Here is a 288,358-nt window from a genome sequence, read left to right on the forward strand (position 1 = left end):
CTCCCTGACCTGGCACAGCTTCTGCTAATCCTCTGGGCTGGAGGGCCCCAGCTGACTGCAGAGCAGAGCAGAGATGGAACTCCTCCCAGTCGGAGGAAAGGTATCCAGCATGACTCAGTCAGGGAGAACACTTCTTGGAGGAACCATCCAGAAGCCGGCAGAATGTGCCCCAGAGAAACCTCCAAGAGGAATGTCTTTCTGTGAGGTCACGCATGACCCCCAGGTTCACCACATTACCAGAGCGTGCTTCGCTCCCTGCATTCATTTGCTCACTGATATTCGTTTGGATCTTAGCCACTGAAAATGCAAGCAAAAAGCCGTCATTTCTGGGACATGCATCCCAGGACTGCCAGGAGGACTCATGAAGAGCATTATTTTAAAACAGGGAGCATGGTACCTGGAGCACAGTAAATGCACAGTATACAAGTGTGTTTTTATAACCTGGCTGTTAAATACTTCTGGGCCACTCATATTTCTACATTTTCAACTTTTCCAACTCCTTGCACCCCAAAAAGTTAGGACAAGGATAATACAATCCAGAAGGCAATTTTTAAAGATTTTTTCAAGAAGACTGAAGCATATAGACTGGTCAGGCTCTGCTATAGGCACTGTCCGTAGACTCTCATTCAGCCATCATGACACCTTTGGATTAAATACTGCCCTCCCTGGAGGGTGAGTAGAGGAATGGCCAAAAACAGACTATAAGCCTGTACTCTGACTTGGCCACTTAGCTGTGGGACCTGGGGCAAGTGGCTTACCCTCTCTGGGCCAATTTCTTTGTCCAATACAACAAGAATAATGATACTTATAATGTAGCCATGAGGATGAAGTGAGTTAATACACACAAAGCAGTAAGAAGAGTCTTATGCATGTAGCACATGCTCAGTGTATAATGGCTACCATCACCTTTTACAGAGCTGGAAACAGGTTTGAGGAGGCCAGTGTGTTTATCCAAACTCACACACTGGCAAAAGCAGAACTGAATTCCAAGCGAAACTGACTCCAAAGCCAAGAGACTGTTTATCCTACTACTCCTTATCACAGTCATGGTAAGAAAATATTCAGCACCCTTTCCAGTCGGAGACGATGGGGGCAAAGATCATGCCTCCTGTATATTAGGGAGAGTGATGGTACTTATGGCAGAAGGACAGAAAGGAAGCACTGGTCTGGAGAGAAGGATGCTCAGTTACATTATGGCATCTGCAGTTCATGCTGCAAACTAAACAATGTTTAAGCCACTTTGCTGCCTGTGAGTACAGCAGGCATTCAAACCCGTTTGAAACCCCCTGTGGGAGAGTTGCAGACTCTGATGAGAGGAGAGAAGAGGGGAGGGGAGTCCTGGGGGCCCTGTTTCCGCAGAGCTGGTTTTCCTGCGCCCTAGACCCTCCCCCCCTGGGGTCCAGCCCTCAGGGAGGCATCATCCCAAAGCACGAAAGCAAACACGCCCATGCCTTTCTGCCAGGCCCCATGCCTTCCGTTCACAGAATGGGAACCCCTGGTGCATGGACACCGAGCCAACCTGAGGACAGGCCGCAGGCCGGGCGGCCCGGGCATGGCAGGGCATTCCAAGGTTTCATGTGACCATCACGGGCGGTGGGATTAGCGCTGATTAATTTTTCTTTGGTGATTAGAGACGTTGTTGATACAAAACAGCTGAAAACCTGCATGTGGTCACCGCTGGGCTGTGGGATTACTGGTGATTGTGTTGCTGCATCTATGTGTGATGCCTGTTTTCCTACATGCTCTGCTTTGAATGGGAAATGCTCTCAGATCCAAAAGAAAGAAAAAACAAAACAAAACATAGGTTATTAAAAGTCAAAAAAGAACGATTTCACATGAGTGTGAGCTCTAACCACCGAGGCCTCCTGGGCCCCCATCACAACATGTTGATGACGAAATTAGGCAATGCCCTCCCTCAGTGAAGAGAAAGCAAGAGAAAAACCAGAGAGAGGGGTTGACCGGTCTCCCAGGGGTGTGGGGCACACATAAATTGTTCTATTATCAAACTCAAAGATTCACCACTGGCGGAGGAGCGGGGGCGCGGGCGAAAGAGAGGGGGTTCTATTCAAGAAAGAGATGTGCTTGTCACAAGGTAGTTTTGTTTTATTTACTTGCATCAAGTTGAGGAGGCAGGGATTCCTACCCAAATCTCTGCTTAGCCACTGCTTATGGACACCATTTGGTCAATAGCGTGTTGATTTCTTCTTTGTGGTTGGCTACACTTATCAAGTTGGGCTCCTATCAAGCTTATCCTGTTTACAGTTGATCTGCAAAATACTGTGCTGCATTTTAACTTTTAGCAAGAATAGCACTTATTAAGAATGGCCTAGACCTTGAGATCCTTGTCCTATCTAACAATTCCACCAGCACTAATAAATTGAGAGGTGAGGTGGGTACCTTTTGTTGTTGCTGTTCAACTGACTAGCTTATTTTTTACCAAAAGGAAAATGTTTTCAACCCAATCAAAATTCATGTTCTGTCAATTAGCTCCATTTTTCAAACCAGGAAGGAAATGTTTAAGTTCCTTAGAGGAACTTTTGAGGGCTGTTGATTCAAATGCAAACATATATTGAGTTCCTGGGGATATAGTTTCTGCCAAGAAAGTACAGACCCTGGCCAAAGTCAATGGTCTCATTTGTATGTGGTGTGTATTTATTCTCTGGAATGAAAGAAAAGAGGAGAGGGGAAGGAGAGTGGAGGGAAATGATGGAGAAATTGGAGGAGAGGGCAGGGGAATGAGGAAGAGAAGGGAAGGGAAGGGAAGGGAAGGGAAGGGAAGGGAAGGGAAGGGAAGGGAAGGGAAGGGAAGGGAAGGGAAGGGAAGGGAGGGAAGGGAGGGGGAAGGAAGGGGAGGGGAGGGAAGGAAAGGGAAAAGAAGGGAAGGGAAGGAAAGGGAAAAGAAGGGAAGGGAAGGGAAGGGAAGGGAAGGGAAGGAAGGAAGGAAGGAAGGAAGGAAGGAAGGAAGGAAGGAAGGAAGGAAGGAAGGAAAACAGAAAGTGGGGGAAGAAGATAGTAACAGAGTAAGCTATGAAAATAAGAGTAGTGTTGACACTTAGAACACAATGGTAATAATATCCAGAACAAAAGGGATTTTTTAAAAAAGGCTCTTTCCAACCCTCCCTCGCCCTCATTTTTCAGATGAAAAAAGTAAACCCAGAGAAGTTAAGTAATTTGGCCATTTTAAACAGTTTTATGATGATAGAAGCAATTTTAAAAGCCAAATTCTCAATTCCAGACCTGACCCACTTTTAACTCTACACACTCTACATTGAGGTTCAGGAAGGTATGTGTGACCTACCCTGTATATTACTAGTACAAAAAAAGGCCTTGGCCTTGAAAGGATCAACCACGTGGTTGATACCTTGGGAGTTCTCTCAAAAGAGGTGGATCAAAGAAGGTGGGTGAAAAGAGGGGTCTGTATCCTCTCTCAGACTCGCACTAGCTTTGGTATCAAAGGGGATTTTGTTGAAAGCGCCATGGTATGGCCCCTTCTGAAGAGGTTTGTTGCCAGGGGCTAAATTAAATCACCAAAGGTCCAGTTTTCCCCACCTCCTTGCTCTGCCTTTAGCAGTGGCACTCTCCTTGTGGCCCAAACTCAGAAACCCTTGGGGCAGATCCCTTCGCTTCCCCAATGGGATTGGTCAAGGTATGAACTCTAAGTGCCCTTCCACCTCTCGCAGCATTTCCCAAAGGTGGACCCTAGCCCTCTTCATTAGAATGGCCACTTAGAAAGTTTGTCAAACCATGTGTTCCTACCTCCTAGCTCGACCCCCACCAATCATAATCTCAGAGGGGCACAGGAATCTGTGGTTCCAACCAGCTCACCCAGAATAGCATTGTTTCCATCGAAGTTTTTTTTTTTTTTTTTTTAATCTTTATTGTTCAACGTATTGCATATGTCCTTTTTCTTCCCCCATAGACTTCTTCTAGCCTACCTCCACTCCCAGCCCAGGCTTTCACCACCCCACTGTCTGTGTTCATGGTGTATGCATATATACATATAAGTTCTTTGGCTGATCTCTGTCCACCCACTCACCCTCCCCTGCCTTCCCTCTGAGATTCCTCAGTCTGTTCCATGCTTCTATGTCTCTGGATTGATTCTGTTCATCAGTCTATTTTCTTCATTAGATTCCACATATGAGTGAGATCATGTGATACTTGTCTTTCTCTGACTGGCTTATTTCATTAATCCCATTGAAGTTTGACAAACACTTTTTCCCAAGACAAGAAAGCCTAGAACAAAGAGCAACCCATGTCTGTTGAGTCCAATCCTGCCTGAGTGTTAAGAACGGATGTTACATTTTTAAAGGGTTGTCTTAAAAAAAAAAAAAAAAAAAAAAAATCACCCAAAGAATATGAAACAGAGACCTTATATGGCTCACAAAAGTGAAAATATTTACTACCTGGCTCATTACAACAAACGTTTACCAACCCCTGGCCTGGAATAATGAGGCCATTAGATGGTGAAAAGAAAGGCAGGGGTGGGCTTAGTTTATAGGACTGAGGAGGCCAAGAATTCCTGGGAGCAAGAGTTTTCAATGTTCCAGCAGCTCCATGGAGAATCAAATAAATACAAAAATAAAATGTGCTCTAGTTCTGGAATTTTGTTTAAAAACATCTTTTCCAGAAGACCTCCTGCAGTCTCTGAATGGGCCACCAATGTCTAAGAGTGACATAAGGACCAGCAGGGGTAATGGCTCAGGAAAGACAGGGTCAGCAGGCAATCCCTGATTTGAAAGCCACCCGTCTGCTCTCTTTTCTACAGAGGGGAAGGGGATGGGGGAGGGGGGGCATTTTGACACCAGCTGGGTATGGCTCCTTTCTTTTTTTAATATATTTTTATTGATTTCAGAGAGGAAGGAAGAGAGAGAGAGAGAAGCATCAATGATGGGAGAAAATCATTGATCATCTGCCTCCAGCACAGACCCCACTGGGGATCGAGCCCACAACTGGGTATATTCCCTGACCAGGAATCGAACCGCGACCTCCTGGTTCAGATGCTCAACCACTGAGCAACACCGGCCAGGCATGGCTCATTTCTAGCCTTCTCTCCAGTCGCTGGGCAAGCACTCACCTGCCAAGGATAGGGCTCTCAGAGAGCCATCCTGGGTCAAGAAATACTTTCCCAAAGACTTGACCAGAAAGAGATCCCACACCGGGCGAGAGAGGCTTTGTGTTAGCAGCAACAGTGGGCAGGCCCACGGCTCTGAGAGTCAGACAGACCCAAGGTCATGTTCTGCCCTTAGACTTGTTCATTGTGATGTTAGACCTGCACTATGATGGCAGTCCCTAGCCCCATGTGGCTATTTATATTCAAATTCATTAAAATTACATAACATTTAAAGTGCAGTTCCTCTATCAGGGCAGTCGCAGTAGTAGTCACCAATCAAGTCACTCCCTGTGGCTGGTGGCTGACATCTCAGGTTGTGCGGACACAGCTTTGCCACCCGCATAGGAAGTCCTATTGGACAGCACTGCTGTAGACCATCTCTGGCAAACACTTCAAATCCATCCTCTGGCTCTCCTTCCACCACTCTGTGGCCTTCTGATCCTAGGCTCCATTGCCTTAGGAATAAATAGCTACACACTTCAACCCCAACCCTTAATTTGCTCATTTGTAAAACGGGCATAATAGTATCTCTGTCAGGGCTGATGTGAGAATTATAGGAGATAGAACAAGTAGATGGATTAGCACAGTTCCTGGCTCATAGGAAGTGCTCACTAAATGGCTCTTATTGTTATTGTGTGCATAAAAAACACACACACACAAAACCCATGCTCCTTATTATGGCTAATATTCTGCCCTCTTTCTCTAGGCCGGGGTTCCCACACTCTTGCTGACATAGACTCTCCTGAAGGGCTTGTTAAACTCCCAACTGCTGGCAGGCGCTCCATCCGGTGCCAGCTCGGCGGGTCGGGGAGCCTGGCCATCTGTAGTTCTAGCAAGTTCCCAGTCCTGTGGGTGTGGCAGCTCTGAGAACCACACTGAGACGCGCTCTTCTGGACAGCTCGTCTGAGCCATCGCTGCCTCTTGGGTGGGGAGTTGCTTTTTTTTTTTTGCGAATGTTGTCCTTTCCTAAACATACCCTGCCAAGTTTCCCACCTGCCCTGACTCTACCCCAGAGAGCCCCTTTCTCTGCCAGTCTTCCAACCCCAAATCAGACTCAGATAAGCCTGGCCAACAGTTTCCTTCCGATGTTCCACCTCCAAGTTTGTCACTCATTTCTCTGTGCTGCCTCCTGATTCATAGATCAATGTTCAACCACTGAGCCACATCGGCTGGGCTTTATTTTCTATTTAGATGGTAATTAAAAAAAAAATCTTTTGTATGTTATATGCAACTTATACCTCCATTTAAATAAATAAGAAAGATGATACATGATGATAGATGATAGATAGATAGATACATACATACATACATACATACATAAATTTAAATGGGGGGAAAGTCTCTTTTTTACCTGAATTAATCTATCGCAAAAAGTGAGGCAAGTGAAGCAGAAATATTTAGCGAATAGCAGAGCTGGCTCATGGGTGTAAGAGCAGCTGTGAGGGTGGTTTGCACTGATTGATGTGGGGATAACTCATTGAGGCCAACCTGGAGCTTCCCAGAGGCAGGCTCCTGTTGGTGCCAGTCAGGGTCCAGCCTGGGACCAGTTGGCACTCAGAGACTTAATTGGAAAGTGTGTCATGAAGGTGTATTCTCATGGGTGCGGGCAGGCAGGAGGGAATGACTTGCCATGTACTAGCCACCAAAGGAGGTGGTTAACACCTTGGAAGGAACAAGAGGAGATGATATTCCCAGCTTATGGTGAGAGCCGGAGCTGGCTGTAATGGTGGAAGGGATGTCAGCAAACAGAAACCTAGCAAAGGGGAACCAGCCATGAATAGGGTGGGGGTGGGAGCACTGATTTCCCTTCTGACCTGTAATCTCCATCCTGGCAGTCCCTGCCACAGACAGACTCCTACTGGAGGCCACCAGCAAAGAGCCTGGTGATGCCATCAGTAAAGCCAGCCTCCCAGACTCAGAGCAGAGCGAGGGAAAGCAACCCGCAGAGAATAATGGGCTCAGCAGACAGTGGTGCAGGACACAGAGGGTGCGGCTTCGAATTGAACTGAACCGAATGGAGAAATGGATTTCCAGTAAAGGGCACTGCACGGTCAAGGCCACTGGCCCTGGACCTCCAGGGTTCACTTCCAGCTGATCTGGGTGAGTGAATCAGCAGATTTCGGTGACCTCTCGGGGCCTGAGTCACACACAGGCAGGAGGAGCTGAGTGGCTGATGCATGTTAAGTGTTCCAAGCTGTAATTATATCCTCCACCTCCTCAGAGCGTCTAGACCAGATTGCGAGAGCTGGGGGCAGGGAGGAGAGGGGGAGAGAATGACTGCAGCTTTTTGTGGCCCTAAACCAAATGGGAATTCCTGGCAGAGGCCCTTTTCCCAGCGTGACTGGGAGCAGCTGGGGGCAGGGAGGAAGACGCAAAGGGAAAAGAGGCGCCTCCCCTAAGAATCTCAGGAGGAAAGAGTCCAGCCAAGCGGTGGCAGTCGGAATTTGAAGGGATCCCCCTGGAGTTCTCCAGAAAGAGTGTTCAGATGACTTATTATCAGCAACTTACACCTTCATGTAAATAAAGAATCAGTCATAATAATAACACTTCATGTTTATCACACATTTGTTACATGCCAGACACGGTGCTAAGCATCTTACATACTTGGCTGCATGTATTCTCCACAACCACCCTAAGAAGTGAGCACTCTTAACTTTATATTTAAAAGATAAAAGTGATGCTTAGGAAGGTGACAAAAACATGGTCTTAGCTACGGCTGACTGAACATTTATGATGTGCCTGGCACCGCCTTGGGTGCATGTATGCGAGCTGGGTATCGCAGGGGTTGTCCGAGTGAGGTTGTGGCCTCTCTGGGTCCCCAAAACATTGCTGGGGTCCATCTGATGGGTCAAAATGATATTCGCAGTCATGGCAAGATAGTATTCTCCTTTCCCAGTGCATTGACATTGGCACCGATAGTGTAAAAGGGAAGGTGGGGGAGGCTGCCAGGGCCATAGCGTGAACCAAGGCAGTGCACCACCCTGCAAGAGCGGTCACTGGATTCTTCACAGAAGGGACAACATGCTGCTTGGCTTAAGCATGTGTTTGGTGGAGCAGAATAATTACTAATTTTATTAAATCTCAACCTTTAGGCACATATCTTTCTAATATTCTGCATGAGGAAAGGGGCAGATGGCATAATGCGTTTCTACGCATGTGCAAGTGCCATGGTTGCCTCCAGGAAAGAACCTGCACAACTTTTGAGCTACAGTGAGACTAAACTCCTTTTTTTCATGGATTGCCATGAGCACCTGAAAGAAATGAAAAACTATGGGCATTCAGACTTGGGTAGTTGGCAGACATGTTCTCAAAAATTAATAAGTGGGCCTGTTACATAAAGCGATACAGCTCACAGTGTTTGTTGCCAATGATAACACTTGAGTTTCACAGGAGAATTTGAATTTTGGAAAACATATATGCTACTGTTAAAGTGCCAACTTCCCTATAGCCAAAGACTTTTCTGATGTGATCTGTGGTGGCATTAATGAATGTGCTGTTTTGATTTTATAAAAAGTGTCAACATCTGGATGATCTGCAAAGTCAATGAACCAGTATTTTCCAAATGTCCAATGCATCAGGTTGCAAAAGCATGCCCAGGTTAAAGCATTGATTCAAAGTGCAGAATAGCTGGTGGATTTTAAGGTAACATAATCGTATGAAGATTTCATTTATATGGTTTCATATTCCACATTGAGGAAATTTCTAAGAAATAGACAGCGGTGTGGTGAGGGCCAGAGGGAAGGGGTGGTGGGCGCTGGGTGGATGTGGGCAAGATGAGCGGGGAGGGAATGGGGACATCTGTAATGTCAACAATAAAATTTTAAAAAAGAAACTGGCACTCAATTTTTGATTTAGTATTTTTTAAAGTCTATAAATAGATCTCCCTTTTCCAACTACATATCTTCATAAGGATAAATTATTTCCTATACTGTAAGCAAAACAATATATGGCAACACATCAGATGCAGTCGAGATTATGAGAATCTATCTTCCATTATGTAACACATAATCCATTTGTGATTGTGTGTTTTGTAATCCTCACCGAGGATATGCATTTTATTGATTTTAGAGATGAGAGAGAGAGAGAGAGAGAGAGAGAGAGAGAGAGAGAGATATCAGTGTGAGAGAGGAACATCAGTCGGTTGCCTCCCACCCTAACTGACCTAGAATCAAACCTGTGTATGGGACAGGATGACATTACAACCAACTGAGCCATGGCCAGAGCTAAGATTGTTATTTTAAATTAAATTAGTAGCTTAATCATTTAAAAATTTTTCAGTTGTAATTTCTAGTACAAAGATATTAGTAGGTAAACTAACACTTGAAAGTAAAAAATAAAAAATGTTCTTTGTCCCCCCCACCTCCAATTGTTTTTCAGAGTATAAAATGGTCCCGAAGCCAGAATGTTTGAGAACCATGATCATATCAGAAACTTACCAGCCCAGTGAGATCCCAGAGGTCAGAGCTTGTCAGGGACCCAGAAAATTGTATAAAATTCAGATAGAAAAACTGTTGTTCGTTCCACATCTACCAAAAAAAGAGAGAAATAAATGAAAAAATAACGTTTAACTAAATATCTGCAAAATGTCCTTCACTATTGAGTTTAATGCTCATAAAAATTTTATTCCATCTAATACAACATAAGGTTCAGTTTTCTTATTTCATAAGTTCCCCTAAAACTAAAAAGTAATTGTTGGGAACTCACAGCCAACTCTAAATTAAATAAGTAACATAGCACCAAATAATTTCTAAGACACAGACATAAAAACCCTTATTAGAGTGCTTAAGACAAAAAACAAAACAAAAACTAAATGTAATGTGGGACATGGGTGCAGCTGGTACGTCGGACATGCTGTCTGTAGGGTTTATGGAGGTCCTGCTTTGAACTCAGCATTGCATTGCCTTTGAATTTCATGCCTCCTGGAAACATTTCCGTGAAAGGAGATGATTTCACCAGGCAAAGGCGAGGTTTTCGCCAGGAGAAATACTTCCCCCTGACCTTTGGCAGGATTGGGGAAGAGAAGCACCTAATGCGAATACAGTAAACCCATCCGCAAATGAATAAAACCACAGGGAAAAGAGAAAGCAGGTGCTCTGTTGTTAGGGTTTGAGCAATGATATAGGGCCAGGCCTCTGCCTCCTGGCAGGAGGGATAAAGCCTCCCTCACTGAGACTCTCAATGGTGTGAGCACAGGGGGGCTGATGGATTAGAAGGGCCCTGGGCTTCTCACCCGGGAAGATAAAGTCTGACAGAAAAGGCTGAGGGCACTTTCTTTAAAACAAACAAACAAACAAAAAAACAATATATATATTAATTTTAGAGAGGAAGGGAGAGGGAGAGAAAGAAACATCAATGATGATAATCATTGACCAGCTGCCTCCTGCATGCCACCCACTGGAGATTGAGCCAGAAACCCAGGCATGTGCCCTAACCAGGAATCCAACCATGACCTACTGATTCATAGGTCAATGCTCAACCATTGAGCCATGCTGGGTTGAGGCACTTTATAAAGGGCAGGAAGCTTAAGCAAAAAGTCACCAGTGATCCTCCCCACTTCTGATCTGGGAGGGCCTTGATCCCTGGCTGGAACCTCAGAATTACGTTCCCTTATCAGGAAGCAGTGCCCTGTTATGCAGAGACCTCTCTTGACTTCATTCCCTTAACAAGTGTCTTCCTCACTTTCCTCCCCAGCCCTCAGCCCCACTGACCAGACCAAAGCAGCCAACCCATCCAACATGGTTGTATTTTTTTTTTAATGGGGGTCTCAGATAATGAGATTTCCCACAATGGTGCAGGGCTTATTTACCTCCTCATCCAAAGTTCCTATTGTTTCTGCTTACAAATACAAATTTTTCATTTTAAAGGATATGGGTAAAGTAAATAGCTCTTCAATAAGGAGTAATTACTATTATTCGGCAATGAATCAGACAGGGCCCTAACATTTCCTGCATCGTCATCAGGAGCTCACTGCTGTCAGGAGAGGACAGATTTACTGCCATTTTCAGAGCTGCCTCGTTTAGTAAAATAAATAAAATAAGAATAGCAAAATGGAAAAACAGGATTATGTGACTTGAAATGTATTTGAAATGTTTCATTTAATAAATCAATGCTTTAAACATGCACACACATGCTAAACCACAATACAACAAAATTGTGCAGTTGACAACATAATTCCAAGACATATGAAAAACAAAGAATGCATGGAGTGAGCATTGTGTGGGACATGTGGCCTGGTGAGGGGACCAAGCTGTGGAACTGTGTGAGGTGCAGTCTTCTTTCAGGCACATCAGTGAAGCTCTGTGACCCAATGGTGTGCTTTGGAGATTAAAATAAGTCTAAAATCAGATTTTGTTGCCCAATTGCCTTCCTCAGGTACCCCCTCCTTTATCAATAGACTAGAGGGTCCCTCGGCCTGGCTTGTGCCCTCTTGCAAACTGGGACCCCTCAGGAAATGTCTGATAGCCAGTTTTGGCCCAATTCCTGCAGGACCGATCAAGACAGGAGGGAGCCCGATACTGTGCATTGAGCATCTGTCCTCTGGTGATCAGTACGTGTCATAGCAACCAGTCAACCAGTCATTCCACTTAGGTTTTTATATATAGAGATTCTGGTTGCTATTAACTTTTATTCCTTCCTTTAATATCAGCATTTTTCTTTTTAATTTTTAAATTTTTAATAGATTTTTATTGATTTCAGAGATGAAGGGGAAGGAAGAGAGAGAGAGAGAGAGAGAGAGAGAGAGAGAAAGAGAGAGAGAGAGAGAGAGAGAGAGAAAGAGAGAGAGAGAGAGAGAGAGAGAGAGAGAGAGAGAGAGAGAGAGAGAGAGAGAGAGATTAAGGATGAGAGAGAATCATTAATCAGCTGACTCCTGCATATCCCACACTGGGGATCAAGCCCACAACCCAGACATGTGTCTTGACTGGGAATTGAACTGTGACCTCCTGGTTCATAGGTCAATGCTCAACCACTGAGCCACACCAGCTGGGCAATATCAGCAGTTTTCCATGCTAATGCCTGGGCTTCCCAACCAAAATAAAAGGGTTATAAACACTGCTGTGATCTTTTTTTTTTTTAAATGCTTGTAACAGACATGTAACTTGCTAATGGAATGATTGATACTTGTTGAATATCAAGGTTTTTTTGTTTTTTTTTTAAAGAACTAGCTAACAAAAATGCACTTCTCTCCACTATAAATTCACATATTTTTCTTTATCCTTCCAAGATCTGCATCTATTCTCCAAGCCTGCTCTATCATATGAAAGGAGGAGACCTCAGATCAATCTGTTTTTCTTTGCTTTCTGTCCAAATCCCTTTGAGCAAGAGCATCGCCCTGTCCTCCCTCCCCGAAGCCTGGGGTGGATCTGTCTGCAGCTGCTCCTTTCATCCCTCGCAGGCAGACACCTCCTTGCATTGTTATTTCAGTTGATGCACTTGTGGCTAAGGCATCAGATGCACTTTCTCTGAACAGACAACCTCTGATCACCAAGGAGCAAGGGCTTGGATGACGGTCTCTGGCAAAAATCTTCTCCCATCTGGTTCTAGTTCAAGGCTGGCCTTGGACGGCCCTCTGTCTCACACAGTGACTCTGCACGGGTGTGGAAACAGCGTGGCTCTCTGGCAAGTTGAGTGGGTCCATGGAGAGCTGTTTATTTTTCCAAGCAAGAGCAAGGAGGGATTGCTGTCAAGGCATCATGCAGGTCTAAGCTTATTACCAATTTCCCCCTAACAGGTATGTCTTATTTGACCTAAAGAAGATGTGTTACCAGACACAAAGGCCTCCCAAATTAAGACTGTACTTTAAGGGAATAACAGTACTTTTAAAGACAGAAGCAACTGGTGTCTCCCTACATCCTTGGAGGATTTCATAAAAAAGATCCATCTCATCCTCACGTTTCCTCATTCCACTCTCTTCAGTGGAAGCCATTACTTCTTGTCTAGAAAACAACAGTAGCTTCCTAATTGGTCTCTCTGCCTCCTTTCCTGCCCCTGTCATCTTCCTTCTTTCTACTTGCTGCCAGAACAATGTTTTTGAAACACAAATCTGAGTATGATTACCCCGGCCCTTGCTCAAATACTTGCAATAGCTCCCCATTGCTCATAGAAGAAAACACACAGTCCTTAGAAAACATACAAGACTCACTATTGACAGAGGGGGATGGAACAATAGAAACTGGTGGAATCTGTGGGTGGGATTCTTTTTTCTTTTTAAGAAGTTGGGGCACACCAGACAGCATGGTATGAATTTGACCCATGGTGATAGTTTAAAACTCTCACGGTAGGTTTTCACTCAGGCTAACTTCATTCCAAAGCAGTCTCCTCCCAGAATCTTTTCTGAGTAGTGTAGGGGTGTCGAACTCAATCAGAGAAGGGGCCAAAATCTAAAATCCAGCCTAAATCGTGGGCCGAATGGTTTACTGAACAGTCATAAACTGACAATGTCATAAACTGACAGCGGAGTGCAGTGATGACAGCGCGGTGCGGGCCACATTGCAAGGCCTGGCGGGCTGGATTTGGCCCGCGGGCCTTGTGTTTGACACATGTGGAGTAGTGGGTCTGGGGTAGGTGTCATTTCCCTGGCTCGCAAATCCATCTGCAGCCCCTCTGTGACAGCAGTAACCACACTGTTACTTGATTGCTTGCTAGACTCTTCCTTTGGACCAAGACTTCCTTCATGAAAGTGAATATGTTTCTCCTTCTTGAATAAGTACACAGAATAAATATTTATAATCAAGTGTTTTGTCTACCCGGGACCTCCTCTTTCCTTTTCTTAGAAAGAGCAGCTACTATCCCCCTTTCTTTTTAAGGATCTGCCCTTTGTCTGTACCGTATGATTCTGGCAATGCTGCTAACCCAGAAGACTGCAGCCCCATCCTTAGGGGAGGGCACATGGCACAAGCTGGACCAATCAAATTATTTTACCTGGGCAGAGGCAAAGTTCAAAAAGGCAACTGGAGCTATGGCATCTGGTGGCAGCTCTCTAAAGGAACCACAAGTACCCTAGTTCCTGAATTTTATTCTTCTCGAGGCTTTGGTATCAGTGAGTTTTTGCTGTGTAACAAATAATCCCAACATATAATAGCATAAAACAATGTCCTTTTATTTATCTCAAAATTCTGGAAGTCAGTAATTTGGGTTTGGCAAGTTGAACATTTCTCCTGGTCTTGGGAGGATTTACACATATATCTGTAATCAGCTATTGGTGAACTGGAAGCTGGTGGTCTAGGGCAGTGGTTGGCAAACTCATTAGTCAACAGAGCCAAATATCAACAGTGCAACGATTAAAATTTCTTTTGAGAGCCAAATTTTTTCAACTTAAACTTCTAATGCCAATTCTTCAAAATAGACTTGCTCAGGCCGTGGTATTTTGGGGAAGAGCCACACTCAAGGGGTCAAAGAGCCACATGTGGCTCGCGAGCCGCAGTTTGCTGACCACGGACCTAGGGTCACCTCGGCTGAGATCACCTCTGTTCTCCATAGTGTCTCATGGAGAACAGTCTAGCGTGATCTTATTTACATGTACTTCCAGCAGTCTAGCGTGATCTTATTTACATGTACTATGCCAAGTTCCAGGAGAGGAAATGGAAGCATCATCATCTCTACTGCATTCTACTGGTCAAAGCAAGTGGATGAAATTCAAGGGGGTTAGAATGAGGCTCTATTCCTTGAAGGGAGGAGCTTCAAAGTCACTTTGTGAAGGGTTTGGATATAGAGAAGAGTGGAAAAGTGGGATCATATCAGCAAACAGAATTGGAGACCATGGCTTTGATATTCAGTTCCCTGTTAATCTGCCAATGCATCCCTTCTAAAATAAAGGTACTATATATGTCAGCTTCTATTGTTTGTATTAAAAACCATAACTAAATGCTTGCTTGGGAATGAATGAATGAAGATATGTTTACAGTGGATCAAACGTTATCCAAAGGAGAATGTTCTAAAGAGGGAAGAGTGGAAGGATGGCAGACCTTACCATGGAGCTGAGGAAGCTGCAGAGTATGCTATTAGCTGATTGCCTGTGAGCACTTCCAAAGTTGGAATACTACTTTCCCTTCTACCTTCCTAACTCTCCCTGTGGTCACAGCCACCAATAGCTTGAAATCTCTCTGAGAACTAGACATGGAATAATAAGCCATTCACTTGGAACTGCTCTCTTGTCACTACCTCAATTGAATTTGAGACCCTGACTGTTTTTAGGTGACTATCCTCAGCTGTGTGTTAATATAGCCACATATTGCACTTCAGATTGGCTTAAACACAGGACATACATTTTTTAAGGAAAAGATGTTTTGATAAGGGGAACATCTTGAAGTTAAAGGGGTCCTTAGTTATGATCCAGTTTTCCCTAATTTAAGTCCCTCCCATCCCCTATTCTCCACTCCTTACCAATAAAATCTGCATTCCCTTAGGGGCTGATCACAAGAATGTTAGGGGAAAAACAAGTTATATAATTAAATAACACTGAACTATGAATGACTGCTATCTCACATGCTTCAATTTCAAAAATAATTTACAGAAGATTTCTTAACTCAGAAATAATTTTTTAAGTATAAAACCCCAAGTAATATGAAGGAGAAATTTTTAGGTAGCTATAGGCAGTTTTGTTTTGTTGGTGTGTTTTATTTTTTGCAGTGGTAGTGATGATGTAAATAATGGGGGAAAAAATAGTATCTGGGCATAAACATGACAGTGGATGTTTTGTGATGCTTAGATTTTTCTCTTCTTTGAAAGGCATGGTTCCCAAGGCCTTCAGAATATTCTAGACATTAATTGTTACCCTAATTTATAATGAATACTGATGAAAATGGAAAGTTCTTCAACATTTTTGCAGCCTGAAACTCAAATAGGGGGATTTAAAGAGCATCCTCAGATAAAACGGTTGCCCTGTGGTTCCTTGAGCCCTCCTCGCTCTCTGTAAATCACAAAACTGTTCCTCGGAGTCCTGAGAGTCACATCTCTGCGGTGAGACCAGGAGGAGCCATATCTGGTCTCATGATGTCTCAGGCTCGGGACACGTGCCAGGGCAGCCAGATAGGATCTCCAGGGCTGAGCGGACAGTGTGATGTTCCCTCTGTGGGAGGCCTCCTGGGGAGGCAGAACAGTGACCTCACTGGGAAAATGAAAACAGTTCAATAAAATAGACTTATCTTGGAAATGATCTGCCTGAATTGGAGACCAGGGAAGGGATTGTATTTCCAAGACCCTTTCAAAGAACAAGGCCATTTCCCATTAATCCTGTATGGGGAAGCAGTCCCACAGTGCTTCTGCTTGATGGAGGGATGGTGATTCAGGTAAAAAGGATCGCAACTTCAGGTCTATACAAAGACACAGCAAGGGAATATCCTTAAAGTAACCAATTAGAATGTTTTCTTTCTAAAGCCAGAGCAGTGATGTGCCCCTGAGAAGTACAGTTCTGGGCAAGACCCAGCCACACAGGTAACCTCACCTTTTGACCTCTGATACTTTCCTTCCCTCTAGGATTTCTCTCATGATACTCCCAATGCTGTCCATCAAGACTTAGTGTGTCCCTGTCTCTAAAGCCTAAATGCAGACAAAGGAACAAAGGTTGGACATTTCAAAAGGACCTTTATCTAAAATGCAAAAATACAATATAGAGATCAATAAGGAAATGTCAAAACAATCCAGAAGCAATATCAGGCTGAGAGAAGGCTTCTGGTCCCCCCAGGGCTGACCTGTTGCACTTTGTTCTGAGCCTTGATCCTTGCCTAAAGAGCTCTCTTGGTAATTCTTAGTCTGCAGCCCTTGGGTATGTATCTTTCAGGGGATTGGGAGGACCAGCTCTAGTGATAGGCAGTTGGTGGGAGTTAATATTCTATTGACCTTAATACAATGTTATCACCTCTTCAAAAGATATTTATAGAAAACTAGAGGCCCAGTGTCACAAAATTTGTACATGGGTAGGGTCTCTAGGCCTGGCTGGGATCAGGGCCAATCGGGGCTTATGGCTGCTGACCTGGGCCTTCCTTCTGGCTGCAGACTGGGGCTTCCCTTCTCTGGCTGCCAGCTGCTGGCCAGGGCCTTCCTTCATTCCACGCCACCCCCTGGTGGTCAGCACACATCACAGCAATCAATAGAACTCTCAGTCTTCCAGTTGAACTCCCGTGGGGACAGTTTGCAGATTAGCCTTTTATATATATAGATTCACCTAGCCAGACATAATATAGTGGACAACATCTCTTCTCTGTTTAAGTTATAGCCGATTTGGACCCATGGCCTTGGTTTAATTTGCAAAGGCTTCTAGCTAGAATCACCCAAGAGGGTCTAGTTTAATTTTTTTAAGAAGCCAAAAATCTCTTGGAGCTTTGCCTGAGGTCTTCTCTTGTTCCATAAGTTTCTCAGTTTCTGAAGCTACTGACACTTCTGCCAGTCTAAGAAAAAGTTTCTTTTGCTTTCTGTCCAAATGAAAAATCAGACCCAAAAAAGCAGAGTGTGTATTTCAGAATTACCTGTGAACATGACAAGTGTTAGGAGTCCCCTAGCTCCCTCTTTGCTTCTAGAAAACTCATGATCAAATTCACCATTATCTCTTAGAAGCAAGATTTTCATATATAAATGTTTGAGTCCAACTTTACTCCTGATTTCATTCTATTCTTACTTTTCTCTCTTAAATGTATCTCTTTAACAATGTTTGTCCATTTCCAACTACTAAGCTTTGTTAGGTAATCTCAATTTTATATTTTCACCAACTTAGCATCAGAAAAAAATCTCTAACACTTGAAAAGTATTTTGCTGTGTGCTCTCCAAGCACAGTGCTCTTCTGGACAATCCATGGTCTGAACTATTTACAGCCCTATTGGGTAGAGGCTACCTTGTACATTTTTATATAATTAAAATGGAACAGATAATCTCAAAATTTATGGCTTCTGACATGATTGGACAATAACCAGTTTTGTATCTGAGGCACTCTTAATCTTATATAGGGTACCTAGCTTCTGAAATGCTATTTGGCCTGGTTGTAATATATTATCATTCCCTTCAGTAATTAATAAGTTCAACACAATCTCTGACACACCTTATATTTGTATGAGAGTAATTTTTTTAAACTACTTAAAAATATACCTCAACAGCAAGTAGAAAAAAATGTGCAACAAGAAGTTGTATGCATGTACAACATATGCATAACCCATAGACACAGACAATAGCGTGGTGAAGACCTGGAGCAGGAGGCAGGGGCAGGCTAGAAGAGGTCACTGGGAGGGAGGGGGGTAAAAAGGGACATATAAAGTACATTTTCAAGAATAAAGATTTTTTTTAATTTTAAGAAAATATCTAAGTAAAAACAGGAAAATAATCTATAGAACTTATCAGCACAGTGAGTGAATCTTGATATGTGCAAATTAAACATAAATCATTTAGGAAGTCGGGGAAATCCCAGATGGAATGTGACCAAAAAATTCTACTTAGACTGCAAATGTATGAGACAAAGCTCAGTGAAAGGGGTGGGTGGAAAGGTGCAGCTCTAAGTAATAGAATTAGGGGAGTCTGTTAGACTAATGGGAAAAGGAACTGTACAGAGTACTGTACTCTAGTCGACACATTCAGTATGCAAAATATTTCCAATGCATGAAAAACAAAGAAAAACTCAGAAACTGTCACATATAAGAGGGGACAATTTAAACAATGTGAAATCCTGGATTGGGTGACGAAATTTTAAAAAAGATAAGGAACACTAGTGGAAAAACTTCTAAAGTACAAAAGGAAACCTATAGCTTAGTTCACAGCATGATATCAATGTTAATTTTTTACTTTTGACAAATACCAAAAGAACTTTGCAACTTTTTTTTGTAGTAAATCTACAATTATTATGAAGTTAAAGGTTTTTTTAAAACTAATGTTTTATAAAATATGTGTGAACAATGAGAAATAACAGATTAGTGCAGACTGGAAGCAAGGTATACTGTCTTTGTTTAGCAAACAGATACAAAGCTGCCATCACTAAAACTAACATGTTTTGAAGAAGGAAATGATTACTAAGAGCTTCTTAAGGAAGACTGCCTCTGCCTGAATCATAGTGATTTTCTCCCCGGATGGGCAAGAATAGCCTACGTAGATCAGTGGTCGGCAAACTCATTAGTCAACAGAGGCAAATATCAACAGTACAATGATTGAAATTTATTTTGAGAGTCAAATTTTTTAAACTTAAACTTCTTCTAATGCCACTTCTTCAAAACAGACTCGCCCAGGTCGTGGTATTTTGTGGAAGAGCCACCCTCAAGGAGCCAGAGCCGCATGTGGCTCGCAAGCAGCAGTTTGCCGGCCACGGGCCTAGATAATCAACCTTATATTAAGACTTGTCTGAGTACAGCTCAGGCCTGAGCTCGGGGAATTCTGCTTTCCCTAGAGCTCTTGGGGACAAAACACACCTCTCTCAAGAATCTCAACAAGAGTGGTCTGTTTTTGACATGGGGTGTTAAAGATAGGCACACAACAGCTAATGAGATCTCCTTTCCTCCATCTGCCCTTTCCACATGCAGGACGCCTTATAGCTATTCCCTCATGAACATACGAAGAACAGGTCTTATCTCACTGGCCAGTTAGAAGGCCAGCCTCTATAGAATGGCCACAAGCAGCCACGATCCTGCAGGGACTGGGAAGAGCTTCTGATCCTTGCTTGGCTGCGTTACTTCTCCAGGCTTTTCCCAAGGTAACTGGAAAAAGGTTTCCTGGAATTGTTTGTGAGGATGCCAGGAGGTCAGCCAGAGTTCTCAGGCTGAATAGTTATTTGTTCCTCCTCCCTTACTGGAGTAACAATACTATATGTTGCCCCAACAGAGCTACTCACACATAGTAAACACCTGCAGGATGCCAACTACAGCGCTGGGTGCTGGAAGTGAGGGAGTGAATTCAGAAGAAAAAACAAAAACAACCAACAATAATAATGATGGTAATTGATGATAATGATAAATATATGATGGAATATATTTATAACAGATCAAACCCTATGCTACAAGCACTGACTCAATCCCTACAACAATTCAATAAGAAATATTTTATTATCTCTATTTTGCAGGTGAAAAAAACTCTTCTCCCTCTAGGGAGCAAAGTGGTGAAGAACATAGTCTTTAGAGTCCAGCAGGACTAAAATCTGTCCTTGACTTCCTGTTACTTTGGACAACTAAGGTCACCTCTCTGTCAAGCAGATAAGAAGTAGAGGATAAAATCAGCACAAATGTATCAAGTGCCTTGGTCCATTAAAAATGTCTTCCACAAATTTGGGAGTGGAAGAGACCTCACATGCGCCTAGATTTACCAGACTGTGCCAGGTACCTTACAGATATGAACACATTTTATTCTCACAATACAACACGAGATAAGGACTTCTTATTTTACTGAGGATAAGATGTATGTTCAAAGAGGTTGATTCCATTTCTCAAAGGTCACCCAGCAGGCAAGTGGTCCAGCTGCAGCTGGAGTCCAGCTCTGTCTGCTCTGCTGCCCTGCGTCTACCACACTCTACTGCCACCCACTCAACCCTCCAGAAACTCCAGGCAGCTCGGTTCTTCTTCCAGGTAACATATTTTTTATTTTAACTCAAGGCCAAACCCAAAATATTCACTGTATATGGTATAAATCTGGCTGAGGGAGTCTCAGTTGGATTTGGTGGGACCTTTAAATGCTGATAGTATATACCTGGGAAAGCAGAGGACTTTCCATGGGAAGCTAGAGCATTTTTAAAGAAGACAGAGTGTAGAGGTAGATGGAGGAGAGGAGAAGAAAGATACAAGAAGCTTAAAAGCTGAGGAATGGATTTATTTTGGATTATAAAGCAAACCTACAATTTATCCAATTAACCTTGGCTTTGGTCAAGACCCTACCAAGAAGGAAATGCCTTGTGGGCCCAAGAGAATTTAGGATAAAAATAAAGATGCCAAACAGATTCCAACCCCTACATCAACCTTGATTACTGGTAGTACCTCCCGAGAGAGTTGTATTAAGAAGGATCATGAATACAGTAATTTCTCTTTTAGGTATTTATCTAAAGAATATAAAAACACGAATTCAAAAAAAATATAGCTACCCTTATTCTCACTGCAACATTATTTACAATCGTCGAGATATGAATGCAACCTATATGTGTTCCTTGATAGATGAATGGATAAACAAGATGTGGTATATATATACATAAATATGATAAAATATTGCCATTTGCAACCACATGGATGGATCTTGAGGAAACTGTGCTAAGTGAAATTTGTCAGACAGAAAAGAACAAAGTTGTATGATTTCACTCATATGAAAAATGTAAAACAAAAAAGTAACAAACGAACAAAACAAAACTAACACATAGATACAGAAAACAATGGTAGTTACCAGAAGGGTAATGGGTAAAAGGGGTCTAATATATGGCAACCAATGGAAATGGAAACCAGACTTTTGGCGGTGAGCACCAATAGAGTATACAAATATTGAATTATAATGTTGCACACTTGCAATTTGTATAATGCTTAACCATTATTACCTCACTTTTAAAAAAACAAACATAATTCTTTACTGTTGAGAATATTACGTATGTCCCCCGTTTTCCCCCATTGACCCCCTCTCCAGCCCACCCCCCATCCCCCCGTCCCCCACTCCACCCACACACACCCCTCCCCCCCTCGGTCATCCCCTGCCCCAGGCTTTCAGCACCCGGTTGTCTGTGTCCATGGGTTATTCATATATGCATACAAGGTCTTAGGCTAATTACCACCCAACTATATTACCTCATTTTTAAAAAACAATTTTTTTTTTTTAAGAAGGACCATAAAACTCTATCTGGGCTCAGTTGGGGTGGGAGGGAAATGCCTTGGCCCATTCGTACCGTATTTTTCGGACCATAAGATGCACTTTTTTCCCCCCAGAAGTGGGGGGAAAAAGTCCCTGCGTCTTATGGTCCAAATATAGCCTACACATATACTTTAAAAAAAAAAGGTTTTTTACTTGCCCGGCTCTGTGTGGTCTCTGTGTGCTTGTCCGGCTCTGTGTGCTTGCTGCAGCCACTGTCCATTCCTCCGTGCCCAGAGTGTCTGCCCCGCTCTGTAAACCCCGAGTGGTAGAGGAGTTCCCATGTATGGTAGTCAGCCTCCATGCCCTCGCTGCAGCCATATCTCCATGTCAGCCCAGGTGCGGTGTACGGTAACTGCGTAATCCAAACCGTAATCATCGCCTGTACCCCTTGCTGGCCCATACTCCGTGCCAGGAAGAATGCCGCGTCTATTCCCCCAATCATTCCTCTCCGCCCTCTGTTGCCGTGCTTGACTACCGGGTAGGCGTACTGTAGATCTCAGCAGAACCTTTACCATAAATCTTCAACTTTATTCTAATTTATTACTGAAGTCTCTCGTTATTGTGTTTTACAGTACATTTTGTCTTTTGCTGAGTGTATTTGTTAATAATGGTTCTAAATGGTTCTATATGCTGCTGTTTACTTTACAGGGTTGATTACATGTGTTTATGACTGTGATGTTGGCTTTTAATGCACATAAAATATTTTAGGACACTATTTGTTTCAGAATCTTTTTTTCTTCATTTCCCTTCTCTAAAAACTGGTGCGTCTTATGGTCCGGTGCGTCTTATGGTCCGAAAAATACGGTAATTTCTGCCATAAGTTTCAGAGTGGGGAGAGCCTCACACGTGCCCAGAATTGGCCATTCCTGTTTTCAGGGTCATCACAGTTGGGACATAGTCTGAAGGAGGAGTAAACTGAGTTCAGGTCCAGGTAGGGAGCCAAAATGTCCCAATGGGCAAAACAGCAGATGTAGCAAGAAAGGACCTAATTTGAATTCCTTTGGTTTTAATTACTTTTAAAAGAGAGGCAGGCCACCAATGCCAAGATCCTTAAGGAAGACTTAAAAAACAAAGAGATTCAGGCCAGCTGGAGGGGGGTGCAGGGGGAGTCCCAGCCAATTAGCCTTCCTGTGTGACATGGTCACCCTTCACCCCACCCACTAGAAGCCTTAGTAATATTGTACTTATGTGTCAACAGGATCTCAGGAGAGGGGAAAAAGCGGTGAGCCAAACCTCAAAACTGAGGGGGGGAAAAAAAGACAAAATCTGGAATTTCAGCTCAAAGCTGGACCCTTGAATGGCTTAACTGCTGTTATTATTTTTTATAGTGCTCTCATTGGGCTTTCCTGACCACCGGGAACTTGGCCGCAGAGCTCAATTGGCCATGTCTTCCCTCTGCAGCCTTGTGACTACCTTGCCAAACAGGCTCAACCACCATCCCAGAGTCTACAGTCTTCCACGTCAGACCTCCCCAAGTAAGCCAAACTTTCCATGGCGAGACTATTAAAGGGAAAGCAGTCCTACTGTTTCCTTTAATAAGCAGTTTTTTACAGGGTGCTAAATGCCCTTTAAGGAGCCCAGCAACCCAAAGCAGCCCTCTGGGTTCCAAAAACCCCAGCCTAGCCCAGAGGCAGGAGGAGGCAGAGACCCCAACCCAGTCAAAATGACTCTCCCGGGAATCTGCTTGATTCGGGCTGTCAGAGACTCTGAAGTTACCATTAGCATTCATCCAAGAAGGTCCTGGCAGGAATGAGCCCAGTGTCTGCAGGGCGGTGGCTCTAGAGAGAGTAGGGCAGGAAATCTCTACCATATGCCTCCTAAAGAAGGAATCTGTTATGTCGAAAGCCCTTTTGCTCTACTGAGCACCATCATGCATTCAATCCATAGATGGCTTTGGGTAATACACACATTTAAACAATATTAATCCTTCTGCATGAGGTCAGAGAGAAAGGGGCCTCTTTGACAGAAGCCTGCACAGTTGGGAAAGCTGGGTTCTTGTTTACACACTCTCACTTTCCCTCACAGGAGAAATCACAGCCAATGTCTGTCATGGCATTGAGCTATGCCGCCCTGTGGGGAGGTTGTCAGAGTAAAGTCAAACCATTCCTCTTACCCTCTTCAATGTATCAAAACATATATATTTTTTAAATGTTCCCCCCTCCAATGGTGTGCTGGAATTTTTCCGCTGGACTTCTACTGTAAGCATCCTCAAAGACTTTCTTATTGAAGAGTGATTGTCTAAGGCTGTATTCTCCAGGGCTCCCAGCGGGAGCCAATTCATGGGCCACTGCAGAGTGGACAGCCGGGGATGAGATCTCTAAATCTGCATACCTAGTAAACAATGCTTGGGTGGACAATACTCCTTCTGGGTCCCCTAGCATATGGTGCTAGATCTCGCAGCTTCCACAAAGGCACTTTTGTCTGTAGATGGCTGCCAAATTGTTGTTGCTAAGGGGAGATATAAGTGAAGGGCATCTGACCCGGCCATCTTGCTGATGTCTAGAACCATCACTCTTGACACCTCTGGCCAATCTCTTCCTGACATAACTACTCTGCACTTCCTTCTCCTGGTCCAGCTGCCACAGAGGAGACTAGAACTTGGCACACACGTTATACCAGGTTATCTCTGTCTGGGGCCCATCATTTTGTTTTTAGTCTGAAAGATAATACCTCTCCCAGGGAAGCCAAGAGGAATTTATGTCCTTCAAAAGAAGTTTCAGGAGATGCTGTATCACTGGCTTAGACAAATCCAGTCTGATTACATTCATTGTCTCCCTGTCTCCTCCCCTTGCACAGCAGTCAGATTTTTAAATGAAGGTTTAATGGGAAACTGAGCCTTTCCAGTTTCACTTTTCCATTCTACTTTCACTACAAAAGCCCTGTCTTGGAAAATGACAGTAAGAATTGTTTCATTAATCACAGGATTTCGGATCTTTTCAGTGGTAATAAGGGAAGATGAAAATAGTTCTTTCCCAGAATCAAGTCTTGAGGACACAAAAGCATACTAAAAAGGAAAGGCCCTTAAAGCTAAAAGAAAAGTCAATTGGCTTAAAAAAATAAAAATATTAAGTGACAAGCTCTGTTTTGGGAGGGAAAAGCCATGTTTCATGGCCTGACATTGACAGATGTTCTTTTTATTATCCAAAGTCACTTCTAGATTCGTTTCTTTAAAAATAAATCTGTCAAATCTCGGGAGGGGGGGAGTAGGTGGGTAGATGGGTGGGAAGAGATTAACCAAAGAATTTATATGCTTATCTGCATAACCCCTGAACACAGACAATAGGGTGGTGAAGGCCTAGAAAGAGGGTGGGGTGGGCTACAAGGGATCAGTTGGGGGAAGGGGCAATATTTCAATAATAAAGTAAAATGTCAAAAATAAATCTGCAGAATACTCCACCATCACTAGAGTATTTCAGTATGATTTTTACTGTTTTTACTAATCTTACTATTTAGTATCCTTCTTTTAACTTGGTGGGAAATCTCATTTTATGCAATTAGATAAAAACAATGGCTTCTAAAAAAATAAAATAAAAAAATAAAACCTCTTTTTGGGAAGAGAAAAAACAAAACAAAACAAAAAAAAACAATGGCTTCTGACCTGGTTTTTAAATCACAACTGCTATCTACATTTCACTAGGCCTTAGTTTATTTTTTTCCATTTGTAAAATAAGAAAAAATAATACCTATGTTATAGAATTGTTTTAAGGATTGAGAAACTTTACTTACTATCACTGTAATAAGTAATATAATTATTAGTACTGTATTACTTTTTACATGCAAAGTACTCTTAATTGCCTTAATCTCCCAACAATTCTATGTGATATATACTAATACTAATCCCATTTTTTTTTATTTATTTATTTTATTTTATTTTATTTTATTTTTTAATAAATTTTTATTGTTCATATTATTACAAGTGTTCCTTTCCCCCCCCCCCTTCCCACCCCACCCTCTGCCCTTTCCCCACTCCCCATTGTCCTCATCCATAGGTGCACAGTTTATGTTCAGTCTCTTCCCACATTCCCCTCTCCCCTTTTCCCCAAGAATCATCAGTTCACTCCCCTTCCATACCTCTGATTCTATTATATTCAACAGTTAATATTGTTCATCAGATTTTTTTTTTAATTTCCTTGGTTTTTAGATTCACTTGTTGATAGTTACGTATTTGTTGTTCATAATTTTTATCTTTATTTACTTTCTCTTCTGAAAGAACCCCCTTCAGCAATTCATATAATTCTGGTTTGGTGGTGATGAACTCCTTTAGCTTTTTTTTATTAGTGAAGCTCTTTATCTGACCTTCAATTCTGAGTGATAGCTTTGCTGGGTAGAGTATTTTTGGCTGTAGGTTCTTGCTGTTCATCAGCCTGAATATTTCTTGCCATTCCCGTCTGGCCTGCATGGTTTCTGTTGAGAAATCAGCTGACAATCGTATAGGTGCTCCTTTATAGGTAACCACCTGCTTAGCTCTTGCTGCTTTTAATATTCTCTCTTTGTCCTTTGCTCTTGGAATCTTAATTATGATTTGTCTTGGTGTGGTCCTCTTTGGATTCCTCTTATTTGGAGTTCTGTGTGCTTCCTGGACTTGTAAGTCCAATTCTTTCCCCAGGTGGGGGAAGTTTTCTGTCACTATTTCTTTCAGTATGTTTTCGATATCTTGCTCTCTCTCATCTTCTGGGACCCCCATGATTCTGATGTTGGATCGTTTGAAGTTGTCCCAGAGGTTTCTTACATTATCTTCAATTTTCTGGATTCTCTTGCCTTCTAGCTTCTGCAGAGGAGTGTCTTCTGGCTCTTTATGTTCCAAATCTTTGACTTGATTCTTGCGATCTTCTATTCTGTTTTTAGGACTCTGTAGAATATTTTTTATTTCAGACAATGTATTCTTTATTTCTTGTTGATCCCTTAGCATTTCTTGTTGATCCCTTTTCATATCCTCATAGGTCTCATTTATTTTATCGGCCTTTTCTAGGAGTCTCTTGAAAAACCCTATAAGTGTGGTTTTGAACTCTATATCCAGTCTCTTTTTGTCCTCCATTTCTTTCGTTTGTGATCTATTTGGTTTAGGCATTTTCGCAGGCAGCTTTCCTGATGGGGGCGGGGTTTCAGGGTGGAGCCTACAGCCTTGGCTTCCCTCAGCCCCGCCCTATGCGACTCCTGAGACTCAGGGTCCTTCAGTACTTGTTGTAAGCACCTCTGAGAGAAAGGTGCCCTCGATTTTCGCCTGCTACCAAACAGTGTAAGCTCTCCCGCAATGGGCCCGAAACTGGGGTTCAGTTCAGTTGGAAGTGGAGTTGGAGGTGGCGTTCAGAGCAGTCTGGAGCCTGTCTCCTTCCCGCCAGGGCAGTCCTACGGCACAGCCGGCCGGCCCTTCTCTGCGCGCTGTGTGCGCCTCCGGGACCTCCTTTCGCTGCTTCCCCGAGTACCGCCTTACAGCCCAGCTCCCTATGGCTGAGCCTGGGTCCCCGGGGTCTGGCCTAGAACGGGGGTTCAGAGCAGTTGGGGGCCCAGCACAGTCCGAGTGTTTATCTCCTTCCCGCTAGGGAACGCCAGCCAGGCACTCGGCCTCCCTCCTCTCCGGCTCCGTCCTCTCCGCGCGCGCCGCGTGTCTCCGTACCTTGGGCTTTTACAGCTCCTCTGCGCTTCCTTCTGGTTTTCTCCTTGCTTCTCGTTGTAGAATTTCCAGTCAGTTGACTTTCCTGTAGTTCTGGGTAATGTCCATTTTATATTTTAGTTGTATTTTATTGAAATTGTTGCGTGCGGCTGCGGCTAGGTGCCTACCCGAGCAGCCATCTTGGATTCCATCTAATACTAATCCCATTTTACAGATGTAAAAACAAAGGCACAAAACAGTTAAGTATTTGCTCAAAATTATTCACGATAACAATCAGGGAGGTAGGCATGTTCAAAGGGGAACAGAATGTTTAATGTGTGGCAGAATTAAGGGAACAAATATAGTGATGAATCAAGGGACTACCCAACAGAAAGTCATTATCACCTCTAGGCCTGAAGGGACAAGAGGGGAGATTGATGCTGCTGGAACCAGGTGAGAGCTGTACACACGGGAGAGATGGCTATCAATAGAGAAGCCTAGTCACTGCCAAAACCATGGGGAATTAACATTCTAATCTCTCTTTTCTCCCGTCCTCTAATCTTTTGCCAGCACCTCCGATTTCATTGATCAAACTCAACTGGAAGTCAGAGATTAGGGAAGCCCAGGTGACGTAGAGCATAGATAGAGGTCAGCCTCCCAGGGCACTGATAATGCTGAGAATAGGAAGGGTAAATGGAGAAAAACTGAAACAGGATAGAGCTGGGATTCAAATCCATATTCTTAATCACTCGTCTATTGCGTCTTGAACATAAATCTTTCTCCAAGTTATTTACAAAGCCTTAGTGTGTTAGTTCTAAGTCCACCTTTCTCTGCAAATTGTGACTCCTAATTATAATAAAGATTTGTGAGCAGGAGGTCTCACCGCACAAGGAGTACAAATTAGACAAGCTTAATTCCCAAGTCACTCCTCCTAGTTCAAGCCATGGGTGTCTCTTCTTCCCTTATCCTCTAAATGTACTCGTTCTTGGGCCCTCTATCATCTCCCGTTCATCTCACTTGTTAACACAAAGAGTCCTTATTTTTAAACCTGGGAATAACCTGGCACACCCACCTCCAGACCCCAGAGGCTTCCTTCTGCACCTCAGTGAGTTGAAGAAACTTTTGTGCAAAAGACGTCTCTCTCCACAAAGAATTCTCGAATCATCTACGAAGAAAAGCTTTGTTCTTTATCAATGCATACATGCGCATTGGCTTTGGCATAGCGCTTACATTAAGGAAGACTCGTTATATGGAAATTAGTAATAGTAAAAGTATATTCACATTTTGCCCCAGTGAGATCAAACAGAAAGCGTACAGTGTCTGTAGAGAAAGATGGAAATGTAGCAGAGTCAAGTTCTGGGCCAGGGAGACAATGCTTCTATGAGAGCAGCGTGAACACTCCCCGGAAGCCACAGAGCCCTCTGACACCTTGAGAAATTTCTACTTTACCTCCTCATGATGGCTCTTGGCCACAGTCTTTGGGCTGCTCTTCTCCAGAATCACCCTTCTAGGCACATTTCTCCACCAGCAGATTCTTAAAAACTAGTTACAGATTTTTTTCTTTTCCTGGGAAATACCCCGATGCATATTATTTTTCAAAATGTTGAGTTTCATACCATGGAAATTGTATTCCTGGCCTTCAGTTAGCAGGATATAAGAAACTCAAATAACTGTGACCAAAGGAGGGATATTCTTTTGTTTTTTAACTTTTAAACAGGCATTTTTGAAATTGCCCATAAGTCTTCTACCCTTTTAGACAAAGTATTTTTTCCTGTCCAAATATACAGCAAGTTTGAGTGTGTTCCCATTACATCACCTTCATTCACCTGGACAATCGATCAAATACGTTAAACAGAAAAGACATATAAAATGAAAGAAGCTTGTTTGCAAGTTGTTCTATCTTCATTCATCAGTTTCTTTGCTTTAAATGGCAAACTTTGGTATCCACAAATGGGTAGTTGTGTGAGCAGGAATGACAGCATTACAATGAAGTGAAATAACACCACAGAGGCAAGATGTTGATAAATTAATGTCCTGCTTCACTGCAAAAATATAGATATTTTTATTCCAATGTTAATTTTCACTAATTTGGATATAACCCATGGATCTGCTTGCTTCTCAGCACTTCACCACTGCCATCTAACTTGAGCTCCCATCCCCTCTCACTGCACTTGCTTCTGGATTGGACACCATTTGGGTATAAGCTGCCCTCACTGTGCCTCAAATGCACCACAGAATCTTGCTTATGTCCCTGCTGCTTGGAATGTGGGATGGTTGTGAGAACTGCTCAGTCACTCTGCCTTATTCACAAACTAGGCAGTGCAAGGGAGTGAACACTCCAATAGGCAACCCTGGACCAACAGAGGACAGGAGCTGAATAACTCAGACGTGCATTCCAACTTGGTCTCTTAGAGGTTCCCAGTTGTCTATAGAATGCATGAGTATCTTCCACATCACTGGCTTGGCCTTGCCTCCTGGTCTCAACCTTTCTATTCCTCCACTTCTATTCCTTGGATCACTTCCCAAAATACACTACCTACACATAACCCCTTGCCTAGGCTCAGCTTTATGGAGAAACCCAGGCTACAGTGGCCTCCTAACTTTCTCCATCTATTCTGTTGAACCTTCTATAACCTGTCCTACAGCAGCCAAATAATATCTTCTAAAATATTAATATATTAGATCATTCCTCTGTTCAAAAACTTCTAATGGCTTCCATCACATTTAGAATAAAATCCGAAGTCCCTTCAATGGCTCTGAGGCTCAGCATGGTCCAGCCACTGATCCCTCTATGACTATTTTTTTCCACACCACTTATACCACATGGCATTATATTGGGCATTTATCTGTTTATGGACTGTCTCCTCCACTGGAATGCAAGCTCCATGACAGCAAGAGCTTGTCTATCTTGTTTACCACTGTACCCCCAGTGCCTGGCCCAGTGCCTGGCTACGTAGGCATTAAAAAATATTTGTTGAATCAATAATGGGACATGTGATTTTCATTATGCACATGGTTGTAATGCTAGAACTAACATTATATCAGACAAAGAGGGGGGAAAAGCATGCTGTCAGCTGCTTTGTTTAAGTGATTCTGTGATATGTTTATCCAACAATGGGTGAAAACTGTGATAAAAATGACTGAGAAGCCTTGTGCCAACAACAGTCTTGGTGAGGATTGAAAAACAAAGGCCATTCCTCTTGATCAAAAGCTAGATGCAATCAAAGCTGGATTTGCCTGGGGATATTTAGCTTTATAACTATAGACTTAAAGCTATAAAAACACCAGTATTATTGAAATGCCTGCAGGCAAAATTATTCTATTATTGTGAGTCTCAATGCCCCAGCCTAAATCCCCTATTTTCTCTTTGAAATAATTATTTTTAAAGTGACTTTTACAAAGAGGCCTCTTAGGAATGCAACTACAACACCATAGCATAGATCATCCCCCTGCCCCAAAAAATGAGAGGGAGAAAAGCTGAATCTAATCTATAAGAAAGCTTTGCTTAACACATAAAGGGGAGCCTTAGAAAAAGTAAACTATGGCAAAACCCCTCAGAATTCATGACTATAATCTTAAAATGAGATAGGGACCCAAAGAATAGATCGCCTGTTGAGGCCATAATTACTCAAAGTAAGCATGGCTCACAACGCCAGAGGGCAATCAGGCATTTTTGGTTGCAGCCACTAGGGTGACCAACCTCAGATATAGCCGCAGATCTGACACTAGCTAGCTTTGTGAGCTTGAATTAGTCCCTTAACCTTTGAGTCAAATCCTCTTGAGGGTAAGAACTATCTATCTCTTTTTTTTTTTTTTTAATATATTTTATTGATTTTTTACAGAGAGGAAGGGAGAGAGATAGAGAGCTAGAAACGTCGATGAAAGAGAAACATCGACCAGCTGCCTCTTGCACACCCCCTACCGGGGATGTGCCCGCAACCAACGTACATGCCCCTGACCGGAATCGAACCTGGGACCTTTCAGTCCGCAGACTGACGCTCTACCACTGAGCCAAACCGGTTTCGGCAGGACTATCTATCTCATTCCCTGTAGATCCCAGCATCTACCTGGCACACACACACACACACACACACACACACACACACACACAAATATGCCCAACAAGTAGTGCTAAATGAGTACATTTATAGAATTAGGTAAGGCATAAATTTTACTCTTAAAGGCCCAGTGTAACTTTTAGCAAGAATCAAAGTATAGCATAGGGAATAGAGAAACTAATCTATAATAATAAAAGGGTAATATGCTTATTAGACTGGACATTATTTCAGACAAAGTCAGGACCATAGAGAAGCCAGCCCAGGTCCCCGATGCCTGTGGGCAGCCAGAGGGAAGCTTGCTCGGGTCCCGGGTGCCAGAGGGAAGCTGGTACCGGCAGCCAGGGTGGGGGGTAGGGGGAAAGGGGTTGTCAAGGAAGGCCTACTTTTGCACGAATTTAGTGCATCGGGCCTCTAGTTTATAGTAATAAAGAGCTAATATGGTAATTAGACTGGATGGTGGAACAACCTTCCAGAATGACCAGTGGGTGGGGCCGCAGGCCATGAGGCAGCCAGGGCCATGAGGCAGCCAGGGCCATGAGAGCCAAGGCAGCCAGGCTATGAGGGCCAAGCCCCTTGCACAGACTTCATGCATCAGGCCTCTAGTATTGTAATAACTACACATGGTGTCAGATGGGTACTAGACTTATTGGAGCATTTTATAGTTATATAAATATGCAACCACTATGTTGTACAACTGAAACTAATATTATCATTTATCAACAGTAATTGGAAAAAAAAAATGATGAAAATAAAATAATCAGTATAAATTATTTCTCTATTGCATTTGAAGATATCTGTATTTTTGCCAAAACTTTACTCCATTGGCTCAATTAGCTATTAATTTCCATGGACAACATGACTCTGATGAGATATTTATATTATTATTTCAAATTAGAAAAGAATTATGTCCAGTCAACAGAGATTGTTGTGTGTGTAGATAAAAACTATTGTATATAAATTAGACATCATGAAGATTTTGGTTTGAAATTTCCTTTGAAACTAAAAATATTCTGAGGGTTCCTTATGGAAGAAACATTGAATGCTAAATTGGGGAACCTACACAAGTGATTTTGGACAAGTTACTTATTCCCTCTGAGCCTCAGTATTTGCATTTGCAAAATGAAGGCATCTGAGGAGATGCAAAATATCTCCCCAAGTTAAACAAAGGCTGCCTATTGTGAACCAAGATGTTTTTGGATATATACCAGGTAATGCTTCCATTTGGCCTGTCCGTGAGTCCTAAAGGATGGGAGGAAAGAGACTATGGATCCATTGTTTGTTGTACATAAACAAACCACCCTAAATTAAATGGCTTAAAATAACAAAGTATAATTATATTTCACAAGTCTGTGGGTTGACAGCACTCAGCTAGGAGGTCACTTAGAGCATAGTGGATGTCACTCCCGGGCTGCATTGAGCTGGGAGCCCCACTGAGGCAGGAACGTCTAAGTTGGCTCTCATCCTTCAGGGTCTTTCCACATGGCTTCTCACCATTTAGGGGTCTATCTTGAGCTTCCTTACAGCATGGAGCTGGACTACAAGAGGAAAGGTTCCTTGAGGACCTGTCACATGCAAATGTTCTTCAAGACTCTCCTTGCACCACACTTAGTGATATCCCATTGGCCAAATCAAGTCACTGGCCAAGCCCAAAATCAAGGTCGGGGGTATGTGGACAACACAAAAGCCAGAATACCAGGTGATATGGTTTGCTGTAAGAACAAGAAGTAGAAAAGAAAAATAGAATTCTGCAGATGACAATGTTTCTACACAGTTTGATCATTTGCTCCCTCCCAAGGAACCTATTTCTTTCTCCAGATTCCACCAGGCCATTGGAGGTCATTGCTCTGGCTGTACCTGATCAACCTCTTGAAATCATTAAGTATTTCCTTCCCAGAAGTATACTCATGACATAGATTGCAATTTTAGCATTTAGGAGTTCTCTGGCATTTATCACACATGAAGCATGTTGCCACCATTCATCAGCTTCACTGCAATAATCCAATGAATAATGAAGGAATTTGTATTGTCTGAAGGGCTAAAAAAAGAATGAAAGGAATAGATTTTAATTTTGTCTTTGGAAGGCCGCAGTAACCAATATTTACTGAGGGCCTGAAGTGTGCTCAAATGTGGGCTGGGCAAACAGACTGTGAAAACAGAATAAGTATAATGAAAACTTCAGCATACCAAAATATAAGTAGGAGTCTTAATTTTTTTGGCTTTACCTACTTATAACAATAATAGCAAGTATTAGGAAGATTACTGCTATTATTGCTACTATTTTACCTTTAAAAAAATCACTGCACTCTGTATTTTACATGCATTAGCTCATTTAATCCTCACATCCTCACATGCAATACTATAAGGAAGATACTAACATTCCCATTTTATAGATGAGAAAACCAGGGCTTAGAGAGGTTAATCAGCTTTCCAAGGTCACTTGAAAATTGAAGGCAAAGGCAGGGTCCAAATCTGTGTACTCATTTATCCAGCCACCAAATATTTATGGAAAGCTTTCTATGTGCCAGACTTTGAATCTTTATTCTATAATTTTTACCTATTATATGTTCAAAGATAGCTTTTCAATGATAGGCCCAGAGGAGTTCAAAAGAAAATGAATGAATAGATGTTGGAAGTGGAGGGAATGCAACGAAATGAGTTTCTGCCGTTAAATCAAGAGTTGAATCCCTGGGACTCAACACCATAACGCAGCCCCCCACCCTTCCCCCACACACACACCCCATGAAAGACTGCATGTCATTTATACTCTTCCTTGGAAGCCCAATGTATGTAACTCCCTAATCGGGGGCTGCTGCCCTGCTATCCCTCCTGGTCAGGTGAGTGGGTCCTGCCATAACACTGAGACGCTCCTGCTCCGTTGACATGATCTCTTTTATCTTTTTTTTTTTTTTTAATATATTTTTTATTGATTTTGTACAGAGAGGAAGGGAGAGAGATAGAGAGTTAGAAACATCGATGAGAGAGAGTCATCGATCAGCTGCCTCTTGCACACCCCCTACTGGGGATATGCCCGCAACCAAGGTACATACCCTTGACCAGAATCGAACCCGGGACCTTTCAGTCCCCAAGCCGACGCTCTATCCATTGAGCCAAACCGGTTTTGGCTGATCTCTTTTATCTTTCCTCATGGTTTTCACCACTGACTTGCACACCTCAAGTACCATTGATGACTAAAAGCCAAGTCTTGGGGATAAAGAATGAGAGAAATGTGCAACCCTGGATTCCATATTCTTGCTTCAACAGTGCAACTTTGGCAATAAGAACCCTTTCCAGGATGCTGAAACTACAAGTACTTCCAAAACTATGGAAAATTTTATGATATTCTCTGGTCTTTATTATGGAGACATGAGAGAAGAATCAGTTGTCTTGAATATATTCTGAGGGGGGAATTCTGGTTAGTGTTGAGTATACATTTGCAGTAAAATGAACCAGCCCCAAGGTTCCCCACACATTCTGATTAAATAAAATGTTTCTGTGTGAAGCACAGATTTGGCCCTTGGAGTCATGTCCGGATGAAAAGCAGGCCTTCTTCATAAGAAACAACTTGTGAAAAATACGAGGCTGGAAAAAGGCAAGTAGAAGAGACAATAAAGCATAATAGGAATTCAGGGAAGACTTGGGCTAGCTGGGTGGCCTGCCCTAATAACCACCATTGGGAGCTGGAGAGCTGCCTGGGCGTGGAAAGTGAGGACCGAGATGAATAATTGAATTGGGGGGGGGGGGGGGGAGAGAAAGAAAGAAAACAAAAACACAGGGGAAGAGTATTAAGTTGCATCTTCTCCACATGGGATCTTGAGGAGAAAGGAGGCGTTTTCAAGAAGGTAGAATAAGTGGCTGCCTTCCTGATTTCACTGAAGAAGGCAAACAGCCTCTTCTTCCTAAGAAAATGTTCTGGCAGCCCCACTGCAATGAATGTAATGCACCAATAAGCCACTCCCTGAAAGTCAGGAATTTAAAGACCAATTAGCTTAGAATGAAAAAATTGTTATCATGGGGGAAGAATAAGGCATTCCCAGCCATAAATAAGCTCCTTAAACCAAATGGATTTCTGATTTTTTATTTATTTTTTTACACATAGAGGGTTTTTTTCCTGAGTGATTGAGCCATGAGTGATGGACCCTTCTTTCTTATATTTTTTTCTGAACTGTATAGGTTATTGTAATCATCAATAGTATATTTGGAGTCAAGGAAATATCTCCAATGGGACAGAGATAGGTGCTATGAGGAAATAGTACTGAGAATAGGGAAGCTTTGGTTCACATCAGGAGACCTAGAGGAAGTCCGGCTATAATGGGGATGGTGTGAAGTCATATCTGAGGACAGAGAAGTAAGAAAGGAAAAGGAAAAAAAAAATATTTAAATTTTATCCATTTCATATTTTTCCTAAAAATATGCTTCATAGAAATACAGTATCAGTACCATTCAAAAGAAAGCAAGCAGAAACTTAGAAAATACGATGCAGACATACTTTTAAGCCCTTTGAGTGGTAAAATAGGAGGGGCTTAATTCTCCCAGTCCCCCAAAGATTGCATGCCCTCTATTACCTATAGGACATCTTTTAATCCACAATTCTGTAGGAAAGGGAGTTTCTGTAATAGAAAGCACTGATTCTTAGAGCAGGAATATAAGAAGAGTCTTGGTATACATGTATGCTTTTCATTATAAATATGAAAATCACATACTTTAAAATAGAGAAGAAAATTGGCCCGTAATATAATTTTGCATTGTGCTTTTACCATATACTATATATCAAATGGCAGAAGCATTATTTTGCGCCCTACAGTCTTCAAAATGATCATTCTAATGGCCACCTACTATTATGTATCATAATTTGTGTTTCTTTTCAAACATGTTGCGTATATGAAGCAGGCAATACATCCAATTGGAAATGTCATCTAAACAACTATAGAAAAAATGTGTTTCTTGGTTGAACTATTGCACTCTTTGCATTATATTTAAAACAAAGACCTACTTTTTGTTTTTTCATGAGCTCATTAAGTTATCAATGCCTGAAGAAAATTCTCTCTTGGGGAATTCAACATATTTGCTTGTGAATTACACGAGGGTTTAACTATCCTACTTATCAATTCTAAGTGGCCTAAGAGATGGAAGGCATACCCACTATGGTAAATAAGAGTTTCTGAATCCAAAAAGAATTTGATAGGCTAGAAAAAGAATAGGTTGAATCAAATAAGATGGCATTTCACAGGGTAAGATTTCTAAAAACTGTTTTTTGTTTTTTTAATTTAAGCTGGTTGTGTTTTAACTAGAGAAAATAAGCCTTAGAAAGGACAAAAAAAAAAATGCTCTTCAAATATCTGGGAGATGAAAGGGTTCTTCATTATAAGAAGGGAAGTCCAAAGAGAATGGTAATAAACCGTAACCATGGTGACAAGGTTCAGAAGAAGCAACCCACTGCCATTCGTTCACGTATTCCATAAATATTTATTGAGCACAAGCACTGTGCTCAGTGCTGAGGACACTGAATCATGACCCCCAGCCCCAGGATGATCACATGGTAGCCAGACAGACAGGCTGCCACAAACAATCAAATAAACGAATAAATAATTACAAATTGTGTGCTATAAAGAAGCAATGAAAGAGCCTGAGATAAACATTCGTAAGAGGGACCCACTGTCAACAGATGGCCAGGAAAAACCTTCTCTGTAAGGGACACCTCAACAGAGACCTAATGAATGAGGAGTCATGGAGAGAGTGGTCCAGGAAACCTCTCTGAGACCAAAAAGAGTGTGTGTGTTGGAAGAAATGAAAGAAGGCAAGTGGCACTCCAGCACAGTACAGTGAGCAGGAGACGGTGAGAGAGAAGGTTGGAGACATAGTACGAAGTGAAGTTTTGGGGGCATAGTAAGGAGAGTGGATATTAACCAAAAGGCTATGAGAAGCTGCTGAAGAGGCTTAAGCAGGGACTGACTTGATTGATTTTTGCTTTTATTTTTTTTTAATATATTTGTTTTATTCATTTCAGAGAGGAAAAGAGAGGGAAAGAGAGATAGAAACATCAGTGATGACAGAGAACCATTGACCAGCCTCCTCCTGCACATCTCACACTGGGAATACAGCCTGCAACCCAGACATGTGCCCTGACTGGGAATTGAACCATGACCTCCTGGTTCATAGGTTGATGCTCAACCACTGTGCCACATCTGCTGGGCTGATTTTTTTATTTTTAAAAGAGCACTCTGGCTGCAGTGTGAGGAACAGGTGAGAGAAGGGGCTGAGAGGGAAGCAGGGAGAGCAGGGAGGAGGCTATTGCACTGGTCCTGGTCAGAGGAGATGGCGGTCGGGACCAGAGTGGAAGTAATAGAGACAGAGAGAAGTGGGCAAAGCAGGGACAGAATCCTAGGAGAGAGTGTGGTCAAGTCCCTAGAAGGGTTCAGAGCTGGGACGACCATGCCTCCATAGACCATAGGAGGGATTCAGATCTCCTAAGGCCCCTACCAGCTCTGCGACTCTCCACGAGCCAGAGAAAAGATTCTAAAAGGGACATCGGCATGTGAACAAAGCCCCTGGGGAGTCCCAGACATGGTTCCCCCTGGTTTACATGCAACAGGCCCTGTTTTTCTGAAACTCTCAGCAATGAAAGACACTAGGTTGGGCCAAATTCCTCCAAAGAGTTAATTACTGCCCTGTCCCCTGGAGGATCAGAGTAAAACAGGAGCATGTGGAAGGCATCAAGCTTATAATGCGAACATGAGCAGCACTAATGGGAACACTCCATTGCCAGGCACCGTCCCCATAATTCTACAAATTAGCCAGAGCCTCTGGAATCCCAGGTCTGCAGCTGCGGCACAGATGTGCGCTGAGCATTGGGATGGGAGCAGGGAACGGAGACTAGAGTATAAAGAGATTTATCCAAATCAAACTGGGACTCTTGGTATTTAAGGAAATCGCCACCCCTCCTGTCTCCAAAGTGTAACCGGAAAGGTCTTTTCAAAATGCAAATGTGATCATATCCTCGTTCTCATCCCCAACCTTAAACCCTGCGTAGCATTGCTTTTAGGATGAAGCCCAAAATCCCTAGCACCATCTGTAAGACAGGGGTGCATGTGCCCTGGTTTGCCCAAAACAGTTGGGGTTGATGCCAGTTTGGGTTGTTATTGATGGCCCCTCATTTCACTCTTACAAGTGTTTTGGTTTGGACGATGAATTATGTGGTCTTCCCATGGCCAGTATCTCTGTCCCCATTCCCTGCCTCACTTCCAGCAGCAGCCACACTGGTCTTTTTTCTGTTCTTCCAACTCTCCGTCATCCCTCCTGCTCCAGGGGCTTCCCAGGAGCTGCCTTCTCCAGCCAGAAGGCTCCTTGGTCCCCTCCCCTTCACCAAACCATGGCTACAGCTCTTCAGATCCTCCCTAACCAGCAGAGTTCTCCCTCAGGCTGTCCCCTAGCTCCATCATGTTCCTCTCCTCCATGGCACTTATCATAATGGGTTTTGTTTTGCTCTGTTTATTTTTATTTGGGTGATTAATGTTTAATCATCTCTCCCATGCGAATGCAGGCAGTGACCATGTCTCCTTTGCCCTTGAAAAGCAAATGCCAAGCAAATTTTGACTGACTGAATGAATGAATAAATGAATTTATTTTTTAATAGATAAGTAAATTAAGGAACAAATTACTGATTACTTATTGGCCACTCCTGCCAAAAATAAAACAAACAAAAACTTAAACTTCTTCTAATGCCACTTTTTCAAAATAGACTCCCCCAGGCTGTGATATTTTGTGGAAGAGCCACACTCAAGGAGCCAAAGAGCCGCATGTGGCTCGCGAGCCGCAGTTTGCCGACCATGGCACTAGGGAAATAGCAAACGGTGACCTGATTGAGATCTTTGTGGTATATTTATTGTGGTGCACAGGTGTGTGTGTCTGTATTCTAAACAGGCACTGAATTACACAAAGGTCACCTCTTAAAGCTGGACCCTTGTCCCCAAAGACACAGCAACAATTCAGCGAGTTTCTAAAACTCCACTCTGGAACTTGCTTAAAAAATCTTAATATAATCCATTTGACCTCCTCAATAATGGCAAGACTACAATCTCAGAAGGGAGGTTTTGATTTCTGGAAAAGCCAAATGATATTTTGTACCACGTCTTATGAATGAGCCTGCAGAATAAGCCAGACGAGGGGTGTTTAGGTTTAAAAATAAGGTAAAACTTAATAGACCAAATCTCTCATGTGTCTCTGAAACTGTCCCTTAAAGTCATTCCAAACACTCTCTGAGCCCTGGCAGCAAACGTGGAAGAAGGAGGTAAGCCTCCAAGGGGACCATTGGAAAGATAAGCCTTGTTTGGTCATTTGAAAACATTTGTGGAAAACCAACCTCAAACAAATTCCTTGGAATAACAATCCCTCCTCCCAACTGTGTGGTGCTTTTGAGCTTGTCAAACGCTTTCCCAAAATTGATCAGAGACATCCTCTTCAACAAGGGCCCACTCTAAAACATTCTGCTGTTTTCCCTTGGAAGAACAAGGCAGATGGGGTTGAGGAGGGAGAGAAGTGGAATCTGAGCTCTTGTAGGGTCATGAGTCATAAAGGCTTTAAAGAAATCTAACACCTCGCAGCACTAAGCATGACTGGAAAAATAAATACCAGCTCCCCGAGACAGCATCACAATGCGTTCCAGCCAAGTGTAGACATCTCTCAGAGCCCACCTGCTTGTGCTCCTTCACCCCAGATCTGCCGGGGCCTGCCCCAGGATTGACACACAAAACTCAGCTCTGAAATTCCATGGGCACCACCAGAATGGTCGCCTAGTAGCTTTGGGGTAAAACTGGAAGGAGAAACAACATTTTTTTTTTTTTTTTTTTTTTTTAGCTCTACCTTAAATATGCAGGAGCCAAGTGCAAGGGTGAGCTGCAGAGTCCAAAGCTTGGGATCATCTGTCCTTCTTTATGGCCCTTGAGATGTATGGGAAAGAACTGAGGATGAATATGTTTTTGAGTCCTGGTAAGCCTGTGTTTTGAGGGCTCTCCATCTTCCTGCTCTTAACCATCTGGTGTCAAATCTAGTTTCTGTTTCAGAACTTCAATGTAATGAATGTCTAAAAATGTCTTACCTCCTTGCTAGCACTTATACATTAGCCTTCTACTTCCAATCTAGAGTACAAGGCATTTCAGCTATTTGGAGCACCATCTCTTCTACCCTACTTATGGATCAGGAGACACAAAGTCCAAAGAATCCATCTAAGCTTTACAGAAATGCACTCTTCTTTGGGCCATGGCTGCACAGAAGTTCCAGGGGATGAAAAACACAATCTCATCATGGGTGAAGGCACCCAGAAAGACAACCAAGATGGGAGAAGTCAGAGGTTAGATCAAGATGATAGGGCATAATCAATCACAGAATTGGCACCAACCTGGGAAGTGCTCAAGACACACCAGTGACTAACATGCCCCCATGGACTGAGGGGGAATTGTTTTCCTGGCTTTGGGCTTAAGCAACAAATAGAATCAGGGCTGTTTACCTCTCTAGCTTGGTAGGTTCATTGTCACGCAGTCCCTAAGAGGTCAGCTTCTTCCCCATATCTATAAAAACCAGTGTGATCACAATTTAATGTTCAAATTGAGACACACTTGAATGTGAAAGTGGCTACTATGAACAATTTTTTCTGGAAAGGAGGTGTTAACCTGCGACTGTCCCAGGAAATCTAGGACCTGCCACCCTTCTGGTAAAAGATGTATTCTCCGTGGATGACCTTCTCCCATTCAACCCGTGTCTCCCAGAGAACCTACCAAGTAGAAGGATGCCCATTTCTGAGCCAACTGAAACCAACCAACATGTTCTCAGGCTGCCATCTGACAACATACAACAGGTCCTGAAACCACAAACCACATCACCTACCATCCCCGGACAAACAAGAAAAGTCCCAGTAATTATTAAAACAGCCACACATTTGCCTCCAAGATTAAATATCCTGTGTCCTGAGTCTCAGAAAAAGCCACCGCCTTCCCATCTAGGCATCCAAACCCGGCATCTCTACACCCGCCCCACCCCTAACCTCTTCTATGTTTCAAGGGAGTGGAGCGTCTTCCATGACTATATTGATGGGAAGCATCTGGGAATAGATTAGGCTTAAGGTTTGGATGACAGATTTTCCAAGTGGTGAGTGAAGAAGATAATCGATGCTAGGGCGGTGCTTCTCACGCGAACTTTCATAAGAATCACATGCAGATGCTGTTTCAGGAAGGCTGGGTGGGGCCAAGATGCTGCCTCCTAACAAGCTCCCACGTGATGCTGAGGCTGCTGACTATGGGCCCCACCTTGAGTGGAAAGAATCCACAGCATTTAGTTGAAAGGCTGAATGATATCTTAGAAAGTTTTCAGTGCTGACAGGAGGAGAAACACGCCAATTAAATCTGTATCCAAAAGGCAGTCTGGTAGAAGGGAGGAAGGGGAGAGGAATAAAGGAGAAACCATAGGTGGTAGATTGAAAGGTAAGTAGGAGGGAGAAGAAAGAAGGGAGAAAGGAAGAAGAAAAGGAGAAATAAGAAGGGAAGAATTTAATTTAAGAATTTAATAAATACATTAAATGAAGGCAGGCTAGAGAAGAAGAAAGTAACGGAGGGTTAAGTGGGTTCCTTGGCAGAGTGGGAAGCAGCAGCTCAGTTTCCACTGCCTAGAGCCCCGGGGAGCAGTCGTTTCCACTCTGAAGCCCACAGCAATAAAAATCTCAAATTTCTTTATTTTTACAATTGTTTGGCCAGTTACTGACAGACCCATAGCACAGAGCCCTCTAGTCCAGAAACTTTTCAACTTTTGAATCATGGCTCGCTTGAGAAAGACATTTTACACTATGACCCACTAAACACACAAATGCCTTACAGCATAATACCTTTAATATCGGCAAAAGAATGTGTCCTACTCAGTACAATGTGATACTCTAACCTACTCATCTTTCGGTCAATCAGATTGCAGTCTGATGGGAAAGACACTTGCCTAAGTGTCACAGGTGAGCTGCCGGTGAGCAAGGCAGAGGTGGGAACCTACGGCTTCAACCCCCTCTGTCCATTTCACAGCACTGTGCCTTGCTTGGGTTCACTTGGTAATACTCCACACTCCGGAAATGGATGTAGAGGCAAGATTTGGACTATAGGTTAAGATCAGATTTTTTAAAATATCAATAGTTTCTCTCTCTTCTTATTTTATGTCTCATTATCCCTAGCCCTTACCGCTTAAGTAATCATTATCTCTATCACTGTTATCTCTGAGAAGGAATGGGATAGTATAGAAAACTAGAAATCACCTTTAGGTCTCTTCTCAGCTTTAGTTTCTAAACATTTAAGCCATTAAGGGAAGTCTTACCTTTGAGCTACAAACAAATAACTGTATTTGAAGAAAGATCTCCCAACCCTCAGCCACAAGTTATGAAAAAGATGTCCCCAGTTGAGGGTGAAGTGGAGGAAGGAGAGACAAGGATGAACGAATGATACAGAAAGAGCCTGGTGGGCCTCAAAGGGAAGGGCCTGTACCTTCTTTCCTGCACAGGACCTCAAGGAGGCATTTGAATTCCAGAAACCTTAGAGGGAGATAGGATTGCCTCAAGGGAAGACTGGCAACCAGATGTGTCCAGGCAGGTGAGCCCTTCCCAGCCTTGCCCTGCGGCACAGAGAAGCAGATAAGACAGGGGTGGGGAATGTCCGGCCCGTAGGGTACATGAGGCCCGCCAAATCATTTGATCTGGCCCTGCCAAGGCATTAGGGGTGAGCCAATTAAATGTTTAATCAAATACAGCAGGCAAATTTTTAAGTTGATAATTTTGTGTGGCCTGAGAATGATGTTGTAAATACCCAAATGGCTCCTGGCGGCGGGAAAGGGGGGGGGGGGGGGGAAGGAGGGGGGGCGTTCCCCATTCCTGATATGAGGTGGTAAATGGCACTGACCATGGGGCCAAGGCGGATAGGAAAAGAGAATGTCTCAGTGATAGTTAAGGTGCCTGGAAGACTAACCAAATGGTTCTAGATGAAGGCCTCAGCGCCTTGGTACCTGGTAATCTCACTCAGAACATAAGCCTGGCATTGAGAAAAGTGACAGGTCTCACCTGGCAGATTTAATATCAACCCTCCATGTAAAGAAATGGCCCGAAAAAAGAGCTGAACTCATGAGCACCACCTAAAATAGTTTTACTTTTTGAATATAGAGTTGGTGAGTTATGAGTCTTCTTTCTACTCCTGATGGCATACGATACATTTTGTTTTGTTTTTCAAGAAAGAAACACATTAAATAATCAACAATAGTTAACTTCTGAGAAGAGACTTTGACTTTCATTTTTATATTGTTTGCATGTCCTAAATCTGTGAAAATATTAGCTTCGTAATTTTTTAGTATCTCCTGTGGCTAACAGAAGCAATGGAAATTATGTATTAAAATTGTGTTAGTCTCAAGAATGCATGAAAAATTTCTAGACTATGAAAGAAACTGTTAACAGCTGTTGTGCCTAGAATCTGGGGTAGAAAGGAGACTGTTATGTACTGCTTAAAGTATTTTACCATGTTATATATTTACTATGTATTATTTTTTCTAATTAAAAAATGTGTTTGCTCCAACATTGGTGTGCTCTTTTGCATGATCTCCCATTATAACATGTCTGTACTGTCCAGATGAGCACTTATGGTCCTTCACCACTCCAGAGAACATATCTTTCTCCAGCAGGATGGTAATGCTCTGAGAATAAGTGCCATCTTAGCCCTCATTGTATGAGTACAAGGTTGGCATTTAATTGCTACTCATTGGTGAACTTTTTATCATATATTTATGTATCTATTTATGAAATTGCCTTATATAATAAAAGCCTAATATGCAAATTGAACGGATGGCAGAATGACCAATGGAACGACCACTGACCACCAGGGGGCAGATGCGCAACGCAGGAGCTGCCCCCAGCCTGCAGGCCCCAGGCCACCCAAGGAGGGTGCCAGTGGGAACCCCTCTTACCCGCCCCCCATCACTCCGAAGTTTACCCTGTGAGATAGGCCCTGATAACCAGCCAGGCCTAGGAACTCTAACAGTGCACAAAAGGCCTTTAGTTTGCTTAGTGGTTTGTCTTTCTCACTAAAACAACTTAGGGGTCAATGACTGCTTTGCTTATCACTGGATCTCTGGCAATTACCGCAGAACCTGGTACATAGTAGGTGCTCAATAAACACTTCTTGAAGGATGCAAGATTATAGCACAACCAGTGATTCATATAGTTTCCCTGAATGTCTCCAGTTTTATTTTAGTTTTTCCGTTTAGGCTGTATAGACAAATAATTCCCCAGTGACTTTTGTTTCTTACAAGCACTAAAAGTAACAGCCTCGTCTGCTGCTTGAGTCACAGGCCAGGAATTCTGTCACAGAGATGAACGTCCAGGATTTCCCTGAAGATTTAGCCCTGGTGAAAACAACAAGCTGTTTTTTCCAGAACAAATAATTCCCAGCAGCAACATTTATTTCATTTTCTTTGATTTGAAATCTTACAGAAGGAAGTCAAATTGCAGCTAGAGGTTCATGCTGGATTTTTTTTGTTTTTGTTTTTGTTTTTAGTCCAAGATTCTTGCATTCATAAAGTGTGCCAGATTAGTGTGCTTTAAGATAGTTTGAGGAAAATTCACCCTGCAATAAGAAACAAAGAACAGCCTTTGGAAAGCGAACAAGGAAGCCCCTGCCCCTCTCAAGCCCGGAAGTCAACACCAAGGCTTTGAAGGCAAAGCAAGCAGGGCTGAACGGCGTCCAGAATCACACACAAAAAGAAGACCTGCATGTCACAAACCTTCTGATGGCTCAAGACACTGCAGCTCTGAAGGCAGCCCAAATATCCCCTGAAGAGCACCCCCAGGAGAAACAAGCTTCCCCACTGTGCTGTCAGCGAGTTCCCCCTGACCACCACATCGACCATGAAGAAGAGAGAAGACAACTGCATACTTGTTTCACTGTGTGTGTCAAGGCCAACAAGCACCAGATCAAACCGGCGGTGAAGAAACTCTATGACATGGACATGCCCAGGTCAACACCCGGATCAGGCCTGATGGAGAAAAGGAAGCATACGTCCCACCTGCTCCTCACTGGGATGCTGTATAGATATTGCCAATAACATTGGGAACATCTAAACTGACTTCAGCTGACTAATTCTAACTATAAAATTTTTTTTTGTTGTAAATTATCAAACAAAGGAAAAAAAAAATAACAGAAAAGTACAAACCACACAGAAGGAAACTACAACAAAACAAGAATGGTTAGCTCTGTGTGGTAGGATTACACGTGGTTTTTTTTTTTATTATCTTCTTTTAACTTTTTTGTATGTTTCACATTTTCTAAAAGTAATAAATATAATTAGGATAATCATAAAAAACATTTAAATTACTTCTTCCTGCTCTCCCATCCCCTAATTGCTCCTCTTCCTAGGTTTCCTAGTTCCATGAAGAGCACAGTTGTCCACGCTTTCCCAAGCACAAAACCTGGATCCTCTTCCACAGCCAATGGAGCATGCTCAGTTTTGTTGCTACTTGTCTTACTCTCAGCTCGAACTGCCTTAGCCAAATACCATATATGGGGTGGCTTAAACAACAGATATTTATTTCTCATTGTTCTTGAGGCTCAGAAGTCTAAGAACAAGAAGCCAGCAGATTCGGTTCCTGGTGAGAACTCGCTTCTCGGCCGCCTTCTCCTTGCATCTTCACTTGGTCTCTCTTCCTCTTTTTAGAAGGACAATAATCCCATCATGGGGGCCCCACCTGATTACCACCCAAAGAACCCACCTCCTAACACCATCACAGTAGGAGTTAGGGCTTCACCATATAAATTATGTAGGGGATGGGCACACTGCTTTAACAAATCATCCCAAAACTTAGTGCCAAGAACATATATTATTAACTTTCTTGGTTCTGTGGGTTGACTTGGATCAGCCGAGCAGTTCTCATCTGGGGTCTCTCATGTAGTCATGTGTCAGCTGGACATCCAAGATGGTCCCCTCACATGCTGTCAGCTGATGACAGTTATCAGCTGGGAGCTCAGCTGGAGCTGTCAACGGAAGGGCTTACAAGTAACTTCTCCATGTGACCTGAGGTTCTCGAAGCATGAGCTTCTCCAAGACAGAGTGACCCAAGCACAACCATTCCCAAAGGCCCAGGTGATAGGTATGTGACCCTCTAATGCCTGTATAGTGGTAATTAGACAGAGAGTCCTGATGAAATTAAGCTTCTATATTTTGATAAGAATATTTTCTAAGTGATATAGTGTAATTCCAGTGGGAGGGACATAATGTTTGGTTGGTTGTCTTTTTTATGATAATGGCCTATTGATAATCAAATGCCTAGCTAAAGCAATTCATCAGGAGTTCAAATGTGCATTTTTCCCCAAAGATCATTCTGGCTATAGCACAAGTTAACTAAGAGGAAATAATGTAACAATTACATGCAGCCCTATGAGAATGGCTATCAAACCAAGTCATAATGATTTATAGGGTACCTCATTCTGGTTTGGTCATTTTAATAGTCTATAAAAATAAGTACGTTCAAAGGAAAATGAAAAGCAAGGAATACATTGCTTTTGGCATACTCTTTTACTGATATAGCTCAATTATTTTAAAACTATTTCTATTAAAACTTTTTTAAATTAAGCATCAACCCTAAAGGTTAACAAAAAAAAAATTGTTTTACCCACCAACCAGGATGGATAACTACTGTCTTAAATAAGAACTGAATTTCCTCAAATGCTTCCTCTTTTTTTCCTTTCTCTTTTTTCCTTCTCTTTTCTTTCTCTATTCACTACTTCTCTACCCACCTCAATCTCTCTCCCACTTTTTTTTTAGGTGAAAAAAACAAAACAAAAAAACTTGATCTTCTTTTAAAAATAAAATTTTTGCTGATTTCAGAGAAGATGGGAAAAGAAGAGAGAGAAACATCAATGATGAGAATCATTGATTGGCTGCTTCCTGCTCGCCCCCTCCTGGGGATTGAGCCCACAACCTAAACATGTGCCCTTGACCAGAATCGAACCCCAGGGACTCTTCAGTCGTCAGGCTGTTGCTCTATCCAATGAGCAAAACTGCCTAGGGCAATCTTGAGCTTTTTAAATAATAAAGGCATAAAATAAAAATGTAACAAGATTACAAACACTGGGATGAAAGCTTTTATCCAGAAGGTTCCAGAACTAAGGAGCATGAATCCCACTGTCATAGCCATGGTCAGGCTTCTTAACCAGAAGGTCAGATCACATTTCAGCAATAAATCCAATCCAACCTGCACCACCTGAGAGGAGGCAGAGCTACAGAAAGGAGGGAACATAGGTTTTGGAGTCTGATAAACCTCGACTGGATTCCCAGCCCCACCACACACATCGTAGTCACTGTTACAGCTCCAAGCAGAGCACTGCTTCTCAAGCTTTAACGGGCCTTCGAACCACTGATCAGGAGGGCCTGGGATTCTGCATTTCTGACAAGCTCTTCAGTGATACCTATGCTGCTAGACTATGGGCCACACTGAGGGGACGGGGATGGGTTGGGGGTGGGGGGGGAGCTCTAGAATCCACAGGAGCTGCTGTCTCTGCCCTGGAAGAAAGACAATCCGTCAGTTTTTCCAACGTGGAAATAGTATTCTTCCTTACCGGGTCATGAGCGTATCAAATGACCTCGTCTCTGCCTTAATGGTCCCTATTAGTTGAAAATGTTTCCCAAGTAGCTTCGTAATAAACGGTATCACTTACTCCTGGACCACAGGGTATTCAGGATAACTTGTTCCGAGGATTGCTGCATGTGAAAGGAGAGACCCTGCATGGCCCTATGCAAAGGGAAGACAGAGAGAGGGTTTGGAAGCCCACCAATGAGCAGCACTCTGGTCTCTGTCCAGGCGAAGCCAAGATTTTACCACAGAGCTGAAATCTGGGTGGCCCTTTGGGTTTCCAGCCTGCACCAGAGGCACACACACAGGAAAATGACATTATAATAATTAGGCATGCTTTCAAAGGAGGCATTATTAGAGCCATGTTATAGGGGGAGAAAGGACAGCCACAGGGAAGTTATTTTTCCCACCCGAGGCCACCCAAAGTGTCCGGGATGAAGATGAGGTCAAGAACAAAACCCATGGGTAGTCTGTCCTCAGCATCAGCCATGAGGCATTTTCTAGGAGGGATGTTTATGCTCTGGTTGAAAGGGCCCTGTGACAAGTGAAGGATAGGGGAGCACAAAAGAGCTCTAGATAAAATAGTGTGTTATTTGTTATAATCAGTGATGATCTTGCTTGGACTCACTGCCACAAGTGTTTTTCACAATCATCATTTCTTGAATGTCTTTTCTTACTGTGCCTGTGTGACTTGGACATGTTATTTAACCCCTCTGTGTCATTGTGTCCTCACCTGTAAAAACTGGGATGATAAAAATTGGGACAATAATTCCCTCACCTGTGAAAAATTGCCATCCTCACAAAGGATGGAATGAGTTACTCCCTAGAAGGGACTTTAGCAGAGCCTGGCCTGTGGTATTATATAGGTGTTAGTTATTCCTCCACAGGCATATGCTGTATTTCCTCAATCAGAAGGCGAGCTAGCCCTTAGAAGGAGCTAGGGACCTCACTGCTCTTCTGATCTTCATGGTGCTGAACCTACCGCATGCTTCAAACAATGATTTTCTGTCTGAATCCCAAACCCAGTTCCCTTTCCAAGCTTCCTGTGCTCCATCCTCTAACTTTCCCAGATTAAACACTTACCATGATGTACATGAGATTCCCACTTTCTAAGAACATATTTCAAGTTATCAGGATTGCCTCCTATTTTTATAACATCATCTCATTTAAACTTGATAACAATGCTATGAGGAAGGCAAAATCTTAACCTGTCCATTTTATGAATGGCAAAACTGAGACCCTCTGAAATAATTCCCTCAAGGTCATACTGATTAATAGTAGAAACAATAATTACCACTACCAACATTTTTGAAGATTTAATATTAGCTTCAACACATGAGATCGCTGATATTCTCTCATCTTCACCTACAGAAGATAAAGAAGTATGGTTCATCCTATATATATTGTGTCATCTAATCCTCATGTCAACTCTATAGGGTGAGAATAAATTCTCTTTATCAGCAAGGGGAATGAAAGCTTAAAGGCAATTACCCAAGGTCAAAAAGTGGAGCCAGAATTCAATCCCAGGCCAGTCTGACTCCATAACCCACACTAGTAACTCTGCTATATCACCTGTCTAGTGCATGGCTCAGAAAGGGCGGGGCTTGTGCTGCTACTCAGATCTCGGACTACTGAGGCAATACTTTTTTTGTATTATAAATGTAGCATATTTACACTCTCTCTTCACAACAGCCACCTAACAGAAAAAAAGATCATCCCCATATTATATATTAAAGATAAAAAATCTCGGCTCAAAAAGTTTTCCTGGCTCACACAGTCACCCAGCTATTAAATCTTGAAGTTTAGACTCAAACCAGGACTGTGCAACTTCCAAATGTGGGCTCTTAATCATCACATCAGCGGTTCTCAGTGACATGGGGACCCGATTCCCAAGTCCAGGTGACCCTGCAGACCAATTCAATCACAACCTCTTGAGATGCGTAGTTTTTGAAACTCCCCAGGAAATCCCAGTGTGCAGACAAGCTTGGGAATCATTGCCACATTCCATCCCCTCCCACCCAGCCTAGAGGCTGATAAAATCTGGCCCTGAGGTTTCCCCTAGGCTCCCCCCCCTCCCCCACTTCTCCCCACAGGAGTGATCCTAATCGAGTCCTCCACAGAGCGAATGCCTCTTTCCCAGACCCACATTCTTCAGAGAGCTCCTGTCAAGGACCAAAACAAGCCCTGGCAAGGGGCCAATCACAGCATCTTCCCATTGACAACAGTCAGCTGTCACCGCGGCTGAAATGGAAAAACGCTTCGCCCAAGGAGGCCCACGGCTCTCCCCAGCTTTTAGCTGCGGCCCCCGTGGGTACCCTGGACTGACACAGCTGGGCTTGGCTGGTGTCTGGCTGGGAAGCAGGTTGGGAGGCGCTGACCAGCCCTGGACGGCCCTCCGCCTTTGCCATTGCTTGCTGTTGGCCTTGAGCAGGGTCAGGGCCAACCAAGCTCTTGAATGTAAACGGGGAGGCGTGCGTTCCCTCCCTCTGTGTCCAGTCACCGCCAGTTCAGAATAATTCATCTTCACAAACTTCACTTATTGTCAAAAAATATGCTTCTTTGATTCCTGCGAGCCAAACCCCTGGAAAAAATAAGGGAAACCAAATGCCAGGGAAGCGGCGCCAAGGCAAACACATGTAAGCCCTGAAATAACAGGAGATACTCTGGTCAAGTCTGACCTTTTGAACTGCGCTAGGAGTTGAAGCAAAAACAGCGTTTGCTGCTGCTGTGTGCACAGTGATTGCTCATTTGTAATGCCAAGGAGTGACAGTTCAGTGAGATAGCCTTTGAAACCGTAGGGCCGGGAATAATACCATTTTGAGGAATGGCTTTATTTTTTTTTTTAAAGACTGCCACCTTTCACCTCCATGATCATTATAAGCCCAGAATCTTCTGATTTTTATCCGTCAAATGATGAAATATCTAAGACCTCCGAAGCGTCCACAAATGTTTCTCTTCTGATAACACAAATATCGATACTTCTTGTTGGAGTCTAACCTACAAGCAGCAATGCGAGTCCCCTTGTTTATTTCAGGAGCCTGCAGGAGATGAATGAGGAAGGGTCCAGATGGGAAAGCAAAGTGATGGCACAGGGCTAAAAGCAGAGTGCAGAGGAGGCTCCTGGCTTCCACACCAACCGGTGCAGCCCCGAGCAGGGCTGCAGCCTCTGACCGGCTGGGGCACTGCCAGTAGTTACATTCCTAGGAGACGCCAGTAGCTGCATTCTTGGGCACACAACACAAGTCACCAGGAAGAATTTGCTCCATGTTAACGTCACCAAAAAAAAAAAGACCACAAGCTGCAGAGGTCGTGCAGATGAGCACTGGTTCCCATGAAAGAGATTCCCGCATTAAAATAACTGCCAACTTTGCCTAAGAATGAAATACTCATTTTTCTGCTGTTTTTCAGGAAATAATATTCCCTCCCTTTAGTTATATCATTTGCTACATGTCTAGAAGATGTGTCTTTACACACATGGTAAATCTAGCTTCATTGCCATGACCGAGGGGAAGATACCCTATAAAAGAAATAATAGCCAATACCAAACCAGTGGTTAGTATGTGGTCAGACACAGTAAAGCTTAACTGCTTTTCATGTATTCATATATTTAATCCTCACAAGCAGTGATTACTACTAGTGTCCAGATGTTGTATTTTTTTTCTAATGGGCTCTCATATTTATCAATTATTTCATCTGTTCTTTCACTTGTTTGGGAAGCAAAAAGTCAAAACATTGTTTAAGAATAAGCATGATGCTAAGTGAAAAAAGCCAGTCAGAGAAAGATAAATATCACATGATCTCACTCATTTGTGGAATATAATGAACAACAGAAATTGATGAACAAAAATAAAATGAGAGTCATAGAAGCATCGAACAGACTGTCCAACCTATGAGGGAAGGCAGGAGGTGATCAAAGGACTTGTATGCATGCATATGAGTATAACCAATGGACACAGACTGTAGGGCATTGAGGGCATGTGCTAGGGGGTGGGGGTGGCTGGGGAGAGGTCAATGGGGGGAAAAGGAGACTTACATAATACTTTAAACAGTAAAGAATTTTTTTTAAAGGAATAAAAAAAATAATCCTGCAAATCATAAAAGTATTTCCCCTGTAATTTCTTCTACAAGTTTTAAAAATTCAATTTTGATATTTAAGTTTGTAATTTATCTGGAATTTATTTTGGATTATGACATGAGGTAGGGATCTAATATATTATTTTTCAAATAGATAGCCATCCTTTTCATACTGGTAATGTCATGTTCTTCACATGTCAAGTTTACATACCTGTGTGGGATGGCTTGTGAGTTCTGTTCTGTCCATTCCTGTCATGATATCCCCACATCATAATGTGGGCCCCATGAACAAAATTCTTGAAAGTGTAGGCCTTCCTCTCCCCCCTCCACTCTCCCCACTCCCCCTGGGCTGCTGGAACCGACTTCCCTCTGGCACCCAGAACCTGAGCTTCCCTCACAGCCCAGCTTTGTCCAGAAGGTTGTCCAGAAGGATGTCTGATCCATTTAGCATATTACACTTTTATTATTATAGATATCTGCTGGAACAATTCCAACATCTTCCCCTACATATTTGTCTCTCTCCTTTTTCATTTCATATTGACCTTTGTCCTTTCATATTATTTTAGGATCTCCTGATTAAGGAAAAACTCTATTGAGAATTTTATTATAATTTGCAAGTTAATTTATGGGAATTGATACTGAGTCATCACATCATGAACATGGTATGTTTCTTCATTCTTTTTTTTTTTTTTTAAATATATTTTATTGATTTTTCACAGAGAGGAAGAGAGAGGGATAGAGAGTTAGAAACACCGATGAGAGAGAATCATCGATCAGCTGCCTCTTGCACACCCCCCACTGGGGATGCGCCCGCAACCAAGGTACATGCCCTTGACCGGAATCGAACCCGGGACCCTTCAGTCGCAGGCCGATGCTCTATCCACTGAGCCAAACTGGTCCTGGCTGTTTCTTCATTCTTTTTCTTCCCTTATTGACAGAAGTTTTTGTCTTGTTCCCACTTTTAAAGAAAAACATTTTTAACATTTCATACTTAATAATGTTTGCTGTAGGTTTTTAGTAGACATCCCTTAAGTTTCCTTCTATTTTGCTAAAAGTTGGCTAAGAGAGTTTTTAATCACTTATAGATATTTAATTTTATCAAATGCTATTGAGACAATCACATGGCTTTTCTCCTTTAAACTTTCTAATGTCAAACCATCTTTGTATTCCAATGATAAATCCAATTTCATTTTTATACATTCACTAATTTTCTAGCATTTTGCTTATACATGTGGCTGATTTGTAATCTTTCTTATACTCTCCTTGTGTGAGTTGGAAAATGTTTCCTTATTTTACATTTTTTGGTAAAATTGACATCAGCATGCAATTATGTTTCCCAATGTTTATCCAAACTCATCTGGTCCTATGGAGGGGCAGAGAGCAAACTTTTAACAGATGACTCAATTTTTTAGTGTGAAGGTTGAACTCCTGTTTCTATTTCTTATTGGGATAGTTCTGATTAATCATATTTATCTAAGACTTTTGGTTATATTTATAGTTTCAATACTACCTTCTTTTTTACCTTTATTACATTTGTAGTTATGGCCTTTTTTCATTTCTAATATTGTTCGTGCATGCTGAATCTTTGAAAAAAGTTTTTGCTAAATGTTTATTTTATTCACTTTTTTTTCAAAGAATCAATTGGAGTGAACATTGTGTCCCCCACCTTACCCCCAGATTCTCGAGGGCCCTGTCCTCAGGTTACTGACCCACTTTGCCCATGTATTCATCAAGACGAGCAGGTCTAGGAATTCACAACCTCTCTAGTTAACCCTTAGCCACTGACACCATGGGTATGGAAGCCCCCGAGTGGAATAGCTCTGAGGTACAATTCATACTTCAGAAGCCCACTGTGGAGTCAGGCTAAAGCTGTTTTCTCTGGGAGGGACCTGGTCTGAAACTGCATCTTTGCTGGGCTTCTTTTTTCTTGACTCTTTCTCATTATCCCCTTATATGCTTCTCTAGGGTGAGAATGGATGATAGAGCTATTAATCAAGTTTAGATAAACAGGTCTTCATCTCAGAATCTGCTTCTGAGAAGTCCAAAAAGATAGCAGTTGTTTGTTTTTCAGTTCTCTATATTGTGTTTTGTTTTTGTTTTTTTGTGACTTTTATTAATGAATCTCATCTTTATAATTTTTTTCCACTTTTTTTGGGAGACTTTATTTTCTTGAATAGATGGCTAGCTTCTTGCTTTCCAGTTTCCTTTTTCTAATGTAATCACTTAAGGCTATAAATTTTACTCTACACATGGCTTTAGCTATATCTTTTAAGTTTTAATATGTTACATTTTCATTATTTTTTAAGTGTAAATGTTTTCTTATTTTCATGATTAGCTCCTCTTTATGATAATCAGTAGTGATGGTCACTGACATGTCCAGTTCTCCTCTGGTCAGAGACTTGCCCTCTTGAAGCCAGCCATGGCAGCAAGTGTGTTTTGGCCGACGTGAGTGGAAGTGATGTGTGTCATTTGGGGGGCAGAAAAAAAAAATTTTTTCAGAGAGGAAGGGAGCAAGAGATAGAAACATCAACGATGAGAGAGAATCACTGATCAGCTGCCTCCTGCAGACCTCATGCTGGGAATTGAGCTCACAACTCAGACATATGCCCTGACCAAGAATCGAATAGTGAACTCCTGGTTCATGGGTTGACACTCAACCACTGAGCCACGCTAGCCAGTCTAGGGCAGGAAATCTTAAGAAGCACATACACTTTCCTCCTCCACTGTAACTAGTAATATGCCAGGCGGTCCAAGCTCATTTGCTTGGGTCCTAGAGTGATGAAAATGCAGAGCAAAGCTCCTAGCTGACTTATATGACATGTACCATGAGTAGGAAATAAACCTTCATTGTTTCTAGATATTCAGATATTTTATATCTGTGCATTATTGACTGTTGCATTGACCAAAAAGTCTCTAGAAGTGTCTCCTTCTCTCTAATTTTCAAATATAGTTTTAAGAATCCTTTTGGGTTGTTTTTTTTTTTTTTTTCAAGTTCATGTTTTATTGGAGTGTGGTCAGAGAATATATCCTGTATGCTACTGAGACTTTGATATTTGATGAGATGTCCTGTGTGGTCTAGCAAGCAACTGGTTGGTTCCCAGGTTACAAAGTATAAACTAGATTAAGCGAGTTAATTGCATTGTTCAAACCTTCAACATCTTTACTAATTTTTTAAAATATATTTTTATTGATTTCAGAAAGGAAGGGAGAAGGAGAGAGAGAGATAGAAACATCAATGCTAAGAATCATTGATTGGCTGCCTCCTGCACGACCCCCACTGGGGATTGAGCCGCAACCGGAATATTGCCCTTGACCGAAACCCTGATTTCCTGGTTCATAGGTCAACACTTAACCACTTAGCCATGCCAACCAGTCTTTGACTTTTTAATCTATCAATTACTGAGAGATGTTTTTAAAAACCTATTATATATAGATTTTTAAATGTCTCTTTATAAATCAATTTGATTTCTGCTTTAAACATACTTAAAGTCGTGTGATTTAGTACAGTTGACCCTTGAACAACACTGGGTTGGGGGCACTGACCCACACACAGCACAAAATCCATGTACAATTTTTGACTTCCCCGAATTTACTACTACAGTTGCCTTTCAGTATCCAAGGGTATTGGTTCCAAGATCCCCTGTAGGTATGAAAATTCACAGATTTTCAAGCCCCCTATATAAAATGATGCAGATCCAAGGACTCCTAACCTCAGATTAAAAACAGTATAAATATTTATTTTTTAAAAATCTGCATGTAAGTTGACATGTGCAATTCGAAGCCCTGTTGTTTGGGGGACCAACTGTCCATGCAAGTGGTGAGTTGTTTATTTTAGACTATAAAATGATCTTCTTTATCTCTCGGGATGCATTTCTGTCTTCCTATCTACATGTCAGAATGATTGCTTCTACCAGATGTTCCAAAAGGTATCACTGCCTGGGACATCATTGGCTTAAGGTCACTTTTTATATTGTGGCAGGCCGTTCTGGGATGGTGCACATACACTGAGTGGCCAGATTATTATGATCTCTGAATGCATAATAATCTGGACACTCAGTCTATGTGAATGTTTATGTTTATGTTCATGTTTATATTAGAGGCCCAGTGCATGAATTCATGCATGGGTGGGGTCTGGCTAGCCTAGCCAGGGGGAAGGGACATGGATGATTGGCTGGTCTGTCTGCTGGTCAAACTCCTGGTCAAGGGGACAATTTGTTATATAGGATATACAATTTATTATATAAAATATACTCAGAATGGCCAGATTATTATGCATTCAGAGATCATAATAATCTGGCCACTCAATGTAGTTCAAGTTCAAAACCCATGGGAGCTGGGCCTCTCTTCCTTGTCATTGTCCAGGGCTAAGGGAAGATATTTCTTTCTAGTCATCCTCTGGTGATGGCATAGCCATTTAATAGTTCCACCTTTAGAAAGGGGTCTCAGTTCCAGCTCCTCACCTTGAGCAGGCACAGGGCCTCACCTCCCATCCCTTCTCACCGCCCCCACCCCTTCCCCCATGTTCCCATCACAGGGATTGTATTTATTGTGCTAGTAAAAAGAGTTTCCCAGAAGGAGGGCTTTACATTATGTAGTAGCAGCAGAGCTACAAGTTCCATCAATTAGACTTTAGAACTGGGTGTCACTAACACTTTTGTCTTTCGGAGCGGAGATCAGTGGGCTGAAGGCAGGATTTGTGATGGAGACAAGGACAGTGTGTTCCTGTCCTCTGAATCCTACCAACTCCGCACTCGAGGCTGACAATCACCATCACACCCTCATGTTTTATATCCTTTTTATGTTTTTTCTGTCCCTCCCTCTGTTTTTCCATGGAGGCAGAAATCAGGGACAGGAGATGAAGAGGGCAACCAGCGAAAGAACACTGCTGAGGATAATAACAGCACTAGTAACAAGAGCTGACATTTATTGACATTTCAATAAGCCAGCTCCCGAGCCAATGCTTTACAAGTGTTCTCTCACTGAAACCTGCAAATCCTGGCTCTTAGTGTGCTGAGCATTTGCTCAGGTAGGCACACCTGGGAAGCAGTAAGGATTCCTAATCTTAATCATCGAAAGCCAGAGCCTGCAATGGCCTGCATTCCCCCTCAAACATTCCAGTTTGAAAGTTTCAACTCCTACTTTTTACTTAATATCCCATTACTCCCCAGCCCAACACCACCACACACCCAATATCTAGTTACTCTTCTCACTTCTTGTTAAATGGCAAAGCGATATTGTGTAGGATTATTGCTGAAGGTGCTGCAATACACTGCTCAGGTGACACCTTCTCCAGGAGGCTGGTTAGGTGACCCTCCTAAGCGTCCCATAAGCATACCGACCCATAATTATTCCATTCTATGAGTCTCCTAGGGTCTATGAGCTTCCTGAGGGTAGAGACAATTTCTTATTTTTTAAAAATATATTTTATTGATTTCTTACAGAGAGGGATAGTTAGAAACATCGATGAGAATCATTGATCAGCTGCCTCTTGCACACCCCCTACTGGGGGATGTGCCCGCAACTAAGGTACATGCCCTTGACCAGAATCGAACCTGGGACCTTTCAGTCCGAAAGCTAATGCTCTATCCACTGAGCCAAACCGGTTTCGGCCTTATTTCTTTTTGTATATCAAGCACACAGCACAAATCCTGGCACATAGGAGACACTTGGTAAACATTTGATGAATGAATAGATGAATGAATGAATGAATGAATGAATGAATGAATAAGTTAATTAATGGAAGCTTGAATTAATGAATTAATGAATGGAAACTGTCTTTCATGAAGATCATGGTCTCAGTTGAATATATTTCCAAGACTAGAGATGTTCTTTTATTATTCTTATAAAATACTAATTCATTCTACGTTTGTCTAAAAACATGCAGCAATCTCTCTGAAGATGCATATTTCTCTGATTTGTGTGTACATCTGTTTCAAAATTACATCTGTTTGTCATAGGACAAACATAGCTGCACCTAGGGTCCTCTGGCCTCACTCAGCTCAGTGTTTTCCTGGGTCTGGGAGGCCTGCTACCGCATGGCTTCCATGTAATTGCGTGTCCCCCATCAGGTTATGAGGAACATTCCGTTCTGCCCTGTGCCCAAGCATTGCTCTCCCCTGTTGTGGCAGCATGACAACCAGATGTTGCTGCCTCTGTTGGTGGCCTTGCTGGGAGTCCCTGTGAATTTTTGCAAACTGGTACATTTATCCTGAAAGTAGCATTTTGTTGTCTTTTTATTCTCTTTGTGTCAGAAGGAAACTTTTGTGGGGATGTCCTTTAAAAAAAAGGGGGGGGGGGGGACAAATCCCGGTACAGGTTTAAACCCGTCTGTCCAAGGCTAACACTGGAGCAATGCTGTTTCCTACTCATTAAGGAGATGGACCGACCATTTTGCTTTCTCAGAAATAACAGCAAGATGTTTCAGTCACCCAACTCCTATTAAACCATGCCATGTGTCACGCACCAAAGAGTTGCTAGAATTATTTCTCTCCAGAAAAAAAAAAAAAAATTTAAAAAATAGAAACCACATATACTCAGGAACACGGTTGCTTTTAAGTAAGCCCAGATGGGATGCGTTAGTATCCCTCCTCTCACTCTACAATAAATCCTTGTAACTAAATAACAAGTACTCATTATTTTTGTGCATTTTGGCATGCAGATGCCAGAAAAAGCTTTTCTAAGCGTGGAAAAGTGAGAGGTAAGAGCTGAGAGGACAGAGATGAGCAAAGTGGTCGTTTTTTCATACTTTGGTGAAGTAGAAAGGTTATTTTCAAGGTGGACACAACAGGGCTTGTCTGGGAATCTCATTGATCTTACGCTTCTACCCTGTTGGTTGATCAGAGAAAAGGAGGCTGCACGGTTAAGAGCCTCAGTGAGACAGACCCTGGTTTGAACCCCATCTCTGCAATGTAGAGGCTGTGTGATGCCAGGCAAATTGCCTAGCCTCTCTGAACTTCAGTGTGCTCATCTGTAAAATGAGAATCATTCTTCCTATATCACAGGGTTGTTATAAAAATGGAATGAGAAGTCTGTTAGGTCCTAGGTACATTATCTGAAACACAGTAACCACAATTAATAAACCCATGCAGTAAGAGCTGCTGTTATTATCGTTTATGGAAAACAGAACTGGTCCCATATAATGAGTGATGCATAATATGAACTGGTGCCAAGGGGCCCCAGACCAAACCAGTCTCTCATCCATGATCTTATCATGAAACCCATCCCTCCCCACCAAAAAGCCACTACCTGAGGGCCATCTAGAGTCCTGCTTGTCTGGATTAAGGAACTATGATGCTGAGGCAGGCGGATAAAGCGAGAGCTACCTTGCACATTATCAAGGATTTGTTAAGGGGACCAAAACCCATTAACAGTCAGAGTCACATTGGATAAAGTCATCTGCTGAGAAAATCAGACAGAGAGCAGGTAAGTTTTGATGAGGGAAAAGGGCAAGGAGGAGGTAATGAATGGTCCAAGGCAGTGGTCAACAAACTTCGGCTCACGAGCCACATGCGGCTCTCTGGCCCCTTGAGTGTGGCTCTTCCACACAATACCACGTGTGGGGGCGCAAGTACAGTGCGATTGAAACTTCATGGCCAATGCACAGAAGTCAGTTTTCAGCTCTCAAAAGAAATTTCAATCGCTGTACTGTTGATATTTGGCTCTGTTGACTGATGAGTTTGCCGACCACTGGTCCAAGGCGTAGCATGATATTATCAAAGGGAAGCCTTGGAGAACACATCACCCAGGGAGCATACACTAGGGAAGGAAGAATGACTCTGAAAGGGGACTAGGGGAGAAAGACTTAAGTCCAACTACGCCAGTTTTAAAATTTTGCTTTGGGTGAGAAGGAAAGAGAGGATAAATATTTTGGGAATTGGAGCCATTTCTAAGATTCCTCTGGAATGACCTAGCTGTGCAAAAATTCATGAGTAATCATGCCTCCTCATCCTGAATTTCATTTTAGGCTTAAGTCAGGCTGCACACAAGGAAGAAATGCAGGAAATAGTAAGCCCCGGGAATGAAGCAGAATAAAATCCCTTAAGCTGCGGCTTCCTGACCCCAGCAGCTTCCGGAAGTGCAGCTCTGGACCTCGCCCCGGCTTACTCCTCATGTCAGGAGTTGAAGGCTACTGTGTTGCGTGAGGAACTGCCAAGTCCCAGGCCTGAACACGTTGGCCAACAATATGTGTGTGTCCATATTCTATTCAAGACCAAGGATTGCCCCCGTGAGTAAAACTGGGCGAGGGAGCAACAGCCACAGAGAGACAGGAAAGGCCTCCCAGCTGATCCAAGGATAGAATGCAATGTAGTAAGATCCCCAAAAGTCGCTAAAAGTGGCCAGAAATTTTAATTTTTAATACAGAAATTTTAAATACAGAAATTCATGTATTAAAGTGGAGATTAGCCCGAACAGTGTGCTCAGTGGTTGAGCATCGACCTATGAATGAGGAGGCGAGGGTTTGATTCCTGGTCAGGACACATGCCCAGGTTGCGGGCTCAATCCACAGTGTGGGTTGTGCAGAAGGCAGCCAATCAGTGACTCTCTCTCATCATTGATTTCTATCTCTCTTTCTATCTCCCTTCTCTGAAATCACTAACACATACATACACACACACACACACACACACACACACACACACACACTAAGAAAAAGGAGATTGGACTCGAGTTTAAAGTTCACTTCCAATTTTCCAGTCCTGTAAAATAGAAGGTGTGACCTATATATATATAAAAAACTTGTAAGGATACCCAAGAAAACAGAAATAGTAGAAATAATAGCAATCCAAAACAATATACAATGAGCCAAGGGAAAGGTCTAAAAAACTCAGTATGGAAATTCCAAAAAGCAGTTCTCCTGAGAATATTCAAGAAATTTCTTCACACCTGAACAAAATAACCCTTTGTAGAAGTAGTCATTAGGCTGAATGCCTGGCACTGAGTATGGAGACCAAGTACACAGGTGGTTTGGAGCCAGAGGAACTGGTACACAAAACTCTCATGCAGTCCCCACCAAGTTCCTGCTCAAATGCAGTTACAGAGCATAATACTTGCCATTAAAGACAAACCAAACAAAAAACTAAAACCTGGTTAGCATGGCTCAGTGGTTGAGAATTGACCTGTGAACCAGGAGGTCACAGTTCAATTCTCAGTCAGGGCACATGCCCAGGTTACCAGCTTGATCCCCGGGTGCACCCCTCACTCTTCCTCTCTGAAATCAATAAAAATAAATATCTTTAAATGACCATAAACAAACAGTTGCTTTCCCATCTCATACCAAAAAATAAATAAATAAATAAAAATCAGATTGGCTTGAATTCTGCTCTCTGCATTTGTACACACTGTGGATCTTTTCTCAATATTCTGTTTGCAATAAATTAGAATTCAAAGTCATGGCATACCAAAGTTAATTGTTAATTCAGAAGCTAGAATCTGCGACCTCATGATTTCCCATGGGCTTGAAATTCTTATTTATTCATTCGTTTCTGACAGTGTCTGAGGATCAGATCAGAAATGTATTCTTTGTCCCACCAACTATGTATGCATCAGCTGGAAACAAGAAAGAGAGATAAAAATTGACTAGGGTCTTGCTACTGTTGTGGTCCAAACCCAGCCTTAAAAGCATCACCAGCTCCTCCCATCCCCACCCCCACCCATCCCAACTCCACCCCAGAATCTGCAGAATCCGAATCTGCATTGTAACAAGATCCCAGAGATGGTAGTAGGTACCTAAACATTCCAGTCCTAAACCAAGGAACCAGGATTCTGTTGCTCACCTTCTGACCTTCACCAGAAACAGCAGCCTCTGGAAAGCAAAACAGAGAAAATTATGGCCATGGTCATCATTCCTGGGATCCTCCCATCAAGTGTTTGTATTGTTTGAGAAAATTTCCTACCGCGCACTGGGACTGGCCAGGCTTATCCTGGGCCACCAGAGCCTCCGGCATGTTTTGACCCAAATCAGCTGATTAGTCTCGGTTCGTTATTAGACTTCGGGGGAAAGGAGGGGAAAGACTTCAACAAGTGGCCAACAAGGAAAGGCAGCTGTTTCTTGTAAAGGCAATGACCGAGCCTAGCGGGGCTCCATCCTGTAGAACAGGGGTCTTCAAACTACGGCCCGCGGGCCACATGCAGCCCCCAGGGGAGTCTGATCCGGCCCGCCAGGTTTTTTGGGCAGTGAGCGCAGCCAAGGTGTTACAGTAGGGATTAATAGTTCATATAGTCCGGCCCTCCAGCTCTCTGAGGGACCGTGATCTGGCCCCCACTTTAAAAAGTTTGAGGACCCCTGCTGTAGAACCTGCAGCCTCTCAGTCAGCAGAGAAATCCCTTCCTGGGAAACCAAGGCCACTTCCCGGATGCCAGGGGCTTCGGTGAGCCCGTGAATGTGACAACAGGGCAACTTGAGGAGCGCACAGGCGTGAGACATACACAAAACCAAACTGAAGTATTTCCCAGAGTACTTCCTCCACGCAAAAAGGCCACTGATGGTGGCAGGAAAGGCCACTGATCTTATAACAGCTTTTTTGGGGGGGTGGGGGGACACCCCTTTAAATAAGTCACAGAATGCCCCCGTTTTTTAAAAGTAAATCTGAGGAGGACGGGTTTGTGGGAGCATATCTTAGAATCGAGAGAATTTGGCAGAACAGTGCTCGGCCATGTCATTGACCGGTTTTGTTCATGGCTCTTAACAATTAAGTGCTTGCCTGGCTCCCTGCAAATGTATGGGGAAAAGGGGCGGTCACTGTTTTCTGCAGGAATGAAATACAACCGAAGGGCCCCAAAGAAGAGAAATGCCAAGACATCACCTTCTCCAACTAAATGTGGATTGGAAATCAAATAAATCTAAGAGTTTTGTGCTCCTGCAAAACTTTGACTTTCATGATCTGGGGCCTGATTCTGGTCACCTCGAGACCATCTGACCAGGGGTATATATTGTATGTTGGGGTAGGACCGGGTAGTGGTCAGCAGGAGAGAAACTGAGATCCTAAACTCCTAGTGAGTCCTCGAAATTCTGACTCCCTAAGGTGCGAAGCTGGTGACTTTCACTCTCTCCTTCCTCCTCCCTCACCCCATTCTGAGTGTCCGGTGCAACAGCCAAGCTCTTTTCCATGGGTGAGAGACTCCTCTCGCTCTCGCCCTAACATGAGGAAGGCACCGCAGTTAAGAACTGAGAGAGTGCCATCAGGAAGTCCAAAGTAAGAGTTCCGAGTGCATGCCAAGGTTAGACAATGGACTTCCCATCCTGCGAAGCCTCAAACAATCATCGCCATGTGTCATAAAATTTACAACAAGCCACTTTTGCTAATGGAAAAGTACTTTCTTTCTGAGGCCTTCTGGAAAGTTGTCTACTTTTTTTCCCCTCTTTTAAATGGATTCTAAATACTAGGATTTCCCACAAACTAAATTTATCACCAAGAAAGTCAGAAGGATGGATCCCATTGGTTAATGGGTGGAAAAACCTGTAACACAAGGAACTGTGTTCATACTTGCTTTTAAAGACCTGCATGTGATTTAAAAAAAAAAAAAAAGAAAAGAAAAGAAAAGAAAAGAAAAGAAAGAAAGAAAGAAAGAAAGAAAGAAAGAAAGAAAGAAAGAAAGAAAGAAAATAAATAATACTCTAAGTGGATATTTATAAAAAGCAAACATTTTTTGAAGAATTTCCCATAGAGGCCTCAAGCTTCCAAGGAGGCGCATCACTTGCTTATCTTTCCCCTGAATCCTAAAGCTCCCTCTAGTGACCAAGACACCGGTGACAGGTACACATAGTAGACATTGTCCAAAGCCTCTTGCTTCTAGGGAGCCCCTTGAGTTTCTACAGCACTTTCACATACATCTGCTCATTTAGCAAGAGAACAGTAGGAAGGAAAAGGATCCTTTCCCCCATTTAACAGAGAAGCAAACTGAGGCTTAGACGGGGCCGACACTTGCACGCGGCTGGCAGTAAGGGAACAGAAATGGAGGCCAGGTCTCCCGTGCTGTCCTGCCTCATGTTCTGTGACAATCACGTAGAGCAACCCATGAATGTTCTCATGGGAAGCACTCATGAAGCACGTGTGAGGGATTTGCAGAAGTGCTCCTTGATGTTGGGGGTCCCTTGGAGAATCAAATGAGAAGGACGGGCCCATACCTACACATCTTCCCCTACAACCTCAGAACACCCGTGGATCCCCTGAAGTGTCACCTGACCCTCTTGGGCTCTAAGAACCCCAAGTGAAGAATGTGTCGACACCTACTAGATATAATCTTGAGATATCAAGAACTCAAGGAGATGAACTTTGAAGCTGTGTGACCAGCCTTTTTAAAAAAAAATATTTTTCATTGATTTTTTACAGAGAGGAAGAGAGAGGGATAGAGACCCAGAAACATCGACGAGAGAGAAACATCAACTAGCTGCCTCCTGCACACCCCCTACCAGGGATGTGCCTGCAGCCAAGGTACATGTCCTTGACCGGAATTGAACCTGGGACCCCTCAGTCCGAAGGCTGACACTCCATCCACTGAGCCAAACCGGTTTCGGCAGTGACCAGCCTTTTTAACCTGCATGAGGAATCAAAACTCTGAATCTCCTTTAAGAAATCAAATCATATTTGCGAGAAGTTGAGCTTGGGCGTTTGTTTGCATTTTCTATAGATGTATGCATAAACAAAGCAATGTGTTAGCAGGGCCTAAGAGGAGTGTGCGTGGGAGTTTGAACAACAGACACATTGTCTCGGTTTTCTCCGGTATAAGAGATTAAAGGAATGATCATAGCTTCACACGTACTGCATGCATATGTTTGTGTGATAATTATGCTTTACAATTGGTTCTGGTTTCCCCATTAATGCCAAAGATTCTTTTTTACAATGTGATAAACCCTTTTGGCTCCAGCATACCAGTTCCACACATTCCTTGGTCTTTTTATGCTTAATGATGGAGTTTTAAAAGCTATACTTTGTCAAACTTTGGGGTGTGCATGTGTGAGTGTGTATTAGGGCCATGAATAGGGTTGGGGATACAAGAGAGGACAAGAGAATATGGTGCTTAATGGACTGACTATATATATGTGTATATATATATATATATATGTATACATATATACATATATATGTTTGTGTATGTGTATTTGTATATAGATAGATAGGTAGATAGATAGATATAGATAGATATAGATAGATATATAGATATATAGATATATAGATATTTTTTCTCCCCCCGAGTGGAAGGGAGATGAAGAGATAGAAATATCAGTAATGAGAGAGAATCATTGATCGGCTGCCTCCTGCACACCCCATCCTGGGGATCGAAGCCGCAACCTGGGCATGTGCCCTGACCACAAAATGGAACCGTGACCTCTGAGTTCATAGGTCGACGCTCAACCACTGAGCCACGCCAGTCATGCCTGACTATATTTCAAAAGTAAACTCACATGGCAACCATTCATAGTAAAAAAACAAACAAACATAGATAATAAATGTGCAAAAGAAAAACAGCCCCAAATATAATTTTAGGATTCTCACTAAGTTCATTTCAGTAACAAGAAAACCTGGTTACACATAAACATGTGGATACATGTCTAGATATGATTGTCTATGACTCTTCATACTTTGCCTAAGTATGCTCATTTGGCCCCCAAAAGTAACAGCAACTGTTTAATGAATATCATGCATCAAGCTTGATTTGCCAAAAGTTAGTTTATTCCTTTTTTATTTCACTCTGATGCAAAGGCTTGCATCACCCTAAATGAGCCCCATGAACCTGGTATTCTTTTACACTCTTGTCCTCCAATATTTATTAATAAAGTCATCATGAGAAGGAGGAATTACTATTATTCTGATATTTTTCAAACATTTCCCTTTCCCTAGGTACCAATAATATAATTATTATCAGTGCCTATTATTTGTCAAGGGTTATGCCAAATACTTTGAAACCCAGTTTTACTCTTAACTAGCAAGTTAGCTTCTCTACACTAATATTATCTTGAGAATAAAAAATGGAGATAATGAAAGCACCTAAATAATGGACTTGTGGTAAAAATTAAATGAATATGGTGCTGAGAATAATGTCTGGTACATAGTAAGCACTTAATAAATTTCAATTATCATTATTATTTACTATTATTAAAAAATTTGTTAATCTTCATTAACAAATTCCCTTTGAGTGGAATTATAATCCCATTTTGACAAATGAGGACCTTGAGATTCAGAGGCAAAGAAATGTGTTCAACATTGCTCAGCAGCTAAGCATCAGAGCTTGAATGTTAATCTTCATCCGAGGATATTTTCCCATTTTTAGAGAGAGTGGAAAGGAGGGGGAGAAACAGAAACATTGATGTGAGAGAGACAGATTGATTGGTTTGGCTCCTACACTCGGGGCCAGGATTGAGCCTGCAACTGAGGTATGTACCCTTAGCCAGAATTGAACCTGGGTCTCTTCAGTTCATTGACTGACACTGAACAAAACTGGCTAGGGCTATTCACTATTATTTAAATTAATACTCAAAATCACCTTTTGAGTGGAAATTATAATCCCATTTTACAAATGAGGACCTTGAGATTCAGGGGCAAAGAAATGTGCTCAACCTTGCTCAGCAGCTAAGCATCAGAGCAGGGGTCTTCAAACTACGGCCCACGGGCCACATGCGGCCCGCCAGGTTTTTTGGGCAGTGAGCGCAGCCAAGGTGTTACAGTAGGAATTAGTAGTTCATATAGTCCGGCCCTCCAGCTCTCTGAGGGACCGTGATCTGGCCCCCACTTTAAAAAGTTTGAGGACCCCTGCATCAGAGCTTGAATGTGAACCCATTTCCACATGTTTTTGCACCCAGGCTCCACACGATGCTACACTGCCTCTTCCATCGAATAACTCTTCATTCTTACCTTAGACCAGAGTGGTCTTAACCCGCCTTTCCTCACCTATAAAATGCGGATAATGACAGTGCCTACTTCCCAGGGTTGACAGAGCAAGCACTCCACAAATGTGACTCTGATGCTTCTCCTAGGAATGAAAGTAAAGGCTACCCTGAGACTGTCTAGGCAAGTTAAGAAAAAAGGAAAAATGTGACTGGCCACACAATGAAGTGACGGCCAATGTCAACCTCATCTTCTACCCAGTGGCATGACCATCACACCAAAGGTCTGTTTAATCTGTTTAACATTTTATTTCTAACTTTCTCTTTGAACCTCTCTTGGAAGCACCCTAACATCTTTATGTAAGAATAACAGTCCTAAACCACCTGAAATAACAACAGTGGGGATTTTTAAAAGGGGATCTGTTTGTTCTGGAATACCATAAAAGAGGCCCGCTAATTCAGCAGATTACTAGCTTCAAAGCAGTTCAACTTGACCAACTTGGAAGCCAAAACAGTCCTCACGGTCAGCATACAAATGGGAATTTAACAACCGGCCTGACAAGTGCATTCTAAACGCTGTATGTGAGAGGAGAGAGAGTGACGGCTGGCTGTGTTTCGGTGGGAGTCGAGTTTGTGATTGCTAACTTGTTATTTCAACAGCCATAGTTAATACTTACATTGTCCGGTCTGGCATTAGTTGTTACTCCCAGTTGAATTCTTTTTCTTTTTTTTTGCCCTGAAACATGACTTTGTCTTTCTCCTCCTAAATAGCTAAGTATTTCAAATGACATTCTATAATTCAGAGGACGGAACAGGGCATCCTTCAAAAATAGGCATGTCAAAACTAAAACTTGTAAAAACAAAATCTAAACTCCTTCAAGGAATTAAGCATCAAATCTTTCATCAGAGGATTGCTTATCATATGTGGTAGCATCAGCTCTTGATTATACACATTACTGGAGAGGACCAATGACCCAGATAATCCAAAAATCATTTATTTGATTTTGAAATGTGTTTTTATTTACATTTGATCCTGGATCTACCTGGAGTCCTTAGGAGTGGAAATAGAAACAAAATAATGAGCTCACGCTATTTGACTCAAAGAAAAAGCAGCCCCAATTCTCAACCTTGAACTTGTCCCAGCTCTATCTGCTTTCAGTTCAACCGAGTTAAGATTTCATTTGCCAGACTACCAGCCTAAGTAGACATTTCCCTTTTTCAGCCTGCAATGTTTGTGGCTTATTATCTTCCATTAAGTGGGAGAGAAAATTAGGTTTGGGAGTGGAAAATCCTGTCTTTCTAGTGCTAATAGGGCTACACAATATATGAAGAAAAAAAAAAAACAAAAAACAAAAAACATCTTGGGCCTGGCTGGTGTGGTTCAATGGTTGAGCATCGACCCATGAACCAGGATGTCATGGTTTGATTCCCAGTCAGGTCACATGCCCAGGTTTTGGGCTTAACCCCAAATAGAGGGTGTGGAGGAGGCAGCCAATCAATGATTCTCTCTCATCATTGATATATCTATCTCTCTTCCTTCCCCTCTCTGAAATCAATTAAAAATATTACTTAAAAAACACTTATTGGATGATCTTAACATTTTCCTCTTCACATGAGCTGGCTCTAGTGAGGGTTAGATGTGAGGGTGTGAGAAAGCTCCCAGCCTAGTCCTCGGCGCCTATTGAGTCCTATATAAATAATGGCTCCATTTTATTAGCTTCTGTCTAACCTCATGGTGAATTATCAATCTATACAGAATTAAATGTAACCTCATAAGAAAATATATAGCAAGTATTGTATCTTTGCAGAAGGAGTGAATAAACCTTTGCTCCACACTGAATCAGGGCCTACATAAGTGGTATGTTTAAGTGTAAAATGTCAAAAGGTCAAGAGGGAGAAAAATGTGATAATGCAGGTAAAAAAAAACACAGCTAGAAAACTCCTGATTTTTCTAACAGAGAGCCCTTGCTCAATTGCTTACATTTATTCCCTCTTAGTATCTATAAATTTAACAGACTTGATTCATTTCAATTGCTTGCCACCAGTAAGCATTGTCCTGTGTCACTTTTGTTTGGTGATCGTTCATTATACTGCTTGGATTACTTATTAATGGCTTGTTTATTTAACTCCCGGGACACAAATAATGTCTGCATTATCTGAGTGTAATACCTTGAAAAACCTCTGTTCAGCATGTTCCAGAACTTGCTCACAATAGCAATAAATGACACTGGATTTTTAAAAATATCAGTAAACACTAACTAGAACTTGGAGGGTGTCATTCAGTAATTATTTTTCAAGTGCATTTCCAGCTTCTGAAAGACAGAGTAGCATTTCATTATCTAATTATGCCCTAGAAGTACCTTGATAGACAGTGCTATTTTGCAATGATTTTATTGTTGTTTTTTAATTTATTTTTTTATTAATTTCAGAGAGGAAAAGAAATATCAATGAAAGAAAATCCTCAACTGGCTACCTCCTGCATGCCCCCTACTGGTGATGGAACTCTCCACTCAGGCATGTACCCTGACCAGGAATCAAATGGTGACTTCCTGATTCATAGGGCAATGCTCAACCACTGAGCCACACTGGCCGGGCATGATTTTATTGTTTCACCTAAGTAATCCTCAGGTTGGGATTTGTGAAATTCCTAGGATTTTAATTCCATGCCCTTAAAACCATGAAGTATCAGTGACATGCATTTGTAGTCTCATGTCAAAAAATAATAACAATAATCTTCCTAAATATCACACTGAAATTATCATTCTGTATTACACAATTTCATTGTTTACTGTCCTCAAATACCAAACTAAAGTTGAACTTTCGATCTACCTGAGTTACTCCAAGTGAAGGTATTGACTTCTCAACCCCTGTGGTTCTCAAAATTTAGGGTACGAAGACTCCAGGAGAGCCTTGTACTCTCCACCATCAGACTGAGTTAGTGTACAGATTCAGGAGTGAGGTTCAAGGATCTCCATTTTCAGCCAGTTCTGATGCAGCTGGTTTGCAACACACATTTTTGGAAATCACCAACTTATACTATGATTTGATTGAAAAAATTTAGTTGCCATAACTTAATAAGTATTACTAAAAAAAATGAATTTGAACACTTTCAAACTTGCTCAACTGAATAATCCTGAGAAGTTAAGTCTACTTAAAGGGGCATTTTTTTTTTTTTTGGTGGGGGGTTTGGTGAGCCACTAGTTTAAATATTGGTTGCATGCTTATTACATATGCTCTGCACTGAAGCATACAAAAAATAAACAACTAGATTTTGTTCAGCAGGGCTTTATAATCTAGTTAGGGCAGCAATATACAACCATAAAGAAGTTGAGTCAAATTACCTCGAGTGAATGATTAAATGGCAAATAAGGGGAAATCAAAGAGGGTACTGACAGGGACTGAAGTGGGAGTGGGGGGGGGCAGAGCCTTCCCCGGAGTGCAGGGCAGGAGCAGGGAGGTAAGACAGACCCTGAGGCGGGTTAAAGAAAGCCAGAGTGACTACACCTCTGCACGATCATATTTTGGAACTGCCAGAATCACATGACACCTCTGCTATGCATATTTTGCCTCCGAGTTCAGAGATGCCAACTATAATTAAAACCACATGCATATTTAAAGTCCCTGCTTACTACAAAAGGGGAAAAGCTCCACTTTTAGTTCTTCTCAAACTGTTCAATATTTTAAAGCCAAGAATAAAAGAAAATAAAAACAACCTTCAGCCACAATCAATAGTTATTGGAGAATGACCAAAATTGAAGGGAAAAAAGGCCAAGGAAATTTAGCACAGAGGTACATTTTTAGAAAAATGAAGAAAATTTTTAATTAAATTAGTTTGAGTTCTGTGCTGGAAGAAAGAGCAGAAATGGAATGGAAATGGATATGCACAACCCCATTACACAGACCAGAAAATGAAAATGCAAAAGCTAATGAGGGCAGGATGAGAAAGCAAGTAAGTAACGCAGGCCAGGGTGGGAGGCAGTATAAGAATTGTGGCTGAAACAACCATAATGTCCACAGAAAAGATGAAAATTATGATATTCATGCAAACAAAACCTTGTACATGAATGCTCATAGCAGCACATTCAAATGATAGAAATAACTGGCCCACATAATTTGACTACATAAATAAAATGTGGCATACCATAAAATGGAATATTATTCAGCCATGAAAAGGAAAGATTAATGCTACAACATTAATCAATCTTGAAAACATTATGCTAAGTGAAAGAAGCCAGACATAAAAGGCCATATTTGTATGATCCCATTTATATAAAACATCCAGAATAGGTAAAATCAAAGAGACAGCCTGGTTGGTGTGGCTCAGTGGTTGAGAGTAGAGGTATGGACTAGGAGGTCATGGTTCAATTCCTGGTCAGGGGACATGTCCGGTTGTGAGCTCGATCCCCAGTGTGGGGTGTGTAGGAGTCAGCTGATCAATGATTCTTTCTCATCATTAATGTTTCTGTCTCTCTCTCTCCCTCTCCCTTCCTCTCTGAAATCAATGAAAATATTTATTTTTTAAAAAATAAATAAAATTAAAGAGAGAGAAAACCATGGTTGCCAGAAGCTGGGGGAACAGAGAATGGGGAGTAACTGCTTAACTGGAATAGTTTTTTCTCTTGAAGTGGTGAAAAGTTCTGGAACTAGACAGAGGTGGTGGTCGTTGCAAAACCTGTGACTATATCGTATGCCACTGAACTGTTCACTTTACAATGGTAATTTTGTTCTATGTGAATTTCACCTCAATTATTAAAAATCTAGATACAATAACAAAGGAACTGTGGCAAGCTGGAAGGGGCACACCTTATAAATGGGATCTACCATCCCATCTTTGCCAGGTGTTGCCATGTCAGAACTTAGTGTTTGAGAGAGAATGGGAACTCGGGTTTTTATATAAAAACTCACTATTTTAAATATTGGCAACTAATTCAAAAAATTCAAAATTGTGCTGGTCAATGAAAAACTTGCCCCAGGCTAAAGACAGCCCATAGACCACCAATACGTAAATTCTGGCAAAGCCCATGTTAATTTAAATAAGAATATTTTAATATTCTATAAGCTCAGTATATTGTTTCATGATTTCAAATTCTTAGAGATATTTTAGTAAAAATTTCATTTTACCTGAATATACATACAAACATATACTAAATATATGTTAAATATAAAGTTACATATGGATATAAATTTTAATAGACAACACTACCACATAAAAAAAATAGTTGGGTTTTGTTTGTTTTTTTTTGTCTGCAATGACCATTACACCCCATGACCCATGACATCAGAGTTCTCTTTCATGACCTAATTTGAAATTATATCATTTTCTCTATGATATTCTGTTGGGAACACTCCAAACATGAGTTCTTCTCTGCTCAGTAAAGCATTATGCTCAATGAAAGACAGGTGTCCACGCATATTCTTGACCTAAGTTGCCTTAGCCTTGATCACTTTTCAATAAAACTTTACTGTAGTTTAAGACCTGTAAATAAAGTGGAATAAAGCCCCTACTTTAAGTAAATGCCAGGCACTTACAATTATGATTAAATGCTCTCCTATCAAATGGCAAGTTATGTTAAAATAGAATAACAAAATATCCAATATTTATTTATTTTTAATATATTTTTATTGATTTCAGAGAGGGAAAGAGAAAGATAGCAACAATGATGAGAATCATTGATTGACCTGACTCCTACATGTTCCACACTGGAGATTGAGCCTATAAGCTGGGCATGGGCCCTGACTGGGAATCGAACCATGGTTTTCTGGTTCATAGGTCAACACTCAACCACTGAGCCACACCAGCCAAGCTCAAAATATCCAATATTTATAAAACTAAACAAACAAAACAAAGCCTCTAGATTTGAAAGCATAAATTTCAGGGACAGTATAACTTTTTATTTTAACATAATTTTGACTTACGAGAGAGTTGGAAACATATTCAGCGCTTCCATATACCCTTCATTCAAATTTCCCTTAACTATAACCATGGTACATTTATATGACCATTTATAAACATTTATTTTTATATTTTATTAATTTTTTTTACAGAGAGGAAGGGAGAGGGAGAGAGAGTTAGAAACATCTATGAGAGAGAAACATCTATCAGCTGCCTCCTGCACACTCCCTACTGGGGATGTGCCTGCAACCAAGGTACATGCCCTTGACCAGAATCAAACCTGGGACCCTTCAGTCCACAGGCCAACTAACTATCCACTACTAAGCCAAACCAGTTAGGCTATAAACATTATACAACTGTGATACATTGATCAAAAATAATAAATTATCCCTGGTACAAGAGTGTTAATTAAACTATCGATTTTGGTCAGATTTCTATTCCAGGACCCAATCCAGGGTACTCTATTGCACTTTGTCTCCAAGGCTGAGAGAGGTGGAGACCAGTCTAGTTCCCACAGCACAGGGCACAGAGCACATGTTCACACGCAGGTGAGTCTCTGCCGCTCCCTGAGCCAGGCTGCCTGGGAGATGCTGGGCAGAGTCCTGGGAAGGCTTCCTGAAGTCCGTTGTTTTTGTGCCCCAGGCTTAGGGAAACCGTGTTGCCCTCACCATCCTTACAAGGGATAAGCAGTGACCTAAGCCTACATTCTGAAAATACAAACGTGAACCACTCACGACAATACACACTCAGAGCAGAGAGAGGAACTTTGAGGTCATCTAGTTTAATGTCTTCATTGGACAGCTAAAGAAAATTAGTGAACATTTCCTGTATTTTACTGAGAGATGGATGTCTTTTAAAATCTACACGTTAGACTTACCCATGCGGCACTTTGCATCTCAGCCTACAGCGAGAGGAATCCCTTGGCAGAGGACGTGGGAATTGTAGACAGGTAGGTGATCCATGGTTGTTTCAGTAAATGTATGCAAACTAAGAAAAACATTCTGCTCCCACAAAACCAGAGGGAAACAGAGAGCCTTCATCTCGCTCTGGCCCTCAGGTGCTTCCCAGGACCCTGAAGCTGGAGGGAAGGCAGAGTTGCCTCCTTTTGCCCAAGTTCTGTGTGGGTTCTCTCAGCTGAGAGCACAGGAACGGGAGAGGGAGGGGGACACTCTGTGGTTTCTGGGAAAGAAAAGGGTGATGTTCCTTCCCCACATTTTTCTCCTGCGTGTAAGGTACAGCTTTCTCCCGATTGACGGATTACCGGGTGTTTTCCCTTTGTGAGTGTCCGACCCACTCCCAATTTTAAGCGGTAATTCAAGATACCGCTGCCCTTTCTGCAAAATGTTCTCTCTCAGGCAGATTGCCATTATCAACAGGAGTAGGCAACTATTCACCGTAAAGTAACGTTGTGTGCGTGTGTTTTTCAAGCCAACATGTGAATTTAATTTAGAATACTAATGGGCATGGTAAACAGGAATATTATTTGTTGTTTTCTTTTTTTGAATAAAGATTGGATTTTGGTTTTAAGCCATAAAGTGTAGTTTGTTAAGTGAACATACTCTATACTTGTTCAACTGGGCCTTGGGTATCAGACCAAGCAAGTCTGTGAAAGTCCACCCTTTGAGTTGCCAATGAGCTCGCTAGCAATTCATTCGCCAGATAAGTAAGTAGCCCCACCTGTATTACTTCAGACCCGGAGCCTCAGAGGGTCTGTGTTTAGCATCAGACTTCAAGGTGTACTTTCCCATGGAATGCTAAAGGCTTTCTTCAGGAATGACTAAGGTTTTAGAAATTTCCCATGTAACTCTGTCATACTGTGCCATGTGCACAAGCTGTCTGAAGATGCCTTTGGTACTCAGGGGCTGTCATATCACCTGCCCTGGGGCCTTGAAAGAGGGGTTACAGGTGGAACCATTATTCTAAGACCTTTCGTTACCCTCCAGCCTCCGAAATGATCACATGCTAAGCAGTGTTTATTTGGATAGCTCCAAACTAGTCTCAGCTTTATCACTCCCTCCTGGGAGCTTTTCCTCACCCACAGAGCTTAGTTTCTCCCTGATATGCCCTGAGAGCTTGTGATTTAAGTCAAGTCCTGCCCTAGCCGGTTTGGCTCAGTGGCTAGAGCATAGGCCCTTGGACTGAAAGGACCTGGGTTCAATTCCGGTCAAGCGCATGCACCTCGGTTGCAGACTCGATCTCTTGGCCTTGGTCCAGGTGTGTGCAGGAGGCAACCAATTGATGTCTCTCTCACACATCAATGTTTCTCTCTCTCTGTCTCTCCACCTCCCTTCCATTCTCTCTAAAAAATATTTAGGAAAAGGAAAAATATCCTCAGATGAGAACAACAACAACAAAAAAAAGGTAAGTACTGGTTGAACTTATTTCCACTAGAATATAAATTCTATCAGGTTCAAAATTAGGTCCGTCTATTGACCACTAAACCCCTAGAATCTAGCACGGGGCTAGAAATTCCATAAATACCAGTGGAATAATCAAAGAGAAGCCTTCACTCATTCCATCTGAACTCTTATGCAGTGTTTGATAGTGTAGGAAACAGCCCACTCTCCCTTCCTTAAAGCATCCCTTGCACAGGGGTACTCTCCTCTTAGCCTCCCCTACCTTCCTCTTTGCTCTTCAAATGGCTTCCTTAGCTCCTCCTTCCCATTATGTTCTTTCCCTACATTCCAACCTACTCCACCTTCTCACTGCCAGGATGCAGTAGGCACTCCATAAACATGCATTAAATGAAAGGATAGCCCTAACTCTCCTAGGAAAATGTTATCCATCTCCATAGCTTCAATAATTATGTTAAACTGAATATCTAAATACCTAAAACCCAACCTAATTTAAATATCTATCCCTAACTTAAATGTCTCACCTGGGCAACAAACCTGTGCTTCCATGAGCACCCTTATGTCAATACATTCACAACTAAACCTAGACTTTCCAATAAGCAACAGGTTAATCACACATATGATCTCCTTTCCCTCCCCAGTCTCTGCTGAAGCATGGTAAGGAATTTAAGGGAGGGAGAAGGGAGGGAGGAGAGAAGGTACAAATCCATGAAGCAAAGAGAACAGAAGAGAACCCAATGGCTAACTGAAGATTTCCACACTTTTGTGGAAGGTGTAATTAGGGAGGAGGTGAATTAGCTGAATTAGGAGAGTACCACCAGGGACAGGACAGTAGTATGTAGTAATTTCTTCTCATGTCTAAAAATGTAAGTTGCAATTCTTAAAAAATGTGTTTTTATTTCAGAGAGGAAAGGAGAGATAGAAACATCAATGATGAGACTCAGCCATCGGCTGCCTCCTGCACGCCTCCTGCTGGGGATCAAGCCCACAACCTGGGCATGAGCCCTGAACAGGGAATTGAACTGTGACCTCCTGGTTCATAGGTCGACCCTCAACCACTGAGCTACACCAGTAAGGCTTTTTCTTTTTTTTTCAATTGGCTGTTTCATGTACTGTTTTTCTCTTTCACCAGTTAACAGTTTCTGAATGCTGAATTAGATACTGAAAAAAAGAACTGTCGAAACCGGTTTGGCTCAGTGGTAGAGCGTCGGTCTGCAGACTCAAGTGTCCCGGGTTCGATTCCGGTCAAGGGCATGTACATTGGTTGCGGGCACATCCCCGGTAGGGGGTGTGCAAAAGGCAGCTGATCGATGATTCTCTCTCATCGACATTTCTAACTCTCTCTCCCTCTCCCTTCCTCTCTGTAAAAAAACCAATAAAATATATTTAAAAAAAAAAAAAAAAGAAAAAAGAAAAAAGAAAAAGAACTGATTCAGCCTCAGCTTACAGAACCCTGGAAGGCCATACGGAGGCCCGGGTATGAAAGAGAACAGAGCTACGCACCAGGTGGACTGAGACAGGTAGTTTACATAATGGGCTGTGCCACCCAGGGCCGCCTTTCCAGGCTCTACTCAGGAAAACTGGCAGCTGCTATATTCCCCAGGATGATTCAACTTTCTCTAAGAAACTGACTAGCCTAAGGGGAAAACTCCCGGTATGTGGAGGCTCCCTCTACAAAATGTGCCATCAGCAAGCACCACCTGTGCCTACATAGCTCCATTCAGCTTTTTGTTGTTGTTGTTAATCCTCACCAGAGGATATTTTTCCTCAGGTGATTTTAGAGGAAGTGGAAGGGAGGAGAGACAAATATATATTGAATATATATATATAATTGTTGACAGTATTACAGATGTCCCCCCCTTCTCACCTTCTCTCCCTTCTCTTTGTATCCTCCCCCCTACTTTTCCCCACCCCCCACCGGCCTTCACCACACTATTGTCTGTGTGCATGGGATATGTATATATGTATAAAAGTTTTTTGCTTATTCTCTTCTCATCTCCCTACTCCCCTCCGTTTGCTCCATGTTTGAGCCTATTTTGTCAGCTTATTCTCATTAGATTCCACATGTAAGTGGGATCATGTGATATCTGTCTTCATCTGGCTGGCTTATTTCACTCCGCATAATATTCTCCAGGTCCATCCATGCTATAGGGCAGAATTCTTAAGGACACCCCTTTCCCATCTCAGCCCAGACACCTGCTCCTATCACATCTTCCAATTTCTGTTCTATCAATAATTATCATCATTCACCCAGCTAATCAGGCCTAAGAACGAGAACTCTTTTTTTTTTTTTTTTTCATTGATTTTTTTACAGAGAGGAAGAGAGAGGGATAGAGAGCCAGAAACATCGATGAGAGAGAATCATCGATCAGCTGCCTCTTGCACACCCCCCACTGGGGATGTGCCCGCAACCAAGGTACATGCCCTTGACCGGAATCGAACCCGGGACCCTTCAGTCCGCAGACCGACGGTCTATCCACTGAGCCAAACCGGTCTCGGCAAGAATGAGAACTCTTATCTGAGTTTCCCGCCTTCCCTGAGAGCTAACGTTAGCAGTCCTGTTTGCTCTACCTGCAAAATACATCCCATCCACCTCCACGTTTTACCAGGTCACTGCTGCCGACAGACTCTAAAGGGTCCCTTTCCTGGAGACTGCAAGATACTCCCAGGAAGTCTCCCTGCTCTGTGTCTCTCTGTCTCCAACAGGCCGACTTCCTCACAGCAGCCAGATCATCTCAACTACACACCAGATCATATCAGTTCCCCGCTTAACACCTTCCAGAGGCTTCCCAATACAATCAGAATAAAATCTGAACTACCGGACTCAGGATTATATATGAGCAGGCCTGCAGACTTTCCAACCTTAACTCCTACTGTTTCCCCCATCACTCTCTCCACTCCAGGCAAGCTGGCCTTTTTCAAACACACCGGATTCATTTACTAGCTGTTCCCTCTTCCCCCAGATTTTATTTTAGCAAGGCTCGCTCAGAATGTTACCTCCTCAGAAAAGCCCATCATCTAGAGCAGACCCTTCTCCTCCACCCAGGCATTGTTTATCCCAGTGATTTTCAACCCTTCCATCTCATAGCACACATGCACTCATTACTAAAATTCTGTGGCACACCAAAAAAAAAATTTGCCAACCTGACAAAAAAGAAAAAAAGATAAAATTTCCATTCATGTACACCAGACAGCTATTGTTGAGTTGGCTGTTGTCATTCTTTTATTTGACAATCTAGGGGGAAAGAAGTCAATGCCTCTGACTAGAGAGAGTCAGGTATTGCATGTTTTAAAAATTCTTGCAGCTCACCAGTGTGCCTGCCAGGGCACACTGGTTGAAACTCGCTGGTTTATTATGCCATTGCCCTGTTGTATTTTCTTTATAACACATACAGCCAAAAATACATGATTGGTTTACATGTTTAATATCTATTTCCTATCACTGTGATGGGTCCCCTCAGGTCAGCAGGGCCCCTCCCTCATTCATAGCAGCTGGAATAATAGCTAGCACATAGCAGGTATTCAATATTTACTTAATATGAAGAAAATGAAAAGTACTTTTACTTTTAGCATAGGGGGAAATGAAAATCTATCCTAGCACTGATAGGTTAACTTATTTTTGATATATCATCAGTCAAGATTGGTATCTTAACCAAAGTCAGTTATTATGGAAATCAATTATCACTAAAAAAAATATTTGTACTTTGTATCAGGATTATCATTATATAAAAAAGGAAACAAATTTGTCTTTTAGATACTTTCCCCAAGATAATTTTCTAAATCAGATAAGGTACTGAAAGCCGAGAACAAGTGAGGCACCTTCCAGATAAGCAGACATGAAGCCAGGCCTCAGACTTGCTCTACAATATGTGAGAGCAAGTTGGATCATGGATTTGCTGCTATAGGTTACCAAGATATTTCAGAGCAGTTCCAATCAGAGTAGTAGTAGAAGTCAAAGAGCTATCTTGAAAACCACAACAGAGAAGAAGAAAAAAAATCACAACAGAAATCTCAAATGTTGTAATGTAGTGCGCAATGCCTAAACCATCAAGTATATTGATTTTAAGAAAAACTGATTCAAGTTAAAAACACTAACCTCCTGGTAATCAGGCATGTTGATTGGTTTGAAGAAAAATTAGGTCTTAATAATAGATGAGTTTGGTAGTCAAAACCTTTTTAAAATGTACCATTGGAGTAGCAAAGCAGGACCTTACACACCCACAGGACCACGTCCGAAATCTGCAGCAAAGCCATTGTAGTCTGCCCCCTGCTTTGTTCCCAGCCACTTTTCACATTCCCGTGAGTGTGGTCAGCCTCAAAATCATCTAGAAAATCCCTGTGTAATGTTTAACAGCTCAAATGTAACTTCCTTTGTAATCTTTGTTAATCCATTCAGAGGCTGAATTATCTCTTACCTATGTTCCCAGATAAACACTGAAAATAATTTTTAAGTCTTAGGAAAAAAAAAATGTTTTCTCCCTAGCAGATTTGGCTCAGTGAATACAGCATCGACCTGTGGACTGAAGGGTCCCGGGTTTGATTCTGGTCAAGGGCACATGCCTGGGTTGCAGGCTCAATCCCCAGTAGGGGGTGTGCAGCAGACAGCCAATGAATAATTCTCTCTCATCATTGATGTTTCCATCACTCTCTCCTACTCTTTCTCTGAAATCAATAAAAAAATATTTTTAAAACATTTACATTTAAAAATCTATGTTTTCATTGATTTCAGAGAGGGAGAGGGAGAGGGGGATAGACACCAATGATGAGAATCACTGATCAGCTACCTTCAGCCCACAGCCTACTGGGGATCGAGACTACAATCCAGGCATGTGCTCTGATTGGGAATCAAACCTTAACCTCCTGGTTCATGGGTCGATGCTCAACCACTGCACCACACTGACTGGGTTGAACATAATTTTAAGTGTAGTATATTATAGTATTTATTCTGCTTTGTTTTCCTGGCTAGGCTGTAAATGCTTGCTCAATTAAAGAAATATACAATTTAAATTCATAAATCAATATGCAAAGCATCTGTCAGAGGAAATATTCAACTATTATTGGTCAAACTCATTAATTACTGATAGAATGAGAAGTCTTATTAGGATTATGTTTATAGTTAAATGGTGCCTAAATGACTTAATCTACTGTATGGAAGGTTTCTTAGATATAACAACTGTATCTAAAAGCCCAGAATTCAGGCCTATGCACACTATGTTTTTAACACACAAGTTTTTTGCTGCCCTGGCAAATTCTTCATTCTTTCTATATAGTGACTTTACTCAAGTAGAATGACCATCTGTAAGTTTCATTGTAACTAAGAGGTTCTGAGAAAAATGGTCACCTCTCTAAATCTTTCCGCTATTTTGGTTCAACAAAATAGAACTTTCCTAGATTTCTGATGACATGAATACCCTTCAAAGATCCTATTGCTGTTTTCTTGCAATGATCAACACCACTGCAGGTTAATCATAAAAAAAACTTGGCAAATGACTAAAATAGCAGAAACATGAAATATAAATACAGACACTTTTAAATGAACTTACTGATTTATATTGCCACAACAAATTTTCATTTCCTGATGATCCCCTAAAAAAGATACAGGTCTTTAAAATTTAATAAAAAGTGCTGAGTGATATTTTAGTAATCTTTTGAACTATTATGCTTAACATTTATTAATAAAATCTGTGCTCTCAACGTAGGTAAAATATCACTTATCATTGAATATTAAAATGCAATGTACTAATAATCACAGTATATATTTGTACAAAGTACAGCATATTATTAGTGTCTCAAGATTACTACCCTGTTTCCCCGAAAATAAGACAGTGTCTTATATTAATTTTTGCTTCCAAAGATGCGCTAGGTCTTATTTTCAGGGGATGTCTTATTTTTCCATGAAGAAGAATACTGTACACATTTATTGTTAAATGAAAATAAAGGAAATTTATTACCTGTATATGGTACGGTAGTACGGTAGTTGTCAACACAAACCAGACAAACTGTGAGTCCTACAGTATCAAGAATTGACTCATTTATTGACAATCATGTCATCATCTTCTGGAAAATCATTATAACAATCCAATTCCTGAATTTCCTGGTGAATTTCTTGTGACTCCATTTCTTTCAGAATCAGTGGATCAAATCTCTCATGTTTAGCAATAGCATTCTGAGACAGAGCCAAGGGGGGTCCTTATTTTCGAGGGGATGCCTTATATTTCACTCAGAAGGAAACCTGTAAGTAGGTCTTATTTTTGGAGGATGTCTTATTTTTGGGGAAACACAGTAATTATCTAAGATCCAGAGGACAAAATTATGTTTCTAAATTTCCTTTCAAAATCCTAACCCTCATTTATTATAAAACTGCCTTCAGCTGGTTATTTAAAAATATTTACATCGAGAAAAGCCATCAAACAAAACTACTTTTGATTACTATAAGATTCTAACACTTTCATTCTTCTGAGTTATCTTGAGCACCCCCTTTAGAAGTGCTTGTTTGAATTATTTAATCTTAATCTTATTATGTTTATAAGCATAAACACAAATAACAGAGTACAAAAGGACACAAGAAATATTGTTGGTTTTATTGGTATCACAGTGGTTTGATTGATTGATTGATTGATTTTAGTATCACAGTGGTTTTAATCCAAGCTAAATACAAACACAATTGTTAGTCAGTCACTTATCCTTCAAAACAATATGACAATATCAACTTGAAGCATTTAAAAATATGAAAATGTGTAAAATATCTTCCAAATTCTAAGTACTTTATATATAAATGCAACAATTTGAACTTGTCAATAATCACATCAAATGTTGAACTACCAATGAGCAGTTAAAAAACAACAACACACTTTTGATTTTTAAATTAAATATCTACAGATAAAAGCATGCAAATTCCCACATCTACTATCTTTGTATTGTGCACAGAGTTCCAAGGCAAAGATTGTTTCTGGCTTTATGAATTATCAGAGATGAAGGCCTGTGTGGCTGACTTGTCACAGGCCTTTTAGTCTTTTTTCCGGATAGATCCTTGGCTTCTTTGGGAGGAGGCATATGAACTGGTTTCCAGGGAATTGGATTATAGAAGGCTGGTTCTGGATAAGAATTTCCATTGTAAAAACCTAAATTATTAAAAAATCAGAACAAAACAAGAAAAACAAAAACAAAACTTGAGATAAAAAAAACTAACTGGTTATTTTTAAATTCCTAAAAAAATGTTAAAATATCTAAAGGGCAAAAATATCATTGATAAATCAATTTGACTCAATTAAAATGAACTGTTGAATACTTCCCAACAAGTAACTTTCCAAATACAGTAAATATTGCAGTACAAATTAACATGTAAATAATAATTCTAAGAGTCCAAAGAAATGTTAATGTTAAAAATCTATATTAAAATTTTACTAAGATTTTAAGTTTAGAACCTTTAAACTGAACAAATCTTCATTTTTCTACCTGAAACTGGAAAATCACTGACTGTATACCAGTTTCCCCTAACTAAACACTAAAGTTTCAGAAAAAATTTTACATTGCATATGTAGCTAAAGTGAGTCAGATTCCTATTTAGGATCACTGAAATTCTAAATCACTGTGGTTCTCACCAGTTTCTCAGTGGTTAAAGCATTGGCCCGCAGACTGAAGGGACTGCAGGTTCAATTCCAGCCCTTCTTTCACATCAGTATTTCTCTCTCTCTCTCTGCCCCTCCCTTCCATTCTCTCTAAAGATCAATGAAGAAAATACCCTCAGATGAGGATTAACAAACAATAATAAATACATAAATTGCTGTCACTCAAATTATTAAGATTTCATAGTATCGCTGTAATTTTTATTAATTATGGAATGTACTATTGGTAGGATGTTATAGGAAACGATGTCCCCTAACTAGTAATTCTGGAGGAGAAACATTTTGTTAATCGGATTCAAATCCTGCAGTCACTATATGCACATAAATTCCTTTATTTCACAATTTATAAAAATGATATAGGCATTAAGAATAGAGATGTAAGGGCATTTACAGACAAATATGATGCTTATTAGAATAAAACTTATTAAAAGCAACAAAAAAATCCATTATTTTAGCAATTCACTTCTAGTCAACATGTATATTCCCTCCTAAAGTTTTATCTTAACTGCCCAATTGTTTGGTTAAAACCACTGCTTATCGCATTTTGATTTTTTTTTTTCAGAGAAAGAAAAAATGTGGGGCAGACCGTGCTCAGTAGCTGTAGAGGATGACCTCTGTGACATGTAGGAGAGGCCCGATCCTGACAGCAGGAATGTGTCATTCAGACACTGGCAACCCACTCGGCCTGCATAGATATGTCAACACACACTTCACCAACATGGTCAAAACAAAGTCTGGAATATGTTCTATTGTGTGAACAAAACAGAATGGGGGTATTTTTAATAATAAATCACTTAAACAAGTGAAGGCAGCTGTCAGCAGGGTATGAGCTTCCAACATGAAGCACAAAGAAAAACAAGCACCACCATTTGTAATCAGACCAGCCTGAAGGCCAATCAGACCTGCTTCATGTGCTGTCTAGTACTCCACCTGCAGAAGGAATGTGTCAAAGCTTTGGGAGCTCTGCCTCAAAACGGGTTAGAAGAAGGGGAGGAACACTCACCCCTTAAAAATGTCCGTTTAAGGCTTTATAATCCAAAAAACATGAAAATGTCACTTGTTTCTTTTAAAAAAATTTTTTATTGTTGAAAGCACTACATGTCTTCCTTTACCCCGCATTGATGCCTTCTAGTCCGCACCTGCCCCCCGCCCCAGGTCTCACCACACTATTGTCTGTATCCATGGGTTTTGCATATATGCATATGAATTCTTTGATTAATCTCTTCCCACCCATTCCTACCCTTCCCCTCTGATATTCAATAGTCTGTTCCATGCTTCTATGTCTCTTGATCTATTTTGTTCATCGATTTACTTTATTCACTAGATTCTACGTATGAGTGAGATCATGTGATACTTGTCTTTCTCAGACTGGCTTTTTTCACTTAGCACAATACTCTCCAGGTCCCTCCATGCTGTCTCAAAGGGTAGATCTTTCTTTTTTACTTTGCAGTTTTGCAACTATTGCCTTTAAATATATATCTAATTTATAGAGAATGACAATAAATGTGTAGTATTCCACAGGAACATGGTGTATTATAATATATTCTTCCAGAAAATAGTGATTTGAAAGAAAAATGATTTTTACACATTTCTATTTCTGTCAAGAGAAAAGATAATGTATAATATTTACTTCTGCAAGTCATATTTATGTAAGCCACATAACATAAAAACCAACCTGTAAGTTTTCCATTGACATAACCATAGCTTTTTGCAGCTGGACGAGGTTTATTTTTTGAATTTTCCAACCATTCCTTAAACTTTCTTTCTGCTATTTCTTTCTTTTCCTGTAATTCAGCTTGACGTTGTTTTTCTTTTTCCTTAAAATGACAAGACCAAAGAATCTCCAGGGATATTCTGTAACTAAATATTATACTGACTTTTCCCCAGCAGCTTCCCACCCAATGGCTTACTGATGATAAGTATTAAATCATATTTCTCTAATTTGAGAGCAAAATTAAACATGATCAGGGATATGGTATGGAGACATCAAACCCAAGAAGAAAAAAGCAATTTACTGTTTTAAAATAGAATAGTAATTTACAATGTAATAAAAGTACCACCAAAATTTAGCATTAACAATGATAAAATGTTTGAACCTAACTGAAAAAATATCAACAGGCTTATTAACATTTATCAACCTAAGAAAAACCAAAATGCATAATCATTTCTGAAGCTTAAGAATAGTATAATAAGTAGGGATAGCTTCATATATTTATTTTATACTAAGATGGTGCCAATTTTCTATTAGAAACTTATTATATTACAAACACCAAGTAATGTATTCTAACTGGTTAAATACCTTTTCTTTCTTCTTCTTCTCACATTCTTCAGCATTTTTTTTCTTTAACCATTCTTGATATTTTTCTTTTGCTTTTTCTTGCAAATGTTCTTTCTCCAGTTCCTTTGCTGCTTTTGCTTCCATTTCTTTATTAATTTTTCGTTCCCTTTCTTTCCTTTTCTTAAATAAAAGTAAAGGAATTTTAATTGGAATGTTTGTAATTATCCTCATATGAGGATGGAGTATTATCTACAGTAATCTTCTAAATTTGTGTTATTTCTTAAAATAGGTGGTAACATAGTAGTTGACACTTACATGGCTTGTGAAAATATATAACATACCTGCAATTACCTGGTCAATTTTAGTTTACCAATTTGGCTGTAAGATTAATTATGGCAGTAAAAAAATCTTGTTCACCAAAGTATACTCAGAGCTTGAGACAGTGCTGAGTAAACAGTACATGCTCAATAAAGATTTGAATAAATTAGTGAACAGAAATTATAACCTGTTACATTGCTCTGAATATTTGTTTTTTAATGGATGTTTACCCTCTAAAATAGGAGCCACCAATGTACACATTCTTGGACAGTTTGACAATATGAATACTTAGATAAATCTTCACCATTAGTGAGTTACAGAGAACAAAAAAATTGGCCCACTAAATATTGCTATAGGAGCCTATACAGACAAATCTTTGGCTATGTAATTCTATATAAGACCAGAAGTTAGCAAATTATAGCTTGAAGGCCAATTATGGTCCACCTGTGACCTGTCACCTGCATTTTTAAATAAAGTTTTATTGAAACATGGCTATACCCATTTATTTACATATTTATTGTTTATGGCTGCTTTTGTACCACAAAGTCTAAGGAAATAAATTTCTGTTGTTTCATACTCATCTTGTGGTGTTTTGTTATGGCAGTCCTAGTAGGCTAACAGAATAAATAAGCTTATAAAAAGATGATAAATATCACTGGATCTCAGGGAAATGAAAATTAAAATGACAATGACGTATCACTGCATATTGACTGAACTGATTTAAAATGAAACAGACTGACAATGTAATGTTTGGCAAGGATGTGATGCAATTGGGATTTTCATACAATAGTGGTGGGAATGTAAAATGATACAAGCACTTTAAAAAACAGTTTGGCAATTTCTTGTAAAGTTAAACACATACCACACAACCCAGCTATTCAGTTCCTAGGCATTTACCCAAGATAAATGAAAACAAATGTCTACAAAAAGACTTGCACATAAGCTGTCATAGAATTTTATTCATAATACCCCAAACCAGAAACAAACCAACTGTACATCAAGTAGTGAATGGATAAACGATTTATGGTATTCCATAGAGTAGAATACTACTCAGCAATAAAAAGGAACGATCTGAATACATAGAACAGGGAATTTTAAAAACAGAAGAGTACACCTTCTATGATCCCATTTATATAAAATTCTAGGAAAGGCAAACCTATTCTGCAGGGACAGAAAGCAGATGAATGGCTTCCTTGGAGCTGTGACTGGTTGGGAGTGGGGAGCAGGAAATGAACGCAAAGTGGCACAAGGGAACGATCTGAGTGATGGAAATGTCCTGTGTCCTGACTGTGCTGCTGATTATACGGGAACATGCTTGTCAAACTTCAAATCGGCATATTTTGTTGTACATAAATTATAGCTCAAAGAAGATCTTCACACACCAGACAGGCTCTCATAGGATTAAACTAGAGGAGAGAGAATGGAGTACCCTTCAGTTAGCACCAGAAGAGCATAGCCGGCACACAGGGAGGTGCTGAGAGAGAGGCCAGCCACTAAGTGGCTTCAGCTTTTCTGGCATTCCAGTTCTACTCCACACAGAGCACAACAGTAAATCTTCCCTTTGCAAAGGATGGAGCCCTGAAAGGACCTCTGCTTCTTGAAACTGGAGGAAACTAACAAAACAACTGGCTAAGGTTTCTGAATCCCTACGCTGATTCCTTCAATAGTACCTGGCACACAGGAAAAGTGCAGAATGCAAGAAGGATACACAGATAACAATGTTACCAATCATATGCTTTGTTGACCCAAGTTAATTTTTGACATTAAAGAAATCAGTTTCATATTTTAGAAAATTAGAAATAATTTCATTTTTACATAACTTTTGAAACCATGAAGGTAAAGACCCTTATACAAAATATGTGATAACATACTGCAAAAACAAATCTGAAAGAACGAATTAGTATGACAACATAAATGCAAGAGTACCAGATGAGATAAGCAATTTATTTGAAACAGATTTAACAATTTACAGTCATAGTATAAGAAACTGGCTTTGCTAATGGATACATAAATCCCTTTTGTCTGGTTTTTTGATAGAACACAGTGAAATGACTTAGAGAAAATAACGCCACAGACCCAGCTAAAATGTGAATGGGGCTGGAGGCAGCGGAGGACCACACACCATGAAATGTAAACAGAGGAGGAAAAAGCTAGATGCCAGACAGAAAGAGAAGAACCAGGAGAGCAGTCTTTACAAACAGAGGTAAATGTAACTAAGACTGAAATAAGAAATCTGAGAGGTTTTAAAGGAAAAAGAAATTTGAGTAATCAGTTATTTCTTAACATGCACAAGACTTCTGCAGAATAAGTAAACTCCATTTCTCAGGGTTCTTTTGTGAACTATTCCCAACCTTGTGGAATCCTGCTTTCAATAATTAGTGATTGATGTCAGGGCATGCCATTTCCCTCCAGAAGAAAAAAATTTTCTCAAATAATTGGATTAGATCTACTGCCACTAATTAACACAGAGAATATATCATCTCTCAGCAGTATCTTACATTCTTAGACAAACAACAACTATGTTTGATTGGCATGGTAAAATGAGCTTAATGGAGTTAGAAGATAAGAGAAGCTTTTAGAGGAAAGAGCCTGCTATTATTGTATACATGTAACTCTTTTATTTTTCAGTTATTTCAAAAAAGTATCACCCAAAGCCTGGTAATGGTCATATAGACTTGTTTTGATTTTGGCACTGATTCACAAGGAGCTCTTTCTTGTTGTTTTATGGAATGATGCTAAATTAATTATAATCAAGATATACTTCTGAAGAACAAATACATTTATGGCTAAACACACATATGTCTAGCCAATTTCCTTCTTATTATACCTGGAGGAAGAAAGCTACGTCATCTTCAATTTGCTGAAATGATTTACTAGGTACTCTACTAATATCACTGGGCATTATAACAATAATTAAGGACAAAAAACTTATGATTAAAAAATTTAAACTTTGCCCTACAATTTAAATATTTAACTAAATTCTTAAAATTGGACTATAATTTAAAAAGCAGTATCAATCTACATATTCACAAGATAACAAACTGACAAGTATTTACAGAATTTTTAACTTGTGATCCAATACAAGATTGTATTAAAATTTAAAGATACCACTCATTCGTTCATTTATTCATTCCAACAACAAAAGTCTACTGTATTATAAAGCATTATATTAGATATTGTGATTAATTAAAAATATAAACATTAATTCCTACCCTTAAGTCTTAAAATTACCAAGAAAATGAAGATATGTACACAATACAAAATAGCAATAAAACATATACATGACACAACGTATACATGACAAAGTGATTAATGTGAACAGGATTCAGGAAGGAGTTTCTAGCATCTGATCAGAGAGTGATTCCTGTAAGAGGAAATGCTTTGAGTTGGGTAATGAAGGGAAAGGTAAGGTGGGGGATATAATGAGCTTCCAAGCTGATAAAATATCATAAAAAAATGGAGTGAGAAACAGAAGAAAAATGTCCTTAGCATTTCTCATGAACACATCCCTGGGGCCTGTGAATTCTGAAAGCTCAAAATTTCTCTGAAATCTATCATGTCAAATTTATGTTCTCTTCCATTAAGTATCTATGCTTGCTTTACCAAAAAAAATTTTTTTCCTCTCAAAATTTTCCAGTAAAACTAATACTCCAAGAAGACTGGCTATGTGAATGCTGGGTATACTCCTAAAAGAACAGCAGTAAGAATCAACAGCATAGAATAAGGAAACCACAGGCAGGGGGACTCTTTCCCCCTCCCCATGTGGGAATCCCCTTGTTCTTCAATAAATTTCCACATTTTCTATAAAAAACAGGCAGAAGCCGAAACCGGTTTGGCTCAGTGGGTAGAGCATCGGCCTACGGACTGAAGGGTCCCAGGTTTGATTCTGGACAAGGGCGTGTACCTTGGTTGCGGGCACATCCCCAATAGGGGGGGTGTGCAGGAGGCAGCTGATCGATGTTTCTAACTCTCTCTCTTCCTTCCTCTCTGTAAAAAATCAATTAAATATATTTTAAAAAAAAACACAAAAACAAAAACAAAAAAACAAGTAGAAGACATGACACCAAGGGCAGAGAGGAAAAGGTCTTTAATCAGGCAGGCTAGAATTGTTAAAATGGTATTCAGAAGACAGAGAGAAATCACACAAAAAATATATATTTTGAATTGGGAAATGACATTTGACTGTTTCAGCAAGATTAATCTGCCAGGAACACAGAGTATGGACTCATTCCTTCAACAAATATCTATTGTGTCAGATACTGATCTAGTTGCTAGAGAACTGGATAAAAAAGAAGCAAAAATCGATGTCTTTATGGAGCTTACATTCCAATATGGGAAAATAAACAAATAAACAACACAAGTTGAAAGATGTAATGAGACCAGACTGGAAGAGATCACAACAGGAGTGACTGTAAAGGAAAGGAAGGGATGACGACAAATGACAGAAGAATTCTGATTATGCCCACATGACTGAGGTGACAGCAGTACCAATAACAGTATTCGGGCAGTTAGGAGAAAGGTTCTATCCAAGGAGAATGGGCAAAAATGAGTTGTTTTAGATTTGCAGGTTCAGAGGTGAAACCAACCATAAGTCGTAAATCCAAGACCCCAGGAGATCAGTGTAGAGATACAGACTTCATGATTACCTGGAGACCACATGTGGGAAAAGAGAGAGAAGCAGAGAGCAAAGGGCGGAAGACAGAAACTTCATAAATGTCTGTGAGTGTAGGGGGGGAAAAATCAGGTCAGAAAAGAAAGAATCTAAGAGAAAATAAGAAAAACCAAGGCAATGAGGAGTCACAGGAAGAACACTTAGAGGTGTCAGGATGTATGAGTGCAATTTTTCTCCTCACCTGTTCATTCTTTTTCTGAACCCATTCCTTGTGCTTTTCCTCAGCAATTATCTTTCTTTTTTCACGTTCTTCCTTTTCTTTTATTTTTTCTAGCTGCTGAGTTAATTCCTGTGAATTTTATTCAAACAAAAGGCAACTTATAATAGAAGGACTCAAGTCACATATTTTTTAAAAGGTTGAGGTTAACCAAATTAAATAAGGACATAGTTTCCTTTATAGAAAATACACCATTAGTAACAATAACTTGCTTAAGTAACTAGTCTATGATAAAAAAAAAAGCATTGGTAAAAAGTATAAGTCATTTTTTAGAAATGCAAATAATTGCTTGGCAGCAAAACACTAGTTCCTTAGACTAAACTTCGGCTAAATTACCCTCATTGAAATCAACTTTCCCACACATAAGTTTTGGCATCACTGTACACTCTTGGCAGAAGCTCAAGGGAATTGCAACTTTTTTTTTACAGTTATAAAAAGCTTCCAGATTCTTGAGGGAGATAAAGAATAGGAATTAAATAATCCCTAAATTTAAAATTTTAATTCAGTCATACAGAAGGCATTCAATTTTCTTTAGGGGAAAAAAAAAAATCAAGATTTTTTTCCTCACTCATTTTATAGCTGCTGGAGTGTAACACAACACCACATTCATATCCCATAGGCCTTGCTGTCACTGGAATCTACACGTTTGGGCATTTCCTCAGGAAAAAGAATGTGGAAGGTATAGCCAAATAAAACTACAAGCTCAGTGCCACCAGTCTGTCACTCATCAGTTAAATTACTGCATTAATTGAGAATGCTGTTCAAACTAGACTCCAAGGACCCTACTACCATAATTATTAGTTATTTTTCTTCTCTCTTCTTAGATACTAATAATCAGATACTTTTATATATCTTCCACTGGACCTCATTCCTCCTTCCCTCCCTCTCTTTCCCCAAGACCTATCTACCTGAGTATGAGTGGGAGTGGAAAGGGCAAGTCTGCAGCTCTCAGACAGTTCCAGCGTGTTACATGACATGGAGATAAAACCCGACACCAAGAAAATATGGTTTGCACTTCAGAACAACTGATGCACAGGATACCTGTCTTCATGCGCTAGCGTCCTATAATTCTACTGCATAGAAAAGAATTGCCCTCACTCAATTCCAACTTTTAAACATCATACTCCCGACAGCCTCCAGAGTAAAACAGACATCTTGGCTTCAAAACATTCTTCATTACCTCTGCAGCTGCTATTCCTTGATTATTCACTTAATACATTTTTTTTTATTGCATGCCCATTATAGATATCATGAACTGAGACACAGGGATGAAATTCCAGAAGTCTCTGAACTAATCTCCTATATACACACAAGAATTGAGTACTACATTGTGAGGTATTATGTATAAGTATAGAAAAAGGAAAAAAAAAATGGAAGGGAAGATGAGAAGAGAAACATTGTAGGCCAGAGTAGTCAAATATGAGCACTATAAGAGGGACAGTGAGGAATTGGCTTGATTAGAAAAAAGATTGGGGGTGATGGGTTGGTGTAGGGTAACTAGGTGGGAAAAGCTCTTTTGAAACAAGCAGAGTAAACTGAACACTATTAAGCCAGAATACATGGCTTAGAAATCAATGATAAAGGATAAAACTGCAGGGGTCAGAACTATTCTGAGAGAGACTGACTAGGACGTAGTCACAGTACATGAGTTGTAAGGGAAAGGTATGGACTTGAGCAAGGAAATAAAAAGGGGAAAAACATGTCTGTCTGTATGTATGTACATACATGTGTGTGTGTGTGTGTGTGTGTGTGTATGACAGGCTGCATACAGATCTAACAATCATATATCCAAAATTTCCCTATTTAGTCCTCAATTTTATTTTCAAGAAAAGTAATAATTTAAATATATAAGTAAAGGATGATTGATTATATTTATGTGCCCTTTTAATCTTCTTCATAAAAGTAAACTCAAAAAATCAGAAGAAAAATCAGACTTTGTGTTCCTATTTTATGGCTCACAAATTTTAGTTAATGTTGACATAAGAGTTAAAGATAAAGGAAGGACCAAAAGTATGCAAAAAATCCTACCCCTGACCCAGACAGTGCTCTAATCTCAGGATGTCCGCTCAAGTACTTTGTGTCCGTGTCTCCCCCCACCCACCCCCCCCCCCCCGCCATAATACGCATCACATTTGGAGACAGAACCCTCCCTTCCGCAGCTGGCTCCAGCACTCCCACCCTGAATGCCTCCATCTGTCCCCACCAAGCAAGTCTCTTCTGGACATGGCTGGAGCCTTCTCAAGGCCCCTAGAACTGGTACACCACTGAACTGTAACAGGATTACAGCTATGTTCCCACAGAGTAAATGCTTGATTATAGAAAACAAAAATGCAGAGAGGATCCTAAACAGCATTTTTATTTCAATAGTTTTTGTCAACTTTCAAAGACCGGAGTTTACTATTGAAGGTAACCATCACAAAAACTGACAGTTTTGAATTTCAAAAATTCTGTGTCCCACCCTATTCACTAAGGGCTGATGAGTGAAATAGCCAAAGGCAAACTCAGGGGAAAAGCCCTTGGATTATTCACAAACTGGATAATTTCTTTTTTTTAAAAAATATATTTTATTGATTTTTTTTTGCCCCCCTCCCCCCCTCCCACACATCCCCTCCCACCCCAGAGTTTTGTGTCCATTGGTTGTACTTATATGCATGTATAAAAGTCCTTCGGTTGATCTATTATCTCCCCCAGATCTTCCTCCCCTCCCCGCTGTAATTTGACAGTCTACTTGTTGATATACTGTCTCTATATCTATCTTTTGGTTCATCAGTTTATAATGTTCTTTAATATCCACAAATGAGTGAGGTCATGTGGTGTTTCTCTTTCATTGATTGGCTTATTTCACTCAGCATGATGTTCTCTAATTCCATCCAGGTTGCTCACAAACTGGATAATTTCTATAATTTAGATCAGATTGTACTAAAATGCTAAAGCAAATGTTAAAATTTAGAATTAACAAAGGCCATAGAGCACATGTGTCAAACACAAGGCCCGCGGGCCAAATCCAGCCCGCCAGGCCTTGCAATGTGGCCCGCACCGCGCTGTCATCACTGCACTCCGCTGTCAGTTTATGACATTGTCAGTTTATGACTGTTCAGTAAACCATTTGGCCCGCGATTTAGGCTGGATTTTAGATTTTGGCCCCTTCTCTGATTGAGTTCGACACCCCTACCATAGAGAATTCAGGGCAGTCTGTTAAAAGTAATTTTTTAAATAATAAAAATTTAAATAAAATTTATACGATCTACAAAACCAATGTTAGTTTTTCATAATACTAATATTCAACATTTACCATATTTATCATCTTAATTTTGATGGGTTAAAATTATTTAACTCAATCTTATAGAGATGTCTGAAACAAATCTAAATGTCTGTTACTGAAATCAAATATATGAGAAGGTATGTCTTTTTAATAACCAACTATCCCTTAAACTTTCCTTTAAGTTATTAAGAAAAAAAAAAAAAAAGAAAGCAAGCCAGGGTCAATTCAAATTTAAATACTAAGTCTAACGCATTTATTTCTAAAATACATCTTAGTATTGTGGAAAAAACACATTAAATTGAAAGTAAAAAACTAGGATCCAATCCCATCTTTGCCACTAACTAAAAACCTTGGCAAAGTTACTTTCTGGCCCCTCATGTTTAACAGAGATTTGAGATGAATTGTTCCTTATACAAATTGTACTTTTAATGATAGGATTTATAAACAAATTAGAGAATGCAATAAATAAGAACAAAAAATAGGGAAAGCATAACTTATAAAACAAAAAGGCATGAAAAGAACATGAATACCACAATAGCTCAAAATAAGCTTATAAAAAAGTGAGGAGTTGGCCCATAAGTTATATTACTGGCATGATTGATACAATAAAATTCATGCTAAAATATTTTAATTGCTTTAGAGCTAAGTAATGATATAGAAGTTATAAGATACTAGTGGCCTCATGCACGAAATTCATGCACATTAAAAGGGAATTAGGAGAAACCAAGATGGCGGCATTAGGTAAACACCTGAACTTGCCCTTTGCACAACCACTTCAAAACTACAACTAAAAGACAAAATGGACATCATCCAGAACCACAGGAAGGCTGGGTAAGTGGAAATTCTACAACTAGAAGGGAAGAGAAAAGCACACTGAGACTCAGAGGAGCTGCGGAAGTAAAGTGCAGAGGTACAGAGGCACGCGCAGAGAGGGCTAGCAACTGAGTACATGGCAAGCTTTTTCAAGCCGGAGAGAGACACAAGCTCCCAACTACTCTGAACTCCAGTTCCAGGCAAGACTCTAGGAACCCAGAATCATATGGGGAGAAACTGGACTGTCTGGCTTCGGGCAGAACTCAAGAGTGGCTTTCTCTCAGAGGTGCTTACAGTGATCAAAAAGGGACACTGAGACCTGGGGGCCTCTTAGGGCAGGGCTGATGGGAAGCCCTGAGATGGAGCCCATCCAAGCTGGGTGCAGAGGCTTTTAATATGAATGACTTGGTCCTTTGAAATCTAAACTTACCTAACAAACTGCAGCTGAGTCAGAGACCCAGAACATCCAAAAGAAGGCCCAATGCCCCACAGCAGCTTGCTTTGCTTCACAGCTGGGCCTCATCTGGGCACCTCCAAAACCCAAACAAAGAAGAGGAATCTGAAGATCTCTCTGTAGCTCCTGCTGGGTGACTTCAGGCAGAGGCTAAATTAGCACCTCCTTGGAGATCCAAGAGCCAGTGTACCCAGGGGTCAGAGTAGGACCATCCAGATTACAACTCCTCAGATACATAAGGAACACACTCAAGGGGCAGATTCAGTGAGCACAAAAGCTCCACTCTCATAAGGGTGTCTCCAGCACAGAAGTTCTCCCATCATAGACACAGCTGATCCTCACAGCCAATTGGCCTGGAGGTCAATTCCTCCTAGTGATACCAACAACGATCAAGGCTTACCTACAACAAGACTGTGCACACATCCCACAAAGGGGTGCACCAAGAGTGTCCACCTCAGGTAACTGGGGAGGCTGATCCACTGGGCCCTATAGGTAGGTCCCCTACCACACAAAGCCACTCTATCAGCTCAGGGAAGCAGCGAAAATCTGGAGTCAAATAAACAGGTCACAAATGAAAGAATGGAGGAAAGCAAATGAATGGATATAGAGTTGAAAACAATGGTTATAAGGTTTTTCAAGAATTTTCTAGAAAAGGCCGATAAATTTAGTGAGACCCTGGAGGATGTGAAAAAAGAACCATTTAGAAATTAAGCATATATTTACTGAAATAAAAAATAATATTCAGAGATCCAATAGTAGACTAGAGGATCACAAGAATACTTAAAATATTGTACAAAGGAGCAAAAACACCCAACCGGAAAAACAAAAAGAAAAAATAATCCAAAAATATGAAGATAGTGTAAGGAGCCTCTGGGAAAACTTCAAGCATACCACATCTGAATTATTGAGGTGCCAGAAGAAAAGAGAGAGAGCAAGATACTGAAAGCCTATTTGAAGAAATAATGACAGAAAATTTCCCCCACCTGGTGAAATAAATACAAGTCCAGGAAGCACAGGGAACCCCAAACAAAAGAAATCCAAAGAGGACCACCCACACCAAGATACATCATAATTAAAAGAGCAAAAGACAAAGAGAGAATATTAAAAGCAGCAAGAGAAAAACAGTTACCTACAAGGGAGCACCCATACAACTGTCAGCTGATTTCTCAACAGAAACTATGCAGGCTAGATGGGAGTGGCAAGAAATATTAAAGTGATCAATAGCAAGGACCTTATAATCAAGATTACTCTACCCAGCAAAGCTATCATTCAGAATTGAAGGTCAGATAAAGAGCTTCACAGATAAGAAAAAGCTAAAGGAGTTCATCACCACCAAACCAGTATTATATGAAATGCTGAAAGGTATTCTGTAAGAAGAGGAAGAAGAAGAAAAAAGGTAAAGATAATAATTATGAACAACAAATATCTATCAACAAGTGAATCTGAAAATTAAGTGAAAAAAAAAATCTGATGAACAGAATATAACAGAATGAGGAGCACTGAAAGGGAGTGGACTGACACTCCTCAGCAGGGAAGGGGTGTGGAGGATGCAGGAAGAGACTGGACAAAAATTATGCACTTAGGGATGAGGACAGTGGGGGAGGAAGGTAAGGGCATGGGGTGGGGTGGGAACCACGTGGAGGGGAGCTATGGGAGGGAAAAAAGAGGAACAACTGTAATAATCTGAACAATAAAGATTTTTTTAAAAAGGGAATTAGAGGAAATATTTTAATATTGCTATTTGCCCTTTCTCTATAATAGAAGTGTCAAAGATGAAAGAAAATTAGTAAAATGTATATGAAAATCTCCCTCCTCTCAGTGTCTGGGGTGCGCTGTGGGACCTAGAGTCAAGTCCCCACCCATGCGCGCGCCGCCTCGAAATGAAATCATGAAATCACTCCAGATCCAGACCCGGCCGGCACTACACTCCCCCCACCCCACCCCACCCCACCACCACCACCACCCCCCACCCCCCAAGCCCTGCAGGGAGTGGGGCACAGCCTCAGGCCCCTACCCCCACCCCAAGCCCTGCAGAAAGTGGGACACAGCCTCAGGTCCCCTGGGCTGGAGCCAGAGCGGGGTGGGGGTGGGGGGAGAGGGGGGTAATGGCCTCAGGACCCCCCCTGGCCCTGGTGCCAGGGTGCATGGCCTCAGGTCCCCGGTCAAGCCCCGCTAGGCAGAAGAAATCCTCTGGCCCTAGGGCAAGGGTACAAGGAGTATTTGCATATTAGCTCTTTATTAAATAGGATAAGTATTGCTAATACTAAATACATGAAAAGGTTTTAATCTTTCAACGAATTATACTCTGCTGCATGCTTAATCAATGTGCTAAGGATTTTGTATTCATTATTTTAGTCTGCTCTCAAAACAAATCTTCAGTAGTTTATTATCTCCTTTAACACAAAATAACTTTTACTGAGTGCTTTCTGTATAGTAGGCCATTCCTTGATGTTCACGGAGTCCTCCTAACATAATCAAGTAAACACTGTTTTTCCCTTTCACGGTAAAGAAATCTAGGTGAAGAGAGATTAAGAATTTGCCCAAGGTCCAAGTTTTGAATCCAAGGACAGCACAAGAATTTACATAACTTTTAAACACTTTACTATTGACTCTCTAACATTTGGCTTACAGATGAAGAGAATGAGGCTCAGAGAATCTTAAGTAATTTTCTGAAGGCCACAGAATTAGAATGGCAAGGCTAATATTTCAGCCTTGTTCTATGTGACTCCAAAGCCCAGGCTCCCTTATGAATTTCATTTCTTTTACTGTATGCTGACTCTAAAAATGACCTTTAGGTTCTTTTTTGTTAAATATGTTTTTATTGATTTTAATGAGAGGAAGGGAAGGAATAAAGAGACAAAAACATTCATGAGAGAGAAGTATCAATTGGCTGCCTCCTCTACTGGGAAATGAACCAGTGATCTTTTGGTTCATGGGTCAATGCTCAACCACTGAGCCACACCAGACAGGTAGACTCCTTTTCCTAATGTAACAAGTGACTTCTAGTGAGGCTAGAGATAAACATAAATATCATAAACTAAATTCCACTTTACCACTGACTCACTAGAGCAGTGTTTTTCAAACTGTGACTCTAAAATCAATTGAATAGGTTGTAACAGGCTTTTAAAATAACCCCAAAAAGGCCTTGACAGATGTGGCTCAGTTGATTTGAGTGTTGTCCTATATATTGAAAGGTTTCCAGTTGATTCCCGGTCAGTGCACATGTCTAGATTACATGCTTGATTGATGTTTTGCTCTCACATAAATGTTTCTCTCTCTCTCTCTCTCTCTCTCTCTCTCTCTCTCTCTCTCTCTCTCTCTTTTCTTACTTCTCTAAAAATTAATTTAAAAAAAATTTAAGAATATAATAGGCTAGCAGGTCTTGCAAAAATTAAGATATTTTTTCAATATGTATGTGTGTGTGATATGAAGCAAAGTAGATTTCTCACCATGAACAAATATTTTGGAAACTACTGAGCTAAGTAATGGAGGGTTTGTGGTCTCAACAATACAAACTAATGCTGAAAATAAGTGAAAAAGTTTTAGTGAGGCTGTGAATAATAATATCAATAACAAATAAAATAATACCAGCCCTTTTTATACTGTCTCATTTAATCCTCAAAAAATCCTGTGACCCATATTATTTTAACCTTATTGTGCAGATAAGAAAATTGAATGAAGCATAAAGTTTAAGTAAGCCTGCTTTACATAAAACCATATGGTCTTTCTCAAACTCTGTGGCCTTCTAAGCGGAAACAAATATTACTGTGCACTTTTCCAGGCATACGTCTGTATTTTAGAATACAAAGTATCATGAACAGGGAAAGAGCAGAAGGTACTGGTTTCCACAATCATTTAAATCATGCCAAGCCTCCTGAGTTTCAAAACTGATGTGGAAAATTTATTCCAAGGAAGACCATGGAGGGCGAAGTTTTCGTTCCAAGACTTTTTATGACAACATGATTACTAATAAACTTAAATATCCAACAATATTGACCCCATTAACTATATCCTTATATTCAATAAATTTTAAATATATTTTAATAATCTTAGCCAGCCATTTAAAAATGACATTGTGAAAATATTCAATGATACTGAAATATATTAATAAATGTAACCAGTAGAAAAAAGCAGGTTACAAAAGGGTTTGCTCCTATTTCATTAAAAACAAGAAGTATCCCTCACCATTCAAATCTACTTGTTTTCTGTGATGGGAAAGGGGAGAATTCAGATAATGAGTCCAGATATGGAAAATACCAAATTATCTAAATATATTTGGCAGCCAGGTTCTAAAGAACAAACAGTAAGAGTTGAAAAAATGAGGGATTCATGTGAAAAGGTAGCTCGATCATTTGAGCTTAGAGGTGAGAGTTCAGAGAGAAAAATCACTAATACAGAAATATCCACAAGCAAGGCAGGGAAGCACAGAGAAGTTGAAAACCTCTGAAAGCCAGGCAGATTCCAACCTCTCAGCACAAACTCATGCTAGGGCACAAGTTCTGAGTAACATGTGGGTAGATTCCTATCTCTATTTCAATTTTTGTTTATCTCCTTTCTTAAAAATTGTACAAAGTATATTCAATTCAATTTACTTTAGTTAAATGTAGATATGGTGAAGCTCCATTGTATGTGCCTGTATAAATACACTGGCACATATTTAATTTTTAAATTATATAGAAGAAAATCTGGAAAGCTATACCCCTTTTAGTATCAACAGTGGTTATCTTCAGGTAGTGAGATTAAATTTTAATTTTTTAAATTATGCTTAGCTCTATTTTCCAAATGTTATTACAATGACCATATATTATTTCTACAATATGAGTTATTGACACAAACAAATGCACTTTGTTTTGAGAGATAATATTAACATTTTAATTGCAACAGCAGCTCTACTTTTTGAGCTCATGGATTAAATAGAGAGAATACTGTCTACTTTTACCTCTAGAGCTCTCTGTTGCAGGCGGCCACGTTCTTCTTTTTCTTTGCCAACAAACCACACTTCCCATGGTGTCAGGCTGCTCTTTGGTAAGCACACCTGTTTCTGTTCTTCTTGGGTATCTTTGGATTCAATCACACTATTGCAAAAGAGAGGACACTCTGCAGCACTTGTACTCTTTGGCTTAACAGTCAAACTCACTTGGCTGTACAGTAAAAGTAAAATTTAATAATCTATTTACAATACTGTAATTTTTAATAAGTAAATATATATATTACATATGAATATACATTTGAAAAAAATCACAAAAAGGAACTCCAATATTTGAATTAGTTTACCCATAAATTGCCTTTAAATGCCTTCATCTTCTAAAATTACATTATTTTAAAAATCTATTGGGTTAACAGACACCCAGTGCATTTGCTTCAATGACAGTATCTTTTTCTTAAAATCTTATATCTAGACAACTAATTACAACACATGATCCTAATTAGATACTGGAGCAGACTTTTCCTTTCTCCTCCCTTAAATATCTAAGAAAAACTATCTATCTGTATCTATATACATATATACATATATCTATCTATCTATCTATCTATCTATAAATAAAAGGCTAATATGCAAAGTGTCCCCTCAGAAATTTGACCAGGAGATCGGGAGTTTGATTGCTCTCTATGACATGTGCTGACTACCAACGGGAGAGGTGCAGAACATGGCAGGTGACCAGCCGCAGTGGCTGGGTGCTGAGGGAGCTAGGGAAGGAGGAGGAGAGGAGGCAGGGAGGTGGGGAATCCGATCAGCCCTGATCACTGCCCAGGTCTAGGGACCCTACCCATGCACGAATTTCATGCATCGTGCCTCTAGTGTATATATAAAGCAAATGTGTTAATAATTAGGGATCATGGGTGAAAGGTGAACAGAAATTCTGTAAATGCTCAATTTTTTCTCTAAATATAAAATTGTTTTTAAATAATAAATTACATAATAGTATATGGCTATTGTATTCTTTTAGCATTTTGGTTGACTCCCTTTTGCCAGTTCTCAGACAGGGTGTGTGTATGACTCTCCACAGTGTGGTTACCTCTTACCAAGCTTACCATGTACCTCTCCCAAACTGTCTTTTCTGGGTCTGAGGAAAAATAACTACTTACTCAAGCTAAAGAGGAGAGGAGAGGGTAAAAACTCTTAAGTACGCAACTAAATAAAGAACACAGGCTTCTGGCCAAATACACAAGCTTCCTAAAACAGGAAAAGCTGGTCAGCACCCAGAGAAAGTAGGTTTGTTCAGAACCCAAGGCAGCTCTAGATACTAGATTATAGACTCAACTCTTCATTCCTACTTCAGGCAACCAAATGCCTAACACACTGCAGTGAACAACTTTTCTACTTCACAGCTTCAGCTTACTTGTTTTGTTCTGCTGCTATTTCTCAATAGGACGGAATTTTTATTCGAGGGAAAAAGACACACAGATGTGTTGTTTACTTCTTCTATGTACCTTTCCTTCTCAGTCTTATAAAACAACCTCATTGGTTCCCACAGTTTCAACTATCTCTATGTGCGAACCAGTTATTCCAGACCAGGTCTTTCTCCTGAGCTCCAGGCCTTTATTTTCCAACCATCTGATAGACAGCTCCACTTCACTATCAAACTCAATCAACCCCAAACAAGTCTAATCATCTTTCAACATGTACTCACTACCCTTCCTCACCAAGAAAAATTGTACTCCTTTTCTTACAATCCTACCTCAGTGAAGGGTACCACCACCTCCCCAGGTAGCCAAGGCAGGAACCCAGATCTGACTCCTCTTGCCCCCCCCCTTCCCCATCTCCCACACCATATAACCACTAGTTATGTCTATTCCAATTCTTCCCATTTTCTCAAGCCACTGTCTGGACATAACTGGTCTTTCTCTCTCCATTGATAATCATTCTCCACACTGTTGCCAGATTCGTGTCCTTCAAACGCATCCTTCTATCATGACACTCCCCATCACAAAGTCCTTCAGCGGCTCCTCTGCCCACAAGATGAAATTCAAACTCCCGATGCCCAAGAATTGGCCCTATCTTCCAGCCTCTTCTTTCACCAATGGCGGATCCAGACTCTACGTTTCAATCTTGTTTGAACTTAGGGAGACTGATGAGTGTGCCGTGCTCTTGTGCTTTGCAGCTTTGCCCAAAACTCTGAAATTCCTTTCTTCCACCTCCACCTACGGCCAAAGTAAGGGCTGAGACATGGGAATAAAACGTTTGGGGCGCATCTCTACCTGTTTCTTTCTAGTGTAATTTTGTAACCTCTTTAAGCCTCCATTTTCATCTGTAAAATGGAGATAACAGTGGCTACCTGCATTACTACTAGATGAGACCGCCCATGCTAAAGCACTGAGTACAGTTTGAGCATGCAGTAAACATTTGGTACATGTCATTTAGAAGTAGGAGGAGCAGGAGTATGGATAATTTCTACTGTCTCTTCCAGATTCAACCCAGGCATTCTATTTACTGCCTTACAGTGAAACTCTGCAAAAAAATCTGGACTAAGCACCTTGGGCTTTCTGTTGATCACCCATTTCTGCCATAGGCTATGAATTCCTGAAATGTCTTAACTCATTCTTTATTTCAAGAATCTACCTTAGGGCCTAGAATAGAGCAGGGCTCCTAAGAAATGTTTGTTGAGAGAATAAATTAGTGAGATCAGTGTTTTTTTTGAAAATGACACTTTAAATATTAAATTTTTTGCCTTAATATTTTTAACAAACATGTTCAAAATTTAGCTCTAACCATAATCAAGAAAGGCTTGATAAGCAGCTGTTTATGACCAAAACCTTTATTAAGACATGGGTTTCCTAATGGATAGTGATTTAAAAACCAGGGATAAAGCTCCCTAAACAGCAGGCCCAATACATATAAACAAGACTCCAGGAAAATACTCATTCTCTTGTCTGAAGTCAACTGTGAGTTTCACTCAGTCCACTGAAAGGACAGCGCATCCTCTGAGCATGGCCCTATTTACACCTAACATACCTGGAGTTCATATATATCATGTGCAGCTGATGCCTGAGTCTAGCTCAAAAAAAGCCTTACCCTGTGAGTTTTGCCAGTCAGATCCCCGTGGCAGGTGAAGGATGGAAAAAAGGCAACTCTACATTTACGCCCTAGTCACAGAGATTACCCAAAACCATGGCTGCTCACCTCATCCCATTCGGCCCCAAACTGTCCAGAGCACCAACTTAAGGTTAGCAGTAGGCAGAAGAAACAAACAAACAAAAAAATGTTTTTCAACATTTATCCTTCCTGAGAAGAAGTGCTACATTGTCGGAAGCATTTGAAAACAGTTCCTGCATCTACAATTCCTTTGGATTATAGGGAATGGACTGTGATAAGGAAGGCAGCCTTGGCTCTAGATTGCCACCAGCTCATTCCGGCTTTGGCTAAGGAGATAAACATCTGTCCAGCTCCCTCTGGTCAGGGCTTTGGATCTTGGAATCTAACGAAAGATCTCAGCAGCTGAGCTGTGGTTTTGATGGGCCAGCATTCCTTAGGCCCATGGCCCGCAAACTGCGGCTCACAAGCCACATGGAGCTCTGGCCCCTTGAGTGTGGCTCTTCCACAAAAATACCATGGCCTGGGCGAGTCTATTTTGAAGAAGTGGCGTTAGAAGTTTAACAAATTTGGCTCTCAAAAGAAATTTCAACTGTTGTACTGTTGATATTTGGCTCTGTTGACTAATGAGTTTGCAGACCACTGCCTTAGATGGCTAAACTGTGTCTACATTGTCTTGTTGACTAAGCTGATAAAGTATTTTCCATAGCCTTAAACTTTATTTTAAAAATATTTGGAGCCAGCTCAGTCCAGAAGAATCCCCACAAAGACCCACATGAAAATGGACCCCTTAACAGTCTACTTCTACCATTAGTTCTACTATCAGGTTGATCACAGGCCTGCTTCTTGTTGCTACAACCAGTCTGAACAAGTGGCTTAATGGCTACTCTTACTGATCTCCATTCCCACCGATGGACTTACTTTTGCTTCTCATTCTTAAAGGTCTCACTGTTGTAAAACTGTGTATAAGAGTCACTTCATTTGGTTCCATGTTCCTTTCACTCACTCTAGTTATGAATGTTTTATATGTAGGAGACTATCTTGGTGCTTATACTTAAAGCACGGGTCTATATTTCTTAGATCTCCTGTACTACTATTCCTTACACTGATGGATAATCAGAAACTTGTAACTTGATTTCTGAAGATGACATCATGAACCTACTCCAGAATGGACCTGCATTGCTATCCCTGACTCCGAAAAACACATTCCTACAGGAATGGGCGATTTGTTCCTATTTCTATTATCCAGTAATAGGCCATCTAGTATAGGAAAGTGAGAACCCAATTGCTATAGCTTGGCACTAGGCCCACCCAGCTCTGCTAATAACTGGGTGTATGCCTTTGAATCAAACTTTTTATTTGTATTCTGAGCCACAGTTTTATTATCTGTAAAATGAGTAACTTGGTCTAGGCTTTAATTCCATGAGAGTAGAGACCATGTTTATAGTCCCCAGTATGTAGACTAATATGTGACACAAACTAAATATTTGCCAAAGGAATAATCGTAGAAATAAACAAATTGCGATGGTTTTCATAACCTCTTTGGTTCTAACAGTCTTTGATTCAGTGACTTCTATTCCACTGTTCAGTGCTCAGATCAGACCCAAGGTTGTCTCTGAATAATGAGTTTGACATAGTTAAACTATCTCTGCTTCATCTCATTTGTGACATAAAAAGTATACCGCTTCTGACAGTCTACTTCACTGGCAATCAGGTTTGTTTTGTGTTTTTTTCTCCCAAATAACTACCGGTACTACTACGGTGCAGTGGACCACGTTTTGGTGTTAAGAGTTTTGACAAGATGCTCAGCCTGCGTGCCTCAGTGGGCTATGAACCAGGAGATCACGGTTAGATTCAGGTCAAGGGCACATGCCCAGGTTGCCGGCTTGATCACCAGTGTGGAGCTTGTAGGAGGCATCCAAACAATGATTCTCATCTCTCTCTCTGAAATGAAAAAAAAAAAAAAAAAAAAGTTTGGAGAAGAGTTCTGGTGCTCACAATAAGATTTCTGAGTATTCATACAATTCCTGAAATGGTAGCAACATTGTGTGCGTTTGAGACTATGTACTTGTATCTGGGGAGTGAGATTGTGGCCATCATCGTATTCTCGGTCTGAAAAGGGATTAAGGATCACAGAAAACGTGAGGTCACTCATAAGCATGGGCCACGCAGGTACACAGAGGGGCATCCTGACAGCGGCCGCACGGGCCCTCGCTTTTACCTGGCGCGCCCCCGCAACTGCATTCCTCCCAGGCTCGCCCCCTGGGCCTCCGAGTCGCGGGCATCTTCGTCCACTTCTTCTTCTTCTTCTTCATCCGCCGCGTCTCCGTCGTCGTCAAACACGAAGCTCCGGTGGCCGAGCGGAGACAGCAGCGACCAGGTGGAGTTGCTGTAGCTCGGCGGCGGGGACGGCGAGCGCACCGCCTCCCGCCCCTGCCCGCGGGCGTCCGCCGGGAGCGCGGACACGGAGCCCGAGGAAGGCCGCGACCGAGCGCTGCCGTCAGCCGGGAGCCAGGCGTCCGAGGGGGGCCGAGCAGCCGCCCACCGCCCCGCCGCCCGCATCGGGCCCGCCACGTTCAAACCGGCGGAGCGGCGGCGGGGACGTGCTCTCCCAGCAGGCGCCGCGCGCGCCGAGCCTGGCCAATCAGGGCGGGCACAGGCCCGCGTTGCCTGGGCGACGCGTGGACTCGGTGCCGGCTTTGTTCCGGTTTCGGGCAGAGGCTCGAGTCTGCCTGCCCTTCCTCCGCCCGGCCCGCCGGCCAGGTCCACGCGCTTCCGCTAGCGGGCAGATCGCGTCCCCATGACAACTTGGAGGGACTGTGCCTTGTCTGCTGTGGTGGTGCAGGTCACTTTCTACAGGAAACAGGCTGCTGCTAAATAAGACAGATGTGTTTCTTTTTAATATTTTTTTTTAATTGATGATGGTATCACAGAATTGTCCCCATCTCCCCCCTTTCCATCCCAAACCCCTCCCCACGCATGTCCCCACCCCCCTGTTGTCCGTGATCACTGATTAGGCTCATAAGTATGCACACAAGTCCTTTGGTTGATCTCTCCCCTTTATCCCCACCCTCCTCTACCTTCCCTCTGAGGTCCCACAGTCTGACCAATACTTCCCAAAACAGATGCTTTTAAAGGGAAAGAGGCAAAAGTCAGAATTACCCCCATATCATTACAAGGTCACGATTATAAGCATCGGTTAAGATTTCTTTCAGTACACGGCCCTATTGTATGTCGGGAGAAGAGGCGAACTTTACCCAACTGTTCGAGTGAGCTCAATTTAGGATAACTTTTTTGGAATTTTATTTAGTTTTACTTTTTTGGTTGGCACCTCCTTTGCCTATCCATCCATGTGAGTGTGGGAGTCTCTTTGAACCCTCTAGTGTGCTAGGATCTGTGCGAGGCACTGGATATATGGATGAGTAAAATAAAAATCCTATAGGGACAAGGTCCTTATTCTCTTGTGAAAAAATCATACCAATCTTAGGTGGAATGCATTTTATGAGGAAAGAAAAAAATGTGGGACCTCAGGAGGAGCACTCTCTTAGGGAATGGGAATGGCAGAAGCAAGAGAGAGATGATAATATATCTGAATGCTTTTTTTTTTCATGCTGACAAAACTGTACACTTGTAAATACAGCACACGAGATTTTTTACTGACTAAAGAGTGGTATAAAATCTTTGATGAAATTTAAATCTGCAACATTTGACAAAGGATAATTAAATATGGTAGAAATAATAGCAACCAAGGGGCAATTCAGAAGGCAGCAGCTATAATTAATAAAAAATATGCCATATTAAACAGTTTAAATGAGTGCTAATTTTGCCTCAATATTCAGTAAAAACAATACAAATGGAAGGAAATAGCAGCAACTTAATTGAGTAATGAAACTAATCAAAGAATAAAACTTAGTGGAGTTTTCATTCTCTACCCCAATTAGTCAATACCAGCATATTTGTTTAAAATCTTTTATGAGAACATCTCTAGAATCAGCGAGAGCATCCGAAGGCCCCCGAGTAACTTAGGGCTTTCAGAAGGAGGTAAATTTGAAAAGTGATTTGCAAAAGTCATAATCTGACCTAACTGAAGCATAGAAGAAAAAGCACACACACGTTTTAGTAAGAAAGGGGCCTGGGTTTGAATCAGTGGTTTCCTCTTACTAGAGTTCAGGTTTCCTTAAATAGGCTGGTTGGCCTTTCCAAGTCCTTACTCCTCTGTAAAACAAGGAAATAACCTGCCTTCTAGTCTTATTTCTCATTAATCCTCAAAGCTAGCATAGGACATGACGGAGAACATGGTAGATGGTAAATTACATCGCTTTAACCACAAGGTTTTTCCGCTTTAACCTCTTGGTATGGTGATATAAAAGGCCATATACTTCGGTGCCTCCCTAAAATGTTTTTACTTAACAAAATATGCCCTTTTCTTAATGCCTCATAATGGCCAGCTATGACATTATGCTGTCGCAACACTGGAGCTATGAGGCAAAGAGCTGCATGGTGCTGGTGCTTGAACATAATCGAGGCCTGTGGTCTCCTCTCTTACAGTGCCTTTTCATTACTGGGACTCAGAAGCCATAATCAAGTTTGGGAGAACTATATATAAATGTATAAATAAGCTCAAAGAGGGCCTCTCCTATTTTACGGTATTGACTTAGTATCATTGCTTCTTACTGCTCATTTATTTTCACTTTCCTGATATAGTTAAGATTATTTTTGCTAGCTTTGTAACCTATAAGTGCAGTTATTTGTGCCTAAAAATCTCTCGTTGGTATAAAAACAATGTCATTACCATTTAACTCTGTGGCAATATATTATGCAACTTTAAAAAAATGTATCCCTAGATTGCGAAGGCAGGGAGGTAAGAGATCAACCAAAGGACTTGTATGCATGCATATAAGCATAACCAATGGACGCGAACACTGGAGTCGGGGGTGGGGTGGGGGGGTGGGATTGGCTGGGGAGGGGCCGATGGGGGTGGGGAGGAGACAAAGGTAATACTTTAAACAATTTAAAAAATGTATGCCTAGACATATTAAAATGTTTCTAGGTGAAACAGTATAGTGTTAGATTTGCTTCAAAATAATCTAAGGCAAAGGGATTGGAAAGGGTTAGTGAATGGGATGAAAATGAAACAAGATTTACCTTGTGCTGTTGATAATTGCCTAAATTGGACGGGTACTGGAGGGAGGAGTGAGGGATGGATGAGGGGATGGGAGGAGGAATAATTATACTATTTTACTTTTTGTTATGGAAATTCCAAACCTATACACAATTTTAAAAACACACACATACACACAAAAACCTATGTCTCACATTAAGAGGAACTGGGTGCTGGTTTGGGTTCTAATTTGCTATGTGACTCAGGTATTTACTTAAATTTATTAAGCCCTGTATTTTCTCATCTGTCACATGAGGGCTTGATGATTTATGAACAGAGTTATTTCTAAGAAACTGGACATTAAGCAAATTCATTATTATATTAATATTAGCTATTAAGACAGGGCAGATTGCTTTCTGGAAACTCACTAATTCAAAATGCTGCCTATAATATTGTATTTATGACCATATGGATAGTATGATTTATCACAAATTTTATATACCTACCTACTATTCTATTTTTAAATGAATTCTATTTTTAAATGAATTCAGTGAAAGTGTTCATTAACTTGAATTTTGAAGGAAAAAACTCTTAGCTAGGATCTTTTTTTTTTACCAAGTTATGATTTAATATTTATCAATGTGTAAATATACAAACATGACAGCAATTTTAAAAACTTGTGAATAGTTGGCCTTACAAAATTACAACACGCTGTAAATAAATCCCTCCCACATTTTATACAAATTACATGATTTTGATATACAAAGATTCTGTTTTTATTACACGGACAATGTACAACCAAGACTATTTACAATGCAAAAAAGTATATAAACCACAATTTAACATTCTGCTACTGGCAGCCACTATAGATTAGGAGGTAGCTTTAATTAAACAAAATGAACAGAAGCCACATTTCCCAACTTGTGTTCTAAAAATAATTTACATAAGATAAAAATTCATTATATGCACAGTATATACAGTTTAATTATTAAACTGCAATCTAGCTTAATGTTTTTAGTATATCCTGAAAAACTAATATGGCAGTGGGTTTGCTAATGATTTAGCATATTGTTCAAAAAACATATTGATCATTTATAACTTTAAGACCCCACATTGTGACATGTCAAAAGTCCATAGATGAGAATCAAATAAAAATTTTAATTTTTAAAGACATGGGCCTAAACTTTATTCATTTTTATCCCTCCTTCTTCTTCTTCTTCTTCTTCTTCTTCTTCTTCTTCTTCTTCTTTAATGACATGTGTGCTGTTTCACAATAACACAATATCTAAGCTGTGAACTATTGTTTCACAGGCTTTTTGTAAATTACTCTAGGGGGAAATAATGGAAACGTCCATGAAACAGTATAAGTTCAGGAGAATCCAGCTAAGAAATAAATGTAAGTGCTTTGTATCATAATGACTCCCAATTTCTTCCAAATAAATGCAATTACTTACCACAGATTTCTTTCTGTATAATTCAAAATATAAGTAGGTAACATACCAACAAAACTGGAAAACATCCGTAAAGCCAATGATACTAGGAAGTGTTCATTAATGGGAACATTACACACAGCCATCAGATCCCTCAGATACTATTAAACTCCGATGTTAGTTAGAGTTTAGCCAAACCTACTAAACCCACACCGCAATTAGCCCTTTATTTTTCATAGTAGTGTGATGACAAAACACTCGGGGAAATAATGACTGGTCGCGCCAAAGCCATGTAAAAACCGACTAAAAACAAATGCTCATGCTTTCTTTTAAAATCGAATAGTCGTTAATATTGTTTTAAAAACATCTTCGGTTTTTAAGATTTACAAATCACTCCAAGAAAATGTACGATTCCATTATGTCCAAGGTGGAAACAGAAAACGCAACAACCTAAGGCCTACATTCACCCTCGCAGTCCCCCCTGGGAGACGACCCCCTTTTTGGCCCTGAAGTCCGTTGTCCTGAGATTAATAATGATCAGACATTAGGGTAACATTAGCAAGGCTTTTTTCTTCAGTTGTGTGAAACCACGTTTTAAAAAATATTCTTAGAAATATATTAACAGCTGTTCTTTATCCTGTGCTTACTTCAGAAACAGGTAACCTTTTGTTGCTTAGGCAAACTTCAGAGAAACCTCGCATCAGAATGCTAGGCTCTACAGAAAACCTTTCCAAGGGACAGGGCTGTTCCAAACACACCACACGTCGCTCGGATGCTGGACTTTTTTTTTTTTTTTTCCACCCAGGGATCGTTGAGGCACTTGTTCTTTGAAAGACGTCTGCCACCTCCTCCTCCTCCTCCTCCTAAGGGACACCAGGCAGTGGTCACAGAAGCGCTTCCCAGAGGAAAGATCAGACGTAGGGTCCGTCCACTCTCTAAAACACTGCGATTTTGGCTGGTGGGGCGGGGCGGGATACAGTCCCCAACACACCGAGACTCAGTCTCTCACTCTGGGCAGGTTGTAAGCATAGCGCACCAAAGGGAAGCCTCGGCTCTGGTAGAAGCAGGCCCGTCCGCAGGCCTGCACCTGGTCGGAGCTGTCAGAGACAAAGGAATCTTCTTCGTCCGCATAATCGGAATGGGCCGACTGCGTGCCACCGTCCGACCAGTAGCCGTCGGGCCTCGGGCACGAGCCCACCGCCAGCGCAGGGCAGCTGTGCGACTTGATCAAGTGTTTGCAGGCCACGGGCCTGGTCAGGAGGAAGGCCTCGCAGCAGTCGCACACGGCCAGGTTGCCCTGCAGGTGCGAGTACACGCCGCTGCAGTCGTAGTAGAAGTCCTGCTCCCCGCTGCAGCCCGCCTGGCTGCTGCCGCCGCCGCTGCCGATGGACACGGCCACCGCGCCGCCCTTCCTGGCCAGGTGCCGCCGCAGCAGCTTCCAGTCCTCCCGGAACCGCGGGTTGAAGAAGACGTACAGGACCGGGTTCAGGCAGGCGGGCAGCGGGAAGAAGATGAGCGTGACGGACTTCATGATCTCGGGGCTGACCGAGACGGTGGCGGCGGAGATGAGGGGCGCGAAGGAGAAGAAGGCCACGGGGCAGAAGAAGATGCAGTTGGTGAAGATGAGCCAGGCCACGTGCTTGATGGCGCCCGAGTGCGAGCCCTCGGCCAGGTCCTCCTTCTCCAGGTGGCAGTAGAGCCTGGTGTACAGGACGGCCATCAGCAGGAAGGCGAGCGAGTTGAGCAGCACCAGGGTCACGGTGAAGCCCAGGGAGGGCGCTTCCCCCGTGGGGAAGGGCAGGCACAGCGGGGAGGCCGAGTACTCGCCGCCGGGGAAGAAGAGGGGGAAGCAGCCCGCCACGCCGGCCCCCGCGAAAGCCAGCAGGGCGGCCACCCGGAACTGTCTGAGATGACTGCCTTTCCTGCTCTTCAGGATCTCCTTGGCAGACAAGCTCCGCTCCACGGCGGCGAGCATCAGCAGGAAGATGGCACTCTCCGAGGAGAACACGGCGAGGAAGCCGGCTATTTTGCAGCCGCTGCCGATCTCCCACCAGATGCCGAATTCGGCAAAGCGGCCCCAGGACACGGCGTCCAGGAACGTCAGGATGCCGGTGTAGGCTCCCATGAGCAAGTTGGACACGGAAATCAGGCCTATGAACAATTTGGAGGCAGGCAGTGAGGTGCAGGGTGCAAACGTGGTTAAAATGACCAGCAGGTTGAAAAACAACGCCACCAGGAAAATGAACCACACGGTGAGACGGATCATCCAGCTTCCCAGTAAATATTCACAGGGCTTAAAAGCACCTAAAATGAAAAAAATCGGGGCGAAAAGACAAGTTAGGGAACGACATGTTCCATACCATATGGCTTAAGACACTAAAAACAATCTATCTATCTATCTATCTATCTATCTATTTATCCATCTATCTATCTAATCTATCTAAGCCTAAGTGACCATTACAACCGAAAGACCAGAACAACTGAAACAACCAGTTGACCAGTCGCTATGACATGCACTGACCACAAGGGGGCAGATGCTCAAAGCAGGAGCTTCCCTCTAGTGGTCAGTGCACTTTCACAGCCAACCTCCTGAGGCCGGCCAAACTCCCCCAGTCCCTCCCTGGAGTTGGCCAACCTCCCAGGGTCCCAGCCATCCAACCTCCCACGGTCCCTCCTCCCAGCTGGTCCCTTCCACCTTCCACTGGCCTGCCAACCTCTCATGGTCCCTCCCCTGGCTGGCTGCCCAGATCAGGGCTGGTTGGCCGACCTCCCATGGTCCCTCCCCTGTTGTCCATTCTCCCCTCCCCCTGGCCAGCAGGCCCCGATTGGGACTCAGGGAGACGACCCAGGTTGGCCCTGATCACTGGCCAGGCCTAGGGGCCCCACCTGTGCGTGAATTTGTGAACCGGGCCTCTAGTTCTAGAATAATTAAATCTGCTACCAAACTGAATTGAACCAAATTGAAAAGATCACTATTTCAGATATTTTAGTCACTGCACTGGACTATTTAAAAATAACTACTTTTATTCTACACTCTCAGTGACATGGGCTGCTACAGTCAGCATAATTCCAGGGAAGTTTCCTTTCTTAGTTTCACTCCTTTATTTTCACTCCTTTATTTACTGAGGTCCTGAGCACAGGGTAAGGGTGGGGATAGAGTAGTGACTTCTCTCTCCAGTCTCAGGCTTTAGGCTGAAATTAGTTTAAGATCTGATTTGGGGAAAAGTGAGGATACAGGAAAAAAGATTTGCCTGATCTGACCTCCAAGGATTTATTCACTCATTTACTCACCAATAACTGATTGCAAAGGCCCTGGGGATTATAGTCCACTAACAAACGGTGCTTTTCAGAAAAACAAAACAAAAAAAACCCCCAAAACTTTTTATTAAATATTTGGTAAATTCATATAGTGGTATCTAAAAGAAAAAATTCTCACTTTTTCTTACACCTAAGTTAATACGCATAGCACTGTATATCTAGCATATGCAAGGTACCTGATATACTAAGAGTTTGGACTTGGATAAACGAGGGTTTGAATTTAGGATCCATAACTTGCTACTCTTTTTCTTGAGGAAGCAACTTAAATCTGTAAATTTCCTTTTCCCACTTGTGGATAATAATGCCCATTTCATAAAGCTGTGGAACTTAATATTACATGCATAGGTACCTAAACAGGCTACTGATATATATTTCGACTTCAGTAATATTAGGTTCTTTTCTTCTTCCTTATCATAGTATACATAATAATAATCATATATGTATGTATACATATATTTTATACACTTTTTATGGCTTTCAAAGGCAATCTGATGAGGCAGATTAACATGGGTGTAATTATCCCCATTTTTTTATCTAAAGAAACTGAGGTTTCATAGTTTTCGACTGATCTGCATAAAGATTATGGAGTTAAGATAGTGCAGGGAGGACTAAAACATGGTGATGTTACGTCTTCATATAAAGCTACATCCAATAAAATTCTGTGTAACTTAAAGTAGGACTGCAAAAACTAATTTAGTAGCTAAATGGTACATTCTAGTAACTGACTTTAACATGCTGGCGGTTATGCCACAAATGAGAACTGTTCTATTTAAAAATCAGTAACAAAAAACAAAGTTTTGTCTACAAAGCATAAGAAAACGATGTACTACAACTGCCTGAAAGACATGTTCTGACGAATCTTCCTGAACTGTCATGAAGTTTAATACACGCTATAAAGCATTTTAATCACTGAGATAGTCACAAACCCAACCAACCAGGTCTACACCATTTAATTCTGACTTCCAAATAGCACAAGAAACGTTTAAAACTAGTTTCTAATTAATTAATCTTTAAAATTTCCCCCTCAGGGAGGTGTTTACAGGAAGCTTTCACTTTTATCTGTGTATCTGAAGCCACCCTTCTTTGGGGAGGAATGGCTCAGCTGGCCTGGGAGAATGGCTCACTCTGACAAGTGTTTGACTAGTGGGTGGAGTTCAGTCCCCGGGAAGCAGACCCCACCCAGTCTCTGTTCCAGGAAACCTGTGGCCTCCTCCAGTTCTAACAGAAGGTTCCTGCTCTCCTCTACTTCGGCTTCTGAGTGAGCACACAGGTATCCCTGTTACTACAACTGAGTCAGGGAAGACCGGCCTGCAATGCATCCCTCCTGCAGCCAGGGGAGGGGAGCTCAGACCTCACGTCCTCCTGGTTGGCCCCAATGTTTAAATTCAGTGTGGATGGAGGAAATGGAACCTCAGCATGCTCAGGTCTCATCTCCCCTTAATGAAGCTGGTCTCTTCTCATTGGGTTGTCAGTTCCTGATGCACAGTCTCCAACACAAGAACCCCAAGGGGGCCAGTGAGGGAGCTGCACCCTTCAACTTCCAACAACACAGAAATTAGACCAATTGCATAAATATAAATGATTCTTGCCAATCTCATTCACTCATCTGGTCACTTGAAGCTTATCCTCTACACAAGTATTTTTTTTTTTAATATATTTTATTGATTTTTTTACAGAGAGGAAGGGAGAGAGATAGAGAGCTAGAAACGTCGATGAGAGAGAAACATCGACCAGCTGCCTCCTGCACACCCCCACCGGGGATGTGCCTGCAACCAACGTACATGCCCCTGACCGGAATCAAACCTGGGACCTTTCAGTCCGCAGACCGACGCTCTACCACTGAGCCAAACTGGTTTCGGCTACACAAGTATTCTTACTATTTATACTTATTCTCTATGCTAAGTATGAAAAGACACATGTGCAGCACCTCGAGAGACTCACAATTCAGTGGTAATTAGAGAATCAGGTTATATGATTCTGAGTCATGAAATTAATGTCCAGATCAACCTGTTGTCAATATGCTAAGAAAGGAGCTACTTCACAGCATGCCACTTAGCCAATTTTTCTTTGACAGTAAAATTCTAGATCCATCTTCTCTGACAGGCTGAATAGGACATCACAGTCACAATGGTCAGTTTACTAACTTTCTCAAGTCTTCTAAGTTCAGTGACATAAAAGACAATTAAAAGGAAAGGTTGCATTTAAAACAAAAAACGAAACACAAAAAAACAAAACAAGCCCTAACTGGTTTGGCTCAGTGGATAGAGCGTTGGACTGCGGATTGGAAGGTCTGGGTTCGAAATCACACTTTTCCCCAGAAGTTTCAGGTACAGCTGCCTAATGTCTATTTAAAGCAAGAAACTGCAGCACGCTCAGTGGGCTTACCTGTTGAAGGTGTGCAGTGGATAATTATCTGACTGTGCTCCTCATTGTCAGCACTGACAGTGACCCCTGCGGCATCAGCGGGACCTGCGGGTAAACATCGGTTGTGTTGAATTCAAGCTTTATGCGATTCAGAAGAATCACTTTCCTGCGACCCCGTCTCTCCTACATGATATATGCTCAGCTTGTTACGAGGCTTGAAAACATATTAAAGATGCCAGGAACACAGCAAAGGCAATTTTTCTCAGGTTTCCTACTGATCCTTCACAAACTGATTACAATAACAGAGGATCTGATCAATGCCATCATCAACCGTGTCCTACTTTACCAAGTACATGCACTTGCCTTTATCCTTGGCCATGCTGTGTTCTTGGAGGCTCTTATCTTCCGTGTTTGAATGGGTGTAAGAGTCGCAACCCCAAAATGCACAGCACTGATAAGCGTAGGGTACAGATAAGGACCTGGAAAATAATTATGAAATCTGCATTGAACAACAGCTTCACAGACATGCTTGCTTTGTAAAAAGTATTTTAGTCACTGAAAGCCCCAGCCTAGGAGTCAGAAAGACCTCACTGCCACTCTCTTTAAGCTACTCAGTATCCTTTCCAGGCCTCAGTTTCCTCATCTGTGTGAAAAGAGCTCTGGGATCAGGTGATAACATGAGCTTCTCATTTACATAAGATATGCTTTTACAAACTGGATTTAAACCAAGCCATGTTTAAAATTTTACAGTAACACTCCCTTTATAAATGAATTAACGATACCCAATGTATCATATGAAACTGGTAGTCTCATTTAAAATTAATGTCTCAAGTCATCTGTGAATTTCTACCATTAAATGAATTTACTTTGTTTGTAACTATAGTGAAAAAATATACTCTCCTCTCCCAAAATAATACCCCAAGCCCTCTCTCTTTTATATCTAATGAAGTCACCATTCTAATACTTTGTCTCCATAAAGTGCTATATAGCATTGCATCAATTTCTATAGGCTCCCACTTAGGTAGTTTCAACTTGTTGCTAATGTCAAATCCACTATATAAAAAACCATTCATTCTGATGAATAGTTCTGTTATCTCTTTGACAGCATCAAGGACTCAAATTCATATTCTTAAAAACTATGGAATTATGCTCAAGTTCTATTTTATACCAAATCTGTGAGGATTGGGGTAGAAAATACTCTTAAATTATAGCCTTTAAGAAAATCTGAGAACCACAGCAAAAACGAAACAAAACAAAAAAAACACCCACTAAATTAAAAAAAAAAAAAAAAAAAAAAAAAGGCTAGCACACTCTATCATTTAGGGGTCTACCCCACCATCAACAAAAAAGAAAAATAAGCAAAAACACACCTGAGATTAACAAAATCTTTTGCTGCCAAAGCTTCTTTCAGCTGGAAGTTGCCCACAAGTTTCAGTTGATTTAGCCCATTCAGGCCTTCCGTAGGAAATGACGTTAATTCATTGAAACTTACGTCTCTAAAATGTGAATGAGACTTCAAATTAATCCCCAAGATGCAAATCACACAGAAACTTCTGTACGTGTTAACATGAAACATCTGTATGTGTTAACATCATAGACATTAGAGTTCCAGGAGGAAGGTGGGTTGTGTTAAATATTGAAATCTAGCATGCATCTCGCCATAATAAAAGCTCGTACTATATCCATGCAGCTAGCCTTTATACAAGGAAACAACTGAACAGAAAAATATTCAGACAGGTCATTAAACACAAGTTTCTGTAAACTATTCACGACTTTCCTGATAGTATTGCATAAAGTTGTCAACTTACAGGTTAGTTATTGACCCAAGCTTGGCAAAAGCTCTGTCGTGAATTTCATGGATCATGTTTCTACTCAGATCTCTGCAATCATAAGAATAATGTGTTAATATTTTCAAATATACTCAAATTGCAGTTACTTTGACTACACTTTAGAATCTGAGGTAGTCACAATAGCCCCAATAACAAAAGCCTTTAAGTTCATTTCGGTGCTGAATGCCTCTCCTTCACAAAAACCTCTGTCTTGGAATGTGTTCCCATGGAGCAGTAATTCCACTTGGCATCTGTTTCAGAACAGTTGTGAATTTTCTCCCCCTTATCGTTCTGGTGCCAGTTCAAAAATATAAATGATATGATATATAACCTTTGGTACCATTAACTAGGTGAGAAAAAGCTCAGCTCCTGACAAAGCTGAAAATAAAAGCAGGTTTCCTATTATTTGCCTTCTCAAAGGTTAGTGATAAGGCTCCGAGAGAAGACAAATAATCAATATGCAAACAAGAGCATTCCAGAAGGGCTTCAGATATCCCCACTCCCCCCTCACCCCCCCAAGCAGGAAATAAGCATCGTATCAACATCAGAATCATACTGTATCGAGGAACACACCCTGAGGAATTCTGCTGTTACAGAAATAATAAAACAGAGAAATAATCTCCAGCCACACTTAAACTGAGCCTGACTGGAAATTCAGAGATTGTATAAATGCATTCCATGACACGTCTCCTAGATAACAGGGAAACTCAACAAACTGGGTTTCAAATCATAAAAAGGCCAGCTTCTCATTGTTGTCGCTTATCAGGGCTCCAGAAGTGATGGCAGTGAGGAGCCAGTCCCCTTCCTCCTGGGGCCCAGACCCACAACCAGCCTGCCAGCGACATGGGCAGGTCCGGCAACCCCACCACCAATACAATGTTTTCTAGTAGAATGCATTTCTCATTTCTAAAAGGGGGTCTGCTGAAAAACAGGACTCTATATATGTAAGTTCACTTCACTGTCAATTTTTTGAATGTATTCTGCACTTTAAAAAATGTTCACTGATTCAGTGATGTGTGTGTCCTGCACTGAAGCTCCAGGAAGGCAATGGCCAGGGTTGTCTCAGTCACCTCTCTATTCCCAAGTGCTTCATAGCGTCGTTGGCACACATATACGCTAAAATACACATCCATTTTATAAATGCTTGCTTCTGCTGCACATTAGCCACCTTTGTCATGACAGAGACAACAGTGCAGGGATCAACAAATTTTTTCAGTGGAAGGCCAGAAAGCAAATATTTTTCACCTCTGGGGGGTCTTATGGTCTGTCCTGCAAGTATTGAACTCTACCACAGGATGGTGAAATGAGCTTCAGACAATACTTAAAACAAAAGGGGCAAGGCTATGTGCCAACAAACCTAATTTACAAAAACCAGAGGCAGGCTGGATCTGGCCCACAATTACAGTTTGCCTAAGGAGTGGATAAACTCATTATTATGACTTGAAAACAAAGTGCATCTCTCAGGTTGTACATTCTTCTTTTTAAATCAATATACAATAGCAGAAATGAGCTAAGGTTAAAAAAAAAAATGCTGAAAATACATTATTTATAGTAAAGTACCATGCAGTGACGTTCAAAGAACAGTATTTACACATAATACATTAGATCCTTAAGTATATCTATCAAAATGGGAATTGTGCTGATATGTTTAATTTATAGCTTGATGGAAAATGTACTCATTTCTAATAATCATAGAGAAACTTACAGTATCCTTAGGGATATGAGGCCTTGAAAAGTGCCTTCTCTGATTTGGCGGATCTGATTACGTTGCAAAGAACTAGGAGAAGGAAGGCAAGGATTGGGGGGGGGGGGGGGGAGGGGGTAAAAAAGAGTGCGGGAAGAAGAGGAGAAAAGGGGGGAAGAAGGAGGAGGAAAAGGGAAGGAGGGGTAGAAAAAGAAGAAGAAAAGAAAAAAATAGAAAAAATTACTTTCTATTTGAAAAATAGTATTTCTTAAACTTTTTCTAACTTTATTCATGTGTAAGTAACAGTGATCTTGTTGAAAGTCAAGGAAACTTATCTATAACTTGAAATGGTTAGGCTAATTGGTATTTCATCCCAAATTATATGGGGGCGGGGGGACGACAGTATATGTAATTATCTAAATTCCTTATCAACTCTGCTCAGGAGTGGAGCAGGAAGACAACACAGTGAGAAAGGATCCAAGACAACACAACCACACCGAGTACCATAGGGTGTCGAACTCAATCAGAGAAGGGGCCAAAATCTAAAATCCAGCCTAAATCACGGGCCGAATGGTTTACTGAACAGTCATAAACTGACAATGTCATAAACTGACAGCGGAGTGCAGTGATGACAGCGCGGTGCGGGCCACATTGCAAGGCCTGGCGGGCTGGATTTGGCCCGCGGGCCTTGTGTTTGACACATGTGCAGTGAGTGAGGAAGGAGGGGATCAAAAATGGAAGAATTATGCCTCCCTCTCCCCACCTCCCCATCAACTTCAGTCAAAGATGTCCTACATAGGTACACAATAGATACTCATGTCTGGTTTCCCACAACAGCCAGAAAGTATATGTGTTTTTGTATATACCACCCTCTCCCCATAGTGTCTCACAGAATTCCTGATACATAGATGTCTAAAAACTACTGGTTGCATGAACATCCCTGGTACAATGGGACATTTATTCATAAGAACACCTGATTACATGAATATCTAATATCTTAATAGTAAAGCCATTTATTTAAAATAGGAAATGCTTGATGAAGTAACAATATACCACACAGCAAGAAGAGTAAGTCAAAGAACAACTTACATTTCTTCCAGAGCATGGCAACCATTAAAGCTTGGGAGGTCTTTTATATTGTTGTAGGACAAGTCCCTTAAAACAATGGAAATGAAAAATTAATGTTATCAGAAAACCGTATTAAAAGAGCTATACTTAGAAGCATTGAAAGCAGTGCTAATATCTGTAATAAAGAGATAACAAGAAAAGCAGCTATATTTTTTTCTAAGACTGTAAGCTTCTAAAGCACCTAGTGATACAACAAGCTTAAGATTTGCAAACTTCAAGTACATAATGTTGACTACAGACAATATAAAATATATTTTAAAATGTTATGTAAAATAAACAAAATTAAATATAAAAATGTGGAATAGATAAAAATTATACTTAAGTCCTAGAGTTATGGGTTTCTTAATTCTATTTTACAATGTTGTTTACACCATAAATAATTTCTATGTTATTTCATTAAAAAGCTATAAGAAGAGTGGTAGTCATATTTTTAAAAACATATTAAGTCAAGTATTGGGACTACTTGAATCTCAGTTAATCCCACTGAAGTTTTTTCTTATTGGTAATTGTCAGGCTTGATACTCCATGACACCATTTAATTACCTGCTTAATCAATCAGTCACTTATTTTTGTTACTATATCTTTCCATTGAATACTTATTAACAACTTAGTAACTTAATTATTTGTTCTTGTGACATTTTCACATTTTTTAATTCCTAGGTCAGTTTAAAGGTTTTGGAAAGCTCCATGCTCAGTTGGTTTCTGATCTAAGACAGATCTGGGCTGTGCTTAGGCTACGGATGACAGAGCAGGATACGGAGAGTTGATCCTTCTGGGGAAATGAATAAAAACAAGGAGTCAAAACAAGGAGAAAAAAAAAAAATCAAGAAAGGACCTAGCTTGATTTTAGTTTGTTTAAAGTCACAAGATGATACATATATATATATATCCCTAAAACTAAATTCAAATGCACATTACCTAATCTGGGCTATTAAAATGATCGCTCATTTCCATGAAGGAAATAAGAAATAATTATACTTTAAAATCACCTAACAAAAACAGTTCATTAAAAAGAAAACATGTGTGAAGCACATAAAGGAAAGGTGTGGGAAGGGAAGAAGAATCCAACTTACAAAGTCCTAAGCATCTTTTGTTCTTGGCACAGATTACTGGATACACTGCTTATCTTCGTGCCTGTCAAGGTCCTGCGGAAAAACATGACTCCTCTGAGAAACGATTCAAGTGGAGATGGCAAAAATGCTGTTCTCATGTGGAAAAATAAATGCTCACTTTATTTTCAAATGGACTAGAGACTATATATCCCACGGCCTGATTCTCCCTCAAGTTAGGCATGTGGAAAGACAAATTAATCCTCCACGCTAGTATCATTTGTCCGTAGTAAAAATCAGAGAAGCTATGACACTAGAGGTAATACTGTCTCAACAACGAGCTTGGTTTCTCACACGGACCAAGAGAAAAACAGCAATCCACAGTCACAGCCTGACCATGACCACCTGCAAGTGCTGTCACCCGCCCCCCCCCCCCCATCTCCCACTCCCACTCAAAACACTGGGCGCATCCTGCCCTCAAGCATTGTTTCTGCCTTTTCTTTCCGTCAACCTGACTCAACAGTATCCCATTTTCTCTTACCCCCACTCCCTTTCTGTTGCCATTTTCAGTCAATCACCAATTCCTGTTCTTTCTTCCTCTACTCCTATAGTGTCTCCAGCAACTGACCTTCTATCTTCATTTTTACTGCCATAATAGAGATGGGAGATGGGATGGTGCAGAAAGGGGTGGGGGCATCTCAGGCCACAGGGAGAGCTGCAGTGGCTCAATGTGTTCCCTTAGCCAAGTGGATCCTTCTCATGGCCTCCTCGCCACGCTTCCTATCTCTAGTCCTTTCCTCCTCACACCACCTTGCTCCATTATCCCCAACACCTCCAATGACCTTGAGTCAAGTTTAAGCTGCTTAGTTCAGAGATTCCCAGCTTCTTTTTCCTACATCTTGGAACCCATGAAAATCAAAACATCTGTGCGGTATAATGATGTAAGGCTCCATGTGGCTGGAGATCCTGACCACCTCAGGCCCCACCTGGCAGCCTCGAGGGCCGAAGTCATCACGACCTTGGCTGCACGTGTCACCCATTTACAGACTATCCATCGGGGAAGCTTTGCCAAAACCAAACGTTCAGTGTTCAAGGCTTGCCATTTCATGTTTGTGACCCAAACAACTTTCCAAATTTCACTGTATCACGCACCATTCAATTGGGGCACCATGCTGGTGCCACTGCAGCTCTTCCCTGTGGCCTGCGATGCCCCCACCCCTCTCTGCACCATCCCATTTTCCATCTGTATTAGAGCAGCAAAAATGAAGACAGAAGGTCAGTAAAAATGGAGATAGCTATATGTGATGTTCTGTACACCATCCTTTACCTCAGGGGTCCTCAAACTTTTTAAAGTGGGGGCCAGATCACGGTCCCTCAGAGAGCTGGAGGGCCGGACTATATGAACTACTAATTCCTACTGTAACACCTTGGCTGCGCTCACTGCCCAAAAAACCTGGCGGGCAGGATCAGACTCCCCTGGGGGCTGCATGTGGCCCGCAGGCCGTAATTTGAAGACCCCTGCTTACCTAAATCCTGCCTTTCTAAATAAAAACCCCCGCTCTGGGAAACCTGCCAGTATTTCATTTTGAAACATTTCAACTCCTTCAGGAAGCCTTCTCTGATAGACTGCATTGATCGCTCCACTTGTGAATCCCTGAAGCACTGCTTCTGACCTGGCACTTGCTTTACTGCCTTATATTTCCAGTGCCCTTTGCATATATTGTATCTCCACACACCAGGCAATACGCTTCCTGGGCCAACTGAGCCCAAACTCAATATCCATTTCCATGCTATCCGCAAAGGGAGATTGTAGGCATCAACATAAAGTCTCCATCATCACCAAAAAGCACTGGCACACAACTCGCAGGCCAGCATGCTCTCTTTATGCAACTCGTCTTCCAAGGGCCGTACTTACAGACTCTCCAGGTGGACGGTCCCGGTCAGATTGGGGAACTGCTGCACCATGCTGGCGCCACGAATGACTCTAAGAAATCGAGAGAGAAGTAGTTTTAAATAAAAAAATTCGCATACACAACATTTGCATTTTCTTTTTTAGACAGTTTAAGATGATAGCACCACAAGACCTACTAGATAAAATTGCTTTCATCTCTTGGATGTACCTGAAAGTGTGGAAATTTGGCCAAATGTTCACATAAATTAAAACTATCATAAATTTTCAAAATTATCCTTTGGACTTTGGGCCAAGGAAAAGACACTGAAAGAGTTTGTTTTCTGGAGCTATGGTAATAAAGTCTAGTTTTCCATTAAGGCAACTGTATAAGCATTCAGGTGTGTTTTAGAATTTATAGAATACTTACAAGGAATGCAGATCAGATAAATTGTGAAATGCCGAGTTCCCCACGAAAGATAGAGGATTATCATACAAATGTCTGTAAAAACAGCAAAAAAGAAAAAAAAATCAAAGTTTTCATATGTTCACAAGCACTCCCAAACTAAATCTATGTTCATAAAGCTTGTGTATCTCAAAGCCTGATTTTTCATTCTTAAGTCTGATGGTTTTTGCCATCATATAGAGATAGCTGTACATGATTATATAGTATTAGAAGAAACTTTCAAAACTACTTACATAGTTCTTAAGAGTGGATTACCATCAAATGCTCCATCAGGAATAACAGATATAGAATTACTATGAAATAACCTAAAAAGATAGAGGAGAAAATATTTTAAAATGCATATGCCCTTGTGAAATAAAGTTAAAACCCAAGTATCTACTCCTGTATTATATAGCATATAACTGATAACAACTACATGAAAACTTCAGAAATGTGGGAAAACTGAATTTTTAAGTCTCATATTTTCCCCAATAGTTCTTTTTAAATCCCTGCTTATCCTACCATCAATCAGAGACTTCATCTATACTTAGCTGTACCTTCATTATCAAAGAACTTTACACTACAGGAATCATAACATGTCTGACCCCCACATCTCTCACTATATCCTGCATTTAGTCTTTAAGCAATTCATCGTACAGCTTTAGCTACTGGCTCAAGACATACAGTCTCTGTTATGCTATATACATTTCTATCATTGCCCTTGACAAATCCAACTTCTAAAATGCTCCTCTGTCCCTTTCATTTATTTAAATACTAGTGTCCCGGTGCACAGATTCATGCACAATGAAGGGAAATTAATTAGGAGAAATATTTTAATATCACTATTTGCCCTTTCTCTATAATAGAAATGTCAACCAAATTCATGATCAAATTCACACCCCATGAGATTGGTGCCAGTGAGAGCTTTATATGTATTGAGCATGCCTGAGTTGAGTCAACTTAGCCATATATATATATATATATATATATATATATATATATATATATATGTTAAACTTGTTTAATTAGACCTGCTTTCTGATTTAGCTTTTTCCAGCCCAGTGAAACACCCCAACTTCTCTTTCAGGTAATTGTTCACAACACAGCAGTAAATATCAACACAAAGCAGATTATTATTGAAGATCATGTAGGGAGAACAAAAGGTAGCAGTGTTTGACCATATTCTGCACAGTGAAAAAACATGAAGTCATTTTCAAGTTCCACTATTTCTTTCTTCTTTTCAGTTGGGTCAAGTTTCTAAGCTTTCTAAATCTCCATTTTCTGGCTAATGAAAAGAAAATGGAATTCTATCGAGTCTCCTATCTACTTCCTCCAAGACTTCTTTGAGGATCAAATGAAATGAGGCTGGGAAAAAGCTTCACAGACATTTGTTTAAAGTGTAAAATGTTTCCACCTGGCTATAAAGCAAGATGAGTTCCTGGGCTAAAGAAACTGTGAAGAGGCTAGTTGTGGCTAGAGAGAGAAAACTGGACGTTGCTATGTGTGATGTCTTTACCTGGTGCCCACAGCAACCATTGATAGGCTAGGCTGGCTCTGGGCTATATTTTGCACCATGGGGTCTTGGCAGCATTAGCTGCAATTTGGTAAGGTGTCGCTCTGGGGTGGTGGCGGGCCTGTGTTCCACTTGGGGGAAGCCGAGTATTGGTTTGTTGGCGCCAGGTCCGTGGTGCCATTTTTTTTTTTTTTTTTTTTTAACATGGCCAGTGCACATCATGGCAGCTTCTGCATTAAGTGTCTGCCACCTGGTAGTCAGTGTGCATCATAATTACTGGTTGGACAGATAGCCTTTTAATAGATTTCCATTCTTTCAAACCCAGTTCAATTTCTCCTCTTTAGTGATGCCTTTTCCAATGACCTCAAGTCTCAATGAAGTATTTTTCTAGAATGATTTCTTTATCCGATCCACGCAGCAATTATTGCTACCTAGAAACTTCTGTCTGTCTGCCTTGTGTGGTAGCTTCCCCAATGACACTAAGACGACAAGCTCCTACAAGGTAGAGACCCTACATTTCAGCTTTTCTTTCCCTAAAATCTAGTTCTGTCGGGTAATCTATATTCAGAACTAACTATCCAGGCCAGCTGACATATTCCAATCTGTATGATCATGCATGTTTATGTGCATGTGTTTTACAGTGTATGTAATGGAGCAAATGTGTCCTAAAAATTTCATTGTTGGAAAATTACATGGTAATGTTCTGAGGATATTAAGGCAAAAAGACAGCAAAGCAATACTCACAGTTCTTTTAGGCTAGGAAGGGCTTTAATAGCCTGGGGAAATTCCCCCAAGTTGTTATAATTCAAGTCCCTAGGGGGGGAAATGGGGAAAATATGTAAGAATATTGAAGAGTGGTCATAATTTAAAAGGCATTTTGTACAAATGTATTTTTAAAAAATATCACTTCCTCTAGATCATAATCTTTCTTTACCAACCATATTGCCATTCAAACCCCGGTAGAAGTTTAATTGAATTTACACCTTTTCTTAGAGTACGGAATAGAAAAAAGAATCATAATTCTAGGATATTTTTAAGTCAATTTTAAAAATTCAAAGAATTCTTAGACTCACACATTACTGGGTACCTTCAACAAACAAACCATCTGAATGTCATTTCTCAGGAAAGCACCATAAAAGAGAATTTATTAAATTATCCATTTCTAAGCGACAAGAGCCTGCAACTGAGATTTCCATTTGGGGGTTAGAGTGGCTTCCAGAAATTCTGGCCTGAGGCAGCTGACCTCAGCCCTACCATCAGCAAGATGGCCCATGATAAGTAGGAAGAAGGAGAAGAACCAGGATGAGTTCACATAACTATTGTCCTCTAGTTACAAATTGTTGAAAATGTCACATTCATTGGGAGAAAGAAATGTCACAGAGATCTGTACTAAACAGAGCTCATTCTGAGTATGTTTACATTTCAATTCTTTTCACCTAAGAGCATGGCGGCATATGATTAGCATGTAAATTTCAGAATCAGAGTAAAACAAAATCAAATAGAGACCTATTTTATTTTCCTTTTCTACACAGAAAGAAAAGTAACAAATAAAAATTTAACCGGGAAGAAGAGATTCAATTCTAATATAACTGGGATAGTATGCATGGTGCAGTGTACATTCAGTCTCCGGTTACACTGGTGTTTACGGAGAAAAAGAGAACTGAGTGTGGAACTATCAAAAACTTCAACTTTCAAATAACCCTTGACACTCACCATCCTTTAGTTGTTCAGACAGGAAAGTGGGTTAACAGAGCCCCAAAGATCTTCTCATTAACTGAGAGTTAATGAGAGAACTCAGTGAAACAAAATATTACAAAACCCTAAGCATTCCAATCAGAGGTTACTGACCCATCTAATTGGGCTGTACTCTGAATCATTTAGTGCACCACAATGGCAAATATTATCACTCTCCAAATGAAGGCAACTAATGTGAAGTAAAATAACAAAAATCAAGATCCTACTCTCGATTACACACAGCTGCACAATGTCTTTTGCTCAGTGTTGCAATATATACTTGAAACAGCCAGAACTCCCAAAAACTTTAACTAGCAGAAACAACAACAAATATACCCCAAGAAAACTGGGAAACTTTGTCACACTTAGCATATGAAATCTGAGATAATATTCAATCCCAATGTTAACCATTAACTAGCCAGGCAACTGTGTTCAAGGAAAACACAGATAAAAAAACTTCTCCCAGAATTAATTTGATAAGGCTCAAAATTCCATAATTACCTACCATACATTTTAACAAAACCAGTTTGACAGATTGAGCTTCTTTTAACATGTACTTTTGCAAGAAATATCAAGTTCAAATTTTTATGCCATTTTTAACTATAAACGTAGATTAGCATTCATAACTGTTTTATTGGATGGTAAGAATTTAGTGAACTATTAACTTAATTATGAATGAACGCAAGACCTTTAATTTTTTTCCTTTTTTTTTTTTGCAATAAATTGCAAAATTGTACCTTTGACATCATAATGTGATCATCCAAAATATGATGAAACTTACAAGGTCTCCAGGTTTTCTAGTCCATCAAAACAGTGTCGACCCAGGCTTTTAATTTTATTGTTATGAAGGTGCCTATGGGAAAAAAAAAAAAAAAAAAAAAAAAAAAAAAACCCACATCAAAATGACTTTAATAACACCCAATAGCAACTATTACAATGATTTATGTGTCTAAATGTGTATGGCTTAAAGAAATGGCCCTAGACCAGCCCTCGCCAACCAGTGCTCCGCAGACCACTGGTGGTCCATGAGCTCCAAAAGGCTGGTGACCACTGCCCTGGATGGAGCCCAAGGACTCCAGGTTCAATTCCTGTCAAGGACACAGGAGTCAATCAATGGATGTGTGTCTCTCACAATATGTTTCTCTCCTCCTCCTTTCTTTTATTTTTTATTTTTTATTAATATATTTTATTGATTTTTTTTACAGAGGAAGGGGCATTGATTTTTTTATAGACAGTTAGAAATATCGATGAGAGAGAAACATCAATCAATTGCCTCCTGTGCACCCCGCACTGGGGATGTGCCCACAACCAAGGTACATGTCCTTGACCGGAATCGAACCTGGGACCTTTCAGTCCACAGGCTGATGCTCTATTCACTGAGCCAAACCGGTTTAGGCTCTCCTCCTTTCTACTCCCTCTAAAACTCAGTAGAAAAAAAATCCTTGGATGAGGTTATAAGAAAAGAAAGAAATGGTATAGCTACAAACTGTCGCAGTTAGAGGGGAAGGGAGTTGTAGGGCTGGGCCAAAATGATAAAGGGATTAAGAAGAAGAAAAAAAGCCATAGACAATAGTATGGTGATTACCAGAGGGAAGGGGGGAGGGGAGGTAGAAGAGGGTCAAGGGGATTAAATAGTGACGGAAGGACTTTGAGCAGTGAGCACACAATACAATGTATAAATGATTTATATATTATAGTAGTGTACACCTGAAGTTTAGTAACTAAGGTCACTCCAATAAATGCAATTACTAATTTTAAAAAAAATGGTATAGCTAAACATTTCAACACTCGGCCAATGGAAAACAAATAGCACTGGGTAGTTATCTCAATATACACTCCAGATTCAGATTCACTGGACAGTATACCAATAAAAAGGAAAATGTCTCTAGTGGGAAAAGGGTGCACACATTACATATCCCTTGATATGCACCCTTATCAAAAGAAAAGTTTTGATGAGCTTTTAATTATATGAAGTGAAACTTGGATGAGCTCTCCTTTCGGGAAGTGGGAGAAATGACTCGGAAGGAAGCAAGTGAGCTTACATCAAGAACCAGCACCAGGTTTTACAAAGAAATGCCATTTTATTATATCCAAGTTTTCAAAGATTAGAAACACAACAATCATAGACTGTCTGAATAGACGAGTTGGTAAAAATATAAAATATAACCCTAACCGGTTCAGTATTGGCCCTTGGACTAAAGGATTATGAGTTTGATTCTGGTCAAGGGCATGTACCCCAGTTGCAGGCTCCATCCCTGGCCAGGGTCAGGTGAGTGCAGGAGGCAACCAATGGATGTGTCTTTCTCACATTGATGTTTCTCTCTCTGTCTCTCCCCATCCCTTTCACTCAAAAAATCAAATCAAATCAAATCAATAGAAAAAAAGTCTTCTGATGAGAATAATAAACAAACAAATCAACGAAACTCTCATATGAGCACCTCAAAACAATCCTGCTTGTTTTAACATTGAATACACTGCTGACACACAAGTAAAAGCTGTACAAGTGTTAGTTGATGACCCAATTTCTTCTCATGGTTACAAACGGTCACATGTTTTAGAGAAATTCAGTAGTTATTACCAGACACGAATTTTTAAAAATTATCCTATTCTGTATTTTTAAAAGCCATCACTTTAATTTTGTATAAAGGGCAGCTCCCCCAAACCCTCACCCTTCAGGAGCATCGTCAGTAAGATGCTTTCCTACTAAGAAACCTGTCTGGTATTAAATGGGGCAGATACTTACAGGACCACCAGGCTGGACAGGTTGGTGAACGCAAAGTCGGGGATGCTGGAGATTTTGTTGAGAGCCAAGGTGAGCGCCTGCAGGGTGGGCAGGTTGCTGAGGGGGTGCACGGGCACCTCCGTCAGACTGTTGTCGTCCAGCCACAGGTGGCGGAGCTGAGCGAGCCCCTCGAAGCTGTTCTCAGGGACTGAGGTGATGTGGTTGGCATCCAGACGCCTGGCAGAAAGAAACATCCACGTTCAGTACGAGTCCCCCTGGTACGAGGCAGTCTGAGCATCACAGCTCTGAGTTTCCAAACAAAAAGGCGTTATAAAACGACCGGGCTGGGACCTCTGATTTCTTCCATCCCGCTAGAACTCCTCATCAAGTCTCACAACTTTTCCAGGATCAGTGTATGGAAGTCAGTTCTCTCCCTTCCTTCAAACAAAGAAATGTGAATCCTTAAGGCTAAAAGACCAGAAATATTTTTTTTTAAACCCTCACAGGGCTTAAGTCAGAATTTTATGACTCAAAATATAGAAAAATACAGAAAAACCACAAGAAACTAAGATAAGCTTTACTTACAATTTCACATCATAACTAATATTTAATATTACATTTTTTGTTGTTGTTAACTCTCACCCAAGGAGATATATATATATATATATATATATTATATATATTTATTAATTTTTAAGGAGAGTGGAAGAGAGAGGGAAAGACAGAGAGCAACATTAATGTGAGAGAAACACATCAGTTGGTTGCCTCCTGCACAAGCCTTGACCAGGGCCCGGGCCAGGAAGGAGCCTGCAACAAAGGTACACACAGTACCCTTGATAAGAATCATACCCGGGACCCTTTGGTCCACAGGCCCCTGCTCTATCCACTGAACCAAACTGGCTAGGGCTAATATTAAATTTAATTGTTATTTTGACTTTGTATCAAGGGGGTTGGGGGAATAGGAAAATATTTCAGAAAATTTTTTATAGGAACAAATCATTTTAATAGATTCTTAATCCTTAATATCACCAGACAAGTTAAAAATATGGGTGCCATGCACTATTTAAGAAAAGGACCAATTGTTCATAGAAAAAGTGAAACAGCTGCACTGATCAATGTTACTGTGACTTTAAAGCTCCTTTAATTTTTCCATTATTTTTTTTTAAATTAAGGACACCTTACTAATAGGATTTACTCATACTTTACAATTAAGTCCCCATCTGAAAATCTGGGAAACTAAGTTCCAAATGCTACTGTGGGCACAACCAGGTGTAACTGTTGGAATAATGGCTTTTCAACACGAAGATGACCTGCTATTAATATGATAGGGGACAGTATGAGCCCAGCAAATCACAACTTTCTTCACGAATCCCTTGTTGCTGTATTACCACTACTTAAAGTCATACCCCACAGGCACGGACCTCTGGTGAAAATTAGGGAACCACCGCAACAAAACAAAAAAACTGGTGAGAAGTCAAAATGACAGCAAATTTGAAAAGAAATCAAGTGTGACAGCTCTCTAGCTCAGGAAACTGACTTTTAGAGAGGCTTTTGTGCCTCCTGTTTCCTATGCTTCTCCAGCTTCAGATCCCGCAGTAACTGTCCCCTTCCCCTCCAGGCGAGGACTGAGCTGCTCCCAACCTAGCCCCCAGGCCAGCGGCAGCTAGGTTGGCAGGGGTTAAGGGGGTTAAAGACTCCGGGTCCTGGTGAGGATCAGATGGAAGCTTTCTTTTTGATAAAGCCAAGATAACAGAAGGGACACTGACAACGGGAGAGCTCGGGAAACTGAGCAGCTGCCTTAAGAATCCACTTAGACTCAAACATTTTTAGGCCTGTTCATTCCTTGGGCTTTCTAGAATCTACCCCTGAGAAGAGGCAGGCATCCTTTAATGTAACAGACTGGCAAAGTCCTGGCTAAGGAGCTGCTTAGGAGATTTGCCTTCATGATACAGGAGTGTGTTCAACCTCTCTCTCTCTCTCTCTCTCTCTCTCTCTCTCTCTCTCTCTCTCTCTCTCTCTCTCTGTCTCTCTCTGACACACATACACACACACACACACACACACACACACACACACATTTCACAACCTTAAGGAACTTCCACTGGGGGAGAGAGAGACCCTGATCATATATATAATCATACAGTTAATCATATAATGTAACTGAATAGTGCAATTAAATTCTACTTGTAGCGAATTTAATTATCTGCAGTCCACCCAACACATTTCAATGGAGCATCTCGTTAGGCACCGAAGACCCAATGGGGAAGCCTGTCCCCAGGAGACTAGCATTCAGGTAGGGATGATCACAGAGTGGTAAATTTATTATAATAGATGGTCATGGAGTGCTTAAGAAGTGCTGTGAAGTGAATAAACATGCCACTGAAATAAAGGTTAACAGAGGTTCAGAAGGAAGGGTTCAGAGAAAGAGCAAGAGGGTGTAGTGTTAGAGGCAAAGGAGACAGGAAGGGCAGACCCAGTAGCAGAAAGGAGTTGGGTGTGGTCCCAGCATCTTCCAGGTCAGAGCGATAAGCACGTGAGAGGAAGGGAGTGAGGGGTCCACAGAGACGCAGACAGGGATAAGACCAGATTATGTGGACCCCTGTGGGCCAGGTAAGGGGTTTGGATTGTATTTTAAGTACAGATTGAAGTGCCTCCCTAGTTTCTCAGTGTAAGAGCAGTTTAAAAGGTAAAATTGCTTATGTTATCATATTGATAACATGTATTCATAGTCAACAAAACAAAGTTTGCCCTGCATACACAGAGAAATCGTCATTTAAATGTTCCCTTGAGATGCGGTAAATACCGTAATAAACAATGTTGTCAGTACCTTTTTAACTTAAGCCCAGTGTTATGTACACCAGCTTTTTTCAACCGCTGTTCCGCGGCACACTAGTGTGCCGCGAGATGTTGCCTGGTGTGCCGTAGGTGCAGACAAGACAAGAATTTTATAATTTTTCACTATTTTGTTTACTTAATATTTCATAATAAAGTAATTATAAAATACTTTCTTTGTGTTTATTTGATTCCTATTCAAGAGAATTACTTTATATATAGTCAATATAGGCAAAGAGTTAAATTTTTTAACATTTTCTAATGGTGGTGTGCCTCGTGATTTTTTTCATGAAACAAGTGTGCCTTTGCCCAAAAAAGGTTGAAAAATACTGATGTACACCATATATGCTCCTGCAGAATTCTGTGCCCTATACCACCAAAGAAATGGGATAGCCTTTACTTAAAGCAAGATAGCCAGGTGAGTTTTGAGCTAAAAGAGATACATTACTATATTCTAGGCAAAATAATAATACAACATTAAATACACAATTTCCTCTGTGCCAACAATTCCCCCAAATTGTAAAAGTCACACATCCATTGAGAGCAAAGGAAAGAACTCAAGAAAATGAAATCCGGAAGTTAAGTGAGAAAAAGGATTTGTGGTGACACAAATGGTTAATCCTTACACCTCAATTCACAAGTGGGTGTGCCTCCATAAATACCAAGAACTGCACTTACACTGAGATTAATGTTTCACTGATAATTCATCTTAGAGCTGTGGCTTTGTACCAATGACCTACATTATTAATATTTATCCCTATTAATGGACAAAGAAAATGCTATAATTGATCCATTCAGTAGATGCAATAAATGGCATCAGATATCCAGATTGGCTAAAGTATTCTACCATTTAAGCTCCATACAATTATTATTGTATTTAAGTGTACTTTGTTAAAAGGCTAACAGGGTGCTAACTGAATTCCCTTACTATTCATTTTAAAATATGTGTCTATTCTCTGTTTGAAAAACATTTTTACATCTCACACACTGTTTTTCCTGTTGCCTTAAATGAAATTTACGATACCAAATAATTATGTGATGAATGTCTGCGATGTCAGTAAACACCTAGTCTATATATAGTTTGTGACCAGGTTCTAGTTCAAAATAGTTCAGAAATTCTGCTATTGTGGAAAACCTAGAAAACGTAGCCCTTGAAATCCTTTCATATCCAATGTTAAGTGTGTTCTAACATTAAGAAAAAAAATCTAGTGGGGCAAATTCTGAGATGTCTTCTTCATCTGCTCAGGCAATGCTCAGGGCTTTATGGAAGGCTATTCACGCTCCCTGTTTATTAATAGCAACAATTCGCTTTCAGATGTGAAGGTCATCATCACCTACTTGCATCAAACCACTTCTGTTCCGTTTCCACCCCTCGTGAACTTTGCTCCTCGTAAAGCACTCCTTCAAAACCACAAGCAACGCCTTCGTGTAATTCTGGTCTGAAGATCAGATTTTCAAACGGACTCAAGTGCTGATAAGACTGTGTTACACCAGAATTTCAATGGTAGTTGACTTGACCACTACACCCACTATGCTAACAAACCCAAGATCGTTTCCTTCTCAAACACAACAGGCCTGACCCATAGCTCCGCAGGTTTCTGATACACGTAAAAACATTCTGATGCCTTTTTAAAAACCTTTTGTTTGGACTCCTCTCCTCACTCCCACCCTTCATCCCAATGTTGGACATTAAGTGGTTGATACCCCATATACTCCCTTATTTATGACATTAGATACTCTTCTCTTTATCTAAGACGTTAGATGCATTGTAAAGTTTAACTGTTACAGCGCAGGATACGCTTTATTAATGCATATTTTTATTTTCACATTCACTTTCCATCAACTATTAAGATAATCTAAAATCAAAAGTTAATCTACAATTTATCATTTCCAGGGATGTGTTTTGGGTGCAGTTAAATGGTTTTATATTAGCAAGTGGATGGGATAAGCCGATGGATTACTTTCACCTAAATCTTCTACAATTCACATGCATTTCCTACAAAAGCTTCATTTATAGTTATTTTAAAGGGCAATCAATTTAAAAAAAAACATTAAGGAACAGATTAGTGTATACATGTTTGGTGGGACTAAAACCTAATTTTATAACTTTTAACACATAAATGTGATAACTATTACAATTTTTTATTCTGAGTAAATCTGAAAACCTCTATGTACATGAGATTACCTGGGAAAATTTTTTTATATATAGCTTCCTGGACCTTAAAAGAGAAAATATCATTATTTCTTGGATATGGCCTAGAGATCTGTATTTTAGGGATATTTCCCCCAGGTGATACTATTACAGATGGTCTAAGAGCCAGACTTTGAGAAACTATGCCCTAGTCCCATTGTATTTATTTGGACATGAACTAAAACTGTAACTTTTTTTTTTTTTAATATTTTATTGATTTTTTACAGAGAGGAAGGGAGAGAGCTAGAAACGTCGATGAGAGAGAAACATCAACCAGCTGCCTCCTGCACACCGCCCACCGGGGATGTGCCCGCAGCCAATGTACATGCCCCTGACCGGAATTGAACCTGGGACCTTTCAGTCCACAGACGGATGCTCTACCAAACCGGCTTCAGCTAAAACTGTAACTTTGTATTCATGATCCTAGTAGAATAACAAACTAAGTTCTTAGTTTTGAAGACATTTTTTTTCATTACTTTCAAAGATGTTCCCTTCACCTAGTTATGCAAATTGGGTAAACTAGTAATGAAAGGGGGGGGGGGGACTAATAAAATACATCATCGTTGTTTAAATTACGAGATTCCACAGTGTTTATTGAGCAGTTACTACCTGTCAGATATTGTCCTGAGTCCTTTTCATACATTCCAGTACCCGGTAAGTAATGAGCAAACTACTGTATGGAGAATTTTAAACAACTTGGCCAACATCACACAGCCAGTAAATAGCAAAGTGGGAATTCAAAACCAAACAGAGTTCTAATAAATCCAAACTTGCCTGGATTTCTTTTTGAAAGCGATGCAAACATTCTGACATAAATATGCAAAGGGCTTTTCTTAATCTTGGCAAGAGTCACGTTACGATAAACACATGCTCCAGTTGAGTGCTTCTCACCTCTTTCCTCTAAAGTGCCCCAAAGACAGGAACTTGGTTTTCTACCCCAGGGATAAAGAGACATGTGGTGTAGCCTTGACACTACTCCACAGCAGGCACTCTAGTCATTAACAAATATCTGGTTATTCAGTATGAAAACAGTTGTTTCTTCAAAACCTTCTGTGGATTTGCAGGGTCCCTGTGATACCAAGCTGCTCACCTGATCCACCCACCAGAGGCAGAACGGGAGACTGCATACTCAAACCACAGCAGCAATCCCCATTCTCCAGGTTCTTGTACATACACACATGCATGTATATGAGAAAGGATAAAACAAACAAACAAACAAAAAAGAACCCACAAAGGGCTATTTGAAAAACCTTTGGAAATTAGTAGCTGAGCACGGTTAAAACCAAGAGTTGAAATCTTGAACACTCCACATAAAACCAGCCTTCCCTCAAAAGGACAAACGGCCTTGGGAAGAAGGCAGCACAGGCCCTTACGTGGCCACTCCCAGTGTGTGTTCAATGTCCACAGATAAGGAACTCGCGTCAGTTTGTCCTGACTGTCATTACCACCTGAAGCTGGGACCTCTTTATGGCTGTTCCTCGACCTTCATGGCCCAAGACCCTGGCACTGTTGTACACACACGATTCTGGTTCCATGGGGGTGATGCCCACAGACCAGCTAGGGAATGACACCCTGTAGTGAATACCTGGAGCTCCTTCCCACCCCTGAGAAAAGAGAAGAGGCAGACTGAACCGCCTCCTTCTCCCTCGCCAATGGACATTTCCATAACAGCAACTGGCCACCCCCCGTTTCTATCCCAGAGGAGAAGAGAAATCTCCCTCTCCCCCTGGAATTCCAGGTCTTTACACATGTTGCAGCCAGATGATCATATGATTCAAAAATGCAGAAAACCAAGAAGGTACTTACAAAGACTGCAAAGCACTCAGTCCTCGGATGGCTTCACTGGGCACTGTTTTCAACTGATTGTTTTGGAGGGTTCTGGAAGGAAATTTTTGGTTAGTGAATAACCATTTTTTTTTCTCAGAAGAATTCAGAGTCATTTCTTTAAAAAAAAAATTTATTGCCAATGACAGGAAAGGGAAGAGATCAAGGTGGAAAGCACCCAAGACAAGAGAATTGAGGGGGAAAAAAAAGGCAAGAAATATCTGTTGTAAAGCCAGAAATGAAACCCAAGTCATCTTCTGACATGCACGTGCCTGGCAATGGACATTTCCAGGGGCTGCTTCCCTCTCAGGAATTAAGGCACCTCATTAACTTTCATCAATCACCCCAGCTAAAATTCACTGGGAAATATAACAAGCTAACTGGGAGGAATTACAGCACCCACTGGAATCCCTACGCCTTTTCAAACTGGAATAAAGCAGAGCCCAGAATCGCAGACACGAGGTAAAGCCACTTGTGTCAAGGGGATAGGAGCCCCTGAGTCTCAGGGGGCAGCAGCCGTGTGCTCAGGGAATGCGGGCCAGGGCAGAACCGGAGCTTTAATCGTTGAGAGTGAGGGCCTGGAGCTTGAAGGCCCAAAATGAAGTCCTCCTAGTTTTGGCCTAAAGCCATTCCTAGTCACATTAATCAAATAACTGCCTGATGTGAGTCAGAACCACAGGATGGGATGGTAAAGGGCCCCTCTAGCTCACTGGACCAGAGAGGTCTGCTGACTTGCCCACGGTCACCCAGCAAGTGGTGGTAGGAGTGAGTGGGCTGGCAGTCAGTCCCCCTGTTCCTTAACCTGCCATACTCCAAACTCCTGGCCTCTGCTGGGAATTGAGGTCCTGGTCCCTCACAGGCTACGAAAGTCACAAGCACCTCGGTTCCCTTTAGCTCTGAAATGACTGCAATATTTGGAATTCTCGTAAGTCCTTTTCCCATGAGGGTCAGCTAATTCAACGTTCTTATAGCTGTAAAATATGTGGAAACAAAACTCAACCAGCGGAGCTTAAATATGATTTTGATTCAGTGTATTAGCCACATAAAAAGTCTCATATTTGACTCTAATGCACTAGAGGTCAGAAGACCTCTTATTCAGATTTTAACTTTTGTTATCTAGACCTAGGCTTGCCTAAATCAACCTCTAGCCTCCCACACCAGCCCACTGGCCACTCCTTAAACCTTTTAATCCTGAGCTAAAAGAAACTGTGCTTAACCTTGCTCCAAGCATGTTGACTATGCAGAAAGAAAATACACAGCCAGCTGTGAAACTCTAAAACTGCATTACTTACAGAACTTTGAGCTCTTTCAACCCAGACAAGGCCTTTGGGTGGATAAAAGAAAGGTCGTTGCCAGCCAATCGTCTAGAAAAAAGAAAAGTAGCAAGAGGGGGGGTGGAAATTGTAATTCAGTCTCTTAAAATTCAGAACTCACAATAACCTAATCTGTGATTAAAGCTCTACGTTAAACATTTCTCAAGCCTATCTGACATTAAACATGGACTTAAACCTTTGCTAAAGCGATCCCAAGGTTCTTCCAATGAGATAAATGTGTCTGGGTTTTATTTTATTTTTATTTTTTTTTAACTCTCCAGACAATCATTTAAGCAGGCACATTTTTATTCTGGTGAGGTCAAGCAAGCCAAAACACATTAAACCAAATTAAGTTTGCTATTCAGGGTCACTCTCCGCAGCTTGCTCGCGGTGTTTTCCGAGTGCCTTGTACACGCAGACTACTGGCCCGCAGGCAGGAGTGTTTATTCGGATCTGAGCAAACCAGTCTGTCAAGGAGGAATGCCTTCAGGAGGCAAGTGGGCCTGTTATCTCCACAACCCAGGGCAGCAGAGTCCATGCAAAAGAGAGGCAAACAGTCAAATTCACCGTAAGCATAACTTTCCATAAAAAGGCTGATACATTTTTTGAAGAAAAAAAAAAGGGTTGTTCTAGAGACTTCTGAAGTGACAAATTTAAGTGGGAGTAAGCGTGGAATAAAAACAGAATTTGCAAAGTGGGTCATTTTGTAAAAAAAATCAAAAAAAAATCTCAGCACACCGTTCATACTGAGCTGCTTTCCCATTTCCCCGGGCACACAGAAACTGGGAGGAAAGGACTTTAAGGAGAAGAAGCAGGAAATGGGACCGCAACTCATATAAGTAACTTATGAACAGGTGAACTTGAAGGAGGCGTTCCAGGTTTTGGCTTGAATCAGGGGTCCTCAAACTTTGTAAAGTGGGGGCCAGAACACGGTCCCTCAGAGAGCTGGAGGGCCGGACTATATGAACTACTAATTCCTACTGTAACACCTCGGCTGCGCTCACTGCCCAAAAAACCTGGCGGGCCGGATCAGACTCCTCTGCGGGCCGCATGTGGCCCGCGGGCCGTAGTTTGAAGACCCCTGGAATGAAGGTTGCATGCCCTGAGGATTAAACACAGCTCTCTCCCAGTTTCCTGGTTCCGTCAGAGGCATTCTCCCAGGCCACGAGATTTTGTGTCTAAAATTTAAAAAAAAAAAAAAAGAAAAAAAGAAAAAAAGAGAGCTCTCTCCCCCCAACATCCTCTTCTTAGACATCAGGTGATCAGGTGTGTCCCATGCTTCTAATCTGTTCCTCTTAACACACTTTGATTTCAGGAAGCCTCATACATCTGAAGTCACTGAGACCTGAAAACTCTACTTTTTATTTTTTAAAATATATTTTATTGATTTTTTTTTTTTTTATGAGAGGAATAGAGAGTTAGACACATCGATGAGAGAGAAACATTGATCAGCTGCCTCTTGCACAATCCCTACTGGGTATGTGCCCTCAACTACGGCACATGCCATTGACCGGAATTGAACCTGGGACCCTTGAGTCTGCAGACCAATGCTCTATCCACTGAGCCAAACTGGGTAGGACAAAACTCTACTTTTTAGATGCATTTACTTTTTCTTGAAGCTTTTGTCCCAGTTAAAATGCAAACAGTCTTGGAAAGGCTAACACTTGATCTTTACCTGGTATTAACATAGGAACATGTACTGAAGATGTGTGTGAGTTGGAAGGAAATGTGGGTGGAGGAGTGAAAGTAAAACAATTACAGGACAAGAGCAAGTGTGTCGTTTGTTCAACAGCCAGGATAACAATGCTGGGTTTTCAGGCAACATCACAACTGTATGACAGGGTTTCACACATGGCGGCCAAGTCATGGAAAAAACCCAAGAGTCCTTCCATAGAGGGCTGGATAAAGAAGATGTAGTACATATGTACAATGGAATACTACCCAGCCATACGGACAGATGAAGTAATCCCACTTGTGACAACATGGATGGATCTTGAGAATATCATGCAAAGAGAAATGAGTCAATCAGAGAAAGCTAAGAACCATATGCTTTCACTCATATGTAGGATATAAAACTGAAACTCAGATACAAACAACAGTATGGTGGTTACCAGAAAATGTGGGAAGTAAAGGGTAAAGAGGGCCAAATATATGGTGATGGAAGATGATTGGACTCTGAGTGGTGAACTCAATTCAATATACAGATCATGTATCATAGAAATGCACACATAGAACCTATATAATCTTGTTAACCAATGCCACTCCAATAAATTTAATTTTTAAAAAGACAAGATTTAACAATTTGAACACATGCCCCTAAATTACATTTTCCATAAATAGCCCTCTCACTATTTCCTTGGTTTCCAACAAGGCACCCCAGCACCTAAGCTCTATACTGCCTGCCTTTTGAGGCTCCCACAACCCAGAATCATGACCTCTTACCTCTTAAAGGTCACCCTACGTAAAATGAGAGGTTGCAGATGGTGACCCCTTCAGTGCTTCCATTTTAAAATGTTTCTCCTCAGCAAATCCTCTTGCTTCTATTTTCACCACTGTGTCTTTAAATGCTTCACCTCTCAACCTCATCTTCACCCCCTACATAGCCATCTTCAGTGTTACTTCCCATGAAAACTTCTGTTCCAATGACCATGCCTGATGTATGAATTCTTAGAACTCAACTGAAGCTGGTCACAGGCTACCTTCTATGGTTATTCCTTGCACAGTAAGCTTGTAGGCCAAATACAAACACTTCCAAGAACAGGCACGGGGAAATGCCAACTCAATATTTAGAAACTGCTTTCTCAGAATTTCTTCCTTGAAAATGCTTGCCATTCCAATACCACAGTCTACACCTCCTGCAGGCATGATGCACGCCCTCTCAAGGGGCTTTCTCCTCCCACCTCCCCAACACCCCCCCTCCTGCTCACTCACTAAGTTCAATTGGTAATGCAGTGTTTAATAAGGACCATAAGGGGCAGTAGCCTTGCCCCCCGCCCCCCCCCCCCCCCCGCAATACAAGTAGTCCCGTGTCTATGAGGGCTCCTCCAAGTTCTTTGAAAGACCAGCCTTCGTTGTCAAGTCTGCCAAAAAGCAAACACTATAAACAGATTGAGGCTGATACAAGATTCTTATCCTTTTGTCTCTGATATTCGCTTTCCATGTCCCCATATCTATGAACTTTCCTTGAGGACTTCAGTCTATTGGACTGGTAGCTCATGGAAAAGCGTACTTTATAATTTAACCAAGTGGCAAAATGCAGAGAACCTGACTCCCTTTACTTGTCATCAGAAGAGAGGGTTGAAGCGCAGGAGCCAAAACATTTGCTTTCTTTCCCCAAATCTCTGCCCCTTTATGAGCCATGGGAAAACTAAAGCAAGCTAACGTCAAAAGCACCCTCTCTTCCTCCACTATTTCTCATCAATGGAAATGACCAAAGGAGCTCTCTGCCTGTGGCTTATCCCAAAATGCAAACCCAGTATGTGGAGAAATCAACACTGCCCGGATGTGGTGGACGGTGCTAATGCTGAGATGGGGGCACACCACCTCACACTCCCTCCCATTACTCCTATCTTCTGGAATGCCTCTGCCCACATTTTACTGAGCGGCTGTTAATGAATAATAAACACAGCAGCCTGGTGGGGGCTTTGCAGCTTCAGCAGCTGCACCCTCCCAAGCCTCTTGGCTTCTTTTATGGGCCAGTCATTCTTAGAGCAGATCTTAGGGATGCTTCTTGTTCAGCATCTCAGACCCAGAAAGAGCAATGTGAGTAAATAACAGGACAGGGGACAACGTGCCCTCAATCTCTGGAAGGAAACACCTGCTGGGGAATAAGCCCACAGTAGTGACAGGCACTGTGATAGTGGTTTACAGACATTCCTTTTCATTTTAATCATCGCATGACAATAGCCACGCTTCTCTGAGTCCCGAAGAGGCTAGTAGACTTGGCATAAGTCACAGGGCTGGTAAGCAGAGGAGCCAGCATTCCTAGCTGGCTCCAGTGCTTATCTACTTTCTCTGCACCCCTGTGATGCCTCTGGTGGGTCACCAAGAGATGAGGAAACAATTCTCAGAGAGCACAGTGGACTTGGGCAGTAGCCTTGTTTGAGTTGCAACGGGTCTCACTCAGCAGACCAGAGCTCACATGCAGAGACGATGGCATTAGGAGGTCAGAACTGCAATTTTTTAGAGGAGTTTCCAACAGACTAACAGTACCATCCTTCCCAGAGCCAAAGATGACCCGTAGGAAGGGGCGTGGAGATGGGGGTGGGGGATGGAACCCCGAGGTGCCCAAGGTGCAGGGCATGTCCTAAACTCACTGGGATTCTATTAGGATATAGAACATTCTCCGTTGTGCTTTTTCAGCAGCTCCCAAGGAAAAACAGGTGGCGGATCTGAGGAAGAATTTGTCACCAGTGGCCCTCTCCTCGCCAAGGCCAGCTACTTCCCATTCTGTGCCTGGGTTGTCTCTACTACACCCAACAGTGTATCCAACTTCTCTCGGCATGAGGGCCTATTGGCTGGCTCCAGAAAATGTTTTTAATTTGGTAAATTATAATATTTCTTTCTTTCTTTCTTTTAAAATATATTTTATTGATTTTTTACAGAGAGGAAGGGAGAGGGATAAAGAGCTAGAAACGTCGATGAGAGAGAACCATCGACCAGCTGCCTCTTGCACACCCCTTACCGGGGATGTGCCCCCAACCAACGTACATGCCCCTGACCGGAATCAAAACTGGGACCTTTCAGTCCGCAGACCGATGCCCTACCACTGAGCCAAACCAGTTTCAGCACTTTCTTTCTTTTTTACTTATTCTTCCAATGGCTATGAAGCCCTTAAAAAAAAAAAATCATTAGGGTGGGAATAGAAGGTTGCAGGTGGTATACTTCTCTCTGTGCTAAGGGCATATGGTCCCAAACATCCCTTCTTTCCCCTCTGACGCCCTCCCATTGGACCTGGAGCCCTGAACACATGACCATATAGAGCCTGGCTGCACAGTGCCCATCCATCCACTCATTACTCTTCCTGCTGACACCTAGGTCGAGGTCAGTGGTCGGCAAACTCATTAGTTAACAGAGCCAAATATCAATCAACAGTACAATGATCGAGATTTCTTTTGAGAGCCAAGTTTTTTAAACTTAAAAATCTTCTAACGCCACTTCTTCAAAATAGACTCGCCCAGGCCGTGGTATTTTGTGGAAGAGCCACACTCAAGGGGCCAAACTACACGCCACAGTTTGCCGACCACGGGTCTAGGCCATCAGTTTTTTCTCCTCTGGTATTATTGCCATAGACTTCCACCAGACTCCTGCCTCAAACCACTTAATTATAGCACCATAAGATCTAAATCTTAAGGAAACACAACTCTGAGCATTTTCTGTGCCGAATTAGCCACACCCTCTGCATGATCTTTCCCCAGTGTTCCTTGTGTCTGCAGTTTAGCACTCTATGCTTTTCCACCTCTGACTCTTCCCTCATGACACTCCCTTCACCTGAAATACCCTCGCTCCGTTATCACTATCCAAGTTGGATAATACCATCCATGTGAAACTGTTATGCTTTCACCTTCCTTTGATTCCACAGGTATCTGTAGAGTCAAAGCTCTCTCACTGGATGCATCTTGACTCTAGTTACCATGAACTTTGTCATATCTCCTTCAATTGTATGTCCCATAGGAGCAGAGACTGGGTTATATTCACTTTGCCCTCGTACATGAAACCTGACATGTAGTAGGTCCTTGTTATTTGCTGTGATGCTTCAACCAAGTCCCGGTATCAGACTCTGGATTCAAAATGGCAGCCCTGCTACGGAAAGAGCGGGAGAGCTCTCTGATTAGCTTCACGTTCCTGCATGCTTTCTCCTCCTGTTTCACTTCGACTACCCTTTGCCCTCCTAACAGGAAAAAACTAGCTGGCTCTAGATTTTAAAGTGCTCTGGCAACAATTTTCTTTCTTAACATATTCTGGGAGGATATTTTCTTAAGGAGGGTGGTGAGAAAGGTGGCCTTTCAACTTGGGAACACCAATCCATTGGTCAACAGTATTATCTCAACACACTCTGGGTCACGCACATGATCACACAGATTTAACACGGGTCTAGCAGGACTTCAAATGGGAGCTCAGGCTACCTCAAGGCAACTCCTGTTTATTCTGCTTGTTGCAACAGTCCCAGGAGCAGAGAGAGCAAAGACAGAGAGGGGAGAGACGGAGCGAGGGTGGAGCGAGCCACAAGACTTCCGCCCTCCCATTGGACTTGGAGCCCTTCCAGGAAACAGGATACAAGTGGCTCAGTGTGCAATGCCTTTATGAATCAGTTTTGTGTGTATTTATTATTCATAAGGTCCATGGATTCCCATTAGGGCCTCCTTTCAGGGGAAGCTAGAGTTTTCAATTATACCCTCTATCCTACATGCATATGCTACGTGATATTTTCCATCTGGCTCCTCCCAGAGGGGGGAACAGGAACAGTGCTGGTGTAAGAGACACTGGTCAGTGGTGTGCATGAACGAGCAGGCCACGGGCAGAAGGTAATCTGTGTGCTAAATTAGGCTGGGATTTCTCCATTTAAAGAAATGAGAGAGGCAAGTGTGAAATGGAGAGTAAGCCAATTGGTGTCTATTTCTCTGAGAAATGTCTGGATTTAGGTTTCTTCTAGTCTGCTATAGAAATTTCATTGTAGCCATTTGGCTGAAATTCTAGTCGAGCCCAGCAGAGTAAGGACTACAATATACACTGACTAGACATATGGACAGAGCTGGGGGAAGGGCAGATGAGGGTTTGGTAGCTCCCAGCAGCTGTTGTGAGGAGCCTGGGGTGGAGCAGGCGGAGGGAGGCTAGGCAACTGTAGCAGTGAGACTCAAGCAGGCTTTGCATACAAACCATAGAGCTTTCCATGGTGATTTCTCTATCACATTATGGAGAGGTCGGGAGGCAGGTGACCAAACCAGAAAAGAGTGGCCTTCCCTCAATTCATGTGACCATCCTTCATTTTGCAGAAGTGGTTTACCAGATGGCCCTGCATTGTGCTATTATCAAGTACTGACAGGAGTGTGCCTTGAGCACCACCCCTCCCTCCTGAGCTACATTTATCTCACCCTCAGCAATGCCTTTTCTCCTCCCTCACCATTTCTTTCTACACCTCTGTTTCCGCACCTTGCAGATCTTAATTTGAAGCCACACATACGAACTATCACGGATTGTACCCAAACATGCCTGAGCTGCCTCTCCTGCAACGCCATTCTATTTTCTCAAGTAGGTGGATCAGTACCGAGTCATGCCGTGTGCAAAATACAATAGACATAAGCACCAGCCCATAGCACTGCCTCAGAGAAGGCATTTCCAGGTCAACAATGAAAAGGGCAAATATTGCTGCAGGAAAGTGTGAGTGACATTCTCTTATTAAATATAATTTGAAATCAACAGGATGCAAAATTTGGACGACGTTTTAAAGTAAAAGCAAAAAAGTCCTTGTTCATAGATTTATTTACATGGTAAGGCCCTACTATGTGCTCAGAACTCTGCTACAAGTGAAAAATAAAGACCTCAAGAGGTGTACCTGATTCAGGGATGTTTCTTTTAAAAATGTTTGGTATCAGCACATATTAACAAAAACTAACACTTATGTAGCACTTATTATTTTCATAATCCTACTATATCAGCTCTGAACAGTGGGTCAGGCAGGCTTAGTATCACCACATACTCTCTGTTTTGTTTTGTAGCAAATGAAAAAAGTGAGCCTTTGTTTTCTCCGTGCCTTGCCCAAGGCCCTACCAGGGGTCTTCAAACTACGGCCCGCGGGCCACATGCGGCCCGCAGAGGAGTCTGATCCGGCCCGCCAGGTTTTTTGGGCAGTGAGCGCAGCCGAGGTGTTACAGTAGGAATTAGTAGTTCATATAGTCCGGCCCTCCAGCTCTCTGAGGGACCGTGATCTGGCTCCCACTTTAAAAAGTTTGAGGACCCCTGCCCTACACCATGGCTAAAAAACATAAAGCCTTGAAATAAAACATGGTAAACAAAACAAAATAATATAAATTATAGAAACAGAACACTGTTGACATATGTTATTTTCTATAAATGACTTTAAGAGAACCAAAGATGTGGTTATTTTCATAGTGAATCCAGAGGGCTAACAATCAAATAGCGCCCATTATTTTCCCTTTGGATATTCTTCCTATTAGCATTAAATAGACCTCATTTGGTACAGTATATCTGAGAGTTCTCAGGCAGCCAACAACGTTTTACTTACCTTACTTCTTCACATACCAAGAAGAGTTTTACATCTTCACAGACTTTTATGTAAGTACTAGAAGCCTGGTGCACAAAATCCATGCACTCGGGGGAAGGGGAGCTTGTTGTCCTTCTGCCCAGCCTAAACCCTCTCCAATCTGAGACCCCGGTGGATCGAGCCTACACCGGCAGTCAGACATCCCTCTCACAATCTGGGACTGTTGGCTCCCAACCGCTTGCCTGTCTGCCAGCCTGATCACCACCTAACCACTCTCCTACCAGTCTGATTGATGCCTAACTGCTCCCCTGTTGGCCCCTCCCCCCCCAACTGCCCTCCCCTGCAGGCCTGGTCCCCCCAACTGCCCTCCCCTGTAGGCCTCTGATTGCCCACAACTACCTTCCCCTGCCAGCCACCTTGTGGTGGCCATCTTTGACCACACAGGGCAGCCATCTTGTGTGATGGTTTAATTTGCATATTACCTCTTTATTATATAGAATATGTGAAAACTGAATATGTTTTATGAGCATGCATGTATTAAGAACCCCTATTATGGAGATTCTCAAATTTTTAAAAGTAGTCTTCATTTACAGAAAAGAGGACAATTATTTCATATACTCCCCACACATATTTGATTCCTAGTCAGGGCACATGCCCGGGTTGCAGGCTCAATCCTCAGTAGGAGGTGTGCAGGAGGAAGCTGATTATGATTCTCTTTCATCATTGATGTTTCTATCTCTCTCACCCTCTCCTTTCCTCTCTGAAATTATTTTTTTAATTAAAAAAATAGTAAGCTTATTCCTGCTAACAGTAAGGCCATCTAGAACTTGTGCAATACTAAAAGAGCTTATTCAATTCAAAGAAACTTATGTTCCACCTACACCAGTTGGCCTTTGTATCTTCCACTTCCTCTTATAGTAACCCACAGAAGACGTATTTTATGAGTAAGTCAATAAAAACCTTGGTAATAGTTATATTTCCTGAGCAAAGTTATCCTGACAACCTAGTCATTTATTCTCTTGCAATGAACACATGCCCTATCCACCCATATGAGGAAATACAGCTTTAAAAATATTTTTTTTACAGCTTTAAAAAATTTTTACAACCAACATCAATTTGACCTTTTACTACAGGCCAAGCACCACAGGTATGGCAAAGAAGGTACTGAGTTTTCCTAAGACATTTCTCATTTCATTTCTTATAAATGAGGATGATTCATTAAACATAAAACATCAATGGAAGTTAGTTTTTACATAGTCTGATAAGGTTTCTCACATCAATAAATAAAAAATAAAAAATCCTTTGTCTTGCCTGGCCAACATGACTCAGTGATTGAGCATCGACCTGTAAATCAGGAGGTCACGGTTCAATTCCTGGTCAGGGCACATATCCCAGTTGTGGGCTCGATCCCCAGTATGGGGCGTACAAGAGGCAGCCGATCAACGATTTTCTTTCACTGTTGATGTTTCTACCTCTCTCTCTCACTCCCTTCCTTTCTGAATCAATAAAAATATATTTTAAAAAAAGAAGAAGAAAAGAAGTCCTTTGTCTTAACCTTCTCTCGATTTCAAGTCCAAATATGTGGTTACTATCACCAAAGGTCATACAGAGCAGGCTCTGGCCTTAGAAAAAAGTCAGTGCATCCTGACACACCGAGAGCACAAAATCACAAGGCCCTTCATCCAGTAATCAGGGGTGAGGAGCAGAGAAAGGGTAAGATGGATCTGGAAAAGAAAAACCAGGGAAGGCTTTCTATCACAGAAAGGGCTCAAATGAACTGTGCAGAGTGGGTGAGTAGGACAGAGAGGAACCGTGGCAGGCACTGTTTGTTGGTTGCTTACTATGTAGCCATTCATGTCTTCCTGATAGAGCCTAGATTTGTTCAAATATCTTCTCCTTTACAAGACAGCTTCATGATTAAACTATGACTGGTCTTAGCCAACCATGCTGGTTCCATACCTGTGACTTGTTTAGGGATGGGACCATGGGTATCCCTCAGTGGTGAGGTAATGGGGGTTCTTTTTCCTCTCTTCTCCTTATCTGAGTCTAGATTTTTAAAACTGAATATTCATTAATTTTATGATCATTTTATTAATAAACCAAATATGTCTGTGATACAAATATTTCTAGCATTTCCAACATAATAACCTTTGATAGACCCAATATAATATCCAAGAATAATAAATCATAATATATCAAAGAATATTGTGCCAAATATGTATGTATATATATATATATATATATATATATATATAATCACTAATAAGTAGTGAATAGGAGAAATAAGGAACAAATTCTGAATTAAAGGTTCTATTAAAGCACATAATATTGTGTTAAATAAGCATGGCCTGGCTTAGAGTGAACGATACATGAAAGAAATGACTTAGTCTATTTCCTTGCTGAAAAGTTCAAATGTGCTAGCAGAAAATCAAATCTGTTTTCACTTACTTGTAGTCACTACTATTTTTAGTCAAAGAACAAATCATCAGCTTTGGTTAAAATCAATTAATAAACGAGCCAGCAAACTTCATCTGCCTCTCTCCACTTTCTGAATCTTGTGTCAAAAACTTTAACAACAAACTGCTTGATTCTCCTGCTTGGTTTCTTCTAGTCTCCTATGAAATCCTGACTTTTCCAACCCAAATTCTGAGTACATCAAATCCTTCATCTTCTTTGCATTATAGGACCAAGTTACAGAGCTGGTTCTACCCTACATTTAAATGACCTAAGCTTTAACTGGGACCCTTCTATTCTTTAGCCATCTTTTGTTCATTTTGCACCGACCCAGATATTCCCCACAGTGTGTCTAGTCACTAGATTCTAGTGTGTTGCCACAACAATGGTTTCTTTCTCCCAGGCATGTCTTCTTTCCCCTTTCTGCTTTTTTTGGGGGGAACTTCTCCGTCCAGGTAATTCTAGTGAGGATAAGGCCATGACCCAGGCTTGGCCCTACCATTCTGAACACAATAGAGAGACTGGTTCAAGGTCAGGCACATGAGGCAGGTCTGGCCAACCAGAGTCCTCCTAGGAGTTTGCTGCTGAAAGTAGGGAGGAAGACAATAGATATCCATTTCAGATTTCAAGATGCAAGTATGTGCTTAGGGTTACCAAAGGTTGTGTTTCCCAGGATAGGGAGACAGGCTATTTGCAACAGAAAAGAATGAAGCCAAAATACAAAAGTAGAGACAAGTGAATCTAAGAAATGGAGAGCATGAGAAAATGTATAACCTTTAACCCTGAGATCCAGTACCCTGTGAAGCCAGCCCCACCTCTGGCCCTTCTAGTTCTATACATGAAACACTAAATCCTCTATTCTGCCGCAGTTGGGTTTCTGTCTCTGAAAATCCCTATGGACTCCTGTCAAAAACAGTCCATATTCCAAGCTCTATCTTCTTTCAAAAAAAAAAACCCACCAGAAATCACCTATTAGCTGTCCCCAAATGCCCTCTTCTTAGTGAACCTCTCGCAACCCTACTGAAATGATTGTTAAAAAAATTTAAATTCCAGGCCTTTTCTCCATATCTGGCCATGGGCCCCTTTCTCCAGCTTGTCAAAGCTGATTCTTCATTTGTTGTGAAAAGCCTCTCCTCCCACAGCTCCTGGGGCACAGTTCTGCCCTAATTCTCCCACTTCTCTGGCACTTGGTCTTCTTCCCACACCCTGAGTCAAGTGTTTCCCAAGGAGTTGTCTTTGGCCTCCTTCCCTTTTCATCTGCCCTCTCTCCCTTGGCAAGCTCTTATAATCTAATGTTCCCAGCAATCACCTCAAAATAAAAGACTCCACAATCTATAACCATGATACTCTATTCTGTAGTCCACATCCATGAATCTCTATTCTCAACTTCATATCTATATTTACAGATGCCCCTACCATATCATACCTAACGTCAACATGTATATTCAAAAGTACATGCAATATCATCTCTTCTGAAGCAATTTTTATTTCTGTAGTCTTTAATTTTGTCAAAGCACCAACAGACCCCTTAAAATTAAGTGTTATTGATGACACCCATCATCCAAGCTGAGATGTCTCTTGATGCTACTTCCACAACTTCCCTCTTACTGCCTCTCCTCTGCCCTAGTTCAGATTCTCATCATTCCTACCTGCACCATTGCCGTTAGCATCTTCCTCTGTCTCCCCGCACTCTCTCCATTCCAGCCATCCTACTTTCTGCTATGATATGACACTGATTGAAGGTCATAGGTGATCAAGTCATTTCCTAGCTCAAAAACTTCCAACAGCCACTCCAACGTTGAAACTCCTCGTTAATCTGCCAAGAAAGGCCCTCAATCTGGCCCCAGATTCCTTCCTTGTTTCTTTCCCATTACCTCTTTTCAAGAATTCAGCGTGACAACCAAACCAAGCACCACAGCATTCCTATTACCTACCCCAGTCCTCTCCTTAGCTTTGCTCATGCTCCTTTGTCCTTATCTCCTCATGAAGAACTCCCACCATCCCTCAAGGCTCTCCAGAAATGCCAACTCTTTGATGAGGTCTTCCTGAATGTTTCTTGCTAGAAGTTACTTCCCTTCTCCTTTGAACTCCCATTACTCCAGTGCACTGTTCATCTCTCTTGAAGGCAAGAATCTCATTAAATTCAACACTGAACACAGTGTTTTATCTAACAAGAGTCTGTTGAACTCATGAACTGCCTAATAAGTCTTTCCTCATCCTCTCCACACCTACAGTCAGAGCCAGAACTGAAACCAAGTCCATTACTAACAAGCAATGTGACCTTGGGAAAGTTACTTAACCACTCTGAGGAAAAACTGAGCCTCCCCAATAGCAAATGTGGAACAAACAGAGCTGAGTATGTGAGTTAAAACAAAACAATGTTTGTTCTAGGAAGTCCTATTCAATACATAGTACATCCAGTTGCTAGAAGGTTTATTTCTATTTCTCTCTTTTCACCCTTAACTCCCTAACATGAGCAGTCCCCAAATAACACAAGAAAATGGGATGAATCAGACTAGTTAATACTTCTCTGTGAGCTCACTATGTACTTCCCAACAGTAAGGGCTATTAAGTCACCATACCAAAGCACTATAAAGTAGAATAAGAGAATGCTTCCAAGAATATATTTTTAACTGTCATATATCATCAGAGAAATTGAGCAACTCTTTAACTTTTACTGGGAAATTACTGCAGTTGATAGAGCTTATCCGACAAGCCTTCACCAAGGAAGTGTTAAGTGAGTCAAATTTTATTTACTTTTTGAGTCAAATTTTAGAGGCAAAAGAAATCCCTTGTATTAGAAGAGAACAATAATCAGCTACTTTCTAGAGTTCTAAACAACCCCATAAGACTATCTGAGACCACTTAAACATTTCAGAGATGGGAATATAGTGGGAATGACAGTGCATAGGTCTCATTCCGGCTCAGGTACATACTCACTGTGGTACTTTGGGCAAACTACTCATCTACTACTGGGCCTTGATATTTTCATCTGAAAATGGTATGGCAAGACAAGAAAACTTCACTGTAGGAAGAACTCTTCGTTAATAAATTTTGTATTCAATGAAATGACTAAGGGAAATGTTGGGCAGCCAAACCGTCTTTGATGGTTAGCTATGGACATACGTAGAGTAGTAGGTAATAGTGAGTGGCTGGTCTCTTAAGTTCCCTTCCACTCCTGTGCCTCTTGAGGCAACATTATGGCTTAGAAATTAAGAAGACTTGAATCACATCCTGGCTCTGCTATTTCCTATACGACCACAGTGAGTTTTTTACCTCTCTAAAGCCTCCATGTTCTCATCTATAAATTGGGGTAATAATAAATTCTATCTACCTCATAGGGATAGAGGCCTTGAGAGCATTAAATAAGGTAGCATGCATTATGTTTTTAGCACATAATAAACTCTTAGTAAATATTGACTGCCATTATTTCTCTTGCACCCTAAAATAATTTCCCTTTGCCCAACTTGACCAATTTTAATTATATGCATGAACTCAGATAGAGACCACAAAAATTAGTTTTAAAACTTTAAAACAAATTATCAAGACAATAATCAGAGACAACTCATGTCGATTGTATCTTGAATCAGAAATTTGTTTCTCTTTACTATAAAAAACATTAGTGAAACAGTTGCTAAATTTGAATAAGAATTTCAGATCAGATAAAAATATATATCAGTGCTAGTTTTCTGAATTTGACAACTATGCTCCAGTAATTTAAACAAAAATCCTTGCATTTTTGGAATAAGCAATAAAATACTTAAGAGGTAAAAGAGCATGATGCAACTTACTCTCCAATAATTCTGAAAAATGTACATATACTTTATATGTTTTGGTGTGTGTGTGTGGAAAAAGTTAACATTGGGGCAATCTGAGTAAACGGTATGTGCAAAAATTCTTTATGCTTGCAACATTTTGTAAGTGCATTTTATATATGTGTTATGTGTGTGCACATATACACTAAATAGCCAGATTATTATAATCTCTGAACTCATAATAATCTAGCCACTCAGTGTGTGTATACACACACACACACACACACACACACACACACACACACACAAAGAGGCCTGGTGCATGAATTTGTGCATGGGTGGTCCAGCCAGCTTGGCCAGGGGGAGGGGGCATGGGTGGTTGACTGGCCTGCCTGCTGGTCAAACTCCTGGTTGAGGGGACAATTTACATATTAGCCTTTTATTATATAGGATATACACTGATGGCCAAATTATTATGCATTCCGAGATCATAATAATCTGGCCACTCAGTGTATATTCTGCATATGTCTGTGTCAGTCAATACTTACAAATTACTAAACTATTTAATTTTGACCCACTGTTTATATTTGATTTGAAAATCTCCCAGTTCAAATTATTTGCTAGTCCTCTTTTGAAAGTAAAGCCTCCATTTAGAATTAATTGTCCTACAGATGAAAAAACAAACAAAACGAGAGATCTTAAATTAGCGTTCAGAGATCCAAGCTTCACTTTAGCATTGTGAAGAGTTCCAGAGTCAAAGTACATTTTGAAACCAATGACATTATCCTAGTCTTATAGTATGTATTAAACAACAACTGCCAAGTGCCAAAGTTGGCAATGGTTTCTATTGCTGTTGCAACATCTAAGCGCAAAGTAACATCCACAGATTTTTCCAGTGGTCGCCTATGGGAAAGCAGTTGGCTATGCCTTCTACTGTTTCTAATTAAATCAATTTCACAACTCCACATGTCAGCCATTCCCCAAATGTCTACCAATGCCCCGACAGGTCTCAAGGAGAGCCCCAAATAGTTGTGGCAGTGTCACAGCAGACAACAAAGCCTGTCGAACATTTTCACCAAGAATTCTGACTTTCCTTTCACATCCTTAACACAAACCGATACTGGCCCTCTCCAACACCCATACCCAAACCAAACAATCTCTCCCCCAAATACTTTAAGAGAAAGAAAGACTGCAATGTTTAAGAGGCATAGTAGACTAGCATGCTATGGTCCTAAGGCATGTGGACAAAAAATCACCCCATTTTCCCTTCACAATTCTACAATAAGGAGTCCCATGTTACACGGTATAAAACTGAGGTGCAAAACTCAAGACCATCCCAAGATTTGCACTTTGTATGTAGAAGTAGAGCCAGACCTGTTTCTGTATCCTCTGGGGAGAGCAGGGTGTAATCACTGGGTTATGATGTTTACAAACTATAAAACTTTCAAAAGTAGGTTAAATGTGAAAATAAAATTGGCAACAATAGTTATTAAAGTACATTTCACTTAAAAATGCGGGTGAAATATTTCCCTGAGAAAACATGCATGTCACCACAGTGCTCAGAAAGCACAGGGCTCTGGGGATCTGATTTCAAGTCCCAGCAAAACTACCAACCAGCCAGTGAACTTGAATGAGGCACTTGACCTCATCAGCTCCATTTCTGCTTTTATAAAACCGCTTCTCTGCACAGTTATGAGAATGAACTTTTATACATTGTAAAACTCGATATGCATGCTATTTAGCATCATTATCGTTATAAAACTGAATTCTTCATGACCCACGCTGTTCTCAGGGTTCCCAGTCTCAGTGAATGTCATTCAGAGCAAAAAGTGTAGCCTCATCCCCATTACTCACTCTCCTATCCTCCTTCAGGAGAAAAGTCTAGACTCCTCAGCTTAACCAGTCCCTCATGATCTGGCCTCATCTCCTGACATTTTCCTATCTTTCAATATTTCAAATGTTCCTGTTTTCCAATAGGCATCACTAACCATTTCAAATATCCCAATGCTTCTGAAATGCCTACCTCTGTGTTTCTGCACATGCCATCAAGTTCTTTCTGGAGCACCCTTGCTAGCCAACCTCATTTGGCTAATTCCCACGTGTTGTTCTTCAAGACTCAGCTGAAGCTATTCTGGGAAATCTTTCTTAAGTCCTACAGTCCCAAGTAAGCCTGCTGCTTTAGGCTTCCCCTGACCCTGCACACATGGCTGTGACAGTCTTCACCACCTCTGTACCAAGTGTCCATTCCATCTCCTCCTCTGGACCAGCCATTTCCAAGCGGTGAGCCGCAGCATCTTTAAAACATGCCAGACCTGACCATTCAGTCAAGGGCACTGGCCTCTTTTCCCTTAGATTGTCAAATAAAAAAATGACAACAGCCAACACAACAATGGCTATCTGGTGTGAATGAATCAAAATTATACCTATTTTTTTTTTTTTGTCAGATCGGCAAAAAATATAACCTGTGTGTTGGTGTGCCATGAGATGAAAAAGGCTGAACATCGCTGCTCTAGACCATTATGGTCCAGTTGAACTTCCTGCAATATTGGAAATGTTCTATACCTATACTGTCCAATACAACAGCCACTAGCCATTAGAAAGATGGCTCGTTTGATTCGAGAGATAAGTGTTCAATTTTATTTAATTTTAATTATTTTCAATCTAAACTTAAATAGCCACCTGTGGCTCGTGGCAGTGCTGTTGGATGGCACAGGTCTATGTCAACTCCAAAGGCCACACTGATGTGTCTTGGTGTCCGTGGCCACCACGGGATCTGGCAAATGGAAGGATTCAGTGTTTGTTGAAAGACCAAGTGAATATGTAAATATCCATAAACACGTCTCACATATAGTTGGGAACTGATCCTACACAATATTCAAAGCGTTCTGGGTTATCATAAAATTTGGCCAAGATGATCACATCTTGTAAAGCGCACCTCATTAAGTATCATGGAAAAACCCACCCTCAGTGAAGTCCACAGGGACTTCAGCTTCGCAGTGACGCTTAAATGACTTCCAGATGACTCCTTGATTAATGGTCCGCTGCTTATGAAATATTACAATAGTCATGGCAGCATAATTTTGGAATGTCAAAATCAACTACAATGTTTTATAAAGAAAATACATGGGTGTGTGTTTTTTTTTAAATCATACTTATATTAATATGGGGGGGGGGGAATCCCCTTGAATGCCTAAAGTATTCCTAGAGTATAAAAGACTACTCCGACTTCTTTTTTGAAATTAACCATCAGCTGCCCTAACTGAACATGTGTGTAGGTGTGTGTATATTTTTAAAATATATATTTTATTGATTTCAGAGAGGAAGGGAAAGGGAGAGACAGAAACATCAATGAGAGAGAATTATTGATTGGCTATCTCCTCCAAGTCCCACACTGGGGATTGAGCACGCAACCTGGGCATGTGCCCTGACCGGGAATTGAACTGTGATGTTCTCTGGTTCATAATTTGATGCTCAACCACACTGGCCAGGCTGAATGTGTTTTTGAAATCCTGTACAATATTTGGAGAAAGTGTCCTGGATTGATTTGATGGGCTCGTCACTGCAATAGCAGAATACAGAGAGAACATGACCTTGCTCCAAAGTACAAGCGGACACATTCAATTTGGTCCCAATTAAAAGTTTCAATTGACAGCACTCATGAGCTTGACAGAGGCTTGGTCATTTGAGATTTCAAGAATCTAAGATGTGAACATCACAAAGCTGAGCTTCAGCAGGTTTGACTCCACATCCAAGTCCTCACTACGAACCTCTCAGAGTGGAGCCGGCAGTCAAAGGCCTCGGCAAAGGGGGTCTGCACACCCACCCACCCAAAGGAAGGAGAGCTTCTCCAGGCCCCACCTGGGGCGCCACACCTCCCACAGGGGCATCAGATGGCTGGACAACCGCTTGTTAATGTCCTTTCATTACATCATTACTTCTATCAAGGGAGACTAATCCTAAGTCTGAAACTATCCATACAGATAAAAGGCTAAGCAACCGGCCAACTGGCAGACCAGCTGGTAGCTATGACGCGCACTGATCACCAGGGGGCAGACACTCAGCGCAGGAGCTGCCAAGCAACAGCAACTTTGCAGAGTGCCCTCTCAGGCTCTGGGACCCCTCAGGGGATGTTGGGCTACCCATTTCAGCCTGATCCCCGAAGGCCAGGCCCAGAGATCCCGCTGTTGGAGGGACCCCGCTCACTATGCAGACGCCCTTCCAGCCCCAGCGTGCCCCAGGTGTGGCTGGCTGGAGAGGGACTGTGGGAGGTTGGCCCAGGGCGTATCTGGCCCATCTCATCCAGTCCCACCCCACAAGCCACCTTGTAACTAATGTGCTTTCAATGTGCACAAATCCATGCACTGAGCTCTAGTATGTGAAATAAAAAAGAATAGGCCCTTGCCAAGTGGCTCAGCTGGTTGGAGCATCTTGTACTCCAAAAGATACAGGTTTGATTCCTGGTCAGGACACATACCTAGGTTGCAGGTTCAATCTCTGGTTGGGGCGCATGCAGAAGGCAATGAGCAAACGTTTCTCTCTCACGTTGATGTTTCTCTCTTTCTCTCTCTCTCCCCACCTCTCTTTCTAAAGTCAATGAAAACATCTTTGGGTGAGGATTTAAAAAATAAGGAATAGGTAAAGTACCTTAAAGCTGGATCAGGAGAAATAAGGAGTGGGCCTTCAAATACACAGTTCACTCCTTTTAAATTCAGTTCAAATTTTTAATTAAAAGTAAGTATTTATTATAAGAGAATGAATGTTCACTAAAAAAAAATAGGCTAAAATGAAACATACATGGAATCCTTTTATCCAAAGATAGTATTTGCTATATATGCCATTGCTTTTTTTCTTTTTAACAAAAGTAGTTTTTAAAAGAGTAAAATAAGTAGAAGCTAGCATTTATATAACCTCTGTTTCATGGACCGTCATTTAGCATCTATTAACTCATTCTGTCTTCGCCACACTACTACGAGGAGGGACTGCTGATATCTGCACCTTATAGACAAAGAAGCCCAGCTGAGGGAAGTTAAGCAAGTAACCTGACCCAGTTCACAAGCTTGGAAGTGAAAATGATCCCCGTTCAGTTTTGGCTCTGGGAACATTATGTTCAACTAAGTAGTGTGGGAAGAAAACTTTCTCCTTCACTTTATTAAATCCTTAACTGCGACTTCAATACTCCGTCGGAAGCAGGGAACACACCCTGTTTTTGTGTTATATTTTATTCCTGTACCCGGGCTGGGGGAGGGGCCGAGCTAAGATAGGAGACATTCACGGACTTGCACCTAATACTCAACAGCTGGGTTGCAGCACTCAAATCTGTAACAAGAATTTAGATTCCTCAGGGCTGTCTCTCTTTGATGTGCGTTCATATCAAACTGTAATCTTCTTACCTCCGCATTCTACATAATCAATTAGCTTGGTCATGAAAAGCCTATATTTAACTTGATTCAAGTCTGATTTTACTTTTTTTCCACCTGGCTCCGTAAAATATAACATGTAGTTCCCGATTCCTGTAAAACCTAAACGTGCCTGTTTTGACGAGGAACCGCAAAAAAGTGGGGAGGCCAAAAACAAAACGGAGGTTAAAACAAGGGGAAAGATCCTGTCCACAATGGACACCGTTAAACTGGCAATGTGAGGTGCAACTGACGAGTTCGGAGACACTCTTAAAGGCAAAGGTGTCCTTCCAGTCCCAGAGGGTGTTCCACGCCTCCACCCCACCCCCAAAGGTCACCTGGCAAATGTCCAAAGGGACCCACACTCCGTTTTCTGCTATCTCATGTCAATACTGTCGACTGCACCAGGACCCTGAAATGCCTTGTATTATTCTTTATAGTCCTGTTACCCATACAGCAACTGCTCTGGCAACAAAGGTAATTACCCAGCAGCCTTATCTCGAAAGAGCACTGTAATTAACTTGTGTCACTGCAGCAGCATTCGTGGTTATAATAATTGCAGGGGGGAAAAAAGAGAAAAAAAAATGTCTATGGACGTAGCAGTTTTAGTTCTGGCTTTCGAAAACAACTTCAGCTTATGTTGCTCCTTAGATTCCACATCTGAGTGAGGTCATGTGATACTTGTCTTTCTGTGACTGGCTTGTTTCGCTTAGCGTAATACTGTCCAGGTCCCTCCATGCTGTCTCAACGGGTAAGAATTCCCACCCCCAACCCCACCAAAAAAATAACTTCAGCAATTACACTACTTAAAAAAATCAAGTTTGTTTCCCTCCAAAAAAGCATGATTTCCTTTGCACAGAGCCCACTGAAGCTATCTGTACGTCCCCGAACAGGACACATTAGACTGTCCCTGTTGTAAGCTTCCAAAGAGAACAGAGAAAACAAACACAGCAATTCTCCCTGGGATACTTACAGCTCCTCCAGAAAAGGGAAGTTCTTAAAAGCATCTTCTGGTAATTGAGTAATGTTGTTCATGCTGATATCCCTGGAAAACAAAATAAAGAAGTTTGTTAACTCAGTGACATTAGACTTGAAGCATTTAATTCAACAGAAAAATAATTAGGGGTGGTGTGTTTGTAAAGAAACAAGAAAAAATGGGCATAAAGACAGACAAGGAGTAGTCATACATTGGCTTCAGGATGCAGAAAACAAGAGAAGTGAAATCTTTTAATTTAGAAACATACTCAAATTGTCCCCCTTAAAGGATTTGTGGGGGAAATGTCTCAAACTACATACAATGAGTGAGCCAGGGTGGCTTCCCAGTGGTATTAAACGTGCTGTATCTGATTTAAAAAGCAATAAATAAGCAAATAAGTACCCGAGGATGTGATGCAAAAATAATTTTGCTGGCAAGGATGGCTTCGCTTAAGCCACCGTCAGGAACAATAAAACAGGTCCTAGCTGTACCCTCGTCATATTTCTGCAAAACCTATAAAAGTCCTCCAGGTAATAGCTGTGAGTGGATTTCATTTTTAGCCTATGAACAGATGCGGGCTGCAGACAAGTGCCTACATGACAGGTATGCAGTCCTTTCCCTGTTCCTCCTGACAGAGGCAGCAGAAAGGAGAGAATCACTTGACGATGTAGCGCAACCATTAACTAGTTCCAACAGCTAAAAGCTTTGTTAACCATTTCCTTCTTCCCTGGCCACTGCCTGTTGGGTTGGCTTTCCCCTTCCATACTCTACTAAACTTCGACACCATGAGGGACAGGAGGAGGCAGCCTCAGGAGGGACAGTCCCAGCATGCAATGGGTTGGTTGCCTCATGCAGGTTCTTCTGCCTCTGGTCTCATGTTAGTCTATGGCTCACCCCGCAGGTCTCTCCTTTCTGCAATTCATCATGAAAATTCACATGTGTGACCTTCCCTCTACCAGATTAGACATGTTGGTATAAGAGAGTGTAAGAGAGCCTAGCTGGTGAGGCTCAGAGGTTGAGCACTGACCTATGAACCAGAAGGTCACGGTTTGATTCCCGATCAGGGCATGTGCCCAGGTTGGGGGCTTGATCACCAGTGGGGGGCGTGCAGGAGGCAGCTGATTGATGTTTCTCTCTCATCAATGTTTCCCCCTCTCTCTCCCTCTCCCTTCTTCTCTGAAATATATATATCAGATCACAGTAACACTTCGGTCAGATAAAATTTTCTTTTGAAGGACGTGACAACCTCAGTGCCAAGGTAGGAGACTGCCTTCCATCATCTTCCTTCTCACTGGAATTTAGGAATGGAATTGCATTCCTTCTAGTGACTAGCCCTTCCCAAGGCAGGTTTGGAAAACTTTGGGAACAACAATAAAGTGTAGCACCAAAAACAGCAACCACAGTAACGGGTAACATCAGACTGCACATAAAATCGCACTTTACAAATGGGGAAGCTGGGGCTTACCGAACTAAATCATCCCCCATACCACTGAGCAAGTGGTGTAACAACAGGAGAGGTGAACCCCAGTCCATGATCTTAACTGCAAACTCTGAGTCTCCTAAGTATCATCTGAGTCCTTCAGTGATAGTCAAAATGTAAAGCAAACCCTCTGTCCCGGTAAGATTTTTAAAAAGGAGGGATACTGCCCCCAAGACCTTGGCACAATCCTCAGGGAGTCTCAGGAAGAGCATTTTTGCTTGACGATTAAAACGAGGACTATATGCTCTAGCTGGTTTAGCTCAGTGGATAGAGGGTGGCCTGTGGACTGAAGGGTGCTGGATTCGATTCCGGTTAAGAGCATTATGTCTGGGTTGTGGGCTCGATCCTCAGTAGGGGGCATGCAGGAGGCAGCTAATCATTGATGTTTCTATCTCTACCTCCCTCTCCCTTCCTCTCTGAAATCAATAAAAATATATAAAACACACAAAAAAATGAGGATTATAAATAGCTTTAGCAATTCAGGAACCATCATACAAATTTCCTAGAACATGAAACTCCTCTGAGATGAATCTTATGACCATAGAGGTTCAAATGCATTCCAAAATTTTCTATCACTGAAAATGACTCACATTCTATTAAAGGTAACTTAAAAGAAAAATAAAATTAATATACATCTCCAGGACTAACTCTCCATATCCACAAACTAATATATGTTAAGCAATTATTTATATACTAGAGGCCCGGTGCATGAAATTCATGCATGGGGTGGAGGGGTGTCCCTCAGCCCAGCCAGTACCCTATACAATCTGGGACCCCTTGAGGGCAGTCAGACTCCCAACTGCTTGCCTGCCTGCCTTCCTGATTGCCCCTAACCACTTCTGCCTACCAGCCTGATCACCCCCTAACCACTATCCTGCCAGCCTGATTGATGCCTAACTGCTCCCCTGACAGCCTGGTCACCCCCAACTGCCCTTCCCTGCAGGTTCGGTCACCCCCAACTTCCTTCCTCTGCAGGCCTGATCACCTCTAAGTGCCCAAACCTGCTGCCCTGATCTCCCACAACTGCCCTCCCTTGCAGGCCTGGTCCCTCCCAAAAGCCCTCCCCTGCTGGCCATCTTGTGGTGGCCTTCTTGTGCCCACATGGGGGCAGCCATCTTGTTTGATGGAGTGATGGTCAATTTGCATATTACTCTATTACACATATGTCAAACACAAGGCCCGCGGGCCAAATCCAGCCCGCCAGGCCTTGCAATGTGGCCCGCACCGCGCTGTCATCACTGCACTCCGCTGTCAGTTTATGACATTGTCAGTTTATGACTGTTCAGTAAACCATTCGGCCCGCGATTTAGGCTGGATTTTAGATTTTGGCCCCTTCTCTGATTGAGTTCGACACCCCTACTCTATTAGATAGGATATTCTTTATGAACCCAGGCTTCGGCACTACTTTAGTCAGCTATCATTATGCCCGCAGAGGGGAAGAAGAACCACCTGTGTTTCTTCAGACACTCAAGCAAGGGTACTGGAGCAAAAACACCAAAATAGGGGTCAGGACAAGCAGGCCCAACTCCCGGCCCGGCCACACGGCTGCTCATCCCCCCAGACCTCGGTGTGCTTATCACTACGGCGAGGGAGTAGACTGTTGGTTCGGTGGCTTCCAAGCCTGACCTTAACGACTCCCATGATTCACCTTTTTCTGTGGTTTCATGGAGGGGCACACCCTTCCTGATGAAAATACACATACTTCATTTTATGGAAAGGGCATGTTTCTTGGGGGGGAGGTGGGGGGGGAAATATGCCATTGTACAAAATTGAAAGGCTACAACTTCCCCATTATGAAAGGGAGTCACTCCCACGGTAAACACCATGGAAATCATTCCTAAGACTACGACAAGACTTCCAAGCACACGGAAAGGCAAACTAATAATGTGAGTGGGCAGCGATTCTATAAAATATCACACAATTTCGGGGCTCTTGAGTCACTGCAATAAAAGGAGGAGGAAGGATAACCGTAATTTATTACTGTGCGGAGGGAGGCCCTCCGTGCAGCTGCCTCTCGGGCTGGCACACCCGAGCTCAGGTGCTATCACAGTAACAGAAAAACTGATTAATTGCCTCGCCAGAAAAAGACACATAATTGGAGAGACTTTGCACCACTCTATTCTCTGCATTCCAATTTTTTAGAACACATACACCTCTATGATTCTCTCCCCCCATCAGCATAACAAGACGTGACAGGTCGTTTTGCTGTGAGCTAGAGAGGCAATTAGGGGACCCCGTATTTACAAACTAATATGGGTTCAACAGGACAGGGGAGTTTTGTTTTAAAGCCGCAGATGGAGGAGCAACCCTTGTTTTCACATCATCCCCGGTTTCACACGCCCAGAGAGCTTGTTCTCTCTCTTCACAGGTATTTTTCTCTCATAGTTTTTCGGGCTTCGGTTATAAAACATTCTGTGGGTAAGGTGAGAGAGTGGGGTGGGGACGGTGCTACAAGATGTTATCTCCGGAGAAGCTCTGGAAACATGTGGTTACAGAGTAGAAGGTGGGTGGGTACTCATTTAAAATAATGAGGGCTAATGGTGATAAACAACCTACAGACAGCCTGCAGAGCGGATCCCAGACCTGACATCACCCACAGCGGGCAGCGAGCTGCTCCGGGCTGGAAAGCATGCTGGCGGAGATGAGGTAACTGCAACGACATGGGAGCCCTGTGCCCCTAATTACACGGAGAGCCGGCTCAGGAGCCAGAGAAATGATGAAAATACGCAAATAAAAGATGGGTAGAAAATTTTCCAACTAGAAAATGCACCTCCAGCTCGGTGCCCTGACATTCATTCATACGAGTAATAGTCTTCCTGGCAACATCTGAAATTAAACCAGTGATTTCCCATCCCGGGATTCCATAAAGACAAGAAATGTAACATAAAAACAAAAGACAAAAATGTCATCATCCATGGCCAGAGCACTACCAACTCATAAACACCTCTGAAGAGTAATTTCAAGAGAACTGATGGCCTTGCTTGAAGGTAGGCAGCTGGGGAAGTTGGAGTGTACAGGCCTGGGAAGCAGACGGGCAAGGTTTAACCTGTATGCAGATTCACAACCTTGGGCGAGCTGCTCATCTTTTCTGAGCCCTAGCTTCTTTATTTGGAGAAACAGAAGCAGTCATAACTAAACCTTGTAGGTTGCTGTGAAGATCAGAAAATGGCAAGTCACCCATAAGAAGCTAAAGTATAGATAGGTAGGTTTTATTTTATCGATGCCCATGTGTTTGAGTCCAGTGGACTATGAGCAGGCCAAGCATCATACCGCCTTCGGTGGCCTTCCTTCCCAAATGAAACCCTTTTTATACAAGACACACACTAATTGGTGCAGAAGACCTGGAACCTGGAGTTCTTCCTTCCTACAAAACTATACTCTAAACTCCACATCACCCAAGTGCCGGAGATTTTAAGCCAGAAGGGCCCTTCAAGATAAAATACTTCAAGTTTTAAAAATTTTAAGAAAAAAATTAAGGCTCAGTAGTTGGCAAGAGTCAAGCACTCTTAACAAACGAACAAAAATGAAAGAGAGAGAAAAAAAAAAAAACAACTGCATTCTTATAGGAGATTTTAGAAAGACAAGATAACACAATAGCCATTTAAAAACTATCAGGATGACCTCAGGTTAGTGATAAAGAGAGGTTAGAGCCCTGACCGGTTTGGCTCAGTGGATAAGAATATTGGCCTGCGGACTCAAGGGTCCCGGGTTCGATTCCTGTCAAAGGCATGTAGCTTCGTTGCGGGCACATCTCCAGTGGGGGATGTGCAGGAGGCAACTGATTGATGTTTCTCTCTCATCGATGTTTCTAACTCTCTATCCCTCTCCTTTCCTCTCTGTAAAAAAAAAAAAATCAATAATATATACATATATATATAATTATATAATATATATATAATTATATATAATTATATATATATGTATATATATGATTTTTTTTTTTTTTAAATAAGAGAGGTTAGAACCTAGAACTTTTACTTAGTGGGCAGGAAAATTCTCCAATGTATCTTTTCTATACATAGTTGCTTGAATGAATCTTTTCTATAAACAAGTGCTTGAATGCATCTTTTCTATGCATATTTATTTGTTTTGTAATAGGTTCATTAGAGTCAGGCCTCTCAGGGTACACTAACTGGAGCAGAGCATACACCTGTATGCTATACCCACACAATGCAACACTCCCCCAGTTTTACCACAGAGATCAGAAACACAAAAACACATCAAACCCCCTCCCCCACCACCACCACTAGAAAAATAAAGCTGAACACTCAAACACCAGTAGTCACTGGTTTCAAATTTAAAATTTAAAGGGTGCAATTGTCTAATTGAAACTGCTAAATCTCCCAGTGGTTAAACTCTCATCTTTTTCCCCCTCATAAAATTTACTAATGCTAAAGTATCTAGAGAGTAAAGAGGAACATCATGTTTCAACAAGGTACCTTTTAAAATCCCCGTAAAGGGCTCCCTAAGCGAGCCTAACCTGTTTGCCGGTGGCCAAGCGCATACCACTGTGGGCTCCGCCACTGCGTACTTGCCGGCTCTGGGCCTTTTGCCACGGAATTATTTCGTTTTAAATCTGCTATAACTGACCTAATGATATCTAAAATTGAACAAGCCCTCCTATTGGTATTAAATACAATTATACTGCTGCTGCCACATCGCTGACTGTATCTCAAATATCACTCAGGGTTTTAAAAGTCAGTGAATTACCTATGTTCGAGAACACAGGGTTCTCTAACATGTTCTCTGGAAAAGGCTGAGATGTCTTTAAAAGCACCCCACACACGTTGATAATGACTGAGAACTCCTGTTAGTCCAATGACTTTTCTAGGGTCTTTCGTCATCAACCAAAAAGCTCAGGCCAATCTCCAGTTAACAGATTTGTACAGGATGAACAAAAAACAAAAACTAAATTTAGAAGTGCCTCCAGTGGAACAGATTTGAAGGGAAGGTCTCTCTTGTCCATAAGTAATATCCACACATATACTTTCTGTGTTCTAGTCAAAAGTTTATGAAGAGTTTAATTTCTTTTCTGACATTAATCCATATCTTCGGACAAGTAATCTCTTTTTCTCCCCACCTTTTTATAGTAACAAAAGTAACCTATGTTAATTGTTCTAAAAAAAAAAAACAACAAGAGAAAACCATCTGAAATATCAATATCCAAAAACAATGACTGTCATAGTTCATGGGTGTCATTATAGATTCTTTTTCTATGTGTGATGGATTCTTTTTACAAATATGAAACCCCATAGTCCTGAACATGTTTATCTCTAAGATTCTTCACTGCAAAAATAAAAAAATCATCTTATATCTTTTAACAAAAGTGTAAATATTAGAGTCTAATATATCTCAATGTTATATTTTTGGCAGGCCATGCATCTTTGCTACTGGAAGCCACCACGTCCAAAGTAAAAGAGGTCAATTAAGGATTTTCCTTTACAAGAGAAAAAGAGATACACTGTCACCCACTTAACAAACATATACAAAGTATCTATTATTCATTTAGGTACAAGACACTATGCTGGGATGGTGAGGCTTTTACATCAAAATGTAAGTTCACAGTTCCTAAAAAAATTGTTATTAAAATCCATCAGTCCACTCTATTCTTGTTATTAAGACAGTGTTGTGATGTTCCATTAAATTTAACCTTTTAAGATGCATTACTGCATTCCAAAAGCAATAGAAACTGTTACATATACGTGAAGAATCTGTTCTTTAACACTGCAGAAATGGGGCCAAAACAGTATTTACGCTATTTTGGTCAGATTTTGATCCAGAGATATTTTTCTGACCTTACATGTTTTGGCACTGCTAGAATCCAACTCGATGTCACAATAGATACCCTTCTAAGGCTGCAAGCAACGTTTCTATTCATTTTAGGCAGCAGGATACACCGGTTCCATGTTCCCTAGCATTTTCTCTGGTGTTTCAAGCACAAAGACTCAGTGCTTTCCAGCAGAAAGAACCCAAAACTTGCTTCTCTGCAGCCTTGCAATCCTTAAGAGGGTAGCTGCTACAATCACCATAGCAACACTTCAAAATAAATGTTCATTACTACAGAGCCAAAATCATCATCTAGTTAAGATACTTGAACATCCTAGTATATAATCTTCCTAACAACACAGAAAGGCTAGAGAAAACGCCAGCTTTAAATCTTAAAAAAGAATAAAAATTAAAACTTTCTGCTATAGGAGATACAGAAAAGAATTTTTAATCCATTAATATACTTTCATGGATTAAAGCTTTTATTGTAAGGCCTTTCAGAATTTTTGCATTCAAAGCTGTATTCCCTTTGTTAAGAAAATGAAGAGACATGAAATAGACTTGGTGAAAATATTTGCAAAATGTCTGTCAGATAAAGGATTTGTATCTGTAACATAGAAATAACTCTCAAAACTCAATAAAAACAAATAAACCTGATTTTAAAGTGGGTAAAAACTTCAGAACAGGCATTGCACCGAAGAAAATTACACAAATCACAAAAAGCACACAAAAAGATGTTCAACGTTAGTCGTCAGGGAAATGGAAATGAAATCACCATGAGCTACCACTATGAGAAAGGCCAAAAAGTAAAAAATAACAACAGTTGACAATACCAAGTGATGGCGAGGGCGGGGACAACTGGAGCGCTCAGACTGCTGGTGGAAGGGCAAAATGGTACAACGACTTTGGAAAACCGTTTGGCAGTTTCTTATAAAATTCAATAGGTTGATGACCATTTGACCCAGCAATGCTACTTTCACTGGTGGGTGGATAAAGAAGCGTGGGCGTATCTATAAATGAAATAAGAACAAGGAGCAGACTATTGGTACCAAGAGCAACAAAGATGAATCTCAGACACCTTGTGCTAAATCAAGGAGGCCAGACCCAAGAGGCTATCTACTGTGTAATGCCATTTTCATGGCATTCTGGAAAAGGCAAACTTTTAATATATTTTTATTGATTTCAGAGAGGAAGAGAGAGAGAGAGAGAGAGACATCAATGATGAGAGAGAATCATTGATCCGCTGTCTCCTGCATGCCCCGCACTGGGGATAGAGGCTGCAACCCAGGCACGTGGCCTGACAGGGAATCAAACCGTGACCTCCTGGTTCATAGGTCAACACTCAACCACCGAGCCATGCTGGCCCAGACCAGGAAAAGGCAAACTTTTAGAGACAGAAAACAGATCAGTGGTGGCCAATAGGTGGGAGGATGGGCTGGGAGAAAGGCTGACTACAAAGGGGCAAGAGAGACCTTTTTGGGATGACAGCAATATTCCACATCTTGATTTTGATGGTGATAACATGATTGCATACCTTTATCAAAAATTCCTAGAACTGTAATTAGAAAATGCAAATTATGTGTAAATCAAACCTCAATACCTAAGTTAGCCTTTTAGAAATAAAAGCACATGGTATCACCTCCTCCGACTTCTCCCACAGAAAAAAATAAGTTGTCTATGGCTAGAGGTCCTCTTTCCCAGCTCTATCCAAAACCAAATCATTTGAGGCAGGGCTGGCTTGAGTGAGGAAAACCGCAGTGCTTTCTTTTCTTTCCTTTTTTTTTTTTTTTTAGGTTTTTGGTTTGGTTCGGTTTTTCCAACACTCCTATACACTTGCCGCAGGACACTGGGTCAAGCCTCTTCCTTCTCTCTATTGAGCACCTATTAGGTTTGTGCCAAGTTCGAGGCATCGGATATAAAAGACAAATAGGACATAGTATCTACCCTCAAGAGCGTCCCGAGGCTGTGAACGAGGCAAAACTAGAACAACAACAAAACGTGCTGCGATCCCTGCAGCACAGCGGGGCAAGATGTTCAGCCACATCTTCCGTGAGCTGAGGTGTCAAGGTCACCGATTACAGAGAGCCGCTGTTTCGACCTGTGGCCTCCCTCCCGAGGTCGGCACCGTGTCTCTGAAGAGATGCAATTGGCACGTTGAGCAGGAAAAATCTTCATAAAGCAAGACCTTGCTCACACAGGGTGCTTGGCATCCCTGTTTCCCTGGTGCACTGAGTAGTGGAACCAAAACATTCCCCAAACACTCCCAACCTCCCCTTAGGAAGCTGCTAGTACAGACAGGGATAGGAAATCTATTTGGTAGGTGGCAAATGGCATTTTTAAAAAGAGAAATGATGGTTAACATCAACATTAAAGTGCATCACATAGAAAAAGGATAAGTATTTTTTTATGATAATTATGTAGATTTCCTGTTTGTATGACAGAGAGAGAGGGAGAGAGAATGTAGTCCTCTCACTGGGTTCATAGGAGGAAAAAATGTTGAAAGCCTCTGAACTAGGTAACTTGTTTGTTTGGGTAGAGGGTGCCTTCCAGGCACAGGGAAATATCATACATGAAAGCACAGCCAAACGAGATAAAACCAGAATAATGGTCAACAAAGATAAAGCTCTCCCGGAAGTTGACATTTTACAAGCAGTGTGGCTACCAGTGGCCAGAGAAGCTATGACGACCAGCAGGAAGTACATCCCAAAGGCCTTGCGCTGACTTCTGGAAACCTTCATCCTAACGGCATGGAAAGCTGCCAGGGGAAATCCAATTCTACAACAAGGTCAAGCCTGCTGGAGAAGGCTCACTGGGGCAGCCATGTATCACAATGGGACGCAAAGAGAAGAAACCCAGCTCCTCTGGGACGCAGCCTCCTCTACTGTAACATATTGTGTACTTCCAAGGTTCTTTCCAAATCTATCATTATGACTCCTACTTTGGCATCACGGCTCCCCCGCATTCCATGCATAATTAGCAGAAAATAAGAAACCCTTAGATTCATGGTTTTCCTATCTGTGTAGGCACATTTGCTGGGGGTTAGCAAGTGTGTGAATGAGTACAGACCTTAAACATACCCCCTTTCAGAATTACAAGGGTTTGGCAATTAAGAAAGACGCATGACATCATCTCCAAAGGTAATATTTTATGCTGTAATTGTTTGTGCGCTCGGTGAAGCAACACAGCCCAGGAGACAGTTAAGGGTGTGTCCCCCAAGGAGATGCTAACCCGACAAGTTAGAAATGAGAGTGAACAGAGCACCGGGGTGTAAATATCATACCGCAAGTGGAAGGCGTGTAGGGCTGCAATTACACATCCTTAGAGCATAACTTTAAAAAAATAAAACTAGTTAGGCTCCTATCCATATTTTTCCACCATTGAAACAAGTTCCACTTTTTGGGGAGGACTTATTTGTTTTGTCTTTTTAAAAATATATATATTTTATTGCTTTTTTACAGAGAGGAAGGGAGATAGATAGAGGGCTAGAAACATCAATGAGAGAGAAACATCGACCAGCTGCCTCCTGCACAGCCCCCACCGGGGATGTACCCGCAACCAAGGTACATGCCCTTGACCGGAATCGAACCTGGGACCATTCAGTCCGCAGACCAACGCTCTATCCACTGAGCCAAACCAGTCTCAGCTGTTTTTGTCTTTTTAAGCAGGGCCCCGTTTTTTAAGTGTGGGATGTGTTCTCAAGAGAAAAGTAGAAAATATTCTAAATCTTGAGCCATGTTTACTAAATGGCAAAGAAAAAGGATACCAAAGAAAAAAGGATATTGCTTTCCTTTCTATTGCTTTCCTTTCTATGGCTTGGGATCACATGGAACAGTTAAGGGTTAAACTATAATATTCCTTTTTTTCTTCTTCTTGCTACTTAACGGGTGTTCTCAGGCATTCTTTGGGCATCAACAGCTGTTCTGGTAACCCTAACGATGACAAAAACAGTGCTTATTACCAGCCAAGACACACAGACAAAATGCTATTTCAATAGTCCATTTAACATCAATAAGAAGTATTGTAAGGATTGTTGTCTGGGCAGATTAGAAACACTCAATTACTTCATCCGAGCAGACAAAATGCACTATTCATCAAGGAATCAATCCAACAGCATTTATTATGGTAAATATTCTAATTAACTAAACAGTTTAGGTCTTACTATGGCGACAACTTATTAACACCACTGATAGGAAAACATTACTTCATCATAGCCCGGCCTTCAGACAAGCACTCCTACAACTTCTGCTTTGACAGTTACTTTTTAAACTACAGCTCACAACTAATTAATGGTTTGTGAAATTGTTTTCGTGGGTCATAGCCAGCTTCTTAAAAAAAAAAATCTGAAATCAGAAAGAATAGAATAAAACAAACCATGTCAGAATGCATCCAATGTGGTAAAAAGGTAAGTTTGTTTCAGGAAATTTTGTTTCTGTACGCGCATTTCTGTCCTTCCAACTGCAAGGTCTCAAGTTTGCATACTCTGTCCCTTATTCTCAAGTTCACACAGGTATTGTCTGTGAAATATAGTCAGAACCATGTGTTCAAAGAATTGGCTGTTGGGGCCAAATAGTTCTTTTTTCTTAAATTATATTTTTATTGATTTCAGAGAGGAGGGGAGAGGGAGAAAGATAGATAAAAAAAAAAAAAAAAAACATCAATGATGAGAGACAATCATTGATTGTGTGCCTCCTGCACACCCACCACTGGGGATTGAGCCTGAAAACTAGGCATGTACCCTTGACCGGAATTGAATCTGGGACTTTTTAGTTTGCAGACTGACGCTCTATCCACTGAGCCAGACTGACTAGGGCGCCAAATAGTTCTTACCCGTTCATTCAAATGAGAGTCAAAACTACAGCTGCTTTCCTAGCACCACAAGGGTGGCCCAATGGGTTTAGTAACCTCTAAAGTCTTTCTTCACCTCGGGCCACACCCTACTACGTTCATGTTTCAGTGACACTGGCTCTCCGAAACTGCCAGGAACTGCATGCACGGGGGAATGTCAGAATGGGCTCCCCTGAACTTTCTTTATTAAAGTAAAGAAGAGCGACACAGACACTCATTTAAAAGACTTCATTACACTACTATTTTCATCTGATTCACCAGAACTGGCAATCACTAAGCCGAGTTAAGCAAAATTTCTATGTGGCCGCCCTGGGTTCTATTGGGATCTTTAGAAGTCTATGGTAATATCTTGACATTTTTCACTTATTGCGTATAAAATGCTTACAAATAACCCGATGAAACCTTCCTTAGATTATGTAATGATTTAGAGAAAGACCAAAGCTCCTTCCATTTATTACATTCCAATAAATCCCCTCTAATGCCCCCAAATCCAGAAGGTTCCTCCCAAACACACACAAGCATTGACTGTACATCCAATCATCATCTCAAGCAAGAGGAGCTTCAATCTCCAAGTCACTGAGGTGCTGATATCACTATGTTGAAGCAAGAGGAAAACTCTAACTGATGAGCCAGTCTCTACCCTGAGGCCAGCTGCCAAAGGTCAAGGCCTGAACCAGAGGCAGGCGCTCTGGGATTTCACCATCCTGCAGTGCGGGCTTTGTGGGGCAATCACTTGCCTCCGGGCCACGAGGCACGTAATACTCCTCCCAAACACACACAGCACAAATTCCCCCCCTTTCCCTTCTGATGGCCATTTTTAAAAAGGCTTATGAAATGTATTCTATCTTTAAAGAAATGACTCAAAATTGTAACTGGGATGATACAATCATATCTGACTATAAGACAACAGACAACGATAAGGATGGCTTATAAAAAGTCATTGAACAGCCGAAACCAGTTTGGTTCAGTGGGTAGAGTGTGTCAGCCTGCGGACTGAAAGGTCCCAGGTTCGATTCCAGTCAAGGGCATGTACCTTGGTTGCAGGCATGTCCCAGTGGAGGGGGAGGGGGGGTTGTGCAAGAGGCAGCTGATGGATGATTCTCTCTCATCGATGTTTCTGACTCTCTATCCCTCTCTCTTCCTCTCTGTAAAAAAAATCAATAAAATATATATTTTTAAAAAGAGTCATTGAACATATTTTCTTGGAAATGACTTACAACTCATTTAAGTCACTAATGATTTCTTCTACATAGAGGAGGCTATGCAATCACATCTGAGATGACCCTGGATCTTTGGGAGCAACAATTCTCAAAGCTGGGTGTGTGACACTCCTGAAGAGCTCCACCTGTGACAAGGCCCTGAGTTCCAAAAAGTCCCCAAACTAAAGAACTTCAACTCCTTTCAATTTTTGTAATCAATATGGGTCCTATAGGCCTTTAGGGCAGGGTCTGTGATTTGCTCATCACTGTGTCCCAAATGTGCGGCCAACAGTTGAATGAATGACATACCAGACACTGTGTTAAATGATTTAACAGTCATAGCAACAAGTGCTTACTTAGCTTTTCCAAAAAAAATAAATTTTTAAAAAGGCTTAATTTTCCAACTATCTTTTTAAAAGCCTGGCTGCAGGAGAAAAGAAAACAAAGCATATAAAATACTCCCAATCTTTACAGGTGACACCTGAGCTGCTTCTGGGACCAACAAGAACACAACATTTCTTATGGACAGTGAAGAGCATTAATGACAGATTTCCTCCCAGTCTACTGCTCTAACCAAATAATCACCTTACACAGACACACATTTGGGGAAAAGCAAGAGAGAGAGCAAAGCATTCTTTTAAATACAAGCTCCTGGATTTAAAAATAGCTTGGGGGGGAATGATGTAAAAATTAATTTCAGTAAAACTAATTTTTCTTCCTCAAAATTTCAAAATACAGGCTTTGTCCTATAAATAGCATCTCACAAAACCACTGAACTAGAAAGCATCGTGGTTAAAAGCTCTTCCCAGAAGCCAGGCCAAGAGCCCTGAGCTCAAACACAGCTTTGCTCTTTCACCAGCTGCATATCTGTGGCAAGTCCCTCCATCTCTCTGTGCCTCAGTTTCTTCAGTGTAAGTGGAATCACTAACTCTTCTCACTTCAGAATATGGCTGTGAGGATTGGATGATGTGGTCTCCAGCCAGTGCCATGCACAGTATTAGCCCATAGCATACACTAAATCCAAATCAGCTATTATTTACTAGAGGCCCAGTGCACAAAATTCAGGCACAGAGGGTGTGTGTGTGTGTGTGTGTGTGTGTGTGTGTGTGTGTCCCAGCCTAGCCTTCACTCTCTCCAATCTGGGACCCCATGAGGGATATCCGACCACCAGGATCGTGCCTAAATGGGCAGTCAGACATCCCTCTCACAATCCAGGACTGCTGGCTCAAAAACTGCTCACCTGCCTGCCTTCCAGATTGCCCCTAACCGCTTCTGCCTGCCAACCTGATCACCCCCTAACCACTTCCCTGACAGCCTAATCTAATCGATCCCTAACTGCTCCCCTGCCAGTCCAATTGCCCCAAATCCCTTCCTGACTGGCCTGGTCACCCCCAACTGCCCTCCCCTACTTGCCTGGTCCCTCCCAACTGCCCTCTCCTACTGGCCACCTTGTGGCGGCCATCTCGTGTCCACATGGGAGCAGCCATCTTGTGTGTTGGAGGGATGGTCAACTTGCATATCACCTCTTTATTATATAAGATACTATCATCACCACCCGATCACCATCTACTCTAACCATCTTACTTTAATAATAGCCTCTGAGGCCCAGAGGAGTTAATCAATTAAATCAAAGAACCAAGATCAGCATCAAAAAGGCATATCCCAGCCGAAGCCGGTTTGGCCCAGTGGTAGAGCGTCGGTCTGCGGACTGAAGGGTCCCAGGTTCGATTCCAGTCAAGGGCATGTACAATGGTTGCGGGCACATCCCTGGTAGGGGGTGTGCAAGAGGCAGCTGGCAGATGTTTCTCTCTCATCGACGTTTCTAGCTCTCTATCTCTCTCCCTCTCTGTAAAAAAAAAAAAAAATCAATAATATATATATATATATTTTTTTTTAAAAAAAGACATATACCAGTCCAGCATTCTTTTCTACCACGTGACACTGGAGTGCGTGGCAGTAATGTTTTAGCAATGTGCTTTGGCACCTGGGAAGACAAGGCACCCGGAAGCCACGTGTTAATGGTGCTTAGACTCGGAGGTTAATGGGTAAGAGCTGGCGGAGCCCCTCACCCTTGCTCTACCGATACACAGGTGTTACCAACAAATCATGGGAACAAACTAACCCATACCACCTGTCCCTGAGCAAGAAAGTGCATGAAAGGCTGAAACCGGTTTGGCTCAGTGGTAGAGCGTCGGTCTGCGGACTGAAAGGTCCCAGGTTCGATTCCGGTCAAGGGCATGTGCCTTGGTTGCGGGCACATCTCCAAGAGGCAGCTGATCGATGATTCTCTCTCATCGATGTTTCCAGCTCTCTATCCCTCTCTCTTCCTCTCTGTAAAAAATCAATAAAATATATTTTAAAAAAAAAGAAAGTGCATGAAAGTTTTCTTCTTTATAGAGATACCGATCCTTAAAGAAATCATAAATTCAAAACGAGGCGAAACTGCTAAGGAATCCCGGGCTCCTTTGAAAGGTGTTGAGGTATTGGGGATAAAAAGTTCTACGTTGCTTATAAAGAAACTCACAGCTTTTGTTATTGTTCCACCAATCTCTAGCGGCATGACGAGTAAACACTGCCCCTTATCTTTTTAAAAAAGAAAAGAAAAAAGCAGAGAGGGAGAGAGAAGCAAAAGGAGCAGCCTGCAGGAAGGCGGACTCCAGGGGATGGACCCATGGAGGGGGCAGCGAGCAAGCTGGCCTGGGAGGGCGTGGAGTTCAGGGGTCAGGGACAAACCTAGGAACATGACACAGGCTCCGATGACAGAGAATACCAGAATGTCCTACCATGGGGTGTAAGGACAGGAACAAGAGGAGCTGCGAAAGGTTTTTTTTTAAGGGACGTACAGAGGCTGCTTTATGGAAAAATGCTGGTGGGTGGGCACACGGTGTGCGTGCTCTGCACCTTCACAACAGCCGCTATCGGGACGGGACATCGGTGTCTGCAGCCGGCCACCCCGGGTGCTGTGCCCAGCAGCAGCCCCGGAACCTGATGGCTGTGGATAGCGCAAGAATGAGATGAGCCGACGATTCATGCAGCCACACAGTCTCCCTTTATCAGAGCCCTTGGGAAAAGTTCCGTCTGACCTCAATAACCGACAGCAGCTGTGTTTCTCCTGCACAACGTGTCCTTTTTGTTTTGTGGACAATGTGGAATCACAGCCGACAATCCGTTCCCTCCAATCCTATTGGCTAAGACTCCCTGAGCCACAACCACCAACTCGCTTTCACAAGGAACACATGGGGTGGGTGGCTCCAGCCATTCCCGTCTTCGGCTGATTTTTTCTTTTCTTGATTTATTTTTGGGGGGGAGTAGGGGGAGAAGGATGGCAGTGCCCAACTTTTCATCCACTTATTGGCATTTTTATCCTAGGTATTTTTTGTAAGCTATTGTGAATTTTTTTTTTTAATAAGGTGGATTATGTTAGGATTTTAAGCCAACAAAAACACAAGCACATTTTGGTGGCAGCATAAACAGGCGACTGTACCCCTAGCTGGTTTGGCTCAGTGGATACCGTGTAGGCCACTAGATGGAAGGGTCTCAGGTTTGATTCCAGTCAAGGGCACATGCCCAGGTTGGGGGCTCAATCCCCATGAGGGAGCATGCAGGAGGCAGCAGGTCAATGACTCTCTCTCATCATCGATGTTTCTATCTCTCCCTCTCCTCTCCCTTCCTCTCTGAAATCGATAATATATTAAGTAAATTAAATAAAATAAAAGGGCAACTAACTGTAGAGGCAAGAAGGCTGAAGCGGAGACATTAACTATGAAGGATAACGAGATGGGGAAGCAAAGCAGCGGCGACAGGGACCGAGGAGGAAGAGAGGGAAGAGGCCTCTCGGAATCAGGACGAGCAGAGCTAGGCTGGGGGAAGGAGAGGTGGCTCTGGAAGGCGACGCTGTGGATTTTCATCTGTGGAGCTGGGAGATGGATGCCACCTTCCGTGTGGCCATTACAGGAGGGAAACATGTGTTTGGATCAGGTGGTGTTCCTTACGCCGCAGGTGGCTGTCCATCCAGGCCCAGAACCGAGGGGACATGTCAGGGAGGGAGGGGGTAAGAGTGTGGGAGTGGGCACACGGAGAATTAAAGCTGTGCAACGAGCCCTAACTGGTTTGGCTCAGTGGATAGAGCATCGGCCTGCGGGCTCAAGGGTCTCGGGTTCGATTCCAGTCAAGGGCATGTACCTTGGTTGCAGGCACATGCTCAGTAGGGGACATGCAAGAGGTAACTGATCGGTATTTCTCTCTCATCAATGTTTCTAGCTCTCTATTCCTCTCCTTTGCCCTCGGTAAAAAAATCAATAAAATATATTAAATAAAAAATTAAAAAAACAAACAAGCAAAACAACAACAACTGCGGAACAAGATGGCATCCCCCAGAGAGGACATGCAGGAGGATAAGGAAAACGGCAGAGGAAACAATGTCAGAAATAAGTCAATTTGCGGAACAGACAGGAGGACGGGAACGAGCAGGAGGGGGAGGAGGAGGGAACGTGAAGGGAAAGCTTCAAGGAGATCAGGTGCTGTCAGGTGCTGCCAAGACATCAGTGCCTATGTGTTTGCCACGGGATTTAAGGGTAATTAGATCATTTGTCAATAGGTTTATCACAGCATGAATCTCATGAATATTAACTGGGAATAGAACCTTTTCTTCTCCTCCTTCTTCTTCTTTTGGCTCCAGGAATAGAACAAAGAGAGGGAGAAAATGTCCCGAGGTAAACTGGGCAAGATTTAAAAGGGGAAAGGAAAAGAAACACAAGGTTTAAAGAGGATGTGTGTAAACATGTGAGAAAGAGACCGCCCGGGGTGGAACTGACTGGGCCGGGATCCTGAGACAGGAAGAGGGGACCTGGTGTACAAGGCGACCCTCCCTCCGCAGGGAGCACAGAGGGCAGGGGGCGGGCGGCGGCGGGAAGGTGGCTCTTCCCTCAGTGAGCAGGTGGGCGCCCCGGCCACACCTCCTCAGGGTGCCCCCCACATGTCTGTGAGCTCTTGGCACCTAGCCCCATCTTCTTGGAGCCCAGGAGCATTGCGTCTAGGCTCACTCTCACTGCCACATCACATCGCAACTCTCTGTTTTTCCCCCCCTCACGTATTTTCCCAGCTCTTTCTCGGCTGCAGTAATTAATTCAAACACACCATCACTTAAGTGCCAATCACAGCTCCATCGAGATCTAAGAAGAACAATAGTGTGCTTATATGCACAGTCTATTAATTTAAATTGCCAGCTGAGTCACTACATGCCAACAATTAAGCAATCTCTCCCTCTCTCTCTCTCTCTCTCTCTCTCTCTCTCTCTCTCACACACACACACACACACACACACACACACACACACACACACACGATATTACTCCACATTAATATAGCCGAACCAGAGGTCACAGAGAACAAGTTGGCCTGGATGGCCACATTCCCAGATAGCCAAAGGTTCACCCTCAGGGGATCGAGGGGCAGGCATTCAGATAACTCTTGATAACTACTATTTTTTTTTTTCTAAAAATGCTCTTTCTGAAAAAGCTCATATAAAATATAATTGCGCTGTTTTATGGGCCTCCACCACGAGCACCCTGCACTGTGATACCCCGCCAGACACAGAGGCAGAGGCATTTGTCCAGCTCACGGCCATCCTGTTTCTCCCCTACCCTGATCCAGGCCATCCCCGGCTCTGCCTGGACCACCATGGGGCCTCCATCCGCCCTCCCTGCCCCACGCTGGTCCCGCTCCAATTCAGCCTACAGCTGGCAACCAAAGAAATCTTTTTAAAATAAGACGCAGTCCAGGCCACTCTTCGCCTTACAACTATTTGCTCCCCATCCAGGCCCTCCCTGAACAATTTCACTCATGTGGACCTTCTTCCCGAAGTTTGTTCCCGTCATCACTTGGGGCTGTGAAATGTTCCTAAGGAATTAAACAGAAAGGCACAACCAATCACTGGCCTCATTCCCGTGCAAGCTGTTTGCGCTAAGGAACACCTTCATTAGCTTTACCCATCTCTCCACCCGCTGCGCAACACAGAGGCAGCTCAGTGAGGTGCTTCCACTCCTGGGCTAGAACCAGACTTCCAAATGGAGCCCAAGCCCCCTGGGGCCATCGCCAAACTGGCGCTGTGGCCTGAGACCAGCCAGTCAGTCCCTTAACTCTTCAGAGCTCCAGCTTCTCTTCTGGGATGTTAGACTAGCATTGAATGGGGTACCTTCCCCTTCCCCAAATTAAACGATGCCTGTCTGTTCTCAGAAAGGCTCTCAGGCTCCTCACAGGCCAATCGCAACACATCTGCCTTTTCACACAGCTGGAGAGAGGAAAGCATTTTCACAACTGTAGAACCCTTTATAAAGTTGAGGTAATATCATTACTACTCCGCATACAGGAGGTGCCCATGCAGAATGCATGGACCGAATACTGACACTTACTCTGCCTTCAAAACGGAAGGTGGGGGTGGTGAAGGGCTTCGAAACCCTGACTAGGGAGCCAGGGAAGACCCAGGACACCTGGGCTGCAGCAGGTGAGTTTGAGAGAGGCCCACAGAGCTCTCGGGTGGATCAGAGGGGACGCATGTCTGTTGCTGAGGATGAGAGAATGAGGTGCAATGGACAGATGCCACCGATGGGAAAGGAAGAAGAAAAAGAACTAACAATTCCCAAGCGTCCCGTATATACTTAATGTTGACATCTGTGTCCCCTTTTACTATTTATAACTGTAGCCTTATGTACCCAAAGTAAAATAGTATTTGGAGTAAAAGCCTATGGTGTTTCCACTACACTGAAGTGGGAGACAAAATCTATCTTAAAACACAGCAGATGATGCCCTGACCAGTTTGGCTCAACGGATGGAGCGGCGGCCTGCGGATTCAGGGATCCCCAGTTCGATTCCAGTCAAGGGCATGTACCTTGGTTGCGGGCACATCCCCAGTAGGGGGTGTGCAGGAGGCAGCTGATGGATGTTTCTCTCTCATTGATGTTTCTAACTCTCTCTCCCTCTCCTTTCCTCTCTGTAAAAAATCAATAAAATATACATATTTTTTTTAAAAAAAAAAACACAACAGATGAGAACACTGTTCATGCCTTAGAGCTGTTCAGGAAGAGAAACCACCGCCTTCTCACTAGAGATGCTCAGGCAGGGGCTGAAAGGCCATTTGTCAAGGACACGAGACAGGATTCCTACCACAGATGCGACTTCCCGAATTCTGGTACCTTAAGTCAATAGAGCGCCCAACCCCCAAATCCCACACAACTGGAGAGAGCAACTGTTTGACATGTGAGAACATGCACAGTACATTCACCAATCCATTTTAAAAGGCAGCGAGTGGGTGGTTTGATACCAAAATAAGCTGAAAGGACATAATCTTGGAATAAAAGATGGCCCTTTAAGATGACTAAAAGGACACTTACTTCAAAAGGCTAACATTACATCTAGTTTTCCCATTTCCCCATCAACTCCTCACACAGGCAGGTGGGAATCAGCCCATTACTCCAGGAGGCCTTTCTGACTACTTGTAATTTCCAAACTCAGAGATTACGAAGCTACCACTGGACACAGACTCTTTCCGTCTTTTTCCCTAAAGAATCAAATGGCAATAATGGCCTTGCCCTTTCCAGATAATATTTATTTGACCAAGTTCTACCTGCATGCATCGACACTGCTTTCAATATTAAAAAGAGCCAGTGCTGAGCGCCAGGCCCTTTGGCAAACGCTTCTCAGGCCCTATCCTCACAACAGCCCTAAGAGGCTGACGCCACTGCGATTCCCATCTCACCGACCTGGGGATGGAAATGCCCAAACTGCCTGGCAGGGGCACCGAGCCAGGGTTCCAACATCCAAGAAGCCTGTCTCCACGATCACAACACCATTAGACTTTTTTTTTTTTTTTTTTAAGTTGGGCATGAACCAATTATTTTAAGAAATGCTCTAAGACCACCCACTTATAGGAAACTGACTAATAGCCTCTATACATGGAAATGCCCTTTGGTTGCTGGAAAGCCACTTACTTCTATCACTAAGACATACATGCATGGCTTTTCATCCTGCATGTGGAGATGCAGCAGGGGTAAAAAAAAAAAAAAAGAAAGAAAGAAAGAAAAATCTCAGGAAAATAAATCATGATAGCCATCTTCTAAGAGCCCTGCAATTTTGGTAATTACAGTTTACAACGTGGTAGTAAAAAATTGCTACTGGACCGCTTGCCATTGTCACAGGTGTGAACTGAAAATGATATTTGTTCCATCATGCGAACATGCAGCTATCACACACTAGCAGGTAAGTCTAGGCCTACATGTCACATGTTTGCAAATCCTGTATCTGTACTATGGGCCTCTCCCTCGGCTGCACCATAACCAGACTCGGAGAGAGTGACCGGGTGCGACACTAAAAACCTGGCACCCATCTGCCATTATTTTGGTTACTAACTAGTTTTAATTTCAAATACAATAATTATCTCCCCCTCTCCCCCATTTTATTTTGGTTCTTCTCTTGCTTCCACCCAATATTTAGACAGCAACATGAACCACAAAAGTTGGGATGGGTCTAAAATTTGGGGGATGGCAAGGCTAAATGCTTGGCCCAGAGTGCAAACTGCCACTTATGTGGCTGAGCCGGGACAACCAGGGTAAACATGTCAGCTGGTCCAAATATACACATAATCATTTTTATTTTAAAATGTTATTTTGCATCCTAGCAATTTCTTCCTTAAAAATAGCCAAGGAACCTTACTGTTTTGGCCTTTTTTTTTTTCCCTCCTAAATAAATTGCTATTTTGAAAAGAAATCCTAATTTTCCGTGTGTGCTGGATAGACCAATAATACGCTATTTCCTAGTGTTGAGAAAAGTTCCACAGTGGTACCTAGGAGCCATCATTAAAACCAATGCATCTCCATGAAGTGCACTTTTTACAGAGTGCTTTAAAAGTAAACAGTCACTTAAAATCGGGAAAGAGTGGCTATTTTTACTGAATGCCACCTGATCAGGTATTTCCTGCAAGAGCAGGGACCAGATCTGCCCTTCAATCCATGTCCTGCTCAGCATGTTCAAAGATCGTTTTCCTTCTGAAGTTGGATGGATTTCACCTGACTCTCATCTACAGAACTGCCCTGTTTCCCCGGAAATAAGACAGTGTCTTATATTAAATTTTTCTCCCAAAGTTGCGCTAGGTCTTATTTTCAGGGGATGTCTTATCTTTCCATGCGTTAGGTCTTATTTTCGGGGAAACAGTAGTCGTGTGTGTGTGTGTGTGTGTGTGTGTCTGTGTTATGCTAACAGAAGCCGCAGAGATGAGCTAGTTCATTCACCACCATTCCTCCGTCCCAGAACTTGTACCAATGACTTAACCTAAGGCCCCACATGGGACGATTTCGTTTCTCCAAGCTGTACAACCAGGAATAAAACGAGAATCTAGGTCTCTGCATTTCCTGCATTCCTCCCAATTCAAACTTGTAATTAATGAGTATTACAAAAACAAAAACAAAACAAAAAAACGAAAAACAAAAAAACACCAACATCTAAAAACACAGGAGAAGAGAGCAAAACAAATGCAAGTGTTGGAAGAATATCTACTGAGTGAGGAACTCTGAGGTGGAGCCCAGCGCTGGGAGTTTCCCTTAGCCCTCCCGGTGATGGGAACACACGTTAAAATGGCACAGTGGAGAGGCAGAGACCAGACCTTACAAAGCAGTTGCACGCCTGATATTATTAGCTGGACTTCACAACCTTGCAGGCAGGTTGGGGCAGTGTCCCTTTGCATAAAAGGGGAAACTGAGGCCCAGTGCAGTCAGCTGACTTATCTAAAGTGACAGAGCAGCCGAAACCGGTTTGGCTCAGTGGATAGAGCTTCAGCCTGAGGACTGAAAGGTCCCAGGTTCGATTCCGGGTCAAGGGCATGTACGTTGTGGGCACATCCCCAGTAGGGGGTGTGCAAGAAGCAGCTGATCAATGTTTCTCTCTCATCGATGTTTCTAACTCTATCCCTCTCTCTTCCTCTCTGTAAAAAAAATCAATAAAATATATTTTTAAAAATATTTTAAAAAAAAAAAGTGGCAGAGCAAAGGAAACGGAGCGTTAGAACAAATTAGTGTTAGTGTCATGTCATGTGAAGGGTTAGAAAAAAAAATGGGGCTCACCTAGCCAGGCAGCCTTAGGCAACCAGAACCCAGGTTTCACAATCTGAAGACCACACAGCATCTTAATGGAAAGATTCTCTTATCAAAACATTCCATCTGAGCAGGGAGCCTCTGATACCGTCTACCCCCTAAAATGATGAGTTGCTTTTTTCCCCCTGAGGCTGATAAGTACTTAGTTAGGGACCTGCTATGTTATTTCGCACAAAAAAAAGCAGCAAAGATGACTAGATTAGGCCACTTTTATATTTACACAACAAGTCACCTTTCCAGGGGTCCTCAAACTTTTTAAAGTGGGGGCCAGATCACAGTCCCTCAGAGAGCTGGCGGGCCGGACTATATGAACTACTAATTCCTACTGTAACACCTCGGCTGTGCTCACTGCCCAAAAAACCTGGCGGGCCAGATCAGACTCCTCTGCGGGCCGCATGTGGCCCGCGGGCCGTAGTTTGAAGACCCCTGGATTAGACAATAGGATAAGTCGGGTAAGGATATTGGTGAGAGAGATTTGAAGGAATGGACAGTGCACCAGAAAAATAAAAAGAATAAATGATAGTGGGAACTTGAAGGGATCGAGGGACTTAGAGGACTTACGGGGGTTGAAAACGTGTGTAGTGACAATCGTAGTGAACCAGAGTTCATTGTCACCATCATAACAACAAGAGCAACAATGGGATGTAGTCCAGAGGTATTCAGCAACCAGGAGGCTGCAGGGAAGCGGTGTCCTCAGCGCAGGGAAGATCAGTCAAGAGGCTGAGGATGTAGGGAAGTGTACCAACCTAAGGAGCGTTTCAAAGAATGTGGGGCGAGGGTTTGAGCTGGCGAAGAGCAGCAGGAAGTCAACTCGGGGGAGAAGAGACCCAAAACCCAGCTCCAACAGCACCTCTTCTGGGAAGCCTGCAATCTCAGAAGAGTGACTCACTTTCCCGGGGAAGCAAACACGCTATCAAAAGCCCTCGGTTGCTAACAAATTGAGCACTTGTTCAAATGAAACTTAATCCCATGCAGCTCCACAACGAGGTTCCCCAGCTCGCCTCGCCACAAAATTTTAGATGGTGACGTTTTACAATTTGCAGAGCCTCACCCTTCCTTCCCCTCCCCCCCCCAACCCCCCTTACATTTTAATGCAGTGGTTTCTACAGAGTTCTTTAAAACCGACCTACGGTGTAATCACCTTGGAAACATACCTGTGTTGTTATCACTCCCTATGTTGCCAATAAAGGCAAACGGACCAGGGTTACAAGGCAAGAGAGCCAGGCCTGAGAAGACTTTTTTTTTAAATTTTTTTAAAAAATATATTTTAATGATTTTTTACAGAGAGGAAGGGACAGGGATAGAGAGTTAGAAACATTGATCAGCTGCCTCCTACACACCCCTACTGGGGATGTACTCACAACATGCCCTTGACCGGAATCGACCCTGGGACATTTCAGTCTGCAGGCCGACACTCTATCCACTGAGCCAAACCAGTTTTAGCATGAGAAAGACTCCTAAATGAAGTATGCCAATGGTTCCGACTCCCGAGTTCCAGATTCCAGGCTGTGCATGAGGTTTACAAAGCATGGAGGGAGGGGTCATGATGGTTTTGTCCCAGGAGGAAGAACTGCAAAGGGAAACCATTTTTTTTTTTTTAATCACTGAATTATCCCTAGAAATTCAACCCTCTATACCTGAAAATTTGGTAAGAAAAAAAACCAATTGGGTAAGAAGCCAGGGCACTTTGGTGTGAGGCAAGAGAAAGGGAACTAGCACCGTTCAAAGGCTTCTTGCATGCCAGGCACTGTGCTGGGCACAGAACACGCTTAACTCGCTTAAGTCTCAGAATCACTGCTGTGGAAGGCAGGTGTTAATTCCGACGAAGGAAATACACCGAGGCTCAGGAAAGTTAAGGAACTTGCCCAAGGAGATGGGATAGTGTATTCTGTCCATGACACCAGGCACCTCAGAAGACAAATAAAATAGAAGGAAGACCTAGGGTTTTCCAGGAGGAAACCATGGCTGACCCTCCTCTCCCAAGGCCCATCTCCCCTGCCTAACAAATAGGGTGGATCCTGAGAGCTGACCCGAGTCCCTCCCAGAACCATACCCCATTATTACACGTTCATTTCCTATCAGGACACGATGGGAGATTTCTCCCAAGTTACACGGGAGGCCAAAAGTCTGAACTGATGGCTAGGTGGTCTCTGAGACTCGTTTGTCCCATCAGACTAGTCTATATATCACAAAGGCCTGAGCAGTTCCACTCCATCTGCCACTAATGACTGCAATTTCAACAAGTGACGTGTGTGTTTCGCAATTAAAATAGGGAAGCTGAAGCAGGCTACAAATGTGCACATTAACAAATATCGACCTTCAACGTTGGAATCCCAAACATAAAACACTGTTTTTAAAAAATTATACATGTTTGTGTTACGTACATACACACACACACACACACACACACACAAATGTTATTTTAAAAAGGGAACTGTGGCCCAGCTAGAACATTAAAACCGTCCTTTCATAAATTCCAGGGCATATTCCTAACAGGAGTCAGACAGATTTTGTTTTCTACCACATAGTGCTATAAAAATAAACTGTCATCACAACATCCTTGTGGTAGTAAAAGGCCATATTTGCCTGCAGTTAAACCCAACAGCAGCTGCTCTATGGAAAAAGACGGCCCAATAATTGGCTTCTTTCACCTCTGTTAATCACGGACAAAAGTGTCATTCAGTCCCAAAATGGACAAAATGCTCCAATGGATGGCCAGCTCGCTGAGCCAATGGGGTGGAATAACAATAACCCTGCAGCATTTTCCTTTTCCCTTTTGTTTGGTCTTTCAAAGCCCTTAATTAAGACCTGCACAAAGCACCCCTGCAGGCTTTTTTCAATGAGGCATTACACGCCTGTTTTCTTGTATTTAAAGGGGGGGGGGGGGGGAGAGCAGGGATTTTTGAAACACATTAAACAGAATACACAATTTCCATTTATTTGCAACTGAAATACTGTTAAATTTTTAGGGCTTAAATATTATCGTGGGTAACAAAGCAAGTTCTTTCCATTCCAGGCGTGGGGGTTAAGAGGGATGAGGGGTTGTTTAGAAGGGAGGTGGAGGAAGCTGGAGCCTGGTAGAAGAGTTCCTAAATGAAGAAGTGTCGTAAAAACATTTCTCCAGAAATAAAACTGGTCAGACCTAATTTAGAAGGATCTAGATTGGTCTCCTGAACCTTCCAATGGCTTAATATATACTCCTGGGGGGGAGGGGAGTTGAGGGGAGATAGCAAAGCTCAAGAGATATTCTTAAAGCAAATGGAGACAAAGGGTTAAAGTTGGAATTGAATCTGCTTCTTACAAACTCCTTTTAAAAACGGCACAGAAAAAGCTAAAGTGGTTTTTACAATTCAACAGCCTGAGTAAGAACTTTGTGCAGCTCTACCATTGATTTCTGCCTCTACATTCCCGCCCCCCCCCCCCCAATCTGGGCCTAAACAAAGCTTCATATAATTACGGTGGATAAGAATCAGAATGACTTGCTTTTAAAAATACCCGGAGCCTCATTCACTTTTCATGATTCGATTTTCTGTTTGTACAAGTTCAGAAAGGCTGTTGTGTTCATTTTTAAACGCTCTGAAACATAATCTTGCCCGGTTGTAGACTGTTCTGGAAATACCTAGCCCTGCCCATAATTTGTTCTTCCCTTCCCCCGCCCCCCCCCCCCCCTCGCAGATATCCTGAGTGACAGCTTAATGTGACAGCTTTCTCGCCACAATTCACCCAAGGGGAGTGGCAGGTAGGCTCCTAGGAGAACAAACACCTAACAAAGCCATCATTCTGGGGCGTTACTTCCAAACTGCCAATCCAATCCATCAAGTGGAATGTGCTCCACTATTCTCTTGTAAATGTGCTTATTTCAGACCAGGCCTAGGGCTGGGGCAGCTGCCCCCAGAAGACTAAATGACCTAGCTCAAATGTCACCTCTGCCAGAGAAGCCTTACAGCTCCCCAAGGCAGGCAAGTTCCTTTCCTCTGGGCTCCCACAGCCCTTTGTTCCGGCCTCCTCATGGCACTCCCATGCTGCATTGCATGTGTGTTTACTGGTATGTCTGTCTTCTCCACCAAACCAGAGCCCCATGGGCACTTGGGAGCCAGCAGGATAGCGTGGAGGAGGGGACAGGCTCTGGAGTAAAACCACGGGGGTTCAAATCCTGGTGAGCGCTTCTACCATGACCTTGGACGTGATCCTTGAACGTTTGGTGCCTCGGTGTTATCGGCTTAAACTGCGGGTAAAGAATACCTTTTTCCTATAGTTGTTGTGAGGACCAAGCAAACTAACAGATGTAAAGCTCTTCCCACAATGCCTGGCAACCACCGAAAGCCTGATCGATACTAAGACAGGAAGCACAGTCCCTGTCTTCTCACCTCCCCGGTGAATACAGCGACACAAATGGAAAATGAACAGGCACAGCCTTGATGTCCATGGTCTACAGTTTCGCTGAGCAAGTTAATTTGTTAATACAATTTCCAAAAGCAACCTTCCCTTGTCCTTCGATGTATCCAACAGTCAAAAGTATGTTATGTGCAAGGCCCAGAGACAGGCAAGGAAAGAGCAGAGAAGATGCTGAGTGAGACTGGATTCCTGCTCCCAGAGAGCTGATGGGCAATGCTGAGCGTCTGGCATTGTACTGTATCCAGGGCTGATGTTATCCTTGCACAATCTATTTGACCAAGGCGCAACTTCTCCACAATGTAATGACTCTTCAAATAGTCAAAAGATTTAGGTACAAGCAATTTGTTCTCATTTTGCTAAGGGGAGAGAGAGCAAGTTTCAGGATGTTGTATTTCATATCCTTCACTGCACCCTGTAATTCTTACTAATGCTCCACGCCAATAGGGCACGGGTATTGGTTCCAGGTCTGTACCCTGAAGTCCGGTGACGCCAGTATTGCTCTCTGGAGCACTGTAAGAGTCCGAACTTCGTACGCATGAAATTAAAGAATGTGGGTCATGGGAGAAAAAATTGTAGCAAAATCATTTTATTTCCATTCTTCTCTTTTCAAAAACGGTAGCATTATAAGATAGGATTGCCTGTTTAAAGAGAGCAATTCTGGTGACACCCTCTTTCACGAAATCATCACTAACTTAAAGCCATTATTACATTAAATCACCCAGAGTTTTAGTTGTTCTTTGGTTGAAAAGAATGGACTGGAAACAAAGTGATATTGCTACGCATTTGTTCTTGACCCAAATTCTTTTATCATAAAGCAGTAATTGGATGAGAGTCTGAATAATTCATTAAACCTACAAATATATAGTTCCATTGGGCAACTCCAGGCAGATGTCCTGCATCACCGCTCTTGAGAAAGCAATACGGGACTAATGGGATTGAGCTGCTTACCTGTAGAGCCCAAGGGCAGGCAGGGGTACTGCCTCTTCCAGGGGAGACCACCAACAAAGGTCTTTCCTCACTCACGCATGGGTATTTCAAGTTCAAATAATACAGCAAAACATACACACCATGATAAATTCGGGTTGTTTTTCTTATTTTTCCATAGAAGTATGCACGTGGAGGTGGGGAACCTCACCTATTTGACAAAAATCTAACTATCATGCTAACTGAGCTGTCAAGAGTCTTCATCCAAGAGACAGGGGTGTCTATCCTCCTAAAAGAGTCCAGATGTTTACTGGCTGGCTGTACAATAATCAATGCCTACTTAAATATAACAAATCCTTAAAACATCCCTGACAGTTTGAAAATACTGAATTTATTATAGCAGCAATTTTCAGCCATTGTGCTGCAAGAATTGTTAAAGCATGCAATACCTGACTATTTAGCCAGGGGCACTGACCTCTTTTCCCTTAGACTGTCAAATTAACGAATGATTACAGCCAACACATAGCCAGTGTGAATGAATCAAAATTATACCTAATTTTTTTTGTCTGACTGGCCAAAAAATATATCATTTAATGCTGCAAAAATCTTAGTAATTAGTTTATGTATGCCAAGAGATGAAAAAGCTTGGAAAATTGCTGTATTATAGTATCAGTATAATTAAATAACAAATCCATTTCAATCGTGTGGAATTCTGAAAATATCATTTATGGGCAAAATTCTGTTGCTTGAGATGCTACTGACAAAACTCAAATGGCAGATATCTGTACTGTGCTGAGCATTTTAAACTCTAAGAATACCCTAGGAAATATAATATAGGATGGCTTCTGGTTTTCAGCTCTGCTTCCCAAACAATCCTATAACAACTGAACTGCTTTGGGACAAACATCTCTTTAGTGGGTGTCTTTTCCTTTTATGTCTATGTTAGAAAAATGAGTTGGTTCCCCTAAAAACTAATAACCCACTGCCCAAATGTCTTGGAAGCACAGAAATTGAAAGATGGAGCCTGGCTATATAGAGCAACTCCCTTAAAAGCGTGTTTAAATTAGTATAATGCATACGATACTCTGCTTTCTAACAAACAGCACAGCTGCATCCCCAACAACAGATTGGCAGGCATGTATTTTTATTGTAGAATATCCAGTTACCCTATGATGCCATTGTTATTCTAGTCCTCGGAGAGAAATGGGGCAGTCAATACTGTTTCAGGGAACAGGAAGAGGGAGAATCTTGAAGTGGGATGAATGAAGGAGGCGTTAGGAGTAAAGCTTCAAAACTAGGTTGCCAAAAAAGCGATGTTAAACAAGCCTTGTAAATTGTCTAGAGAGACATGGGCATATTGTTCCACTGGAAACAAAGCCCTAGGTAGAATGAATACTTTCAGTCCCTCCTAGGAGAAAACAAGACATTTTCAATTCCACAAACTTCCACGTTGAAAATGGAAGAACTCCCTATAATGTTGTGTGAAATTAAAAAAAAGATACCGTATAAGACGACTTTGAAACGAAAAAAAGTCAACCGAAAATCAGGGGCAAAAGACTAAAATTGCACAAAAATTACCTGCAGATCTTGATGGCAAAGTAAGTCTTTTCTTTGAAGTGGGGGGTAGTCTTATACAGCGAATATAGGCCTAACCCTATGTTTTAATAGGGGGGTCGTCTTATACGCCGGAAAATACGGTACCCACTTGGGGGGAAAAAATTTTATCCTCACTAGAGGATATGTTCATTGATTTTAGAGAGTGAGGAGGGAGAAAGAGAGAAACATCGAAGTGAAAGAGAAACATCAGTAGGCACCCCAACCAGGGATCAAACCCTCAACCAGGTATGTGCCCTGACCAGGAATCGAACCCGAATTTATTTTTTGGTGTATGGGATGATGCTCCAACCAATGAAGCCATCCAGCCAGGGCTCACTTGGAAACTTTTGCTCTCACCTCCGCTCCTTGCCTCAGGGCTCTAGGTGCAAGAACGCCTACAGTGAAAACCAAACAAAAGGAAACAAAGACATCCCTTTGCCATCACGGCATAAACCTCTCCACTCCCCTCAGCAAGCCTAATCCTACATGTTGACAGTGAGTGACGTGTTACGTAATGATCTATTCTACAGCTAAGACTACATGTGGCTGGCCTTAAAACAACAACCACCACTCCTTAAAAATACCAAAGTTTAAGAGTCTAATCTTATTTCAGAAGTCGGCATGATTTTTCACTTACAATAATGAAATGTTCATTTGAAAGAAACCAGAGGACAATTATTTAGTACCGTTAAGTCATGAACTTCTTCTCTGCCCCCACCTCCCCCTCACTTCAGACAAATGCATCACACCACTGCCCTAATGCAGAACATCCACCGGTCACAATGCTCAAGCTCTGAGGCCTGCGTCACCAGTCAGAGGTATAAATTATGGTCCAAGGACAGCTCCAGGCACTGCTGCGCTTGGATTTGCTTACTGAGCAACCATGTTGTTCCAAGCAAACTAAATGCTTAAGAGGCTAAAAGGGCAGTGGAGGCAATTATTGGAAGGAAATTTCTCACTAGGCCAGAAAGGAATAATTAAGTCTTTGCATGCTAAATCACAGCACCGGGTTAACAATGAAGTAATCAAGTGTAAATGGTGACAAAGCCCTTCCATAGGACTCTGTGAAAGGAAATTAAGGTTGTGGGTAATCTAGACTATTGTTGCTTAAATACCACAAAAATTAGTCCCTAAAACTTCATTCATTTATCCCCTCTTTATACAAATGTGTGTGCTCTTTGTGGGAGGCAAGAAATTGGTTAATCCAGCAATTAAGGCAAATATACTGAATCATCAGAAGTAAAACACCACTCAGCTACTAATTCACAGGCAGAGATCCAACCCCACTCCCCATGCTACTCAGACAGGACCGAGCCCTCACCAAGGAAGTATTTCCATAAAAGGAGATGCATAGGGGTTTTACTCAAGTATATAGCTGAAACCATATAAGTGGTAAACGGAAGGCATACTTTATATATGGTACTTTCTATGCTGCAGGACATAGAAGAGAATACACACACACACACACACACACACACACACACACTCGCAGAGCTGCAGGGGACTTTAGGAGGTCAGTGGGGAGAAATAAGAAGGGCACCCATGTAATCTCCCAACAATTGCTCAATAGCAAGTAAAACTGGTTATTCTCCAAGGGAGCAAAATAATGTTGACCCGAGAGTTAAAAGGTCTAGAGCCAGACTTGGGCTCTGTGACCTCAAGTTATCATCTCACCTCAGAGACTCGGTTTCCTCATTTAAAGAGGGAGACCAAGTCTAAGATTTCTCAAGACTCTAAACTGATCTGGTGTATCTGTCATTGTTGAACTAACTTAAGACTCACCAGAGGTTGCAAAAATAAATAGTACAGAGAGTTTTTTCAACCTTCATCCAGCTTTTCCTAATGGCAACATTGTACATAACCGTAATATACTAGTAGTTCTGTGCATGAATCCGTGCGCCAGTAGCTTGCTGCCCTGCCCCCTCCTGTAGCTCCCCGCCACCCACTGGTAGCTCGCTGCCCCACCCCCTTGCTGATCCCTAATCCGGTCATTACGTGGTCGGTCATTACGCTTCACGGCATAATGACCATTTACATATTACATCTTTATTATATAGGATTAGCTAAACCGGAAAATTTATGTATTAACTAAACTTCAGACCCTGCTCTTAACCCACGACTATACGCACTCATTTTCTTAAATAACTTGTATGGATTCATGCAACCACCATTAAAATCATGATAAGAAACTGCTCCATCACCACAAAACAAAAACAAAAAAAAACAAACACACACACACACACACACACACACACACACACACTCACACAAATCATGGGAATATCACTCCACTTGAAACAAGCCCTGGGCAGAATGAACACCTTCAACTCCTCCTGACAGAAGACTTTCAATTCCTTGAGGAAAATAGGCACTTTCAATTCTATAACCTTCCATATAGAAAATGAAACAGAACTCCCCATAATGTTGTTGCTGTGAAGTAAAAACATGCTCTCAAGGAAAATGTTGCTCTCATCTCCATTCCTTGCTTTAGGGGCTCTAGAATGCAACTACGCCAATAGTATAAACCGACATCCTTTCTCCGGCTTAGCACCCGTTTCCAGTCACCTGTCCTCCCATCTCTAACCCTAGCGACCCCTGTCCTGTTCCCTATCACTACAATGCTGTCATTTCTCCAGTGTTCGAAATGGCACCAAACTGCTGGAAGACCTCTTGAGGTTGCCTTTTTCACTCAGCATAATAGCCTTGCGATCGACCCATGTTGTTTGTTGTCTGTATGAAGACTTTGTTCTTTTATGGCTGTATACGATGCCAGTGTATTGATGTCCTAGTGTATTATGTTGTATTGATTTTATTACTTGTATGTTTTAACTAAGTCACCATTATGAGGTGGGGAGAAACTTTTTAAATTTTGTTTTGCCATTGCTTAAGCTGAATTCATATTCCAATAGATATTGACTGATAACCTTAACCGGTAATTATCTTAACCATTTCCTTCAAGCCTCCCCTTACTACCCTACTTAAATAGCAAGCCCCCATCATTCTGTTTCATTTTTCTTGACAGTACTTAACATCACCTGACCTTATATATTTATTGTGTTTATTTTTTTAAATTGTCTGCCAGCACACCTACCCCACTTCCTACCAGCTAACCTATATTAGGGCAGGGACACTGTCAGATATCATTAGATATTCGTGTCCCCAACACTGAGAACAATTCCTAACACATAAAGCACTTAATAAATATACGTTGAACAAATGAGTTTAGTACTGACATTATCTTGGTAAGTAATCATTACTTTCAAGTTGAAAGGTTATTGATTCCATGAACCATTATACAAATATTAGTAGCTCTTAAAAAATAGTTTGAACCGATCAAATTATTTGTATGAAACCTATTTATTCACCTCCACAAATTAACCACTTCCTACAATTTCAATAAAGCACTAGGCCCATCAAAGACTGAACAAAAGACAAAGGAGAAGTACTGGAAATATTACCATCTGACAAGTATCACAAGTCAAAAATCTTATTAAATGGCCAAGGGTTTACATAATCAAAGAAAAGACCATCTACTCAGATAATGGGCTGCTTTCTGCTTCGTTTTGTTTTTAACCTACTCTGGAGGGCCACCAATGGATCTGGGCAAGTCATTCAACTAAATGTTAACTGGTTTTGTTCCCTGCTGAATGGAAAATTTCATCAGATCAACTGTTTTCTACCAGTTCTTAAAAGAAGTAGACTCAGAAGGGAAGAAAGGTCTGAAAGATATTAGCAAGAACGTGGTATTATGATTTATGTAATTGAAAGGCTTAGCAAATAATAAACAGATATCAGTCTATAAACACATACAGTTCAAATATATGTCCTTTGGAAAAATGGACTTTTTGTTTCCCCCATGGAAAGACCTAGCCTTTATGATGAGTGGCCCATAACACACACAAGAGCCTCAAGACCACAGCACCAGGTGAACTCAAGATTTAGAAGAGTCCAAATCGACATTCTGAGGAGCTGAGAACACTTGAAGCAAAAGCCAGAACAGGTGTAACCCCTCCAGAACTAATTCCTCATCTATAAAATGAGCAGTTCAAGATATCCTTGGCGGGCAAGACAGATGAACGCCTACATCCAGAAGGAGCTCTAAAGGACACTGTCCTATATCCCACTCAGCCAAATAACCCTGGTCTGAAAAACCAAGATCCAACACCCCACCCACACCTCCTTTTCACCTGTGTGCCCTCACCACACATGGCTTCTCCATCTCTAAAACGGAGAAAGCATCAGGGCTGTTGGGAGTATGAAAGCGATGATGCATGGACAGCACTTCACATAATGCCTGATCCTCAACAACTTGTTTATAATTAGCATCTAAGTTAATAACACGATGACGGCGGTGGTTTATCTGAATGGTAAAACCGGCCACGAAGAAGCTCTTCGTGACAAATAATAAGCGAAAGGAAGAGGCAAAACCCTTCCAGGAGAAGACAACCTTTAGGTCACCAAGTCCATGGCCATCCAGGATGGGGCTGGCTGTCACCAGGGCATTCAAAATCAAAACTGTGGCCATGGATTCCATCATGAACAGCCCCTGCTGCTAAAGGAAGGAACACACAGATCCCAACAGGAACCCATCCAGTCTGTAAAATATTAACAGTTTCATAAACATCAACTCACACAATCAACACAGTGTTCAAATCAACTAAAGTGTACCAACTAAACTAACACCAAGTTGACCAAATGAAATGCCTTGGGGGCGGGAGGGGGGGTAAAGACTCATGGGTGATTCACTTTTATGCTGACTTCCCTATAAAAACATCTTCAACAGGAGAGGCAGGAAATTCCAGTGAGTGGAAGGGAGAGCAAGCTATATGGAAACCATCATACTGCACACTCGACTTTTTAATTGGCTTCAGGGTTTTGCTTTAAAGAAGCACATTCAGAAATCTCCTTAGGAAACAGGAAAGCGAGCACACGAACGGATCTGATCCTCACATACCACCTAGGTGAATCCCACCAAAGAAACGGCCAGCCAAAATGCACGACTGACGTTTTCCCAACGCAGGAAGAACACTATTCACATCGAAAATTATATGAAAGCTTTTACAAAGAGGTGCAAAAAGAATCTAAGGAGAGGAACTTCAAAATTCTGCTGTGAATAAAAGACAATTCTGCACAGTGACTGGATTTTTGCAGATCGGTTACTCTCCAGTCAAGTCAGTCTCCCACTGGATACACATGTGTTTGCTTTTTCAGGATGTTTTCTTTTCAGGTTTGTCCTCCTCACCCAATAATAACCTGTAGCTTCTCACCATTTCCCTTCTTATTGCACCTTTTCCTCTTCTGATAAACTCTGTCAACTACCCAAGCAAACGACAAACAAACTGAACTCATGAATTTTACAGACCAACCACCGCCCAAGAGCTGTGGAACCACGGAGCAAGCTGTTTGCTCAGCTGTGAAATGAGAACCATGCCAGAGACCTAGAATGGTTCCTGGTGGAAATGAATTAAAACATGTAACATGCCCAATAAGCAAGCAGGCCTAGCAATTCCTCATCAAATTTCCTTTATCTATCTTTCTTTCTTTCTTTCTTTCTTTCTTTCTTTCTTTCTTTCTTTCTTTTTTTTATTGATTGATTGGAGAGAGAGAGCTAGAGAAACATCAATTTGTTGTTCCACGTATGCATAGATTCATTGGTTGATTCTTGTATGTGCCCTGACCAGGAATGGTACCTGCAACCTTGGCATAGCTGGATGATGCTCTAACTAGCTGAGCTACCCAGCCAGGGCCAAATTCCAATTTTTTATTTTTTTTTGAGTCAGACTTTCCAAACATGATTACACTAATAACTCAAAATTTCTTCATTGCAAGCAAAATACTCCACACATTGGGATCATTTTTACAGGAGTCATTGGGGGCACCATAGTAACTGTCAGGTAGCAAAAAAGGGGACTAAGAATTCTACTCTTTGAAAAGTACAGACATAGTTATGAAGGTCAGTTAAGTAGTCAGTTAAAAACAAGATGGAACATCTAAGATTAAACTAGTTAATTTAGGATAAAAGTATAAGAGCACAAAAAGAAAGGGGAGAACCTCAAATACTGGACTCCTTTCGGAAGAATCACAAAACCTAAAATTTAAAGATATGACCTTGCAAGAGCCAACACATTTGAAGGAAAGAGCTGCAAAAGGAATGACTGTTATGAGAAAGTGCAAAAGACAGGCATTTTTAACACATTGTTTTACAGCCAATGTGCAGTATCGATACCCAGCAGCATCAAAAATACTTTCTCAATGACATGCATATATACATTTAAATATTTGGCTAGATCTGGTAATAAAACAGGAGCTGGCTTCCTTTTAGATAAATCATTAACTCCTGTCAGGCCAGCCAGCATGACTTATTGACAATGAAACTAGAAATTCAGGCTGGGGTAACTTGAGGGTTGGAAAGGGCCCTGATGACATGAATGTCATTCCTTCTTCTGCAGAAGTCATGAATCTTCTCAGCTTCGGATGAATGTCACAGGATTTTGTTTTCTTCTCCTTCTGAAATACCACCTCAGCCAGGGCAGTACCAGGGGCAAATTCCTTTCACACAGAAGAAGACCTGAAAATGACAGCAGTTGATGGAGCCCTCTCTTCCACATTCTTGGTCCTCTCTCAGGCACACCTACTCACAGGCCTCCACACTGGGGATGCCGATGCCACAGAGCTGAGCGGGCATTAATCCTCGCTGAACTGAAACCACGTCCCAAGGGGAAAGCTGGTTCCAGCAGCAAACACCTTGGCAGGGCAGTGCAGTGGTGCCCAGCTAGCATGGGAGGGATCAATTGCTATCTCTCTGTAACTGACAAGAAGATACACATAAAGGTAAATAGTCCTCAAGGCAGGGTCTATCTTCTTCATTCCCAACTTGTGTATCCATCAAACACACACCACATATCCAACCTGGGAGAATAGTATCCAAAGGGCATACAAACACACACACACACACACACACACACACACACACTCACTCATGCACACGCACACCCACACTCCCTTTGGTGAAATATATAATTAAGTAGTAAACATCACCATGGAAGCAGGTCATACAAACTTAATTCAATCTGGTATTAGGAACGTATTAAGCCCTGACCGGTTTGGCTCAGTGGATAGAGCGTCGGCCTGCGGACTGAAGGGTCCCAGGTTCAATTCCAGTCAAGGGCATGTACCTTGGTTGCAGACACATCCCAAGTAGGGGGTGTGCAGGAGGCAGCTGATCGATGTTTCTCTCTTATCGATGTTTCTAACTCTATATTCCTCTCCTTTCTCTCTGTAAAAAATTAATTAAAAAACAAAACAAAACATTCATGCGGAACACGAGACTCCCTTTCCACAGAAGGTAACAGGGCTTTGGAAAACACAGTCTGATTGCTAACAGCAGGGTCCGTGGTTAGCTCACAAACTTGCCAACCTACCATAAAGTATGAAGCCTCCTGCTCCCTGCCCTCCCAGCCTCAGACTGTTTGCAAAGGCCAGGAATGAAACAGTCCATATGTTTTCTTTGTTGGTGACATGGCTATTGAAAGCAAGGCCATGGTAGTCTCCCTGCTGAGGGACTGGGTCACGCTATTCATGTGTAACCAGGCAGATGTCAAGATGGTAATGGGAAAAACATTCAAATTTTTCTTTTTTTAAAAGAAAGCCAGGGGGAAAAAAAAATGCGCAACTGTATTCCAAACACTTGGCCAATCTAAACAGGTTGTGAGCATTGCTCCATACATTAGCTGCTGCTCTGAATTTAAATTCGTTTTCCAAGCAGGTCCGAATCAAAACCCAGAAGAGTTTTCCCAGTTTCCGAGGAAGTTTTAACGGCGCTTACCATACGTGCTGTATAACTTTTTCGCAATATGAAAGATTTTAAGGAAAAACATTTTCATTCTAAAATCCTTTTAAGATAATAAGCTTTTCTTCTTTATCCACAAAGCACAAGCATTAGTTTCAATATATATATATATATATATATATATATATATATATATATATATGTGTGTGTGTGTGTGTGTGTGTAAAGAATAGACAGGCATCCAATAAAATATCATGTTCTAAGTACTTAGAAGGAAAATTCCCTCTGAGCTATATATTCCTAGAAGTGAGCGATGGGAAGACACACAAACACAGCTAGACTGCGGGTCCTGAGTCAATCTTAGCCTTCCCCAACATGGAACGTGGCCTGAGGACCCACAGGGATCTCTCCTGGGCAGGAGGATTCCCTAGAGTGAGTGTGTGTAAGGAAAATCCTCCGTGTTCCCAAGTCTGGGAAGCGGGAAGTCAGTCTCTAAAGACCTCACCAACACAGTCTGGGGTCCTCTGACCTTTTGATGGGAGAAGAAACACTGCTTCCGTGAGGACAGCATCTTGCTACCCAACCAGCCATCTCAGGAAAGCAGCGCCACGTCACAGAGACCCCATGCCAGAAAATGAGTGCGTTCCCCTCAGCTCTTACGGTTTCTCCAGAGACACATACCCCCCCACCATCAGGCTTTCTTGTTAGGAGGGGAATCATACCACCTCTAAGAAAGTATCTGGACAGAAACATATACCCTACTCTTTCTGCCCCAGGATCTTTATGGTTTTCTAAATAAAATAAAAAAATCTGCCAGAGCCGAAACCGGTTTGGCTCAGTGGATAGAGCGTTGGTCCGAGGACTGAAAGGTCCCAGGTTCTATTCCGGTTAAGGGCATGTACCTTGGTTGCAGGCACATCCCCAGTAGGGGGTGTGCAGGAGGCAACTGGCCGATGATTCTCTCGCATCGATGTTTCTAGCTCTCTATCCCTCTCCTTTCTCTCTGTAAAAAATCAATTAAAATATATATATTTTTAAATCTGCCAGAGCCCAGTCGGCGTTGCTCAATGGTTGACAGTCAACCTATGAGCAAAGAGGTCAGTGTTTGACTCTTAGTCAGAGCACATGTCCAGGTTGCAGGCTCGATCCCCAGAGTGGAGCATGCAGGAGGCAGCCGATCAATGATTCTATCTCATCAGTGATATTTCTATCTCTCCCTTGTCTTCCTCTCTGAAATCAATAAAAATACATTTAAAAAAAAATTCTGCCAGATGAGTAGCTCTTTTTCATTGGCTCACCTGTGCTGTTTACAAGTGGGTGCTCACCATCACTCACAGAAATCATGCTTTAGAGGTTCCTACATGTGAGCCTTGGAGATAAAGCCAAGCTATCTTCTTGCAGATGGGAAAGCCACTGTCCTAAGCGGTTAAGAAAAAGGTCCAAGCTCACACATTTAGGAATTCAGGGGTCTTGACTCTTTGTCACACTTTCAAAAACAAAACCATTTTTGAAGGCCTGACCATAAAAATATGCCTATAAAAAGAAGACTGGAGAGTAGGCAATGACATAAATAGCTGGATTCCATGACCATGGACTCAAAATGACCTTGGAGAGAACAAAAGGCCAAGAAGAAAATTTTTCTTTATTACAAAGATAGGAAATTATTAAGAATTTTCCCTAAAAATCTAATCAAATGAGAAGAACTAGTAGAAGGAGCTCAGCAAGGATGAAAACTGGTAATAAGAAAGATAAATTACCAAATATCAGTTAGTAAACCCATCAGGTCTAATCTTTAAAACAGGATACTAGGCCAAGGCCGGTTTGGCTCAGCGGTAGAGCGTCGGTCTGCGGACTGAAAGGTCCCAGGTTCGATTCCGGTCAAGGGCATGTACCTTGGTTGTGGGCACACCCCGAGTAGGGGGTGTGCAAGAGGCAGCTGGTTGATGTTTCTCTCTCATCGACGTTTCTAGCTCTCTATCTCTCTCCCTTCCTCTCTGTAAAAAAAAAAATCAATAAAATATCTTTAAAAAAAATAAAAAAATAAAACAGGATTCTAAAATATTTGAGATGTATAAATTTATTTAACATCCCCCTTCCCCCCATTTTTTTTCTTTAGAGAGAGAGAGAGTGGAAGGGAAGGGGAGAGAAAGAGAGAGACATTGATGTGAGAGAAATAGTATCGATCAGTTGCCTCCCACACGTGCCCTGACCAGGGCCAGGGATGGAGCCTACAACCAAAGTACGTGTCCTTGATTGGAATCGAACCCATGACTTTTCAGTCCAAAGGCCAACGCTCTATCCACTGAGCCAAAGCAGCTAGGGCTAGCAGTCCCTTCTAAACTCTGATCAAATTATGAGAATTCTATATATGCTTCAATTGATGTGAGATATGGAGAGCTTGAAGAGGACCCGACAGGCAATGCTCACATTCAGAAGACCAGATTCATTTAGGGCCTAAAACAGAAGTGCACGTGACGAGCCTCCAAAAACATTAAGAACCATAAAGGTGAGTCCACGCTCTTCGTCTCTCCCCCACCACCTCAGAAAAGGGTGGATGGGCTTTGGAATACTGCGTTCCCAAGGTGTAAGCTAGTCAAAGGAGTGCGCTCCCCTTCTCTGGAGAATTCTTCCACAAGAAAGCAGCCCTCAGAGATGCTCACACACGGGAAGGGTGACAATCTACAAATCAGCGGCCACCAGGGGTCTTCCTCTCCTGGGGAAATCTAGTCCCCCAAGCCCTTCGCACATTATCCACAGAAGTTTTCTGAGGGTCTCGAAGCATGAGCCTTACCCCTTAGGAAAATGGGAAAAACCAGGGAGTTAATCAACATCCCAGCTCAGTGAGTTTGAGAAAAGGCTGCTGACTTGGAAGCACACCACCTGTCCTGCACCTTCAACACAAAAAATGTGAAGAGAGTGAGAATTGAATAACATCCATCTATCGTCCTAGGACAACAGCTCTCCTCAAGCACTTCAGGGAGTTTCGATGTCACCACGTGTACTAAGATACTCTGCGGTCCACCCTGAGGGCTACAGTGGGGACCTCACAGCCTGAGGGCAGTGGAGAAGGGAGACCAGAAGCAATTCCAGGCCCGTCCCCCGGCCATGCCCAGCACAGCCTCCAGGTAAGGGCCCCATCTCCCTGCCAAATGTGTGTCACTCTTCTCAGGAGGGAAAATGTTGCCAAATAAAACTTTTTCAATATACTGGACTGGGGAGAATCTAACAGGATGCTTCTGGGTAGTGGGTTCTAAAATCTGATTTGAATATAAAAAATACTTTGTTGTGCCCAGCTGGGTGTGGCTCAGCGGTTGAGCACTAACCCAGGAACTAGGAGGTCACCAGTTCGATTCCTGGTCAGGGCACATGCCCAGGTTGCTGGGGTAGTGGGCTCGATCCCCAGTGGGGGGCACGCAGGAGGCAGCTGATCCATGATTCTCTCTCATCATAAATGTTTCTATCTCTGTCTTTCCCTCTTTGAAATCAATAAAAATGTGGGTTTTTGTTTTGTTTTTTTTAAATATTTTGTTGTCAAGAGTGCGTTGATATTCAATGGTCACCTTTATATTTAAAACTCCATTAAAAAAAAAGGCTATATCCTTCTAGCATAAAAATAAAGGGGAAAAATACTGGCTAAAGGGGCTTATATAATTTTTATTTATACTGATTCAGAATACTTAAATAAAAATTAAATATGAAGGATAAAGGGCCAGTAAATAACTTGTAAAATATTAGATTTGCTTCCTTCACACATGCTTCCTCCGCACAGACAACAGACCAGCCTGGGATCGAAACATATACCCATTCTTGGCCCAGCTGCCTCCCAAAATATCTATGGTTTACATTTCCTTACAAGGATATTCTCATATTCCAATGGACCAACATGTCGCCACTGGGGGGTAGAGGAGTGTCCAATGCTTTCCCCATAAGGCCTTTCAGTACAGAAAAGCTAGAACTACAAAAATATATATAATTTTTAAATGTTCATTTCCTGGGTCATTAGAAGGGCATTCCTGAACTTTAATCACTTGTGTCTAAAATAAAAAATACATAATGCCAAGTTTTGCCATATGCTTTTTTGACAATTAAAATATGCAGAGGTATCAAAACATGCTCTAATGGCTGGAACACGACACAGAATACTTCATAATGCTTTAAGAATCTTGTTAAAAATAGTTCCAGCCATATACAAAGTTGAATAACAAATATTTGTCTATGGGTAGGTGAATGAGAATATATACTTCCATAATTCCATCTTGCCATTTAAAGGGGGTATCTGAGTACTATGAACTATAAAATCATGATCTGTCTCCGGCTAAGACTGATTTCTAGACTCGACTCTGAATCCACCCAATTTCAGACAATAGAGCTGATACCTCGCCTACAGTTTGAACATTAAGCACTTAAAAACACAGACACAAAAAAAAAGCAAAGAAAGGCAGACAAATTAGCCATTGTGTAAGAGTACTGGTTTGCTAAATGCCCTAGATTTTTCTTCTTCACTGGCAGAATTTAAAAATAGAGCATTTTATTATCCTCAATGAAGCTTAAAAAAAAAAAATTACAATTCACTGCAGTTGGGGGAAAAGAAAAAAGTTATCCATGTTCTTGTACACATAGGAAAACAAGCTTTTGAAATTGCCAAAAACATGAAGGCTGAGGGGAGCAGTTAAAGAGCGAGCTGTAGAACGTATTTGTAGAGCTAAAACCTTGAGATTTAACTTAAAGAATTAAAACAGCTAAGCTGTCTTATCAAGAACACTCTAAGTAATATTAGTTATTTTTTCAGAGAGAAGGGCACACTTGGCAGGGTTTAACATTTAATCCAGGTATTCCAACAAAAATTATGCTTTATGTAAATTTGTAATTTTCATACAGGAAAAATGAGAGACAGTCTTAGAAGAATTTCAATAACAAAGCGTTCTTAAAACTTTACTTTGCTTAATAATCTACACAAGATTCAGAGAAATTCAAAGCAGTGGGAGACATTAGCCATCATCTATTCCAATATCCATTTTTTTTTTTATTGATAAGATAATGAAAATACAAGGATAGGCACCACCAGAGAGACCAGGAACCAAAATCCAAGCTAGCAGGCTGTCAGAACATCCCACTACTATAAAGATGATTAAAATAAGAATTTGAGAGATAGGCTGACAGAGGCCAGGAAAATGCCTAAACTTGCCTGGATCCACCTACCGGTACAGGACTTTGATCTCCCCTAAGAGATTAAGTTGTCAATGTTACCTTACAACTCTAGTGCTCAGAGCCAAGCGCCTGGGCAATACGTGCTTGTGATACCATGACTGCCATTAGCATTCAGCTCAACTGGAAATCATTAAATATTCGTGGTTACCACACGCCTTATGGAACTCAGAATGAGGGACTTACTGGTTCAAATCCTAGGCATTGCTCAGACCACACCCAGCACAGTGCTGCCTTGAGAGGAAGTGAGTTCCCCATTCAGTGGAAATATCCCTCCAGCAGAGCTGGCCAACTGGAGGTTTCCTTGGTGGGTGAGAGTCCAAGATTTAGGCACCTAGACTTCACTGACACAACAGAGAGGATCCTAGAAGTGTAAATTAAATAGAAATAAAACTCTTGGCAATAAGATCTGTTAACTTCTCATTTTAAAGTGAGGAAACCAAGGTCCGGAAGGGTTGGGTATGTGGCACTCAAGGTCACCCCGTGTGATTTATTGAGAGATCTAGAAACTCGCTCTCCATCTTCCCAGCAGGATACTCTTTCCCCTCTTGCAGTGAAAGAGAACCAGGTCCCAGTTTGTAAAATAAAGGATCTATAAGATTTCATATATTGACCTTGTTTAGAACCAAACTCACTTGTACATCTCCAGAAAGACACACCACACAAACTAAGCTAACATTGACATTCACAGATGGGCATTCAGAACTCAAGAAATACCAAAACACTACCATCAAACAAGGTATAAACATTTGGTCACTAACTACTGACCTGCCAGGAATACAGCAGGCATTAGAGGAAACATAAAATAAAATAAAATAAAATAAAATAAAATAAAATAAAATAAAATAAAATAAAAACTTGAAATGATACCATGAAAAGAAGAGAGGTTTTTGGAGGAGTGAAAAATACACCTTAGGAAAGAATCTGAGATGATGCTTGCAAAAGAAGGAGAAAAAGCAAGAGATTATTTAAAAAACACACACACACACACACACACAAAAAAAAAAACACAAAAAACATTTCAAAATCCCATCAATTTTACACAGAAAGCTCAATAACCTGCCTATGGAGAGGATACACACACTGTGAAGGTTGAAGAGATTATGACTAATTATATGGAAGTGAGGACATGGAGTACCTTCTTGTACAGTATCCAAATTACTGAAACTGGGTGATTTTATTTTCCAAGTGTTAAGCCATACCCACAGGAAACAAGCAGGGCTATTCTACCCTATTAAAGCGCCTTAGCTAGGCATGCATTCTGCAACAAGTCTCCATGGCAAACTTCCTAACACACACTCCTAAACACAAAGAACTCCTCCTCCGAGTGAGCGCTAACAAATGGGCTTGTGCAACTTCAACTAGAGCGATATTCTGCTACTCCTGGGATCTTTCCGTGAGAGGATCAGAGCATTATCCTCACCTTGCCACGCTAAACTTGTGTAAGAATTTTAAAATCGGCCCTGCCTGGTTTGGCTCAATGGATAGAGCGTTGGCCTGCAGACTCAAGGGTCCCGGGTTCGATTCCAGTCAAGGGCACATGCCTGGGTTGCGGGCTCAGTGGCCCGGTGTGCAGGAGGCAGCTGATCCATGATTCTCTGTCATTACTGATGTTTCTATCTCTCTCTCCTTCTCCCTTCCTCTCTGAAATCAATAAAACATATTATTAAAAAAAAAAAAAGAATTATAAAATCGTAGAACTCCTGGAAGCTATAAGCAGCCTTCGATAGAATCTAGTAAATCCAATTCATTTTTCAAATGAGGAAATTATCATCAAATGAAAAAGAAGAAGGAGCCGAAATGGGTTTGGCTCAGTGGATAAAGCATTGGCCTGCGGACTGAAGGGTCCCGGGTTTGATTCCGGTCAAGGGTATGTACCTTGGTTGCGAGCACATCCACAGTGGGGGGTGTGCAGGAGGAAGCTGATCGATGTTTCTCTCTCATTGATGTTTCTAACTCTCTCTCCCTCTCCCTTCCTCTCTGTAAAAATCAATAAAATATATTTGAAAAAAGAAAAAGAAAAGAAAAAGTAGAAGGACTTGCCCAAAGGCCAATCATTCGGTGGCATGGTCCAGACAATGATCAAGGGCTCAGACCTACCACGGTCTCCATGAAGCCAGAGAAACAGCCTTTGTAATCTTAAGCCTGCACACCAGACACAACCTCGGATGTGGAAATCTGTGCTCCAGGTCCACATTTCTCAAAGCCTGTGGCAATCACACACATACCAGTGTGCAATCCCCTCCCTACCGCCCTCGTGACTTCATCTCTTTCTCCCCGGATCAAGAAATCCTGGAATGTAGGCGATTAAGAGTGACCTTATGCCATAATACAGAAGGAACTGTCAATCCTTTTGATCCAATAAACTTTGAAATGTGAATGCCAGTAAGAGCACTTCCTTTAAAACACCTCAGGGTCAAGTGGGACAGAGCCAGTGCGTTGTGACACAGGGCTGAGAACTGCCGTTGCAAAACAGAAATAGTCAGTACAGGTGCAGCAAGTGGTGGGAACACGGGAATCCCGTCAACAATGCCGAGGATTACTGTGGACTCTGCCCCCAGCCTCAGATTAAGCAGCTTTCAGCAGGAGACAGACACTGTTAGACAGAACAAGTTTCAACGGGCCGAACAGAGGAGAAGCAGGTATCCTCTCTCCGGGGCCTTCTCAGATCTGGACAAAAGACTACACGGGGAGAATGCTGAGTTGGGCAATCGCATGTGGGAATGGCATCTCAATTGCATTTCCCAATTCTGCCCCTCGGTGTGGCCTTGAGTCTTTATTTACCCACTGCAGCCTTTTTATTTTTTACTTTATTTATTTTTTATTTTATTTTATTTTTTAAACAATTGAGGTTTGGTTTTGTTTGTTTGTTTGTTTTGTTTTTAATATATTTTATTGATTTTTTTACAGAGAGAAAGGGAGAGAGATAGAGAGCTAGAAACTTCGATGAGAGAGAACCATCGACCAGCTGCCTCTTGCACACCCCCTACCGGGGATGTGCCCACAACCAACGTACATGCCCTTGACCGGAATCGAACCTGGGACCTTTCAGTCCCCAGACCGACGCTCTACCTCTGAGCCAAACCGGTTTCGGCCACTGCAGCCTTTTTAAGTGCCTACTGTATACCAGCTCTGTGGACTCCAAAGCGGGGAGGGAACCCCTGGTCTCAGTCAGTCCTGAGGCCTCCGGAGTGGGATGCACACACCGCTGGGGGAGGGGAAAGTACACCACCACTGAGGAATGAGGAGAAAATAAAAGCACTGGGGTGAATAACCATCAGTCTCATCTTTTTAACTTCCATTTTGGTGCTTGTAATTTCATGTGTAATGAAATTGGCCTTGATGAGCATGCTCCAGAAACTCGGAATCTGCGAACTAAACTTTGGGAACCATGGATCTGGCCCGTTGGTGTGTAACTGCAGCCCACTTAAGCGGTGATGGGAGAGCAGATTGGGAAAGAGACCCCAAATGAATCGAATGTGTCCTATAAGCTGGGCCTGTGTGGATCAGTGGTTGAACATGGACCTATGAACCAGGAGATCAGGGTTCGATTCCCAATCAGGGCACATGCCTGGGTTGCCAGCTCCATCCCCAGTAGGCGGCATGCTGGACGCAGTTGATCAATGATTCTGTTTCATCACTGATGTTTCAATTTCCCTGTCCCTTCTTCTCTGAAATCCATAAAAACTTACTTTTAAAAAAAGAAAAAAAGATCCACTGCAGTGTGCAGAACCACAGCACCTGCCCCTTCTCAAGGTGGCTTTTGAAAATCACTGGACTCGCTGGTTTCCCCAAATGCAAACCTACTGCTCTTCAGATGGGGTGTTCATATACTACATACTTTTGAGAGTGAAATGAAGAGCATTACGTAAGTAAGGCGTTATCAAGGTCTACAACCACTCTATAGGTTAAGGTGGAAGAAGAAAATCAAACACACTTGCTGCAGCTCAGAAAGTGCTATGCCGATGCTAGTTCAGACAATCTAACCTGGACTGGTGCCCATTATTCTTCTCTTTCCCGAGCCATGAACAATACATTTTGTAACACTCCAGGTTGAGAAGATAGCATTTCACGACCTGCAGTGAGCTCTAAAAGAAGACGCCTGATGCTTTCCAGAGAGGAGCATGCTCTCATAAAAAATATGCTATTTCTTTATGGTTTTAGGTACTAATATAAAACAGCCCTTTTCCTTATAGGGCAAGAGTACTCATTAAAACTCCAGGAATCTGCTACATAAGGTCTTTACAAGGGTCGAAACAGTAAAATTATGCTTTTCTGACGGAGGTTTCCGGGAAAGACAGCTCTCCCGCATGAGTTACCTGAACGTTTCAAGAAGACCTGGGAGAAAAACAGCCCCATCCTCTGTACCCAGGTCTTGCCCTGATTTCTCTTCACTCCCCCTTTCCCACTTAATGTGCCCTTGTGGGCAAATTAGCCTTCATTGCAAAGTCAATTTTTTTTCATTGAAAAGTTAAAACTTCAGCATCCTGAAGGAAAAGAGTTTCAAATACCTAACCAACACCTGAGACGGGGGAAGAACTGAGAAAGGGGTGGGAGGTCCCTGAAGGAGTCAGCTTCCAAGGCCACAGGCCTATCCATCAATACAACCCCGTTTCCAGAGGGCAAGCAGACACCTCCCACCTCCCACCTGGAAACTCAGCATTGCCTCTGGCTGGCAGAGAAAGGATTTCTTCACCGGGTCTGTCATTCCTCTCAAACTGCCTGTGTCTAAGCTCCTTGCAGGAGCCATAAGGTGAAAAGAAATTCCCTTTACCCAAGCGCCTCTCAGTCCCTTTCTCTCTCCAACAGTTCTTTCCAGATGTTATCACTCCACTGGCCCCGCAGACGGAGAGCAAGAGCGTACACCTAGCCCTGCACTCAGTTACCTTCTTCTGCCTCTCCTGGCGGCATGTGCCAATGCCACCCCCCAAGACAGATTTCAGACACCTCTTCTTTGCTAAAGGGCCTGTGTGAGGAGGGAGATTTTAAGTCTGAACCATGGGAGTGTTTTCCCAACCGCAGGCAGCTGGAAAGGGAAACTCTGCTGCCTACAAGATAGCAGAACACCGGGGCCTGCCTACCTTCCCAATGGGGCAGAGCATAGGTGCTGGAGCTTTTTCCTCCAAAATCCTGTCCTCCAGGTTAGAATTCCTTCTTTAAAAGGCCTCGCTGGGTAAGAAGAGCATTTTCACCACGAGAAACCTGCCATCTCCCCCTCCTCCTCCTCCTCCTCCCCTGTTTTGGCCTCGCTCGCCTGCCGCTGGCTCCAGGCTCCCTGGCGTCTGCTGCGGAGGCCGGAGTGGACCTGGCGGGAGGTGCCAGGTCGCTCTACCTGCAGAGGCCGAGCTGGAGGGAGGTTTGCCCTGAGGTGCAGGTGTCTCTTCTGCCCACACGCTGCACACGCCGGAACCGGGAGGCTCCAGGTGCTGACCCAAGAAACGTGCCTGGGTCTGTACACTCCGGCCAAGTTCGAGAGTTCTAGGCGCCCTCACCCCTGCCGATTGCAAACCTCTAGCCTGCTGAGCTTTGGGGTGGGGGGTGGGGTGGGGGGGTAGGGGGAAGAAAGACGGGGAGGGGAAGGGTGTGAAAAGGGAAAGTCTCCTGAAAAGGCTGCCAGGGGCAAGTGTTTCCAGATTCCTCCTCGGCCCCAGATCCCCACCCAGATGCACTTGGGAATTGGGGGTGGGGGGAGGAGGGGTGATTGTGTCCCGAAAAGTCTAGAAGACGAGCTGCTCGCGGCTCGCACACAGACTGGCCAAGTTTGGAAAGCCCGCGGCGCCGGAGTGGGTGCCAGGCACCCCTCCACCCCCTCCACACACACACACACACACACACACACACACACACACACACAGGTGACGGGCGCCCCCTCCTCGGACGTGATGGGGGGTGAGCTGGGAGAGCCCGCCTCCCACCACCCCCACCCCGTCCCCACCCGCGATCCCCTTCGCCCCGCACTCACAGCGCTAAGGTGAAGGCGCTGAGCCCCTCGGGCACGGCCGTGAGCCCCTTCCCGGAGCAGTCCACCCGCCGGTCGCCGTCGCAGCTGCAGGGCGCCGCGCACAGGGCCGGGGCGGGCGCCGCGCCGCTGGGCTCGGCGGAGCCGCGCAGCCCCAGGGCGAGGAGGCACAGCAGCCGGAGCAGCGGGCCCGGCATTGCTGCGGCGATCGCCTCGCCTCCCGCCGGCCTCCGCTCGCTCGGCGCGCTCTCCGCTGCCCTCCGACGGCCCCGCCGACCCCGGGCGGCCGGCCGGTCGGCCTGCGGGTGGGAGCCGGGCTCTCGGGTCTCGGTGGCGGCGCGGGCTGGGCGCCTTGCCTTCAGCAGTCCGCGGCTCCGGAGGGTCGCCCTTCCCGCTGCTCCATGGACGCGCGGAGGCAGCCCAGCTCCCGCGGCGGCGGCGGCGGCTCAGGCCAGCCGGCCCGGCCAGGCGCCACGGCCGCTGCGGAGACCGCGCTCTGCCATCGCAGCCGACCCCGGCCTCCCGCGGCAGCCGCTCCTCAAGGGCGCGGGGCGCAGCCTGCAGCCATGCCGGCCCCTCGCCCCAGCCCCCGCCCGTGCTCTCGCCCCGACAGCCCCGGCGCTTTCTCGCTTTTTCTCGCCCGCGCTCTCCCCGCCGCCGCCGCCGCCGCGGCTCGGTCTCCTCCCGGCCTTTTTCCCTTCTAGGGTTGCACGCTCGGGTTCTCAAGCCCCCAGCCGCCCGGTTATGCAAATCGCTTAGGTACATGCAAAACGAGCCCTTCTCCCCGGAGCGCCATTGGCCCGGGGAGGTCTCGGGCTCATTACTATGCAAGAAGGGTGGCCGCCATTGGTCCAGAGCGGGGCCAAAGGGGCGTGCGTATCGGGCGTGAGTGACAAGGTGGTGGTGGCGGTGTCGGTGGTGGTGGTTCAAGGCAAAAATCCCTGACTTGGCTCTATGTGTGCGGCAGGTTGTGGGTTGAAGGTGGAAGAGTAGAAAGACGTCGAGTCGCGGTTTTTCTCCCTCCCCCACCCATCTTCTTCCTCCCGCAGAAATCGGATCCCTGCACTGGATGACCTGGAAAATAAAACTTGCCTGCAACCTTCAGTTAAGTTTCAAATGACTCTCCACTGTTCAACCGGAGCGGACTTTGGGAGCTATGCAAATGGAAAAAAAAGATTTTGAAGAGGAGAGAAGTCTCCCTTAATCCGACAAAAAATATTTGGGTTTTAGCTATATGCCAAACTAGAACAGTATATCCCACAAACCTCTCCCTTCACCTGAGATCTTTATTTCTATCTTTATATGTACTCGGTAGCTAAATCTTAGGCATTAGCCATGGACGGTACAGAATTTTGGTGACCAAAATTTAGACTGCTTCCTCACATACTTAAAAATCCTAAAACACGAGTATTCTGTAAGGATCAAAGGAAGTGATGTTTCTGAATACTGGACAAGTTCTCCAGACCACAAAAAGGTTGAGTGCTAACTGACTACCATTGAGAAGCCAGCAGCAACTTTGATGTTGGGTAATTATCAGCATTCTTTCCCCTTCTGGACTTTTGTGGCTTAATAGACCCCAAGGAATCATTATTTGTACCAAATACTATTTTATGGGCACCTCTTTTCTTGCTTTTTACTATGCCTTTGGGTTGTTTTACTCCATATTAGAGACTTTTTTTTTTGTGAATACTTTAAGGCAGATAAGGTTAAGAATGTCCCTGTCATAAAGTTGACTATTCATGTCACATAAGTAAAGAAAATAAAAATAACTCAATGCAGACTTAAACCCAAACATTTTCATCTTGGCATTCAGGTGTTTATCTTTAAAAAGAATGCCTGGCCATACCCGGATGGGCTCAGTGGATAGGTAGGGGTGTCGAACTCAATCAGAGCAGGGGCCAAAATCTAAAATCCAGCCTAAATCGAGGGCTGAATGGTTTACTGAACAGTCATAAACTGACAATGTCATAAACTGACAGTGGAGTGCAGTGATGACAGCGCGGTGCGGGCCACATTGCAAGGCCTGGCGGGCTGGATTTGGCCCGCGGGCCTTGTGTTTGACACATGTGGGATAGAGTGTCCAACTGCGGACCCATGGGTCCCGGGTTCGATTCTGGTCAAGGGCACCTACCTCAGTTGCAGGCTCCTCCGTGGTCAGCACATGCAGGAGGCAACCAGTCCATGTATTTCTCCTTCATGGATGTTTCTCTCTGTCTTTCCCTCTCTCTTCCACTCTCCCTAAAAATCAATGGGAAAATATTCTCGGGTGAGAATGAACGAAACAAACAAAAAAGGTAGTTCCAATAAAATGACACGTTTAAAAAAAATTTTAAAGATAAAAATAAAAATAAAAATAAAAATAATGCCTGGTTAGGCATATGGCTAACATACATTTATTTATTGGCCAGAGGATCAATATATGACACTATGCTTTGACTGGGTTTTAGGGATTACACATTTCCTATAACTGTAGGTGTGAAAGAGAACCTAAAGCTAGATGGACACCCCTCTGGTTTTACAGATAATAAACCTGAAGCTCTCCGATATTGTGCTCAGCCAGAGATCATCGCAGGAAAACTCCCAGGCTCTGGCTTCTGGTCTGGAGCCTTCCCTACATTGGCTTCCACTGTCTAAATCATTTTCATTATTTTCTAGCAACTCTCATAAGCAGGTGAAGTGAGGAAAAACTGTAAATCAAGGTTCCTTAATTATTTCATTCAGACCTCTCCTTTACAACATTGAAAGATGACAGCCTTTCTCCTGTCAAGATATCACTTATTTTCTTTTGATTTTAAATAACAATTTTAGACTAAACCGTTTGATTTTATTTTGCTAATTAACTCTTTCTTTTAAAGTGGTGATTTTCAAATTTCAGTAAGCCTAAGAATCGCCTACAAAGCTGGATGAGAAAGGCAAGGTGAGTTAATAGGGCTGGGGCGTAGCATCAGCATTTCGATGTGCATCCCATCAAAGTGACACAGGTGGTCCATGAACCACACTTGGGAACATTATTCTTGGCTTCCATGGAATAAAATCTTAGAGCTGTTAACTTAGGTAAAAGGAGAGCATTGGATTTTGGAGAAAAGGAGAAATATAGATTGTATTGAAGAATTAATTGCTATGGTCCATCAGATACAGGTAAGAAAGGAGGATTCAAATTTGCAACTTGTGCAAAACAAAATAGTAGGACAAAGGACTTAAAAAAGAGGTAATTTCTGTCAGAGTGTTAGTGTTTCTTATAGTTGATACATTGCACATGCTTTGCATTAAGATAAATTGGAAATTTGTCTTCACGTTTTAGGTAAGATATCCTAAGAGAGCAAAACAAGGTAATTTTTAAGATAACTAGGGAAAAAAATCGCTTACATAAACCGTAAGAACCTAGAAAGAAAATGTCAGGATGAACCAACATTTGAGAGCAAGTAAAAAATAAACGTAACAGAGACTCTGCCTCCAGACTGATTCCTCTTTCTAGTTTTTTGTGACTCTGGATGAATAAATCTAAATAGGGAGCATCCACTGGCTAGAACACAGGAGGTGGAGCCTGGCTGCTGTGTTTTTGCTTTGGGGCAACAAAGAAGGTACTCACTTCGAATGATGCTCACTTTGGGGCTTTTGTGCCAAGGGCACAAGGCTGTTGTCTGGAGGACAAGCTGGACTTTGGTCCCACTCACTCCCTCACCCAAGCACTCCTGTAAATATAAAGCCTGCATACATGTACCATATGCAGAGGTCCTGCCTGCTGGGTGAATAGGCCCAAAGTGCTTCATTAAGGAAACAAAAACTTGGGGGATCAGGGGTCAGGGGGTGAGTGAGGGGCTCTTAGGCAGTGCTATCATGATTGACAGGATTAAAAGTCTTGAAATATACAGAATTTTACTTTTTATAGAATATTTCTAATTTACAGAAATAACAAAAATCTGAGTTAACAGCAACCAGCTTAAGAAAGAAGATGTTACAACAAATGTAATTGAGGCTCCCTTTGGACCCCCCCCACCCCCCTCCCCGAAGTCATATTCCTTTTCTCCCTCTCCTGGGGAAGTAAGCCTTTTCCTAAACTTGGTGATTAATTCCTATCCATATGTTTATGCTTTTCATATTGGGTATCCCTAAGCAATGCACAGTATTGTTTTGCACATACAGAGAATATCATCCCATACTCTTCCACAACTTGCTTTTTTCACTCAACCTGTGAGCCTTATTCATGTTCCTGAACTATGTGGCTACTGTTAATTTATTTTCATGATCATATTGTATTCCATTTAAAGAATATACCCAGTATTTATCCATTCCTCATTAAAATATTAAATTTATTTTTTTCATAACAATGCTACCCTGAATCAATATTCTTATACAATCTTCCTCATCATTCAAGAATTTCTGTAAAATGTATTCTCTTTCTCCCCTAGCCCCGTGTGTGTGTGTGTGTGTGTGTGTGTGTGTGTGTATGTGTGTGTGTATCAGAGTGGAATTGCTGGGTCATAGATTATGTGCATTCACCATTGGGTTGTTGTCCAATTGCTCTCAAAAGTGATGGTACTTCTTTGTGCTTCCTTCAGCAGAGAATAAGAAACCCCATTACCCATTAATCTATTGTATATCCTACCAACACTTCATACTGTAAAACTTAACTATTTGCAAATATAATACACACAAAATGAAATTATAGTTTAAATTTTAATTTTCCTGGTTACAACTGCATCTTCTCATGTATTTGTTGGATATTCTGTGTACTCTGTTTTGCATTACCTGTTTATTTCCTATTGGGTTGTTCATATTGTGTTTATTTCATAGGGCCAGGTGGGAAATATTTTGGGCTTTATGGGCCGTACTGTTGCTATCACAACTACTCAGCTCTGCCACTGTAGCGTGAAAGCAGCCATAAAGGATAAAAAAACCAACAACAAATAGATGTGGCTGTGTTCCAATAAAACTTTTTTGGGGGAAAACACATGTTGTACTAGTTCTGGCCTGTGGACCATAGTTTCCCAACCCTGTTGTATGGGTGCTGATCCTTTACTGAAACCTGATTATCTTTTTTTATTATTATTAAATATATTTTATTGATTTTGTACAGAGAGGAAGGGAGAGAGATAGTTAGAAACATCGATGAGAGAGAGTCATCGATCAGCTGCCTCTTGCACACCCCCTACTGGGGATATGCCCGAAACCAAGGTACATGCCCTTGACCGGAATCGAACCCGGGACCCTTCAGTCCCCAAGCCGATGCTCTATCCATTGAGCCAAACCGGTCTCGGCTGAAACCTGATTATCTTTAAAACCATCTTCAGGATTATGTAAAATCAGAGGAATGTACCTCAAAGGTTACCTCCTTTCCCTGTACGCTGAGATTGTGTCCTTTCAAACTTCTGGTCTCCATGTTGAGCTCATGCTGAAAATTATATTGCAGAATGGGCCAAAAAGAGCCCATTACAAGCTTTCAAATGCCCCCTCTTCCTCCAATGAATGGCCCAGAAATTGTCCTGGTCACTTAGGGTTTGTCATTTCATCCAAAAGGCACCCCTGATGCAATCACATGACCTGTGAAAAATCACATGACCTGTAAAGGCTATTGCCTTTACAAAAGCATAGTTGCCACCTGAAGTTAGAAGCTGAATATGTATATTAAAAATGTGTAAACACACACACACACACACACACACACACACACACGAGTATCTACTTGCACATTACATATGTGAACATTTAAAAATATGATAGATTTAGGGAATAAAGAAAGAATATCAGGTCTAATCAGACATCTCATATGCATGTACTCTTAACAACTGAGCGCTCAAGAGGAATGCTATCGTCCCTATGCTCTGGTGTCTCCACGTTTGCACTTGGGGCTTTGGGAGCTTTCACATTTGGCCACAGAGGCTCGCAGTCTTACATAGGCGCCAGTCCTCACTTGTATTTTCCTTCTGAGTCTCAATGTCCCTAGTGGTCCTACTGTGCACAGGTAAGAACACATACTCGCCTCCCCCCCCCCCCCCCCCCCGGGATAATTTAAAATAGCAATGATCATTTTGAAGCACACACACACAAATAACAATACAAAATTGTTAACAAAAGCATTTTTTGAAGCTAAACCAGTGGCTGAATTTGGGCTGCTGGGTCCTCTCTGCTCCGCTGCACCTGGCACTTGGGCAAGGATGAGGTTGGTTGGCCGCTGCCAATGCCACCACCTGTGCAGAACAGATGGATCTCTGGGATACGAGGACTGGCAGTGAGGTTTCCGATGTGACTGACTAAAGACCATTCTTGAAGATGGACCTTTTCAAAACAGTACCACCGAATAGTATCTTAGTCTCCTGACCTGCTGTGATACCCTTTTTATTACTTCTAAAGGCCCGTATTGACTTAAAATTTCAAGGCATTAGAATAAATATCGGAAATACGCTCTAAATCTGATTTTCTTTTCCTGATCTTTTCCTTTCAAATCTAACCCAAGAGGAGAATGAGACTCAAGGGAATAAATGCTGAATTATAAGAACCACATACAAATCCCAAGGTGTGAGTGCAAAAACGACTGAGAAACAAAACAAGGCAAAAAAATTTAAATGAGTGTTAAGAGAAACCAGACGTTGTAATAGGGAAGTGAAGGCCGAAAAATCACCATAGAAAACTGGGAAGATGGCCACCGAGTCATGCTGAAGATTTGTTAAAGAATTCACTCAGAACCTACTCTTACTAGCGACTGAAGAGTTGAGAGTAATTCAGGCCAGTCTACATGTAAATCCCCTGTGGAAGATTTTAAAGACAGACACTCCATCTCCATTGATTATTAATTAGAGTTTGGATGAGGTCTTGCATTCTAAATATTCTGTAGCAATGCTGCCAGAAGATGGTGCAAATTTGGGTCCTTCAAGAAGCAGACACCAATACGGGATTGCTCATGCAAGAGATTTCTTAGGGGAAATGTTTGTGAGGAAAAACGAAGAGGGAGCTGAGAGAGACTTCTAGAGCCATGAGACCAAGATGCAGTTTTGACTCCATGTCGAGGAGAGAAGGAAAGAAAAAAGGTTGGGTGAGTGTAGATTGATTGCAAGAGCAGTTCTGTCAGAGTTTGGAAAGATGAAAGATGAAGTTCTGTCAGAGTTTGGAAAGGAGAGGAGTCCCCTGCCCCCTGGGAAGTCCTGCCTTAGTACCTCTGTTGTGCTCGACCTGTGGTGAAGAACTTTCTGGCAGGAATGTTAGCCAATTAGTCTCTCTACATTCAGAAATTTGAGAGGCACATTTTCATGGCAGCCTCCGGGTATATGGTATGATCTTGAGTCCCTCCCTTCAAGCAGCTCACAGTTCATTTAAACTGATGGAATTTAGAAACTTAGGGTGAGAAAGGACCTCAAGACTAGCTCCATCACCTACCTAGGACTTAAGAATGCTCAACTGTATCCCTGTTGCTCTCAGATACATGTAGGGTGAGCATCCTCATGGGGCCACTGGTAGCAGAGTCCATCTTGGGGCAGCTCTGGCTGAAAGGAAATTCTGCCTTATGCTGTGCCACTCTTTCTCCATGATACTTTTTAAATGCTCAGAAATAGGAATTTTGGAAATCATGTGTTAAATCTCATTTACTGAGAAACCAGACCCGAAGAGGATAACTACATCACCCAAGGCAATACACCTAGTTATCAGCAGAACTGGAGCTCATATCGATCTAGGCCAATTGCTCTTTCTACTCTATTCTTGGTTTAATTTGTATCTTGATGGGTAGTTTTTAAAGGTTAAGCCTGGTTTTTAATTGGCAGAAACTGCTGGGACATTCTAAAACAGAAACAACAGCACTTTAGTGCCACCTTGTGGTAAAATATAAAAATGTAATTATATAGGGTGTAATGAATTTGTAAGGTTCTATTTATTTACAGAACTCCTCAATCAGCTTTAAAGCAAAAATATTCGTAGTGTAAGCATATTTTTTAATTCAATTCTGCCAACATTGCAGATTTTTCTTGAGGGGAGGGAGGGAGGGAGGGAGAGAGAGAGAGAGAGAGAGAGAGAGAGAGAGAGAGAGAGGGGGAAAGAGAGAGAATGAATTAATTTGTCTCACTTATTTATACATTCATTGGTGTATCAGGTAGTGCTCTAACTGAGCTACTCAGCCAGGGCAATATTTGAAAATTTTAAAAATGGTTTAAATGGTCATTCAAAATTTATTGATTTTGTTAGTAGACATTCTGCTCACAAAATTATCGGTATGTTCATGTTTTTAACTGGCAGCCCAACACAAGGACATTCAGTTCTTAGGGGCTATTGAGCCAAGGTGGCCACTGGAGGCAGGAGCTCAGACACAGAACTGCACAGGTGTCCAGAGGCAGTTCCACCACAGGAAACAAACAACCCAGCAATCCTTTACCCCCAAGGCAGGAATCTTCATCCTTTCTTAACCCAAACCATTTCTACTGGAACATGTGCGCAAGGGAGAGGCCGTATCATTCTGATAATGCCATTGATCAAAACGTAGGGTTTCCTCTGAACTAGTTTTCTAGGGCTGCCATAACAAAGTACCACAATCTGGGTGGTTGAAATAGAGAAATTTCAGTTCTAGAGGCTGTAAGTTTAAGATCAAGGTGTTTGGAGTGTTAGTTCCTTTTGAGGACTGAGGGAAAAATCTGTTCATGCCTCTACATACTTTGTAATATGCTAGCAATCTTGGGCATTTCTTCCTTGTAGAAGCATTACCTTAATCCAGGGGTCCTCAAACTTTTAAAGTGGGGGCCAGATCACGGTCCCTCAGAGAGCTGGAGGGCCGGACTATATGAACTACTAATTCCTACTGTAACACCTCGGCTGCGCTCACTGCCCAAAAAACCTGGCGGGCCGGATCAGACTCCTCTGCGGGCCGCATGTGGCCCGCGGGCCGCAGTTTGAAGACCCCTGCCTGCCTGCATCTTCCCAGTCTTCACCTTGCATGGGTCTGTGTCTGCATTTCTTTTAATAATGGCACCATTAGCCCACCCTAATAATCTGTTTATCTCTGTAAAGGCATTCTGAGGGTTAGGACTCCAATATATATATATATATATTTTTTTGGAGTGGGAAAGGACCAATGGACTCAATTCAACCCATAAAAGCTTAAGACAAAAAAGTAAAAAATTAGATATTTATTTAAACTCTGGGTTCAAAGTATGAGATACCAGAATTAAAAATGTTCCTTGGCTATTTCATGTTTTCAGATTATATTTCCTTCCCAAATAAGAAACAAGGACAAATTTAAAGGTTTGGTTTTTATTACTTGCTGATGAATTACTTTTGGCAGTAATATTGCCATTTAAAGGGAACTTACCTGCAACCAATGGCTACATTTTCTTCTTTTTATCCAATCAAAACAATTCTGGAGATTATCACACATTAGAATTCTCCCACACTTCCTTTCCTCAAGAAAACTTTATAAAAGGACCAAGTCATCACTGTGTCCAAAAGATACTGTAGGTGATGAGAATGAGAGCTCTCACACAACCTTGCTGACATGAAGCACTGGTTCTTTTCTTAAAAGTTTAAAATCAAAGGAATAGAAATGAAAAAAAAAAAAAAACAGCCTCTGTATGAATTTACCTTTTGTTGCTTATATAATCTTCAGGCGGAGATTTTCTGCCACCATAGAAATAAATGTACAAAAACTTTGGACACTTCACTACATTAAAACCAGAATAACCACTGATAGTGAATACAGCAAAACCAGATATGGAAGATAGAGAACAGGTATTCTGGTTTACTGAAATTTTGAAGAAACTGGGGGTTAATAAATGCTTTTTGTTGTACCCCTTGTTGCTTGGCACATTTTATGCCTTTTAAAAAGTTCATGATGGGGGGAAAAACCAAGATGGCAGCATAAGGTATACACCTGTAGGTGCTGCCTCTCACAACCACACCAAAACTACAACTAAAAGACAAAACAACTATCACCCAGAAGCATGAGAAAGCTGGCTGTGTAGAAGTTCTACAACTAGAAGAAAGAAAAAAGCTCATTGAGACTGGGTAGGACGTGCAGAGGCTCAGAAAAGCAGAGGTAGGAAGGCGTGAGAATCGGGCTGGTGACTGGTGCACTGCTTTTTTCAATTGAAAGGGAGATACAAGCTCCCGACTGTTCTGAATTCCAGTTTCCTGTGAGACTCTGGGGACCCAGACTCCTACAGGGAGACACTGGACTGTCTGGCATCGGGTCGGAAAGTGAAAGTGGCTTTCTTGCAGAGGTGCTTGCAGGAATCATTGTTTATTGTGCTGGGGTGTGAGATGCAGGGATGGCTGACTGGCAGCCATTGCTGTTTGTTACACCCTGATGAGTCCCTGAGACCCCCGCCCCAATTTACAAGTCCATCTAAACTGTGCAGCGGCTTTTGCATATGAACGGACTGCCCTTTCACAGCTTAACCTAACAAACTGCAGCTGCGCAGAGAGCTCCAAAACTTCCAAACCCCAAACAAAGAGGAGAAATCTGCAGATCTCGCTGTAGTGCCTGTTGGGTGGCCTCTGACAGCAGCTGACTTGATCGTCCTTGGAGATTCAGGAGCCAGTGTACCTAGTGATCAGTATGAAACAACACCAGATTTCAACTCCTCACATACACAAGAGGCAGACTCAGTGAGCACCAAAGCCCCACTGAAGCAAGTCCTGTCCCATAAGGGTGTCTCCAAGAGAGCAGTTCTTCCATTATAGACACACTGACCCTCACAACCAATTGACCTGGAGGTCAATTCCTCCCAGTGTACCAATAGCAATCAAGGATTAACTACAACAAGACTGTGTACCCAGCCCACAAAGGAGTGCACCAAGCGTGTCCACCTCAGGTGAATGGGGAGGCTGAACCACAGGGCCCTATAGGTCACCTACCACACAAAGCCATTCCATCAACACAGGGAAGCAGCCAAAATGCGAAGACAAAGAAACATGTCACGAATGAAAAAAAAATGGAGGAAAGCAAACTACTGGATATAGAGTTCAAAACCAGTTATAAGGTTACTCAAGAATCTTCTAGAAACCGCCGAGAAACTTAGTGAGACCTCCGAGGAACTTAGAGAGACCTTCAAGGATCTTAATGAGAATGCCCCCAAAAGTGAAAAAGGACCAGTCAGAAATTAAGCACACACTGTCAGAAATAAAAAATATACATAAAAAAATTCATGAAAAGTGAATCACACCTTGTATTGTCAGACATCCATTCCAACAACCCACTGTCTCTAGAGCTGGGTCACAGCCCCCCTAACAATTGCCTTTCTGATTCAGGTTCCTTAATGAGACATTCTTTTAAAAAAATTATTTATTTTTATTGATTTCAGGGAGAGAGCTAGAAACATCAATGATAAGAGAGAATCATTGATTGGCTGCCTCCTGCACATCCCCCACTGGGGGGGACAGAGCCTACAACGCAGGCATGTGCCCTTGACTGGAATCAAACCTTGGGACTCTTAGTCCATAGGCGACACTCTATCCACTGAGCCAAACTGGTTAGGGTGTAAAGAGACATTCTTATTTTTCATTCTACATATGATTTCAATTCTCCTCCCACCCTGAACCTCACTTATTTTAGAATTCCAGGAGTCTGATCAGAGTTGACAGTAATCTTAAAATATCTCATGAATCTTACTCCTTTTAAAGTTGTCAAGGTTATCTTGTTTTCTTTTTCTCAGCATAAGAAATAACAACTTGCGAATTTTAATTACAGGCCACAATGTCCTCCTTTAGTTAAGATCCTGATGCAACTTCACATGAAAATAATAGCAAACACAAAGAGCACTTCCTATGCCACGCACCTTTCTAAGGGCTTTTCAGGTAATGACACTTACAGGCATTATTACACAGGACAGTTGAGGGAACTGAGGATCAGGGAAGTTAAGTAACTTGTGCAGTTAACACAGTAACAGTGAACCTGGGATTTAATCCAGGGCAGTCAGGTTCCAGATTCTGTGTTCTCTGTCACCTGCCATTTCTCCTTTTTTAACACAAGGTCACTTTTATGTAGTTATGTTTTATGAAAGACCAAGGAAAATGGAAGCGTTTGAAGTTTCATTCCAGTAACCCACATAGATTTTACTTTTACCTCATTTAGAAGTTATTTTACACATAACTTTCAGAAACATATCTATTGTACAGTTATATCAACTTTTTAATCCAAAGAACATAATACAAATTTATTTTAATAAGGCTTAGAATCAGAATTGGTAAATGAAGTCATGTATTGAAAAGTCTTAAATCCATTTTGAATATTCTATTTCTTTACCTAAAACTATAAAGTCTCATATCATAGATTGGCTGTCTCCTACACGCCCTCTATTGGGGACTGAGCCCACAACCTGGGCAAGTGCCCTGACCTGGGATCTAACTGGTGACCTCTTGGTTCCTGGATTAAAGTTCAAACACTGAGCCACATCAGCTAGGCTGCTTGCTAATATTTTTTTAAAACTATGTCCAGATACATATCAGTTTGGAAGTTCCTGAAAATTAATGAGCAAGCAATTTGTTTTGTGTTTTTCTCTATTTAACTATCACAAATACAATGATCTTTGAAAAAAACACTATAAGTAAAAGTTTGGAAATGTTGCTACCAGAAGAGACAACAAAATAAAGTTAGAAAATTCATAAACATACATTTATTCAGGAAATACAATTACTTGAGTTCTTAATATTTCAATGACCATTCCACATTATAAAATATTCACATGTATTCTTTTAAGTCTACACCGTCATGCTGACATTCTTCTCAAATAAACCATAACCATTTCTTCCATTAAATGCTATAATATCCATTTAAATTGTAAACAAAGTACTTGAGCCAAACTATGTTAAGCATCTGAACAAAATAATTTCCAAAAATTTATAAGACAATTAAAAAAAAAAAACACATTTCAATTATCAAACCCCAAAGAATTAGGCCACTATAATCTAGTATATTGCTAACAGATAAAGCATCCCATGTTAAGACAACACATAATTATCAATGACTTTATATCTCATCTGCAATTTTTAAACATGCTTTTCCAAATGATAAACATTTATTTTGTAAAATTTAAAAAGGCAAAGAGAGCAAAAAGATGGCAGACGTTAAAAGTTTGTTTAAATTACTTGCAAATTTTATTACTTTTTTTTTTAAAAAAAGACTATAATTATTTCCGAAATAAAGAATGCCAAGTACCTTTTATTCCTACAGAAATTAATATTACCAATCATTGTATCTGCTACTTAATAGTAGCTATAAATTGTTCTATTCTGATACTTTCAAACATAGTCCAGTGTATTTACAGCATTTTATAAAGGGGAAAATTAGTGATTCTCAGCCGTATGTGTCTTTCAGAACCACAGGAAAAGCTTTAAAAAAACAAGAATCTGGTCCCACGCCCAGAGATTCTGATTTAGTTGGTGTCTGCAGGATGTTCTAATGTGCAGCTAAGGTTCAGAATCAACCCATTTTGAAATACCTCTCCCCTTCCCCCTGCGGAAAAAAAAAAAAAAAAAAAAAAGGAACTGGGGAGAGGGGATAATTATATTTATATTTCACAAATCAAACATCTATTATATACTTACTATGTGCCTGGTTATGTTCATGAATTATACATTGATTTATAAAATGAAAAATTCCTTCATTTCCTCACAATAGCAAACTACTACTTACTGTACATCTTTGCCACTGAATGATTAAATTTTCTATGGTCAGAATTTAAAATTCTGGGATACACTATGAAAACTTTTAACAAAAACAAACTACTGCTACTCATGCTTAACAGTAGCAAGCAAAACTAGTGTATTTGGCTCCTTTAAGCTATCTTTATTTTAAGAATTATAAATAAGCGCCAACCCACACAAAGAACAGATTGTGGATTACTGTAGAAGAAAAAGAAAATAGCTTACTCAACTTATTAAGTTTCAACACCAAAAAAGATTTAACTTGGCTGCAAGTTCTGAAACAGCTGAGATACTGAACCAGGAAGCTATAATTTATAATGAAATGTTGACACGCCCTTAAAAGCTACTGCAGCTGTAGCTATACTAAAATAAGGTTTCTTTAGGGTTTACTTTGTAATGCAAGAACACGAGCATAACAACATTAGTTTTATATGCACCAATACCTCTCTTTAATATATAAAACTCTACAAGAAATACCTCTAATAATTTTACAATTAAATTAAGCCCATAATTATTCTACACTACTTTGGTCTCAACATTTTAAAAACATTAATTAATTTTGAAAATATACAATTTAACAACATTCCTATTAATAACAAGCACATTTTGTAGTGGACTAAAGACACATCCAACCATGCAATCCAGTGTTCAATACCTAATGATAAATAACAATGCCAATTGACTTTTATTCTGAAAAACCCACTGAAAACTGGAATAATCTTTTAAGACTCACAATGCTCACAAACATGCAAGAAAAAGTATACATTTATAGTCTTCTTGAAGGAATGTTTCAAAATGCCCACTTCTTATACAGGGTCTAAATTCCTTATATATTTCAAACCACTATCTTTTAATATCTTTCACTTAAAAATGTTCCTAAGTTATTCACTGAAAATGACCCTCAATTCTTTAATTCCAGCTTTTAAAGAGTTCAATCACAGTCCTTTACCAATAGCTGCCTTTCAGTAAAATAGTGACATCCAGTGGACAACTGAAAGCATCTCTCACAATTCCTATCATATTTGAATCATAAACAAAGACCCCATCTCTAAATCAAACCACTGTAATATAAGTTCCTACTCGTCTCGACAATCTGCAGATTCTTATTCATAATTTCTATACATCTTATTACATATATCCTCCAATAATCAACCTATTAAAAGTCCATGCTTTAGTTTAAATGGAACTGGTAAAGTGTGCTAACTCTTGAGACTAATGAGATGAAAGTATTACTTTTTCATCTTTGCTTCTGCTATTTCCCACCACAAACTAAATGGCTCATCTCTAGGAATGAAAGGACCAAAATATAAAAAAATATATTTAAATAGAAATGAATAGCATTAAAAAAATTTGCAAAAGATGAAACCTGAACCTGTTTTTGCATTTGTAATTTGACATACTGTTGAATATAAATAGACCTAATCAGTAATGCTAACACACAAATTACATCCTCTTGCCTTGCTGCTCAAACACTATGAAAGAATACATATTTTAGCAATTGATTGTTTCAGTGTTTAAAAACTTACTTTTATAAATCAGTACAAATGAGTATTCACTATACATTATGTTTAAATAATAAAAGTAAAAAACTTCCACTGTGCTATGACTTACCAATGATTATATATGTGTGTTCAAAGTACAAAATGCAGCAGCAATGCTAACATTGATAGTGTAATAAACTGCTGTAACTGAAACTGTCATGTATTTTTTTTTTTTTTTTGAAAACTATAAAGAAGTTTTACAGGTTAAGAAAAAAAGTAAGCAAATACAGAATTTGAGAACTATTACTTTTTTTGGGGGGGTCCCTCAGCCCGACTTGCACCCTCTCTGTCCAGGAGCTCTCAGGGGATGTCTGACTGATGGCTTAGTTCTGCTCCCTGCAGGGAGCAGACCTAAGCTGGCAGTTGGACATCTTTAGCACTACTGCAGAGGCAGGAGAGGCTCCCGCCACCGCCACTGAGCTCGCCAGCTGTGGACGCGGCTCAGGGCTCCTGGCTGAGCAGTGTTCCCCTGTAAGCGCACTGACCACTAGGGGGCAGCTCCTGCATTGAGTGTCTGCCCCTGGTGCTCTGTGCATCATAGCAACCAGTTGTTCTGCTGTTCAGTCAATTTGCATATTACCCTTTTATGGTGGCACCAAAACTGGCCCTCCAACATCCCCAAATGGGTCCCGGGTTGCGAGAGGGTGCAGGCCAGGCCAAGGGACCCCATGGGTGCATGATTGGAGTCAGGGAGGGACTGTGGGTGGGCTCCAGGGCATGTCTGGCCCTTCTTGCTCAGTCCTGATCATCCAGACCCCAGCAGCAAGCTAACCTACTGGTCAGAGCATCTGCCCCTTATGGTCATAGCAACTGGTCGACTGTCTGCCCCCTGGTGGTCAGTGCATGTCATAGTGAATGGTTGAGCGGCCTTAGCATATTAGCACATTATTCTTTGATTGGTTGAACGGATGACCGGACAACCATACACTTAACATATTAGGCTTTTATTATATAGGATAAGCAGCCAAATGAAGAACCTTTTTTCCTAAAAAAAGATTAAGAATGTAAAAGTACATCTTAATATTTAAAAAGCATTATTAAAAATCTATAACAACTTTATGACAAAATCTGCATTTGAAAAAGGCCTGTAAAAAGAGGACAAAATTGCCCTCATCACCTTTTACTTTTTCTTGTCAGAAAAAAGTGTATGCATCTCTGGAACCACAAATGATTTTAAAATAGGCATTTATAAAATGGCAAGGAGCATTTCACGGTAAGTTTGTTTTTCTTTATAATCGTTGGCATTGCGGCCATCAGTAGGTCACAAGTAAAACTTCTCTAGCTAAAAGCAAATGGAATATAAAGTTCTGAACTGCATTAGGTCTGCTGCCTGCGTTTGGCTGATCTCATTTTTTCAAAACGTGACTCCATTTCTTCTAAGACCTTAGGTGTATATCGCACTACTAATTTAACCTTTCCTTGAGCTGCTTTCAGCAGTTCTACAGCTTTTTCGTGATGTTCTCCTTCCACGCTCTAGAAAAAAATACACACACACAATTAATATATAGGTTTTGCAATTCATTCAAAATGCAAAAATGCTTCAAATACATGCAAGTAAAAAAGTTTTAATGTTATATCATTTCAATACTATAAACCTATGAAATAACCTATCTTTACCATTTTAATCAGTGTGAAATCCTCTGCTAAATATATTAAATATTTGTAGTCCAAGAACTGGTTTCTAAGATCTAAATAACAGGACATAAGTTTACATGCTCTATTATTCCACCGTTCTATAAGACTAAAATGAGGGGTAGACTTCTAATTTAACATACTGCTTTTACTACTAAACAGCTTAATTGCTTCATAAAAATCACACTAAACATTGCTAGTTTTCACTGGAAAAAAGCTAAACACACATAAAGCCTTTGAACTGTATCACTGTACTAAACAGTACTGCCTGGGATTCCTTTAAGGGATTTCTAAACTGCAAAGCTTTGCCCCCTTATATCTTCTGTTTCTATAACTCATGTACTCCCCCAAGTGGTCACAACACATTACTACAAATAGAAGTAAAACATCCTTACCACTCCATTAACAGAGAGAAGTTGATCTCCTCGCTTGAGGCCCCCATGTCTATCGGCAATTCCTCCTGGAATTATTCGAGATATATAGATTGGAGAGTTTTGTTCTTTGCCTCCCATAATATTGAACCCAAGGCCCTCTTCTGTTTTTGGAAGCTCAACAACTCGAGGATGAGAATGTCCTTCGCTGGCAGCAAATGCAGCAACAGTAGCCTGAAAGAAAACTTTACGTTTAAATATATCACCTTTGTTTATTTCAGCTCTTACATCTTTTACCTATTTTTGAGGTGCATACATTTGATGTTTGAATACCCACAAATTCATTGGCAGTTCTGAGAAGGCGAGCTTAGGAGAATGGTGTTTTAGAGGAGATAGCTGGGACTGTGTAGGTGTTCAGATCAGTGGATCCAGGTCCCAGAAATACTGTGCAGTAGTTGGCAGGCAGGCTTGTAGGCAAATGAACACTGCCATTAAAGAGGAGAGCCTCCTCCCGCGTGTGCCAGCAGTCTGAGCTTTGGGGCTGGAGAACCCAGTTGCTTCACGGGCCTTTGTATAGGACACAGCCTATCTACATAGCCTGTAAGGAGGTGGGTGTTCTTACATGCAGTCCTTCTGGCTGCTGTACCATTTGTTATTTACACTAAATAACTCATAAGAAATAACTCAATATCGAGAAAAAGAGTACATATAAACATGGACTTTCTTGTTGCTTTAGTTAACTATCTAGTTACTACTAGATTTAAGGCTCAGATATTCAGTAAGCTGTGAAAATCACATAACTCAGGAATAAAAGCCAAGTTTCTAGCCCTCCTTGGTTTAGCTCAGGTGATAGAGTGTCGGCCTAGGGACTGAAGGGCCCCAGGTTCAATTCTGGTCAGGGGCACATGCCTGGTTTGCGGGCTCGGTCCCCACTGGGGGCGTGCAGGAGGCAGCCAATCAATGATTCTTTCTCATCATTAATTTTTCTATTTCTCTCTCCCCTCCTTCCTCTCTAAAATCAATAAAAATATATATATATTTTTTAAAAAAAGCCAAGTTTCTGTGTTTTATTTCTACTCTGTCAAACTACACCCCCATGTTTAAGTGTTTGTATTCAACAGAGGATCCAGTATTTCCTTATGCAAACCAGTAACTCTCAATAAAAAATTACCTGCTAATAACTAATTCTAATATAAATCACTTACTGCTGACATTAAGTTATTCTAACTAGATATGGACATTGAGATCATGTAAGAATTACTGAGGAAATTCCCACATGAGAAAGCACAGGAAGCCTGCCACCTCTATAGCTCTGAAGAGATAATCTACTAGTGACATTATCACATCTTTGCAGAGTGAAGGTAAAGAAAGCAAAGAGAAACCAGGGGAGCATCCCTCCAAAGTCTACCATTTACTTTTTGTGTGGTCTGAGGCAGGTAACAATCTGATGCTTTCTCACCAATAAAATGAGGATAATTCATACATCAAACCTTTAATGAAAATATATACAATCAATGATACAATAAAATATGCATACTGTATACTGCTATATATTTTATGATATGTGTATTATTATTTGTATGCAACTGCATTTAAAAAAACATATTTTATTGATATTTCACAGAGAGGAGGAAGGGAGAGAGATAAAGAGCTAGAAACGTTGATGAGAGAGAAACATCGACCTGCTGCCTCTTGCACACCCCCTACCGGGGATGTGCCCGCAACCAATGTACATGCCCTTGACCGAAATCGAACCCGGGACCTTTCAGTCTGCAGACGGACGCTCTACCACTGAGCCAAACCGGTTTCGGCTGCAACTGCATTTTTAATGTATTATCTAATCTGCATGATAGATTATCTTTTGTAAAGACAATAAAAAAAGATCCTATTTCTTAGTACTTGAGATGGTCCAGTATAGGTTAAAAGATGTTGTTAGTTTTCAAAATAAGCCTATTATGAATCTAATAATTGTATATTAAAACCTCAAATTTTAAAAGAATTTTCTCACTTTTAGCAAATGAAAAACTTTACCTTTGCAGTAGCATTAGCTCTCACTTCAGGACTGCTGCTGATGTCCACAGTCTCATAGACATGTTCATATACCTACAAAACACAAAGTTCGTGATTTTAAATCTCAGAAAACACCATGCTTAAGTTGTACGAAGTTAATGAATGTGCTAAAATTTTACGTTAAACTATGCATCTTTGTGAAATGTTTGTCTAACAGGTTCTAATGTTTTTCTAAAGTTTGTTTAAGAAATTCTGAACTCAAATTTCAGAGTATTATCTTATCTAATTTACTCAAGTTTTTAGTAAGGTTTAATCCCATGTACTCACCTCTCTTACAGCATTGCAGAATTCACTTTGCAGGACTCTTTGTAAAGCCTGAAGTTTCTGTGGTGGTACCTCCCCACTCCTTTGTAGTTTTTCCAACAATTCAATTGCTCTACAGATATCTAGAGTTAAACAAATACACACTCATAGATAATTTTCTCTGAAGATTCTCTAATATGTAATTGAGTAGCAGTTAGGATTTGTTCCTCAAGGATGAACAGAATAGGAAAAACGCTGAAACTGGTTTGGCTCAGTGGTAGAGCGTTGGTCTGCGGACTGAAAGGTCCCGGGTTCAATTCCGGTCAGGGGCATGTACGTTGGTTGCGGGCACATTCCCAGTAGGGGGCGTGCAAGAGGCAGTTGGCCGATGTTTCTAGCTCTCTAACTCTCTCCCTTCCTCTCTGTAAAAAATCAATAAAATATATATTTTTAAAAAAATAGGAAAACATTAAAAAAAAAAAAAAAGGTGAACTTGTGTGTGTGTTTGGGGGGGGGGGGGGGGGAAGATATGTATATACCTGAGGATGGGAATGTAAAATCTGAGAATAATGCTGAATTTTACAGTAGATTAAAAAGAAATACTGCTGTTATACATGTACTGCTGTTATACATATACATGGAAAAACATCTTTGAGTGAAAGGAAAACTGAACGTGAAATACTAGATGTCACAGAAAGAATTGAGGCAAAAAACATGATAGACAAAGACTGTTTATGATTCAGAAAAGCTGACAGTATATCAGTAACTATGTAGACAATAAAAATTTACCTATCGTTAGTATTAATAATCAAAGCATTGAACAGAACAAAACACTCTGTGTCAGTAAAATCACTGTTAATTTTCCAAAGGAAAACAGAATATCTATGTAGATAGGAACTATTCCATTGCAGATGCAGGTAGTGGCAAACATATTTATAACAATGGTACAAATGGTCTGTTTTCAACTTAGAATCAAAACAGTGTTTTAACTGAGATGATCAAATACATGTTTACAAAATAGAAAAATAAAAACAATTATTTCTGTCAACCTGGTTTCAATACTAGCTGGGTAATCTTGGGCTAGTTACTTTACTTCCCTGTGTCTCATTTTCTCTACTGAAAAAGAGAAACAAGAGTACCTTCCTTATAAAAATTACTCAATGAATAAATAAAAAAATTCATAAAAAAGGGTCTGTCATAAGAGCAAGCATAAATATCATGTTACGTTTGGCACCAATTAATTAGAAATATTGAGGGATGGTACACATTTATACAAATACAGTGGTGCCTCACACAACGAACTTAATTCGTTCCAGGAGCAAGTTTGTTATGCGAAAAGTTCGTTATGTGAAACGCGTTTTCCCATAACAATACATGTTAAAAAAAATAATTCGTTCTGTAGCATAAAATATGCTAAGATGACATAAAAAAAGATAAATTTTTTGTTATTATTTTTATTTAGATACATCATGATATAAAAAAAATATTGAGTTTAACTTAAAAGGACGATGCCGTGATACGTGCGTGATTTAATTCGTAATGAAGAACGATTGCCGCGATACGTGCTTACGTTAAGCGCAGTGACTAACGACTGCCTGCAGTGCCTGCGCGGAAGGATGCAATACATCGGCAGCGATCGTGGAAGCTCGGGCGAAGCAGTCGTGGAAGCTCGGGCAAAGCGGTTGTGGAAGCTCGGGCGACTTCGTTGTGTGAAACGAAGTTCGTTGTATGAATCATGAAATGGAGTTCGTTGTGTGCAGTGTTCGCTGTGCGAGGCGTTCTTTATGCGAGGCACCACTGTACTAGAGGACCAATGCACAAATTCATGCACGGGTGGGGTCCAACCAGCCCGCCCCAATGGGGGCAGATGGGGCTGGGCTGGGGGGAGGGGACACAGGTCAGCTGACCGGCCCCACCCCTGATCAGGGTCAGGTGGTGCTGATTGGGGCTGGGCCAGCCATGGGGAGAGGCCACAGGAGGTTGGCCACTGGCCCTGCCCCTGATTGGGGGGGGAGGGGGTGGAGGATGGTTAAGGCCGATCAGGGACAGGGTTGGCCGGGGGAGGGGCCGCCCCTAATCGGGGCCTTTAGTCAGCTGCAGTATGCATCACAGTGACGGGTAATTCCAGCATTCTGGTTGCTTGACTTTTATATAGTATAGAGCACATGTGTCAAACACAAGGCCCGTGGGCCAAATCCAGCCCGCCAGGCCTTGCAATGTGGCCCGCACCGCGCTGTCATCACTGCACTCCGCTGTCAGTTTATGACATTGTCAGTTTATGACTGTTCAGTAAACCATTCGGCCTGTGATTTAGGCTGGATTTTAGATTTTGGCCCCTTCTCTGATTGAGTTCGACACCCCTAGTATAGAGATATTAAGCATGTTAGACAATTCTCACTGGGAAATGTGAGGAAAAGTATTCTATGAATTAAGAAATTTTATGAAATTCAGAGTTATGTTTACAACACTGTTAATGATTATCTTCACTTTTATTTTCTTTCTCTTTACTGTTTTTGTAAACCCACAGGGATAGAGTACCTACTACTCTACTATTCCTTGCCCCCCGTTAAGTGGAAAGACTAGAACTTTTTCTTTATAGAATTACTATTGCCTTGTTTATGTTCACAGCTGGAAAACTGGGAATGAATGTAATGGAGAAAAAAGTAAATCTTCCCATTTTAGCTTAAACTGATGTTGATCAAATAAAATGGAAACAGATTTTCCTCATTCTGATATCTCATCTCTTGAATGGCTGGTGAATGGGGACTGTTGGTTCATTAATTATTTTAATTTACAGTTACAACATGCAATTAAAAACTTGAAAAAGTAAAATACTCTTTCCTGAACTTACACTGTACCTAACATGTTTAAATGTGTTCCACTGACTCATTTTTTAAAATATATATATTACTGATTTTTTTACAGTAAAGAGGGGAGAGGGATAGAGAGTTAGGGAATGAGAGAGAAACATCAATCAACTGCCTCCTTTACACCTCCCACATCGGAGGATGTGCCTGCAACCAAGGTACATGCCCTTGACGGGAATTGAACCTGGGAACCTTTAGTCCGCATACCGATGCTCTATCCACTGAGCCAAACCAGTTAGGGCCTGACTCATGTTTTGATGATTTAGAAGACATCCAGGGATCCTGATCATGCGTACTCATTTTACACTGTAGGACTGTTGGGAATGTTTATAATAGAGTCTGTTAAACAGAATTCTAAGAATCAGAGGTGATGCAGAACTGACTTTCTTATCTGGCTAAATGACAACCACGAACAAGTTATTCATCCTACTAAGGTGCTGAGCGTTCTACTGTGGAACTGAAAAGAACTCTAAAAGAGCAAAATGGAATGCCAGAGGTTAAGTTTCACATTTCGTGCTGCATAAAAATGCAAGAGAGCCCTGACTGGTTTGGCTCAGTGAATAGAGCGTCAGCCTGCGGACTGAAGGGTCCCGGACTGAATTCCGGTCAAGGGCACACACCTGGGTTGTGTGCTGGATCCCCAGTGGGAGGTGTGCAGGAGGCAGCTGATCAATAACTTTCTCTCATCACTGATGTTTTTCTCTCTCTTTCTCTCTCCCCTCCTCTCTGAAATCAATACAAATATATTGGAGGAAAAAAAAAAAAAGACTACCAACATGTTAGCATCCTACAACCGGCTTTCAAGAAAAACACCTACTTCAGGTAACACCAAACAGACTTGTTCCCATATACAAAGCACAGTGCCACTGTGCTCGGGATAAAATGTCACAGTCTCAGGCCTAACTTAGTAAGTCCTCCCAGAGCAGCCACTCCCCTGTCAGAAATGATGCATTAATTAATGGCCTGGTGGGCTGAGTCCTTCGCAAAGAGGTTTACAGAAGTGAACACCAAGAGGAATAAGCAATGTTAAGTGCACATTTGTTTGTGTGAATGCATCAGGAAAGAGGTTTCTCTGAGTACAGTAATTATACAAAACATATCCCTTTCTTAGAGCAGAAGTTACTTAATATTCAGACTGTAAAGGCAAATGTCAATATTTGCAAGGTATGTTTAATCTTCTTCCTAAACTCTGTTTGCTACTTTACCAGTATTCAAACGGTTTAGTTTGTACGCATCTTGACTCGTAACCAATGACTTTTACTGCGGGACTGCCAAAAGCTTGCTTGCAATGGACTGAAATAAAGGATTTGGGGAGGAAAGAGTGAAAATGTTGGAAGTCTGTTAACCAGGCCCCGATAGAGACATAACCATGTATCTTCACTGGCATCTGGGTCTCTGATTCCGCAGTCTTCTCTCTACATAGCAAGAACCAGCCATGTGTAGAATTTGTAAAGAAGGACTAAGAACGAACTTTTTCAAATACTTGTACAATCTACCCCTCTTCCTCCTAGTTCTGGAACCTTTCCGAGACCAGATACATCGGCGGCGTTGTTTCTGAAGCATCTGCGCTGTACCTGGGTGGGGCACCGAGGCCAGGAAATACTCCAGCACTGTACACAGACAGGAGGAGTTGCGGTGAAAGTAATGACCGAGTTCTTGCGCGCAAATCGGAGGAGGGAGAGAGGGGTGGGGGGGGTCCCGTGTGCGGGGAAGTGTGCGACCCGAGGATGAGGGTGGCACCCTGGGTGTGTGCACCCATAAATGGGGGCTGTGCGTGCAGCCTGTCCCAACACGTCCCTGAATGCGGCGTCCGCTGGGCCCAGCCGGAGGGGGCGGGGGGTCCCGTGTGCAGTGTGTCTGCGAGGCGGACAGGTGGTGCTCCGCGGTGCAGCCTCGGTGGTACCGGTCAGGAGACGCCTACCCTAGGGCCGGGCGCCAGCGGGAGGGGCAGCCTGGCTCCGGGCCTGGAGCCCGGGCCTCTCCTCCTCCTCCTCCTCCCCTGCGGTGACACGGCAGTCCTCCACCCCCCTCCGCCCTCCTCGGTGCGGGCCTCCCGCGCAGCACTCACCCCGTTCCAGCCGTACAGGTTCCCCCAGCGCCGCCATCTTCTCCCTCCGCCTGCAGACCCGCCGGAAGTGACGACACAGGGGCGGCGGGCGGGGGCGGGGCCGAGCGGAGCCGGGAGGGCGGAGGCCGGCCAGTATCGCGAGAGGCGGGGCCGCCCGGGCGTCTGGGTGGAGAGGCACCTGAGCGTGGCTGCAGGAGGTCGGCCTTGTGCCGCACCTTCGGCGGTTCAAAGGTTCCCGGATACCGCCCTCCTGAGGCTGGAAAGAACCCTTTTCCCGGGTCGTGTTCCCTGCCTCCGATGCAAGCCTTTTTCCGGGCTGCCCTTGCCCACTTTCAGCCTCAGGGACCCCTCTGTGCGACAGCCTTCTGTCTCCAAGATCCTTTTTCTTACGAAACTCTGAGATACCGTGACACTGAAGGGTAAATAGGACAAGTGAAGCATTGCTTTAATTTAAAAAAATCCAAGGCTCGAGCCCTGGCCGGGTTCGCTCAGTGGTTAGAGCACCCGGACGGAAGGGTCCCAGGTTCCATTCAGGTCAAGGGCACGTGCCTGGGTTGCGGGGCTGGATCTCCAGTAGGGGGCGTGTAGGAAGCAGCCAATCACTGATTCTCATCATTGTTGTTTCTATCTCTCTCTCCCTCTCCTTCCTCTCTGAAATCATTAAAAAAAAAAAAAAAAAAAAAAAAAAAAAAAAAAAAAAAAAAAAAAAACAACCCACGGCTGGAATCTTCACTATAAATCTATTTGAGAGTAAGGATGAAAAGTAGAAAAATCGTGAAACACACCTGCATGACCAAGGGAAGAAGGCCCTTGGGGGCAAGTAATTTTAAAAAGTTGACCTAGCCCTGGCTGGTGTGGCTGTGGGTTGGTCGTCATCCTGGTCAAAAGGTTGCGGTTGGATTCCGGTCAGGGCACATGCCTGGGCTGCAGCTCGGCTTGATCCCCAGTAGGGAGTGTACAGGAGATATCTGATGTTTCACTCTCACACCCATTTTTCTCTCTCCTTTCCTCTCTCTGTCTCTAAAAGCCAATAAAAACATTTTTTTTTTAAAGAGTTGATCTAGAATCTTATGCAAATAAAATACTGTGAAGTAAATATTATTTTTAATGCATTACAGATTTTTAGGGCCACTTGTGAAAATTTCATGAACCAAGAATATGTTTGGTCTTGAATTTAAATTAAATATTAATTTGCCCAGTATTTAAATTCCACGGACATTTATTCAAGCCCTAGTCTGTGCTGATATGTTAGGTGCCCTCACATATAAATTTTCAACACTTGAGGACTGGATTATTTTTTAACAAACTCCTGGCCAACTGGTTCCATTCAGTGGTAGTGTTTTCTCCCAATCCACCATGACTGTCACCACTAGACTCCTTGGATTCTGATTTCATCATAAAAGGTTTCTGTTCAGAAACTTTCAATGGGTTTCTACATTTTGTGTTTCTAAAGACTTCATAGTCTGACCCTAACACATCCATCTAAACTAATTTCTAGTATCCCCCAAGTGCTATCGCCATTCCAGTGGAGGTGGTAAAATAACCTCCCTTATCTGCAGTCTCACTTTCCATGGTTTCAGTTATTTGCATTCAACGGCAGCCCAAAAATATTAAATGGAAAATTCCGGAAATAAATAATTCATAAGTTTTAAATCGTGTGCTATTCTGAGTAGCATCATGAAATCTCGAGTAGTCCTGCTCCATCCCACTCGGGCAGTGAATCATCCATTTGTCCAGCATATCCATGCTGTATATGCTCCCGTCCCTTAGTCATGTGTAGCCTTCTCCGTTATCAGATCCACTGTCCGGTGTTACAGCGTTTGTGTTCAAAGCACCCTTGGTTTACTTAATAATAGCCCAAAACAAGAATAATGATGCTAGGAATTCGGATATGGCAAAGAAAGCCATAATGTGCTTTCTGTAAATGAAATGGTGAAAGTTCTTGATTTGATGTGGAAAGAAAATTGTATTCTGAGGTTGCTAAGATCTGTAGTAAGAAAAAAAAATCTTTTATTTGTAAAATTGTGCAGAAGGAAAAAGGAATGTGTGCTAGTTCTGCTGTCCCATTTCAACCTGCAAAAGTTACGGCCACAGAGCTAGTACGATCGAAAAGGCATTATGTTCATTGGGTAGAAGACATAAAAAAAACTTGTCTGATTGATTATTAATTTCTCACTGTGTCTAAGTTAAGATTACACTTTATCATAGGTATGTATGTAATGAAAAAAAAATAGTATATTTAAAGCTTGGTACTATATGCAGTCTCAGGCACCCACTGGGAGACTTGCAATGTTTCCTTCATGGATAAAAAAGAGACTATTATTCAAAAGCCATATTTATTTTTGCTTCCAAGTCTTCATTTAAGTTGTTCTTATGTGGAATGTCCTTCTTCATCTCCTCCAGTTCTCTAAACTGTACACATCTTCAAATTTGAGTTCATCCTTCAGGTCCCTATGAAGACATAACACTTCTATTAAGCTTCCTTTTCTCCATACTGTTTTCCTTCTTTGGTCCCTGATAGCCTTTATACCCTGCAAATAGCACTTATGCGCCTTCCTCTTATTCATTGTCTGCCACAAGTGTATTCAAGAAATGTTTATCAAATGTCTGATGTCTACCAGGTGCCTTGCTAGGCACTGAGAATACCATGTAGAACATGTAGAGCTAGATAGACAAATGCAGACATTTCCTTTATTTCTTTTAAAATATATATATTTTTGTTTATTTCAGAGAGGAAGGGAGGAGAGAGAGATAGAAACATCAATAATGAGAGAGAAAAATTGATTGGCTGCCTCTGCACACCCCCACTCGGGATCAAGCCCACAACTTGGGCATGTCTCTGACTGAGAGTTGAAACATGCGCTCTTGGTTCATAGGTCAACACTCAACCACTGAGCCACACTAGCTGGGCTCCCCTTATTTTTTCAAATGCATTCTCTTCTCCATCTTGCAGCTCCACTTTTTTGATGACTCCACTTACATATATATTCCCCTGCCTGACATTGTCTTACAGTTCACTGATTTTTAGAGCTTTTCTCTATTTCCTATTTTCAATATACAATATTCTCTTAAACCCATCCAGTTCATATTTTATCTCCAATGTTGTGGTTTTTTTTTAATCTCTAGTAATTTTATTTAAGGATGTGTGCGATTCTACATTTTTATGTCCTTACTTAACATGCTCTATCTTTTCCGTAGTTTCTTGAACATGTAGAACACAATTATAATGACAATTTTAATGTTCTTCTCTACTAATTCTACCATCTGTGCTATTTTTGGCGCAACAGTGCTAAATCAAATATATTGATTGATTTTTCTCTTCATTATGGCTCATAATTTCCTTCTTCTTCCATGACTGTTGTATATATGGCCAGGCATTGTGAAATGACTCTTTTGGGGGTGCTGCATATTTTTATAGTCTAATATTTTTGAGGTTTCCTATCTACATTTCAAAACAGTTTTGTTCTTTTGAGGCTTGATTTATAAGCTTTGGAAAGTGGAGCCAGTTCAGCATTTTGTGTAAGGCTAATTGTGTCCCACAACCAAGGGCCCTCTGAATCTTCTCTTCCTGGTGAAAACAGGAACTATTCTCATGAACTGGGGTTGTGGATTATTTACTTTGTCCTTTTGAATGATTATTTTTGTGTTTTTGAAATTTTCTTAACATACACACTCATGATGAAATTTCAGAATAAATAAAAGGTCCTAAAAGTTTTCAGAGATAATAAAAATAATAAAAAGCCACATTCTAAGGACTGGGAATCATAACAGCTAAGTATCATTGCTTATTTATAGCATAGGTAAGGAAGAAAAACTGTTTTAGGAGCTTTTGATAAAAATATGATTCAATTAACTAACAACCCATTTATATTTTACGCATAAAACAAATGAAAGAATCAGCTATTGTGTAAGGAGAGATCCCCTAAAATGTCTCTCCCTAGCCTAGCTGGTGTGCTCCGTGGTTGAGCATTGACCTAGGAACCGAGAGGTCACTGGTTGGATTCCCTTCAGGGCACATCCCAGGTTTCGGGCTCTATTGCCAATAGGGGGTCTTCAGGGGGCAGCTGATCAATTCCTCTCTCATGGATATTTCTATCTATTCCTCTTCCTTCCTCTCTATCTAAAAATCAATAAAAACATATTTTTAAAAAATAAGTGTCCCTCCCTAATTCACAGATGCTCAAGTATTAGTATTGGAGAGACCTAGAGAGTACAATTCCTTCACTTTAGAGAAAAGACTGATTGCTGGCTCGTTTCTCAGAAGAGGGCATTGTGCGTATAAATGAGGCAGAGCTGCTTTAGCTTTTATGCCTCCGTCAAGTTATTGGATCACCGGGCTTTCTAATCAAGACTCTTCTTGATTAGTTCTTCCTGTGGAAGAGCTCCTCTTCACCTGTTGCTTCCTTATATTACTTCCTACTTCAGAGAAGAAGAGAAACAATCAAATTAGAATAGGAAGACTGAGTCTCGATAAACCTCTGGATGCTAAGCTCTGCAAGTTTAGTCTTTGTATAAAAAAAATTAAAGCAGGGCCAGTGTGGTTCAGTGGTTGAGTGCAGACCTGGAACCGAGAGGTCACCAGTTGGATTCTCGGTTGGGACACATGCCTGGGTTGTGGGCTCAATCCCCAGTAGGGAGTTTACAGGAGGTAGCTGATCAATGATGTTTCTCTCTTATCAACATTTCTATTTCTCTAATCTTTTCCCTTTCTTTCTCTCTCTCTAAAAATCAATATAGGAAAAAATAAAAATATTAAAGTTCCTCAGTAGGCTAAGTATGCAAGTGTTCTTAATCCATTGCAAAGACAATGGATTGAGTCATCAATTAAGAAAAAAAGAAAGTGGGTGGGGTAAATTGGAGGAAAGAGGCGCTCTCTAGAGAAGCTAGGGAAATGGAAAATAGTATGAGGAAGCAAGACACTCCCAGTAAAATGTTTCACTATTTTTTTTTTTTTTGCCTGTCAAACCATATACAAATATGCACTCCACTATAGAATTGACATTTAAAACAATTATGTCTTTTTGCGGAGTAAAACATTACTCTTAACCAGGGGACCTATTCAGGCTTCTATCAGTATAATTAAAGCCGAAGGCTTATTTCTTTCCCCAACAGAGTTTCTATAAGCTACTTCTCAGAAAAGTAAAATTTTAGATGAATGGCTTCCTTCATTTGCCATGAACGATATGGTCAAATGTGAGTTAGCCTGATTTAAAAATAAACTAAACATATTTAAAAACACTTGGTCTAATCAATTAAGCACAACAATATGGGGAAAATCTCTTCAAAAACATCTTTTGTTGGGAGGTTTTCTTAAACACAGATCTCAGAGCAGAACACAAGTAGCATATATCTAAAGTAACCCTTCCCCCTTACTTTGGGTTAGGAGAAGTTGCAGATTCTATTAAAGTGTAAGGTTTACTTTCTTAATGTCAGTTGTTTCATCATCATTCTGAGTACAAGTAAAGGCACAGATTGATGTATTTTTCTGGCATCTCCCTGACGCACTCTTGCCCTAAATAAATCTGTTTGCCAGGATCTTGTCGCTTAAATTAGCCACCTCAAACTCTTGGTCCTGCCAACACAGGCAATTGTGCCAATGTTCTCAGCATCTACTGGCACACGAGCTGTTGCCTTTTCTTTGGCTTTCTATGTGTACCTGGGACCATCATCCTTTCTTCACAAGGGAGCGTTCTGGCTTCTGTGTCCCTGAGACAGACTTGAGAATTGTTTGGACTCACTCTGGTTCTCTCCACGGTATGCATTCTACACCATACATTTTCAGCCACACAATATAGTGTTCAGAATTTGTCATGCATATACTTGCAGATTGGCAGAGCCACCTGCCAGAGATGAGAACCTTTTAAGTTGTTGTCAAACGTCATAAAATGTGTTCCATGATTAATTTTGTGGGCACAGATTGGTTTTTGCGCAGAGTCCAAAATTTGGAATATGTCACAGTGACTAAATGGCACTGGCATGCTGAATGAATTTGGAATTTGTTTTGTCAAGTGTGGGAGCAGGCACACAGATGGGCTTCGATCCAGTGGTTCTGCTTGGAATTCTCATTATAGCGATGATGTCACTTGTCACGTGGAGTGGGTGGTAATGCTGCAAAAGTATGGATGAAGCAAGGCAAATAACAAAGTACACAAACCAACAGAAAGGGCTTATGGTAGCACAGAAAGATTTCACTGTTAGCTGACTTCTGCTTAAAGGACATAAACATTGTGTCAGGGCAGTGAAGAATATCCTTACTAGAAATACAGAAAAGGAAACTTCTAATCAAAGAGGGCCCTTTAAGAAGGGTCCGCAAAACCTAGGAATCTACACTTCAAAGAGAATACCAAGTAAAACAAATGTGCCCATGCTTTTTAGATTAGGCGGTGTAAAAAATAAATTTGCAGAGTCTTTCTGCAAACCCAACCAAACCAAAGCCAAGGCATTTTGCTTTATAAGAAAAGCTTTGCCTACTCAAAAGGCCAGCACCCATCTTGAGAAATGGGAAAAACAAAACAAAAATCTTACAATAGCAAAGAGATACGGCATGTTTTCACCAAGTGTGCTCATCAGAATTCTCATGCATACACTTTAAAAGTATATGCATGATGCAGTTAAAACAGTGCCTAGGGGGAAATTCATAGTTATAAATGCCTATATTAAAAAAGAACAAAGACCTTAAAAACAATCCTCTTTTATATGAAGACACTAAAAACAAACAAACAAACAAACAAACAAACTAACTAACAAACTAACTAAACGGAGTAAGTAGAAGAAAGAGGGAAACTAAAGCAGAAATAGAATAAAATATTATGGAGATTAAATATCTATAATAATAATAATAATGATATGCTAATTAGACTAGACAGCCAGACGACCTTCTGGATAAAGCCAGGGTTACAAGGGCTGCAGCTGTGAGGGCTGAGCCCCTTGCATGAATTTTGTGCATCTGGCCTCTAGTATAATAGTAAAAGATATCATATAAATAACAAGTGAGAAAAAATCAATCAAACCAAAATGTGGTTCCATGAAAAGATCAACAAAACTGACAAACCTTTAGCTAGACTGACCAGAAAAAATGTGGCTCATCCAGACTGAGATGTGCTCTAAGTGTAAAGTGCACACTAAACTTCAAAGAGCTTTGAAAAAAAAAAAGGACAAGAAATGAGAGAAGTCCCAGGGAGTTAAGGATGTATGAAGTGGGTGATTATTAGGATAAAACTATACAATCTATCAATCTATCATAGATAAGGAGGTAAGTTAAGACATGTGGGGTATGAGGCATGATGAAAAGACAGTAGGACAAATGCATTGTCAGGCCAAAGAACTTTTAAATCAGAGTCCTTGGGACAGTGAAGTGGAAAGATGAGGTGGTGGTCCCGTAGCGGAATGCTTGAGATTCACCCTTCAACCCCACTTCAAATGTCCATTCTCTGTTCTGTATGTTAACAAATTATCAATATTGTGTTGTGTTCACTAAAGTGTTTGTTTTCTCCAGTCAGTAGTGATATAGGTTCACTCTAGGGGCCATGATGGTATTGTATTCTTCTCTGACTCTCCAGTAGGCAACAAAGTACCTGACGTAGTTCCCAGGCTCGGTGACAATTCTTTACATAAAGAGTGGGTGAGTTCTGTGTCTGCAGAGTCAAGACATAACTGTTGTTTAAACTAGAATTTTCCTTCTTATTAATTTTATGTTTTAAACTTCATCTCCTCACTTGAATATTTCCTTACACTAGATGATATTTTATCAGAAACACACACACACACACACACACACACACACACACACACACACACACAAATGGAGTATGGCTTTAAGCCTCGAGTGAATGGGCTGAAATCATGTTTCAATACACTTTTTAAAATGCTTCCGTGTTATCAATTTAACATCGACCTGCTTGTTAAGATTCCATTATTAAGGAAACTATTGTAAAAAATCATTGAGAGCATTTCTACAGATCTTAGCCACTGACTCATCCTGTTCAATTAGCTTGACCTGAACATCCCTCGTTCAGAGTATCAGATAAGATTTTATATGTCTAATATTCACAAACCTTTATTATGGGCTATTTTTTTGTTTTTATAGTTGTTAATGATGATGTTAAGAAAGAGCTATCTGTAATAATAAAAGCATAATATGCAAATCTACCAAACGGCTGAAAGGAGAAATGACCTTCCAGAGGAAGCCAGGGCTGCGAGGGCGGTCAGGGCTGCGAAGGCCTACACTTGCACAAATTTTGTGCTTTGGGCCTCTAGTATAATAATAACAGCTGCACATATGGGACAATGTCCAGGCATGGTTTATAGACCTTTCCAAAAAACATATTTCCCACTCTGACTGCATGCAATGCCTCTTGTCTCAGCAATTAATAAGTGTTTTCTTTGAGTTAAAGCATGAAGCCTCTAGTTATACTAGTTTATTTTGGGGTAGGGTAAGACTCTTTTGGCATCAAAAGCTTATATTTGGAAAATGGATATTTTGTCCTTCCTGTTTGTTTTCTTTATCTTACACATTCTTCTGTAGGGTTTAATAAACCTTTTTAATGAAGGGCCAAACTGGTGTAAAGGGTTTTCAACTCTGCTGGAGCAAGATTTAATGGGGGAGCCACTGTCTTAGATCTTAGGAAGTATGGCACCAAAGTTTCAAAGGAGCCCTAGAGCCATGGTAGGGTTCTTGCATGATCCTCACCTTCCCTCTTCCCTCAACACTTACAATCTACCTATGCGATCATCAAGAATCATCCCTCCATTTCCCTTATTCCAAATTACTAGGTCATTCCTAATAACCTCGACCTACATCCTATCTGTACATTCCCTATACTGACCCCATTCCCCATTTCCCACTTTCCCCCCATCTTCTGTGCTCTGTGGTCCATCATTAGAAAAATCCCTTGTATCCTCAATGTTTTCTTTGAGTGGTCCTTTTACACATTATTATTCTAACTGATCACCCAGAATTCTGCTTTCTTATAGCCTGGTGAAGTGGTACTTGTTTTCTGTCCCATACTCCTTTGGGTGTGGAAGCCTCTAGTCATTCTAGCTTTTTTTTTTGGGTGGGGGGGAGGGGCAGGAAATAGAGTATGACTCTTGTGAGATCAGTAACTTATATTTGGCATGTGAATTTGGAATAAAATTCTAGACCTAGAGGTGGAGGGATTGTGTCTCTGGTTTTCATTGCTCTTACCAGACCACGTTCTCTTCTCCCTTAGAGAACTTTGCTGTGAAGTTTATGACATTATTACCAGCTACCCCTCATTATTGCAGTCATCAGCTGACTTTGTGTCACTTCCCCACATTTCTTAAAGATTTAAGATCCCTGTTCATCCTCACTCATTCCAACAATGTGCTTCTGTTCCAAATTTTAGGATTTTAATTATCATCTAGATGGTCATTTTAATACTCTGGCTTCTGACTCCCTAGACTTCTTTTCCTTAGCAACTCATCTCCACAGAATGGGCCACTGATTCCCTACCTTAAACCTGGTCCTTATTAGTAAATGCTAATCCCCCCGCCCCTTCCCCTAATCTGAATCTTAAGCATTCCACTCTGGCACCACCATCTCATCTCTTTTCAGTTCACTGTCCCTAGCACTCTGACTTAACAGTCCTTTGGCCTGACAATGCATTTGTCTGATCATCTTTTCACCATACCTTTTGCCCTACGTGTCTATACTTACCTTCTTATATATGTTAGATTGTATAGTCTATCCTAATAATCACTCACTTCACACACCCTTAACTCCATGGGACCTCTCTCACTTCTTGTCCTTCTTTGGCAAAACTCTTTGAAATCCAGTGTGCATTTTATACTTAGAACACATCTCAGTCGGGACTAGCCACATTTTAAGTGCTCAGTAGCTACCATAAAGAACAAGATGTTTCTAGACATTGGCTTTTACTGAGTGAGATGAGGAATCACTGGAAAGTTTTGGGGAAGGAAATAACTTTCTCTTAAAAGGTCATATGGCTGCTGTGTTGAAAATAGATGATGTGGAAACAAGGAGTTAGCAGAGAGACCAGGTAGGAGGCTAATGCCATTGGAAATAGGCAGATAGGGGGAGTTTTATTATCAGAAATACAATAAGTGCTAATATTTTCAAGGAAGAATGAATAGGATTTCCAGATGGACTATATAGACAGAAAAGCATCCAAGAGGATTCCTGGGTCTTCAGTCTGAGCCACTGGAAGAAATGGGAGAATTGAGCTGTCTTTAAGTGGATGGGGAAAACGATGATGGAGCGGGTTTGGAGAAGGCAGGTCAGCATATCAATTTTGGATTTATTAAAGGTGAGTTTTCTATCAGAAAAAATGAAGATTGTTTCAGATAGTGATATGTGTCACAAAGAAAAAAAAAATAGCTGTGAAGTGACCTGGGAGGCACTCCTTACATAAGCTAAACAGTGAAAGTATCTCTGAAGAGGGGGCATTTGAACTGAGTCCTGAAGGATGAGACGAGGCCAGCCAGGCAGAAATCTGGGAGAAAAGCTTTTCAGTGAGAGGGTACTATAAAGATAAAAGCTCTAAGGCAGGCATGTCTGAAGAAGAGAAAAGCAGCCAACATCTCTAAAGTAAGATGGAAGGATAGGTAGTGCCTTGTCAATTATGGCGAAAACCTTTGGTGTCTACTTAATGGCATGATCTGATTTATGTTCTATAAAAAATAACTCTGGCTTCTGAGTGGTGAATGGAATTATATCACATCATCACATCACATCATACTATATATCATGTCATATCAATAATAATAATTATTATTACAGGTGACAGATGCAGAAGCAGAGAATGCAGTGTGAAGCTTTGACGTTACAAAACTCTCTCTTACTTCTTTTTTAAATTAAAAATTAAAAAAAATATATTTATTTATTTATTTATTTTCTCTCTCTCTCTCTCTCTCTCTCTCTCTCTTTTTTTTTTTTTTAAATTAAGGTATTATATGTATACATACTTTACTCTCTGACTTCTTAAATCTTTCCTTGATTTCAAGGGGTTTCTGGAAGTAGAAAATACATATTCCTAATATTTATCTCCTCTAGGTGCCCTGCTCTCTGTCTTGCCCACAGTAGAAGATGCAGGCTGTGTTGTTGAATGAATTATTAGGATCTTCTCATCAAGGCTCAGGAGCTTGTTTTTCGTATACTTGTCTCTCTTCCATGTCACATTCTGTCTGTCCCGTAATTAAGGTTCAGTAAGTGTTTGTTGGGGTGGGGCAAGGCCTCACGAACAATAACCGGTTTACTGGGAGCATCTCGGATAGCCAGGGGCAGTCAGGAGGCTTTGAGCCTTACTGGGTGGAAAGTAAGGTGAAGGCAGGGAAGGTGGAGCCTGTTGAAAGAGGGGAGGCGGGTAGAGAGACACCCAGCTTCGTGCATGCCAAGGACAGATTTGGCCTACTTTTTCATTTGGCCCGGGGCTGGCCTGCTTCTATTGATGGTGAGGCGATCCCTCTGTGTGGGAATGACTGAAATGGTTTGATCACCACGGGACCATAATCCATCATCCAAATCCTTCATTAGGGAGACCGTTCTGTTCAGCCTTGTACAAAGCCAAGCCTTCAGGAATTTGCCATCCAGCATCAACATTCTCTCTGCTGCTTCTGATGTTGCAAGTCCCAGCAAACGCAGGATGGTAGCCTGCATTCAAGCTTTCTGGCACTCCTTACCTGGCTGGGGCAAATGTCCTTAGGCTGAATCTCAGACTAGCAGAGTGTTGCGTGCTAGGCTGGGTCTGGGCTTTGTTGCATATGCTGGGCCTGAGTTTGGTTCTGTCCCAAAGAGGTCTGGGGACCAAAGAGATGACATTTGACACCAAGAAAGCAACCTAGGTGTCTGGCTGGAACCAGTGTCAAAAACCTTGTTTTTTCTTCTTCAAGTCTCTGCAACCATTTGAAATCCATCATTCATTGCCCAAAAGTTTCCATGCCTTTAGATTAGGGATCTGTACTCATAACTGATGATCCACTGGACTTCCATCCCTGGCATCTGACCAGAGCCATCAGAGCTGGGTACAAAGTTGTTAATTGCTGCCGAAACCGGTTTGGCTCAATGGATAGAGCATCGGCTTGGGGACTGAAAGGTCCTGGGTTCGATTCCGGTCAAGGGCATGTGCCTTGGTTGGGGGCACATCCCCAGTGGGGGGTGTGCAAGAGGCAGCTGGTCGATGTTTCTCTCTCATCGACATTTCTAGCTCTCTATCTCTCTCCCTTCCTCTCTGTAAAAAATCAATAAAATATATTAAAAAAAAAACACAAAAAACAAAAAAAGTTGTTAATTGCCATGTGTAATCACATTAGACCTAAGGTTGGAGATGGCCTTCTTTGTTGCTGTTTTGGATCTGAAATGTGTATACTTTTTTTTTTTTTTTTAAGCATGTCATTTTTGCTTTCTATTATAATTAGGATATGGGAGTTTGGAGTGGCACCATTGTATTGTTATTTAATCATGCTTTTCCTGGGAGATGGGAGAAGAGGACAATATTTTCCTTTTTCCATGAACAATTTCTTTTATTTCTGCATAAGAGCGTGGAAACTTGATTCCTCATCCCCTTTAGGCAGAGTGTATGTCTCAGATTCACAAAGAGAGTTGATTTTGACTTTGGGTTGCCCTAACTGTTTTTTTTTTTTACCCCTTCTCTTCTGCTACCTGACACAATTGGTAAGTCCTTCTAGTCAACAATTGTTAAAGGTGGGGTAAAAAAGAGCCCATTTAAGTTTATTTATTTATTTTTTTTAAGCTTAGGGCAATCCGCCTTTATAGTCACCCAAATAAGTCAGGTGGGTGGCATATTCTCCTTTGTCCTTACAATCCAGATAGACTTAAAATTTATATGGTATGAGGCAATGAGATAACCACTACACTACGGAAACAGGGCAAACAGAAAAAGTCCAGAACCATATGACTTCATTCATATGTGGGATATAAAACTGTTTTCTACAAGATTTATAAGAATAACTGAATAAGTCTATGTCTACAATTTTCACACTGACTTTTAATTTATTTTATTTTTGGTTAATGTTCTGAGGGTTTAAAGCTGCCTGCTAAAAGCTGATTTCCCTGTCTCCAAAGAATGAGTAAATCACTTCCATGCAATTACAATCTGCTATGGAAAGCCCATCTTTCATACAGGAAAATGCAAAGGAATCTAATATTTACCAAGTGTCTATTCCACATGGAGTTTTATGTTAAGCTTTTTACATGCTAGACTACTTAATCCTCATATCAACTCCACAAATTATATTAAACAATTATCCTCACTTTAGCAATAAGTAAATTAAGGCTAGTCAGTTGAATCATCAAGATTTAAACATACCTGTGCTATCTACCTATGAAATATTTAGTTCACTGTATGTCTGGTCTACAATATTTACATTTTTCAAATATTTAATTTTCCCAAAACTATAATCATATCCACTCCCCACCTTTTGCTCCCTCCTCTCCCCGTCCTCCCTCCCCCAACCCAGAATGCAAGAAGCATCCTTAGGGAGGGGGTTTGAACCATCAACTTTTCAGTTAATAGCCAAACACACTACCCAATTATATTGCAAATAATCACCATGCCCCACTCCTAGACTTGACAGACTCCACTGCCTTTGATTTTTTTTAAAGTATCCCCTTCATCTCCAACATAGTAAAGAATATATATTTGATTTTGAGACAGAGAGAGAGAGATAGAGAGAGAAACATTGATACGAGAGTGACACATTGGTTGATTAGCTGCCTCCTGCACATTCCTTTCAGGGGACTGAGCCTGTAACCCAGGCATGTGCCCTAACTAGGAATTGAACAAGCAAACTTTTGGTGCGTGAGATGATGCCCAAGCAGCTGAGCCACACCAGCCATAGTAAGATTTGGCTATAATTTAAATGATAAATATAAATCTGCAAAAATTCTAATAAACAAATAATAATTTATTAGTCTTTTAAATCAAATATAAAGATAAAATACATCTTTAGTATGCCTGCATTCATAATTTTAGGAAGATTTGAGTTTTAATTATGTCTCACATCAAATACGTTCCATGGCATTATATGGTTTTAATGGAGTCTGTGTACAAGTAGTACCAACCGTGTTCTTTGAAAAGGATTCTGAGTGGAGTGGACAAAGATTTCCTGGTGGCGGAGAACCACCAGCATACACACTTACATATCTGCATATGGAGAGACCACCTGTGGTCTGAATCTCTTCACAGGTAAGAAATGCAACTCCTTTGCCCAAAGTAAGCTCCAGCCAGAATTTACAGCCTTCTTACAGCTAGTGTTATCCTTTTGTGCCAAGTCTGAGCCACTTGAAAATAAAACACGACTTTGAGCACAGAGTGACCTGGAATCAGTGCTCAAGTTCCCTTGTGGAAACTTGCAAATGATATCAGCATCAACAAGGCAGCTGGTCAGAAGGGCTCTCTTTTAATAGCTTTTCATGGTGGATTGGGGAATTATCATTTGTTGGACAGATACTATGTGCCTGGCTTTGCAAATAATATTTGATTTACCGCTCATAACAATAGTGTAAGGAATGTACAATTATCCCATTTTTAGGCAAGACATGATTAAGTATATTAGTATCATTCCCAAAGTCATATGGAGGCCCAGATTCAAACCCAGGTCAAGCAGTTTCCCCCACTAGATTAATAGTGGCTCCTTGAGGGAACAATTCCCAGGACATTCTTTATAGAAGAGTTCTTGAATACCATGGAATAAATACCTTTAAAAAATAATATGAAAATTAAAAATGTTTACAAAAAACATTTCTAGTCAATTATTGAATTTTTTTATATTCTGGATTAATATCTGATCGGCCTTTTACTAATTTATTTTATTTTCTTCTGTCGGCCACAAGCTGGAGCTACTGTATAAAAGCCAGTCACTTAGTTCAAGGTGTAATTCTGGAATATAAAGCTAGACTGCCTTAGCCTTCAAACAGCTTGGGATAGACTCTGGATAATTGAAGATTGAGAAGTACAGTGTCATAGAGAGCTAAGTAGCTGGACTTGGCAACTTACTAGTTCAGTGATTCTGGGGAAATAGAGATAGTAGTACCAATCTTCTGGGGATCATTGCAGTGAGGATTATGTTAAGAACTTAGTTCAGAATTCACCACATAGCATATATTCCATATATGCTTATTAATATCCCTGGTACTTATTATTATTAATTTTATCATTAATATTATAGCCCAATGATGCTCAACTCATTGTAGTTACAATTCATATCATTACCCATCTTTGAATAGTAACTCATCATCAATCCTGTGGAAAATGCTACTTGACTCCACATGACTCAGTGTTTGATTTGGAGGTGGGTGTATAGTTAAGGGAATTTTATACTGTTATGAAGAGGTGAAAAAGAGAGAGTAGGACATGAAGACTAGAATTCTTCTGTTGAGCTGGAAAATGACCAGAGCATTCTCTGTTTTAGAGATTAGGATCACGCCTTAACAGTGAGCACATTTGTTATGTCCATCATTACTCCATAGGCTACAACCCCAATAAGTGGCAAGATCCAGAGAAAAATAAAATTTATCTTGAGTGAGATGTCCTAGCTCACCAGGAGATGGCTTCAATGTGGTAGGTGGTAGGACAGCACCCACATGTGGGGTCATTCTGCATGGAGGTCAAAGGAAAGGAAGCTGCTGAAGGTGTTTCTGAGGTTGTCTGGGTCCTCTGGGGCAACAGCAGTGTTTTTCAACATGTGTTCTGTGGAATTCTTGTTTTCTGAGGATTAACTTTCTATGGTCAAATAAGAATGGGGATAGAATTGTACTCCTGAAGCCTACATAATTTTATTAACCAAAGTCACCCCAACAAATTTAATAAAAAAAATAATAAGAAATATACCACGCAACATTCTTTTCCCACTTTAGGGAGTCACAATGCCTATGAGTACTTTAAAATATATATATATTATTGATTTTTTATAGAGAGGAAGATAGAGGGATAGAGAGTTAGAAACATCGATGAGAGAGATACAATCATCAATCAGCTACCTCTTGCACACCCCCGACTGGGGATGTGCCTGCAACCAAGGTACATGCCCCTGACCGGATTTGAACCTGGGACCTTTCAGTCCGAAGGCCCATGCTCTATCCACTGAGCCAAACCAGTTTCGGTTGCCTATAAGTACTTTTAGGGCTTTGAAAAATACCAAGAGAATCAACCCTTCTATGTATGCTAGATTCTAAGTGATTCCCTCATTTTCCCCATGAAAATTCAATAACAAAGATTTTGGGGAGTATAGGTAAGTAGATGTTGGAGATGAGTGAAATAGTAACATGTCTACTTATAATATTCAATTTATGAATTTAAATGAACATAGGTATTCATAATGGCATAAAAACTATGTATTTAGAAATCAACTCAAATTTCACAAGTTTCCCCCCTCTCACTCACACTTTATGAGAAAGGCGTCTGTGTTTTTCTCATTATTAGGATGGCCTTTTGAGTCATCTGACAGTTCTCAGTTCTCTAAAGCAGTTGTTTTCTTACTTTTGTGAGGCACAGAGCTTTCTGAAAGTGCATGATTTACTGCAGTAACTTTTATCCCCAGTTTCAAGTATCTATTTGTATAACACAAGGATATTGTTTGTTTGTTTGTTTGTTTTTTAAAAAAAACATTCATGCTGCAGGTATATATTTGCGATTGTTATACCATATTAAGTGATCTTTAACAGATGTTTTCTTAAGACAATTAAAATTGAGAGGTTGTAATTGCAGGAATAATTACTAATTTCTCTTCAATTTCCTTGCCTTATATGACTTCAATGATTTTTTTGTCAGGAAACCTCTACAAATTAGACACTCCAACGGGCATTGTTTCAGTTAATGTCTCTGTCCTAAATAGTACATTGCTGTTTTAAATAAAACCATTTAAAAAGAGTCCAGTAATATGACAGACTATGTGAGAACTGGAATATACAACAATTCTGTCTTTTCTGAGGAATAACTTTCAAAATGATTGGCTCACACACCATGTGCATGCTGAAATACCAATTTATGTTCTTGGAAACACTCTCTTGGCAACAGTAAACTAGTGGGTAGCTGTTGGCATCAGGATTTTTGGTGGGAATAGGCTGCTGGCAAGTGCTACAGGTGATTGGGACTATAGTAAAAAATTTGTGGTTATAACCCTATTGATTTCTTGGTCACTTTACTTTGGTTCTCTCTCAAAATTTAGTCAAGCCTTGCCCTGACTGGTTTGGCTCAGTGGATAGAGCATCGGCCTTCGGACTGAAAGGTCCCAGGTTTGATTCTGGTCAAGGGCATGTATTATACCTTGGTTGCGGGCACATCCCCGGTGGGGGTTGTGCAGGAGGCAGCTGATGGATGTTTCTCTCTCATCAATGTTTCTAATTCTCTATCCCTCTCCCTTCCGCTCTGTAAAAAATCAATAAAAATATTTTAAAAAATTTAGTCAAGCCTTTTTAAAAGTCATGACTGGATCTCTCCCATCCCTTGAGATACTCAGCCCAGAGCATTCAGTGAGAATGGACACTTCCTTGAGGTTGGAATGAACAGTGGGGTTTGCAGTAAGACCCCAGACAAACCCCCAGGGGAAAGTAAATGACTGGGGATACAGACTTGGCCCCTCCTGTTCTGTGTTTCCTCTCTGAAGCTGAGCACTGACTACCCATTGCAATCTCCCCAGAGGCTTCAAACCTCAGAGGGAAGGTAGGGGAGGCTGGGGCTATGGGGGAAGAGATCAACCAAAAGACTTGTATGCATGCATATAAGCCTAACCAATGGACACAGACAACAAGGGGGTAAGGGTATGAGTGGGAGGGTTGGGGTGCAATGGGGGAATAAGGACACATATGTAATACCTTAATCAATAAAAAAATAAAAAACAAACAAAAATCCTGCAGGATGCCACCTGAAAACAAGTCATAATCTCTGGGAGGGGACTCCAGTCATTAGTGATTTACAAAGTCTTCCCTAGGGTTGAGAGGGTTAAAATCTCTCACAATGCTGTTAATCCCTTATGTCATTCCCTTGAAAATCTGAAGAGAAGTGACCTCTTGGAAGCTAGGGGTTGGATCTGAACTAAGTAGGATCTGTATAATGTGTTCTGTTACTTTATGTATACCTTCTTAATTCCCATGTCACTCCTAACATTCCCATTATAGAGCTAGACACAGAAAGCCCTGACATAGCCCGGATGAGGAAGCTGCATGCTCCCAATGGGACGGGATGTTATTGGTAATGGGCAGTCTTATTTCTGAATTGAATTTGAGTGCTGGGAAAGCATATTGTCTAATGTTTCAGTCCTTTGGTTGAAGTTGTATCTTTGCCAACAAATGCCTGTGATTGGGGCTATACAATTCTCATCTCTTTCCATTTCCCCTCACTGGAGCAAGCTTCCTCTATGTATTATTTCCTCTAATGGGAAAGAGAATCTTCCGTAACCCTTCTTCTGAGCCATAGGCTGTCTCTTTGTGAATTATGAAGAGGGGGTTAACAAAAAATAGTAGGATTCTCTCATAGAGGTAGCCTGTTCAGAAGGCAGTCAGTTTTAGAGATAAAAACCAGAAACACCAGTGGGGTGCAATAATGATAACACCTTACAAATGTAGGATGAGTTATAACTTTTAAAACACTTGGTATTCATCACTTTCCTTTGAATATTCCAAAGAGATTGATGGAACAAATATCAATAGGCTCATTTAGGATCAAGAAACATAGATGCTGGGAAGGTAAGTCAGTTCCCCATGAAAATGCAGGCAAAGACAGAGGTGGGACTAGTGCCTGGGTATTCCAGGGATTACTCACCTTGAGCAGCTCTAAAGGTCACATGGTAGACCAGTGGTCCCCAGATCTGGATACTTACTAGAACAGTTTGGGAAGGTTATAAAATATCACAATTGTCCTAACTGGTTTGGCTTAGTGGATAGAGCATTGGTCTGCAGACTGATGGGTCCCAGGTTTGATTCTGGTCAAGGGCATGTACCTTGGTTGCAGGCACATCCCCAGTAGGGGGTGTGCAAGAGGCAGCTGATTGATGTTTCTCTCTCATCGATGTTTCTCACTCTTTATCCCTCTCCCTTCCTCTCTGTAAAAAATCAATAAAACATAAAAAAATAAAATAAAATATCACAATTACTCCAACTCACCTGTGGGGCTTTAATTCAATAGGCCTACATTGGAGCTCAGGGAAACTGTAATTTAAAATAATTTTCCCATAGTGATTCTCAATTCTGATTATTATCACCTGGGGGGCTTAAAACATCTTCCAGTCCAGATTGTAATTCAGAACAATTGCATCAAAATCTCTAGTGTTGGCATCAACACATTAGTGTTTGTAAATACCTCCAGGGGATTACCATGTGCCATCAAGATCAGAAAACAATTACTATGGTCCAGGATTTTTCCAACTCTTCCCTCCGCCCCCTAAGTTTAATCATAGCCAGTAAGTAGGGAAAGACAGGTGTAGGACTAGGGGTGTTAAGACCAGGATTCGATCTTATTTCTGTCTCTTAGAAAAGTCACTTCATTGAGAGTCTGTTTTCTATTTTATTAAATGAGGAAAATAATAGCACATACCCCTTAGGGATTACTGTGAGGATCATGTAAGATAATGTATGTGGAATCACTACCAAGGACCATACAGTTATCAGCAAGTTCCTAAGGAGCTGCTATTTCTACCATTTCCCAAAGAGCTCCTTTATAAGAAGGTGTTTTGTGTTTTTTTTTCTCCCCTGTGTCCATAGTTTCCACCCTCCATCTTAAATAGAATTAAAATTCTAGGGTCTGAAGCAGCTCCCCCAAAGTTTCCACTAATGAAATAAGGTTTGGAAATCTGAGGTATATCCTCAAAGCTTCTTTTTGCTGTTGCTATTGGCATATGCAGCCCTCTGCACTCAGGAGTTATGAATCTGCCAGTTTGCTAAATGTTTACTCAGAAGGGCAATTTCATTCTTGTAATACAGGAACACTTTAGCTATTACTGTTCACCTTCCCCACTTCTCCATCTAGCACTGTGAGTTCTCCTGAATGTGCCCCCAAGCACCTCTTGTTTAGCCCCATACAGCAAATTAGAAAAAGTTCTAGGATGTGTTTCTTATTCAGTAAATGCTGAGCTCACTGTAACCCAGGCCCACCGGAGAACCAGAAAACCCATATTATAAACACCCACTTCCTGGCTTAACAATTTGTACTGGTTAGGATGGAATCTTCTAATATTAGGAATGGTAGCGTGAGGATCAGTTTATTACTGCAAACACAAGCAAAAGCAATCATGAAATTATGGATGACTCACTGTCAGAGGAACACTTGAATCATCTTGATCAGCCCCCGAGGTTGACCAAATGGGGAAACTTCTGCACCAAACTCACACTGTGCCATCAGTCTTCTCTCTAATTGATTGTTATTGCCAGCTTTGTCTTGACCACGTCAGATCTATTTTTAAACCTCTCACAATTCCCTCTTCACCAAGTAAAATATTTTTTTTTGTGAGTACCTTTCTCCTATTTCTTATATAGTTACTCATTTCTTTCTCAAACTATAATAGACAGTGAATTCAGGACTCAGGTAATTTCCTATTTATTGTAAATAAAATAGTATCTGACACATAGTAGGTACTATCATATACATGTTGCATATATGATTAATTATACATTCTTTCCCAGTGAAGAGGGTTGTTTCCAACCAGCTAAGAAAACCAAGATTTACTCTATATATTGCTTTTTCTAGCATTCCATGAACACAGAAAAGTTTCTATGATGTGTATACATATTTATTTAAAAGGGAGGGAGAGAAAAGAGAGGAAGGGGAAGGGGTGATCAAGGGAGAGGGTGATAATATGTGTCAGATAATGTTCTATGTTTGGCGATATAGCAATGAACAAAACAATCAATAACCTCAGTTCTTGTAGAGTTCCTATTTGTGTGTGTGTGTGTGTGTGTGTGTGTGTGTGTGTGTGTGTGTATGCTGGGGGAACAGGCAACAATAACATATAACAATAAATAAGTACAATATAATGTGGTTAGATAGTGAAAATGTTATAGAAAAATAGGTAGGGTAAGGGACTAGAGAATACTGGGTAGAGAGTAGGGAAATTTTATTTATTTATTTATTTAAAGGTTGTTGAAATTTTAAATTGAGGCTATTTGAAAGAAGAACATTGCAGGTGGAAGAAATAGAATGTGTAAGGTCCCTGAGGAGGGAAAGAATGAAGAATGTTCCCAGCACTGCATGGAAACTGTGGGCCTGGAGTGGAGCAGGTGTTGGTGAAAGCACAGGAGAGATCACAGGGGCACCTGAGTGGGTGGCGGGGGAGGGCAGACTTGGGAGGCAACTTGTAAGCCATTGTGAAGATGGACTTTTACTCTGACTGAGATGGGAAGCCATTGGAGAATTTGATCTGACTGATGTTTAAAAGGCTCATTCTGCTGCCACAATGAGAACACTGGGTGGGAGGGTAAGGGTAGAAGTAGAAAACCAGTTAGGAAGTTAATAGGACAGATGGCTCAGATCATGATGATGGAGGAGGAGATAGGAAGGGTGAAAAAAGTCTGAATAGACTTTGAAGGTAGAACTAATGAGATTTGCTCTCAGAGATTGTGAGTTATGGGGAGAGTCAAAGCTACCCCAGGTTGTTTGATCTGAACAACTGAGAGGATAGATAGAGTTGCCAGTAATTGGGAGGAGGACACCTAAAAGAGAGGTTTTGTGATGAAGAAGGAGGTGATCTGTCTATATGTCTGCCTCTCTCTTATCTATCTATCTATCTATCTATCTATCTATCTATCTATCTACCTACCTATCATCTACCTCTCTTTATCATCATCATCATCATCATCATCATCATCATCATCAATCTGCCTACCTATCTATTTATCTGGCCCTATTTAATACTAGTATACATAATATCAAAACTCAGACTAAGAAACTTGTTGAAGGTTTATAACTAATAAGCGGTGGTGTTGAGTTTAAAGTATTTTAGATTTTGAATCTTCCACTTTCCCATCCAACTAGGCTCTTTTAATACGTTAATCACTTTTAATCCTCACAACAACTTTACCCCATTTTTCAATTTTAAAAGTAGTTCTCAAGTTCTGAGTGTTTAAATGACTGGCTTAAGTCATCTTAAGTGACAGAACAGAGATTCAAACTTGGTGTCTGACTCCCAAACCTATATTCTTTCTATGAAACTATTCTCCCTATTCTCTGTAGCTTTGGTTGGTGGTAGAGATTAAATGTATGTAAAATATCAGCACATACACTGTCTGGCAAATAGTAGGTTTTAAATAAATGATCACTATCACTCATTGATATTGGTCTCATTTGTGTGTATGGTGTTTCCTATAAAGGAACTGTGAATTCATTAAAATATGGGGTACAAAATAATTCATTATAGTCTCAAACACACTGGAGATATTTATTGAATGAATCTCATAGGGTGCAATTGAGTATATTATAAACAACATACCATGGACCCTTCCACAGTACTGGCATTTCCTAGAAGAGACATATGAGACTGAAGATAACACCCGGGGCTACCAGAGAGCCTTTCAGAAGAAAAGACCCTTGCAGAAGAGCCTCCCACCCTGCTGCAGAGAATGCTTTGTTCTTTGCTCCCTGACAACTCTCGCCTGTTATAACTCGGTGATTAATTTTGTGTTGCACCATCTAAAGCTTTCACATTTGGAATCACTTTGCTCCCCTCTCTCAAATCATGTGATGGGTTCATTAATTTAAAAATATCTTGTCTTGCATTCAAATGAAATCCGAAGCACCCTAACTCTAGTTCTGGATATTGTTCTACCACATAGAATTGTTTGCAAAAATTAAAAAAAAACAATCACATCAAATGTTTGTCTAAGAAAAGTCTCAAATCAATAATATAAGTTTCCATTAAAAGACACACCTATTATACAAATAGGAGTAAAATAAAACCAAAGCAATCATAAAAAAGGCAACAATATAGGTAAGAGCAAAGATCTTAGAAATTGAAAACAGAAGACAACAGAGAAAATAAATAAAAACAAAAGGTGATTCTTTGAGATTAATAAAATGGACCAGCCATTAGCAAGATGGACAAAGAAGAAAGAGATAAATTACCAATACCAAAAATGAAAGAGCAGATATCACTACAGATCCCAGATAAATTAAAATAATATTAAGGGAACACTAAGCACAACTCTATTGACCCAAGTTTGAAAACTTAGACAAAATAGAACAATTCCTTGAAATCAGGACAATACCAAAACTCACTCAAGATATAATAGATAACTAAAAATATTCTATAACAATTAAAGAAATTGAATTTGCAGTTGAAAATTTCAAAAAATCACTGGCAAATTCTACCAAATATTTAAAGAAGAATAAACACTAATTCTACACAATCTCTTCCAGGTATTAGAAGAGCAGAGAACACTCCCAACTTAATTTGTGAGGCCACCATTACCCAGATACCAAATTTAGACAAAAACAACACTAGAAAATAAAACAAAACAAACAAAAATCATATAGTCAAATATGTTTCATGACCATAAATTCAATAATACTCAATAAAATATTGAGTTGAATCTTTTAATATGTAAAAGCAATTACACAATATGGTCAAGTAAATATTATACTGGGAATATGCAATTGGCTCAATATTGGAAAATCAGTTAATTTAATTTAGCCTAACAATCTAAAGACAAAAAAGCACATTATTAATTTATGCAGAACAAGTATTTGACAAAACTCTACACCTGTTTATGAGAAAGACTTTCAAACAAATTAAGAATAGAAAGAAACTTTCTTCAACTGATAAAAGGCATCTACAAAACACCTAGCTGACATTATACTTAATGGTTAAAGAATGAGTGCTTTTTCCTTAAAACTGGAAATAAGGCAAGGGTATGCAATTACACAACTCACTATGGATGTCCTAACTAGTATAATAAGGTAAGAAAAAGCAAATATAAGCCAGCCATATTTTCAGACAAGGTGATCATCTGTGGAGAAAATTCCAAGGAATGCACAAAAAGAGCCTCCAAATTAGTGAGTTGAATGAGATTGCAGGATACAATCAAATGCTTTTCTTTATATTGGCAATGAACAAAATTATAAAACTTACATTAGCTCCAAAAAGTTAAATACTTAAGTATAAAATCTAACAAAACATGAATAAGGTCTGTATGATGAAAACTATAAAACCCTGATGAAATAAATAAAGGAAGACCTAAGTAAATGGAGAAATGTACTAATTTATTAGTTGAAAGAATCAGCATAGCAAAGACATAAATCTATAGATTTAATGCATTTCCAACCAAATCTTAGCATGGCTTTTATAGACACAGATAAGCTGATTCTTAAATGTATATGGGAAGGTAAAGCAACATTAATAAACAAAGCAATTTTTAAAAAGAGTAATTAAGTTGGAGAAATCATTCTAGCATATTTTAAGATTTCTTATAAAGTCACAGCAATCAATTTAGTGTAATCTTGGCAAAAGGATAGACATGTACAATAGATCAATGGAACAGAGCAGAAAACACAGAAATAACTCACACAAATATGCCCAAGTGATTTTCACAAAGTTGTGAAATCAATTCAGTGGAGGAAGCCTTTCAAAAAATGGTGTTGGAGCAACTGAATAACCGTATGCAAAAAAAAAAAAAAAGAAGACGAAAAAAGAAAGAAAGAAGAAAGAAAAGAAAGACACTTGATCTTAACCTCAAACTTTGTATAAAAAATAACTAAAAAATGGGTCATAGCTCTACATGTAAAATGTAAAATGATGAAATTTTAAAGAAAAAACAAAACAGGGAGAAAAGTTTTGTGACTTGGGGTTAGACAGAGTTCCTAGATGTGATACTAAAAGCACAACCCATAAAAGAAAAAATTGATCAGTTCGATATGAGCAAAATGAAAATCTTTCACTCTATCAAAGGCATTATTTTGAGGATGAAAAGATACAAACAAAGAAAATATTTGCAATTCATTGGCCAATGATGGGCTTATATCTAGAATACAAAATGTAGCAAAAGTAGGTTTACAGTTGTTCAAATTGATAATAATATAATAATGAATAAATAATAATACAAGAATAAACTGTTTCATGTACTCATCATTGTAAATCTACTTTTGCCCCATCCAGTATAAAAAGAACTCTCATATCTATTAAAAAAAAACAAAACAAAACACTACCTAATTAAAAGTTTTTAAAAATTTCAATTATAGATGACATAAACTATTATATTAGTTTTAGGTGTAAAACATTTATATAACTTAAACAGAGGTCACCCCAATACATCTAGTACCCATCTGACACCATAGATAATTATTACAATATTATTGCCTGTATTCCCTATGTATTCCTGTGAGTGTTTTTATAATTGGCAATTTATACACCTTAATCCCTCACCCCTTAAAAAAATACTATTATGATTTAGAAGATGTAACATAGTAGAGATTTAATTCTCCTCAAATTCATTTATAGATATAATTTGCTTCAAAATTCCAACAGGATTTTTGAAGGTATAAAAAAGCTCATTCTAAAATTTTAAATAAATAAATAAATAAAATTTACATGGAAAGACAAAGAAACTAAAATATTTCAAAAAATTGGGCAAAAGGATAACAAATAAACAAATGAAAATGTTTATTGGCCATTTGGGAAACGCTGATTAAAACCACAATAAGACTATTGTTCATCTATCAGAATAGGTAAAAGAAGAAATTAACTTGCATTTGATCCCTTTCTAAGTGAATTTGTGTAGCTGGCTGCACCAGAAATTTATGAGAAAAAGGTGAGTTACTTTTCCTGGCAGCAAATTCAGTGTGTAGAGGGTATGAGTGTGGTCCTGATGGATGCACAGAATTGGTGAAAACAGAAAATAGAAGTACAAGAAAACTGACTGCCTTTTGAAAGCAAAACAAATATTTGGCAGAAAAGTATTGGGGTAGATAGGTACATACCCCATTTCCCTGAAAATAAGACAGTTTCTTATATTAATTTTTTCTCCCAAAGTTGCGCTAGGTCTTAGTTTCAGGGGATGTCTTATCTTTCCATGTGCTAGGACTTATTTTCGGAGGATGTCTTATTTTCGGGGAAACATGGTATGAACAAATAATTGATTCTTCCCCTACCTGAATATTATCCTGCTAGAATTCTCTGCTAAAACTTTGAAAGTTCTGTGGTTTACTCCAATGAGAGAGACTGTTTCCTTAATATATTTCCTGGTAGTGCTTTAGGAAAATGGAGTAGGACAATTTGGCTGGAATTTGGCTAGAAGATGCATTGGAGAAAGAGAATGGATGGCGTCTTTTTAATTTGAGATGAAAGTTCAGGAGTGTAGTGAATAAGTATATGGATGTTCAAGTTAGATGGTGGATCTCTGCTTGAGTTCATACAGTTACATAACCTGAAATTAGTGTTCTGACATCTCTAAGCCGCACTTTCCTCTGCTGTAAAATAGGTAATAAGTGATGACTGAAGAGATGACTTACAGTAGTGCTAGGCTTATTAAACAAAATACTTTATATCCAGCTTAAGCAGAGGCCCTGGTATTTGGGATTTATTTATCTTCTATAATTGAAACTTTGTAGCCTTAAGCAGAGGCCAGGGTAGGCCAGGGTGAGCAGAAAGCTTGGATTCCTCCATCACGGGGAAACCTAAGCCTCCTGCTCGCTCCATGGCTGCAGCCATTTTTGTTGGGATTTATTTATCTTCTATAATTGAAACTTTGTAGCCTTGAGTGGAGTCCACGGCCAGCCAGGATGTATGGGAAGCTTGGCTTCCGCCATTGCCAGGGAAATCCAAGCCTCCTGCTGGCTCTGTGCCTGCAGCTATCTTGACTGGGTTAATTTGTGTACTCACTCCTGATTGGCTGGTGGGTGTAGTGGAGGTACAGTCAATTTGCAAATTACTCTTTTATTAGATAGGATTAGGAAAGTGGTTCTATGCTGTAGGAAATGGCCAAAGACAATACAAGCCAACATTTTCAGGCACAAATAGTTTCTGTCTTGAGTAAATTGATCTTTATGTGGCTAAGCTGGCTTGGCCAGGCCCTTAAGTGGGAACTGTAGAGATATTTAGAGTTGAATGCAAAGGCCTGAGGTCAAATAGGTTGAATTATGAGACAATACTAAGGATTTAAATGGAAAAGGACACTATAATAGAGGTCTGGGGTGGGGTGGGGTAGAGGCATGATCTGTCAAGTGGCATCAATGCCCCTGTGGGAGAAGGGGGACTGGATGGCAAAGAGCAGCATAGTAAAATGCTGATCAAATTTCTCTAGGATGATGAGGGGATTATAATTTTCTGAGAGGTTACCCATGCTTAGAAAAAAAAAGTAGTAGGATCTCATCTTCCTGCCCCTAAGAATATATTGTGTTAGATGCTGTTTCCAGTGCTTTTGATTTATTCATTCCTTTTTAAAATCTATTTTTAAATTAAGGTGATAAAATAGAGATGAAAAATAACTACCTTATTTGTTTGTTGTAGATTTACCCTTGGACTCCAAAGTAAGGAGGTGATGGGACAGGGAATGCAATTTATGTTCCTTCATCAATCATTGCTGTGAATGATCTAGTGTATGAGTGTGTCCACACAGATGCATGCACAAAAGATAATCTATAAAACTCATTTATTAGGACTCACAGTTGCCTCTCTCAAAAAGTTCCCATTCTAGTCATTATGTTTTAAAATAATTTTTTTTTATGGGATTGTAATTCAGTTATCTCTATCCTAGAAGTAAAATTCCCGGGTATACCAGGAAGCTCACTAACGAGCCCCAGTGGTCCTCAACCGTAGCTGTACCGTAAAATCAGCTATTGAACTTTAAAAAACGTATGTGCCTGGCCTGGGCTCCACTCCAGAGCATTTAAATTAGACTCTCCAGAAGTAATTTCCTTTCATTTACTCTAAAAGAATCTAAGATTTTAAAAAATAGAATTGGCACAACATTTCTGGCTCTTTTAGTGAAATTCTCCGCTTAATGAATCTTCTGTGAATAAGTGTAGAATATTAAAATTTTGCAGACTCTGACCCAGCATATTTATCCTGAGGAATAGAGCAGGACGAAATGGTCATGGATGCATGCAACAGTTTTTCAACCATGAATCATTGTAACAATGGCTTTTGTTGTGTGTTTGTTTTTTTTAAAAAAATTTAATTTTCATAGACAATACAGCATCATGGTTACAATTTGGGAGTGATATATTTATTGACTACTTTAAATATATTTTAAAAATTTTCAATTATGGTTGACATACAGTATTATCTTAGTTTCAGGTGATTATAATTTTTAAATATATTTTAATGATTTTTTTACAGAGAGGAAGGGAGAAGGATAGAGAGTTAGAAACATTCATGAGAGAGAAACATCGATCAGCTGCCTCCTGCACACCCCCTTACTGGGGATGCGCTTGAAACCAAGGTACATGCCCTTGACTGGAATTAAACCTGGGACCTTACAATCCGCAGACCGATGCTCTATTCACTGAGCTAAATTGGTTTCAGCTGATTATAATTTTAATAGTAAATTTTTAATTGTAAAATTGAAAATAATCTACATGTGCAGCCATATAATTTTTTTAAAAGAAATATTATGGTAACAACCATCTAATGGGCTACTTTGCAACCATTAAAAATAATTTTGTAAGAGAACTACTTAATTCATATAACATACACAATTTATTAAGAGAAAGAAAGATGTTATATAATACTATATATGGTGAGATATACTTCTTTGTTTTTTTGTTTTTTTTTTAAAAAAAACCTGTATGAATAGAAAGAAGATTGGATTTATATATACCAAAACAGAAACATTTATTATAAGATGAGAGGATGGGAAATGTGATAATTTTTAAATTCTTTCCTAGGCCTAATGTTATTTTCCAGATTTTTCTATACTATGCACAAATTATTTTTATAAGGAGAAAAATATTATTAAATTAAAACCAATTATAGAAATCTAAAGAAGATTTATATAAAACATTACAGAGCCATCCAGTCATATGTTGAAAGTAGTTGACATCTTTATTTTGCACATGCTACCTGTGTGGATAGATTTCATAGGTAAAATAGCCTTAAGGCGACACCTGTGAGTTTGCTGTGACAATAATAACCATAGGCACGTCCTTTTACAATGTGTGACTTAGATTTAAGAAGAAGAGTCTGGAACAACTGGCTTAACTTGGCAAAGACGGAGAAAGATGGGATTTTGTCTCTGTGATTGCTTTTGAACTAATGGGCTGCTTTCTTCCTTCAATGTTTTAAAATTAGAAACAGCTGCTAGGAGCTTTGCACAGGTTTTTCTTCCTCTCAATCCCTCACCCCTGGAAATTAAATCTGTCTCTATAGTTAAGAAATTGGTGAAATTGACATGAAGGTGGGCTGGCATACTACTTTTGCTTTAAGATATGTAATTTAGGTGTCTTATGGGAGAACTGGATTACTTTGATATGGAGGCATAACATTAATGTTTTCCTGAAAAATAACCCTTCAAAATTAGATTGGGAGAACACAATAATGTTAATTGATTGGGAAATTGATGTAAGCAGTCATAAAAGTAAGCAGACTCCCTTTTCCACAACTGATTGGAGTTCAGATCAGCTAAGAAGCTAAGGATATTAGTTTTTTATTATATAGGATAGATAGGCATGGATTGAACTTTAACAAAGTTTATATGCATTTAAAGGCATATTAGTTTTTTAAAAATATATATTTTATTGACTTTTTACATAGAGGAAGAGAGAGGGATAGAGAACTAGAAACACTGATGAGAGAGAAACATTGATCAGCTGCCAATGTACATGCCCTTGACCGAATCCGCAGGTCGATGCTCTATCCACTGAGCTAAACTGGTTTCAGCAAGGCATATTAGTTTTGCCAAAACTGGTTTGGCTCAGTGGATAGAGTGTCGGCCTGGGGACTGAAAGGACCCAGGTTCGATTCTGTCAAGGGCATGTACATTGGTTGTGGGTACAACCCCAATAGGGGGTGTGCAGCAGGCAGCTGATCGATGTTTCTCTCTCATCGATGTTTCTAGCTCTCTATCCCTCTCTCTTCCTCTATGTAAAAAGTCAATAAAATATAGTTTTAAAATAGGGCATATTAGTTTTGTCTAAGTATATCTCTTTATAATGTACTATATGTCTACATGTGCATCTATTTATTATTTTATCATGCATCATGATTTTCTGGCTCCTCATAGGAAATGACCCATGTATTTTGTGATCAATTCTAGAACAGAGATTTTGCATATTTAAATTGATTTAGTAAAGCATGTATGAATTAAAATATAATAACTTAAAATATTGCCTTTTGTGTTTGCATAATGCCTCCATTGTTGTTGAACAAAAATCACTACACATTCTTTTTGTGGAGATAAATTTTATAAATATGATAAATTCCTCACCCCCTCCCCCTTACCTTTAAAATCATAGTGTAAAAAAGTCATATTTGTTTTGCCTGGAGACAAGACTACCCAAGTGTTATAATGTTTCCAGTATGAATATTATAGAAGTAATGGGAAACTGCTGTATCTCATTTCCAGTGAGGACACAAGAGAAAATGATTGTAACAGGAAGTCGTGGTTTGGCTTTAAAATGCCTTTATTGTGAGGTAGCAGAGAAGAATGGCCCATTAAAGGAGTTTATATATTCTCTCTCTTTTTTTGATGTTTTTAAAAAGGCAACAAATGATTTGAGATTAAATCAGTCTATTTTGTAGCCTATTCTAAGGAGAAATGTCTTCTTCCTTCTCTCAATAATCTTCTGTTGAGATGGTGGGTGGGTCTAGGTAGCCAGTTTCATGTCACCCTGATCCTCATACTCTTTTCCTTCTGTCCACAACATCAGCTGAGTGGACTGAGGATGAGAATTGTAACCATGAAAACTAATCATAAAGCTGGTCAGAGACACTATGTGGCCTGGCATTGAAGCATGAGGGGGATTTATCCTCTTTACTTTCTCAAGACATTACTGGAGTATGTGCATTTTAACAATGGGAGCTGAATTTGGAAAGAAGCCATAACATAGAGGACGGCTGTGACCAGACATTTGCTAAAATGGTAGCAGACAATATGAGTAAGCAGGGGAACTGATGGCTAAAGAGAAAAGATAGAATAGATGCAGGAGAGAGAAAGTAAGAGTGCTCATGTGACTAATGGGAGAGCTGCCTTAATTCATGTTGGCTTTCCAAATTATGGGTCAATCCCCCTACCTTATTTTTTTCTGAAGGAACTTGAATCTCTGCATCAATTTATGATTTTGGCCCCAAAGAACAGAAAACCCAAGTTAAAATGGTTTAAACTAGGCAACATTTATTATCTCAAATAATATGAAGTCTGGAGACCAGGATGATCTTAGAGATGTCATGGGGACACAGTTTCATTCTATCTTTTCTATTTGCTACATACAACTTGTTGGCTTTTGACTAAGGCTTGCTCTCTCGTGATGTTAAAGGCCTTTACCAGCTCCATTTATCAACCTTTTTTTCTCAGACATGTCTTCCAGAACTTCCTAACCTGTGTCAGTGTGAAGTTATTTCTCCCTAGACCTCCAGCTTATCTGTCATTCTGAATTCTCTCTCCTGGAGTTCCCTGAAGCTGTTTCTTGTGTTGAAGCCCTTACTTTTCAGATGTTTTGTCTTCAATTTTTATTTATTTATTTATTCTCTTGTTTTGATGGAGTAAACCCTCCAGTAACTTTCTGAGATAAGATAATGGGAAATACATTTTTTGATACCTTGAATAATTGAAAAGGTCTTTACTGTATCTTAATATTTGATTGATAGTTTGGCTAGGTATAGATTATAGTTTGAAAGTAATTTTCACTCAGAGGTTTGAAAGCCTTGCTCTACATCCTTCATGCTTGTTACTGTAGAAAAGTTCAATGCCATTCTGATCTTGATCCTTAGATGTTATATGATTTTCCCCCAACTTTGATCCCTAGTATATAATATGAATCTCCCTACCATATAATTCTCTTTATTTCCAATGTTTTTAAATTTCATGATAATGTGCTTTATTGTGGACCCAATTTTGTTAATTATTTTGGCACTTAGTTAAAACCTTTAATCTGGAAACTCTTGATTTCCAGTACTGGGTTTTATTATTATTATTATTATTATTATTATTATTATTTCATTATATCTTCCCCTATGTTTTTTCTTTTCTAGAAGTTCTATTATATGGATGTTAAGCTTTTTTTTGTTCTACTGTTGCCCTTCCTCCATCCACTTTTTATTTTTTTTTTTGCTCCATTTTTAGGTTCATTTCCTCAGCTTTATTGTCTAACACTTTTATTGAAATCTTTCATCACTCTTATTTTTAATTTTCAAGATATCTTTTCTGTTCTTTGCATCTTTCTCTTACCTATTTTGTAAAAACTAGCATCTTGTTTTCTTTCTGAGAAAGAAAAATGTTGTGTGTTTAAATATAATTTTTTTTTATATTTATATATAATTGATTTCAGAGAGGAAAGAAGAGAGAGAGATAGAAACATCAATGATGAGAGAGAATTATTGATTGTCTGCCTCCTACACACCCAACACTGGGGATTGAGCCCGCAACCTGGGCATGCAACCTGACCTGGAATCCAACTGTGGTCTCCTGGTTCATAAGTCGACACTCAACCACTGAGCCATGCTGGCCAGGTGATGATAGTTTCTTGAAGCTTTCTTTTTCTTTATCAGAGCTGTGTCTTTCTAATTGCTTTTCTATATTTTCCTTGAATTCTGTCCTTCATGGTATAGCCTTCTTCTGATGATCCTTTACAGTCTAATCTTACTTAAGAGTGGGTAGCTAAGAAGCTAATTGGAAACTCTTTGCACATGATTGGGTCTTGTCAACTGTGAGCTTCCCTGTTGTGTGATATGGCTGGGCACATTTACTGGAAGAATCCTTGCAAACATAACCTTTAATTATGTTGTCTTGGCTGGACAGATTACCCAAAGAAAAATCCTCCAGTGTCTTGTTTGGAGGGAGTAATCCTAGCTGCCAGCATTTTGGGAACTCAATTTGTGGAAGAGGACTGAGGATCTCAACAATGAGTATGTGGAATTTCACTCATTCTTCTTGTTTTCAATACACCATCCTGTCCTCAGCCTTGCTTGGTGTTTTTTTTTTTTAAGCCAGAGATCCTCTGATCCCTTCTGGAGATGAACCCCTCAGTGTGAGAGAGGCAATTACTAGATATACAGAGTGGTTTGTAGATGTTGTTATTGTTGTTTTTCTTTAACAGATTTAAAAACATCCTTTTGTTTTCAGCCTGTTTTTTAATCCTATGACAAAAATTTCCACTTCCTGAGACTTTGGCATTCTTGTAAAATTAAGTTTCTTTTTTTTTTCTTTTTAAAAAAAAACATATTTTTATTGATTTTTTACAGAGAGGAAGAGAGAGAGATAGAGAGCTAGAAACGTTGATGAGAGAGAAACACCAACCAGCTGCCTCTTGCACACCCCCTACCAGGGATGTGCCTGCAACCAATGTACATGCCCCTGACCGGAATCGAACCTGGGACCTTTCAGTCCACAGACTGATGCTCTACCACTGAGCCAAACAGGTTTCGGCATTAAGTTCCTTCTTAGCTTTCTCCACGGATGGCTTAGGATTCACTTTCTTGGGTTTGTGGAATCAGTTCCTACTTGTCTGTATGCTGTTTCATTTTTAAAATTGTGTTTGTTTCCTCTCATTTCCCATTTTCCTTGTTCTTACAGACCTATGCCTTAAAGGAAATACCTTTATTGTCTTTTTAGTGGGGTTTTGGAAAGTATGGGTGGCAAATACATATACTTACTCTGATAACTTTATTTTGAAGCCCTTTGGACATACTTTTTAAGATGAAACATATTTTCCCAGAATTTTCCCCACTAGACAGACATACTCTCTAACATTGTTGGCCAGGATGGGCTACACATTAATGGTTAAACCAATCATTGGCAAAGGGAATGAGTTCATTTCAATTGGTTTGTATAAACTGCAATTCATTCTTGGCAGTGAGAGGGACCCTTTCCTGAGCATAGGGCTTTGTGGGGGGTGAAAAATATTCAACATTGGACACAGTAGCAATAAAAATAGGCACATTATCCAATTAGAGCAAATCAAACTCTATGAATATCCAAGTGAAATCTGATTCTTCCAACAAAGAAGATGGAAAATAATTTGTTTAGGTCATCAATGGTGGTTGCAAAAGCTTCTGTTCCTAGCACCTAAACAGCCATCATAGAAAATAAACTACAAAACTACTTTGGAGAGAGGACTAAATATCATCTCATAAGGACAACTCTAGTGCATACATTTTCACCCCAAACAGAATTGCTCTATTTAATAATCTTTTCTTAGAGCAGTCTCTACCAACCTCAGCTGAGTATGATTGCAGGGAGCCAGAATACATACAAATCACAGAGTTGAGGGAACTTTCCAATTTTAGTACAACAGAAGGCTCTATGTAAATAGTTGACCCAGTACTTTAAGTGTAAGCTTTTGGAGAAAGATTTTGCCTCGATGGTATTTCCAAGTAATTGGTTTTATCTCACTTGCCAGCTCTTGATTGATGATGGCTGTCTAAAGGGCTGGCCTGAATAGCATTCTGAGTTGGGGCTGAGATCAGCTGGAAAGAGTGCTGTGCTCACTTAGCAATGTGCCTGTGGATATTGACATGGAGAGTCAGCACATAGGCTGTGGATTTTCTCTTTTTTCTCATTCCATTTCCATGAAAGCCAAGGCTCCATGGAAACACTCAAGCTGAGGCTTTCAGGTTATAAACTGTACTTAAGACAAGGAGGTGATCTTTTTTCTTGAATGACATTCTCAGATGAGGAAGAGAAGCATCCTCAAGGAAGAGTTGTCAGGAATTTTGCTAATATCAGGATCAAAGGAGAAGGAAATTTTATTGAGTGTCATCTTTGAGAAGAAAGCTAGAAGATGGAGGTTCAAGGGTGTTTCAGTTACTCTGAATTAAAACATGGATGAGAGAACTATGAAATCTTTCCAGAGCTCTGTCACTAAAAACTTCAACTTCGCTATTTTTGTTTTCTGAGATAATTAGAAACAACTTGTGTTGTTTGGGTCATCAAATATGATCATGGGTAGGAAGAGCAACTAGCCTTGGAGCAACATGATTCCAGGGATTGGGTGAGCAGTGGCAGTTATTACAGGAGAGCAAAGCAAGTTGAATCTCTGGCCCCTGCTGTAAAGAAGAAAAGAGAATGTGAGGAGCAGCCTGAGAGGGAATTTTGGGCTGAGAAGAAAGGCCCTTCTAGAGTTTTCCAAACATAGTGCCTTATACTATTCAAAGCATTCCTTCACAATTACTGCATGTAATTCTCTGACAACTCTTTGACTAAGTTACAGTTGATTGTTTTAGCTCTGTTTCCCCAATATTGTAAATTAATTTTCAGAGTGGATAAATAACCCAAGATACACAGCTTGGTGGTATTTGATCTAGGTCTAGAAATAAGTTCTCCCAACCTATAGATCAGGGCTTTTTCACTGTGTGATAATGTCACTAGAACCTAAAATAGCACTTTATGGTGTGAAGGTTGTCTAGAATATATTAGTCGAAGGTGTCTATGTGTGTGTGTGTGTGTGTGTGTGTGTGTGTGTGTGTGTGTGTAAGGAAGAGTGTTTCAAGCAGAAGGAATAGAACTTGCAAAGCCCTGATGAAGGAGAGAGATTGATGCTTCCTGAGAACCAAAAGCACGCCAGTATGTCTAGAGCAAGGGAAGCAATGTGGACATTAGTATGAGATAATGTGTAGCAGAGGCCAGAGCATTGGAGAACTATTTTTCATATCTTTAGCTAGATCTCCATACCTTCATCAGCAGATTCATTCCTAAAGGAATCTTTGGGCCTTTGAGCCACACATCAAGAGGGGAGGGGAGGGCATGGGATTATTTTAAGTGCATACATCTATTTACACAACAACCTTAGTCTGAATAAATTATATGTTTTGCACTTTTATGGACTACTATTTTCCAAATGAATATAGATGTTGTTGTGATGAATAAAACTCTAATTCATTTTGTACTACCCCTGAATTCCTAGAAGCTTTTGGCTCTTATGTAATACTAGAGGCCCAGTGCATGGGTTTGTGCACTGGTGGGGTCCCTCGGCATAGCCTGTGGGGATCAGGCCAAAACCGGCAGTCCAATGCTGCCTGCCACTCCTGCCTGCCACTCCTGTTCATTCCTGCCCCACTGTGCCTGCCTCCGCTGCTCAGTAGGATCCGCTGTGGCCTCTGGGCTGCAGTGGGCACCCATGAGCCCCAAGTCTGGCACCCTTTGGTCAGCTGAGTGGTGCTCCTGCTATGAGAGCACATTGACCACCAAGGGGCAGCTCCTGCTCCTCTCCCCTTCTCTCTCCTCCCCTGCCTCCGGTGGTCAGTGCACATTATAGCAACTGTCCACCAGTCATTTGGCTACTTAGGCTTTTATATATATAGATAACACCCATGTTGCTGGCCTAATTAGCCTATGACAACAAACACAGTTACAACTTCTTTTGCTCACAAATTGTTGTGGCTTGAAAGTTGCCCTATTCAAAGATCACCTAGTTATTTCTGAGTATTTCCACATAGAACCGCTGTGTTACATTTTTCCTACTTGAGCTTCTTGTCCCTGTTCTGCTTCCCTCATGGTTCACTGCTCTTATGAGCCCATGTTTGTTCATTACCACCTTCCATTACCCCACTACTACCTTTATGTGGTGTGTTCCCATCACTTGTGTCTCCCTTGCTATCTTTGTTCATTCCCACTGGTCATGTAAGCACTGCTGCTATTGGTCACAAAGGCTCAGGTAGCTTGCTTTCTACTTCTATAAGAAGTTTGATATAACCTGAGGTTGAAGCTAGCCCTGTCACTTTCCTGAGGTTGACCTCTCCTTGAGCCATCATCTGCACATCTGCATCCACAGCTGCTGCTCATGCAACTAAAGCCAGTGCAGATGCTTATAGAAAGCAAAGACTTGCTATTAATACCCTCTTCCAGCCCCTACCTTGCATAAGGGCAGCTTACACTCAGCACTGAAAGTTCTCTGAATATCTCCACACACAGGATTCCTGTATAATTGGCCCTGCAGACAGAGAGGAAGGCTTTTGTTTTGATAGTCTGGGTGTCAGCAAATTATGACTCAGGGGTTAAATTCATTGCCAGTATGTTTTTGGAAATAAAATTTTACGGTAACACAGCTGCATTTGTTTTTTACATATTGTCTAGGACTGCTTTAGCACTGCAATGACAGAACTGGAAGGTTGTGACAGAGGCAGTATGGCTTGCAAAGTCAAAAAATATTTACTAACTGGATCTTTATAGAAAAAGTTTATTGATCCTTTATTCAGTGGTTAGCCTGCCTATATCCTGCCTGGAGAGTAACTTCTGTCTAGTGGAAATATCATGGTCTTGCCTTACAAATCCCACCCAAGGATCACACTCTGCAAATATATGGATAATTTTTCTAAAAGATATTCCATATTCTCCCTGGTAACTATATGTACTTTTTGTATAAGTCAGCAATACCATAAATGCATTCTTGTTAATAGTTTTTCTATCTAATATTTATCTAACTCATCTATCTATCTAGCATCTATCTGAACATAATTTTAATTATATGTACATCTGTGTCATACAGAAGTTTAACCATTAAAGGAGCAGAGGTACTATGCATAGGGAACAGCATATTCTAATTGGCCATGTTGGGGTCAAGGCCTGACTTTGGAGTTTAAATGTGGAGTCAGTCCCATATAATATAAGTTAGAAAAGAGAGGTAGGTACCTTAGACAAGATAATATAAATCTTTTATTGGCAGACATGAACTTATTTCTTTCCTGAGCCTATAAAGAATTAAATATGAAGATACCAAGGCTTTGATAGCTCTTCTCTTTCCTTAGTTCGGGCTCCTAACTCTTTTATAAGCCTAGCTCTACCTCAGTCACTGCACCAAATCAGTTCTAAGTGAGCCACAACCCATTATTCTGTAGTTCAGTGGGAAAATGAAATAATCAATCAACAAATAACTACCGACCATGTTCAAGAAACTAATCTAAGTGCTGAGGATGAAATGGTGAACAATAACAGTCCTTACTCTTCTGAAACTTGGAATGTCACAGAGGAGCCAGACAGAGAAAATTACATGGCAGGACAATGTATTATATGATATAGGAAATATGTGCTATTCTGAGAGCATGTTGCTAAAGGTACTCAATTGACTTTGGTGTATATAGAGAAGGATAGCTAGCTCAGCTGAGATTAAAGGAGATCAGGCATACCCAGATGAAGAAACTGGAACAGTGTTCTAGGCAAAGGAAACAGCAATCGGCACAGGCCTGGGGAAGAGAAGATCAAAACCTTGTCATTCTTTAGTGTGCCCCGATCACAGAATATTAGAGACCATGTGGTGTGGAACAAGCCTGGAGAAGTGAGCAGGGATTAGTCTGTGAAAAGACTTGTTAACTCATATTAAAGACTTAGACTTGATCTTGAGAGAAACAAGTCTACAGGGAATTATTTTAAAATGGAAGGTAGGTGATAGGGTCAGATTTATATTTGTAAAAGGTTACTCCACGTGTCGTGACAAGAGTAAACTCAGGGTTAGAGAATAAAACTGGAGGCAGAAAGATGAGGTAAAAGGCTGTTCTAGCAATTCAGGGAAGAGGGGATGGTGACCTGAACCAAAGCAGCAGCAGTGGAAATGAGAGGTCATGGATTTGAGAACTTTAGAGGAGGTAGTTTATCAGGTGGTATAATATCTGTTCTCCGAGATCTAGCCCTTAAGCTCTGAGAACTACAGTTCTGATAATGGATCTTCTGCCTTGTTTCTGCAGTCTCCTGATTCCTGGGGCTCTGAGTCTTCTCCTTACACCCACTGAGCACTACTGTACTGTTCTACTTTTGTCTGACTGCTGGGGTTCTGCTACTCCCTGACATCCTCTGGGAAGTAGTTGGAGGATCTCAAGCCTTCCAAAACCCACCGCCCCATGTCTCTTGTCTTTGTCCACATGGAAAAGATGCTGCTTACTTGGATTTGCATTGCTTTCTGATATCATGGACTGGAACTTCTGTGGAATTCCATGATTTATCTCTCAGACTGAGCTTTTTGTTGGTGGTTAAGTATTTCAGGGCATGAATCTAGTTCCAAATCCAACTTTTCAGTTTACTTGGCTATTTAGTCAGCACTTGAGATGTGCTGAGTTAATTCCAAGATACAACAAAAGTAAAGAGTAGATAGATGCCTTGTGATTTCATGATATTTACTGGTAGTAAAAAAAAAAAAATGCCAATTCTGTGTTGTTTTTCACTTACCTCGATTTATTGATAATTTTTAGATGGAATAAGAAGTGATAACTCTCTCCTGCTCTTCCCTATAGAGTTCTTTCTCTGATCATTCTATGTCCGCATATGCTGACGACTCCCAAGTTTATAGTTTCTGTCTTAAAATATCCCTATATCCACTTCTCACTAGATTCCTCCACCTAGATGTTCTCAAAAACACTTGTAGTCTTACTTATGTAAAACATAATCCCTTTGCCTTATTTTTTCTTTTTATTCTTTCTACCATATTCTTTGTACTGATGAATGGCCCCATCAATCACCCCCATCAAACAAGCAAAAGATGTGAGAGTCATCCTGGAGTTCTAAAATTGTCCTAGGTCTTTATTCTACAATCTGTTGAAATTCTCTCTCTTAAATACATTTTTTAAATGTCATATCTCTTCTACATTCTTACTGCCTTAGTTTAGTCTTTTATGCCACACAATGACTAATCATTTCCTGGCTTCGCTCTCTGCCTCTAATCTTGCTGTGATCTAATCCTTCAGGGATAGAAACAACTGACCACCATCTTCCTATCCTCAGAACAGTTAGAGGTAGGCACATGGAGATTTCTTGTTGAATATACATTTAATTTTGAATAAAGGGGACAATCAGGGCCACATGGTGACTCTTTCTTTTGGTACTCCCTTTAAACTCAGGTCTTCTTTTAGCAATATTTTCCTTCTGGGTCCTAGAAAATTTCTCCCCTGCTATGGAAGACCTCAAGTGAAATTTCTACCAAGACCCTGAGAAAATTTGAACCTCCTTTTAAATAAGAAGCCTAGCTTTTTCACAGCTCCCCCTCCCCCGCCCCCTGTGGCTCATTTTGGGAGTTGGGAAGGCCTTCTGCTGGCTCCTGAATTTTCATAACAGAATGTCAGCCTTGCCACCTCACAGTCTAAAACATATGCCTAAAGCATATGGATCTCTTTTCAATCAATGCAAGGACTTGTCTTCCTCTAAAGATCTCAATCTTGGACTGACTGATATTCAGCCCCTGTCAAAAAGCTTAGTTGAGAAGAGTGATATTTGAGGGATATTTGGAGCCAACCATTCAATCTTTATGTTTTAATCTTAAGCCAAGTTAAACATTTGTTTGTATTGCAACTCTAATTCCATTAGAAATGTCATCACTGGATAACATTTCAGTAATATGCTATCTGGTTTTATATAGCAATGAGAAAGGAATCTCTAATCCTGAAGAACCACCTCAAATGTGTTTTTCCATGATCTTACTAAATGTATCTTCAAGAACAAATATTTCTGAAGAAGTCTGACTTATTTAACTTAGCATCCTACCCGTAGGCCCATCCAAGTTATTGCAAATGACAATATTTCATCTTTTAATGGCTGCGTAGTATTCCATTGTATATATATACCACATCTTTATCCAATCATCCATTGATGGACACCTGGGTTTTTCCATATCTTGGCTATTGTAAATAATGCTACAATGAACATAGGGTTGCTCAAGTTTGACCAACTTCAAAGTTAGTGCTTTTATCCACAGCACCACACTAGTAAGGATCTATTGGGAAAATGCCTAGGTACAAGTAAGTAGGCACAAATAAGAGGCACTCTCAGCTATTTTGTCTTCTTAGGCGACCCTGCTAGCAGTTCTTAACCTGTGGGTCTCAACCACAGGTTGAGAACTGCTGCTGTAGAGCATAAGACCATCAGAAAACACAGATTTTTTACATTACAATTCATAACAGTAGCAAAATTACAGTTATGAGGTAGCAACAAAAATAATTTTATGGTTGGGGGTCACCACACCATGCAGAACTATATTAAAGGGTCGAGGCATTAGAAAGGTTGAGAACCACTGTCTTAGGTCCTACAAGAACAAAACACAAAAATGGAAATGGTTACTTGAGAGAATGATGGTATTTGAGGTGGAATGGTTTCAATAGATTTTGCATATCAACTCTCTCTTAGGCTATATCCTGCTTGCTTGTTGTGGAGTTATCTTAGAATGTATTATAAATTCCCCTTGCTAGGTTTTCACATTTATAGTCATAAATCATCTTATTCTAGATGTTTTTTTTCCTTGAATATATTTTGTTAAAATGTTATGCTTCAAAAAGTTCTTTCCCATCACTCTAGTCACTTAATTGAGCTTAAAAGGAAATCAAGATGTTTAGAATAAGCTTTTTAAAAGTTGGAGCCTCGATGCTTTTGAATATTTTTCTTTCCTTAATACCTCAATAGTGTTATCACATTCCTGAAATACCTAAAAGAGTTAAACGTGGAAAAAGCCTAAGTACTGAGAGATCCTAGGAGACCGAATTTTGAAGCCCTCAAAAAACCTTAACTGGGAAATACATGCACCAACTCTATTTTTCTGGGTTAAGGTCGTGGGAAATACATCTGTTTGCATTTGTGGAGTATACTGTCATTGTAAACTACGCTTGTGAAGCTATGGAGCAAAGAGCGCAGCAGCAATGTGCAGTTACATCATTTGCCAAGCATGTATGTCACAAATTGCTTGAAAGCAATCATCCTAATATTCTGAGTCCCACCGAAATGTTATGATTACACATCCACAACAAAGACTGTGCCCAGAAGGCCCCGCTTTTGTTCTGAGTAGGGTTTATTTGAAGAAAATGGAATGTGATTGTAATAAGAAGCCCGGGCTGGCTCTGTCTCTCCCACTCATTAGGCTGCCATCATGTACAAGAGGGCAGCAGGGTGGAGGGGGACAGGCTCATAAGTTCCACACAACACCCCGGGGCTTGACAAAGGAAGAGCGGATGACAGGTGCAGAGGAGATGTATGAAGTTCTCTATCAGATAATTCCCATAGAGCTGGAGTCCTCGCCTTCAGGGCAGAGCTCTCAGGAGGGTGCACTCTGTCATAGTCAGAAATTCCAGTGATACATTGTGCATGAGAAAAGTCAGACAAGGCAATTACAGGAAAAAGCAGGAAGCCACCTCCATCTTCCAATCAGATTTTCAATATTTAACCATCACTTCCTAAGTACAGTTGGGCTTGGTGAATTATGCAGCATCCACAAGGCGCTCCAAGGAGATTTGCTTCTAATAATGGGTTTTTGCATCACAAATGAGTTGGGCTGTTTGTCTTTATACTCATCTCTATTTCCTGTCATGACTTCTGCCTGATTTGCATTTTTATCTGTGATTTTGGTCTTATTATAAGAATCGTGGAAAACATGAAGATTCTTCTTTTATTACCATGGACTACAAATGCCCAAACTAGTTGAGCCTATGTTAATTAAGTACACTTGTTTGGATATTTTGTTCTAGCGCGAATGCAGAGCTTCAAATAGGTAAGTACAAGTCATAAGAACAGTCAAATCCAGATGTGCTCTTTCCACCAGAAGAATGAGAACAGGCATTGGCCTGCTAGGAGCTGAAGGTGACAGCAGAAATAGGCATAGGTAAGATGGATCAAATAAAAAGTGAGACATGGAACATATAGGAGCAGTAGAATGGTGGTTACCAGGGACTTGGGGTGGGTGTGGGGGGTGGGGAGGGGAATTGGGGAGATGTAAGTCAAAGGCTACAAACTTCCAGTTAGAAGATGAGTAAGTTTTGGGGTCTAATGCGCAGCATCGTGATTCTAGTCAGCAATACTGTATTGTGTATTTTAAGGTTGCTAAGAGACGAGACCTTCAATATTCTCACCACAAAAAAAGAAACAATTAAATTATGCTAAGTGATAGAGGTGTTAGCTAACGGTGAAAATCACATTGAAATATGTAAATGTATCAAATCAACACACCTTAAACTCATCCAATGTTATATGCCAATCGTGCCTCAATTTAAACATTTGGTTATTTGATTTTAAAAAACAACAGTGGGAGCCTGGGGCATTTTAAAAAATATATATATATTTTATTTATTTTTTACAGAGAGGAAGAGAGAGGGACAGAGAGTTAGAAACATTGATGAGAGAGAATCATTGATCAGCTGCCTCTTGCACACCTCCTTCTGGGGATGTGCCTGCAACCAAGGTACATGCCCTTGACTGAAATCAAACCTGGGACCTTTCAGTCCGCAGGCTGTTGCTCTATCCACTGAGCCAAACTGGTTTCAGTGCCAGGGGCATTTTTAATAGCAGCACTGGAGTTAGTGGAGGCTGGGAGTCCGCTGCTGTCCTGGGGGTGGCTTTACAGCTTCAGGGAGCTCATTCCCATTTGGCAGGCTGCACTCAGGCTGCAGGGGTCAGGGTGCAGATCTTCCTACTAAGGGGGAGAATGCTTTCTTGGTAAGAGATTGCTTAGGCTTTGGCAGGCACAATTTCACTATTGGGATTTCCAGATCATACTTGGCATTAAGTCTGTCATAACAAACCCCACTTTCTGAGACTTCTGATCCTACATACAACTCAAGGGAAGCAGTGGTTTATTTTCATCTCCACAGATTCTCAGGCCTTTATTTATTTCCCTCCCCCCCCCCCAGCTTTATTTAGAGATAATGGACATGTAACACTGTGTAAGCTGAAGGTGTACAACAGGTTAATCCGATAGACTTCTATATTACAAAATTATTACCATCATAGCATAGCATAACACCTCCATCACCTCACATAATTGCCATTTATGTTTTATCTTGAGAACATGTAAGATCTGCTCTCTTGTCAACTGTAACTATATAATGTGGTGTTATTAACTATAATCACCCTGCTGTGCATTAGAGCCCCAGAACTTATCCATCTTCTAACTGGACGTTTGTACCTTTTGACCAACATCCCTCCCCACACCCACCCAAGCCCCTGATACCACCACTGGGGGTTTCTATGATTTCTGTGTGTGTTTTTCCTTTTTTAATTCCACATATAAGTGATATCACACAGTATTTGTCTTCCTGTGCCAGATTAATTTCACTTAGCACAATGCCCTGAAGTTCCATTCATGTTGCTTCCAGGGTTCCCTTCTTTCTTGTGGCTGAATAATATTGCATTGTGTATATATATATGTCACATATTCTTTATTCATTTATCCATTGATGACCACGTAGGTTGTTTCCACATCTTGGCTATTGTGAATAATGCTGCAATAGACGGGAGTTCATGCCCTTATTAAAGCTGTGGCAAGAGAATGCAAGAACAACTATATAATGAACAGTCTCATGTGTCCTTTCCTTCTTTTCTTCATCCCTCATTCACTAACTCCCTCAGCCTTGCCCACCATGTGCCAGAGAGATGCTGTGCGAGGCTCTGGGGAAATCTCAGCTACCTAAATGCAGCCTCTGTCCCAGGAATGACTTTATCATCCAGTGTGGAATACGGAAAAGGAAACAGGCAATAGCAACTCAGTGTAATAAGTGGAATAATATTTTATGATGATAATGATAATAGTTAATAGGGATTTATGTTCGTTAGGTCATTCTTTCAACTAGCCCTCGAGCCGTGAGCCAAGTACTAAGGTTATTCCTATTTTACTGGTGAAAAGCTCGAGGCTTAGTCAATTTTGCAAGTTCATACACTTAGCAAGAGAATATGAATCGTGGCCTATGGAATGTGGATCCTGCCTGTGCATTTGTAGAACTCAAGCACTTTGACACTAATTGGCTGTTATCGGAAAACATGGTGATGGGAATGTGCAACCAATTTAGTCTTAAAGGAACAGAAGGTGGCCAGGGAAGATTTCTTTGAGGAAGGTACAGCTAATCTGAAAACTGAAGAAAGATTAGTAGAGGAAAGAATAAGGCCTGACAAATAAGATAAATGTGGATCTGAAACCGGGCTATTCCCACCTCCTAGCTTGGGTCAAATGTTTAACTTCCCTGCCTCAATTGCCTTATCTAGGAAAAAAAAAGGCACAAGATAGCATATAAACATTCTAGCATAAGGCCCCTGTTTCTTTTCTACATGTTGCCAATATTCTGGATTTCACTGTGTGCCAGGGAGCATATGGTCTGCATTCACCCCAAAGCCATGGGATAATCCAGATAATTTAAAATAGGAGGTTAGATGATTTATTCTAATTTATATTAGTACTAACCCTAATATTTCCATGGTTATTTTGGGTATTTCATTTATCTACTCATTTAACAACTCATTCAGCTATTACTGGATACATTTTAAGATAAACATTCATGGAGGAAAAAAAATATATTTGGCCATTTCTCAGAAATAACAGAGCCTGAAAGAAACATTTATCAAAACAACTCAATTAAAAAAAAATCACTGTGACTGGTTGCTTGGATAAAATGGAGAAGACATGAATCTAAAACATCATCCACTTGCTCATTGTTTCTCTAGTACATGGGCATTTTGTAAGATTTTTAAAAGTTGTGTGCCATATGATAGAATCACTCCCAGATATAAGAAGAAGCCCTTCATCTCCACATCCTATATAATAAAAGCCCAATATGCAAATTGGCAGAATGGTGGATCGACCAGTGGACCGTCCAATCATTATGATGTACACTGATCACCAGGGGACATATGCTCAATGCAGGAGCTGCCCCCAGCCTACAGGTCCCAAGCCAGCCAAGGTGGGTGTGGGCGGGGGTGGGGGTGGGGGAGCGATCACCCCGCTGGTCACCCCACAGATTGGTCCTTATCTCTAGACAGGCCTAGGGACCCTACCCATGAACAAATTTCATGCACGGGGCCTCTAGTTACTTAATAAAACATTAGATACCATTGAAACAAATGGATGCAATTGGTTTAGGACAAATGGATGTACCACTGATAAGGCAAGATGAACTATCCCAAGCAAGGGTCATGATCTTTCTCATCAAACCTCTTTTCTCTTGTGTGTCATATCTCGGTTAATGACCATGCTCAGGCTAAAACTGTGAGTGAGGCAGAATTCTAAGATAGCTCTAAGGCTCCTACCCCCTCTTGTAGCCCTTTCTGTATAACCCCTTTACCTTGAGTGTGGGTAGGACCTGTCAGTATGATGGCTGTCACTCCAAGGATTAGGTTGCATTATATGGCAAAGGTAAAGGAATTTTGCTGATATGATTAAGGCCTCTAATCAGTTGATTTTTGAGTTGATTAAAATGGGATTATCCTAACCTAAGCTGGCAAGTCCTTTAAAAGACGCCTTTAGCCTTCCTTGAGCCCAGAGACTCCAGGCAGCTGAGATTCTATTACTGCCTGGAAGAAGTAAACTGCAGTTGTGAGAGGCGGGAACATGAGGCAAGGATATGAGGGTTCCCTCTGGTAACTGAGAGGTGTTCCCTATTGACACTGCCATGAAAATGGAGAAAGAACTCAGTCATATAACCACACAGAAGTGAAGTCTGCAAACAATCCAGATGAACTTGGAAGTAGATTCTTTCCCAGTCAAACCTTTAGATAAAAACAACATGTGCAGACGCCTTAACTGTAGCCTTGTGAGATCCTGAGCAGAGACTCAGCCAACCTGTGCCCAGACTCGTGACCCACAGGAACCATAAGATAATAAATATATGTGGTTTTAAGTGACTACGTTTGTGTTAATTTGCTATACAGCATAGAACATACATTAAGTTCTCTCAGTTCTCCCCTGCAATGCCTGTTATCCCCCTTTCTTTATTTCGATTGCCCTCATTCAGGCCCTCGTGACTCTCACCTGAGCAAATAACTTCTAATTAGTCTTCTCACTTTCAATTTCTCACCTCTTCGGGAAGTCCACTGCCATAATTTTTATCTTCCAGAAACACAGATCATGTCTCCTCAAAATACATTTATTGTTCCCATTTTCTCCACATTCAAGGATATACAGTAATCACTTGGAGTATGGGTCTTGGAGTAAGAGAGCTATGGATCTGGATGAAAATTCTAACACTGAGCCAGCTGTCTGAATTTGGGCCTGTTCATAAAACTAAATCTTTAAGCCTAAATTTGTAAAGTTGGGGTCCTAATTATATCTTTCACCTTGGGTTATTATAAGAATTAAATGAAATAATGCAATTAAGTTTATGTTTCATGTTGTATACTCAAAAAATTATAGTTGTTATTGTTTGAGAATTAATCTCAAACTCCTTATTGCGATATTGAAAGCCATAGATGACCCTCAATAACTTTCCTAGCCTTCTGTGTCTTTTCACAAATTATACTGATCAGCCAGTTTTTGGTTATATATTATGCAATTTATTTTGTCCTATTCTTATTTTCTTCCTTAGATGAGAAAATAGAATTCCACAAATCTTCTGGGACTCAGCCTTTATGAGAATTTCCCTCTTCTAACCAGGGCTAACTTTTAGCTGGCAACCACCAATTTCACTACACTGAATTCTTTTTTAAAAAAAAAATATATATTTTATTGATTTTTTTTACAGAGAGGAAAGGAGAGGGATAAAGAGCTAGAAACATCGATGTGAGAGAAACATAGATCAGCTGCCTCTTGCACACCCCCTACTGGGGATGTGCCTGCAACCAAGATACATGCCCCTGATCGGAATAGAACCTGGGACCTTTCAATCCGCAGACCGACACTCTATCCATTGAGCCAAACCGGTTTCGGCTACACTGAATTCTTAATGCCCATGTCTACTATGATTTGTCAGGGGTCCATTCTGATGGGTGGTATTCAAGTTGTTACACATTTTTTAGTAGCAACCCTGCCTACTATTCTTTCCTTTCTTTGATCTCTCATTTCAGAATTATTGTTACCTCTCTTTATGTTCCTGTAGTAATTTGCTTGTATATATGTTTGCTATTTTAAACTATGTTTTGAACTTCAATCTGCTCATATGATTGTCTTCCTGCCTCAATAGAAAGAAGGATTCATGTTTAGATTCCCAGTTCACTTGGAACATAGTAAATGCTCAAACATTTGTTAGGTGTTTAAGACTAGACTTCAGGTAGAGAACACACAGATGAATACAGATGTCATATTATAAAAGCATAGACCTAAAATTTATATAATGTTATTAACCAATGCTACTCTAATAAATATAATTTAAAAAAAGAGTTAGTTTCATTGATCTACTTGTCAGTCTTAAAAAGGAGGAAGCAAATTTTTCCAATCGATGATATCTACTAATGATTGACTGGCTTTAGCAGCCTCTTATTTGGCTTAAATTATTAAACATTCCTCATAAGAATGCATCAAAGTAAACTATGTATGATTTATAAAATCCAATAAAGTCTATAAAGATTTGAATGGCCAATTTATTTAACTGAACATATTTCTGTCTCCATATCAGTGCTTCTTTATCAGAGTAATTTCAGATCTTCATTGCTATAACAAATCTTTTTATGTCAAGCAATTGCATTTATGATCTGGAAAAAATTTGAATCACCTAGTCTATGGATCTGAAGACTTGAATCCATGTAAAGTAGTACTTTGGTCTTCCCTTTCTGTCTTCTAACCTACTTTTGGTACATTCTCTTTTTTTTGCTGGCTTCCTCTTCCCTTTTCAGTTGAGGACCATTCTTGCTAAGAATGTTGACCTCAAATAGAAATTATATCTATTTTTCATCTGGTAAAAATGAAAAGAATACATGTATTCTGTTCCTCATCTTCTTATTGCAAAATGTAGCTGAAGAAGTTTGTCTTTAAAACTGTAACTTCATTTTTCTCTGTCCTTTAAAACTCTATTTTTAGGGGTTTGTGATAGCCTTTGGTGTTCCTTCTTAGTCATATCCTCCTTTATTTCATCTTCCATTCATTTTAAATTGAAAATAGTTAGACTAGTCTCCTTCACGATTCCCTCACTTTCTTAGGATTTTATGTATGCAATGTGTTTGTGTGACCATTTCTAAAAATGCTTACTAATTACCAAATATAATACAAATCTAAGCATCTTACATGAATTTTTCTTAGTTAATTCTCCCAACAAATCTATGTGGTATAATTACTATTCCTATTTTATTTATGTTTATTCTTTAATTTTTTATTGATTTTTTAGAGAGGGAGAGAGAGAAACATCAATGAGAGAATAATTGAGCTGCCTTCTGCATGCCTCCTGCTGGGGATCCAGCATGTGCCCTGACTGGGAATCAAATCAGTGACCTCTGGGTTGATGCTCAACCACTGAGCCATACTGGCTGGGCATGTGTTATTTATTTATTTATTTTTTCCTTTCTGTTATTTATTTATTTATTTTTAGCAAGCTTAGAGAGGTTAAGTAATTTTCCCAAGCAGTTTGTGCCATTCCTTACTATCTCACTTTGCAAAAGATTGAAATTCAGAAAGGTTAAATATCTTGCTCAGTGTCACACAACTGGTAAGTGGCACACTTAGGGTTCAAACCTACATTTCTCTTGAGTCTGTAGCTTGAGCTGTCACCCTCATGCTACAACTCCATCATTTCCTTTGAAGCTTTTGACATCCACTTTATTTATTTATTTCTTTTTTTTTTTTTACATCCACTTTCTTAAAGACTTCAGCACATGTCAGTCTCTGCCCTATATTTCCTTTTCTTATTACACATTCCGAAATGACAAAGTAACCATTCATTTCTTGCTTGTTAGAGAGAAGTTGGTCCAAAATAGCAGTCTCTTTGCTGTTGTTCTATTATTTCAGAGGTATATTGTCAGTAAAGTAAAAACAATTTTTAACTAGTTTACTTTGAGCTGTAAAAGACTGCTAGTAGATGTCAAGAGAGTGAGATTTTCCATCAACATATAGCTTCTCCTATGCCATTTTAGTCATAGAGGCAGGTGGTTCTTTTACCATATGACAGCTCCCTCAGACTGTGCAGGAAATCAGGTGCACAGATAGTAAATAGCAGACTTGGGTATTATAATTGAGGATTCTCTTTCCAGAATAGTAAAAATCCTCAATTATAGCACAACTTTTAGAAAAAAGTTGATGTTCTGCTTTTTAAATTTTTTTCTTTAAATGTTATTCTTTTCTTTTACAACCAAGCATCAGCTTGGCAGCTTAATCCCAAAGAGCGAAATTGATGGCAAAGAATCCACTATTTTTTACACAACTAATGACTTCAATCTTGGTTTTAATTGTAATAAGCTTATTAGAAACACATTACTTATTGTACTTGGGTACTAATCTTTCTATGCTCCACTCATGTTTTAGAAAATAACCACAAGAGTGTAAGAGAATTTTTAAATAATTGCATAAACACTGAAGTAAGGACAAAGGTGGCTGCTATATTGCTGAAACTAAGCTGTTTTGGCAAACCAAACAGACAATGCCACCCGGGGAAAGCTTGAAATGTTTGTTCAAAAGCTCACGGATTAATGTCCAAATTCAACATATAAAAGTAAGTTTAGAAGTATCAACATGTAATTATGGAAACTCAAGAAACAAAGCTGAGCTTTTGAGGGTTTGCAACCAGTACATAGGAAGCTAAGAGTTAAGACCTCTCTGCTTTTATGAGATCATGGGCTACCAACGTGGTGGGTAAATCTACTTCTATAGGAGCTGTAAGCAATAAACTATTCTTAGAATGAACAGCTAGAAGATTCCCATGAGATGCTTTCCCATTACTCTTTATGTAAATATTTATTGCTCTTGCAGTTACATTTTCACATCTTCACAAACCCCCATCATTAACCAGGTGGGCACAGTGTCATGTCCATAGTAGATGCTGAATAAATATTTGTCGAATGAATGTGTAACGTTTCACTTTTACAGTGCTGTCACATGTTCCTTTTTAGACATGCCAAAGCTGTGACAATGACATTTGTCACCCACTGACTGACAGGATTGATTTGCCTGATCTGACCCCTAATCTTTGTGTTTCCTGTAGGCACTAGTTTTCCATATAATGCATGAAAATCTTGGAAGATCAAATGACATGAGTTCATGATCGTTATCTTAGAAAACCATTTGACGGTCAGGCTTCCTGCTTTACATTAAAAATAAATAAATAAAATGAACTATTTGAATTAAAGAGCTGAATTAAGAACATCTTTTCAAGAATAGAGTTTATTTAAAAAAATTTGGTACAAATTTTATCTCTACTTGAGTGCCAAAACTTAGTGCTTTAAGACACACTGGTAGTGAGACCTGGTCAATAAAAGTTGGAGGAAAGAATAGGAAGTTCCGTGGCAAAACTGTCCTACCCCAAACCCTCTGTTTGGGACTTCTCACTCCCCTGTTGTTCCTGATCAGGCTTGATCCTTGGGACCCGGATTTTTGGACCTGCTTTTCTTTCAGCATCTTAGCAATCCCTTTTTGATTCTTAACCAAACTCCTCCGATTGTATTCTCAACAACCCCAAGTTGGTTTTCTAGAATTTATTTTTCAATATCTATTGTTATCTTTTTATGAAAATACTAATTGAGAATTAAGTGATTTAGCTTCATCTCCCACACTACAGACCAAGACTGATTCTCAATCACACCCCCTCTCACGAAGGTACAGTATTCATTAGTCAATTTCTAAGCCTGCATCTTTGTATCTGCTATAATAAAGAGATAAGGTTCATTTGCTGTTGTTAACATCAATGGTAGGATTACCAGATAATATATTGCCTACACAAGGAATTGTTTAGGAGTGAAAAGAAACACTATTAATAATTACTCTGGAAAAGAAGGTATACATAAGACTGCCCTGGCAAACTGGAACTACTGTCATTAGTGGTTTCTCTGGGAAATATTTTTTTTCTGTTGAGATTCATTTATTTTTTTTGACTTTGCTAATTTTTGGAAATGAGCAATTCAAGAAATAGATTAAGGACCAGACTTATTCAATTGCCATTTTTATTTATTTATTTATTTTAGAGAGAGTGAAGCATTGACTTGTTGTTTCTTCTTATTTATACACTCATTTGGTTAACTCTTGCATGTGCCCTGACCGGAGATGGAACCTGCAAACAAATAGCATCCCAAGGCAACATAAGGAACATTTGACTTGGCAAGGAGACCTTTCTTTTTAAAAATAAGGAACTGATAGCATTGTCAGAAGGATTATGCATCTTTCTTTATTCATGCAGCTTCTTTACATTAGGATGGTGTTAGGTCTCTGGGTTCTCTTGAGAAGCCTCAGTGATTTGGACCAGCATGGACCCTAATTTAAGGCTCTGTTAGAGAAACAGACATCCAAAAGTGACTAAGGCTTTTAGCCTATTTTATGTAACAATTTCTAAATTTCCCAGTATGTATAGATAATTCTTCATCTATACATACATAATGATAGACTATTTGAAATGACATGTACTTTAATAACCATCTAACTCTGTGCTTCTCCATCATGGCTATCTCTCTAAATATTTGGGAAGCTTCAGAAATACTTTTGTCTTTCCCATTTCCCGAAATTCTGCTTCAAGTGCTCTGGGGTGAGACGCAGGCATAGGCACTAAAAAATAAAAATAAATTTAAAAAAAGCCTCAGGTGTTTTTAATGAGCTGTCAGCACTGAGAACCTCTGATGTAATTCAACTCCTTCATTTTGCATCTGAGAAAATGGAGGCCCTCTTACTTCAGCTGTCACTGTGGGCTAACAATCCAAATATCCCTGTGAATTGTGAGATGTTTTTAAAAGGGCTCTGTGAATGTGACATCACCTTCTTTATTTAGAACTGATCATAATTTTTATGGCTTCCAACAGATGTCTTGGTTTCTTGAATTATCCTTTCACGTCACGGGCTTCTAAGGCACATGCTGCCAAGGGAGCCGGGAGGTATGCCTCTTTTTAGGTTCTCCAGGTAGGAGAGCATATTTTAGCTTTGTATTTCTTGCCCATATTTTTGTTTCAATTTCTTCACTTATATTTTTCCCCCCACTGATGCTTGTATCCTAAGAATTTAGATTATTATCCCTGAGTATCTCACAACTTGAAAAATGTTTTCCTTTTGCCTTTATAACCGAGTGATAGTGTAGCTCATGGGGTCAATAAACTATGGCCCAGGGGCCCAATCCCACAGGCTGTCTGTTTGTGTTCATAAAGTTTTATTGGAACACAGCTGCACCCATTCATTTATGGATTGTCCGTGACTATTTTCAGGCACAATAGCAGAATTTCAACAGTTTGTATGATCCATGAAACCAAAGATATTTACTACTTGCTCCTTCACTGAAAAACTTTTCTGACCTCTGGTTTAGCTGGCTTTAAAATCCTTGGACTTCAGGACATTTATAGGCACTGCACTCTCTCTTCTAATATTTAATGATGCTGGGGCCTGTCAGAGGTCAGTTTGATCTCCACCCACCCTTCCTTTCCCCACATCAATGAGTTGGCCTTTTGCCTGGATGGCCAAAGCCTTCTTTTGTTTTAAAAAAATATTTTTATTGACTTCAGAGAGGAAGGGAGAGGGAGAGAGGTAAACATCAATGATGAGAGAGAATCATTGATTGGCTGTCTTCTGCACACCCTACATTGGGGATCAAGCCTGCAACCAGGACATATGCCCTTGACTGAAATTGAACCCAGGACCCTTCAGTCCAAAGGCCAATGCTCTATCCACTGAGCCAAACCATTTAGGGCCAAAGCCTTCTTTCTTTATTATTGAAATCAAGAAATTTCTAGGGTATATCTTGGTGTCAATTGTTTTAATTTTATTAGAACACAGTACACTGTTTCTTTTCTGTATACTTGTTGAATTATATCTTGATTATATACAGAACTGAGCACCTGTAATCCAAGGATACCAGTTATGCACATTTTCATTTAACCTTGGTTTCTTTAGAGTTGTTTTTCTTCATATTTATTTCATTTCGCTTACTTTTTTTTTTTTTTAGCTCTGTCTTACAGTATTCTTATTAATAACTATTCATTCCTTCCCCAGCCCATATTTATTTTGAGGTTGTTAAAATTCTTATTAAATTCTTGGGGAATATGGTAGTATGTTTGATCATTATTTTACTTGCATGGTGGTAACATTTTTTTTTTCCCTGAATGTTCATCTGCCATTGTTTTTTCTGTTTCCCTCTTTTTCTTGTAATATTTTTATATACCCAGAAGGGAAGGTGGGGCAAAAGTAGGATTATACTTGTTCATGTGGAAAATAATACAATAATCTCTCTATATAAAAGCCTAAGTGACCAGTCACTATGCTGCACACTAAGCTGCCCTCTGGTAGTCAGTACATGCCCATAGTGGGAGCGGTGCTCAGATGACTTGAGGGACACCAGACACAGGGCTCAGGGATGGCCACCGCAGCCTGGAGACCACAGTGAGCCTACTGAATGGCTGCAGTGGCTGTACGCACAGCAGGGCCAGGATGAGCAGGAGTGGCAGGCAGGAGTGGGAGGCAGCATTGGACTGTGGTTTTGGCCTGATCCCCACAGGCCACACCAAGGGATCCCACTAGTGCACAAATGCATTGGGCCTCTAGTTAATAAATAATAATACAAGAATAAAATCTGTGTTTTGTGTACTCACAACAGTAAACCTTTTTTTTTTTTTTTTTTTTTTTTTTTTTTTTTTTTTTTTTTTTTTTGCCACCCTGTAGTTTGCATAACTGTTCCTTTGTAAAAAAATAAAATAAAATAAATGTATTGGAGTGACATTGGTTTATACAACCATAGAGATTTCAAGTGTACAACTCAACAAAACTTTATCTGCACTCTGCATCCTGTGCCCATCACTCAAAGTAAAATCTCTTTCTGTCCCCATTTATTTCCCCTTTGCCCACCTCCACCTACCTCACCCCCGTTTTCCTCTGGCTATTGCCACACTGTTGTCTGTGTGTTACATATTCCTTCACCTTCTTTCATCCAGCCCACCCAACCCTCCCCCCACCGCCCCTCAGACATCTAAACTGATTGAACAAAATAGGAATAGAGACATGGACACATGGTTCCTTTTTAATGGCTACATGTCTTTGGATGAGATAAATTCTCTCTGGACTAGATATTTGCAGGATGTTCATAGAGACAGAACAAGGTCGTATTTCTGAGCTATAAAGGATTCTCTTCAGTTCATAGTTGTGGCAGAGATTATTGATTGCATTCTCCGACATGAACTTCTTTCTTCTTCTATAATAACAGAAACCAGATTCTATTCATTGTCACTGTGCCCAGCTAAAGCCCTAAAATTCCCAATTTTCTTTATAACTGATTATGTCCATGTAACTAAACTCCATTTAACAATATGCAAAGCAAAAAGCATTGAGTATGGATTCTGGGCAGGCTCCCCCAAAGAGGGGGGTGGGAATGAGGTCTTCCCCATTTTCCCTGCATCCCAGAATATGGATGTAACGACTGGCACTCCAGAAGCCACCTTACGCCAGGATGTGACCCTGGAGAAGGGAGCAGGGCACAGAGGAAAGCAAAACAGAAAGTTAGGGATGGGTTCCCTGACGACACTATGAAGCTGCCATACAAATTCTATATTTGAAATCCCTTTAAATGAGAGAGAACTAATCATCTATCATGTTAAAGTTTTGTTTTGTTTTCTTCTTTCATTTATATAACCGAGCTTAACTTTAACTGATACAGTCATACAACTTCTTATAACACAGGGTTGCATGAATGAGTGTGGGTATGTGGGTGGGCAAGACAATTGCTGTCGCCTTTGATTTTCCCACTGCAAACAAAAGGTAGCAGCTGCATCTCAAGGTCTTCTCTTCCTTGCCTCATCTCACGGATACACTGCTTCCCGTAAGGAGGTCATGTTTGTGTGTTTCTGCTTTCAGCCCCAGCTTCCTGCTTCTCTGAGGTGACAAATGAAGACCAAAGGACCTTCCATTACAAGCCAGTATGCTTCGTTGTCATTGCTCAAAGAAGGAAATTGTGGCTTTTCTCCTCAGGGCTTCTGTGTCTTGGGAGAACCAGTACTATTTTTCAGGCTTTGCCTGAGCTCTGCATTTTTAGGAGGGTCTGAACATTGTCTTACAGGGGACCCTGGAGGTTTTGGCATTGGGAAGCCCCTTCCTCACATATCATGGTTCAGATCCCCAGTTGTTTCCTAGTTTTTTCAAAGATGGAGTTTGCATATCTGTTTTCCTTCTGTTTGTTGTTGCAGGGTATCTTTGGAGAAGGGACACAGATGTCTATTCCACCATTTTAAAACCAGAAATCCCTTGCTTTATTTTTTTAAAAGCTTTATTGATTTTTAAAGAGAGAGTAAGGGAGAGAGAGAGAAATACCTAATTGGCTGCCTCCTGGACTCCCCCTACTAGGGATCGAGCCTGCAACCCAGCCATGTGCCTTGACCCGGAATCAAACCTGCAACCTTTTGGTGCGGAGGACAATGCTCAACCAATGGAGCCACACCAGTCAGGGCTCCTTGCTTTATGTTTAAAGGAACATTTTTATAAATTAGAAAGGGACATATATTTATTGTAGAAATGTTCAAAAATGCAGAAAAGCAAACAAACAAACAAAATGAAGAGGGGATTTACTGGTAATTTCACCAACTAGTAGTAACTCGTATTAATATTTTAGAGAACATTTTTCTAAATTTTCTTTTAATCTCTCTATCTGTAAGTGTATGGATAGACAGAGTATATATAT

General features: G+C 41.1%; 3 protein-coding genes and 2 long non-coding RNA genes across 9 annotated transcripts; all 5 read right to left on the bottom strand.

Moving 5' to 3' along the window:
- Positions 1-61,695: 61,695 nt before the first annotated feature.
- Positions 61,696-62,291, bottom strand: LOC311627275. Its single transcript, XR_014795878.1, has 3 exons — positions 62,135-62,291; positions 62,015-62,043; positions 61,696-61,787 (listed from the first exon to the last, which is right to left on the bottom strand). It is a non-coding gene; the product is annotated as an uncharacterized lncRNA (long non-coding RNA).
- Positions 62,292-81,867: 19,576 nt separating this feature from the next.
- CCDC34 (coiled-coil domain containing 34) lies at positions 81,868-105,607 on the bottom strand. Of its 4 annotated transcripts, none has more exons than XM_084893934.1 (6): positions 105,202-105,607; positions 99,888-100,023; positions 90,384-90,491; positions 85,234-85,392; positions 84,610-84,751; positions 81,868-82,430 (listed from the first exon to the last, which is right to left on the bottom strand). In XM_084893934.1, the coding sequence occupies exons 1-6, from the start codon at positions 105,540-105,542 to the stop codon at positions 82,216-82,218; spliced, it is 1,101 nt and encodes a 366-aa protein (XP_084750060.1). In that variant the 5' UTR covers positions 105,543-105,607; the 3' UTR covers positions 81,868-82,215. The 4 variants fall into 4 exon arrangements, with proteins under 4 accessions (XP_084750060.1, XP_084750063.1, XP_084750061.1 ...); XM_084893937.1 differs by having other exon boundaries at positions 99,888-100,089; positions 105,202-105,606; XM_084893935.1 differs by lacking the exon at positions 90,384-90,491 and having other exon boundaries at positions 99,888-100,089; positions 105,202-105,606.
- A 4,114-nt stretch (positions 105,608-109,721) lies between these two features.
- LGR4 (leucine rich repeat containing G protein-coupled receptor 4) lies at positions 109,722-208,183 on the bottom strand. Its single transcript, XM_084893602.1, has 18 exons — positions 207,448-208,183; positions 158,145-158,216; positions 137,325-137,396; positions 136,015-136,086; positions 129,207-129,422; positions 127,245-127,316; positions 125,474-125,542; positions 123,471-123,542; positions 123,202-123,273; positions 122,799-122,867; positions 120,908-120,979; positions 119,796-119,861; positions 118,728-118,799; positions 117,002-117,073; positions 116,564-116,689; positions 115,557-115,672; positions 115,215-115,298; positions 109,722-111,815 (listed from the first exon to the last, which is right to left on the bottom strand). The coding sequence occupies exons 1-18, from the start codon at positions 207,639-207,641 to the stop codon at positions 110,509-110,511; spliced, it is 2,895 nt and encodes a 964-aa protein (XP_084749728.1). The 5' UTR covers positions 207,642-208,183; the 3' UTR covers positions 109,722-110,508.
- Positions 208,184-220,006: 11,823 nt separating this feature from the next.
- LIN7C (lin-7 homolog C, crumbs cell polarity complex component) lies at positions 220,007-231,923 on the bottom strand. 2 transcript variants are annotated; one of them, XR_014795874.1, is made up of 6 exons: positions 231,857-231,923; positions 226,946-227,064; positions 226,640-226,711; positions 224,633-224,842; positions 223,016-224,078; positions 220,007-222,937 (listed from the first exon to the last, which is right to left on the bottom strand). XR_014795874.1 is itself a non-coding variant. In XM_084893620.1 (5 exons), the coding sequence occupies exons 1-5, from the start codon at positions 231,891-231,893 to the stop codon at positions 223,923-223,925; spliced, it is 594 nt and encodes a 197-aa protein (XP_084749746.1). In that variant the 5' UTR covers positions 231,894-231,923; the 3' UTR covers positions 220,007-223,922. The 2 variants fall into 2 exon arrangements, 1 of the variants encoding a protein (XP_084749746.1); XM_084893620.1 differs by having other exon boundaries at positions 220,007-224,078.
- Positions 227,079-231,848, bottom strand: LOC311627273. Its single transcript, XR_014795875.1, has 3 exons — positions 229,278-231,848; positions 228,733-229,065; positions 227,079-228,209 (listed from the first exon to the last, which is right to left on the bottom strand). It is a non-coding gene; the product is annotated as an uncharacterized lncRNA (long non-coding RNA).
- Positions 231,924-288,358: the final 56,435 nt, after the last annotated feature.

This window comes from Pipistrellus hanaki (assembly GCF_964339955.1).
Source record: "Pipistrellus hanaki genome assembly, chromosome: 9".
In the NCBI taxonomy this organism is placed as follows: Eukaryota; Metazoa; Chordata; class Mammalia; order Chiroptera; family Vespertilionidae; genus Pipistrellus; species Pipistrellus hanaki.

Excerpts from the sequence above, each read along its gene's own strand:
- CCDC34 (XM_084893937.1), bottom strand. The coding sequence starts at position 105,542 with ATGCGGGCGGCGGGGCGGTGGGCGGCTGCTCGGCCCCCCTCGGACGCC. Across the intron at positions 90,492-99,887 it reads TGCAACAGAGAGCTCTAGAG|GAATTAACTCAGCAGCTAGA; the intron begins GTAAAAGTAGAC and ends TAAAATTCACAG. Across the intron at positions 82,431-84,609 it reads TGTCAATGGAAAACTTACAG|GTTTTTACAATGGAAATTCT; the intron begins GTTGGTTTTTAT and ends TTAATAATTTAG.
- LIN7C (XM_084893620.1), bottom strand. The coding sequence starts at position 231,893 with ATGGCGGCGCTGGGGGAACCTGTACGGCTGGAACGGG. Across the intron at positions 227,065-231,856 it reads ACCTGTACGGCTGGAACGGG|ATATCTGTAGAGCAATTGAA; the intron begins GTGAGTGCTGCG and ends GTTTAACTCTAG. Across the intron at positions 226,712-226,945 it reads TCTGCAATGCTGTAAGAGAG|GTATATGAACATGTCTATGA; the intron begins GTGAGTACATGG and ends TGTGTTTTGTAG.
- LGR4 (XM_084893602.1), bottom strand. The coding sequence starts at position 207,641 with ATGCCGGGCCCGCTGCTCCGGCTGCTGTGCCTCCTCGCCCTGGGGCTG. Across the intron at positions 127,317-129,206 it reads CTGTCCAGCCTGGTGGTCCT|GCACCTTCATAACAATAAAA; the intron begins GTAAGTATCTGC and ends TTTTTCCCATAG. Across the intron at positions 123,274-123,470 it reads AATCCACTCTTAAGAACTAT|ACATTTGTATGATAATCCTC; the intron begins GTAAGTAGTTTT and ends CTGTTTTTACAG.